The 288,358-nt window shown below is 36.4% G+C and overlaps 1 protein-coding gene across 1 annotated transcript; it reads right to left on the bottom strand.

The window, feature by feature from the left end:
* Window positions 1–46,154: 46,154 nt before the first annotated feature.
* RGD3 (ROOT GROWTH DEFECTIVE 3) lies at window positions 46,155–262,270 on the bottom strand. The gene is made up of 29 exons (XM_089815160.1): window positions 262,138–262,270; window positions 261,489–261,834; window positions 261,078–261,172; window positions 229,787–230,007; window positions 229,594–229,651; window positions 186,608–186,689; window positions 183,119–183,459; window positions 182,870–182,978; window positions 182,156–182,753; window positions 181,797–181,929; window positions 181,608–181,676; window positions 140,776–140,987; window positions 140,126–140,366; window positions 139,571–139,744; window positions 139,039–139,464; window positions 138,473–138,913; window positions 137,292–137,411; window positions 136,703–137,188; window positions 122,239–122,780; window positions 121,224–121,728; window positions 120,932–121,000; window positions 84,141–84,245; window positions 83,821–84,051; window positions 83,435–83,722; window positions 83,285–83,334; window positions 51,519–51,628; window positions 51,331–51,413; window positions 47,193–47,405; window positions 46,155–47,105 (listed from the first exon to the last, which is right to left on the bottom strand). Exons 2-29 carry the CDS (start codon window positions 261,535–261,537, stop codon window positions 46,932–46,934), a joined length of 6,225 nt encoding a protein of 2,074 aa, XP_089671286.1. The 5' UTR covers window positions 261,538–261,834; window positions 262,138–262,270; the 3' UTR covers window positions 46,155–46,931.
* Window positions 262,271–288,358: the final 26,088 nt, after the last annotated feature.

The raw sequence follows: 288,358 nt of genomic DNA, 5'->3' as shown, positions 1-288,358 counted from the left end.
TACTACTTTTAGAAATAGGTCCTAACTCCTAGGTGTCTCACCTAAGAAATAATAAAATAATGCATTGACATAACTAAACTTAAGTAAAATGTAATAAGTAAATACGTATTTACACCAACACCCCACCTTAAGTGCAACTTAGGGGAATGCACTTAACCTTACAAAATCTTGGATGAAATGCAATCTCTCATAAAGTGGAGAAAGAGGGAAAACCTCATGGGAAAAACCCTCCCCCAAAAAGAGAGATGAAAAAACAAGATGCATGGATGGATGGAGTAACCAAGACCCCCCCATGACAACATAAATCAAGTATATACAATAGAGAAATATGAGAAGAACACAATCCCTAAAGAGGAAAAGGCCCCCCCACAAGAGAGAAGAAGAAGAGAGACAAGGTAGTCTCCCCCCCCCCAATGTAGAGTATCGATCAGTAATAGTTTCTCCAATGTAGAAGTTGATCTAGGACTATTGAATAATGTTCATAGTGGAGCATTGTGTTTCTTTATGATGTTCATTAACTCATCATTCTTTTTATGATAACACTCATTTTCATCATGACCCTACTTCTTGCAATAAGAACACTTTTTCTTCTCCTTATTATTTTCCTTCTTCTTGTTTGAATTTGAGGAAGACTTGCCTTGTTGATTTAATTATGGTGTTGTCTTTTCTGAATCATCTTGTGTGTTATTTTTTCACTTCTTCTTACCCTTTCCTTGATTTGAAGATTGACTAGCTGAATTTTGAGAACCCTCATTATTTTGTTCATGGATTCACACATAGCAGATTTGGAAGACATCATTGATGATATACATCTTCTCTTTGATGAAGAAGATCTTTCTTCAGTTGTTGTGAGGGCTCACTCTAACCCTCATGTCCATTCTCTATATGATTGATCTTCACAGGTTGATATGATTGTGGATCCTTATGTACAATAGTTTTAGGAGGTCTCTTTATCATTTGAAGAGACAATAGATTCTTTGGGACAGGTTCTACATCCATCCTTGCTAGATCTAACATTTTTATTTTCAACAACATTGGAAGGGGCAAAATTAGTAACAACATAGGGAGAGTTGAGTAGGTTTCAGAGGCATCATTGATCATCAAGATTCTTTCTACACATAGAGGAAGCATCTCATATGTACCTATGATATTGTTTCTTCTAAAGGGGAGGAACATTATTTAGCTGTCATGGATCAGTTTCTACATCGGAGTAGCTACCACTAATCAACACTCTTCATTTGGTGGGGGGGATTATCTTGTATCTCTTCTTCTTCTCTTGTCTCTCTTCTTCTTCTTTGGTTTTGTCCTCATACTTCTCTATTGCATATACTTGATGGATGTCGTAATGAGGGGGTCTTGAATCCTTGGAAGCATTTGGCACTTGAATTTTGTTCTTCTTGAGTAGGTTTTCTAACTCATCAATTCTCTTAGTCTTGCAATGATTCTCATGATGATTCACTTTCTTGCAATATGCATACAAAAATTCATCCTTCTTTTCATTGCTTCCCTTCTTGTTGGAAGAAGAACTACCTTGTTGTAAGGAGGATTGTTGTGTCTTAGAATGTGACTTTTGCTTCCACTGCTTTTTCTTCCTGTTGTTAGAAATTTTTCCTCCTTGACTTGAGTGGTTTTCATCACTAGCCACTAATGCTTTGGTCTTTGATGATGTGAGAAGTCTCATATCTATCAAGTGGGATTGTTCAAAAATTAACATTTATACAAATGCATCAAATGTAGGCTTTTGGAAAGCACTTCCCATGGTCAACCTATGAGTGTTATAACTCAAAAAAAAGAAGGCATACTCTGAAGGTAGCCTCTTTAGGACGTGATGAATCAACCTTTCATCCTTTATGGGATTACCACAAGCTTTAAGTAGTTCCCTAAACTCATTGGCTTTGTTCATATAATCTTGAATTGTGTCAAAGTTATTTGGATCCAATAGAATTATATCATCCTCAATCTGGTATCCCTTTTCCTCATCCACCTTACCATACAATGATTCAAGTTTGTCCCAAGAAAGTTTGGCTTCCTTGAAATTAGAAATGTGGAAGAAGAGATCTCTATGTACACAAGTCTTGATAATTCCTAAAGCTTGTTGGTCTTTAATTTTCCAATCAGAGAGTGTTGTATCATTAGTGGGTTTGTGGATTGAACCATCAACATAAAGATTTAAACCTTTTTCCATTAATCTACTCCATACAATATCTTTCCATGTAGAATAATTGTGTGAAGTTAGAAGTGGACCTTTAGGTGAACCCATGATGTAGAAAATTAAAAGAGCACAAAAGAGAGGCAAAAACACAATACACCCCCCCTATTCACTCAATCAAAGAACCCCCCTAAAAAAGATGTTTTTAGCACTTTATATGTAGTGTGTGTACAATAGGCCACTTTTCAAAATGCACAAAGTGGACTTCTAATTTTTCTATTTACAAATGCCTTTTAAGGCTCAAATGTGTCACTAAGCATTGTAGCTCAGATGTACAACAATTTTGAAAAGTAATCAAAGCAATATAATATAGAAAAGGCCCTAAGTTTGAAAGTGATATTTTTGTCCACACAACTCTAGAATATTATTATAGATTTGGAAATTAGACAAAAAATTAAGTACTTTCTAAAAAAATGGAACCTATTTTCAAGTCCAGATGAGCCCATACAGAGCGTTTCAAGTTGCAAAATATAGGATTGGACAGGTATAGTTGCCAAAAAAAGAAATTTCTAAAAAATCCATGCATCAAAACCAAAAAAGAAAACCACCACTAAAAGTTTCAAAAAATTCTACCCAAAATCAAAAAAAATTGCACCTGATTTGGAGTTTGGATGACTGAGTTATAGCCTCCCAAAGTCGGACTATCAAATCAAAACTACATCTAGAGAGGGGTCTGGGAAAAAAAATTGTTAGGCTAAATTTGATAGTCAAATGGTCATCCCAGTAGTTCAAAAATGCCAAGAAATGATAGTCAGACTGTCATCAAATTTAATGTTGTGTCTAGCTGACGTCAACAAAAAAAGGGTCCGCTTGATGACATGGAAGAGTTGTACTGTAAGGACTGGTATGGAAAAGTACATGTGGCAAGGTTGTCATATAGACACATTTCACTAAGTCACTATGACATAGCAAATTGGCTTATATGGGTAGGCCATGTAGAGGTCTAGGCTGGCTATGTGTCTCTGTTGGCAAAGTTGACTATGCATGTGTGACCTGTCTACACGGAGGAGTCTTCTAGCACCACTTGGTGCATTATTGGCCATTAAAAAAGTGGCTTCTGGAAAGTGTTGGGGTGGTACTAGAAATCATAGTGCAGTGTCAAAAATGCAAAGATGACCACCAGAGTTTGGAGGCAAGTGGCATAAAAGAAGCTATCGGCAAGAAGTCTTTCGTAGCTATTGGGAATGGAAAGCTACAAGCAATGGTAACTGAAGTTCAACAAATGCTAGAGAAAGTGTTCACAGCCAGCGTGAAAGGACTTCGATGATGGAAAAAATTTGCAGTGACTGGATGTTAGATTGTGGTGACTAATTAGGAAAGTACTATACATACTTCATAAATTATTTGGGGTTTGGTTGACATTGTAGCCAACATATGGCTGACATTGTAGCCAACATATGGCTAACATGTTGTAACCCTAAAGTGGCATAAAATACTTGTATAAAAGGGCTTAGGGTTAGGTATTTTCATTAAGTTGTGATGAAAAATTGGTTCTTGCAGCGGTATGGAGCTATAAGGGATTATGAATTGTAATTAGGTTATAATCACTAGATTGTAATAAGATTAGACTTGTTGTTTGGTGGACGTAGCCCAAGGATTGGGTGAACCACATTAAATCCTAGTGCCTTGTGTTATTTTTTGTGTGATCTATTATTTTTTATTATTGGTCATATTTGCATGTAATTGTTATTTTTTTTGTCTGTGGGTTAATCCTAACAAGTGGTATTAGAGCCTAGTTGTTCTTCAGTTATCCTCTATGGAAAAGTTTTATGGTTGAGTGGGAGCAATGGCAAATGAGAGTAAGCTAAGGGTTGATAGGTTTAATGGGTAGAACTTCCAATTATGGAAGATGCAAATGGAAGACTATCTATATCAAAAGGATTTATGGAAGTCGTTGGAAGGCAAAGTCAAGAATCAAGGATCTATGTCAAATCATGAATGGGATCTTTTAGAAAAAAAAGGCACTTGGAAGCATTTAATTATGCCTAGCACCATCAATGGCATTTAATATTACAAAAGCAAAGATGACAGAAGAATTGATGAAACGACGCTGTATGAAAAGTCCTCCACTTCAAACAAGGTATTTCTCATGAAGTGTTTATTTAATATGAAAATGGTAGAAGGTGGATCTTTTACAAATCATTTAAATGAGTTTAATACTATTACTAGTTAGTTATCTTTTGTGGGTATCAATTTTGAAGAAGAAATCAGGGCTCTCTTGATTTTTTGTTCTTTGCATGAAAGTTGGAATGACTTGGTAATGGCAGTGAGTAATTTTGTTCTTGGATCTAGTACCCTAAAATATGATGATGTGATCAGTGTTATTTTGAGTGAGGAGACTCATAGGAAAACCTCAGGTGGATCTACATCAGGAAGTGCTTTGAATGCACAAAGTAGGGGCAGAATGATAAAGAGAGGAAGGAATTCTAGAAATCGTGAGAAATCAAGAGGAAAGTCAAAGGGGAGGAGGTCTCAATCGAGAGGACCGAATGACTACTAGTATTGTGGAAAATTAGGTCATAAAAAGAAAGATTGTTGAAATTGAAAGAAAAATGAAGGAGATAAATCAGATGGAGACAAGGAGGAAAATGTGATAAGTAACAAATTCGAAGAGGATGCTTTTCTTTTGTCTTTAGTAAATGTTGATGATTCATGAGTTTTAGATTATGGTGCTTCATTTCATGCTACACCTCATAGAGGTTATTTCATTGATTATGTCCAAGAGGATTTTGGGCTTGTTTATTTGGGGGATAATGAACCTTGTTAGATTGTTAGAAAGGGAAAAATTAAGATTAACTTGCAGAATGGGAATCATTGGCTACTACATGAGGTGAGACATGTTCCAAGGCTGAGTAGAAATTTAATTTCAGCAAGGCAACTTGGTGATGAGGGTTGTGTAGTTACTTTTAATGATAAAAATTGGAAGGTTTCAAAAGATTCCCTTGTAGTAGCAAAAGGTGTGAAAGTAGGCACCTTATATCTTTGTACAAGTCATATTGTTCTTTCTACTTTGATTGTTTCAAAGAAAAATGAATGTTTAGGAAAAATTCTTGCAGTAAGGTATGAAAGTACTTCATTCAAAAAAAGTTTTACCAGGTCTGAAATGTGTTAATATGGATTTCTATGAAAGTTGTGTGTATGGAAAACAAAAGAGAATGAGTTTTGTAAAGACTGGGAAGGAAACCAAAAAGAAGTTAGAGCTTGTGCATACACATGTATGGAGACCAGCTCAAGTATCTTCCCTTGGTGGATATCATTATTATGTTACATTTATTGATGACACAACTAGAAAAGTATGGATTTATTTTTTTAGACAGAAATCTGATGTATTTCAAACTTTTAAAAAATGGAAATGCTTGGTTGAAAATGAGACTGGTAAGAAATTAAAATGTCTCAGATCTAATAATGGTGGTGAGTATTGCGGTCATGAATTTGAAGATTATTGTTCCACTAATGGTATTCATAGATAGAAAAAGGTTCCAAGGACTCCATAGGAAAATGGAGTGGTTGAATGCATGAACAGGACTATAATGGAGCATGCAAGGAGCATAAGGTTGCATGCTAGGTTGCCCTTACACATGTAGGCAAAGGCTATCAATACTATTGTATATTTGATTAATAGAGATCCCTCTACTCCTTTGGGTTATGGTATTCCAAAGGAGGCATGGACTGGTAAGAAGGTGAGTTATTATTTTCTCAAGACCTTTGGTTGTGAAGCTTTTGCTCATATAGGCTCTAAAAATAAAACCAAGCTGGAAACTAAATCAAAGAAATGTATCTTTTTTGGATATGGCATTAATGAATTTGGTTATAGGATTTGGGATTTTGAAAAGCATAAAATTGTAAGAAGTTGGGATGTCATATTCAATAAGAAAGTGTTGTACAAATATCTGTTACAACAACATGAGAAGAAAGAAGATGATTATGTAGTTTTGGATGATACTCCAAAAGTTAATATTCCAGCCATTCCTCATGATGTGCAACAACTGCAACAACAAATATGACACACATCGGTGAATGTTAGACAGTCAATGAGAAAAATTAGACCTCCACAAAGATTTTCTCCCTCTTTGTATTCTATTTTACTTACTGATGTTGGTGAACTTGAAAGTTATGATGAAGCTATGCAGGTGGATACTAAGATTCAGTGGAAGTCTACAATGAAAGATGAAATGGACTCTCTGCTAAAGAATAAGACATGGGAATTGTGCAAGTTGCTTGCAGGTAAAAAGGCTTTACAAAATAATCAAGCTTACAAGTTGAAAGAAGAGGAAGGAGGTAAGAAAATATTTAAAGCCAGGTTAGTTGTAAAAGGATTTGCATAGAAAAAGGGAATTGATTTTGATGAGATATTTTCTCCTGTTGTTAAAATGACTTATATCTGTACTGTTTTAAGTCTTGTGGCTACTGAAGATTTGCATTTAGAGTATCTTGATGTTAAAATAGCCTTCCTTCATGGTGATTTGGATGAAGAAATATATATGGCTTAGCCACAAGGTTTTGAGGTCAAAGGTAAGGAGAACTTATGTGCAAATTGAAGAAAATTTTATATGGCTTGAAGCAAGCACCTCGGCAATGGTATCTGAAATTTGACAATTTTATTCATGAGCATGGATATAATAGGTGTCATTCAAATTACTTTGTTTATTTTAAGAGGTTGGATGATGATAGCTACATTATTTTATGTTTATATGTTGATGATATGCTTGTAGCTGGGTCTAACATGGATCATATTAAGAGGCTAAAATGCCAATTAGCACATGCATTTGCTATGAAGGATTTTGGGGCAGAAAAAAAAATCCTTGGTATGAAGATTTGCAAAGATAGGAAGAATAGAACATTGACTCTATCTTAGGCTGATTATGTTGAGAAGTGTTTCAACATTTCTCTATGGAGAATGCTAAAGCTATCAGCACACCTTTACCTAGTCATTTGAAGTCGACTAAGGAGATGTGTCCCAAGACACAGAAAGAGGAGGATAAGATGTCCAAGGTACCCTATGCTTCAGTTGTAGGAAGCTTGATGTATGTGATGGTATGCACTAGGCCAGATATTGCACATGCAGTGGGAGTCGTTAGTAGGTATATGAGTCATCCAAGCATTGAGCATTGGAATGCTATCAAATGGATTCTCAGATATTTGAGAGGAACATCTAATAAGTGTTTACACTTTGGGGGATCTAATATTGATTTACATGGCTATGCTGACTCAGATTTGGCAAGGGATATTGATACTAGGCAGAGGACTACAAGTTATGTCTTTACTATTGGTGGGGTAGCTGTGAGCTGGGTTTCTAGGTTACAAAAGATTAATGCTTTATCCACTATAGAGGTAGAGTATGTAGCTACTACAGAGGTAGCCAAGGAAATGATATGGTTTCAATTATTCTTGAAAGAATTGGGACATCCTCAGAAGGATAATTATTTGTTCATAGATAGTCAGAGTTTCATTCATCTTGCAAAGAATTCAGCTCTGCATTCTAAGACCAAACACATACAGTTGTGGTACCATTTCATTCAGTCAATTTTAGAGGATGGGCAGTTAAAGCTAGAGAAGATACATACAAATAAAAATCTAGCAAAAATGTTGAAAAAGGTTGTAACAAGGGAGAAGCTAAACTCCTCTTCAGCTTCGATTAGTCTTCTAGACTCAACATGAATAAAAGAAAAATAGAGTTCAGGTTGGTTTGATCCAGTGGGAGCCCCATGTGGTAGCGGTATTGCTACAGGATCAGTCTCCAAGTGGGAGATTGTTGTTTACTGTGGAGCTTGATTAGTCCCCAAGTGGGAGATTGTTAGATTGTGGTGACTGATCAGGAAAGTACTGTACATACTTCATAAATTCTTTGGGGTTCGAGGCATCACCCCAAAAAAAAATTGGGTCATGGCTAACGTTGTAGGCAACATAAGGCTGACATGTTGTGACCCTAAAGTGGCATAAAATACTTGTATAAAAGGGCTTAGGGTTAGGTATTTTCATTAAGTTGTGATGCAAAATTGGTTCTTGTAGTAGTATTTAGTTGTAAGGGATTACGGATTGTAATCAGGTTATAATCACTAGATTGTAATAAGATCAGACTTGTTGTTTGGTGGATGTAGCTCAGGAATTGGGTGAACCACATTAAATCTCGGTGCCTTGTGTTCTTTTTTGTGTGATCTATTATTTTCTGTTATTGGTCATATTTGCATGTAATTGTTATTTTTCTATGTTTGGTTTAATCCTAACACTGGATTCAAATCGTCGGTGATGATTGCAGTGTCTTCGATGATCGGCAACAGTGTCAGGATCTGCGTGGTTGTAGATGGGAAAGCTATGATTATTGAAGAAGGCTTGGACACTAGCAACGATGTATGCAAAGACTGCCAAGGAATTTACAAATAATCCCACATTGTGCAAATAAATGAACTCAAAACTATATAAAAAGTATTATGCCCACCACGCCAAATAACAAGTAGATCGTGGCTTGGCCAGTGTGGTGAGTTGGGTGGCTAGGTAAGGGTGTTCCACCAGTATGTTTAGCCCAATGCCAGAAATGTAAAGTGTGTCTGTCGATCAAAGGAATAACTATGAATATTCCCTGCTAGAGCTAGGGTGTCACTACCCAGTTCTTGCACAAAAAAAATTCTCTCTAAGTAGACTTGGCCTTAAAAAAATTCAAAAATATTGTAAAAGTAGCAAAATAATGCTAACGAAGTGCAAAGAAAATTAAAATAACCTAGATCTAAAAATTAAATTGCAGATCTAAATAACGATCATACCAAACTTGCAAATTGGGCCTTAAGGTGCCAATTTGCAAAAAAAATTACCTCAAAATTGACTTTAGCCCAACATAGGTGAATTTATAGTCGATTTTCACCAAATCAATGTTCTAGATGCAATGGTGGGGTCCATTTTGGCTCTAGATGCTCTCAATGATTGTGATACTCTGAATTTGTGTTGATGTGTTGAAGCAACAATGGTCTCGAAAAACTATGTGAAGAGAAATTCTCCAAGCTCTGATACCATGTAAGAATTTTCCTTAGGAAATAATTCACCCAAGATCAAAGAACTCAAGCACAAGGACAATAGTAGACAAAAGAAAGAGTATGATCAAAATATTGATATGTATTCAATTCAACATGAAAGTACACTAGAATGCTTCTAGAATGCATAGGAATCAGCAACATGATGAGTCATACAATTAGGCACATGTCCACCAGGTGTGGGTTATCCTCCATTAAGCATAGGAGTAAGTGCAATGATGAGAGGGTAAGCCTACAAAGGTGTAGCACACAAAATTATGTTGTAGACACCATGTGCTAAATTAGAAGTGCGAATAACTATGTTCTCTACATGACAACTCAATTAATTATGAAAACTCCAATGTTGTAGACATCATGTGTTGAACTACAATTTCTTACTCCAATGTTGTCAACATGAAAACTCATAAGAGTATGCAAACTCCTAAGTGTCTCACCTAAGAAATAATAAAATAATGCATTAACCTAAGTAAACCTAAGTAAAGTGTAAATAGTAAATACATATTTACACCAACAAACATAATAATTTACGTTAGATTCATGATGATGTTTATGGATACTTAACCCATATTTGCATGTGTATGGTGTACTTGTTTGTTTGTATTTATCATTGACATATCTAATGTGGTTGAGGGAGGGAGTCGAGATCTATACAATGTATCACTCTCCACCATTTCCTATTTAGTTTAGATATATTTAAGCATATGTATATGATCATATTTTATGCAAGTTGCAGTTATTGAGCATCGACTTTCCTAAATTGCTAAGATGAGCGTGCTCTATCACAATATCTTAATGGTAAAAGAGGGGAGATAGTTTTCAAGTCCAAATTGCAACCTCAAGCCTATTTTGTCTTATGGTAAAGGATAAGTGTATGTTTACTCTACCGTTTCAAATTCATCAACATCACATAAATTTGAGTACTTAAGCCTTGAGTTTGGTTCTTTATGCTTTACCTAGTTATCAAATCTATTTTGAATATGTGGTCTACTTTGTGGCTTCATGTGTAATTAGACAACCAACTTTAAGAACAAAATTATTATTATATTTCATTTAATTAATTGATAACTAATTAAATAAAAACATTAAAATAAAAAAGACTTAGTTAAAAGTATAATCTGGGAATTAATAGTGATTAAATTTGTTAAAAGCTAAAGGTTGAAAATTTATAATTATTTAATTTATCCTTTATAAATTTAGTTACTTTCTAAATAACAAGAATTAAATATTATTTGAAATTGAAATAATAATAATCACTAAAACCATTTGGCAAAATTAAAAACACGTGGAAATTAAAAAATAAAATATTATTTTAGCAAAAGGCACTAAGTGCACATAAAAGATTTAATTAAAATTAAATAATAAAATATTAAATAAAGTAAGAGGGTATTTAGAAAATTGGCACCCTAACTAGGGTTAGAAGCCTTTATGTTAGTTTGTGGTGATTGGCAAGGATGTACTATACACACTTCATAATTCCTCGGTGGGGATTGGGAGTAACAACCCCCAATACAGTCATGGTCGATAGGCATTTTAGAGCCGACATGTTGTAACTAATTTTAACTCTAAAGTGGAAAAAATGCTTGTATAAAATACCTTAAGGGTAGGGGTTTTCATAACGTGTGATGTGATAGTTGCTTCTTACGACAATTTTGAGCTATAAGGTATTACAATTTGTAATTAGGTTGTAATCATTGGATTATAAAAATATTGGACTTTCTATTTGGTGGATGTAGCCTAAGGATTGGGTGGACCACATTAAATCTTTGTGTCTCATGTTCTCTTTTGTGTACATTATTTTTTTTTGATATTGGATATATTTGCATGAAATTGTTATTTTTTCATTGTTAATCCTACCAAGTGGTACCAGAGCTAGGTTGTTTCAGTTATCCTCTGGAGGAAGGTCTCACAATTGAGTGGGAGATTCGTGGTTGGTTAGGAGTGATGGCAAACGAGGGTAAGTTGAAGGTTGAAAGTTTTAATGGGCAGAACTTTCAATTATGTAAAATCTATCTTTATCAAAAGGATTTAAGGTGGCCATTGGAAGGAAAATCAGGGAAATTGACCACTGTGATAGATGAGGACTGGGATATTTTGGAAAGAAAGGCACTTGGAAGTATTCATTTATGCCTAGCACAATCGATGGCATTTAATATTATAAAATTAAAGATAACAGAAGAGTTGATGCAAATCCTACCAAGGTTGTACGAAAAGCTCTCTGCTTCAAACAAGATATTTCTCATGAAGCATTTATATAATATGAAGATGGCAGGAGGTGGATCTATTGCAAATCATTTAAAATGAGCTTTATAAAGTCAATTATCTTCTATAAATGTTAATTTTGATGAAGAAATTAGGGTTCTCTTGATTTTTTGTTCTTTTCCTAAAAGATGGAATGACTTAGTAATGGTTGTGAGTAATTATATTGTTGGATCTAATACCCTAAAATTTGATGATCTAATTGGTGTTATTCTAAGTGAGAAAACTCATAGAAAAATCTTATGTGGATCTACAGTAGGAAGTTTTTTGAATGCACAAAGAAGACGCTAAATGACTCAAAGAGGAAAAAATTATGTAAATCATGGGAATTCAAGAGGAAAATCAAAGGACAAGAAGTCTTAATCAAGAGGACCAAATGATTGTTGGTACTATGGAAAAACCAAGGCATAAAAAGAAAATTGTTGAAATCAAAACAAAAATGGATGAGACAAACAAGAAGGGAAAAGGGAGGAAAATTTGGTAAGTAATAAATTCAAAGAGGATGCTTTACTTCTTTCTTTAGTAAGTGTTGATGATTCATGAGTTTTAGATATAAGGGCTTCATTTCATGCTACTCTCCCACAGAGGTTATTTCTTTGATTATGTCCAAGGGGATTTTGGCCTTGTTTATTTGGGGGATAAACCTTGCCATATTGTAGGAAAGGGAAAAATTAAGATTAAGTTGAAGAATAGGGATAATTGGCTATTACAAGAGGTAAGACATGTTCCAAGGCTAAGTAGGAATTCAATTTCATTAGGGCAACTGGGTGTTGAGGGTTGCGTAGTTACTTTTAATGATAAAAATTGGAAGGTTTCAAAAGGTTCCCTTGTAGTAGAAAAAGGTTTGAAACTAGGCACCTTATATCTTTGTACAAGTCATATTGTTCATTCTACTTTAATTGTTTCAAATAAAAATGATTGTCTAGGTATAGATGTTGCAGTTGAGCAGGGAGAACAAATATTTGATGTAGATTCTAATACAACACTATGACACAACAAACTTGGGCACGTGAGTGAGAAAGGTATGAAATTACTTCATTCAAAGAAATTTTTACCAAGTCTAAAATATGTAAATATAAATTTATGTGAAAGTTGTGTATGGAAAACAAAAGAGAGTGAGTTTTGTGAAGAGTGGGAAGGAAAAGAAAAATGAGAAATCAGAACTTGTGCATACAGGTGTATAGGGACAAGCTCAAGTATCTTCCCTTGGTGGCTTTGATTATTATATTATATTTATTGATGATGCAATTAGACATACAAAAACTTGTCACAGAAACAGAAAAGAAAAACCTATGGAGGTTGGAATTCTCAGATCCATATATGAGACATTCTTGATGAGAAAAAAAATAGATTTCTATTATCAAAAGTGAATGAATATTTTAATTACAAAGAGAGATCATACTTATAAAGGAGATCAAAACCCTAATAGGTAACTAACCTAGGTTACATGATAATAATTAATAAATGAATTCATTATTATATGACTAAAGTTTAGCTTAAGTATACTAGAGTTAATTAGAAAATATTTAATTACTCTAACACCCCCCCCCACCCCCCTTTAAGATAAACTTAGGGAGTGGCTAAGAACCTAGAAACTACTACTAAAAGTAGAATTGGATCCTGACAAAAAGGCTTGATGAGGTACCCACGCACAACCAAATCTCTAAAAAGAGGACAAATAGAGAAAAACACATGGGAAAAACCCTACTCAAAAAAGAGATGGAAAACTTGCTGAAATAAACTAGTAAAGGACTCAAAAAGCCTCCAAACTAGGGAATTTCTTAGAAGATAGGAACAAAAGATGATCATGAAGAACACCACTAGAGCATGTAAAAGTTGCAAAGCTCTGTCAAAAGTAACTATTGATCTGAAGAACCTCTATTGGAATAGAACCTGACTAGGTAGAGAAGACTACATCGAATGAGGAGGCACATAAAGGAAAAAAATTGAACTCAAAGATATAGATGGCATGAAACACCAAATCCTGAAGAGCTAATCAATTGAACATGGAAGGTTGCAACTAAAGTAGGAATGAAAAGAGCAATGTCTATATGGTAAATGATCCATCTCACCAAAATGCATAGGTACCTAGCCACTACATCCACCTAGTACATATGAACAAAAACTGAATAAATAGCTCACTCCATCAAACCAAGGAAGCATGAAAAATAATAGAAGAACCCCCCTTATATAGACAAGGGTGAGGTGACAAACAACTAGAAAAGTGGGCCAGCAGAACTGCATCTCAAGGAACCACAGTCAAGATACACAAAAGAATGCATATGTGTGTACTAAGGTGATCAATCTCAGACATGTCATCAGGCTAATGTCATAGAAGGGAAACTCACTAGACAAAGGAAGATGGAAAAAAAAGGCAAAACATCAACCCCCCATGGTACATTAATTAGAGTAGTGCATGTAGAATAAGGCACAAGATATGGTGAATCCCAAGAATATAATAATCCGCATGAGTATCCTCAGATGATATTGCTTGAATTAGAAAGAAAAATAAGGAAAAACTACTGAAACAAAAATAGAGATGCAATATAGCACTTTATCTCGGTGCATTTTCAAGAATACATACAAATGATGTCTAAATAGACTAGAAGAGACATAGGGATATTATAATAGATAGTACAAACCATGATGAATCATCTAAAGAAAAAAAATCGATCCTTGGACCTAAAACAACCAAGATATCCACTAGAATGCAAAAATACAAAAAATTGAATAGAATGTGCCTAGAGACAAATTTGGAAAAACATCCAACATCATTAGAAAGATATCTGAAAGACCTTTCAATGATATAAAGAATTCCCAAATCAAATATCAGATGCTCAAGATATGTCTCCCAAATTGCAAAATAGAACCCCTAACTTGGAGAGAAGAAAAAGACATTAAAAAATCATCAAAACTGAAAAATACCTATATCACTGTAACAAGCTCAGAACCAGCTTTTTGGTGATATCATAATTGCAAAAAATGGAGTCTGTATAGCCACAATATGAATGAAAATGTGAAGGTGGGTCCAAAAAAAGCTTATAGGGGTCGCAGGATATGTTGATGCAATGTCGATGTCAGCAAGTGACAAGCATAAATTTGATGGGCAAATGGTCATTGAAAAAAAAAAAAAAAATGACCCCTACCAAAAAAATTATCCGATCATCGAAAACAAGCTGAAAAACAAAGGGTTGGTGCCAAAAGAAAAACCTAGTGGCCAAAAGACATGTGCCAAACGTTTGAAAAAAATCAAATAAGGAAAACTATCAACATTAGAAACACTGCTCATGTTTCTAAAACTGCCAAGAGCCCAGAAAATCCTTTTTTTGGAGTCCACGTGTTGTATGGAGAGGAGCACAAAATTGTAGAACCATAAAGTGTGTTGCCACCAAAATAGGCATGTGAATTGACAAAATCACCTGACATGTTTGGTGGAATAAAAAACTCCACCCAAGACTTCACTGAAACCGCTTGAACTTTCGAAAAACACCCATGATAAGGCATGCACATAATTCCCATAGCATTGATAGAAAAAAGAGGGTTGCATCAGGCAAGTGTAATAATTTACCTTAGGGGAAAATCACTTAAGATCAAGGAACTCAAGCACAAGCATGGAATAGACTAACAAAGTATGATCATAATAACAATATGATATTCAATTGATGTAATGTCATGTTCATACACAGTAGGAGTGCCTAAATATAAAGGCCTTTGGAATGCTTCTAGAATGTCTAACAATTAGCACACTAATAAGTCTTAAAACCAAGCACATGTCCACTAGGAGTGGATTATCCTCCATTAAGCACAGGATTTAGTGTGATGATGAGAGGATAAACCTACAAAGGTGTAGCATGTAAAATTATGTTGTAGACACCATGTTCTTAATTAAGAGTGCAAATAACTATGTTGTCTACATGGAAACTTAGTTAATTATGAAAACTCTAGTGTTGTAGATACCATGTTCTAAATTAGAGTTTCTTACTTCTATGTTGTCAACATGACAACTCATAAGAGTACATAAACTCCTAGGTGTCAAACTAATAAATAATAAAATAATGCATTGACCTAAGTAAACTTAAGTGAAGTGTAAAAAGTGAATACTTATTTACACCAACACCCCCCTTAAGTAAAACTTAGGAGAATGCACTTAAGCTTACAAAAGCTAGGATGAAAATGCAAGATGGGTCCTAGCTACTAGGCCATGTTAGGTACCAATGTACAAAAAGTAGTGCAATCTCTCATAAAGCAGAGAAAATGGGAAAACCTCATGGGAAAAATCCTCCCCCAAAAAGAGAGATGAAAAAACAAGATGCATGGATGGATGGAGTAATCAAGACCCCCCCATTACGACATACATCAAGTATATACAATAGAGATGTATGAGAAGAACACAATCCCAATAGAGGAAAAGGTCCCCTCACAAGAGAGAACAATAAAGGAGACAAGGTAGTCCCCCCCACCCCCCCAAATGTAGAATGCCCATCAGTGATAGTTTCTTCAATGTACAAGCTGATCCATGATTGCTAAATAATGTTCCCCCCCTTTGGAAGAAATAATATCATAGGTACAAATGAGATGATTCCCCTATGTGCAGAAAGAATCTCAATGATGAATGGTGTCTCTGAAACCTGCTCAAGTATCCCTATGTTGATACTAACTGGCACCCCTTCTAATACTGTTGAAAAGAACAATGTTGAATCTAGCAAGGATGGGTGTAGAACATATTCTAAAGAACCATGTGTCTCCTCAAATGATAACGAGACCTCCTAAAATTGTTGCACATAAGGATCCACAATCATATCAACTTGTGAAGACTAATCATGTAGAGAATGGGTAGGAGGGTCAAAGTGGGCCCTCGCAACAATTGAGGAAGGATCTTCTTCATCAAAGAGAAGATGTATATCATTAATGATGTCCCCCAAATCTGAAGTGTGTGACTCCGCAAAAAAACCTAAAATATGTGTTATGTAGTCATCCATTAATGCTGGAACTAGAAGACAAGGTATACCCAACTCTACTGAATTGCATAGACCTATCATTGTAGCAATGTATGCATGTGGAATGTGTTGATGTTGTGACGTCGTGTTGCATTTTTCAATAGGATCCCACATATTTGAATCTGTTGAATCACTATTACTATTGTCACTATCAGTTTCAAAAATGTATGAAGTATGGAGAGGATTAGAGGATAAGCTAGGTGAACATTCGTCTCTATGAAGATCTCATGAGTCTTAGGATCCATAAGTCTATATGCCTTAACACTGTCATCATATCTAATGAAAGTACAAGGCCTTGGTGGTGTTGCCTTGCATTCCATTGAAGATATGTTTTCCCATGTTGGACAACCAAAGACTCTGAAGTATTTCACAGTTGGTTTTCTATCGCACCATGCCTCAAAAGGAGTCTTTCCATCTAATACATAAAGAGGAGATCTATAAAGTATGTGATTGGCACTACTTATAGGTTCGACTTCAAGTGATGGATCAAGAGACTTGGCTCAAATCATGCAAGTTTCCATAGACTTAAGAGTTGTAATCCTCATATCTGCAACACTTGTCTTTTGCAGACTAAATGCTATTGGATTCTAAAGATGAATACCCTCAAGTTCACAAAAGTCTCTAAGTCTTGAGTTTACATATCTGCTTTCATTGTCCATATGAAGACTCTTGATGGATTTCCTTGATTACTTTTCAACATGACTCTTGAAGGCTAGAAACTAATCAAACACTTCATTTTTGTGATTAAGAAAGTAGACCCATGTGTAGCGTGAAAATTCATCAATGAAAGTGAGGATGTAGTGACCCTTGCTAACTAATGTTACTACAAAAAGACTTGCTAGAACTATGTGAAACAACTCAAGAGCGATTGATAATCTCCAAGACTTCCCTTTATCAATCTTCTCTTCTAGATGCATATCCTTGGAACAAGTTGAACATTCACCCTTAGAAAAGTTGATTGTAGGTAGACCTTTGACCATATTGTTTGAGCAAAGTTGATGAAGATAGAAAAAGGCAAGATGTCATACCGCTCATGCCATAATTTTCTTTGTGAATGAGATTGATTCAACAAGGCATGTGAAGGAGACTTAGGCACAAAATGGGAGAAAGAATACAACCTTTTATGATGATTGAATTTACCCACTACAACCAATGAATCATCTTTAAGATTGCACACCATTACTAAATTAGTAAGGAACTCAACTTTATTTCCATCTCCATAGTGAGTGATCTGGTAGATTGAGAGGAGATTAGAGCTAAGGTTGGGAACATAGAGAACTTCTTTAAACTCCCCATTTTCTATCTCAACTTGTCCTTTCCCTTCAACTTCCATTTTTGTATCATCTTGTACAAAGATGTGCAGTACCTTAGACTGCTTCAATGAAGAAAAGTCTCCTTTTGAAAAACCCATATAATATGAGGCACCTAAGTCAAGAATCCATTCTGCTGAAGAACTTGAATTGGCCATAAGTTCTTTCCCTTTTCCCTTTGAAGTGGGTGGAGTTGAATCCTTGGAAGCATTTGGCACATTGATTTTGTTCTTCCTAAGTAAGTTTTCCAACTCATCGATTCTCTTAGTCTTGTAATGATGCTCATCGTGATTCGGTTTCTTGCAATATGGACAAAATAGCTTATCCTTCTTATCATTGTTTCCCTTCTTGTTGGAAGAAGAATTTTCTTGTTGTGAGGAGGAATATTGTTGTGTCTCAAATTGTGATTTTTGCTTCCACTACTTTTTCTTGGTTTTGGTAGAACTTTTTCCACTTTGATTTGATTGGTTCTCATTGCTAACCACCAATGCTTTGATCTTTGATGACTTAAGAAGTCCCACATCTATCAACTTGGATTTTCCAACATCAAGATTTCTACAAATGCATGAAATATAGGCTTAGTGAAGGCACTTCCCATGGTCAACCTATGAGTGTTGTAACTCAAAACAAAAGAAGAATACTCTGAAGTTAACCTCTTCAAGATGTGATGAATCAATCTATCATCCTTCATGGGATTACCACAATCTTTAAGTAGAGCTCCCAATTCATCGACTTTGTTGATATAGTCTTGAATTGTGTCAAAATTCTTAGGATCCAAGAGAAATAGATCATCCTCAATTTGGTATCTCTTTTCCTCATCCACCTTACCATACAACCCTTCAAGTTTGTCCCAAGAAGCCTTTGCTTCCTTGAAGCTGGAAATGTGGAAGAAGAGATCTCTATGAACACAACTCTAAATAATTTCCAAAGCCTAATTGTCTTTAATTTTCCAATCAACTAGTGTTGTAGTATCAATGGGTTTGGTAATTGTACCATCAACATATAGATTTAAACCTTTTTCCATTAATCTACTCCATACAATATCTTTCCATGTAGTATAATTGTGTGAAGTTAGAAGTGGAGCTTTAGGTGAACCCATGATGTAGAAAATTAAAAGAACACAAAAGAGAAAGAGAGACACAAAAACACAAGAGACACCCCCCTTATTCACTCAATCAAAGAACCCCCCCAAAAATTATGCTTTTGGCACTTTATATGTAGTGCATTTACAATAGGCCACTTGTCAAAATGTACAAAGTGGACTTTTGATTTTGATGTTTACAACTGCCTTTTGAGGTTCAAATTTGGTACTAAGCACTATAGCTCAAATGTACAACAATTTTGAAGAGTAATCAAAGTAATACAATGCAAACAGGACCTAATTCTTAAAGTGATATTTTTTTGCACACAACCCTATAATATGATTGTAGATCTAGAAAGTAGATGAAAAATTAAGCACTTTCAAAAAAAATAGAACATGAAAATGTGTCCAGATGAGCCTATACAGAGCATTTGAAATTACAAAATGTAGGATTGGACATGTACAGTCACCAAAAAATGCAATTTTTGACAAATTCATGCACCAAAACTAGAAAAGAATAGCACCACTGAAAAGTTCAATAAATTCTACCTAAAATCAAAAAAAAATTGCAACTGATTTGGAGTCCAAAAGACTGAGATATGGCCTCTCAAAGTCGGACTGTCAAATCAAAACTGAATCTAAAGAGGGGTCTTGGAAGAAAACTATGAGGTTAAATTTGATGATCAAATGGCCATTGCGGTAGTGTATTCTAGCCTACTGATGATGGTCAAATGGTCATCAATTTTAACATATCAAATTGCTAACGTCAGTAAAAAAATGGGGCCCTAGGTGATGTGGCAGTGCTATACTATACGGATCATACAGATCCTGTTGATATGGCATATGGTTGTCCAACATGGCACTTGACATGTCAGCTAACTCGACGGGTGACTAGGAAACACATGTCGTGACAATTGGCGTACATGTGTTGCATGGATGCAAGTTGGCGGTCTGAGTTGGCCTACATGTCAAAACTAATGTGGAGTTTGTAGATCATTGCCAAAAATTAATTTGTTGACTAGCAGAGGAGTTCGGCGAATGTTAGAGAACTTTGATGGGCGGCAAGGGGGCTAGTGGTCGAGGGCCAACTTTAAAACAGCAATGGCTGGAGACAAATTTTAGTGCCAAATGCTAGCACGTATGTCTGAAACCTGTAGAAGATGATGCCGGAGGTTGCAAGATGGACCTATGCCAAAAATTATTAAATAATCGGCGCTAGAGAGTCTCCAAAATGTGGTTTGATGAGGGTGGGGAAAATGATCCCACATTGATGGTGTTAAATACTTTATGAGTTTTTTAAACCAAATAGTCGTAGCAATCAACTCAACTTTGAAGCCGCTTTTTGATGAGACCGTCGTGGGTTGCCAGTGTGAGTTGTGTGTGGCTTGTCGGATAGGAGTGTAATCGTCAAATTTGTGAGTTTGGCTGGTAAGAGATGTCAAACTGTTGCCGATTGAATATTCCAAAATAATAAGGAATATTCCATATGGGGGTTGGGGTTTCACACCCGATTCCTACAAAAAAATTCTTTGCAAGCCTAGTAGGCCGAATTGTTTTTTGAAAATTTGCAGAAAAAATGTAGATGAAAATTGTAGAGAATAAATTTAGATCTGAAAATAAATTTAGAGATCTAATAAATGACCATACTATATTTGCAAATTGGGCCTTCAGGTGCTGGTTTGCAAAAAAAATTGCCTCAAATTTGACTATTTCCTAGGGTAGGCAAATTTATAGTCAAATTTCACCAGATCGACATTCCAGATGCAATGGCGAGGTCTTCTTAGGCTCTAGACGCTCCCAATGACTATGATACTCTGGATTTGGGTTGAGGTCTTTTGAGAGGTGAAGTAAGAAAATGGTCTCCAATGGCTATGTGAAGAGAAATTCCCTCAACTCTGATACCATGTAAGAATTTACCTTAGGAAAAAATCACCCAAGATCAAAGAACTCAAGCACAAGCACAGAATTGACCAACAAATTATGATCAAAATAATAATATGATATTCAATTGATCTAATGTCATGTTCATACACACTAGGAGTACCTAAATATAAAGGCCTCTAGAATGTCTAGGAGTCAGCACACTAATAAGTCTTACAACCAAGCACATGTCCACCAAGAGTGGATTATCCTCCATTAAACACAAGAGTTAGTGCGATGATGAGAGGATAAGCCTACAAAGGTATAGCATGTAAAATTATGTTGTAGACACTATGTGCTTAATTAAGAGTGTGAATAACTATGTTGTCTACATGACAGCTCAATTAATTATGCAAACTCCAGTGTTGTAGACACCATGTGCTAAATTAGAGTTTCTTATTTCTATGTTGTCAACATGACAGCTCATAAGAGTATGCAAACTCCTAGGTGTCAAACTAATAAATAATAAAATAATTCATTGACCTAAGTAAAATTAAGTAAAATTTAAATAGTGAATACTTATTTGCACCAACACAAGGGTCCAAGGTGTGGCCAAAGTTGTGTGCCAAATACCATGCACTCCAAAAACATCACCCATCTTTGAATTGCCCAAACATGCAATTCCAAGGCTCAGAAGGGTTGAGCATATACTAGCGTCCTAAGGTGTGGAGGAAGTAAAAAAACCATGCAACAGTAAACTGCCAATCATAGCAACAAAATTTGCCAAGTTTAGAGTGCCAAGGATTGTGTCAAAATCCATGAGCTAATTGTGAGTAGAGCATGTAAAGACATCCCTGGAACAATGGTCCAAAGGAATATGTGGATCAAATGACTTTCCATGCCAATATTTCCCAAAAATAGTGCAAGTAAAATCCAACATTTCCAAAAAACACCATCAATGAGTGCTAGAAGATTGCCAGTTGGAGCAAGGACTATGATGACATCATCAAAAAAGGATAAGCCTTAGACCAAGAGGAGCCTTGTATAAAAAAATGCATGAGCACTACCATGCACTAACTTTGTAGCACATGATTTTGGAGGGCAAATGAAATAGAGGTCGGCACAGAAGTTACAAACGTTGCTTGAGGAAGGAGGATAGGAGTCAAAATATCTTGCAAAGTCAAAAAACATGGTTGACGGTGATGTAAAAGGGCCGCCTCTTCAAAAGACCATTTATCCAATGAAAAATGTGCTCCAAACTTTGCACCTTCCCAAACTTGTATAGAGTGTGCCAAAAACAATACATGGGACCCAAACACCCCACAAACACATGTACAAATAAGGTCATTGTTGACATAAATTAGATGCACAGGGCCCAAAGACATGCATAGGGGTCTTTCATAAAACACATTCATTCAATCCTTTATCGGCTTCCAAGATGACATGGGTTCGTACTCTATATGAGCTCTCGATCTCCAATAAAATGCCAATGCATTATCACATATGGTTTGAACCAAAAGACCTCCCTGCCTCAAGAAGTGTGCCTAGGTCAATACGGCCTAAGTGCAAAAAAATTTTGCCTCAAATTTTAACAGCATCCAAACTAGACACATTTTATATGAACATGGCAGTTTTTGAGTGCTCTGAGCTCAATGGTGAAGTTTTTTTGTGCTCAATATGCTTTGAAAAATGGGTCCCTAAATGCAATACAAAATCTTCTAAAAGACACAAGTCTGAAAATAGATGTCAAATTTCTCACTAACAGAACAGTGGCATGAAGATCTGGAGCTTTGATACTATGTTGAAGTTGATGAAAGATCAAACCCACAACTCTCAAGAATCATCTACATACAAACACGTCACAGAAAGAGAGAAGCAAAAGCTATGGAGGCTAGAATTCCCAAATCCATAGATGAGACATTTTTTGCAAGAAAAAATAAAGACTAATATTATCAAAAGTGAATGAATATTTTAATTACAAAGAGAGATCGTCCTTATAAAGGAGATCAAAACCCTAATAGATAACTAACCTAGGTTGCATGATAATAATTAATAAAAGAATTAATTATTATATGTCTTAAGTTTAGCTTAAGTAGAATAGAGTTAATTTAAAAATATCTAATTACTCTAACAGATTCCTTAGACAAAAGTCTAATGTATTTCAAAAATTTAAGAAATGAAAATGCTTGACTAAAAATGAGATCCGTAAGAGGTTAAAATTTCTCATATCTGATAGTGGTGATAAGTATTGTAGTAATTAACTTGAAGATTATTGCTCCACTAACGGTATTCATAGACAGAAAATTGTTCCAAGGAGTCTACAGGAGAATGGAATGGTTGAATGCATGAACATGACAATAATTGTGCATGAAATGAGCATGAGGTTGCATGTTGGGCTGCCCTTAAACATGTAGGTAGAGGTTGTCAATGTTGTTGTATATTTAATCAATAGAGGTCCCTCTACTCCTTTGGGTTGTGTTATTCGAGAGAAAGCATGGACTGATAAGGTGAGTTATTATTTTTTCAAAACTTTTGGTTGTGAAGTTTTTGTACTTATAGATTCTAGAAATATAACCAGGATAGAAGCCAAGTCAAAGAAATGTATATTTTTTGGATATGGCATTGATGAACTTGGTTATAAACTTTGGAATTTTAAAAATTATAAAATTGAAAGAAGTGGGGATGTCATATTCAATGAGAAAGTGTAATACAAAGATCTGTTGCAACAGCATGACAAGAAAGAAAATGATTATGTAGTGTTGGATGATACTCAAAAGGATGGTATTCTAGCACTCCCTCATGCTCTACAACAATCGCAACCACAAATACCACACACCCTAGTGAATGTTAAACAGTCAACAAGGTTAAGTAGACCTCCAGAATCTTTTTTTCCCTCTTTGTATTCTATTTTATTAACAGATGTTGGTGAACCTAAATGTTGTGATGAAGTTGTACAGGTGGATACAAAGATTCAATGAGAGTCTACAATGATAGAAGAAATGGACTAATTGTTGAAATATTAGGCTTGGGATTTATGTAAGTTGCTTACAGGTAAACGAGCTCTATAGAATAAATGGGTTTATAAGTTGAAAGAAGATGATGGAGGTAAGAAAATATTTAAATTCAATTTAGTTATAAACGGATTTGCATAGAGAAAAAAACATTGATTTTGATGAGATATTTTATCATGTTGTTAAAATTACTTCTATTTGCATTGTTTTAAGTATTGTGGCTACTGAAGATTTACATTTGGAGCAACTTGATGTTAAACTAATATTTCTTCATGGTGATTTGGATAAAGAAATATATATGGCACAACCACAGGGATTTGAGGTCAAAGGTAAGGAGAGCTTAATGTGCAAATTGAAGAAAACTTTATATGGCTTGAAACAAGCACCCTGACAATGGTATCTTAAATTTGACAATTTTATGCATGAGCATGGTTATAGTTAGTGCCATTCTGACCATTGTGTTTATTTTAAGAGGTTGGATTATGATAGCTACATTATTTTATGTTTATATGTTGATGATATGCTTGTAGTTGGGTCTTACATGGATTACATTAAGGGGTTAAAACAAAATTTAGCACATCCATTCACTATGAAGGATTTGGGGGCAAAAAAACAAATCGTTGGTATGAAAATTTGCAAATATAGGAAGAACAAAAAATTGACATTATGTCAAGCTAATTATATTGAGAAGGTGTTGCAACATTTCTCTAGAGAGAATGTCAAAGTTGTCAGTTCACCTTTGCCTAGTCATTTGAAATTGACTAAGGAGATGTGTCCAAATACACAAGAGGATAAAATATCCAAAGTATCTTATGCTTCAGCTCTAGGGAGCTTAATATATGCCATGGTATGTATTAGGCCAAATATTGCACATGTAGTGGGAGTTGTTAGCAGGTATATGAGTCATCTTGGAATAGAGCATTAGAATGCAGTTAAATGGATTATCTGATATTTGAGAGGAACATCCAATAAGTGTTTACATTTTGGGGGCTCTACTATTGATTTACAAGGCTATGTAGACTTAGTTTTGGCAGAGGATATTGATACCAAGTGGAGTGATATCAGTTATGTATTTACTACCGGTGGGACAATAGTGAGTTGGATTTCTCGGTTGCAGAAGGTAAATGCTTTATCCACTACGGAGGAAGAGTATGTTGCTTCTACAAAGGCAACCAAGGAGATGATATAGCTTAAGTTCTTCATAGAAGAATTAGGACACCCACTAGAGGATAATTATTTGGTTACTGATAGTCAGAGTGTCATTCATCTTCCCAAGAATTATCTTATGCATTCAAAGACAAAACACATTCAGTTGCGGTACAATTTCATTTAGTCATTTTTGGATGACGGGAACTTAAAGTTGGAAAAGATACATATAGATGATAATCCAACAGATATTTTTACAAAGGTAACGACAAGGGATAAGTTGAGCTCCTCTTTAACTTTCTTTGGTCTTCTAGACTGAATAGTTAAAAGGAACTAATTCCAAGGTGGTTTGATCCAATGGGAGCCTCATGGAGTAGCGGTATTGCTACAAGATCAATCTCCAAGTGGGAGATTATTAGTTTTTGGTGGCTAATCAGGGATGTACTATACACTCTATAATTCCTCGGTGGAATTTGGGGGTGATAGCCCCCAATAGAGCCGTGGACAAAAGGCCACAATTGACGGGGGTTCAGGGGCGTAGGCCCCATGAATTTTTTGGGGGGAGCTATTGTATCAACATTTTTGAGCTGACATGTTGTAACTAATTTTAACCTTAAAGTGGCAAAAATAATTGTATAAAATACCTTAGAACTAGGGGTTTTCATAAGGTGTGATGTGATAGTTACTTCTTGTCGTTGTATTGAGTTACAAGGGATTATAGATTGTAATCAAGTTGTAATCACTGGATAATAAAAATATTGGACTCATTGTTTGGTGGACGTAGCCTAGGAGTTGGGTGAACCACATTAAATCTTTGTGTCTTGTGTTATCTTCTGTGTGCACTATTATTTTTCTGATATTGGATATATTTGCATGTAATTGTTATTTCTTCCTCATTAATCCTAACATTTTAACGAGGGATTTGAGCTCATTTCTCTACACATAGGATTTGAAGAAGCAAATTGAGAATTCACAGGCAGGAATTTTGTGAGTACAAGGGATCACAAGATTGTTAAACAAATTGAGGCAGGGTTTTCAAAGAAATCTATTTTAGAAAATCTCTCAAAAGATTATTTTTACTTCGTGCCTGCTAGAATAGAAATTTACTATGGCAGATCTGTGAAATTTTACATTGATTTATACTGTAAATCTAGCAGATAAATTAAAAACCCTTCGAAAAACCAATGGTTCTTGGTTTGAAAATATCAGTGAAAACAAGAGATTGAACCTCCATGAGAAAAGTGAATGTAGAAAATAATTCCACATCTAGGGTTTTAAAGACACAAAAAAGATCTAATTTACACAAAAAAATAGTTGATTGAATTTAGTTTCTCTATCAAATCTTTAAATTTAAAACATGTATATATATATATATGATTTACCACAGTAAATTGTTATTGTGGTAACCATATTTATTTACCAATATTCTAAATTGGTTCTACATGGAAAATGTAGTGCCTCTCCCATTTGACTTTTGTAAGTCGTCCTGATGGATGCAACCTTGCTTATCTTTTGTTGTGATGGGATCATGATTGTGACCTTGAGTGGTCTACACCGTTGAGGTGTTTGGATTTATGTTTCTTTATCAGTTCCGTCGATTATGCTTTTGATTGATTGTTGAGTTTATGATGTGATTTTTGGTTCATTGAGGTTTGTGCCAGTGGTTACCAGGAGCGATGTGTTATCATGAGGTTGTTCTGTGATTACCTTGAGATTTGTGCAGAGATTGCACTATGTTCTTTTACCATGCTACATTGGACCAGGTTCCTATAGCAGTGGTTAGTCATGTTTATGACTATGTTCGCTTATGTGTTTTAAGTGCCTTATTAAATGCTTAAGTAATTAGAATGGAGTGTTCTTGTTGAATTATTTGGTTATGTGTTGCGGACATTTACCTTATTATATTTTTTATCTGAGAGATATTTGTTACTCATGTTATGTGTTACATTTGATATGACCTGAGGGTCAAATGTTACTCTTTGATTCCAATATCATAGATATTAGACTACTATGGTGTTCAGTTAATCATATTGCATGATGATGCCATTTTGAGATGACAGTGTGTTTTATGATGATATCTGGTTATCTGGTATTTGGACATACCTCTGATTATGTTATGTGATGGATTTAATGCTATGGTTATTTACTTCATTCCTACATTGTTATGCTTTATGCGAACGTGAGTGATGTAAATAGATTATTTTAGTCTAATTAAATAAATGGTTAAATTAGGTGATTTAACACATTATTGCTTCGGCTATGTTATTATATGCAATTGCACTTGATCGTATTGTTTAGTGTGCAGGATTTATATCCCTGGCAGTGGCACATGGAGTTAGTGATTCAGCCATTCATATTTTACCAATGTCGTCCTTGTATGGTCGACGTATCCTTAATTAAATATTTAAATTAAACCTTTCGGTGATTATTAAATCTGAACTCATTTGCATTATGTGATTAGACCAGTAAGCGTGTTTGTGCATTTAGAGGTTCGCATTGTCACGAAAAGTTATTAAGGAGATTTATGTGTTTTTGGGTTTTCGGGCTTTTTAAATTTGATTTATTTTAATTTCTGGCAGCTTTTCCATAGATGAATTCCTATTTATAGGAATAGCCTATTTTCGTTTGGGTCGATTCGGAGTTTAACTAGATTGGCTGGTTAAATGCCCTAATCGATTATTCACCCGAAAAGTGAATAAGTATCCAAAGAGGAATTTAATTCCTCACTTCTCACTTTCAAATTGGAAAGTTGGAGAGTAAAACCCAAAAATCCTCTTCATGAGGAGTTACTGTTTTGTTCGTTGTGGGAGCTACGGGCGTGGGATTGTTGCGAGGTCAGGCTCGTTGGATCCAGCTCGGAGAAACCTTGGATTGCCGCAATTTTCAGCTACTTCTGCGAGATATTTATTTTATGGTTTAGATTCCCATTTTGCCCTTTTGGCTGTGAGGTAGGGCTTTCTCGTTTTATTGTTTCTGCTCTGTTTCAGCTTCTGTTTTTGGTAGCCGTTTGTTTGGAGGCTGAGAACTAGTGTTCCCCTCCGTTTCTGTATGTTAGTTCTACCCGATTGGGTGGGTATGAACATTTCCCTATTTTTTGGGATGAGGGTTTGGGATTTTACACCGTTATGCTGGCCGTTTTTGCATACGGTGTCCATTTCCATTTATTTTTGGATTTTTGGGATTTTTGAACCCAAAGGCCAAATGGGTTTTAATTTTGAAGTTTTTTCAAAATTTGGGATTTTTACCTCATTTTGCATGCCGCCCTGTTTTCTCGGGTTTTCTTGGCACAATGTGGGTCGTGGACCTTGATGATCCATTTGGATACCAGTCAGACCACTTTTGCACTTTTATGTTTCATTGGGATGCGTGTTGCATTCGTACTCCCAACGTTGTGTTCGGTTGAGTGATTTTACACTTGTTATGGATTTTGTTGGACCTTTGCTTTTGTTTCGTGAACCCTAGGATTCGTGTAGAATCCATACTCTCGGATTGAGGCCGGTTGAGTGAGTTCATGATGTTTGGTCTTGTTACATCATTGGGATTTGTGTAGAATCCATGCTCTCAGATTGAGGCTGGTTGAGTGATTTCATGATGTATGGTTTTATTGGCTTTGGGATTCATGTAGAATCCATCCTTCCTGTGTTGCTTTCAGTTGGGTGTTTTCTTTGCATTGTGTTCTCATTCCTGTCCTTGTGTTATGATCTTCGTGATGGTGGTGCGCCACACACGAGTACGTATGCGTACATTTGTTGGGTGACTTGCGAGGCTCGATCTTTCGTGGATTTGCCGAAAGTTATGATCATTGGGGTTGGGATGGGAGTATGCATGCCCACGGGCACTTGTCGTAGGATGAGCATGGGTAGGGTAGGGTAGCATCTGGAGGGGGCTTCTATCTTGCAGCCCGACGATCATGGCGTCATGGGTTGGCAAAGGAAGTTTTAAGCAAGTGATAACTAAATAAAAGTTGTGATTGTTAATAAAACTTAAGATAAGTAAAATGTGTGAGCACCCGATTAAGTTCGAGGACACAATGTGTGAGCACCCGTTTAAGTTTGAGGACACACGATCCAAGCTTGGGCTTTTTGATGCCAAGCGACTCTCCAGGATGTCAGCCCCTACTTAGCAGCCTTTTGAGTGTCTGACCAGGACCTGTACTCCTTGCATTGTCTTAGGTTCTTAGTTTAGCCATCATATTGTCTAGCGTGAGTGTTAGCCTTGGATGTTGTGTTTTATGTGTGATTGTGGTTGGATCATTACCTCCATCAGCACGGCGGGTGTGGACCTACGGGTGCCACGTGGTTGGGAGGCGTAGCTACCTTCACCACTGCTAGGGATCGGTGTACAGAGATGATCTTTTGTCCTAGTGCGACCGTTGTTGGATGTCTTCACTTGGTACTTCGGGTTTCGGAGTATGCTTTCTTGTGATTTATGCTTTCTTTGGGATGTTTGTATATCATGTTTAGATGATGTTATTTTATTTGACGCATTCTCTTATTATGATGTTTAGCATATGATTAGATGTTGTGAATTGTTGTACTAGCATATCTATTGCTTACTGTTGTTTAGCATGTGATAGGTGATTTTATCTACTGTAGGATTATCTTATGCGTTATTACTAGCATGTTAGATTTCCTTATGCTTATATTGTTGCATGTTTTAGTAGTGACATCCCTATTACGAAAGTACCAACGATCTAGTCGATGGCTTGGGATGTTACGCACGGGGGATGGCTAGGATCCACGATGGTCTTATGATGCTATTGATGATTGGGAGGAACTGTGTACTTAGTTTGGTTGTTTTGTTCCTGAGATGTATTTCCGTACATAGCGATGTTGTTTTTGTTCTCTGTGATGTTTATTTCAGTGTGTTCTTTGCTACTGTAGTTTAGATGGATAGATGTTCTCCTTTCTGTGTTGTTCTTGCGCTCGAGTGTTCATTCCTCGAGCCTTCGTGGATTCGGTACTCCCCGGTGTGGAGGTTCTTTTGTCAGTTTTTCCCCGTTTTTGAGTTCTGGAAGTGTTTTTACTTTCTATGGGCGACATTTGTTCAGCATTGTGCGACACTGATAAAGTATCGCATGCCCATAGAAAGAATGTCATACGATACTATAAAGTGTCGCACACATTACTGGAGAAATGTCGTACGACACTGGAAGAGTGTCACACAGCTTTATGAAAAATGTCGTGCAATACTTTTCCAGTATCGCACGCCTTCTTGAGAAGTGTCGCACGCAGTAAGGGAGAAGTGTCACCCTCCCTTAGTAAAAAGTGTCGCACGATTTTTGTGAAAAACCTGCGCGTGCCATCAGCGGGCACTTTTCTTCGTAATATGATCTTTTTGAGAGTGGTTTTGGATACCCTTTTGGGCGTTCTTCGAGCCTATGTTAATGCATTTTGCATTCTGTTGGTTTCTCTTGGGGTTTAAAATATATCATTTAAGTATAAGTTGACATAATTCCTTATACTTAAGATATATTTTAATATATGCTACGAATCTTTTGAGATAGGTTTCAGACCTCTCGTAGATAAGTTATGGATTCTAAGTAATTTCAGGGCTTCAGAAATCCAGACTTAGCCAATTTTCAGGGCTTCAGGATTCTAGGCTTAGCCAAAGTTCAGGTTCCTGCATTTACCCCAGCTTGGTGTTTTGTTGATGAGTGGTCATTTCTTGAGCCCTCATCATGTGCGTTGTCGTTGTTGGCTTTGTTTGTGTGTGTCAGTTTGGTAGTGGCATTTGGAGATTTGTTGGTTGTCAGGATTGTGTTGAAGTCTTCCGTTTCGATCTTTGTGATCCCTGTATGATGTTGTCATGTGCATTCATACTTGTAAAAAAAAAACATCTTGGCTTGATTTGAATCCTTGTTTCCAAGGATCTACGGGTGGGGCACTACAGAAAATAACAAATTTTTATTTTCATATTAAAAATAACATAAATTTATTGGGGGGAGGGGGGTCCCAAGCCCCACCCCCACCAACGGCCTTAGAGCTATTGTGAGCAATATTAATGTTGTCGTAGCAACCCAAAGTAGTATCATGTGCAACATTGGTGTTGTCACAATAGCACTAAGGGTTGTCGTAGGCAATGCAAGAGCTATTACGAGTAGGCAACCCCTCGTTGAAGTTGTTAAATTTATTTATTTTTAATTACTAAGATTTTTTTCAATATTTTTTTTCTTTATATATATAATATATTTTTATTTATTTATTTAATGTTTTAGTATTATTTAAAAATCTATATTTAATATTATTTAAATTTAGATTATAAAATTTTAATTATGATTTAATGATATTTAATTTGGTTATTACTAACTGAATGTAATATAATGTAAATGTGATTTTTATTTAATAATGCTATAGTTAAATTTAAAAATATCATTAAATGCAATCTTTTATGTAATGTTGTGATCAAGTAATTTCCTCATGTGAAATACAATCAGTATTAATAAGAATTATTATTATGCTCTAATGAATGCATAGTTTATTTGGAGAACTTGGACGCTTAAAACTATGAGAATGGAACATATACTTGATCAAACTAAACTTGTGAAAATTATTAACTGGAAAACCTTGAAAACAAAAACTTGAACTTTAATCAAATCAAACCTTATAAAATATTTATCGAAAGATACATAGCTAAAAATGTCACTTGTTAAAATGTATGTTGTGATCTTATGCTTTATCTTGTGATGGTTTTTTGGATACCTCGTAGTTAGATGAAATAGGAATTTTTGCAAAGGCTTGGGAAGTATTTGATTTCTATGATGACTTCTATGAAATGGTTTTAGTCATGATTCTTTCTTTCCCAACTAGTGTTCTTAACTCATGTGTTTTTGTGATGGGATCTAGTTCTTTTTTGTAATCTCATGTGTTGAGATTCTTCGATGTAACCTATGAGGTCTTGATTTATGATCTATTTGTGATTCGAGTTGCTTGCATAGAACTGTTGAGAATATTGTGATTATATAAGATGTGTTTTTATGAACTTAGGGTACAATGGGGTGCGGAGCCCTAAAGAGGCTACCTAGATAACATTTTATAATTTTTATTAGTAAGTTATAACATTCTTTAATGGGCTTAAAATGAATTAACAAGAGTCAATTTGATACCTCATCCATGTCTCGAGAGCTAGTACAAACTAGGATGGGAGTACAGAGGATGCTTAGTTGTAACCTTGCCACATTGATATGTCTTGTCTATATGAAAGGATATTGATGCTACATAGAGTCACTAAGAGGGTTGGAGTCTTGAGAGACTGTTAGGGTAGCCTTAGAGTTGACTTGTGTAATGACACTTTCCCAAATACATATTAAGTTTCCTAAGTGTCTTTTTGCCTCTGGAATTAGGTGTTACCTTGTGTACATAGTACCTTTGAGATAGAACGCTTTGAGGATCTTGAGACTAAGATTTTTTTTGTGACTTTTGGATTGCTATTTGTTTAGGACTTGAGATTATCTCCTCAGCATGGTGGGAGTGGGGCCACATAAGTTCCATGAGGTCGAGTGGTAGTGATTCTTTTGCCTTTGAGATCCGACAACTGGATACCGATGTTGGATGTACCTTTGTTGCAAATGTTTCATTCTTTCTACCAAATGATTATGTTGTATGTTCATCACTCTGATATTTTGTACTTCACGTATTGAGATCCTATGGGATGATGTATCTTATCATGATGTATATTCTTATAGTATTTAATACACTGTGATATGTTCAGTGGATGAGTTTGACCTTTGCACTTGATATTCTTTTGTGAGATTTTTCACATGTGGTAATTCCTAGGACATGGACTTGTTTAATTATTAAACTTACACTTATTAAAACTCATATGTCATTCAACATTAGGAAACCCTTGAGAAATGTAACTGTTATTTCATTTCTTATGTATGTATGTGATTTGTATTTGAATTATTGCTTCCGCAGTATTATCTCTTGTATATTTTAATGTTTCAAGAAAAAAGTGTTTAGCAAACTTAGCATCTTTATAGGTTAATTTCTCTTGGGCTCCCTAGCAGGATGTTATAGTTTAGGAGAACATACCATGAGAAAAAAATTCTCCTAAATCTGACAATATTATAGCCCATAGGGCATGTAATTGGCTCCGTTTTTACTATAATGCATGTTGTAGCTTCTCATTTCAGGTAATATAAGTTTCCTTTTCTATTTTGTTCATTTTGTCTCTAGTTGTTCCCTCATCAATTGTGATTTGTCAAAGTATTTTTATCATGCAATATTTTTTTAAGTTTTGCCTAAAGAACAAACTTTATAGCTCTTACAACCAAATGGATAGCTTAGACTCTTCAAAATACTTAATAAAGACTAATTTATTGGGCTTTTAGTTGTTACACAAAAGAGATGTACTCCATACTTTTTTGATATTTCCTACCCAACGCTAGTTAAAACTACACACATAATTTTCAATCGCATCCCAACAAAATCAAATATCCATTCAATTGTACCAAAACAATCACTATTCTTGAATTATATTGATTTATAAGGCTAACTAATTTAACCCACATAGTGAAGAGTCAACAATGATTTATCTTAGGATCTTATAAGTGTGTGTACAACTATAATTAAGTTTTTCATTATATTAACGAATAGACATGTCTCATGAAGAGACATATCTCTTCTCTTGATTTATTTCTCATACAAATATAAAAAGACACTGCCATTTACATCTGCAGCAATTCTAAGAAAAACAACATAGTATCAAAGCAGGCTACAAAAGTGAGAAAAAAAAAAGAATAAGACAAGAGCAAATGGGAGTGAAATGAATGAAGGATAGAAGAGATACACAAAACGATTGTATGCATGCGTGTCTAAGCATGTTGAGTATATACACTAAGTATGAAAACACATATAGTGGGGAATGGGACTTCACAAGAGAACACTACAAACACGAGAGAACAAGGCAAAGTTGAGTAATAAAATAAATATCATAAAACAATCAAGTCGATGGAAGAATCTTATTTTTAAATGGCATAAATGCTTATGCGTGAATAAGTCATCAAACATGAAGGTTTGGAGTACGCCAATGCACGGAAAAAATATCTTATCAAATTAATATTGTCCACTTCAATCAGAACAGAGAAGACTATGAAGACACATTGAATAAACATATAAGTAGTGGATATTGAAGCATTGTAGAGCGTCTCGCAAATCAACCGTGGACACAAGGTGTCAAGCGTATTGATAAAAGAAAACATATAGGAGTTATTAAAAGTGGGCACCAAAGCCATGTCTCATCCAATCAACTAAAAGAAAGGAATAGAAATCACCCGTGAATCATCTTACATGGCAGAGAGAAGGAAATATTGAAACAACATAGAGGATTTAAGTTTTGAGGGGAGTTAACGAGTAAACGGGAAAATGATATCATCGATTCCCAGCAACAAGGGTGGAGAGGAAAGTCAGGACAATACATAGGAAATGAAACAAAACTCTGATGAAAGGACAAGTGTCAGTTTGATAAGTGCAGGAATTACATCCTCATTGGAAGCAATAAATAAGTAGAGACGAAGACACTTTGAATGCCACTATTCAGAGCCAGATCGAACCAGACCCATAAACACATAGCATCCATAGCGGAAATCTAGCTGGAGAAAAGATCGACATAAGTGAAGATAAGTAATAGTTAGAACTCGAACCAGCGTGTTTGGTGCTATTACGAAGGTTAAGGTGGCATGATTCCTAAAGTTGAACATGAGTAACATACCAACATACACCACACAACAAGGAAGTTATTCTGACCGAAGGACATGTATCATAGCACAGGGTTTGGTGGGCCCCATAACATCAATATCTGAGGCACCCAACTGTAAGTGACGAAGACACTCAATAATAAAGAAACCGAAACATTAAATGCCATCGTTCTTTGGATACATGTGGAGTGTGAAGCATCAACGCCCCCTGTGACTATTAATGTAAATAAACTAGTTGTGTAAGGAGAGACAGAAAGAGAGAGGTTCCGTAGCACTTTGGGTATATAAAGGAATAATCCTTTCTGAAGGATATTTCCTTATATAGACTAGAGATTATCCATATCGACCTTCAATTAGGTCATCGAGCATAATAAGACCGAAGGTGGAATTTGCACGAGTCCCAGGAATAGTTACCGTAGGCCCTTGCATCCACTAAGGTTTTAGAAAAGATCAAAATTGAATTGGGACTCTGTCCATATAATACATTTTATAGGAGAGATAAGTATTTTTTGTTATGTCTAGTATTATTTCTATTTATTTTTGTGATCAATTTAGGTGAAATTAATAAGGAAATAGTATGTTGAGATATAGAGTAAAATATATATAGAAGATTGAAAATTATGTATATATGTTCAAAATATATATTCATCTATATTTTATTGGAATAATATTTATTATTATGTAGAATTATTTTTATTTCTAATTTTAATACATATTATTAGAGCTATGTGTCTTGATCTTTTTTTCCGAAAATGTTATTGCAGGAAGAGAGAGATTGAGATTTACAGGGAGCTTGACATTTCATTAGAGGCAACCTTGAAAGAGTGGGAGCAAATAAAGGATATGATTCAGTCAACCTTCGGTGATCTTTGATCATATTGATTTAGAGGGAGTAAACCATATTGTGATGGGTTGTTTAGTGATCGATAAATTATAGCAGTCAAGAGGACTGCAATATATGAATATACCTCATGACTATGTGATTTTAATGGCCCTACCCCATGTGTACATCATGGGGAAATGATGACTTCCAAATGATTATCACTTATATTTGTAGAAGTTAGTGAAAGGTGGTGATCTTACGATAACTTGATTTTCTATTATGATGGATATCTCACAATGTCTATACAGATCATGATAGATTGTAATTTGCATGGTGGATGTTTATATGGTACGCATTATGAGAATGTGTGTACACATACCTTATAAACATTTTTTAGCATGCGGTGAATGTAATGCAAATTGATGTCCTAGAGGCCATTACATGGAGTACTTCGTGAATATCACACAACTTGATGTTCAGGGGACCATTACTCACAGTAATTGGCGAATATATTGTATCTCAACATTTTGAAGACCATTACTCGAAAACTATTTGGTAAATATCATATATTGTTATTCTGGAGACCAGTACTCAAATGTGATATCAAAATGGTGAATATCACATATTGATACTCTCGAGACCATTACCCTGAGTTTTGGTGAATATCATGTTGATATTCTAAAGGCCAATACTCCTGATATCATATGTAATATCAAAATGGTGGATATCTTCTAATCAAAGATATCTTTAAAATTTGGCATACCTAATACTACCAATGGTGTAATATATGTCATGTGTTTAGCCTCCTTACCTAAGAGGGAGTGTGATGTTTTGATAACTTTAGTAGAATAAACCTGTGAGATCAAAGATATATATATAAACAATTAAGTTTGTCATTATATTAATTATATTGATGAATGGACATGTCTCATGAAGGGACGTTTCTCTTCTCTTGGTTTATTCCTCATACAAGTACAAGAGATCATTGTCATTTGGAAATTACATACCAAGCATTATGGAAATGTTATTACATCTGTAACAGTCCAAAGAAAAACATCACAAGGCTTTAGTAATGGTAACATTTCTAGGGCACATAAAATCTTACATTCATTTGATCTAATTATTTGTAATGGTCTAGATAAGTGGACAAAGTCGGGTTTTAAAACTTAAAACACTCTTAATGGGGCAAGTGTGGTCAACTATGCTCTATGTTCGCAAAATTTGTATGTGAGAATGGAGGTAGTCATAATTGAGGACCACAATTGGGATTTGAAATTAGATCATAAGCCTATTTATATTAATTTACTATGGGCAAATAAAGAGCATTATGTGTCAGATACTAAGTGCTCTTAGCAACCACTTTCACGAGGTAGAATTATTTTAACTCAGAGTAACAACAATACTTTCATGGGGCTCTCTCAAAGTGTAAGAGAGAAAAGAAAAGTAAGTTTGATTCTTGTTGTTTTCCTGTGAATGCCTAGTTTGATGAACACAAAATGGCTAGGAAAATTTTTAAGCAATCACACAAAGAGAGCTCCAACAGAAAAGTTTACAAACATATTTCAAAGAGAGAAAAGGTTGATTATCTAATTTCAAGGTAGGAAGAACTAATCTTTCTTGGTAAAAGTAACCCCAACCTATTTTGTAAGGAACTTCATCAAAGGAAAAAATAAACTAAAAATAATATTTCAAATTCACAATGGTATGATTGCACTAGGCAACTTTATGAGCAAGAATATTGTGTAGTAGACCCTCCACCTTTGGTTAATGATATAGTAAATCTTTTCAAGGTTCAAAAGGTCAAGATAGGCATTAAGAAGTTGGGAGGCGATAAAGCTAAGGACTTAGGTGAGCTTCACACTGAGTATCTCAAATGGGGCATGAAAGTGCTTGCATCTTATATTATAATGTGATGACCCCAACAGGTTATAACTGCTTCAAACACCAAAAATCTTTATACTTTAGTTGTTTGACATTTCGTCAAACACTTTGCAAGCAAGCTCTGATACCAATGTAATGGCCCTCCTCAAATCTGCTCTCAAAAAATGCTGATGAAAGCTCAAAGAATTTCATCAAACAATTCACATGCAAGGGACATATGACTGATATAGTTTTTCAGTTGGCTTTAAATGACTCTTTTTCAATTTGCATCAATGAAAATCTTGTGCTAGAAGGCTCCAAATGGACTACACAATAGCCTAACATGAGTGTGCTACTAATTTTGACAATATTCAATGCATTTATATGATCTAAGTATGAGAAATGAACATCTACAGCCAACTGGCATTTTTACAAACAGTTGGTGTGCAAACTCACTAGCTAATAAATAATGATATTGAATTGCTTAAATGACACCAGCAACTATTATCTTCTTAATTTGCAATGAAATTTCTAATACAATGCTCATGAAATGTGGCCAAGACTTTTGGCATTTATATGGATTACAAAATGATAATGCTAGTACAATGCACACTTACAGCTGAAACCTATAACACCCTAAAAATAATACTAATAAAAGAACCTAGTTGTAGATGGCTGTAATAATTTTCTTCAATGCTACCCCTTCTGCTTTGCTTTTCCGATTTGCTTTTTCGAACTGCTTTTTTGGATTGCTTTTCGGCTTACTTTTTTCGGTTCTGCTTTTTTCGGACTGCTTTTTCGGCTTTCTTTTTTCGGTTTCGCTTTTTTCGAACTGCTTTTTTGGCCTGCTTTTTCAATTCCGCTTTTTTCAGCCTGCTTTTTCGGTTCCGCTTTTTCAGACTGCTTTTTCGTATCTGCTTTTTCAGACTGCTATCCTGTTGAATCTCAAGACCATATCTTTCAATAGTGTCAAGATTTTCAACTTGAAGGGATTTCGTCCTTCAAACTATTGAGACATAATTTCCAAAAAATTTTCCAATTTCTTTGATATTTCCAACCATGCTAAAAAGAAGCGCTTCCATTTCTTTTATAGTGTTCTCACAAGAGCTCCATCTTTTGTTTTCTCAATGTGGGATAAAAGATAACTCCCTTTATGTAACTTATGTCTCTAATGTGTTATAAAATAAAGGGGACTTTTTTAATTTAAATATTTTCCACAAACTATAGTCTATGCATTAATAAAATTAAATATTTAAATTTAACTTTATAAAATAGCTTTATCAATGCATAACAAATCTTATCAATGATAAACAAGTCTTCTTATCAATTTTAAACAATTATCATTGACATACCGCTGCCACTGGATGTCCGACCATATCCAAGATGACTTACTATAAATAGTAAGTATGCCCAAAGTTGCCTCAAAACCCCTTAGAAAGACCTACAACTGAAACTATCTAGGCCAAATGGCCTCTAAGTCCTTTTAAGGTCCTGGTTAGCCTATGGGACCATGGGGAAATAGGCTAACGACAACATCATGCTATGAATGCTAAAAAAGGGGACATTACAGTCCGCCCTTCCCAAAATTGCTTGTCCCCAAGCAATGGTCGAACAACAACCCAATCAATCCACTTAGATCCCAAATGTAGTCATGAACTATACTACTGTCAATCAACATAGGCTCCTGCAACAACCTCTGAAAATTAACCAAGAGGAAACCATAATCAAATTGGCAAATACAACTCACCCAAACTCCAAAGTCAAGAACCCATGACAAACAAGCTCTCGAAATATCAGAACCCAAGTAGAGTAGATAACCCAAACTGCCAACATAGTAAATACCATCAACACATCCCACTAGCCTATATAGAATGTATAATCCAACTCTGCAATAATGGTGAACGCTCTCGAATGAAACTGTACCAAGTATGGAGAATCCACACACTGTACAACTCCTGCAGTCAACAAAACTCTGCAGATCACCGGCCACTGTCTCATAACCATAACTCCCGTGCACCACTGATGGTGAAAAGACATCACAAGATAAACAACAAGAAATGGAACCCAAACCAAATTTGCCTGCCATCAACTCCTCAACACAAGGATCAAATGCTAACTGATGTACATACCTTGTAGTATAATACTGATAAAAAGAACCAACCTCAGTCAACAGCTCACCATGAACAAGTGATACAACCCACTGTGACTGATCACCAGTTAAGTCAGGAGATGTCATAGCCAAAGGCATAGAATCAATAAAACAACCGCTGAAGCATCACTTCCAAACTCCTGCTCTAAGTCATGTATTATCAAGCTGTCAACCGTAGAACCTATCGCCATGTCATGCCCATCACAACTCTCATCCCAAGGCGTCAAACCGTCCCATAACTGATGACAAGCATTAGGAACCAAAATACATCTCTGTATCATCATCTCATCAACATGGTCATCAGAGGTAAATTGATGAGCATACCTCACAGTGTAATGCCGATAGAATGCGCTAATCGTAGTTAGTGGCTCAGACTGCAATCGATCATTAACCATGTTGGAACTGACTACTACCTCCGAAGACATCACCAAGGGAGTAGTATTACTAGCAAGAACCATGCCAACTGCCGACTCACCAATATCACACATGATCTTTGATACAACATCTCTAGTCTCCATGCCATCAGTACTAGAGGCCAACACCATGTCAGGCATACCACAACAATCTGTTGCAGCACCCAATTCAACTGATCCTGACTCTAGTGGGAACGAACCCGATATGCCAATGTTAGTATCAAGGATGGATGCATTCCCATCTCCACTATCTTTGACAATCTCGACCATGGACATCCTCGGATCACCAGACACCACAGCTTGTGACTGTATAGAATCTGGTAAAGACTGCAATCGCTCTAACTCCATGATCACCTTAGCCAAATGAAATTGTGACTCCTCGAAAGCCAATTGTGTACTCTCAAGAATCTCAGAAGTCATCTTGAGCTGTTGAGTAAGCTCACTCACCTCATCTTCCTTGGCTAATAATGCTTCATATGCTGTACTCCCCCACTCCATAAGATAATCTCTGTCGGCTACCAACTGCATATAATTCTGTCTCAAAATTCGAATAGCCTCCCATAAAGAGTGGATCTCTGTCAAGGAAAGATAACTGCCTCCCTGCTCATCACTAGTAGGAGAACCCCATCCATAAACTGCTAACAACTGGCTAGCAACATCAAAATGTTCGCACGCAATAGCAATGTCTCGCTTGCCAACTCTCAGCTAACTAGACACATGATTGTGCCGATTGGTCGAACTCCTATACTCTATCCCTGGTACACTGTCCAAAGGAGCAACCTCAGAATAGCTATCATCTGTAATACTCAAATCCTGAGACTCTCCTGTAAACTTTGTCATCTCTGAGAAATCATCAACATATGACCTGACTGTAAAAGGAAACTGAGTCGCTGCTATATGCGCTAACTCCCGAACTGAGCTCACCTCAAGACAAAGCTCGTCCACATGTCTCTCAGAATCCAGGAGAGCCAACTGAATACACACCAAGGAATTCTGAGTATCCTCTAGCTCATGAGAAAGCCGGTCAACCTCCTCCTCCTTCAATGCATCTAAACATATCCCTGCAAGATTGAGATGATCGCGATCTGAAAGTAGGTGTATGTAACTTAACTTCATTGCCTCCATGCCTTCCTTGATCTGTTGTAAGTCATCACAAGAAGAACCTGTTGTGACTCCTTTCTGTCTCTCTTGCAGTTGAATCATCCAAATGTGATTCTCAATCAATCCATGCATCTTGTCATGATGGGATAAATCCGCGACAATATCCTTCTCCCCTGTCTTCAGCTGGCTTGCCAAACCAAGTGAAGAGCTACTAGCCTCTATCTCATGTGAAGAAGCATCCAACTGTGCTTGATACTCATTTTCTGCAAAGTCCTGAATGCTCACTTTCTAATCAACTGTACTATCCTCAAACATGACAGTATCCTCAACAGTTGTAACTTCATCCAACCCAACTATACTGGAATCACTATTTGTGTCAATCACGCAATCCGGTGTGCCTATGATATCACCTTCCGATGCAACTGGCTCAACCTGCACAACATCTGAAACCCCTTCTACCTATGAAGATGATGCAAATAAACCATCACCTGAAGATGTGCTAATGTCTCCCTGTATTGAATCAACATGTCTGTTAAACTCCTCATACAAATTTCTGCCTGTCATAGGGAAGGTATGATCCTTAGGCCTATCAAAACGTTCAATCAGTCTCTCTTTAAACTCCACATAGGAGGTAATGTGTGCATGACCCATAGTGACCATACCATGATGCCACCACTTGTGTGCTAACCCATCCAGGTGAATTGCTACATACTTAATAGCTTCTTCCTCGGGCATAGGGTTCATTTGAAAATATGTGTCAAGCTTTTGAACCCAAGCTCTTGCTGTAGACTTCCCCGAGCCATCATAATATGGTAACTGAAGTTTCCCTACTTTCTTCCGTAGCTCATAGCTCTGGTTCTTGTCATGTCCACGTGGCATATGCTTCATCCGCACATCTATATACTCCCTAAAGGTAATTGCAGCTATAAAATCTGGACCTCCGGCTTCCCAATCTCTCCTCAGCTGGTCCTGTATATCAGTGATCTGGGGCTCTGGTACGGGCTGCTCTGGAGCTCTAGGAGGAAATGTTGGAACCATGGGCCTCGAACTCACTATCCTAGTTTGCTGGGGTGCATGACCGAAATTGTTCTCAACTCGTTTGCCTCCATTATGTGCCCCATCCTCATTATTACCATTCTGATTATTTTCTCCAACCACATTAGCATTCAACCCCATTTGACGAGCAATCATTTGCATCATAAGCTCAAATCTCTAACTCTGTTCCTGTGCTCTTTGCTCCGCTGATCGTTGTCCCTGTGCTAAGGTGTCTAATAATTGTAAGAATCTTTCATTTCCCTGATCTGGACCGGCATTCATTTTGTCAAACATTTTTCTCTCTATCTGGCTAATCCAAATTCCCTATAAGACCTCCACAGGATGGCAGGACTTATAGCTTTGATACCACTGTAATGACCCCAACAGGTTATAACTTCTTCAAACACCAAAAATCTTTATACTTCAGTTGTTTGACATTTCGTCAAACACTTTGCAAGCAAGCTCTGATACCAATGTAATGGCCCTCCTCAAATCTGCTCTCAAAAAATGCTAATGAAAGCTCAAAGAATTTCATCAAACAATTCACATGCAAGGGACGTATGACTGATATAGTTTTTCAGCTGGCTTTAAATGACTCTTTTTCAATTTGCATTAATGAGAATCTTGTGCTAGAAGACTCCAAATAGACTACACAATGGCCTAACATGAGTGTGCTACTAATTTTAACAATATTCAATGCATTTATATGATCTAAGCATGAGAAATGAACACCTACAGCCAACTGGCATATTTACAAACAGTTGGTGTGCAAACTAACTAGCTGATAAATAATGATATTGAATTGCTTAAATGACACCAGCAACTATTATCTTCTTAATTTGAAATGAAATTTCTAATACAATGCTCATGAAATGTGGCCAAGACTTTTAGCATTTATATGGATTACAAAATGATAATGCTAGTATAATGTACACTTACAACTGAAACCTATAACACCCTAAAAATAATACTAATAAAAGAACCTGGTTGTAGATAGTTGTAATAATTTTCTTCAATGTTGCCCCTTCTGCTTCGCTTTTCTGATTTGCTTTTTCGAACTGCTTTTTCGGCCTGCTTTTTTCGGTTCCGCTCTTTTCGAACTGCTTTTTTGGCCTGCTTTTTTTGGTTCCGCTTTTTTGGAACTGTTTTTTCGGCCTACTTTTTTGATTCCGCTTTTTTCGGACTAATTTTTCGGCTTGCTTTTTCGGTTCCGCTTTTTCGAACTGTTTTTTCGTATCTGCTTTTTCAGACTGCTACCCTGTTGAATCTCAAGACCATATCTTTCAATGGCGTCAAGATTTCCAACTTGAAGGGATTTCGTCCTTCAAACTATTGAGACATAATCTTCAAAAAAAAATTCAATTTCTTTGATATTTCCAACCATGCTAAAAAGAAGCTCTTCCATTTCTTTTATAATGTTCTTACAAGAGCTCCATCTTTCGTTTTCTCAATGTGGAATAAAAGATAACTCCCTTTATGTAACTTATGTCTCCAATGTGTTATAAAATAAAGAGAACTCTTTTAATTTAAATATTTTCCACAAACTATAGTCTATGCATTAATAAAGTTAAATATTTAAATTTAACTTTATAAAATAACTTTATCAATGCATAACAAATCTTATCAATGATAAACAAGTCTTCTTGTCGATTTTAAACAATTACCATCGACATACCACTGCCACTGGATGTCTAACCATATCTAAGATGACTTACTATAAATAGTAAGTATGCCTAAAGTTGCCTCAAAACCCCTTAGAAAGACCTGCAACTGAAACTATCTAAGCCAAATGGCCTCTAAGTCCCTTTAATGTCCTAGTTAGCCTACGGGACCATGAGGAAATAGGCTAACGACAACATCATGCTATGAATGCTAAAAAAGGGGACATTACATATGAATATCTTCAAGATGAGTCAATTGGGTTTCCCTAACGGGACAACTAGTTTAATGATTCCTCTCTTTAAATGTGGAAATAACAACCCATTCAACTACAAGACAATTATGATCAGTCCTTTGTTTGAAAAAAAACCCTTTTGGCAGCTTGATCAAAAATAGGATCAATAAGTGGGAAAAAGGGAAGCATAAGAGGGCACAAGGGTAAGCTGATTTCAGACCTAAACACTCAACAATTGATCATTGCATGACTTTGTGGCACATTATTGAAAAGAGTTGGAAAGTTAAGGGTGAAGTATGTTGCTGCTCTGATGACTTTAAAAAGGTATTTGATACACTCCCTAGGGACAAGTTGTGGCTCAAAATGGAACAATTTGGAATTCTTATACACCATAAAGTAGCTGTTCATAGGCTGTATGATGAGGTCAAAGTCAAAATCAGAACTTTTGTCGACACTTTTGAATGTTTTAGGAGCAACATCAAGGCCAAACAAGGCTATCCCCTATATATATTGACAAGCTGGAAGAGTGGTCAAACATGGAGGATAGGGAGGGTGCCCAACTGGGTGGAATTTGTTGTTAAGTTGCTCTTTTATGTGCATTACCTTATTTTTACTGCCAAATTTTCTCAAGGTTTGTCGGAGCATTTACTTACTCTTGAGCATTTTTGTACAATGGTGGGAATGCAAGTCAACATCAACAAAACTAAAATCATAATATTCTCCACTAGCAAAAAACAGAAACAACCTAAGTTTTATTTCAGTGGCAACACTCTTGAAAAAGTTATAGATTATATATACCTCAACTTGGATTTTAACAAGAATTTAAGATGGGAAAGTTGTAGGAAAAAAAAGAATTTTGGGCTGTTGGAAGGCCTTTAATGCTCTTCAAAATAGATCTATAATGGTTGAGGTTTGAGATTGGAAGACTATTCAAATGCTTTTTAGTCTCTTGGTGTTACCAATCATTCTCTATGGTTGTGGGTTGTGGGCTAGTAATGCTTCCATTTCCGAAAGGACTGAATCAAGGGTATTCAAGAGCAGTTGATCACTAGCAAGCTCAAAATCAAGTGCACAATCTCATATGATATCATACTAGGTGAAACATGAGATGCACCTATTGAGGCTATCAATATGATTCATCTCCTATGTTATCTTAAAAAAATTCAACAAATAGAAAACGGTAGTTGGCCTAAGATCGTCTTTATTGATGTTTTGTACAAAAGGAAGATGTGGATACAGCAAAATATTAGGTGGTCGAGTAGATGGAACATTCATTTCAACAGCGTCCAATAGCAAAGAAATTAAGGCCTTTGTTCTGCATAAATTTTATAAGAGGAATTGGGGTAAAGGGATCGACAGAAAGAAAAAATAGTATGTCAGCAAGTTTAATCCCATATGTGACAAACTTGAAAAGCCTTACATTAGGGCCAATATTGCTTGGAAAGCTAAACTTCTTACTGCTCAGTTGAGAACTAATTCGCATTAGCTTCGTAGTAAGACCGAGGCTTCGGATGAGAGGGTCTGTACCTTTTGAAATTCTACAAATGTTGAAACAAAGCATTATTTTGTTGTCGAATGTGCTGCTTTTAGAGACAGCGGGGTCAGATTCACGGATTTCCTAACTGCTTGTTCTTGGCATAACTTATTCTACAGGGATCCCTCGTCATCATTTTATATAGGAAAATACATGATCTGCTGAAAGCGGCAGGCAGCCGCGTAGGCTATGTTTAGACTCGTGGACATTAATTTTCTTTCATTCTTTCTTTCGTTCATAATGCAATAATATTGTTATAAAGCTGATGAACCTTTGTCATCTAGATTTGCAACATACATAACCCCTTACACCACACATGCCTATCGACATAATTATAATAATTTAAGTTTTCCAGGTTCTGCTGGAAGTTGCTTCTGACTTAAAAATGAAGCCCAGTCTCACTCAGTATCTAAACCAAAAAACAACATATGTAAATTAAATATTATCATTCAATGGCTTTTGGATTTGATTAGATAACTTTAATACATTAATGTTTCACATCACTCTCTGGTCTATTATCAGAATATTTAGAGAATGCAAAGATTTTTACAAACATTCACAATATATAGGTCAAACATTTCCAAAAACACCACCTAAAAAAGGAAAATAAGATGCTTTGCTAAGCATTTCCTATAGAAAGGTTTAGTGAAGATATGCTATATGCCAGAAACCATTAGGTGAAGGATAAATAAACCTACAATATCCACAATTAGAATTCATGTACCACACAATGGATCAACAAAGTACGCACAGGTGTAACATACAATCACCTCTCCCAAAAATATTTCAGATGTATGGATGTATCCACATAATCTCAATTTCATGGATGCCCTTTCAGATGAGCAAAATTTAATATATATAATGTAGAGCGAAATGTCCTCTAGCCCCCATCAGGGGGAAGGAACTTCACAGGCCTATGGTGGCTAGGCTGTGACATTAAAAAAAATGACCTTTATGTAAATAACTTGTATCCATTTGGCCTCATGCAATAAATATTCTGGTAACCTAACTCAGTGGAGGGAAAAAATAGTTATTACATTCAGTAGAACCTTCTAATCTTTTCAATTACCTCCACACATTAAGAGTTAGGAAGCCAACAATCGCGCCTCACCTTTCCTAGTAAACTCAAATTTTCGAAGGTGCTAACAGCAGTCAAAACTTTCACTATAATCCACTCTATTACATTTGTGCGTGCAAAAAGAATCATGTGAGCAAAGCTCAAAAAACACCTTTGACTATACAGTAATAATTATACATTTCTTAGGCCATTGGACGTGACGTATTTTACAAGCCTTTGCTCGACTGCATGGGTTGGGAAAAAATATGTGAACGCTCAAGCCATACACCAGTTGGATTTCCCACAGCTCTTTTTCCTAACAAAGCAGCTCAGATCTCGGCATCAGCATCAAAAGATTGATGTTACACTAACAAAACATAATGTTCACAAAAGAATCAACCATTTTGAATATTTAACTCCGAATTGATCTTTTTCTATAAACTCTTCCAATTTACATCTGTACAGTGCTGACCAACTCAGCTATTGAGCCTTGTTACAAACTGTCCAACATTGTATTCTTCAGTATACTGTGATTGATCCCACAGTTCCTCCAAACCATTAAGCATTGATTTCAGGCCTTTGCCTGCACCTATAGCATTTACGTTGTTCGACGTTTCATCATTTTCCAGATTCTTTGAAGATGAAGCCACCTGTAAGATAGAAATGCGGATGTTAACAATCCACCACTAAACTCTGAATTGAGTAAGCTCATGACAAATGAAAAAGAAGTGAATTACCTTCCCAGCCACTGCAGATGTAGTGAACAGATCGAGTAACTGAGTCGTATCCATTGAGTTAAGACTAGCATTCTCAGAATTTATGACCGCATTAGCAACTGAGACCTTGAACTTCTGAAGACTCATGACCTTCTCTTCCAATGTTCCTCGCATAATAAGCCTGTGAACATTCACCACCTTGCGTTGTCCCAGTCTATGAGCTCTATCCATGGCCTGCAATAAGATTCACATGGTGAATATGAGGGTAGGATAATCTATAACACTGAAAGAAATCAGTTGGGAGTACTAATAATGCATTTTAATAAAGATGGAAACCAAACACTTTTTATTTCGCAAATCACCATGCCACTAGAAGGCTAGCAACACAATCTATCAAATAGCATAGAACTGGAAAGCATGAAACCAAGTTAGACAACTAGAGAAACAAGTAGAGATTACAGCAATCAGACCAGGATCTCCTTGCAACCAAAACCTAATGATCAACGAGAAAGCTTAAAACATATGGAACCATGAAACCATGTGGAGATGACTTGAGAACAAAGTGAATTCAGGCTGGAATCTCCTAACCAACACCTCATTTTCTTCTTTCATAACCAAAGAGAGTCATGTTAAACCAACTTTCCAGGACAGGACGGGGATATGTTTAAGGGGATGGAAGGAAATGTGATTAAAACAAATAGGAAACTTTAAAAGATATACTAAATTTGTAGTATTCATATAACATTATTAAGGCAATCATCATACATTGTAGAACCCCATTAAATTATACTAAAGATGAATTGAGATTTTACCAAAATTGACATACTAATTAAGAAAAAATCATTTTGCTTTCATTGTCAACGTGCATGTATATTATATTAAAAAATGCTCAAAGGCTGAGTTTTGACCACAAAATGACAAAAAACAGAGAAAATCTGCCACTGCCCCTAAGCAGCACCTGCAAATGCTGCATTAAAATTGGCTTTGAATCTAACTCGTGGCAACTATGAGGGACTGCCTTCTAATTCAATATTTATAGTTCTCTAAGCTTGGACAACTTATTGACATATAACCTTATAGTTAAAAATAGAGTTATAAGCTTTTGCATCTGTTCATTGTGAATTTTCTACATTCAATAACAAATTAGTTTTCAACCAAGTTCATTGTATTGGCAACTTAAGTCACTTGAGCTCTAAGCAAACTAGGGTATAACGTACATTAAACAAAAAGGAGCCCCTTTGGAATATTATCTTAGTAAAAGCATAAAGAATAGAAGGATTGATGAGATAGATCTTTCTTTTACAATCATCATTCTAGGATATCAGAACAATTCTATGCTTTCAACATACCAAGATAACTTTAATTTTGAGCACTAAAATATGCCAAAATTCCAGTTTCAAAAGTACGGAATATGTAACAAAAAAAAATTCAAATAACTAAAATGTAATTTTTTTGTGAAAAGTTTCAGGTAAGTTATCCAAAAAACAACGATCTATCAAACTTATTGTGAAATTATAAAATGACAACCATATTTAATGCACATGGTTGTCACTTGTAGTTACACTTGCAAAATCTTCAATCTCATTTACTTAAAGCCATTCTAATTGACAGAAACATTTGAACCTATTTATAGTAATGGAGAATTCGTTGTTTTTGAAAACTATATGTGGTAATATATAATTAAAACTAAAGTGTCATTTTTTTTTAATATTTTATAAATCCCATTATATAAATATACACAACACTTAATATAGGACAAATCAAAGTTTGGTATTACTAGTGGTCCTTGTTCTCAGACAAAGATCTGTAGGAAGCTATCCATGCAAGAGAGAGCATCTGGCCATCCGTTAACTCAAAATAATATCATTCTGAATCACAATCAGTATGCACATGAATTAAACAGTTCCAAAGTAACCAATCCAATATTTCTCGGAAGTACTGACATGGTTTTTAGTTTACAAATACATCAAATAAGTACTGAAAATTGAAACTATAAACAAGTATATCAAAGCAACCAAAACCTACAAAACAATGTGAGGAGATTTTTCCAAATTTCTCTGATTCTTCATTATCCCTTATTTTCAATTTTGTGTTTTTATATTTACACCAAGTTTACAATGTTTTGATCCAGAATACTCACCATTAAAGCAAGAAAAATGCCTTCAGAATGCAAAATAAGAATGCCATGCTAACCAGACATCCCCTATAATGATGTCCTCAATTCCCCACCTCATCATGCTTCAAAAACAGGTTGACCTCTACAGGCTTAGGTATAAAGAATCATAGATTCCAAAACACATGGATGGCATATCTAGCAGTTACCAAACGTTTAACATTTCAAATGGAGTGGTTCAGTTGTTCTTACATTTTTATATGTATCAAAATTTCCTTTAAAGCATATTTGCCTTCGTGAGAATAGTCTGTAGTTTAAGTGTAGATATCAGCCTTTGCCAAATATGTAACCATTGATTATAATGTCATTCACATCGACTTGGAAGGAAGTTGCAGTTACCATTGCAATAACATAATAGATACCATTCACTTGAATTAAATGCACCTCTATACCACATTTCTTGCAATTTATTGTCATATATCCTTTCTGTATAAGTTGGAGAACAATGGTCAATGAGTTTAACTAAAAATCTGCACAGTTGAATTCTGACAGCAATGTCACAATTTTCATTATTTACAAAACACAATACAGCTCAGGCGTGCTCATTTTATCTTAAGTTCTTGAACACAATTTCGACGAGGTACTACAAATACCTGATCATAAATAGGTAGGCTACAAACAGAAAACATTTTAGTTCCAAGCATAACTCACTGCTGGAGCATAATCAGAATCAACACGTCTATTGACCAATGTTGAATTATTTTCTAAAATTTGAAGTCAGTTTACTGGATGTCCTTAGCTATGAATCATAAGTTAGTAAATAAATCTCTTGGAAGGAGGATAAGAGATGCCACTCTTTGGAAATCTAGTTATTCTTTCAATTCTTTGAAACATAAAGTACTTATAGTAGTGTTTAGTCAAGGTATGGCAGACAGAACAATACAGTCATTATGAACTGTCTTACTCTTTATTTTGATGGTGCATGACACAGGGATCAGTAGGGCACTTCTGATTGATATGTATCTGCCAGGATGCATTATTACATATTCATCACTCATTTCCAGTTGAAATGCAGAGAGTTAATGCAAAGTAACTTGACATGAAGATTACTTTAAACAAATCTAGCTATCCATATTAGAGCCCAGATTATCCATTTCTGGGAAGCAGGCAACCTTGCACCATCAAGCAATGGCTCAAACGTTAACTTATCGATCTTTTATAGGTCAATAATATTCATGCAACTGCAATGCTAAGCTGATGTACCTAGAAGCCTTTACAGGAGACAGTACATTAAAGCATTAGAAATTCTTACAATATAAGTTAATTTTCTAGAAGCCAAAAAATTGGAGATACCACAGGACTAAGGTTTTAATACTTCAAAATATTGTAGAGTATAACGACCTTCAAAGACCCGTTTGAAGCTTCAATTTAAATGGAAAACCTTGACCGATATAATTCTAATGCCACTTTTTCCTGAGATAAAGTTTAAAATTTGAACATCAATGTCTAAAGAGGGATTCTTCTCTCTACATGTAGGCTTCTAAGTTTCTACCTGATCAACTCAAATTTATCTTTTAATATTATAACTTGTCTTGCTAAGGAAATTAGATTGTAAAAATCAATTGTACAATAACTCCAAATTTTTTAAGAGTGCATAATGGAAAAATGAATTGCTATGACCAGGGATCATATTGAGATTTTTTTTTACATTAATTATTACATACAATTCAATAACGAAGTTAGAAGGATGGATTTCCTTGCAGGAAGTAGTTCCTACCTTTGTGTTCAAAATGTTTGGCAGTAAGTTATTTGTAAAATCCAAATCAGCTCATTATGTTCGTATTAAATGCATTTGCAGATACAGATCTGAAAGATTCTGCATCACATCACTGTTCTACTACTCACTCAAGTTTTGTGAATACAATCAAGGCACAAAAAGGAAAAGGAATTACATCCATGTCCACATAGCACCAAAAAATAAAGTCATTTTCCCCATAAATAACTCCTTATCAATGGGTTACAATGTTAATGCATTAAACTACAAACCTGATGATCTCGCATTGGATTCCAATCATGCTCCACAAAAACCACGGTGTCTGCAGATGTTAGATTCAGACCAAGTCCCCCAACTGCAAAACATTCACATAAGCCAACTCTTTTAGAATATTTGACAGGTCATGCTCATTGCATAAATCAATTGTCTTGCAGAAAAATAAAGTACTTAATAAACTCACCATGTGTTGTCAGTAGAAGAACATCGATTGTTGGATCAGAATTGAAAGTTTTTACAATATCAAACCGTTTTGACGGCTCAACAGAACCATCCAAACGCAAGTATGTCACACTGTAATTACCACGTACAAATTCATTTCACAATGTATCACCATAAAAAAATCATTTATAACTCGACTGTAATTTACATTCGAGACAAAAAATCCTGAGTACCCTATTGCCTTTACACTGTATTTCCAGTGTCCACAGACAATCTTGGCATTACAATTATATATCAAAAAGTATCCCGTAATAGATCATAAAATGAAAATTAAAGTACAAGGTCTTTCAGAGTCCAAAATCTTATTGTTAGAAAAATGATGGTCTAGTTATTTTATCCCCCCAAAACCAGCAATATAACAATTTTATAGAATACATGTAACCTTGACTAATGTGCTTCCTTTCTTGATGATAACATATTTTATCTCACAGGTACCAGTCTACAACACAGCGGTAAGTTGTGAGGCTTTCATATGGGAGGGTCTTGGGTTTGAGTCCACTAGAGCGTAACAAATAATAATAATTAATCTAAACAAATAATAATAATTAATCTTGACTTAATTACCAAAACAAAAAAATAATAATTTTATCTCACAAAGATGAGTATTTTACTAATCTAAAAAAAATGCATATGACCTTAAGATACATGAGATTTTCAGTCCATTAGATAAAACAATCAAACTCACTATGTCAAGAAAAAATATGAAGGATTAATCATATTAGATAAAACTCATTATAATAAAATAAAAAACATAAAAATAAATGTATATTTAGATTACATAAAATATTACTAGCCTTATTTGCTCAGGTTCCTCCCTGATTAGATCATATTTCATCCCAAAAAATCACTATCTCACACACATATTGATCATCAGATAACTTAGACATTATGTGAAGGGATTCCTTTCATGATGAAATCAACAAAAATCATTAGATACATTAATAATTGACAGATACCAGAAAGACAAATAGAAAATCAAGCAAGGAAGAGTCTTAATTTTAAAATTACTAAACTAGCTTCTCGGTCAACAGCTCACTAAATGACATTTTGGTCTTCTCCAAATCTGTACATAGCGAGTCATGTATCATCCATTACTTTTTAATATTGAAAACCCAAACTAGTTGGCGACTACTATTTACCAAAAGCAATGAACTAAACTAAATGACCAGCTGTTGCTTATCATTAGTTGCAACAATCACTTGGACTTGCAAAGACAAAGTTATTCTCAAGGAGTGGATCTAACTTGTCTTAGGGACTTGAGATCTTGTCTTGGAGACTTGCCAGTGCCAGCAAGTCCCACAATGTAGATTTGGCTGTGGCAAGCATAAGTTTAAGTTAAAACCTAAGTTACCAATTTGGGTGCAGATCTGGATGCGGATACGAAATTTGGGTGCACAGATGCGCAAAAATTCCTTTGGGGGGATATATATATATATATATATATATATATACAAGAAACATACAAAATTAAGTCATTTCATAGTATGATACTTCATCAAAACATATTCAAATTGAAATTCAAAAAAGTTATTAACTGAATATTCAGTGAGTCATATCATATAGTCTATGTTCTCGATTCCAATGTAAATCAGAAAATCATCACAATTACAATTTCAAAATATAGTTAATGATTCAATGTTCATCAATCTGAATCAGAATCATATGGGTTCACAAAAAATCCTCATCATCTCCAAATCCTTCAACTGCTGCAAGTTCAAGAATGAGATAAAGAATGGTTGAATGCCCTCCTTTAGGGCTGTTTTAGGGACTAGGAGCAAAAATATATAATAAAAGAAATTGTTACTTGCACATGTTTAGATAAAAAGAAATAGACAATTCTTTTTTTCTGGGTGTGGATTCGCGGAGGCATCCAAATGCACCTAGATGCCCTGTGGGTGCCTGCCAAAAGCCATACCAGGCACCCATAGGGCACCTGCCTTTAGATCAGCATCCACAGGCCTCTGACTCCACATCCAGAGGCTGGGGTGAAGCATTTGTAACTAGAGTTAAGACCAAAAAAAACCAAAAAAATATTAAATATTAAAATTGTTAATTTTAATAACTCTGATATCATATTGTTCTGGACTACAGATCATCAGATCTTGTAAAGCATAAATATCCTTAAAAGGATTTACTTCTTATGTAACCTTATATGTCTGATCAAATCGGCATCTTTCCTCGGAACCATTCAAATGTTCTAATTGTAAATCTGGGAGACGCCAATCTTGGCAACATATTTAGGAATTTGTATAGAGGGCCGACCTAGTGAGAGTCATGTCCTTTCTAAGGACATGCCTCTTGGGTGCCTTATAAGTAAGAGATAGGAATGTGGATAAAGGGCACACAAATACAAGAAGTCTACTCCTTTAGCATTTCCTGCCTCATACGAATTACTAGCAGAATTAATTATATTATTGCAGAACTATACATCAGCCTAAGGATACTTTATCTACTGCATAGGATTGATATAGATCATCTTCAGAAAAGTAAATAGAGGCATATATCAGTTTTGATTGTTCAGAATTTGTAGAAAATTTACATGGTATCGGAGCTTTGGTAGTTGAACCTAGGCTTTGCAAATTAACAATCAGACTTTAAATATCTAGCAACATAATTTCACCTTCAATGGCGAGCGCAATCAAATCTGAGGACAGGTTTGATGGAAAAGAACACTTTGTTGCTTGGAAATTCAGAATCATGACGATTCTTGAAGACAATGATGTAAAGCAGTTTGTTGATAAAAAATCGAAGCAACCTAATGTTGATCCTCATAAAACTATCTGGAGTAAAGGAAACAGGAGAGCCATGCAAATCATATAAGATGGAGTGAAAAATAAAATAGTACCTATGCTAATGAAACATCAAACAGCATTTAATATGATGAAGGCATTCTTAAATGCATATGAGGTTAACAATGCAACTAGAACCCTTGCACTAAAAATGCAACTAAATCATATACAGATAAAGAAGGGAGAATCTATGAATTCATACTTCCTAAGGATGGCTAGTCTAAGAGATGAACTTGCAAGTATAGGGACCATAATTGAAGACAAAGAGCTAAAACTTATGGCAATAGATGGGTTATCGGATTTATGGGAAACGTTCTCACAAGGAATAAGTGCTAGAGACAATCTTCTTGACTTCTATAAACTTAAAGGAGATTGCCTTCAAGAAGTATCTAGGAAACTTAAGAAACGAGAAAAATTGAAAACTAAAGATGAAGAACTTCATTTTCTCAACACAAGTTCCTATAAAGGTAAGAAGAAACACTTCAAGAAGAAAGGTATTCAAAGAAATGACAAACCTAAGAAAGATTTATCCAAAATAAAATGCTTCAAATGTAAAAAATTTGGACATTGTAGATCTAATTGCCCTGAGAATACAAAGCAGCAAGTAAATTGTACAAATGTTGCCAGGAAAGAAGAAAACTATGATCCTAAGAATCGTGTATTGTATTATGCACTATCAAATAAAGTATCAAGCAAAGCATGGGTAATTGATAATGGATCATCTCAACAAATTACAAAATACAAAGAAGTACTAGATTCAATATCATAAGAAGTTGATGGCGAAGTTACCATCGGTGCTAATTCCTCTCATTCAGTCAAAGGAATTGGGAATTGCACCTTGAAACTGAAGTCAAGTATTTCTCTACATTGCAAAAGAGTACTCTATGTACCAAGAATAAAGAGGAATCTAATCTCAGTTACAACACTTGAAGATGATAGACATAATGTTACATTCATGGATGGTAATATAATGACTGGTCTAAGAACTCTTCATTTAAGAAATCAAAGTTGATTGGTCAAAGAAAAGGATTCTTGTATGAATTAAATACAGAACCTAGCCAACCTATTCAAGCCTTAATTCATGAAGTTGCTGATATAAATGAAATATGGCAAAAAAGGTTAGGGCATCTAAATTTCAAAGCCTTATCGATTATGGAGAAGATGGTTATTGGTTTACCTAAGTTGAATAAAGATCATTCAAGCATATGCAAAGGATGCGCCTTGGGTAAGAACACCAAAAGTCCATTTCATGATAGCACTAGAAAAACTAACAATGTTTTGGAATTAGTCCACTTAGATTTATGTGGACCTATGTTTGTTCTTTCTCTTGGAGGATTCTGGTACTATATACTTTTTATAGATGACTTCTTTAGGAAAACTTGGATTTACTTCTTAAAATGTTAAGAATCAGAAAAAATCCTTAAGAGATTTATAGAATTCAAAACCCTAACTGAAAACTTATCAGGACATAAAATTAAAACTCTTAGGGCTGATAATGGAGGGGAATATACTTCAGATTTGTTTAAAGAGTTTTGTAAAGAAGCAGGAATTAAGAGGGAGTATATTGTTCCTTATAACCCACCACAAAATGGGGTAGCAGAAAGGAAAAATAGAACAATTTTAGAAGCAGCAAGAGCTATGATATTTGATCAAAATTTAGAATTTTATCTTTGGGCAGAAGCCTCTTGTACTGCTATCTATATTCAAAATAGAAGTCCTCACTCCCACCTTAGAAATAAAACTCCTAAAGAAGTCTTTTCTAAGGTTAAACATAATATAAGCCATCTTAGGATATTGGGTGCCCAGAATATATACATGTTCCAAAAGAAAAGAGAATTAAGTTAGAACCCTTCGAGAGGAAAGGCATTTTTATCGGGTATAGTGAAACATCTAAAGCATATAGAATTTTCATACCTAGTCAAAAAAAATTGAACTTAGTAGGGATGTAATATTTGAAGAAGATTTAGCATTCAAAAGAGCCCTAAGTTCTGAAGATCCCACACATTTACCTAGTTTTGAAGAAAATCATGAATTTGAGTTTCAGAGGGAGAACATTGAAGAAATTGAAGATGAAATTCAAAATCTTAATCTTGAGAAAACTCAAAATCCTAAGAACAGACCACTTTGGGCAATTAAGAATATAGAGGAAGAACAAGACTTTGCTGCACCATCTGTAACCTTCAAAGAAAGCAAAAGACCCAAAAGATTTTCTAATTATGCAACAAACATGAATGATTTATCGAAATCAAAACCAACCAATGTTGCAAATGTTATTAAACATACAACTTGGAAGGATGCTATGAGAGAAGAATACCAATCCATTATTAAGAATGATGTTTGGGAAATTGTTCCAAGACCTAAAGGAAAATCTGTTGTTTCTTCTAAGTGGATATTTAAAATCAAGCATGTTGCTGACGGTAGCATTGAAAAATATAAAGTCAGACTCGTAAACAGGGGATTCTCTCAGAAAGAGAGAATTCATTATGAAGAAACCTTTTCTCTTGTTGTTAGATACACCTCTATAAGGGCAATCCTAACTATTGCAACATCAAAGAGATGGAAAGTACATCAGATGGATGTGAAAACAACATTTCTGAATAGAAAAATTACAGAAGAGGTATATTTGGAACAACCTGAAGGATTTAAAGCTCATAACCCTAAAGTCTTTGTTTGCAGGCTCAAGAAAGCTCTCTATGGCCTTAAACAAGTTCCAAGGGCATGGTATGAAAGAATTGATAAGTAGCTCTCCAATTTAGGATTCTCCAAGAATGAAGCTGATCCAAATCTCTATTATAAAAAGGATAAAGATGATATGATAATTTTGATATTGTATGTTGATGATTTACTAATAATAGGTGTTGATCATCTTATAGATCAATGCAAGAAAAATATAATCAAAGAATTTGAATTGAAAGATTTAGGACTCCATTACTTCCCCGGATTGGAAGTATGGCAGAATTCTGACAGCATCATACTTAATCAAGGAAAGTATACATTAGACATCTTGAAGAGATTTGGAATGTGGCACTACAGACCTATGTCTTCCCCAATGGAGACTAATCTACACAAACTTAAAGAAGTAGCAACAGAATCACCTTCCATAGATTCTACTCTTTACAGACAGATGATTGGGTCTCTTATGTACTTGGTAAATACAAGACCTGATATTTGCTATGTTGTTAATGCCTTAAGTCAATTTATGTGTGAGCCAAAGGAGATTCACTTAGTTGTAGTCAAACACATTATGAGATACTTACAAGGCACTCTTAACCTTGGGCTCAAGTATGAGAAAGTTGACTTGGACTTACACGGGTACACAGACTCAGATTGGGCTGGAAGTGTTACCAATAGGAAAAACACTTCAATATGTTGTTTCAGTTTAGGCTTAGCGATGATATCTTGGATATACAGAACACAAACATTAGTAGCATAGAGTTCCACAAAAGTTGAATACATTGCTGCAACAATGGCCTTTCGTGAGGCAGTTTGGCTTAGAAAGTTACTTGTGGGATTATTTGGTTAACCCATGAATCCCACTATTATTCATTGTGATAATTAGAGTTCCATCAAGCTTTTTGTGAATCTGGATTTTCATGACAAGTCCAAGCATATTGAAATTCCTTACCATTATGTAAGAGATATGGTAGATAGGAATACTGTAAAATTAGAATACATTTGCACTGCAAATCAGACAGCAGATATTCTAACCAAACGTCTCTCACAAGTGAAGACAGATCACTTTAGGAAAAGACTTGGTATGGTTAAATTATAATACATTTGTATTCTTTAAATTATTAATAAAATATTTTTTATTGTCAGGCTATTGACTGTGATGGGTTTCACCATTTGTATTCATTATTTAAGAAGTGACGATCTCTGGGATAATGAACACTTGTATAAAAGACATTATGAGAGATGACGATCTCTTAGATGATGTACTAAACAATAGAAAACTATTGTCAGATCTGAACGAGTTCAAGATCACATTGTGATATAAACATTTCTATGCCTATGAGTCACAACTTGGATAAAGGACGAATTTAATCATTCTTTCGATTTTATCCTGTGAACTAATAGATCTTAACTCAAGATCATATTGTGATATAGGTCTGCCAGTACCTATGAGTCACAACTTGGATAAAAGAAGAATTTAATCATTCTCCAAATTTTATCCTGTATATTGCATTTCGTGCAATACTGTTATCACAAGTATATGTGATAAGTCATATCACAAGCATAGTAATATGACTTAGTATCATGTGTTCTATGATACCATATGCTTAGAAGATTCAGATAGATATAAAGTATCAATCTATGCTTATTCATCTTGATTGATGGTACTAGATATGTTATCTCTAAATATGATTGTCAAGTTAAGAGGGAGTGTTACTATTTCTCTAATATCATATTGTTTTGGACTACAAATCTTCAGATCTTATAACCTAAAAAGGATTTACCTCTTATGTAACCTTATATGTTTGATCAAATTGGCATCTTTCCTTGGAACCATTCAAATGTTCTAATCATAAATCCGGGAGACGCCACCTTGGCAACATAGTTAGGAATTTGTATAGAGGGCCAACCTAGCAAGAGTCATCTCCTTTCTAAGGACATGCCTCTTGGGTGCCTTTTAAGAGATAGGAATGTGGATAAAGGACACACAAATACAAGAAGTCTGCTCCTTTAGCATTCCCTGCCTCATACGAATTACTAGCAGAATTAATTATCCTATTGCAGAACTATACATCAGCATAAGGATACTGTATCTACTGCATAGGATCGATATAGATCATCTTCAGCAAAGTAAATAAAGGCATATATCAGTTTTGATTGTTTAGAATTTGTAGAAAATTTACAAAAGTAAAAAGACTTGAATCGTCTCCTTGACCATGAAAAGACATTCATTTTATTTTCAAACACAAGGTGAGAAAGAAATTATATTTTGAACAAAAAATATAGGTCACTGGCCAGAAAGACCAGCACTTTGTCGAGGACAAATAATGATGGAAAGTCATTTGGGCGGGTTTGTAGTAGCTGATGATGTATCCAAAGGAGCTTAAGCGGGTCTAAAAGAGCCCATCCTCGATTGGAAGCTGCCAGCCCTCATTTTGGAGCAAATTTGAAGTTTATATTTTGAGGGGTTTTATGTCTGTTTTATTTTTCTTTAAAAATCTCATTGTGTTCCACTTTTTTCTTTTATTGTAGGTTAATGGAAAATAAAAAAACCTGGCTATCAAAAAATCAAACCTAAGAGCAAATTCTTATGTTTTCTTAATTCTTAAGCTAAAAACCCTCATATCATCTGCTAATAAGTTAGCCTATCAGCCTCTCTAATCACTAAAAGAGAGAGCATGCAAAGGTCTTTAAAAAATTATTATCCTCCTTTCAACAAAAACATTGTATCAAAGGTTCTATCAACAAGAAAGATCAGACCAAGATATGTATCGTTTTGTTTTTTCCAAAGACATTGGTGTCAAAAAGGGTGCCCTCTACCCCAACTTTCTTTAGATTAGCACTTGCAGCAGGAGGTGTTGTCAGGGTTATGTTGATAGGAGAAATTGTGTAAGTATTATAAAATGGTTGTATATTGTTTACCAAGTGTATAATTGTGAATATTCTGTAATTGAGGATGCTATACGAATATTATAATATATAATAATATTGAAAAAAACCAATCAATTAAAGGTAAAAATAATGTAGACCAAGGGGAAAAACAAAGATGATTAGATTGATATGTGATTTGCCCACAAAATTGACTATTTTCGAAGTAGATATTATTTTTTTGAAATTTTCAAATTTCAAGATTGTGAAGTTGAAGATTCCCTTAGTGGAATTTTATGAGGGATGTATGCATGGCCCTATGCGAAAGGTAACAAATAAGAAATCTGAAAGCTTGTGAACCAAGGAAAGAAATTTTTAAGCATTTGACACATTAATATACAACTATCAAGCAGGAACATATATATCATGACCATTGATTGGAACAATGATATATTTCTAATTATCAAACCCACAGATGTGGAATCATAGACAAAGCAGCTGAATTGTTTAGCAGAATCACTCAAAGAAATGTCATCTCCAATAATGAAATGAAATGATTGCAGGAAGTGCACATAATGAATTTTGCAAGGAAGCTCCCAAAATGCTTTGAATAAGGAAGCACTCTGGAACACATCCTAATGTTAAGTTTTGTTTTTTCCCTAAGTGCACCCACAGATGTGGAATCATAGACGAAGCAGCTGAATTGTTTAGCAGAATCTCTCAAAGAGATGTCATCTCAAAGAATGAAATGAAATGATTGCAGGAAGTGCACATAATGAATTTTGCAAGGAAGCTCTCAAAATGCTTTGAATAAGGAAGCACTCTAGAACACATCCTAATGTTAAGTTTTGTTTTTTCCCCTAAGTGCATATATCCATGCAGGTTTAGTAGATGAGGGCTGTACATAATTCGATCACATGATTAACATTGTCGATCAGTAGGTTTACATGGTTGGCCTTCATGGCCATGGTAGCTATCTTGTAGACACCCTCAACCTTTTTATTTAGATAACAACTAGACCTGCTGGGGTTATGTGGACATATTTTCTTGGTGTCAATGATCATTGCTATCATCTGAGATTACATGGATTCCGGATACTTGTTTGGATGCAGCACCTATCACATGAGAGTAGCAAACCCTGAGTCGGCAAAGTTAAGACAACGAGGCTCAAACATTTACCATGGCCGCTCTCAGAACTTGAATTTTTAATATGATCTCAATCTTGTAAAGGTAAGAAGCCTTCGAATGGAGGAGTCATATCATAGCTATTTTTCTCATCTGTTCATTTACCTAACGAATTCACTAGTCGAATAGATTGGAAAGTCTGGCATTCAGATAACGGACATTTATGTTTTCTAGATCATCTCGTCTCTCAGACTTCTTTCGACCAGATGTGTATTTTTTTCAATTTCAAAAGTGGCTCCCATATCTGATGTGTTGGCATAGCAAATGTCATCATGACCTCCCATTATCGTCCGCTCCTGTTCAAATCAAGACATGCATTCAATTATATTATCAACCACAACCAACGCTAGCTGTTTGAAAAGGAAATGGTCTATGTCATGGCAAGAAGGATCATGGTAGAGTAATTATGGTGTTCGGGTGATGTATCATGCATTCAAGTTTTCTTCATGATTGCTCTTGATCCCTATTCTTCCTATCATGGATTATGTTCTTGGTATCAAGTGCTATTGTAACATTAGTTTAGTTAAAGCCATTGTCTATTGGTATTTCCCATCACTTTTTGTGATTAGTCGATGGTTGATTCTTTTTTGGTTTGTGCAAACATTGATACTTTTCTTATCGGGGAATTTATCTTGAGATGGTAAAATTTCAGCATCACAGTGGGCGTAGCTCTCAATTCAGGAGGTAACACAGGCATGTTAACAATTATTTGTTGCTTTCTAAAGGATGTCAATCTTCCCTTTTCTGTCCTATTGTTTCTTATGTATCCTCATCCCTTAGATCACCGCTGGAAGTGTGCGGAAGTACAATCATATTGTCAGTGATATTAAGGCATTCTTTATTCTTTTAATCCTCTGAAGGCAATCACGTCAAATGTGATGGCAACTTTTAATATGCTTCATTTGGTAAAACATTTTGGGATACACTTCTTGCTCTCTAGTACCATAGAAGTTAATGGAGATCCTCTTTAGCATCCATAAATGGAGACATATTGAGGAAATGTTAATAACATAGATGTTAGAAGTTGTTACAATAAGGAAAAGTATTGATCATGGATTATCACCGAAGGGCAAATATGGGAGATTATGGTCAGACTAAGTCTAGCAAGTGCTCTTATTATTATATGAAAGCCAATCCATGTGAAAGAGATAAGTATTCTATAGTGTTTATTTTCAGAACTTTATCTCTACATATCTTTTTATGATAGATTGATTTAATCTCTAGTGGTTGCAAGAAGCAACAAGAATCATGAGATGGAGATGTTGTTTACTGAATTGAATTAAAGATACATAATTGCATTCAGATATGAAGCTCAGAGGGAGCTTGTCCTTTAGAGGGGTGCTTCATAATTAAGAGGAACTGCTTACGGAATCCCCTTCATTCTCCTTTATGCTTGTAATGCTTGTGGTATTCATGAAATTTGAGACTTAAACAGAACTAAGTATTGTCTTTTGTTATGCCTATTTCTATTCTTGTGCGAATAAATAAGATTATAAGAATCAGCGATGATAACTCTTTTGCTCTAGGAGTGATCATCATGTGAAGAGAACCAAGATGACAACACATGTCGAGAATCCATGATGATAGTTGGATGTCATTTGAGTACTTTCATGACAGTTCACATGGAGAGAATCTATGATTAAAGGCTTAGCTGGGATTCTTACAAATCTATCATGCTTACAAAATCTGTCCTGTTGAGTGATTCCATAAAGTTTTTATAAGATCCATGCAATTAAATTTTATCATTGACATTTTGGTTGCAGCCTTATGTGATTAATCAGCTAAAGATCTCTCTCAAGCTAAGAGGGAATGTTGAAGATTGTAGCTGCGATAGAGATCTTTATCTCTTGAAATAAGGACGTTATTACCACTACAGTCACCTTCAGCTGAAAAAAACACTTATGATTAAATTGTAATATTAAGTATAATGACACATTACAACATGCATTAAGGCATGGAAATACAAAGAGTTGTAATAATGAGTCACATTTTGTAAAATTAGTGAGATCTTCAGTTAGAATGTGAAGTCTCTCCTCAAGTTATATATATCACATCAAGCGATAGGCATTGTACACTTGAACTTTTATGATCAATAAAATGATAATTTTTTTTGTGTGGTTGAGTTTTTTTCTTCATTCTAGACGAGTTTTCCCTAGATATTTCTAGTGTTTGTTGTTTCAATTTTGTCTCTTTCTTATTGCTGTTTTTATCATCATTAATTTCTGGGCTCAAAATCTAACATAAGAACCTTCAGTATGTCTTGATTAATTTATCTAAATTCTTACTCCTAGATTTTTTAAAGATTAAAATAAACTTATTAATGTACAACTGGAGACCACCAAAGGTCTAAGGGACTAAAAACGTCAAAGGCCACAACCAACAATAGAAGCACCCAAACATGTCTGCGAAAAAACCATCAAAAAATCAAAGAAAGAAAATAACGAAACCGAACAAGACAACTAAATACTCCTCATAGGCAAGAAGTAATCCAGTACCAAAGGATACCATCTGAAGCAAGCTTGTACCCTAGAACGTGTTGAGGAGCCACTGGAAAGAGGGCAGCATTGCGGAGGAAGACCATTGTAAGGTCTCACAAATCTAGTGTGATCAGACGAAAGCCTGAGAGGTTGCTTCCCACTCCACGTTGGAGACGTAGGAGTGAAGGAGGTGATGAGTTGATTCAAAGGCCGAATCGTCAGGAAGAGAAGCTGCATAGTGTGATCATGCAGCCGCATGGCCTTCTGCAAATAGAGGTAAGACACCACTGATCAATGTACCTGGAAAATTAGGAGAGACCTGCACTCTCTAAACAAGCAACAAAACCTTCCTCTGGTCTCATTATAAATATGGCAAATGAACATAAAATGGGAATCAAACTCACTCGCCCCCTGGGGGCATAGACGACAAATCCTATCCTCCTGATCAAGCTAGTGACCAGTCCATATATGTAACCAGTGGGAGCCCACTCTAAAGGATCCCAGAGATATGCAAAGGGTAGAGCCCCCTGGAAGGATTCTTCCAAGTCGTGATAATATATTGCCTATAAATGTCAAGCCTAAGGTGCTCATTCAACTCCTGCCAAGACAGGAGGATGTGCGTGGGGGCACCTAGAGAAAATTGGAATGGGGGAAGGAAGTCCATCAAAATCCCAATCGGGCCAAGAAGAATGGAGGCATGAGTTAACCAGCAACGAGCTTTGCCTTTAGGATCGGAGTCCACAATCGCCTTGGAGGAACCGTACGCTAGATAGAAGTACCTATGACAACCCTCGATAGAATCCGAAAGGCACCAAAATCAATGAAGAAAACAAACAAAATCGAAGATGGTTTCTGGTCTAAAAAGACAAGCCCCAAACTCAGCCAAGATGATACTGTGGGGAGTGAACTGATGACACCTGATAATATGTCGAAGGAGGGTATGGGCTCTCAACCGCGAGCCAATCAAACTCCAAGAGAGAGGGCCCCCAAACAATCGACTTATAGAGGGCAGTCAACCTAACCAAGGAGTCCAGAAGGGATAACTTGGTCGTAGTATCTTGGAAGTGGTGCTTGAAGCAATGTCTCTCAAGCACAACTAGGGATCTAAGCCCCTTATTAACTCGCGACTACATGGCAAGTCTCATGCTGAAACAAGGGCTAGAGAAATTAACTCCAAGGTTTGTATATGAGGAAGTGATCTCAATCTCATTGCCCTGAAAGTAGAAGTGGAGGTGCAAGGTTTTCAAGTAGTTACACACCATAACCTAAGTCTTGCCCAAGTTAACAAGTTGGCGCAGGTCAAAAAAAGAGGCCAAGCCATCAAGACACCGCTAAAGCCCCTTCGCAGAAAAAGCCAAATGAACCATATCATCAACAAATAGTTAAATATAGATCTAGACCTGGTGTAAAAAGCAACCAGCACTAGGTAGCGAGACATCGTGGAGGAAAGCCTCAAGCTCATCAATATAAATGTCGAATAAGGTAGGGGAGAGACCGCAGCCCTGCTTGACACCGATGTTGCTCTGAATAGGGTGTGAAAAACTATGCAAGGTCCTAAATCTGCCCAATACCCTCTCATATAACCTCATGATAGTCGTCAATATGTGCTCGGAAATTCCGATGTCCCTAAGTCTCTAAAAGAGAGTCGTCTATGGAACATAATCAAAAGCTTTGGAAAACTCTACAAAGCAACAATAGACTTTCATCGAACGGTGTCGAACCTCCTCAATGATAGTCTACAAGGTCAAAATATGGTCCATGGTTTGAAAGTTCATAAGAAATTTGGTCTTCCCTCTAGCCTGACAATGTCATCAATCAAGATCCCTAGATTAAATAGTGTTCAACACGGTGGCATAAAGTTTGGCATTGGTATGCTCGAGCATTATAATCCTATAGTTACCGAGGTCTAAAACCAACCTAATCTTATGGATTGAATAGATAATGTAGCGCAAACAAGCGTCGAGAAAGCTAGTGCACACCACTCTATTAAACATGGCAAGAATGAAACCCAAAACAAAACTACCAAGCTTGAAGAGCTCCACTTCCTTCATCATCAACAACCCTACTACTGCTCATGCATCTAGTTGCCCCACTGATGTTGGAGACTGTGAAAAGGCGACAACGAGGCGAGGGGGTGAGGTGGAGAGGGGGATGGTCAAGGATATTATAAAGAATGGAGATGTGAGATATGAGAGCGAGATTGTTCTAAAGTTGTAAACCATCTCCAACATTTTGAAAAGGAACAATGTTCTTGTGGAGATTATTGGTGATGCTAAATAAAACAATCTGAAAATTAGCTTTGCACTACAATGATGTGCACTCTATCAAATAATAATGAAGGGGAATCCATCCAAGCATAACAAAAATATTTTTTTACACACATGTTGTAATTACAAGTGCCCTCATAGACATGTGGAATCATACACAAGGCATGTGAACTATATCGAAAATGTCTAAAAAGTTTAAAATATATTGCCCCAAGGAAATGTGATATCATTGATATCAAGATTGCAAAATATATTCAAACTGGGTTTTCTCAAGAATTCTTAGAAACTTTTAGACCAATGCAACCACCTCATTTTTTAATTTCTACAAAAATTCTTGAGTTGCAGAGAAAGCTAAACCTAGTCAACCTAACAAAAACACATTATGCTTTAAGATATAAAAGCAACCACAAAAAAAGCAAGATCAATTTTTCAGAAGAAAAGCTACTTAGATTGGAGCTTTCGAACTTTTGTCATGTAGGGTAAACTTGAAGTAGCAAAACGCATCTCTCAAAATCAATGAGCTTTTCCAAGAGAGAATTTAAAAAGTATACAAAAAATAAGATATAACACCATTTAGAAATGCAACAACAATCAAATTCCCCAATAGGAAACTCGGAAGCCAATTGGGCTTGAGCTCCTTTTTTAACTCGGAGGGTAAAGTTTGAACTAAGCAATCTAACAATAATACTAATCTAATAACAAAAAAAATTCAAAACCAAAACACAAACACAATTTTTTAAAAAGGATACTAAGTTTTTGATAAACCAAATCAATGTCACAATAATAACCACAAATTAAGGTGGATTTTGTTACCAAGTTAGCAAGGTAGCGCCTTGCCAATAAAACTAAGTTATGGTATTCATTGCCTAACAGTGAAAGTTGATAGCGGATTCATCTAGTAGTCATATGCAACTTGAAATCATTATAAATTCTTTGTCAGTCTTAAACATTCATGGCAAATTCGCTCTGCAGGACCATGGACAAATTTGCCAAAATTTTGGATGAAGTTTGCTTTTTTAAATCGAACCTGGTACGACTTAGAGTATTGTTGTACAAATTGAAAACAATTTTGGGTTTTAGTGCAACATTTTTAAAGTTTTTTTGATTATTTCTCTTTTCTATGCCATCTCTAAAGCAACCTATTGTTGAACATTAAGACCAAAACAGATGAGTTGAACAATATAATTTTATGAAGTTATAGCTTATAATTATATAAATGAACTTATAATTATATAAATGAATGCAATATGTAAAGTTCACATGGAAGACATGGAACCATTTATGCGTAGATAGGGAACCATTTACCCAACAGACTTGGAAGTCTTCATGGAAAGGATACAGTTGGAAGTTGGATGTTTGTTGGAAATAAACAACACAATATATATGAAATTTGGTACTCACACAATGGAAGGGATACAAACGACAAAGTTGGAAAGTTAAAAGTTGCGAACATACACAGTTGAAGGAATTCACAGTTGGAAGTTGCAAGGATACAAATGAAAAACTACCAAAGTTGCATCTACTATTGGAAGTTGTGTTCGCACAATGCAAACTTAGCAGAGCACCAAAGATGAATTTACATCAAAGTTACATCTATAGAAAGCTTGCATTCACACAATGGAAAGTACCAAAGGTTAGATGAAATTCAAATAACCTTCTTTGTGGTTACATGTACCAACCTTCATAGCTTTGGCCTGTGCAGTTTTTACAATTTTTTACTATTTAGTTTTACAAAATGAAATGAGATCATAATTCTTTTTTCATTTTTATTTTTTTTATTTTTTTTGCGTGTTCTTTATAGATTCAAAGAATGTCTACAAGTTCTTCTAGTGCTGAAACCCCTTGCTTCACAATAGACAAATGTTCCCCATTACGGAAATATGTGGAAATGGTTCAACCAATGTCATGTAGAGGAGGTTATATGTGGACTTGCAGCCAATACAAAGAGGACTTCAGTAGCTCTTATAGTAAAGAGAAAGCACATTTGTGCTTTATTCCTCAAAAAGGATTTAAATTTTGTACAAGGAAGCAAAGAGTTGACGAAGTGTTACCTCAAACCTTCCTTCCAAACCACATTGTGAACAAATAAATTCAAGAATAAAAACAAGCAAACAAACCTGTCGGGAGGGCAAATTGTCATCTTTTGCAAAATGCCAGGAAAAAGTGAAAAAAAAGCATCCATTGCTTCAACTACCACTCCCAATGAATCACCCACAAAGGACCATCCATTCTTGCGTTCTCAAAAACCGATTGTAAGTAAAGAGCAATAGGGTCCTTGGAAACATCATTTCAAAATGAAGATAGAGACATTGTCAAGCAAGCCATAGCTAGATGCATCTATGCAAATGGATTTTCATTTAATGTTATTCACTCACCGTATTGGCAAAAATTAGTGAGAACAATTAATGAGGCTCCAATGGGGATCAAGGGCCCTGGTTATGAGAAGGTACACACAAATTTATTGGATGGAGGTGTTCAGTGTTGAGGACTCCATGTAGCCCATCAATGACTCATGGATTGAGACAAGTGTGGCAATAGTATCTAATGGATGGAAATATGCGAGAAATCATCCTCTGGTGAATATTATTGCAATGTCCACAAGAGTTGGGTGAAGTGTGGTCCTTTCATTGCAAACATTCTCATCCAAGCCATTGAGCAAGTTGTCACTCAAAATATTGTTTAGGTAGAAACCCAACAATGCCAATAATTGTAGGACTGCCAACTTATTAGTTGAGGAGCGCTTCGAACACATTTTTTGGACACCTTGTGTTATGCACTCACTCAACCTAATGCTGCAAAAACTTGGCACTAAGATTGAGTGGATTGAAAAACTGTATGACAAGGCACAAGAGATCCAAATGTTTGTCACCAACCACCATATGATGCAAGCCATATTTGGACAATTCTCAAAATTGGAGTAGTTGAAGGTAACTTAAATGGTTTAAAATTTAAACATGTTTTAGAAATCTAGTCACGTTAGTTTAGTAAATTTTCTATGTTTTTAGATTTTAATTTTAATTTTAATCATGATTTTGAATTTTGAATTTACTTTTGTTTTCATCTTAAAATAGGTTGCCTAGCCCCACATTGGCTCCAATACTATTGTTTAGAGACACATTGTCAAGGTTAAAGAGACATCTAGAATGGCAATCAATTCAAATTGGAGCATATGAAGGCAATTTAATAGTCCTGAGGCAGTAGCCATGAAGGCATTGATACTAGATGACTTGTGGTAGGATTTTGTTGAGTACCTTCTTGACTTTACCGAAACTATATTGAGCATGCTCTATTACATTGACATGGATAGGCCTTGCTTGATGATGGCATTGACTTCATGATTGAGGATATTAGAAATGTCATAAATAAGAGAGGAAGATCCTAATGAAAAGTTCTTCAAGGAGCTAGAGGTAACCATGGTAGAGAGATGGAATGAAATGGCTACCCCTTTTCATCTATTTACCTTTGCATTGAGCCCCAAGTTCTATAGCCAATCGATCATCAGGAGTACCACTAGAGTTGCTCAAGGGTATAAGGCAGCCCTTCGAAGACTCTTTCCCGAGCACTCATGACCTTCAGTGATGTATGAATTTATGAGTTTTCTGAGCATCAATGATTGTGGTCTTGAAGCTCTTGAAGACGAACAATGTTGATGCTCATAAATGGTTGTACTTTCATGGACAAATGTACCAACACCTGCAACCAATTGCCATCAGAATTTTATCATAGATAAGTCTTTAATCTTAAGATTTAATTTCTAAATTTTTATTGATGAATATTCAAAACTCTTAATTCTCTAATTTCAAAATTCTAAATCTTGAGAGGTTGCTATTTCATCATCGTATGATAGGAACTGAATCATGTACTTGTTCATCCACTCAATAAAACACAAATGACTAAACTCCAAGAAGGCAAATAATTTGGTCATTGTGCATTAAAACTTGATGCTCACAAAACACAAAGTGAATACTTACAAAAAAGGGGACGCAAAGCATTGTGATGTTGAACCAGAGTCTACGAAGTTGGAAGCCCACTTTGATACACTTGCAATTGATAATGGTGATTACGAGATACGTAGTGATGTTAAAGTTGATCCTGAGGTTGGGCCACAGGCTACTAGTAATGATGCTAGTTGCACTATTTGTGCTTCTAATCTGCAACAGTATAATATTGATGACTTGTTTGATGATTTTTATCACAAATGACTGATTATTAACATTGACATTATTGTTTTTAAACTGAAACATTGATATGGGAGTGTATTTTGAAATTTTGTTGTCATTAGAATTAAATCGTTAATATATATCGTGGTGTATTTTGCTAAGTTCCTTAAATATTAGCATGGTGGTGTATGAATATATTTGCTTCAGCATATTTTTTAACTTTTACATATATATAATTTTATTTTTAACAAAAATTGAACAGATAAACCCAAAACGAACCCAAACCCAGCCCAATAAAATTTGAGCAAATTTGAAACCAAAATCTAGAACCTGCATCCAAACTAGAATCGAAACTGGCAACTTAGCTCTAAATGACAACAACATATAGAGAATAGAAAGCACTCCAAATAATGCTAAAAGATTGGCCTTGGCTAAAACATCACAATTACCTTAAGACCCCTATCTTTTGTTTAAAGAAGATTCAAATAATGAAGAATCAAAAATACCTCTAAACCCCTAATTTATCATTCAAGGCAGTTCCATTCATCCAAAACAATCCTAAGAACATTCTAATACCTAGTGAACTTACACAATAAAAAAGATTGAAAGCCAAAACCACAAATGAGATACACAAGGTTGGACATCATACACTATGAAGAAGATAACCATATGTTGGAGGACCATACAAAGAATAATCATTCGGAAAGGGTCAATAGGGAAAGGGAAAGTCGTACAACCTAGAAATAAGTTGGATAAGCAAGTCATACACCAATAGGAGGAATTGGAGGAATCCATATGGAAGAAGGCAGACGCACGACACAGACAAGGCATTTCCCAATTGGGGAGCTACACGGATAGCATGTACAACCAACCACACAGTTGTCTTTTGTAACATAAATGGTTCCAACAAAGCAGATACCCCAGGCTAAAGTGCTAGATCTTTGGGCTCATAAGAAGACACCACATACTATCAAGATCAACATGCTTGAGGGTATAGAGGTGGCCCAGCGTATCGATTGGTTGTAATATCTGCAGAGAAGAAAGGGGTGTAGGGAAAACCCAACAGCAAGGGGCAGCAAATGGAAGGGTTTGGAACAAAAAATAGTTAAAACAAGTTGAGGATAACGTGATAGATGAGGCTAATAGATTGTTGGAAAAGTTTGAGATGAGTGCAAAAGATGTACACCCACCTTCACCGACCCTATTTAAGATAGAAGAACACAAGATGGAAGCTTGGAGCGGGCACAGGGCACTGGTAGGGATAGGTACAAAGATACCTTCATTGGAGGAAAAAGTTGAAAAGTTCCTCAAGGACTTACAAGAGATGGAACAAAGCACAAGGGAAATCATAAAGCAAGCCAAGAGGCAGGATAAGGATACAATTTTCAAGGCAGCAGAGTCCCTTGTGAAATTCATGAAGGAAGACTATAATGAAGATTGAAGCATATTCGTGCAAAGTAGAACAAGGCAGGAAGAGGCAACATGGATATGGAAGGCAGAAAGTGTCATAACCACATTAGGGAGCAGCCACCTCTCATGCAATTGCTTAGGCAAAGGAGGTGTAATGTCCCCTTTTTCCGGGACATTATAATTATGTGTTACCGGCTCACTTCGCCTAAGTTTCGGGGGCAAAAATGTTCTTTACGAGGTTTAGTTCGAGGTTTGGCCTAGACATTTCCAATTTCAGACCCATCAGAGCAATTTTGGCAGATTATCCAAATGCTCACTATTTTTAATAAGTAAATAGAGCACAGTGTTTTTTGTACCTCAGTGTTGGTTTGGAAGTGTCTCGCCAAGAGCTTTCCAACGAGCTATTGCACGTGCTTATTTGAGTTCATTTGGTCAGCTATTTTAATGCCTAATGATTATATGGTTTACTAACTAAGTGACTATTAGAGTTCATTTAACTTGTCACTTTATTTAAAAGGGTACTATGTTCACTTAAGTGACTAAAGGACAAAAAAGGTGTTTTATCTCACATTGCTTAAAAGAGTGTACATCACACTAGGAAAAGTGAAAGGTACAATAGGCTCCACATAGGAAGTTATGAAGATTATAATATTTAAAACAACTATTAATCTGGGAGTTGGAAACAGTTACTGGTTATCTCTTCGAGGACGCAAACCTAGCCTTCTTACAGGTTTTGTCTACATTTGTCAATCTGACTATTATTTCTGTTTATAAGATTGGATTATTTGAATTAATGCATGTTATTGTATTGTTGTTATATAATACAGTAATGTCTTTGGCAGATATCTGAGTTAACTCCTGGTTTATATATGTACTTAATGAATATTGGAGGAATAAAACAAGCTTTTCTGAGTTTTCTTATATGTAAATCTGTTGGTTAGAAATTGATTAAAGTTCTGGAATTTATATTGAATATTGGTTTTTTGTTCGGGTTTAAACTTGCAAGTTCTATATCAAGGGTTTTTTGTAAAATATCCGGAAAGGGATATTACAGGAGGTATTTAGGGAAACATTTTTGAAACTTCAGCACATGAAGGAAATGACATAAAAAATGAAAGAAGTGTGAATTCTAGAAAGCAATCTATTTACAGAAGTTGGCCTCAGTGAAATAGCATAGGATGGAAGTCCTGTGAAAATTACTAGGAGTCTGAGTTAAGAAGCAGAGAGGAGAACGCAATCTACCGCTTCTACGACAATGCACATCCAGTTCAGGGATGTCTTCCCACCCTAGATCTTAAAGTAGTTTCTTTTTAGTAGATTGTTGGGTAGTCATGTGGAAGACAACTTCTATTTGGGGGAGGATAATATAGAACATAATAAAACAATAATGTAATTAGACGTAGTTAGTGGTGGGTTTGGGTAGTTAGGTAGCGAGGGGATGTGTCGGTTAGCCTCCCTACCAAACCGAGCACTTATTTAAGAACATTTGAACATAAGTGATGTACTTGTTGTTTTTGGTAAGAAATGAAGAATACTATTTTCCAATAAAATTTGTCAAACCAGAATCTAGAACCTGCATCCGAAATAGAATCGAAACTAGCAACTTGGCTCTAAATGACAACATGTAGAGAATAGAAAGCACTCCAAATAATGCTTAAAGAAGATTGGCGCTTGCTAAAGCATCACAATCACCTGAAGACTCCTAACTTTTGTTTAAAAAAGATTGAAATAATGACAAATCAAAATACCCTCTAAAACCCTAACTTATCATTCAAGGCAGTTCCAATCATCCAAAAAAATCCTCAGAACATTCTAATACCTAATGAACTTACACAATAAAAAAGATTGAAAGCCCACACTTTCATAGTGTGGCATGCCAATCAGAGATTGATGTCAAATATACATAATTTAAATATATAATACTCTCAATGTCTCGTTGGGAGCTTGGCATATGGAAGGCACATGTTTTCTAGTTGTATCTGGATATTAAAACCAAAAATGATTTGGCCTGCTCCCCCCACATGTAAATGCAAACATAAAAAGCAAAGAAACGAAAAACACTAAATTGGATTGAAATCTTTCAACCAAAGCAGCTAACACAGGCATGAAATTTGTGGTTTACTTTGTGGATGCCTTCCTGTAAATACTGGGAATCACAACTTTAACTGAAGGAAACTCAGGTTCAAGTCATTGTACATGAACCATTTGTCCATGCCCTCATGCAGCAATTGCCATAACTTCTTCATGTAAACCATGAAATGTCTCTGAAGAAAACTTTGTTTGGTCACACAACTGGTGCACAATGCCAACTAGGCGAGCAACCAAGATTTCTTTTAGAGATCTCAAAATTGAATACAAATCAAAGTTTCATTTCCAGGCATGGAGCAATGTTTCAAATATGACACAAGATGAACAACACAATTTTACAAGCAGGATAGTTTATCATAATACAGCTTGAACATAGCCAGGCTGCAAATCCGCTAATAATCCGCAAAAAGTAAATCTGGACATATTTGATTCTTAAGCTGGTGGTAAGAGTTTTATAGCATTTATGAGTTAAATTCTGGTTTGATGGTTTACTGAGATATCATTTATTGAGATGGCAGATTTCACAAGATTTAACTTGTTCCCGGACATTGTTTAGTGAGCAGAGGACTGGTTTTGAAGCTTGAGCCAGGCTTCCAATGGTAACATTAGTGTGGGTATCAAGAGGTGCTTCAATCTGTTGACAGATACGAAAATGAAAATGAGACCTACTATTAATCGGGTTTGCTGCTAAATTCATGAGCCTGAGACAAAAATGTCTGCATCAAAATTTGATATCACATTTACTACAAAGTTATCAATCTGATCTACCAGAATTGAAAAGATTTATTTGACCTCAAAAAGTTCTCTGGGATATTTTATGAGTGCTTGAAGCTGGTTTCAAGGTGCAGTTCATCAGAAATAAGACTGGTTTTGCCACGTGAGACAATTTTACCCGGGAGCTCACACCATATAGCCTATCAGCTAAATACAAATTGATAAAACTTGACCAATAGTTGAACAAAGTTACTGCATAAGTATCCAACTTGTTGGGCATATGATGAAATTATTCTAATATATTCAAGCTTATCCTAATCAAAAAAAACAGCTCGAGGTTTGAGAGAGCATTCGAGGGTCTTGGAACTTGTCTACCAAAAGGTCAAAATGCAAGTGATCACCAGCAAAACCAAATCATGGTAGTTTCATTGGATACAAGTTTACTTTTTTTGAAAGACATGGATTGGCTATGATTTCTAGAATTATCCAACTACAAACCCATGTCAAGGTCATATCCAGTATATCTAGATATCGGTAGCAGGCAGTTTGCAGACATATACACTTTAGGGTGTGTGTGTGTAGCTAGATATGTGTGGAAATGCTACCCAATCCATATATAGCCACATTTATCTATGACAGGTGGATATACATATCTGACCAAACAGGTAGAGTATCTACAACTCCAATTTTACTTTTAATAATATGTCATTAAAATAGTGTTACTTATTCGAATATTTTTAGTATCTTGCTATATTTAGCTAGTTCTAGTTAATGGTCATCTATGCTTACTTTTAAGTTTGCCCATTAAGTTTTATTTATAGATGTTGTCTTTATTAAAAAAACCTTGTTTTTTTGTTCACACTATGACTAGCATTTGTAAACTTTTTTTGAAAGTACATTGTTAATTTCAATATTCAATCTGTTTTTTCCATTGTCTCCATTCAGTCTTTAACATTTTCATGGTATCCAAGCAGGTTGATGGGCTTAAAAACAATCTGGCAATTTTTTAATCAAAAGTTTGTAGCCTCTTCTGATCTGAAATGTTTTCCAGAAATTAGTTTTTCTATTTTTTTATGAAAAGAATTCATTGGAGAACTTTTTTGCGAGCCTATTTTTGAAGAAGTTTGATATTATTTTTTCCAATACTTTGCAGTCTACTGCAAAACCCGAATTCAGGTTTTAATGCAAATATCCATTTTCTGAACCAAAAATAAATAAAAATAGAAACTCAGGACATCTGAAACAGCAATTAGTTTTTTCCTAAATCAAACGCCCACTAATTCTTATTTCCACCTGCATCAGGCCTTGTCCTGTTTTGCTGCTGACGTGGGGCGTTCTTTTTTGGCATTTTTTGGTGGGTGCCATGCAGCTTTTGGCCTTTTTTTCTGAAAATTTCCAGTCAGCAGGTATTCTTTCCTTGGCAGTTACAACCAAAATTTCTGTCCCATGTCACCCCTCACTGCAGAAATCAATTTTGGCCTTATCTGCTTTCAGCATTTTCAGTTTATGGTATTTTTCTGCACCCTAGGTCCACATTAGACTATAGTATCTTGCAGTCTATTTTGGATCATCCTGTGCATCTGCAAAACTTGGAGGGTTTGTCAATTTTTCATCTGTTCTCAGTGTGTATCTTTGTTTTCAGGGAAGGACAGCCAGTTATCCAACATCAAGTTGGGTGTTTTTGTGATAATTTCTAGTCAGTAATTTTGCCGATTATGGCAGTGTTTACCATACTAGGGTAAAGAAATTAATGCACACAGACAATGAACAAGAACAGCAGAACTTCTTTTTCTATTCGCATATGCCAAAGATATTACATTATGCTTCTGATGATGAATACAATGATCCCGAGGGGTGTATATATACTTTCCGGAGAACGTTCCCGAAAGGGTCCATCAGCTACATGACAAGAACCTTCCCGAAGGGGTCTGTCAACTACATGACAATTACCGAAGGGCCCGTCGGCTACATAAAAAGAACCTTCCCGAAGGGACCCATCGGCTACACAATATCTACCGACGACATACATCCTGTCGGCTACACAATATTTACCTACGACATCATCCCCCCCAAAAGAAAAAGTCGTCTCCGGACGACAATTACAAAATATCTGAGACAATTAACAAACAAAATACATTGACTAACTACAAGATAAATCTGCTTCTGTCACATCACTTTCACATTCGTCTCGTGCCTGCACCAAACTGGTCTCCAAACCACGTTGCATCTGTAGCCTCTACTAACACAATACTGTCTCCTTAGCTGACCTTGATAGCCACCCACGCCACTTTCTTTGTTTCCAACTCCTGGGTATCCTGAGCCAAGTGTCACTAAACTGCCTCCAACTGGATGATCAGCTCCTCCCGAGCTCTTTATGCATCCACCAAGATAGGCTCATGTCCAACACCTACTCCAAGTGCCTTTGGTACACAAACACTCCATGCTTGCAGCAGCTCAAGGTCTCATCGCCAAGACCAAATTAGCACTCCGAAACCCACACAAAACTGCATAGAACACACTATTTCTATTATTTTCTTCCGATTCCACACTCTTTCTAGCAACTGCTTTGTCTACCCTTCCCTTTGGCATCATGTGTTACTCATTCCAAACTGTTTCAATCTATCGTCATTTTTTTTTTTTAGAAAACCTCCTGTTACCCTTCTTCTGAATTTTGTTCAACTATTTCATTTGGCAAGCCGTACAGCCTCTCCCTGAATACTTTGCAAATGGCTCCTAATTTCGTACGGATTTTCTATCTTGCCTCCCTCCTGTGTCTGCCCTTGGAGATAAATTGTGACCCTGCTTGAGAGTCCGTACAGCGGTGATCAGGTAGCTTATCCTTCAAATCTGTATGCCAAGTTTCTTCCTTAATTGCATATGCCAACTTTATTATGCAAATCCGTACATCAACTGGAAGCTAAAGCCAATACAAAATCCGTACGCTGAAGGTTATTGTCAAAAACAATCTCAGACCCATACTACAATTTATATTCATGAAATCCGTACGGCACATAATGAAAACTTTAAAATCCATACACCCGTACACCAAATCTGGAAGGCAAATCCGTACGTCCAACTGTATACTAGAAATTCGTACGCCAACACATATATTGGAAATCCGTACAGCAAATTCTATTCAAAAAATTCGTACGGTGGTAACATATAGTGTCCTTCAAAATCCGTACGATGGAATTAACCCCCAAAGTTCGTACCCAAATCTGTATGCCAAATCCATATGCAGTATCATACAAAAGCCGTACACCAAAACATGCAACATCCACACGCCAGAATGAGGAATCCATACATCAATAGGGATTTAATTTGCAAACTTTCAAATCCATATAGGGTCTGTATGTTTCTTTGTAATTGTTGTACGATGCCTTCTAATACAGCATAGACCATAGTACGACAACCGTACGGTGATGAATTCTCTTTTTTCTTTTTTTTTAATAACCCTGTCCTTACTTATCTTACATATGTACAATATTTACATATATACAGTATTTACAGTCGTTCTTTTCTCAGTTGTTCGTCCACAGAGGAGCGTTATTTCTTTCATGGTAGATATTCAACTTCAACCTATTCACTACGTTGGCCACTTCCTTTCCATCTAGCATCCATAGTTTTATTGCTCCATTATCACCCACTTCCCAAATCTGGTACGGCCTGACCCATTTCACTTGAAAGTTGCCTGGTTTGATCTCGTTCCATCTGTCATACGTCAACACCAACTGTTGCGGTTGGAACTTGTTCAATTTCAAATGTCTATTATGCCATGCTTTGCGCCTGTTCTATGTCACCTTCATGGCCCCTTGTGCCTGCAATCGTCGCTCATCAAGTTTATTTAAGGTACACGATCTCTCCATCCGGTTTTCCATATCAAACAGTTTGTTCCCGAAGCTCGATACCATGGACTCCGTCATCTGCCCCTTCTTGCCGTCAATAACACCTCCACTCCATACTGTTGCAACTTTTATTAAACCCTTCCTCTCTATTTCCTGTGCAAACCGTATGATGTGTCTTCCTTGCTGCCAGCACCTTTCTGTTATATCCGAGTTTCGATGTAATATTTTCTTTTTGCGCAATCGTACAGTGGGATCTTTCGTTTTTCTAGGTTTGTACTGTATGCTCTTCCCCTCAGCTTCAGCCATAACCGCCTTTCCTTCTTCCACTTCTTTGTATTCCTTCAGACATTCATTTTTCTCTTCTTTCTCACCTTCGTCCACACTTAACATATTACAGCTCAGAAAGAGTTCGTAGTCCTCTATCTACCAGTGGTAAAGACCATTGACAGAATCCAAATCGTCGTCCATTGATCCTCCTTCCAACCACAGGACTCCCTCCTAATCTGGTTTCATACACTGCATCCCTTCATCTTCTTCTTCAGAATCTGATGACAGAGCTTCTTCCCCCACCATTTGGGTGTGTAAATCAATGATGTATTTCCACCCTTTGCTTTCAAGCAATAGAGTGTTCTTCTTCCAGTCGTGTTTAACTCTGGCTTGTATCAACCACGCCCGGCCTAGAATAGCATCGTACTCTTTCCTCTTCAGCGGGATCACAACAAAAATCAAGCAAGAATGGTTGTGTTCCAATCGTTACTGGTTGTGCTGTCAGGACTCCCAATGGTTTGATTCCGTGTTGGTCGGTAATCAACAACTGGAATGTAAGTGGCCACAATGTCAGTTGTCCCAACCTCTTCCAAGTAACCTCTGGTAACACATTGACACCAAATCCTCCGTCCACAATCGTATCTGTCAAAATAGTCCCGAGAATTCCCATTTTGACGAATGTCAGATGTCGTCCAGATGAAAGGGCTAACAGCATCAGGTCTTTTGTACTTGCACCACCTTCTTTCTCCCTTCCTTGTCCTGTTGGTAACTTAGAAGTTGGAGCTATGTTCGTGAGTGTGAGGTATAGTGAGCAATAGATCGTTGATTTTGATTGGTACCTCAGTTTGTAATATCTGTCGTACGATGTTCTGTTCCGCGTAGTTCCTTGCGGAGGTACCAGTAGTATCCTTCAGGTGTGCTTTTTCCCCCTACGTTGCTTTCTAGATCTCTACACGCGCCTCCTCCAGTCTCTTCTTTTCTTCCGTTGGGTCAGGGTACACCTTCACTTGCTTCTGTGTGATGGCCAAAACCTCCTCTTCGTCCGTCTCGACGATGATCAAATTTACTCACGGCTTCGGGCACTTAGCATCCTCATGGTCTCCTGGACCACACCACTTGCACAATAACTTCGGTGTGTTTGTCGTTGTACAGTCTCAGGCAAAGTGGCCCCACAAATTACATGCATGGCATTGAACTATGGGTCTTCCGTTTGCATCGTACTGGATTCAACTCCTGCTGCCATTATCGTTGTTGTTGTTTTGTCCTCGCCGATTATTTTTGTACCCTCCCGACATGGCACCCTCCGTACTGTTCCCACTCCCTCCTGACGTGGAAGCCTCCTGCGTTAGGAACACTTGCTGAGGTCCTCTTGTTTTCAGATTGAAAGGGCATTCCTTTGTGGAATGTCCCATGATCTGGGAAATCTCGCAAAATTGGTCTTTTAAGTAGGATCCCTTCGTATGGCCTTCTTTCTTGCATTCAGTGTACCACAACTCGTTTCCCTTGGTCTCCTTCTGCATGTTCTTGAATTCTTTCATCATCCAAATCATATCATTCTAGAGGGCGCGGACCTTCTTGCTGCCTTTTTTGTCATCGCTGCTCTCCTCTTCTGAAGATTCGTCGTCATCTGAATCAAACGAGCTACTTTTATTCTTCTTTTTCGTCTTCTGCTCACTTTCTAGGTTCATTGCCCGATTGTACACTTCAGTGTATGACGATGGTGGCATGATCTTCATCTTCTTTCGCAACTTCGGATGTAGGCCTTCAATGAACCATCTTTTCTGCAGCCCATCAACCGGCTTATTCTCCATTTTATTGATCAAGTCCTTCAACTTCCTGGCGTAAACTCGGACTGTTTCATTCTTTCCCTGTTTTGTATTGTATATCTCCACTACAATTTCGTTGTCATCGCGCAACAGTTGAAATTCTATAATGAACTCCTTGATGTTGTCCCAATTGTTTAACCTTTGCGGATCTGTATCTGCAAACCAATCAATTGCAACACCCCGTAGGGTGGCCGAAAACTGCCGAACCCATTTGTTCATATCTATTATGCCATTCGCCCTCCAGGTCGTTTTGCATGTTTTACAATGTCAAATCGGATCGGCTACTCCATCACCATCAAATTTAGGCAACTTTTCTTTTGGTTCTACCATTATTACTGGATGTTGTGGATTTTGTTGTGTACCTATGCTGTTTTGCACTCCTGCGTTGTTCTATACACCCGCGTTGTTCTGTACACCCGCAATGTTCTGCACACCCGCGCTGTTTTGAACACTCGTGCTATTTTGAACACCCGCGCTGCTTCTGACAATCACGTTATTTGGTGAAGAAAGGTTTTCGTCAACCGAAGTTGTCTGTTCCAGAAGTGTATCTCGGACGAAGAGTTCACTCCACACTCGTGCTCCCTCGGCACTCCGAGCCGTGCGAGTCAATCCTCTTCCGTCTAGATTCTCTTCCCTTGGCATATGCAAGTTCAAAAACTCCTCCCTTGCTTCTTCCACCAATTCCACCCGCTGTCAAGTCTCCTCCAACAATTCTTCTGTGCTACGGTGTCCGTCAGTAATTTGCTAAAACCTTCGTCTACGTTTGGCCTGTTGTGCCAAAATTAAATTTCTTGTGCGGTGCATATTTTATCTTTTTCCTTCAGCTTATTCTTGTTCTTGTTCAGCTGATTCGGCATTAGTCTTCATCCGTCTGCCTGCATACCAGGTCCATTGGGCAACGACACCAAATGTTTACCATACTGGGGTAAAGAAATTAATGCACACAAACAATGAACAAGAACAATAGAACTTCTTTTTCTATTCGCATATGCCAAAGATATTACATTATGCTTCTGATGATGAATATAATGATCCTGAAGGGTGTATACTTTCCGAAGAACCTTCCGAAAAGGGTCCATCAGCTACATGACAAGAACTTTCCCGAAGGGGTCCGTCGACTACATGACAATTATCGAAGGGCCCGTCGGCTACATAAAAAGAACCTTCCCGAAGGGACCCATCGACTACACTATCTACCAACAACATACATCCTGTCGGCCACACAATATTTACCTACGACAAGCGGGTCAGTGAAAGAGTTTGTGGCAAGCTCCACTCTCTTGTTGTGCATCAGTCTGAAGAGGGGGACCACATTTTCCATTTTTTTCTGGCTACACTTTGTTATTGACATTCTACAAATCTAGGGAGGATCTCAGTAGCAGCAGAATGTTCTGAAGGATTCATAACTACAAGACATGTATTGTCTTTTACAGAGTAGTTAATAGAATAACCATTAAGGGAGGGTATTAGAATATTTTTATACTTTTAGTGTCTCACTTGATTTAGCTACTCCTAGTAAAAGGTCGTTTAGGCATTCTTTTTAGTTTGTTCTTTTAGTTCTATTTATAGATGTCTTTATTAAGACAACCTTGCTTTTTTGTTCACACTACAATTAGCATCTATAAATTGTATTTAAGAGTTCACTATTAAGCAATATTCAATCTATTTATACCATTTTCAATGTTCATTCAATCTATAACAGTTTCGTAATTTTGGTGAAATGGGAGTCATTACAATAGAGTAGAATTTTAGTAAAATGGGAGTATTTCATTCGATACCATGGTGAGACATGAAAGGACAACATTATTATACAAAAATATTGTTGTAAATATTTTATTTTTTATTAGCATGAGTGTATATGTTAAGGCATTACCTAGACAAGGTTGAAAATAACTTAATTTACAAATCAGAATGAGATATTTTGGAGAATAATCAATAAAGGCCTACATTTTCCATTTATTCATGGAAACTCTAGTTTATAAAAAATAGAGTACCATGTAATAATAGTGATCAATAACAATACTATCTAACTCATGTCAAGCAAGTATGTGCCTTTCACTTAAGTCTTATTCAAGTTTTACTATTTTATCTTTTACACCAACTATCGAAAGGCTCTTATTCAAGTTTTACTATTTTATCTTTTACCCCAACTATCGAAAGGCTTAAATTGTGAGTAATTAAAATAAAAATTCAGTGCATGTTTATTTTTTAAAGACCATTTTGAAAACATGTATTTTCAAATGTTTGATAAATTTTCCAAGTTTTTGCTAATTGTTTTCCTGAGTCTTGAGCTTTTTAAGTTTTTGGCCACCCAAGTTATTGTGGAGTCCGAGTATTACAACAATGGATCATACAATTGCATAATAATATGACATGTCTGAAGCTTATGACAAATATAAAGTGACAACTATTCAATGAGTACCCTAAGTAAACTAGCATATGTCAAAAGACCTAGGTGATGAACTAGCAAGGTAAAACAACCCTTTCAAACCAACACCGCCCCAAGTGCAACTTAGGGAGAATGTACACAAATGCAAAGATGAGAAAGATGGAAGACCGATCCATGTACGTCTCACATATGGAGAAAAAATGAATACACAATGGGAACAAAATAGTCTCTATTTCAAGAGGGCAATTGTCATTCTACAGAGCACATCTTTTAAATTTCTGACAGAGCCATGCCTCAAAAGTTTCATGCAACTTAAATGCCTATTTTTGAGATGCATACTACATGTTCCTTGAGCACATTTCACAACTACGACCTTGCATCCCAAAACTACTACCATTTACTGGCCTTCAAGCACACCTAAACACATCTATGTATTTCAGAGGACTTGAATATCAGATACCTCCAAGCATGATATCATGTACTTAAATTGGGTAAAGAGAAAATCTTGACAGCAAAAGACAAATAATCAGAAGGTAGCACTGCACTCCAAACATCATGACATCTCAGTGATCACACATTGTAAAGGGCCTCACATAATTCAGGAGTTGGTAGAGATGTTTACAAGTGGGATACGTGATTAGATTGGATAAGATATAATTAGATTAGTGAAAAACAAAAAAGATCGTATTCAACATCAGAAAGCCCATGATACCGTGTCAGCTTATATACCAAAACGCACATAAGGCATGAGACACCAGATGAAATCCAACCTTTTCATACGAGTTTGAAACAAGTCCTTTTCAATAATATCCAAAAATGCCTGCATGTTGAAAAAATATATCTTTAGAAAACACGAATTAAAAGGAAAACATTTATAGTTACTAGACAATAAAAGAATAAACATCAGTATAACAGCTTACTTTGTGCTGAGCAAAAATAAGAACCCTGTGCTGGCTGCCTTCAGCAACAGCTGCATCTTCACTACCTGAGCTTTCCATACCTATTCCATTCTCTGTACCTATTCCACATTCTTCAAGTATTTCCTGGAGAGCAACCAATTTTGGAGCATGCTGCAGATCATGCAGGCTTGTTCTGATATCTTTACTATCAGGGATGCACTCAGATAGCTTTGACACGAGAGAATCAGATGGTGCATCTCCTATTACAAGCAATGGATGACTGCACAGTTTAAGCAAGTACTGCAAAGCCTGGACAAACAACAATAGGCAATAAAATTAAATATGAGATATTGAAAAGGAATAGAGAAACAGCATTAATTGCGTAGGCATATAATGATTCCCCTTACCTGGAAGACATGGGACGATGCCTTTGATGTGGTAGTAGGCTCATCATCTGTACCTGATGACCCATAGGCCTCAACCAAGGTAGATATTTCTTTTTTTGCTTCTGACCTGGAAAAGTGCTCATAAAGTCTCAGCTGGACAGGACTCAAATCACAATACCGGTCCTGAATTATTTTTTCTGGCAGATCAGCTAATACTTCATCTTTTGTTCGTCGAAGAAGGAAAGGCATGACCTATTGCACAAATAAGTCAATGAATTGAATTAAAGGTATACATTGTTGTAATCAGAAAGAATTTCTGACTAGTTAGCTCAGATTCGGACCTGTTTGTGTAGTGCTTCCATGGCAAGGGCACCAGCTTCTGCATCCTTGGCTGAACACTTTGCATCTCTTGCAGCCAATATTGGTTTCCCGTAAGTGGACTGAAACTGCCAAAAGTAACTATGAAGTCAGTCGCCAATAGAAAAAATTACAAGCTACAATAATAGAAAACTGAATTTCAATAATACTCTCATCTTGTACAGCCTGTATATTCATGAATGAGGGATGTCAATTATAATCCAAAGTTGCCATCCCTGTCCATAAATACAAAACTCATGTCCCATGCTCACAATCAATCTTCTCAAATATAGTAGGACTAAAAGAGCAATTAACATACAAAGTGAAAAGCCAACAATGTAGTCCAGTGCCAAAGTGGGTTAACTCTATGAGGACATATCCAAGTTCAACTCCCTTTGTGGATGTATAAAGTGAGGATGAAAAGGAACAGTTTAATCGTGACATCAATATCAAAAGAGGCATGTGAAAATTTACAAGTGCACATGCACACACAAATTTCATTTCCATATACTTCAACCGATCAGTGTCATGGACATCGTTAAAAAATCCTAAGATACCGATGCGCCTGGAAAAGGCCGGATGCGGGTGCAGATGCTTCCTAATGCATTAGGAAGCTGCACGGGTGCTGACAAGGATATGGATTTCATCACCAATGAGGGTTGTACTTTCACTAATTATGACCAGACATTTCCATTCACACAGTCAAATCAAAGTCACCCTATGCTAATTTATTTATCCTCTGCCACCGGTAGGTAAGGTAAGGTAAGTCAGCCCATACTCCATCCATGCTTTGTTTCCAAAACAAAATCGTACCCGCAATTCGTTTGGGACCTCCCTTAGATTTTAAGATTACAAGTGCAGCAAGGAAAATGTTGCGAAGCATTGCCCCTAACCACACATGCAGATCCTTTCAATCCTTTCAATTCTTAAACATGAGGATTGCATTTTGGACTGTACGAATTGTGAACGACCGTCTGTTTTAACAAATTCGAAAACCTTGAATGCAGTTAATTGCCAGGGTCAATGTAGGGAAAGCTTGTTTTAGTTTATAGTTGCTAAGGATGCTAATATGCCCATTAGTGTTGAAATCATCATTCAAAACAATTTATGTTAACATGGGGCCTTTTGCTTCCTCCGCATTTGACTTATTTCACAGGGCAGGTTACTAGACTCCTCATGTCGTGGCCCACATGTCGATAGCTCTCAATCAGCTGGACAATGTTTGTATATTAAGTTAATTATAGCGTCTCTGTCAATTTGGTGGTTCCTCTAAATGTGGAGCCTATGTGAGCCCACCCTGAAAACACCCAGGGAGATGTGAAGCGCATGCAGCCATAGATGAGAAAGGTATGAAGGACGCACAATGATGTGTGTGTGTGTGTGTGCGTGTGTGTGTGTGCGTGTGTGTGCATGTGTGCGTGTGTGTGTGTGTGTGTGTGTGTGTCTATATATATATATATATGGATGCACCCAAATGCATCCAAAATCTCCCCCAAAAAAAAAATCCATGCATCAGCATCAGAACCAGCATCGGTAACTTAGAAAAAATCTTCATTTATATATCACTATTGTCTTAAATCAAGATCTGAGTGAGTTCACTCTTTTAGAATTCATCCATGTAAAGCTCACCCTTCAATTAAATTCAGAAAGAGCTTAATCAAATTTTGATATGCACATATATCTTTCTTTCCTATTCACTACTGGTTTCTATCTAGATCAGAGGACAAATCACTTTCTCAATGTATAAAGTGGTCGTGAGAAAATTTTATTATTTTAAGCACAATGTTGAAATAAAATGGGGCTTATCAAATTGTTCTTGCATACATGCACAAGTGGACAAAGGCACACACATGAGCATGTGCACAAATGCACTAACATATAGATAAGATTAGCTGAGAAAGAAACATCATCTTGGCATCTGAAGAATCTCTGGGAGATTAAACCATAGCAAGTATAAGGTTGTGTATGCACTCATGTATTACATGACTGCAGGTGTGTGTGAGCACATGCATATTAATGTGCATGCATTCACATGTAGGTAAACTATGATCAAACCAATTCAATCTCAATAGTATGCTTCAATTACTACACATTATCACTTTGTACATTGAAAAATGGATTTGTACCAGGATCTAGGTAGAAATAATAGTGATATAGGAGAGAAAAGATTGCTTTCTGAATAGAAACCAATGATATATACAGGAAGAAAACGATGCTTTAATAACTAGAGAATTGACAGGAAATGTTACTAGCCATAGCAGCAGATTATTTCAATTATCACCAACAGCTTACAGCATGGAAGAGAGAGAGGGAGCAACTTTTTTGCAACAGAATTGAATATTCTGAGTAAAATATAACATGTGAGAATGCATTGGTAAAAATATTTTTCATCATAGATGGATGGACAGAAATACAAGCTTCTTGAAGATTTTAATAATTAATGACAATAAAGAATATGCACAATTTATCATGCTAAAATACATCTGCATTTAATCAAGGAAAACCCATCAGCAGTCTCAGAATAATAAAAATTATTCGGACACCACCACTGCACAAATTCTCAGCATGATACAGCTTCTTGGTGGCTCGTGGAAGGTATTCACAGAAATGTGTACATAAACCCAAATGGAAGTGAATCTGACAAGCGAATAAATAAGAAAGCATGTTTTAAATAGGTCATTTCTAGAGCAATTCTTCAACATAAACAGACTCCTCTTCTGAAACATCAATGTATACTCAATCGCAATCTATGATTGAATTTATTACCAGTGTTTTATGGGGACACATTCCTATGTCCCCTATATAGGGAGACTCGGTGACACTAAGACTTGGAGGGGATGTCCCCATGCCAGCTCACCACCGTCACCCCCACCCCAGCGATGTTTACGAGACATCTCCCTTATTTGGCGATGGGGACATCTATGAAAATCCCAATAGCCACCCCACCACCACTGCCTTGCCCCTGAGATGTCCCCTCATTTAAGGGCAGGGACATTTAGCAGACTCCCAAGAGTCCTCAACCATATAAAACTTTGGAGCATCCCCTATATCAAATACTCAAAACAGATCAAATGTAGTTTTTTTTTAATCAAAAAGTTCTTTTTGAATTGTATGGCAATGTCACTAACCCTACCCATTATGGCATGTGAGGCCAATCAAAACCCTAAACAGTTATAAATAGGCATCAAAGACTCATTCCATATCACTCCCATGTTTCAACAACAAAGTTCAAAGCTACAATAGCTTTCAAGAGCCCAAGCGAAGGCATTAGGTTTGAGGAATATTAAGACGAAGATTAGGAAGAGAAAGGGTGAAGAGTAGCACCAATCCACCTTTGAATCAAAGGATACGAAGCTTTCTTCAAATCCAAAGCATCCTTTCATCATCACTCTTTTTCTGTTTTTTTTTTTAGACTGTTCAATTTACTAACTGTTTACTAATTTTAGTTGACAAATTTAGTAAATAATTTAGGGGTTTACAATTTAGTAATTTAATATTTACATTGCTACAAATTTTAGTTTAGATTCATTATTTCAATTTCAAGGCAGCATGTAGAGAGTTAATTCACAGCTTCGTGTCATTAGCAAAGGAGTAGGACTTTGTGGTGTATTGCCAAGTAAAAACATCAATTGAAATAAATAAATCGTGGGCTTACATTGGTGTCCTAAGTCTTGTACCAGCCCCATTTCCATTGATCTCTCCTATAACTACACCTGGTGATACAAAGAATACCCAGATCCAAGAGTTTGAACTCACTCTACTTTTGTTGTTCCACTTAGTTCAGGGGTAGCCACATCAAAGGTTAAGGGGAAATGTACAATGATCATTAGATATGCTGCAAATATGATGCTAAAGTTATTCAGTGTAGAACTAAGATGAGGCAAATGAGACCACTAGCATGTCCTTCTTTGTCTATGGCATTCCATTCTATGCGGCTCGGTCTACTCGTTGTTAGGTCTACAGCAAAAATAAACAAAGCAAGAATATCATACATGTTAAGAGAGAAAAAAGAATCAAAACAACACTTGGAAAAAAACCATTCCAAAACTAATATTCTAATAGAGAATCACCAAATGAAAGCTAACTGGGTCAGACAATATAGCATAATCACAGATGAATAGGCAAACAGCATACATCAACCACTCATTAACATTAGAAAAACATGTATTGAGTAACTTTACTTCCTGAGTGATATCAATTTAGGGGCACCGCAAGGATGTCAATTTTCAGTTCCAAATAATTAAAGACGCTACTGAGGATATTAGGTCAAATAATGTGGTGGAAGTAGTTGTTCATGTTCCATATATGTGCAAATCTGCAAGAAAATAAATTGAGGCAGTACACAGCTACATGTGGTGGACTCCATGTTGAGTGCTTTACATGAATAATGCACTCAAGGACATGGCAAAATTACATGGATAAAAATGTGGTTAATAATGCTAGATATGCAACTGTTTATCGGCAACCACCATAGTTCACATGCATTCTCTATGACCTTTCCTAAGGAATATTTAAAATCTCCAGATAAAAAGGATGCATCATACTTCATTCTCCTATAGAGGATTCTGCCATCATTACTCCCAATTTCATAATTATTAGATATGGGATGCAAATCCACCTGACCTTAAGGAGTTGTATAAGTGCATTGATAGTATGCTTGGCCAAATGAAAGCTATTGTAGAAGAGAAAAAACCCAAATCAGCACCCCATGACGAGCACATGCAGATAGTCATGCAGCACTAATGAGAGAATCTCAACAATCCCTTAGACATGGTTGCCTATGCCTTTAACCTAAAGTGATATGCCAAAAAGCTAGGCAAAATTACTCCTATATAGGATGTTGAGGCGAAGACAAAGTCCATGCATGCCATTCAGAACATATTTGATTCTACACAACACTCTTTCATTCATACAAAGTGGACAAAATTGTCAATCTTGGGGGATATTCAGCAGAGGTTGAGATAGGAGATCATGGCATGGAGGATCCAATTCAATGGTGGGCATGGGCTCAATTCCTTGACTATCAAACTAACCTTTTGCTTGTTGTCCTAGTTTCCTAGTTCTTATGCATCTAGGAGGAACTGGTCTACTTTTAATCCACTCAATTAAGAGGAACCAACAAACCATTAGGAACATAGAACCTTGTAGTTGTATATAGTGCCTTGAATCTCATTCATTGCAAAACTTATGTTCAAGGAGAATCCAGCAGCTCAACGGGATGTAGAGCCAAAGCAAGCTATATCTTGTATAATTTTTATAAATATTTTTTAAAGTACACCATATATTTGCACCATCGTGGATGTTCAACAATTCCATTGCTCCTTCAATGTTGTTAGTGTTTTGTCCAGAAATCAAGATAAATGGCAATAATCAAAATAATGAACAATAAGATGCAGAATGACACAATAATTTATCTCAGGAAAATCCTCCAACTTGAGGGGAATAACCCAGCCACACCAAAAATATCTATTTTATAAAAAATAGAGGTCTAATGTACAAAGCTTTCAACGGAATACATCACTCATCACACAAAGCAATCATCTATATCTAGAATGTAGAGACTCTTCATATCATAACCAAAAGTCTCTTCATTTTCCAAATGCGCATCTCTTCATATTTCCAAATGCATGCCTCTTTATACCCTCAAACGTGTGCCAATTCATATTTTCAAATGCGAGCATATGAAAGAGGGTCCTGCAGATAATTAGGATATCTCCTATAATTACAAACATCAACACTCCCTCTTAGTAAAGGAGATGTCATTTGCAGATTTCATGTCATCGTGCTAAACACAATGACTACACCCATGTGTATCAACAACTAAACTTTATCACAGATTTTCTCAACATGATATAGTCATGTCAGCGTGACATTCACCATGGCTACTGCCAAAGGTTGAAGAAACAGAAAACTAAGTCATGGAATCTCACACATAACTTCCATTATGGCTACTCGTAGAGGGTGGGTCCACCGTACCTACTCCTAGAGAGTGGAACAAGAGCTTTCACCTCAAACTTCTCTCAAGGAGAAGAATACAATAACAAGGGGTTGTACCTCGAATTTCTCCCTCACGGAGAAGAATTCATTAACAAGGGATTGCACCTCGAGCTTCTTCCTCACAGAGAAGAACTCATTAACAAGGAAATTGCACCTCAAACTCCTTCCTCACAAAGAACTCATTAACAAGGGATTACAAATTAAACTTTCCCCTCACAGAGAAGAATTCATTAAAGCACATAAAAGATCATTTGAATGTTGAGATTCCTTCTCAGTCAAGACTCCCTCCCAACAGAGACAACATACAACTTTAATTACTACAATTAATTGACTCCAATGTTTGACCAAACAAGGAGCTTTCGCAACATCATTGCTATAGGAGCTTGTTGATCCTTTGGAAAGGACTTGACAATCTCCCTCTACCACGCAAGCTCCCTCTGAATCTTATTGAGCCTTCAAAAAGTCTCCAATCTTCATCTCATGAAGCTTTCCCTTGAATTCCTTATGTGATCTCTCATCATCCTGTTGCTTCATGATTCATCTTGGAAGCATTTTAGAGATATTAGTAACAACCTCAACCTATGTCCCAAAGAAAAGTATACACATTAATGCTAGAAGCATACATTTTTTATTCTTCACTATGTTATTGCATGAATTAGCTAAACAAAATTCATTAACACTATTCAAAGGTATAATAAAAAAATACTTATCTTTTTATTGTCTAATCTTCCTCAAGATAGATCTCAGCACGCAAGGGATCTTAAGTTGTTGTGACTCTTCAATCATCCTAAGATTCTCACAAATAATTCCTTTGTTGTTATCCAACCCACTCTAATACCATGTTAGTGTTTTGTCCAAAATAAATGTAAACAGCAATAATCAAAATAATCAGCCATAAGACACAAAATGACACAACAAATTGTCCTGGGAAAACCCTCAACTTGAGAGGAAAACCCAACCACACCAAAAAATGTATCACTTATATTAAAGAAATATATCTAGAATCAAGCGACTCTTCATATGATAACCTGAAGTTTCTTCATTTTTCAAATGCGCATCTCCTCGTATTTCCAAATGCATGTCCCAACATATTTCCAAATGAAAATATATGAAACAACACAATGCAAGTAATTAGGATAACTCCTATAGCTACAAACATCAATCAACGCAATATCAAATATTTTAAAGTATTTCAAATTTTCATTTGTTAAACCTTGTATATGTTTTTATAACTATTTTATTCAAGTACAATATATATTTGCACCATCATCCCCCCACAATACCCAAATCTAGGCCCTTGCTACCCCATCCTCAAAACGCATACTATTGTCACTTGTCATGGAAACATGTTCCCCCACCCCTACTCCCCATCCAATGATTATTACCCTAGTAGTCAACTTACTCTTATCCTTTAGATTCTTTGTCTCCATGCTTCATCAATAAAGTATATTGTAATGTCCCCTTCTCTGCGCTAGCTATAATGGTGCCTAGTTGGTCTATCTTTCCATCTGGATAGGCTAATGACATGTGATTTAGGATCCCAGCTAGTCATATTAGTTTTGGTTTCAATTGAGGAGATTTTAAATGGGAAATCCTAAAGTTAAAGCCACTTCGTTTTATTGAGTTGAAATATAAAGTACTTTATTGTTTAAAGTGACTTTATGACAAAATGACTTAAGTGACTAAAAGACGAAATAGTCTTTTATCCCACATTGCTAAGATGTTTGTATCTCTCCACACTTCAAAGTTATAAAAGAAAAGCAATTGCATTGGGATTGTCACCACGAATTTATGTTATCTTCTAAAATCCTAAAAGTTGCTTAAATGTGACTGGATTCTTCCTAAGGGCAAAACCCCTTAAGGAAATCAGTGGGACTACACACAAACCTAGTATCTCACATTTGCACCTTTGAACTGTGTTTCCAAATTGATGCATTGAAGGTTTACAAGAAATATTAAGTTCAGCAACATGAGAGAGGATGCAAGTATTCGGAAGCTATTTCAATGGACTGATGCGTAGAGGTCAGTACTGGTATTTTGTTGGACGGAAGAAGTAGAAGTAAATAAAATACATAGCTAGGAGAATAGCAGCAATACCTTGCAGGTGCCTATCTACAAGTATGGTGTGATTATGATAATACTGGCATTGGTCTGATATCAACACGACAGTAACAGGGTTTACAGAAGAGAATAAGCATAAAGGTAATGGTGATAGGTTAGCATCCAGCAGACAGCCCATGCTTGGACGGCATCACTTAGAACAGATACTCATTGCATGGAAAGGATTAGTGGAACTTCACACGAGTTAGTGGATAGTGGACTACTTACAATTCAAGCAGGAAACATTATATATCGGGCATTCAACAGGACTGTATAACTGGAGGATAACACCTAATGGCAGTTCAATTCAGAGCCATGCATCTATAATTCATACGGAGTCGGTAAGTAGTATCAGAGTTCATATTTAGATCAGGGTGGAAGTCCGAGAAGATTTACAAGTTACTTCCAGACAGTTCATGGGATCACATACCTGCCGGCAGCATAGAACTTATCAGTATCGCACAGGAAGATCACCTTCAGCAGCTAACTCCAGGTTATGTTTCCCTTATTTTTGTTTGTAAGATTGTAATCTTGTGTGCAAATAATGTTATTGAACTCCATTCATTACTTTTGTCATACTTTCAGTTGAACTGTTGTATTTAGTATTAATCTAATAACATAATCCCAAGCATTGCTGTTGTATTGGAGTCCCACATTATTCAAACTTTCTTAGACTTTGAGCATACACTAGTAAAATCGGATTTTCCAGTGACCTCATAGTTCAAAACAGAGTTCACACACCAACTGTTTGATAAAATGTCATCAGCACAAGTTTAAAGTTTCTGACCAGATTAGGCAATGGTTACTATATCTTAAAATATAATAACCTTAGCAAAAAAAATCTAAAAGTAAGCATTGAGTTCCAAGAATAACACAAAAATAAACTATTGATTAAGGTTAGCTAAAAACAAGACATCGAGAGGGAAAAGTACATGGCATGTAATGTCCATAAATCTCTGAAGTCAGTAAAGATAAAAAACTAAATGCAAACAACAAAGATTATATTGCCTATGTATAGCACTAGTGTCCACTTCTAACATCGACCAAAAAGAAATAAGCATGAGATACCTGTAGTGATTCTCTATGCGTTCCAACTTCACGCTAAGTTAACTTGAAGCCTTCTAAAAATTAGTGAACCCCAAGCACATGAACCACCCTCCCCCCCAAAACCTTGAAGTACCCATCCCCAAGACATCCCTACACCAAGTACTATGTCACTATGTTGAATGTTCAATGGTTGTAGTTCGTGTTCCAATTTTCCTATGTTCAATTATTTCAATTTGGTATACTGAAACATCATTTCATAACTAGCATTTCAAATTCTATATGTATAATATACAATAACCCCTGCCCCTCACTTCCCGCCACCATCCCCCCATCATCCCCCAAATTTGACTCCTTTTCTCCTCTTGTCGTGAAAACTCGTCCCGACGTACCTCGACACCCGTGTTACACTGCTAAAAACTGGAAAAAAAATCATATGTTTGACATGGGATCTCAAACTGGACCCTCTACTAACTTTGGCCTATAATAGGTTCAATTCTTCTAGAAAAATCGTACGTTGGATATGGTTCCTTGAGAACTGGGCAAACTCCTATATAGCTGACACTTGTCTACATCATATTCTGCGAGAATCTGCACATCACTAAATGAAAGAATCTTCTGATTATTGAACAATGTTATGATGCCTATATTTGTAGTAGTCAGTAGAAAGACAGAGGTCATTCTTGTACTTGATCTAATTGAAATGAAAGCACATTCATCTATTTATGCAAAACATATCCCAAGATGACTACAAGTAGAAGCTCAGAATTTGGTTGTCATGACACATGTTCAAATAACCCATAATTTTCTTGCCAAGCTATCCACATCCTCTCATGAATGCCCCTATTAATCTCACATTGTGAGACTTCCAAAATTAACAGAAAAGTTAGATAATATTGATATCTAAATGACTAGATCTAATTCGATATGAGATAAATTATAACATTACTTAAGCTTATAATTATTCTAGCCATATCCATGACAGATTTGCCTTGTGGGAGATCCTGTAGCTAGATATTTGCCATCATGTAATGTGGCCCAGAAGCATAAAGGTCATGCAATATCGATAAAGAGCAATGTTATCTATGAGATGGGCCGTATATCAAGGACAGGTAAATATTTTTCTTATATAGGAAGAAAGAATAGATAGACCTTAAAACCAAAGTTACTGTATTCACTCACTGACTGCCCAAATGTATAAGCGGAGGCAGAGGCTTAGGGAAGCCAATAGGATGTGTTACAATGTTACAACTCATTGTGGATGCCGATCTGGGCACATCCAGACACATCAGAACACCCAAGCAAGAAAAACAAGGCCCAAAACCATTTCACTTAACCCATGTGTTACATTGAAATTTTTATTCTTTTTTCTCCCACTAAACCATAAAATAACCCTAAAAGAGGTCATTATTTTAGCATATCATTTTGTTTTTGATTTTGCTCTCTTCTCATTTGGTCTCCATTTTTGCATTTCGTAGGGTAGGTGATTTTTCCGAAAAGGATCGTTCATAGGGTTCGAGATGGCTTCCACAAAGGAAATCTAAGCATCCAAGATAAGCTTTGACCCTGTTCTTAATCTTTTAATCAATTTTTTAGATTTTGATGAATAGTTTCAAGATTGGGATGAATTTTTTTTTTATTTTCAGTTTTCAAAAAGAAATAAACATACAAGTTTAGCTCTCTATTTTAATATTTTCTTCTTTTTTTGCACTTATATGCTTGAATTTCTTAGTTTTTCCTAATTTAAATTTATTTCATTTCATATAATAGTAAGACATCAGGTTGCATTAATGGCGGGTAGTGAAAGTTCCAAGGGAGGTCACAGAGTCAATAAATTCAAAATTAATGTAAGATCTCCTTTATGGAGACATACCACGAGAATTTCACAGGTTGCAAGAAGTGGAAAACATATTTGGAAGTGTAATATATGTGATACTAAACCATTTAATAGCTCATTCTCTCAAGTCAAACTTCACTTTGTCGTCCCTACTAGTAGAGCGATGGGAATGTGCAAAGGCAAAAATGAGAATGGGTTGTCTCTTGCAGAAACAGAAGGATTTGAAAAATAACAAAGGGTAGATATGTTGGTTAAAAGATCAAAACAAACTTCTTTAGTTGCTCCATATAGAAAGGAAAAAATGTAATTACCCACTAAATAAGTTGCAGCCTCCAAACATTTATTCTTGCCTATACCCGAAGTGGAAGATTAAGTAGAAATTGCTACCAGCAAAAGAGGTCTATTTGACACGACATAAAAAATGAAGGCAAGAGACATAATTGATCAAGTCATTGCATATAGCCTCTATGCTAATTGTCTTCCTTTCAACTTGGTGAGATCGCCATATTGGCAGGAAACGGTGTCGGCCATAAATAGTGCATTGGCTAGTTACACAAGTACTGAGTATGAAAATGTGCATACCGCTATATTTCAAATAAGGAGGATTGTTGTAGAGAAATCTCTTCAACAATTTAGAGATTCTTGGATTAGCTCAGGTGTTTCTATCATTTCCGATGGATGGAAAGATACCAAAAGTCATCCATTGATTAATGCTATTGCAATATCCCCCCAAGGGACAATGTCTTTGGCGGCAGTTGATTGTGAAAGGAAAGTAAGAGATGTACAAATCATTTCAAGAATTCTCATCGAGTCCATAGAGATGGTAGGTAGTGAGAATGTGGTCCAAGCAATCACAAGCAATGCAAAAAAATGTAGTGGTTGAGGGCCGATATGACCAAATTTTCGCGCAGCATGTGAAAAACAAAAGAAAATACTGAGAGGAGGGGTGAATCAGCATTTTTCAAATTTTAACACAAGTGGAGACCAAACAAGATCACAAAAAATAAAGACATAAAGATATTTCTCACATGGAAACCCATTTGGGTAAAAACTCACAATTCACTAAATCTGAAAAGGACTTCAATCCAATACAATAGTTGAGCTCCAACTCAAAATAAGGCTCCACCCTGTCTGTCAATGAGCTACAACTCAGACATTCAATTAGTTACAACCACAAAACAGTAACTCTTTAGTGCAGAGACAATCTGCTCCTCGCTCCAATAAAAGAATGGAAAGAAATTTAGAGACTACAAAACCAGAGGCTGCAAATAGTACTCTCCTCAAGGGGGGTTCCAAAGGATTCTTCAAGGGTCACTTCTGCCATTAACATCAAACTGTAAAGCACATTTCCACATTTCTTTTTCCTTGGTATCTAATTGAGCATCTCTTTCACATATACCCTATTTGTGTGAGTAAAGTATTCAACTTCTTCTCACTTGATGATACACTCCCACAACAGAAGAAAAAGATTAATCTCATATGCATGATTTGTGTTTCACATAACTTAGACCTCGGCAATCAGATGCTTCTCTCAAACTTAAACACACCCAAAAATAGCTACGAAAATGTCTTTTTAGTTTACTCATTTAAAACTACCTCTCTAAGATACTCATCAACTTCAAAAAGCTAAACATAACTGTTAATTTCACCTAAAGAATGGTAATTTTTGGCTTCATCCAAAATCTCTTAATTGAACAATGTTGATTCTAACACAGCAATATTGGTTCAAAATCCTTCAACACTTTGTAACTGCCCCATCATACAATACCTGTTTTTTGTATGCATATTTGAGCCTCTGCAGAGATGCTTGTCATCACAATTAGTTGTAACAGCAGCACTAATATTGTTACACTGTAACACCGTCAACAGTTTGCACGAATACATGGACGTTTTTCTGCAGATAGCCTTCAATGCTTCCAGTATATGCGATATTCAGCAGCAGTACACCTATTTTTTTACTCCAAAATCTTTAAACTTATGATATGCTATTCTGTATGTTCTCAAAAGAGACGACAATCACTTGTTTTTAGCACCCGTTGTTTATCATCATCATTGTGTCTGTGAATGATGTCCAAGATGTTTTATGTCAGAATTAAACATTGTTGATCCTAATGCAGCCATATTGGCTCGAAATCCTTCAGCACTTCATAACTGCCCCATCATACCAAACGTGTCATTCGTACACATATTAGAGCCTCTGCAGAGATGCTTGTCATCAGATTTAGCTGTAATGGCAATACTAATATTGTAACCCTGTAGAAGTTTGCATGAATATATAAGACGTTTTTCTGCAGAAAGCCACCTGCTTTTTTACTCCAAAATCTCTAAGCTTATGATATGGTATTCTGTATGTTCTCAAAAGAGAGGACAGACACTTGTTTTCAGCACCCATTGGTTATCATCATTATTCTGTCTGTAAAAGATGTCCAGGATATTCTTCTTTCTTCTTTTCTTTTTTGATAGATAAAAGGCCATGAGCCCAAGATTGTGTTTAGATTTAAAAAACTATCTCAATTGGGCACCAAAGATGAGAGATGCATAGGTATCTTTGGTGTTGCCCTTATAAAATATATTGTCCAGTTTTAGTGCCCATTTTTTATTTCTGAATTTATAACTTTGCTCTTGATACTTCCTTGTGGATATAGCCTAAAATTTAAACTTGGCTACGATCAAGTTGTTAGAATGAAAAGAAGTCAGCTTCATAATAAAAAAATGAAACATATCTCCTATTAACTTTAATTTTAAAATCAAATAGTAGATTAGGACATGTTTTGAATAACCGAAAATATGTCAATTATTAACATTAAAATTCCATCATATCAGCTTAATTTAACATGTCATTTTAACAATAAAAATTGTAAACCAATTTTGCTTCAAGAACAAGTGTCTAACTTATACTTATCATATTAGCTTGTATTATTAGAATCTCTTCTCAATCTACTCCTTTGTTAGAGAGATTATCTACTTCTCTATTATCTACCATAAAAATATGTTTTATAATTGTTTCTTTGAATTGATCAATGATGGCTAGGGCATATTCAAGTTTAAAATTAAGGATCCAGTATTGGGTCTTTCTTTTTCTTAATGCATTTAGGCTAATTTGCGAGTCTCCTTCGATAACTAATTTGTTAATACCTATCTCTCTACTTAAAGTTAAGCCTTCTATCAGGGCCTCTAATTCTGCTAAGTTATTAGACATTACTCATAAAGGTTTAGCGAGTTTAGTTAGGCATGATCCGTTATCTAAACAAATAGAAAAGCCTAAGCTTTCTGGTGAGAGGATTACCTCTAGAGGCCCCCATCAAAATTTAACTTTGACCATCTTGCAAGAGATTCCCATTTACATTCTTTCCTAGCAATCTTGTTGGATTGTGTATATTATTGGTGGATTAATTAGTTTAAACCAATTTTTATGCATATCTACATCCCAATCTAGAAAGGAACCTTCCACCTTATATGAGTTTCTGAGATTATTGTTAGCTACCTCAATAATAGAAGTGTCCAATTTATTAAAAGCGGATGTTAGATCCATCTTTTCATTACAAGAAATTCTTCTATTCCTTTCTTTTCCTAATTCCCATAGGGGTATGGAAGGGGATATTTTCCAAGGATTACTATAAACCTTAGAACAAACATGTTTAAGCCAACTTCTTACAAAATTAATAGATTGTCAGGGAATGCAGTTTGCAAATTTAATTTCTTACATAACCAATACTAACAGTTCTTAGCAAAGGAACACTTGTGAAGCAAGTGTTCAGATGTTTCAGATTCTTTGTGACATAATGGGATCTTGATGGTCCCTCAAAACCCACTTTGATAAACCTATCTGTAGTTAAAATTCTCTTTTGAAGAGCAACCCAAAGAAAATTACCTGCTTTCAAAAGACATGTCATATCCCAACATATGTGAAGAGGGCTGTCAATCTTATCCCATTGTTGAGAATTTTTATCTTTTCATACCCTAGTTTGACTTTGTAATTTCCATCGTTCAAAGCTCACCATATTAATCTCTCTCTCCTATCTTTGTGATTTACCTGTCTACCATTTAAGAATTGATTAAAAATAAGCTTTTCTTGTGATGAAAGAGAAGTTTCAGATGTGGATTTCCATTGCCATCCTCCATACTGATTATCATTGATTTTAATTTTATAATTATTTACATTTGTACCCCACTAAGTTGAATGAGTATTTTTTATGTTAATTAGCATGTTTACACTATCTAGAGAAGGAAGTCCATCCCATGAATCTTCCCAACATAAAGCATCCTTCCCAAAACCAATATCCTAGGTTAAGTTTTTGGTTATTAACGGATGACAATTCAACATGAAATTCCACAGAAATTAAATAGTTGGGATAATATTAAGAAGGAGTTCATCGCGGAATTTCAACTTTTGCGTGATGATAATGAAATCGTAGCCGAGATATTCAATACCAAACAAAAGAAGAATGAAACAGTACGGGTCTTCGCCAGGAGATTGAAGGACTTAATCAATAAAATGGAGAATAAGCCGGCAGATGGGCTCCAGAAAAGATGGTTCATTAAAGGCCTTAACCCGAAGCTGCGGAAAAAGATGAAGATCGTGCCACCATCGACATACGATGAAGCGTACAATCGGACAATGAACCTCGAAAGTGACCAGAAGACAAAGAAGAAGAAGAAGAACAGCTCGTCCGATTCAGATGACGATGCATCCTCAGGAGATGATGGCAGTGATGACGAAGGAAGCAACAAGAAGGTTCGTGCCCTCCAGAAGGGCACGATGCGGATGATGAAGGAATTCAAAAAATTGAACAAGGAGACTAAGGGCAATGACCTATGGTGCACAGAGTGTAAGAAAGAAGGCCATACAAAGGGATCCTGCTCGAAAGATCAATTTTGTGAAATCTGCCAGATTCTGGGACACTCGGTAAAGGAATGCCCTTTCAATCTGAAAGTAAGAACACCGCAGCAAGTGTTCCTGACATAGGAGGCATCCCTGTCAGGAGGGAACAGGAATACCAGTACGGAAGGTGCCACATCAGGGGGATACAAAAACAACCGGCACGGTCAAAACAACAACAGCAATAACAACAATGGTGGCAACAACAACAATGGAGGAAGGAGTCGAATTCAGTACGATGCGAATGGTCGGCCAATTGTTCAATGCCGCGCATGCAATCTGTGGGGTCACTTCGCCCGGGAGTGCACAATGACGAACACACCGAAGCTGCTATGCCGTTGGTGTGGACCTGGAGATCATGATGATACTAAGTGCCCGAAGTCCGGCGTAAACTTGATTACCGTAGGGGCAGACGAGGAAGAAGTTCTGGCAATCACTCGAAAGCAAGCGAAGTTATACCTTGACCCAACGAAAGAAAAGAAGAGACTGGAGGAAGCAAGGGCAGAGATCCAAAAAGTAACACAGGCAGAAATAGCACACCTGAAGGACCCGCCAAGTACCTTCGTCCGAAACTGTGCAGAACAGAACATTGTACGGCAAATATTGCAAGATGAGATACCCGTCAGGATAAGTGATCTGTTGCTCACTATGCCTAAGCTCCAATCGGCACTCACAAACATCGTTCCCGCTGCTCAACTACCAGGAGAACATGGAAGGAAGCAGGAAAGTGGAGCAAATGCAGCGGACAAAAAGGAGAAGGAAAGTGGCGCAAGTGCAGAAGATCCGATGCTGTTAGCTCTTTCATCTAGACGCTATCCGGCGATTGTTGAAATGGGCATTCTCGGGACTTTACTAACGAACACAATCGTCGACGGAGGATCCGATGTCAATGTGCTACCAGAGGATACTTGGAAGAAGTTGGGCCGGCCAACATTATGGCCACCTACCTTCCAGTTGCTAACAGCCGATCAACATGGAATCAAGCCATTGGGAATACTCACAACACAACTAGTGACAATCGGAACACAACCATTCCTGTTGGACTTCGTTGTGATTCCTCTCAAGCGGAAGGGGTACGATGCTATTTTGGGTCGAGGGTGGCTGATACAAGCAAAAGCAAAGCACGATTGGAAGAAAAATACTTTATCACTCGAAAGCAAAGGCCGGAGGTATGTCATTGATCTGCACACTCAGATCGTCGGGGACGAAGCCCTCTCATCAGATTCTGAGGGAGAAGAGGATGAAAAGGGGCAAATTATGGAATCGGATCAGGAGGGAGTTTTACGACTGGAAGGAGATGACAATTTGAATTCAGTAAATGGTCTTTAGCACTGGCAGATAGAGGACTACGAGCTCTTTCCAAGTTGTAATATGCTAAGGATCGACGAAGGTAAGAAAGAAGAAGGATATGAATGTCCGAAGGAACACAGAGAAGCCGAAGGAGGAAATGAATGTCCGAAGGAACACAAAGAAGCCGAAGGAGGAAATGAATTTCCAGAGGAACACAGAGAAGCCGACGGAGGAAATGAATGTCTGAAGGAACATGGAGAAGCCAAAGGAGGAAATGAATGTTCGAAGCAACATAGAGAAGCCGAAGAAGGAAACGCGGGCATGACTGAAGCAGAAAGACAGAACATACAGTACGAACCCAAAAGAAGGAAAGATTCTACTGTACGACTGCGCAGTAAGAAAGTATTACGTCAAACCACAAATATAGCAGAAAGGTACTGGCAGCAAGGAAGGCACACGATACGATCTGCACAGGAAACAAAGCGGAAGGGTCTAATAAAAGTTGCAGCAGTACGAAGTATTGGCGGCCAGAAGGGGCAACTGATGGAGTCCATGCTACAGAGCTTCAGGAACAAACTGGGCGGTATGGAGATGACACAAAACAGGCGTAGCAGGTTTCAACTCAGACAGTGGGTGTTGAAGTACGACGATCAGAATGAGATCAACCCAGGCAAGTTCAAGGTTAAGTGGATCAGGCCGTATCAGATTCGGGAAGTAGGGGACAATGGAGCAATCAAATTACGGACTTTGGATGGACACGAAGTGCCTCAAGTGGTGAATGGGTCGAAGTTGAAAATATATCACGAGCGGAAGACTTCTGCATCAGGAAATGGCCTTCAGGAGACCCCTTCGTCACTGCAGACCGACGGTGACGATGGTCGAAGGGAAATTTGACTTTTTTTTCTTTTTTTCTTTTTTCTTTTTTTTTAAATATTTTTTTTTTTTTTTAAAAAGAGAGGACAAAAAGCACCGTACAGTTTTCCATTAGTAAAGTACGGATTTCATAGCACCGTACGGTTTTCCATAAGCAAGGTACGGATTTCATAGTGTCGTACGGTTTTTCATAAGCAAGGTACGGATTTCATAGTGCCGTACGGTTTTCCATAAGCAAGGTACGGATTTCATAGTGCCATACGGTTTTCCATAAGCTAGGTACGGATTTCATAGTGTTGTACGATTTTTCACAAGCAAGGTACAGATTTCATAGTACCATACGGTTTTCATTGCTAAGGTACGGATTTCACAATGAAGGAACACCGTAAGGCGTACGGATTTCACACGTCCACCGTACGGATCTCTCTGAAGATGTAAAATGGCATACGGTTTTTAAAAAATAAAGTTTCGTACGGTTTTTAAGGCAGGGTACCATACGGTATTTAGTATATGCAGGAAGGAGCACCACCGTACGGTTTTCTAGTACGATTTTTTGCAAGTACGGATTTTGCAGTATGGTTTTTTTAAGACAAGGTACGGGATTCAAATTTGAAGTACGTTTTTAAGGCAAGTACGGCTTTTCCAGAAGATTGAAATAGTGAAGACGCCTTCAGAATTGTTTCATCAAAACCTATGTGCTTGGCAGCTCCAGGAAGGAGGCATCCATATGCAATCAGCAGACAGTGTCAAGATTGAAGCCGTACGAATTTCATCATAGAAGGGTGACAGGAGGTTTTCCAAAAAAAAAAAAAACGACAGAATCAAGTTGCTCAGAATGAGTATCAGATGATGACAGAAATGGTGTGTTCCGTGCAGTTTTGTGTGGGTTTCAGAGTGCTAATTTGGTCTTGGTGCCCCGCGGAGGCGCTGCCCCTCGACCCCACCAGGGGCGTTGCCCCCTGGACCCCCAGTCATTGTGGATATCAGTCGTGGGAGTCTGACCAGTTGAGAAGAGTTGAAGTTGCTGCAGGCATGGAGTGTCTGTGTACCAGAGGCACTGAGAGTAGGTGTTGGCCGTGAGGCTGTCTTGGTGGATGCGTAGAGAGCTCGGGAGGAGTTGATTGTCCAGTTGGAGGCAGTGCAGCGACACTTGGCTCAGGGTACCGAGGAGTTGGAAGTGGAGGAAGCAGCACAGGTGGCTATCAAGGTCAGCTTGAGGAGTCAGTATTGTGTTAGCAAAGGCTACAGATGCAACGGGATGAATGTAAAAGTAACATGGCAGATCAATATTGTTGTATTAGTTGTTTGAGTTTTGTTCTGTAGTCGTCAGGAGACGACTTTTTTTTTTTGGGGGGGATGATGTCGTCGGTAGAAATTGTGTATCGGCCGACGGGTCCCTTCGGGAAGGAAATTGTGTGTCGGCCGACGAGTCCCTTCGGAAAGGAAATTGTGTATCGGCTGACGGGTCCCTTCGGAAAGGAAATTGTGTATCAGCCGACGGGTCGCTTCGGTAAAAGTCTTGTTATGTAGCCGACGAGTAAACAGTTTGTAGCGGGCATAATGTATCTGGCCGACGGATACCTTCGAGAAGGTTCGTCGAAAAGTATTTATAACCCCTTCGGGAAGCATTGTAATCATCATATCATTATCATGATATATCGAAGCATAATGTACTGTTGGTATATGCGAATAATAATAAGAGTTCTGCTATTTGCTGTTCGGTGTTCGTGTCTATTTCCTGTGTGCGTTGCTTGATTAACCTATACGGTAAACAATGGCCGAAAGAACTAATTTGATCATAGTCATCCTTCCTACTTTTGTTAACCATTTTCATTTCCAACTTCCTAATTTTTTATCTCCTTCCTCTATAATCACATCCCATGATTTTCCTTCTATAATACCTTTTTCAAGTTGAATACCAAGGTATTTGCATGGAAAGGTTTAATTTCTATAATCCATAATTCTACAAATGTCTCTCTCTACTTCCCTTTTGGTATTAATAAAGAAAATCTCTAATTTATTAGCATTTACTTTTTGACTTGATGCTTGCATATAATTATTTATTATTTGCTTAAAATTTTGAGCTTCTTCCAAAGTACTTTCTCTTGGTAAAATAATATCATTCACGAATTGTTGATGTGTTACTTAGGAACCTCCTCTATTACTATGATTTCTCTAATTTTTCTTTCAGTTTGGGCCTTTATATGGCTCTGCCGTGTTGTCTTGGTTACAAAATGTAGGTAACAGTACAAAAAAAATTCAACTTAGTTTCGCATTTCTCTAAGTTTAGTTCATTATTTAATTGGTTAGTATTGATCAATCAATTGACCCCAATTTGATATAATGAATCTTCTTACTGAAGGCTTTCATCAAGTCTTTTTAATTTTTCTGTTTATTGAGCCTATGCTTGATTTTTTAAGCCTTCAATGTCTTTTTTCTTGTTTTTAGGTGTGTGTTTGTTGGCTTTTGGTCCTTTAGTTTTACTCAATCATTGTTGTCGATTTTCCCTTCAATTTGAGCTATCTTAGGGCTTAATTGGAGTTGGCAATCAAAAAATATGACCATTTTAGTGCCCAAAAAGTGGACCTTTTAGGTGCCCCTGCAGGAATTAAAAATATCATTTGAGCTATCGGATTTCCACAATCCATCAATATTACTATTCAATTTTATGGATTTGAATGTGTAAACAATTTTATATCATCAATGTTTCGGATCACATTACATGATCCATCATCAGGATGTTCATGCAAATGAAGAGAGGAGAAAAATGGCAGATTGCAAACCAAGAATCCAATAAAAGGAGGGAGAGAAAAAAAAGACCACACAATAATCGAAAACACCTACCCTCAATGATAAGAGAGGCCAACAAGATGACTCAACTAGAGGAGAAACAAAATTATTTTAAAATTAAAATTAAATAAATAACCAGCAAACCACCAAAAGAGACAAGGAAAAGTAAACCAAACATAATAAGCCAAAAAATTCCTTATCCTACCCATGGTTAACCATAGTTATCAACCCACGCAATTAGACAATAACAAAAAGATAAAGATAAACCAAACATAGCTATCAATTGAAAGAGAAGAAATAACAATAAGTAAAAATATAAGACCGAAGAAAAGAACAAAGAAAAATAAGAAATCAGGAATTTAAAAAATAATAAACAATAAATAAATAATAAATAATAAAAAGATACATCTAATACAAGATATATATACACATATGTGTATGTGTAGGAGAAAACAACACTAACAATAACTAAGAAAACAAAAAAAAAAAATTATATATATATATATACACAAGTTTGATTATATATAAGAGAAAAATAAAGGGGGTTAAAAATAGCAAAGAAAACCAAAAACGATCACCAAGAAAAAATAATAACACGACCCTAAAGAGAGACACTCGAAGAACGAGAAGAGAAAGAGAGAAGAAACAAAATTGAAAAAACTAAGAAGAGGAGGCAAAAAGAAGACCAATCTACGAAAAAGAGCAAAAGAAAGACAACCAAAGACATTAAAATTAAGGACCCAATATATATATATATATATATATATATATATATATATATATATATATATATATATATATATATATATATATATATATATCCACTTCCTTGTACATATATTTTTATTTTTATTTTTAATTAATTTTGTTTCTCCTCTAGTTGAGTCATCTTGTTGGTCTCTCTTATCATTGAGGGTAGGTGTTCTCGATTATTGTGTGGTCTTCCTTTTCTCCCCCTCCTTTTATTGTATTCTTGGTCTGCAATCTACCACTTTTCTCCTCTCTTCATTTGCATGCACATCCTGATGATGGATCAAGTAGTGTGATCTGAAATGTTGATGATATAATATCATTTACACAATCAAATCTAGAAAATTGAATAGTAATAAAAATATCATGTTATATTTTTACTTATAAAAAAATATAACATAAATTCACTTTGTGTTATGTTTTTTAGTTACTTTATCATTTTAATTTTTCACTTAAAGTAACTATAGTGCACTTTATGTTATATTTTTTAGTTGAGTTGCTTTTTTATTATTCACTTAAGTGACTATATTAACTATATAGTTTGATTTAATTTTTGAATTTTAATTCAAACTTCTTAGTAAATATTACTTTTATAATGATATTTGCACATTATATATTAGCTATATGGTGTAAATATTATTTATGTCCCATTTGAGTAATATTTCTTCGAAAATTAAATTGACATGTGCTTAATTTATTACTCAAGTTGTGCATAACGTGTCTACAAGCACAATTTCATCAAAATATACAATTACACCTAAAAGGTGCGATTTTGAATGAAAATGCGATATGAAAACACATAAAACATGTCATTGCATGTATTTTAAAATATCCAATGACCCCCAAAAGGTGATACATGCATATTTTATGTGTCTTCAAAACATACAGTGACCCCTAAAAAGTGTGATTTTGCACTAAAGGTTATTTTTGAGCAAAATTTAAAACATGTAATTGCACCCAATAGGTGTAATTTTGCTTGTGGCTTCCATTGCATACATGTAATTGCGCCTAAAATGTGCAAATTTTCCTATAGCCTCTTTTTTAAGTGTTTACAAAAATGTTGTTGCACCCAAAAGGTGCATTTTTGATAGGGAGTCATTCTTGAAGATTTTAAAAAATGAAATGGCACCCAAAAGGTGTGATTTGTTCCCAAGAGCATGCATTTGTCTTCAAGAAACCTGTTTTTGAAGATTGATGGCAAAACTCCATGCATATGCCCTCCAAGAACATGATTTCCACTCAAATGCTTAGATATGATCATGGTATGACTTGAATATCCCAAAAGGAGAGGCATTTTAGCATTTCTTGGCATTTACATGCCCTAGACATTTGATTCATGCCAAAATCGCTCATTTTATGGTGATTTGCAGTCACGTTTTTGACCAAAAATGTCTATTTTCATGGTGTTGCTGATCACGTTTTGTTTCATGAAGGAGTTGATTTGGGGTTTTTGATCCATATGATTGTCCTTGGGATCACGTTTTTGCCCTTTAATGCCAAAATTGATCCATGTAATGGCAGGTTGAAAAATATCCCATAAGCTTGCATTTATTAAAAACAATGGAGTTTTGAGGGATTTTAGAGCACGTTTTGGGCATTCTTATCCAAAAACGCTTCATTGGATGCTCCTTTTGAATTCATCATTGCAAGGTTGAAGAGGTCCAAGTTTGTTTGAGAATTTGTCAAAGTTGGAACTTCATTCCCTTCATTTGTGGCATATTAATCTTCAAGTAAGTGGGCATTTTCCGTTTTGCTAATTAATTCATGCTTATCTTGCTGATTTGATGCATGTTTTGGCTTGATGTTACACACTTGTTGATATAGATATCATGAAAAAGTGCATTTTCTCTTTAAAAATGATGAAAAGTCTCGTTTTATCATACTTTTGGTTTTTTCCCAAATTCCACCTTCGAGTTTGCATGTTGAGGTATCTTGGTTGTTGACATGTTTGAAGGTATGGGTTTCTTTTGTGTTTGTTTTCATTGTTTGTTTGCTTGCCTTCTCGTTTTCCTTCTTTTGCAAGAAATTGCAAGTTCTTTCCCAAGAACTTAAGCACGTTTCACTTCACTTCATCTTCCATCATCACATGCAAGTGCATCATTCCTTTCCATGTCATGACACACTGCATCTCATTCTCCACGTGCGATTACATGTAGTCTCACCCTCCATCCACATTTACATGCAATCTCATCCTTCATTCCCATTTAAACACATTTCCATCTTTCGAACCTAAATGTATGTTCATTTTACATGTAATCCACTTTACGTGTAATGACATCCAGAGGACCCATTTTTGACTAAAGGTCACATTTTTAAATGTCAAAAGTTATCATTTGTATGCATTCCCATGCGCCTAGCCTTCATTCCTCAAGGTATCTTGATAAGAACTTATCCTTTTCCCATACACATTTACATGCCATCCATCTTCCTAAGTCCCATTTTAGCCCTCCGCATGTACTTTCCATATTACATCAGAATCATTGCATATCTTCCATGAGTATCTAATCAATACTCTGCATAATATTTAGAGATCCATTTTGCCAATATTCTCATGGAGTTAGAATCCTTAACTAGATGGATTCAATCTCATTGAAACTTTCATGTTGTAGCAAGTCAAGATATGCTAGAATTTCTATACAGAACGAAGACATCTAGTAAAGAAGGCGTGTTTCAAATCAAAGAAGCAATATTTCATTTGGTCTCCATTTTCCCAATGGTTGTTTGAGAACCTGAGTTCGTGATGGAATGCACCAAGCACTTTGCTTTAAAAAAAAAATTACAGATGCTCGTCGGAAAGTTGTTCTAACTTTACATTCGGACACCATCGAGAAGGTTTTCAAAGTGTCAGAGACTCCATAATGTGCCATCTACAAATGAGAATTCATGACAATTCGAACGAGAAAAAGATTGATTACATCAAGTATTCAAATGACAACAAACAATCCATCAAAGAGAGTTGAAGGCTATCGAAAGATGCAACACCGTGGTTATCAAGGTGAATGCAGTAGTACAAAATACAAGAACTCTCGATCTTGTGATCATTCGAAATAGCATCGCCAAGTACAAGGCCCTTTAGATTAATCCCTAGGATTGTTTCAATTATATTTCGTCTTTCTTCTTCTTCTTCTTTCATGTTTGTAATTGAAGAGGATGTCTTACATGAAAACATGTAATTACATGTAATACAATTTACATGTGTAATGACATGTAATCCAATACTTTCTCTTATTAGTTAGACCGGGTCAAAGTTGGTTGAGTTGCTCCCACGTTTTCCTCCATCCTTTTCTCAACTCCTTTGCCTATATAAGGAGTGCCCCCTCATTGTAAAAATCGTCTTTTGTTGTATGCAAGAAAGCTCTTCCAAACTTGTGCATGCATAACTTTGATTGTGTAGTACGGATTTGTGAAAAAAGTGAATAGAATTAGCGATTGAATTCGAAGCTTTGACTGAAAGTAATTGTCATAGAGCAAATTAGAAGCTTTGACTCCAATTTGTACATATTGTCTTTGATTCATGTTGTTATTGTGTGTTCGAAAATAGAGCATAGTTAAGAAGTAATCAAAGTCGAAGCTTTGACTGGGAGCGATTGTAGTGATACATAGACTAGAAGCTTTGACTATAGCTTGTATTGCCATCTCAAATTCACGAAAGATATTCAGAATTTCCCTATTTCTGAAAGTCTTTTCGCCCCAATGGTAGAGATTTTTCTTATAGAATAGACTAAAAATCATCTAACTATAGAAGTCTTTGTGCCTCAATGGTAGTGATTTTTCTTTAAAATTAATCAAATAGGACTTAGGGGCAAATCGGTACGCTTTCAATCAGCCTTTGAGTTGTGGTATCATTGTTTCCAACTACTAGATACAAGTGTAGTTAGAGATTTCATAATGCCCATTACTCGCTCCGCAAGTAAGTGGATTTTTTTTTAAAGATAAGAGGAAAGAATATTGGTAACACCCCTTACAAAATCTCTCAACTTCTTGCTTACCTTGAGTTGATCCAAGGAACGGTGAGAAGGGAGTCTTTCCTTTAATGTAGGAGAGACTTTGTCTCACATGCTGTGGCAGGTCTAGCTATTTTGTGACTAGATTTACCCAAAACTATCGGTTGCAAAATATCCACCCAACATGTCGAAAGCTTCAGCCATTATAATGAATAGAAAAAGCGATATAAGGTCCCCTTGTTTGATAACCCTAGATATGCTGACAAAGCCTTTAGGAGTACCATTAATGAGAAGGGAAATTTTTGGAGTCGAAATACAATTAAATATTAAATTAATCCATTGATGAGAGAATCCAAATGTTTCTAATTTTTTACATAAGAATCTCCAATCTACTTTATCATTAGTTTTTTATATATTTAATTTCATCACCATGCAAGATTCTTTATTAATTTGTTCAAAATGAATTAATTCTAGGATTATGATAACACCATCGAGAATTGACCAATTAGTGACGAAACCTATTTGTTTCTCGAAAGTTAGCTTTGGTAATACTTTTTAAGTCTATTAGCTAAAGCTTTTGAAAAAAATTTGTATATTGTATTACATAAAGCTATGGGCCTACAATCTCTTGGAACCATATGATCAATTTTCTTTGGGATTAAGGCTAGGAACGTATTATTAATTTCAGATAAAAGAGATCTCGAATTCCTAGTTGCCTCAAAAGACTCCCAAAGGTCATTTCCCAAAATATCCCAACATTCCTGAAAGAAAAAAGCCTGAAAACCATCAGAACCTGGGGATTTATCAAGGTTAAGTTAAAAGAGGGTCTCTGTAAAGTTTCTGCTAAATCCTTATCTCTTAATCAGACTTTTAATCTAGTCTTATATGCTAAGAATGATCTTCTAAGTAGTATGAATATTGATAAAATTAGTGCTTATTATAATGCAGATACAATATTGAATATTTAACCTTTTATTGTGATAGAGAATCTCGTATATAAATTGCAGGATACAAAATGCTTATAGGAGCAGACTACTATAATTGTGTGTCCTATAATCTGCATTTACAACCTACTTATATATCCTTTCTAAAGGGTATGTCCCTCAAGGGACATAACCCTTCCTAACTTGGCACCTATACGAGAGATATATATATTATCAAATGCCAACATTAGAGATATATTTCTATAAAGAGGAAGTACGATTTATACTGTCAAACCTATAGGTTTATCTTGGTTAATATTCTTAACACTCCCTCTTAACCTAATAATCCTACAAAGAGATATTATATCTAGCAACACCAATACAGATGAATAAGCAAAAATTAATACTCGATATCTGTATGTCTCTTCTTAGTATGTGGTATCATAGAACACATGATACAAAGTCATATTACTAAACCTGTGATATGACAAATCACTGCCACTAGTGATATTATACAGGATAAATCTGAAGAGTAATCTCTTCATTTATCCAGGTAATGATTTCATAGAAACTGGTATTTCCATATCACAACATGATCCTAAATTTTAAGATCTACCAGAATACAGGATAAACCCGGAGAATACTAAGATTCTTCCTTTATCCAATTTGTCACCCATGAACATAGCAATTTCAACATCACAATATGATCTTGAACTCGTCTAGAACTTACAGTAGAACTCTACTATTTAGCACATTATTTAAGGGATCGTCACCTCTCATAATGTTTTATACAAGTGTTCATTATTTTCAAAGATCGTCACCTCTTAAAATAATGAATACAAATGGTGGAGCCCATAATAGTCAATAGCCTGACAAAATAAAATTATTTTATTAATAATCAAGAGAGTACAAATGGATTACAACTCAACCATACCAAGTCTCCAACTGAAGTGTTCTATCTTCACTCTAAATAGAAGTTTGGTGAGTGTGTCTGTTGTCTGATCTGCAATGCAAATGTATTCCAATTTTACAGAATTCATGTCTACCATATCTCTTACATAATTGTAAGGAATTTCAATATGCTTGGACCTGTCATGGAAAACTGAATTCACTGAGAGAGCTTGATGGAACTCTGATTATCACAATGAATAATTGTGGGATTCATAGCTTGCCCAAATAATCCCACAAGTAACTTCCTTAGCCATACTGCTTCTCGGGAGGCCATCGCTACTGCAATGTATTCGGCTTCTGTGGAACTCTGTGCTACTGAAGATTGCTTTCTACATATCCAAGATATCATTGCTGATCCCAAACTGAAACAGCATCCTGAAGTACTTTTCCTGTCTTTAACACTTCCACCCCAATCTAAATCAATGAATCCATGTAAGTCTAAAGCAACTTTCTCATATTTGAGTCTGAGATTAAGAGTGCCTTGTAAGTATCTCATAACGTGTTTAACTACGACTAAGTGAATCTCCTTCGATTCACACATAAACTGACTTAAGGCATTAACTGCATAGCAAATATCTGATCTTGTATTTACTAAGTACATAAGAGACCCAATCATCTGTCTGTAGAGAGTAGAATCTATGGATGGTGATTCTGCAACTGCTTCCTTAAATTTATGTAGATTAGTCTTCATTGGAGAAGACATAGGTTTGCAATTCCACATTCCAAATTTCTTTAAAATATTTGATGTATACTTCTCTTGATTTAGTATGATACTATCAGAATTCTGCCGTACTTCCAGTCCTAGGAAGTAATGAAGAAGTCCCAAATCTTTCATCTCAAATTCTCTAGTTAGATCTTTCTTACACTGATCTATGAGATGATCATCACTTGTTATTAGTAGATCATCAACATACAATATCAGAATTACCATATCATCTTTATCTCTTTTATAATATAAATTTGGATCAGCTTCATTCTTGGAGAATCCTAAGCTAGTGAGATAATTATCAACTCTTTCATGCCAAGCCCTGGGAGCCTGTTTAAGCCCATAGAGAGCTTTCTTGAGCCTACAAACAAAAGTGTTAGGATCATGAGTTTCAAATCCTTCAAGTTGCTCCAGATATACTTCTTCTGAAATCTTTCCATTTAGGAATGTTGTTTTCACATCCATCTGATGTACCTTCCATCCCTTTGATGCGGCGATTGCTAAAACTACTCTTATGGAGGTATATCTGGCAACAGGAGCAAAGGTTTCTTCATAATCAATCCCTTCTTTCTGAGAAAATCCTCTGGCTACAAAGCTGGCTTTATATTTATCAATACTACCGTCAGCAACATGCTTTATTTTAAATATCCACTTGGAAGAAACAACAGATTTTCCTTTAGGTCTTGGAACAATTTCCCAAACATCATTTTTCATGATAGATTGGTATTCTTTTGTCATAGCTTCTTTCCAAGCTGTATGTTTAATAGTATCAAAGGGACTAGTTGGCTCTGTTTTGGATAAATCACTTATGTTAGTTGTATAACTAGAGAATCTTTTAGGTCTTTTGCTTTCTCTGACTGTTCCGGAAGGTGCAACAAAGTCTTGAGCTGCTTCAACTGTTTTAATGGTCCAAAGTGGTCTTTTCTTTGAGTTTTCTTCAAAGTTCATATTTTGAATTTCATCTTCGATTTCTTCTAAGTTCTCCCTTTGGGACCCAAATTCACTATTTCTTTCAGCACTAGATAAAGGAGAAGGTTCATTAGAACTTATGGCTCTTTTGAGTGCAAGGTCTTCTTCAAAGATTACATCTCTACTAAGTTCAATAGTTTTCTATCCAGGTATGAAAATCCTATATGCTTTAGAAGTTTCACTATACTCTAAAAAAATACCTTTCCTCCCAGAGGGTTCTCACTTGGTTCTCTTTTCTTTCGGAACATGGATATATGCAAGACATCCAAAAATTCTAAGATGACTTATATTGAGTTCTACTTTAGTGAATACTTCTTCAGGTGTTTTATCTTTAAGATATGAGTGAGGACTTCTGTTTTGAATATATACAGCAGTACAAGAAGCTTCTGCCCAAAGATAATATTCTAGGTTTTGGTCAAAAATCACAGCCCTAGCAGCTTCTATAATTGTCTTATTCTTTCTTTCTACCACCCTGTTTTGCTTTGGGTTATAAGGAATAGTGTACTCCCTCTTAATCCCTAATTCTTTACATAACCTTTTAAACAAGTCTGAGGTATATTCTCCTCCGTTATCAGTTCTAAGGGCTTTAATTTTATGTCCTGAAAAATTTTCAGTTAATGCTTTGAATTCTTTAAATCTTTGTAGGATTTCTTCTGATTCCTTGCATTTTAAAAAGTAAATCCATGTTTTCCTAGAGAAGTCATCTATGAACAAGATATAATACCAGAATTCTCCAAGAGAAGGAACAGACATAGGTCCACATAAATCTGAATTAATTAATTCTAGCGCATTATTTGTTTTCCTAGTGCTATCATGAAAGGGACTTCTAGTGCTTTTACCCAGAGCACACCCTTTGCAAACACTAGGGTGGTCTTTATTTAATTTGGGTAATCCAATAACCATCTTTTCCATAGTTGATAAAGTTTTAAAATTTAGATGCCCTAATCTTCTGTGCCATATTTCATTTGAATCTTCAGCTTCATAAACTAGGGCTTGAATGGATTGACTAAATTTTGTATTCATTTCATACAAATATCCCTTTTTTTGACCAATTAACTTTGCTTTCTTGAGGGAAGAGTTCTTAGCCCAAGTTACTACTTTGTCATCCACAAATGCAACATTGTGTCCATCATCTTCAAGTGTTGTAATTGAGATTAGATTTCTTTTAATCCCTGGTACATAGAGTACACCTTTAAGAAGAAGAGTATTTCCTGATTTTAGTTTCAAAGTACAATTTTTTATTCCTTCAACAAAGTGTGTTGAGTTATCACCAATGGTAACTTCAACATTAACCTTCTCTGATAAAGAATCTAGAGTTTCTTTGTATCCCGTTATGTCTAGAAGATCCACTATCAATTACCCATGCTTTATTTGAAATTTCATTTGATAGAGAGGAATACAAAACATGGTTCTCAAGATCATAAGTATCTTCTTCTCTAATGACATTTGTACAATTTGTCTGTTGTTTGGAATTTTCAGGACACTTAAGACCTATAGTGTCCAAATTTTTCACATTTGAAACACTTTGTTTTATATAGATCTTTCTTGGGCTTTCCATTCTTTTGATTTCCCTTTTTCTTCTTGAAATGCTTCTTCTTGCCTTTATAGGAATTTGTACTAAGAATGTGAAGTTCTTCATCTTCTACTTTTGGTTTCCCTCCTTTCTTTAGTTTTCTGGATTCCTCTTGAAGACAATCATTCTTGAGTCTGTTAAAGTCCAGGAGCTGATCTCTGGCACTTATTCCTTGTGTGAATGTCTCCCATGAATCCGGCAATCCATCTATAGCCATAAGTGTTAATTTTGTGTCACTAATGATGGTTCTTATGCTTGATAGTTCATCTCTAATACCAGCAACTCTTAAGAAGTAAGAACTTATTGATTCTCCTTTCTTTATCTGAATGTGATTCAGTTGCCTTTTTAGTGCAAGAACCCTGGTTGCATTGTTTACTCCATAGGCATTTCGTAATGCATTCATCATATCAAAGGCAGTTTGATGTTTTGTGAGCATAGGTACAATATCATTTTTAACTCCATCCAAGATGATTTGAATAGTTTTTCTATTTCCTCTGCTCCAGATAGATTTGTGAGGTTCAACTAAGGGTTGTTTGGATGCTCCATCAATGAATTGTTTTACATTGTTCTCTTCAAGAATCATCATGATTCTGAACTTCCAGGCTTCAAAGTGCTCTTTCCCATCAAACCTATCCTCAAGTCTGATTGTGTAAGCCATGGAAGATAGAAGATTGTTGCTTGATGTGTATAAAGTTTGATTACTAAAATTTAGTAGAGCCTAGGTTTGATTACCAGAGCTCTAATACCATGTAAAGTTTCTGCTAAATCCTTATCTCTTAATCAGACTTTTAATCCAGTCTTATATGCTGAGAATGATCTTCTAAGTAGTATGATATTGATGAAATTAGCGCTTATTATAATGCAGATACAATACTGAATATTTAACCTTTTATTGTGATAGAGAATCTCAAATATAAATTGCAGGATATAAAATGCTTATAGGAGCACATTGCTGTAACTGTGTGTCCTATAATCTGCATTTACAACCTACTTATATATCCTTTCTAAAGGGTATGTCCCTCAAGGGACATAACTCTTCCTGTCATGTCCTCTTTTTAATGACATGTTATTTTTCAGTGAATTTGCCTATCATGGACTCTCGTAGACAAATGATTTTGGTGAGAGAGTCATTCTGATGATTATTTGGAGATTGGATGGTCTATTTTGCTCTTGGAGAGATGAGGTTTATCATATTTTTATTTTATGTGTTATCCGGGCCAAAATATTATAATTTTGAGTTGAGTTGCACTTTTTATTTTATAAAGTTACTTTTTATATAAAAGTGCATTATAACGGAATTTCATAAGAATATTTTATAGATACTTCTAGAAGTTCTTAGCAGCTTCTTAGAAAAGTGAATAAATAGAGTGCATAGCCCCTCATTTGGACATCCTACGACTTGGGTTTACACTACTTTTCTCTTTGAGCATTTGTGGCACCATCTTGGTCTGCAGATTGTCATTTGATCATTAGGAACGGAGTCTCCTAAGGATTTGCATAACTAAGGAGGTGAAATATCCTTTGAAGGGTTGCACTTTGGAAGTGCTATTCAGCTACTTCAAGTTGGGCTTATTTGGACATTTCCAACAGGTTTCAATTTTCAGCCTGGACATACATTTTTGCTCATATCTCACTATTGGCTGGGAGTTTGATTTTTATTTTCTGGGAGAATTTTCCTTAGAGCCTGGCGATTATTTCCATAGCATTTTCGGCACCTTTCAGCCCATCATTTATTTTTGTCAGGTGTCGTACCAATTTGTACATGTATGATTGTACCTGCAGGTCGTACAGTCAGCAAGTTTGAGGGCAGGTTGGAGTGGCATTTTCATCATTTCGTCTTCAGCATTCAGTCTCCAGCATTTGCTCAATCCAGGTTCTTTCATTTCAGTTTGTAGTTGCAAGAAATTCTTAGTTGCATTCAGCCAGTGAGGGTTTGTTTGTAATGTGCCATGTTGTAATGCTTTGAGTTGAAAATCGCATATCAAATGTAAAAGCATTTGGTTATCATTGAATAAATATATTGGCACTATTTTACATCAGCTATTTGAGTAGATTTGTTGCACAACAATTTCCTTTATTCAGCATTTTACTTTCAACAGTGTATTTAGTTTGCATGTCAAGTGTTTGACGAAATTTCATAGTTCAGTATTACTAGTTATTAGTGGCCTATTGGCAAGGACCATTACACTTCCTAACTTGGCACCTATAGGATATATATATATATATATATATCATTAGAGATATATTTCTAATAAGAGGAAGTATGGTCTATACTGTCAGACCTGTAGGTTTATCTTGGTTAATATTCTTAACAGTCTCTTTAATTTCTTTTTTGGTAAACTTCTTATTTAAGCTTTTATTATCTTCTACAATTATTATTTTAGAAAAAGCTTCTAGCATCTCATTTTAAGCTATTAAATTTGATTATTAGAAATTGTTTAGAGTTTCTAAATAACAACTAAAGAAGGTTTTCGCGATCTCATTACTGTTTTCAACTTCCCTTCCTGCATTATCCTTGATCTTTACCATTCTATAAATATTTCTTTTATTGATAGTAGAGTTATGAAATAAAATTGTATTTCTATCACCTTCTGACAACCAAGTTTCTCTTGATTTTTTTTTCCAGAATATTCCTTCTTTTGCTAAAGTATTTTCTTGTTTAGCTAGAAGTCCTTTTTCTTTGATGTATTTATCATTATCCAATCTCATCTTGATGATTTCTTCATTTAAGTTTTTCAATTCCTTTTCAATCTCTATTTTCACTTTAAATATGTTATTAAAATGATCTTTGTTCCATTTTTTCATTTTATTTTTTTAATGATTTATTTTTTCTATAAAACAAACATTCCTGATCCTTCAAATTTCTCTTCATCCCATTATTGATACATACTCTTGAGCAAAGCTTTATCTAGAAACCACATTTTTTCACACTTGAATGGATTCTTTAATTGTTTTTGCGGTTCACCTATCTCTACCCTAACCGAATAGTGGTCAGAACCTGCATTAGAGAGGATAACAAAATTAAAAGGATGTTTAAATGTTATTAAATTTTCTTTAAACACCAATTTATCCAATCTTTCTACTATATTACAAAAACCAGCTTGTCTATTATTCCATGTGAAGGTTCCATTAGAAGTAGGATGTAATGTTCTCTTTTTGGAACATTAGAAATATTGAAGTCTTATTTTATGCAACATTAAATTGACTCTGAGACATAGGCTTAAAATATTAAAAGGGGTGACTTAATGTTATATAAAGGACAAAGGGGCAAGGAGGAACAAGACGAAATGCCTTAGGGAAGTTGAAGAGTCACGAGGGAATAAGACGAAAACCAAGAGTCACGAGGGAATAAGACGAAAACCAGAGAGGAGTCGAAGAGTCTTGGTTTGTGTATTAAAAAGGGAAAGAGGCTCATTGTTGGGTTTGCTTGATTTTATTATTCAATTCAATTTTCTCTCTTGTGAGAGTCTCAAAAAGCTTCAGCTTTCAAATAGTTGGAGGACGTAGCCCCTTGTGCTAGCTGACAATGGACGTAAACCCATTGTTGCGGGAAACATCACTTCAGGTGTTTCTTTCGCGCTTACAAGTTCTTATCCTATCACGCCAATCCGACTGTTAAATCTGTATTTAGGATTGGTATGTGTACTAGTTATTGTATTGTTGTTGTATAATACAATAACATTTTAGTTGTTGGTTGTTACATTGCTGTTGTATAAGGCAATAACGTTGTTTAAGGAAATATAAGAGTTTGCCGATTTCATCTCATCAGTTCATAATTCGTGGTTTTATGTTCGACATCTTGAATGTTAATTTGGAAATAACGAATTGTTATCTTGTGGAGAACCGTTGGTTTTATTGAATGTCTCATATTACCTTTGTTTATATTTGAGTCTGATATTGTATTTAAGAAATGGCTGGAAAAGTGTCGGTTGGCATTTCTACTGTTTTCGAACGTGCTGGAAATTATCTGCAATGTTTTATCTCTAAATGTATTGAAAAAGGGAATAATCAAAGAAAATCCTATTTGGGATATCACATAGGAATATCAATAAAGTTATCTTTGGCAAACCATGCTTTAAAATCTAGCATTACTTGGGTGATGGTAGTAGAAGCACCTGCTTTTTCTCCTAGGCCTAGAATTGCATTAAAATGTCCCCCAATAAATGTATTTCTAGAAGATTTAACTCTAAAAATTTACTAATCTCATTCCGAATTTCATTCTTATTTATTGTTGGCGTTGGTCCATACAGTAAGAATTGGGTTTCACTTTTAAAATTTTGTACTTCCCCCCCATCCAATTACTATTAGATACAAGTGGAATGAAATCGATCCTCCTGAGGCCCCTGTTGGCACAACCAATTTCATTTTTCAAAATCCCAATTTTCTAAATAATTTTTATCCTTTGTTAAGTTATGTTTATTGTTTTAAAACTATATCTAATTCGAATTATGTTAAATTACCCTTAAATAAACGCTTTTTGTTAGGGCATAACATTCCAAGATGTTAACTTCATTGCTCCATGAGGAAATCAGAAATCTGAAATCTGAAATCATGGTCAAACAGTTGTTAATGACCAAAATGAAGTAGAAGCTATCACATTGTGGGACCTCCATGGTAAACCATTTAAGTATCTACAACCTCTTACAATCAAGATCCTCTAACAAGTAAGCTTTTTTGTGTAGTTTTTTTACCACTTGTATTATTTTGGTTGTATGCTTTCAGACCCTTAGACCCTTTTGGTGGTGCCTTGTTGGACATTAATAAATTTATCTTATCTTTACTACAATCTAGAACTTGACATTCTTTAATTTACTTTGCATTTTTTATTTTATTTTTGTGAACACTCTCTATGTTCCAAGTTCGTCACTGAACAGAATTGGAGTACATACTCCTTTATCCTCTCAATGAAGCATAATCGATTGGGTTCAAAAAAATGTCTAAAAATGAAGACTCATCTTATGTTATAGCAACCTACATCTTGTGTTGCGTAAGGATCCAAACTACAAGGATGGGGCAGCAAAGTTTTTGGATGTAACCCCTAACTGTGCCAACTTGGATGCAACCATTGAGGATCTTACTAGACTCGCTATGGATTATGATGATGATAATTACATCCCAACACATGGTGAATCTAGTGCAAGTGGAACCACTTTGGGTTCAAATGATCTTGAACTTGCACCAGATGAAGAAGGAGATGATTTTTTTGATAAACCGTATAACTTTTACTAGTCAATCCTGATCGATGAATCATGAACTACATTTTGATTTTGCAATTGTAGCGATTTTATGATTTTCCTTGGAATTGTGAATATAAACATATATGATATGTGCCTTATTTGATTATTTGTGAAATATCATTTGGCATTTAATATGTCTTGCATTTTTTTCTCTGTGTGTGTGTGTGTGTCTAAACGAACCCAAATGCACCCAAAACCCCCCAAAAAAATTCACGAATCCATGTACCAAGTTCTCGTACCCAGATGTGCACCCGCACTGAACTGATCTTAGCTTATAACCAGAAGCTTAGAAAGAGCTCCAGTCACACCACAAGATGCAGACTTCCACATGGCATTTTGTCCATAAAGCCATATTAAAATTCCTTGCTGCACTTTACAAATATTATTTTGCATTTGAGTTATTTTCCTCAAATTATCAAATTGTTGCTCAAAAATTACTGACTGCAACCACTAATTAGCAATCGTTACCACCAAAAAGCTTACCAATAGGATACATATCATTCTTAGACCAATTATCAGACTCCAGATCAGAGTCTTATAGTGAACTGCCAGCTAACCTACATACTTTTGAAGGGGATTGAAATTGTGTTCCTATTTAGAATATTTTTTCGGTCAGTTCCAGCATATAACAGTACCATAATGAGGAAAAAAATAGGTACCCAATGCTGTTACACAGTGTTATGTACCTGGTGCCAGTGACCAAATTTTCTCACAATATGTTTCCTTTCGTAGATAAATGTTTTTTGGCCTTTGCAAAAACACTAAACAATAAATAACTCAAAACCATCCTCCAGAATAGCACAAATTAAACGTTTTGATTGCAAAAACCTTAGATGAAATATTTGAAGCCTCCAGGTGCCAGGAAAATTATCTGGAATGTACCATGCAACAAAATGAGATGCATTAACTTACCTGTCTCTCTGCTCCAAGGAAACCTGGCATAAGAAAGTCAAAAAGTGACCAGAGCTCCAAGACATTATTCTGTTGCAAGTGTAACAGCCAGATTCATGCAACCACAGATAAACATTAAAATAAAATGAGTTGAAGTGGGTCGATTCACAAAAGGAAAAGAATCTTAGTTGTATTCTGCATTATAGATATTTATTAGTTAAGTTACAAGTGAACAATCAAGAAATGACAGATACAAAATTCAAGATACCACAACTTAATTGAAATTATCCTTTCAATTGCATAATTTAGAGACCTGAATCGGTGTTCCACTCAAAATAAGACGGTGTTCAGCCTTCAACTGTTTGACTGCAGTAGTAATTTTTGATCTTGCATTTTTTATAATGTGACCTTCGTCTAAAATACAGTAATTCCAGACAAGAGACCCCAAGAAATCAATGTCTTTGCGGACAATATCATATGATGTTATAACAGTATTATATTCTGTAAATTGATTCCGAAGCAGGGAGCGCTCTTGAGGAGATCCAACATATTGCAAAGGATTTAGAACGGAGGTATCAATAAATTTCTCAATTTCAAAGGCCCAATGACCCACCAATGTTGATGGGCACACAATCAGTGAATGCAATTGATCTTTATCTACTTTGTTATCTACTTTGGAAGCAATACGTTCCATGAAATCAGATGCTACTATTGCTGATGCTTGGAGTGTTTTACCAAGACCCATGTCATCACACAAAATCCCATGAAGCTTAAAACGCTTGAGAAATCCTAGCCAGTTAATGCCTTCTTGCTGGTACCTGAAAGGAAAAACTAAATTCTTAGAATATGTATTTTCCAAGTAGCGGGAAGTTTCTGCCATTCTGCTGCTTCATGCCAAATATTCAACTTTAAACTCTTTCAGAACAATTTTACATGTATCTTCTATCATACAACATTGAATGATATCTCAAGTTCTGATTCATGTTCAAGCATGCATTTATGGCTACACAACAAGAAACTGGGTGCTAAACTAGTCAGGGAGAAAGGTTGTCATTATTTAAATTTTAAAATAAAAATCAGAAACTAATGAAAAGAACCAACATCCATGTAACAAATGGATGGGCTTAAAATTTTAGTGCAAAATTATCTCGTTTCTACTCGAAAGACTTCACATAAAGTTTACACATTAACAAGGGAGACTAATTTAATTGATAAAATGTGAGCCAATCTCCTTCAAACATTTCAATCAAGTTTACAAATACACTAGGCAGCCATCTGATTTCTACAATACCATATATCATAGAAGACAGAATATAATCATATCTTACCTTCTAAGGGTCACTTTCAATTCTACAGAAAGTTTATAGTCATCAACTTGTGAATTATCAAGAAGTTGCTCCAGAAAGTGAGCATCTTCAGCAGTTCGTGAGGATAGCTGTTGACTGAGTCCAGTTGGTGATGGAACACCCCTAGCAAGTGGCAGAAGAGGAACCAAAGCAGCAAAGCTCCGAGTTACACTCTGCCTTACATTGGGATCGCTATCACTCATACAGCCCAGAAGCGGAACAACAAGCAGAGGAGCATATGCTACCAGCTTCACTCCCAGATCCTCAACTAATAAAGTTATAAGCATGCCTGCTCCTTGCCTTGCATGAACAGATGATGAATCCCTCAGCATAGGGATGGCCTTTTCCATCACTGCTCCCATCACATTGACCAATAATGTTTTTGCCATAGATGTAATGCATCTTGCAGCCGCCACTCTAACAGCAACATGGCAGTGGCGTACACAACCAAAGATGCCAGGTAACAGTGTTAGCAATTTGAATTGTAAAGGCTGTGCCAGCAGAGGTGCAATTGAACGCAAAAGCTGTAATAAAACAAGAACAGTCATGAAGGAATTTATAAAACAAATCAAGAAGACAACAAAAGAAGCTTGGAAATCACCCAGAATTAATTCATTGTAACGTTGTTCCTATATTCTCCAAAGATAATTGTCATTTAAAACTGGCTAATGTTGATAAAGCTGAAATGATGAACTGGGAAGTTCTTTGGAAGATATTAATGGTAACACATATTGACTCATACATTGTTATAATGCAGCTGTCCAGAACAGCATTATCGCTATCATGTATTGATCAGTACAATTTCGACTAGATAATGCTCAATATTGTTTCCAGCATATATTGACCAATATTATTGCATGCATAATGAATTATAAACCAAGATTCCAAGTATAGTTGCATGGGTTGAAAATGATAAAAACCAAATACAACTGTCCCTTGAACGAGATAATTTAAGCACTTAAAAAATAAGACAGGCATTTGATAACCTAAAATAACTCCCATCCTAATAATTATAAATTATAGCAGTAACCCTAATGGCGTACATCAGTCTTGCAAAATTGAAGCAAGCAGAAACTGCCAGAATGCATTAAATTTCATTCTCAATCCAAAAAATTGTTCCAGATAATAATTTATGCAAAATAGAAAAGAGAATAAACACTCCAGATTCTGGAAATCTCATGAATGATGCCATACCCATGCATGGTAGGACAGCCAGACAGAAAACAAGGTACCAAATCTATCCCAGGGACAAGAAATACCAACATCTAAACAACAGTAACTCTTACCAGAGTAAAAAAAAGCTTTTGCACAAGCCAATCTTTGTTACCAAACACATAATAGAGCAATTGACATATAATTAATAATACCAAATAAAATGAATGATTTAGCAGTTTATATGGACTGACAATAAATTTCTAGCGCTAATGTACCTTTTTAGAGCTCGAACCAAAAATAAACCAAATTCCTGGAATACAATCTTTCACTCTTGCTTACCAGAGAAAACAGAACAAATTTTAACTTTGTTGCAATGAGATGCAAGTATATATTATAGGATGTCTATACTTAAGCCACAGAAACTAAACAACATTAGCATCTATAAAGATGTAAATAAAATCAGCTGGAATTGCAAATACTTGAGCATTATCAAATGCAATTCTAATTTAAGATCTGGAAAACCTAACTGTGTTAAGAATAAGCTAAGTTCCTGAATCGTGGGACTATTCCGTGCATTTCCAGGTACAAAATGCACCAGAATCTGATTCTGAAACTAATCTTCTGTGGGTACACATCTCGGATTTGTATTTTCAAATGCTGAATCTTTAGTGATTCTAGTTAGATCTTTTAGATATTTTTAAGACCTAGACTGCTGATTAGCAAACTCTGAACTTAGAGAATAAGGAAAACAATGCTACCAAGCATTTTAAGTTTTTTTGACTAAAACTAAGAAAACATGACTTTGAGATTCCGCTATCTATTAGGTGCATCAATAATAGTTTAAGATTAAAACTTGCAGAGGGGAAATTTAGCCCAAATGCCCATGATCAGATGAATGATAACACTGAATACTGAAGCTCCTTATATAGATTATTTTATTTACATAATGAGGTGAAGAAAACCCTCTACAAGTACAGTTAGCTATTCATTAATGCATATACCCTAATAATTCTATTTACCCAACATTATTATAAAATGTAAAAAATTGTGTATGTTGAACGACAGTCATGAGTCTGATTGCTTGTCACTATTTCAATTAAAGGGAGACACCAAACTCTACAGTTTCTCTCAAATCTCATTTCCCAAAAAACCTCAATAGAATTTTTATGTATAGACTAGTAAAAATGTTCTCTTAGTGCAGATCTTTCAACGTAGCAATTGTCTGTTTGAGCAATTTTCCTTTTCCTTTATTGAAACACTCTACCTGTTTTCTAAAGTAGACCCAAAAACAAGCAATTTATTTGATATTCACGAAAATCCTCCATAGAAATTTCATGCATAGACTAGTGGCAATGTTCTTCTTGTAGAGAGCTTTTAAAGGTCATCCCTAGTTTACCGAAGCAGGGACCATCACAAGCAATTTATGCAATGAGCCCATTATATGTCTTTGGACCAAGTTGTCGTTTTGCTGACCTGAGCATTCCACCAGTTTTGTTTAGAAGGTAACAGATGAATTTTATATTGTTCCTTTTCAGGATTTCACTATTTATTGGATATCCATCACAATTCCATTCTATGTTAACATGCCTATTAGAAACTGTGTGTATCATTAAGTCCTTGGTTTGGCCCTGTTTTGTTCTCCATATTCCTAGAATGTTTTACAATTTGTTATGGTTCCAATAGTAGTTCTAAGAGTTTTCTATTTTCATGATGCACCAAGAAGCATCAAAAGTGAAACAAGCAGATTTTCAATGGCTTGGCCCTATTTATTGAAAATACCAATCTATTAAAGGCTGGAACAGTACTGTCAATCAGAGTGAATAGGAAAGGAGAATGGTATCAGAATGACACAATAAGAAACAATTTTGACCACCCAGTAAAGACACAAAAAGTGCTTACAATCATAATTTAGTATTACATAGATATCCACAAGAATGGATGTTCTACAAAAACAATGTTACAACTCTTGGAATAGGAGGCTGAACTCTAAAGAAGCTGTCTATTTAATATTTAATATGTATATAAATTCTGGAAAAGACAGACGGAATGACCATTATATATATTATATATTTCTGTCATTCCAAAATTTTGGAACAACCATTGGGCCCTGGAACTAACTTCAGCCATGGGGACAACATGGTACCGGGAATGCAATCCTGCCAATGGAGTTGAATCACACTGCATGCAGTGGCAGAATATGTTGCTTAGACGAGGGGAAGCAGATGAATATAATCCAAAGAATACATGCTGCGCAAAATTGGGTATGTCATGTTTCCAGTTGTAATTGGGAAGATTAATGGGGAACATGAAAACAAGAATGTATTTGCAGAATTATGATTGTGGTGAAGGCTGTCCAATGCAACTACAGTTTGGAAGAACAATGATGAGTGGGAAAACAAGCATGGACTTGTAGGCACGTAGCTGTTAGTTGCAAACTGTCCAATACCACTACAGCAGTGTGAGAAAAATCAAATGCCCAAATGACCAAGGGAACATTTCATTTGCATTTGTTTTATTTTAAAAAATATTTATGTTATGATAAATCGATGTGTATTAAACAAAGGAGATGAAAATTCCTTCTATAGATTTACAAAGATGATGTTTTTGAAAAAAAACAATCGTGAACTAGAGACGAAAATAGAAAATACCTAATAAATTAAAGGCTAACTAAGATGACCATTAAAGAAACAGTACAATATCCTACTACCTTTCCTTAGTGGTCATCATCTAACTCCCCTATACAAGACTATACATGTCTTGTGGTCATTAAGTTTTACAAAACATTGTGCTGCCACTGAGACCATCCTACTCCTTGTAGCTAGAGACACTAAGATGATACTAAAACCATAACTTTCATGATAAACACCAAAACCTTTCCACAGATGAGCACTAGGCTCAAAACAGACTGCAAAAAACCATTATTTTTTAGGAGAAAGATCAGAAAAGCCAGACAATTTTTGAGGCAAAAAATTGATCAAAACCAAACAAAAGAATCCAGGACTTGGATAAGGCAAAACAGATCTTCAGCTTTGAGGCAAAAATGGTAAAACCCAATGGCTATTTATTAAATCCCAAAAGATAAATTTTGAGGAAAAATTATTAAATCCCAATAGATAATTTTTTAGAAAAACTTATTAAAATCCAACAGATAATTTTTGAGGAAAAATTTATTAAAACCCATCAAAACTTTTTAAAGGGAAAAAATTATGAAAACCTATCAAAGAAACCTTCATGCAGAAAAACACAAGACTCCGCGTGGTAAATGGCACATGCAAGTACGTGCAACTCACATAATGCACATGCAAGCAATATGCAACTCACGTGCAAGTACATGCAACATTCAAAAATCAAAGACTTCTATTCAAACCGGAAAATCACGCGATCAAAACCCTCAAACAGGCTCACAATTTACAATGAAAATCGTCGAAGAAAATCCACAATTTTTTTGTTAAGTACCTCCAATAGTTTTTACTTTTAAAAACCAAAGAAAAAAAATCCAGATTTGACGAGGCTTGAATTTTTCTTAACAAAATCACCAAGTTTATGAAATCCCATCTGCATTGATACCACGTTGTGATAACCAGATGTGTGTTAAACTAAGGAGACGAAAGCTCCTTATTCATCTCCTTATATAGATTTACAAAGACAATGTTTCCAAAACAAACAATCGTGAACTAAAAAGGAAAACAGAAACTACCTAATAAATTAGAGACAGACTAAGACGAGCACTAAAGAAACATTACAATATTCTAATAATTTAGAATATACAAACTACACCCTTTTATATGGCTTGAAGCTCAAATGCACCTACCATAGAGATTAACTTATTTTCCATTTTAATAAAGAAATGAGTACCTCATAAGCCAAAGCCATATAGAAAATTTGTTAACAGCTTGTATTTCTCCAGAATTAGGGATGAAGTGCAAGGAGGTTTTGGAGATGGTAAAACATTTTTTGAATTTTGGGGATGGTGAGAGGATGGTAAGGGGATAATATATAAACTAATATTTAAATTTTTATATACAAATAGCAAATACCTATTAATAACTATGTTACCGTATCCTTTTAAAAAAGTTTACACACCAAGTAAATGTGAAATGGGTCCTAATTCTACGTCGTTGCGGCCCAGTGTTCATCGAGGTCCTCCATAGGCACGCAAACAACACTTAATGCACCTGAGGCACGGAATGGACACTATAGTAAGACACATCTCTTTTATAAAATAATCTAAAGCAAAACCACATTTCGCAACCCTAATTTCAACCTAAAGTGAGTACTACTATAGCAGCAAAAAAAATGCGAGAGGAATCAACTAATCAAAACTACAGATTTTTTTTTTTAATCACAGCCTAAGAAAAATAAATGGATTTTAAAAAAATGTAGGAAAAAATGAGAACCTACTATTTTTTTTAATTTAAAGCCATTTCAATAGCATAGAGATATAGCGACCATATAAGAATTGGTAGTTTAGATTGTGAATAGTGGAATATAGATTTTTGTCATTTTGTTCATATCGCTTATTATTGTGTAGCAAAATAATAATTAAAGCATAAATAATAACTAGATACTAATTACTTTCAATTTATCAATTACAATACACTTTTTACAAATTCAACTTAGAAACTAATTGCAAACTTCCAAAAAATTAATCGCCAATGCCTCTTGAGAGAGCTGCACTAGAGGTTTGCAAGCCTTGATGATGAAACCCCTAGGTTCGAATCTCTTCAAGGTCATTCAACCATACATTATCATAGTTTTGCTCCTTAAGATAAGCATGATCATCGCCATCAAGAACATCATCATTTGCAAACAATTCAAAATTTGAATTGATGCTATTGAGGTCAATCAATTGATCATCCTTAACAATATCTAATTTTACCTGCATAAATTTGCTCTTGGCAATTGACAGTGAAAATACAAATATTACAACTATAATGATGATTGCAAATGTTCTAAAACTCTACACTTAACAATGAGCCTTGGTCATAAACACTTTTTTGGAGTGTACAAAGTCAATCAAATACAATGGCATTCCTCTTTTTTAGGGAAGCCCCCAAAACTTTCAAAGAATGGTGGGTATAGAATGGTTACCAGACAGAGTATTAAAGCATGAATTCAACTTTATCAGTATCAATATAAACATTTACTACCAATGATAAGCATAACAATATTGGTGAGGGATTCCAATATTCTTTATTGATTACCAAAAACAAGTACATCATTCCAATTCAATTGTCCTTAAATAGTGGTTGGTTTGTTAGGGAGACCACCGACACATCTCCTTGCTACCTAACCAACCAAAACCCACATCTATTTTTAATTATACTATTGATTTAACCACCCTACATTATCTACCCCAAAAAAGAAGGAAGATGACTACCTGACCATTAACAAAAACAAACTTCAAGATGTAGGGTGTTAGGACATCCTTGAAGTGGATATGTGTTGCCGCAGGAGTCGCAAGTCTCGTTCTGTTGCAATTTGTTTGGCCTGGACCCTTTGCAATAATCACAATGCCTCTGTCCTATCCTTTTCGATTGCTGCTAACTTCTCTTCCATCACTGCTTTCTCCATTTCCCAATCTTTCCTCATCCTTCCAGACAACTCCTTTTCTTGTTGCAATTCCAAGAATGTTCCCCTAAAGGCCTCCATCTAAGCAAGCGATTGCATGTAACTGGATTGCTTTCTAGGTGATATGATGCTTCTAACCTTCCATATTTTTGTTGACTCACTGTGTTTTGCCCCACTTTCCATAAGTGTGCTCCAATCTGTATGGCAATCTTTTTGCATAAAATTGGCAAGGGATTTTGTGGCCCTAATTATAGCATCTAAATTTTGCCCCTTAGCCTATTTAATGATATCCTTGGTAGTTTGCTCCATTCTTTGCAATTCTCTCAAAAGTTTTTAACCTTTTCCCTCTAATGAGAGTGCCTCCAGTTATGTCCCCATCACCTCCAAATTCTTTATCTGAGCTTCCAGTATGTCTTCGCCTTCTATTTTCCATAAGGTTAGTGAAGGTGGACACACATCCTTTGCACTCATCTCAAATTTCCTAAGTAGTCTATCGACCTCCTCCAGTACTATATCATCCCCCTATGGTGCCTCTTTCCCCATTCCCGCTTCTTCCATGCACTGTTCACCAGTATTTGGGACTCCTTTCTTTCTTGTAGTTTGCACTACCATTGCAATAGGTTGAAGCACTTCTACGCCCTTTGGTGTATTTATTTCACAGTATGGGTAGCCTTCTTGTAGAATCGAAGGTCTATCACCTTAGTCTGGGCCTACGAATCTGGGGAGATCCAACTGGTAACTATTGAAAGGAATATTCACTTTGCCCCCAATTGAGGAAGTATGGACCCATTTGGCAACGGGAATACAAGCAGAATAGGCATATGTAAATTCTTAAAATTTTGAATTCTTCGTTTGAATGTACCAAATCGGAATTGGAATACAAAGTAAAATAGGAATACGTATTCCAATTTTGGCCCAAAAATAAGGTTTTGTAATTCCACCCAAATAGGTGTTATTCGAATACGTATTCCTGTTCCAGTTTTACCTATTTAAGAAAACATAAATTTTGGGGTCCGCGAATTCCCCATCAAATATTGGCTGAACCAAACAAAGAATAGAAATACGTAGCCCCATTTTCTATTCCAGAATAGCTATTTCTATTCCCCTATTCCTATTCCCGCAGCCAAACGGGCCCTATATGTCTACTCATTTGTCCTTCCTTATCCACTATATGAACCTTTTCTACTAGTTGCGTATGGACTTTCATCTCCGTACAACATATCTCTTATGTCCCTTCCATACGGTCTTTCATATGCGTACACATACGCTTTGTATTCACCATCTCTTCTTACAGACTTCTACGCGTATATCGTCCAATGGTAGCTCTATATGTTCCATGTTTGTCATCTCCTTCATATAGACTTTCGAACGTGTGCAGCCCTTTATCTCCTTTGTACGCTTCATCTGTGTCCTTCGTACGAACTTCCTCCATATGGGTGGTGTGCATACAGCCTCCTCCCTAGCTCTCCATACAATCGCCTTCCAGCATTTCTCCATCCTTGTGAACTTCAACATACTAGGGTATGGCTCTAAGCAATGGACCATCTTTTACTAGGAACAATGTGATGTCACCTGGTGTGCCTTTGATGTGACTTAGCCGGAATTCTTCATGACCTGAGTTTGAAGAAGAGAACAATGCGTCTATACTTGCCCCTTCTTTCGAACTTCCATCCACCTCACTTGTGCTCTGTGTTTGGATCGAAGCCTCCTGAGCAATCATGTGCCTTAGTTTCTTTTTCCTTGGCTCTCCCCCTACACTGCTTGTTCCAAATGTATCCATACGGAACCAATATGCCATGGTTGGCTTGTAGGGTTCCAACTATTTGCGAGTACGAAAGTCCTATGCTTCAAGTTTACCTATGTTCAAACAACTTTTAAAAACAAAGCTATGGCATGATGGGGCATGTAGAATACCTTATGCTTCAGCTGAAAAATTTCCTTTAACCTTTCTGAAAGGAGTTGAGCCCAGTTGTAAAACCTTCCTACATTCAACCCATTCACTATGGGCAACATCCAAATCACAATGTCCGATGTGCGACTCCCACCAATGAGTTTGCTCGTCACTAAGTCCACAATGCACCTCCATTCCTCATTTGCTATAAATGCTTTCTTTAGCCCCCGACTGTTATTCTTGCTCAAAATATTGTCTTATTCCCGTTCTATGAGATCACACCAGCACATTTTCTTTTCTTCCATTGTCATTTATGTTGGGGTTTTTGGTACATCTTGCCCTCTGTTGGCAACCTCGAACACTTTGTTTATCTCTTTTGGGGAGTATGAAATAGTGAGGGTTTGTCGAAATATTGAATCACATATCTATGCCCTTTTTTACCGTATCCAACCACCATATTTCTTAACACGGGGTCAAATTCTTTTAGATCAAAATAGGCATAAAAATGACTTATTTACCTCAGCCTTGCACAAAGCTTCTTTGAGTACATGATTTCATCTACATTCTCCCACCATGTCCTACATCTGCTCCCCACCACACTTTCAAATATGATACTGGAAGTTGTAGTTTTTTCGTATTCTTCTTCTTCCCTTTGTCCTTCTTTGTGGTAGACGCCATTTTCCTCACCTATAATGCCTTGTCTTTCTTAAATCAATAACTCTTCCTCGTCTCGAGTTACCTATGCTTGTCTTCACCATCTTATGATGCTTTTTAAACCTCCAGTTGGATTTTGTTCTATTTGATTCACAACTACTTTTTATGTCTCTGTGTCCAGCCATACAATCCTACAAGGGATTTGTATAGCAGCTCTCTTCTGTATTTTTCGTACCCTGTACCGATTAACCCTTGCTCCGTACCCCTTCGTATAGTCTTGTAGCCCGACGTCCATATGCACTGAACTCTACGTACAAGATTCTTGCTTATTGGTTATGATGTTTGTACATTGTACAGAAGGCCACATACTCATTCTTACTTCAATGATCGCACATTGTACGGACCCCTGTGTACAGAATGCTACGTACGGACTTGGTGCCTCCTTGTATATGGACCTTTGTGTATAAACACATCCTTCGATTTTGATACCTCATACTTCCTTTTTTTACGGGCAGCTCTTTATAAGGCTTTTGTATTCCACTATATTTCTTTTATGGTCTCCCTTTTCCAAGTGTTTTATAGTGTTTTCTTTTTCTATATCCCTTTTACCTATTTTTCCTTTTATTTTGTACAATTGTTTTTCTTCTTTTATTTCTATGGAATAGATATGAAAAGTCTCTTTCATCTCTTTATAAAGTTTCAACTTGGACCCACTAATAGGGTCTTTCAAAGGTGTGTTGTCCAAGGTGGATAACTTTATTACTCCATTGGCCCCCACTTTTGTTATTTTGTACGGTCCCAATCGTACTCTTGCCAGGCTTTATTTCATTCTTGTCATTAAACTTAAGTACTAACGGTGGGGGTAGACAAAGGGAAACAATGCAAGACCCAAAAACATCTAGGGCATTCCAAATGTCACTAGGAAGCACAAGGTAACTCCCCATGGAACACTAATAATAGAGGAAGTGGCCCTAAAAAGATGCATGCAATATAATATGCCTTTTTGGGATATTCCTAAGTTTTGCCCTAAGATGAATTTCAACTCAAGATGAGAATTGAGTTATGAAAGCTTATTACTCAAGTTATAATTCTACAAATGATTCTAAAAATAGAACTTATATTGATTTTCTGCAATTCTCTTTCAAACTATCTTGCCAAAGCTCAACAATACTCGGATCAATAAATCATAGCACAAACCTCAATGACGTTAATTCTTCATAAGTACCTTACAGATATGTTGAGAAAAAAGCAGCGTAACACAGGGATTTGCATCCCCTCCCAAACCTCAAAGTACCCGTACCCGAGACGTCTCCGCATCAGGTACTTGAGTACCCAAGTACCCCCACCTTCACCAATTTGCAACCATGCCGCCACTGGGATGGGTACTTAAATTTCTATTTGAATTTTGATTTTTGAATGTTATTATTGGGTATGTAATATGTTACTATGTTGAATGTTCAATGGTTCTAGTTCATGCTGCAATTTTTCTATATTTAAGTAATTTAATTTGGTATGTTCTACTAAAACATTATTTCATAACTAGCATTTCATGTTCTATATGTATACTATACAACACCCCTCCTTGCCCCACCCTCCCCTTGTCACCATCCCTTGGTCGTCCCCCCATCATCCCAAAAATGAGGCCTATTTTCCCCCTATCTTGCAAACTCGTCCCGAAATACCCCAATACTGGTGTTACACTAGAATAAAGATCTTGTCCTTAACTTAAAAGTGACAAAACAAAGGACCCTGATCCTAGTTTGTCAAAGTTAGTTAAAGACTCGTTTCTCTAGACCCTAGCTCACCCCATGAGCTTGGACCTTGTGAAGTGACAATACCAAGGATCCCATCCCTAGTTTCCCAAGGGTAGGAAAAGACCTTGTCCAAACCTTAGCCAACCCATGAGCCCAAACCCCGTCTGATTTGAAGTACTAACTAGAATTCAAATTAGATAATCTTGATGTATTTACTAGATTATTGTTGATTAATTGATCTCTCTTTATTGAGACTTCTTGAAGAATTGGTGAATGGATATGCTTACCTATTGGTTGATGATTGTTTGATGTTTGAATAACTCAGATTTGTATAATTGTTTGATTAACTAACAGGCATTGAATGATTAATGTTAGTATGATTGATTCATTTGATGATTGATGAGATGATTTTAAAAATTGATTCCTGCATACATTTCTGGTTTTGTATATATCTTAAATAATTGGTATTCAATGATGAGTTCCTAAATTGATGATTTTCACTTCTTTATTCATTTCTATTTTGCTTGGAGGATTAATCAGCCCTTTATACCTAATTCTTGAAGTAGTCACCACCCTTCACAAGGAATAAGTCACCATCATTCACTAGTGCCTTTAAGAACAATAATTTATTTCCCAAATGATCTCCTCCCCTCACCGCAGATAATTTATGAATGTCTTTAAATGATCTGCCTTTCAAAATCTCATGTTTGAGGGAGTCACAACCCGTCATTTCAAGCCTTTAGACCATTATCAAACTTATATTAATTTTTTTAAAAATTAATTTTTTTTAAAGTTCAATCTATTATTATTGTTTAATATTATATCCCGTTTCAAAAAGGACCATTCCAGTCCAGCCTGCCCAAGATTTCTTGTCCTCAGAAAATCACAAGCTAGGATGCCTTCTTAGAGATATTCCACAACACTTGTCTCTTCCATACATTGCATGGGCCTTGATTTTTCATATTTCATAAAATAATTGTCTTTATGCTCATAACAAGTTGTTATCTTTCCTTGTCATGACTATTATACACCACAATGAAATGGACCTTCAAAGGTGATTATGATAGGACCCTTTATCCAATGCCCTCTTGTTCATTTAACCTTTGTTCACTATACACTCGATTTCGCAATGTTTTTGTATACTTGTCACAATCTTTTCTCTTTGTTGAACCTTTAGAATTCTAATTAAAGACAAACAGGATGCATTGGAGACTCTACAATACCACTGGCATGGGAGGCAATTGAGCATTCCTCGGCTTGTTGAGGAAGGTAGTTTTCATATGTCTTAAGCATGTATCCAGAGATGGATGGATATGAAGTCATGTCATGCTCATGAGCTAGAAGGCATTTAAATGAGTGGTCCTACACTTGATTAAAAAGAATTACCAGCCTCCGAGGTGGACACAGCAATTAAGTGGACCTAAAGTCCTACTATGCTCATGGGCCCAAGGGATGTTGAGGACCACAAATCCAATCATTCCCTTGGGCTTGAGGATCTACTCAAGTACGCCACCTCATGATGGATGGATGGGAAATCCACCCAGCTTCTTGTGATACAAGGACAACTATCTATAAATTAATGAGTTCCTAATACAAATGACTATGGGAATATGACTTGATAAAAGCAGCACAAAAACACACATACATAGATATGTATGTATGTACATACATGGATATATATGTCTATGCATGTATATTTACGTATATATGTATGTATGTTGGTGTATATCTAAATATGTATGTGTATGTATGTTGTTTTGATCAAGTCATATTCCTATAGTCGATTGTATTAGGAAATATATAAATATACGCACACATACATACATACATAGAATGTGTGTGTGTATCTTTGTGTGATTTAATATGGTACCATGAGTTTCTAGTGATTGATGGGGCTTATGCCCTAAACTAGAAATATTCCAAAAAAGTACCCTTACAGTTGGCAATTTTATTTTTATATTAATAAAAATTATGAAATTCTCACCTTAGGTTGACATTACTCTTTTAGGACTAAATTCAGGTAAATCCCAAAAAAGGGGCATTACATGCAAGAGAGAAAAACTGAATTAGATAGACAAATGGCTACCACTGATACAAATTATGTATACCTTTGAAAGTTTGAAAGCATACTCTTACGTACTTTCTTCTCAGAGGGTACACTTGTCAGCATCATCAACAGCATCACTCAACCCCTAGTAGCTATTCGAGACATCACAGGGCTTTTTCCCACGCTGCGAGGTATTCCTCAGTTCTTGACTACTTCTAACCTGTGAGAAGTAGTTAGGTAGTTTGCTCTTACTCCTGTTGGATTCGTGCTTTTTTGCTTTCTTTTCTCATCTTGCTTTTATAGCGGACACCGTTTGGTGCTCCTGCTCCTGGCTGTTTCCTCTTTGTATGCTTTTCAGTCCCTTCAGCCCACGTGGCCTCTTGTTGGACATTAATAAATTTATCTTATCTTATCTCATGCAAGTCGCTTCAAGTGACAATGTATCATGAGAATGATTATGGGTACGTGTCATTAATCATAGTAATGCATGTCCACAAAATTATGATTAGGCAAGATGAAATGTTGATTGTATGTTTATATACCAAATAAAACTCAATGGGTGGCTGTTTGAATTATAAATTTATATTAAGTAGTTGATAGCCCCTAAAAGAATGATATGCCCCTAAATGAATGTTATGTGCAAGGCTCCTGTTTTAGTGGTTAGCAGGCATGTGAATGTTCATGTACAAACCCAAGCTATGTGAGGGATGGATCAATTAAATTAGCATCAGCTGGTATCCTACTATCAAAGCCAAACTAACATTTTAAAAAACAATAAACATTATAATAATGATAAAAGCTAACAAAATCAGCAATATTATCTACTACAAAACAAGCTTCTGTGTCCTCTATAAGTGAGAATGATTGTTGATGGCCCCTAACAGATTGATATGCCAACGATTGATAACAGATCTTTGCGACCGATGTTTGTGTAATTTCGAGTATGGCACAGCATTGAATTTAAGCAGCAAAGGCATATGAATCTACATGTACCCCCCCAAACTATGTGAAAGATGTAGCAATAGAATTAGCATCAGCGGTATCCTACCACCAACGTGAAACTAATATTTTAATTTATGACATGTCACAATCAATATAACTGTTCTAAAAGCTAACAAACTCAGCAATACCATCCAGTCCAGAACAAGCTTCCGAGTCTTCGAAGTTGGATCAAATATGATTTGCCTCTTAACATGAGAACCAGAAGGAGAAACAAGTACATGAAAACAGAAATTGAATAAAATATTTCCTTAGAAATCAATATTAATAACAAAAATGCAAAAGTTGCTAAAGAAACATGTCATGGCGAGACTAAAAGATCCTGAAAAAATACTGAAAAATGCATGGATCCAAGTTCCAACTAAGCAAATGTACCTGAAGATTGTTTATCAAGACTTGAGGCTCTTCGTTGAACTCTATCGTTTGCATGTTTTGTAAAGCCTCTAACAGCTCTAAACCATCAGGTACACTTGGCTTAAAAACTTCTGTAAGACATTCCCAAAGCCTTGGAAGCCTTTCAAATAACGAATTTTGAAACTTGTCGCATAGAGACTTCAAAGCAAGTTCTGCCCCACGTCTGGTGATAAAACCTTCGGCCCTAGATCTTTCCTCACCTACAAAAGATGTTTGTGACTTTGAATGTTGATTGCCAGCACCTTTCCCTGTCAGAACTGGGTCTTTGTCCTCTATATTCAACTCATTTGCATTCATTTGTGTTGCCTGAGGAGTTTCACTTGGATCTGTACAGGTCAAAGCACACATATTCTTGACCAACTTATCATTTGGACTGGGCTTACGTCCAACACACTGTGAAATTATTTCTGCTACCGCTTCAGCAGCCATTATTTGTAAGACTTCCTCCTACAGTAAGTAATGGTTGTTAGAAATTGATCAGAATCATTCTATTCAACATAAACGAGATTTATAAGAAATGTACCAAACTAATATTAAAAAGCATTTATACCTGTTCTCTTTTCAAAGAAGACATAAGAGGTTTTATGACTGGATTTAGCTTAGCGGGCAACTGCGCCATCCAAACAACTGCACCTGACATTAAGGCAGTAACACTAATATGCAAATTACCCTGCGGTGACAGAAATATCAGAAATTAGATTTGAAAAATGGAGATGACTTTCAGTTAAATGAATAGATGGCTCATAATTGATCGCAGAAAGTGATAGGTCCTGTGTGAGAAAAGAACAACTCTTAATGAATAAGGAAATAAAATCAATAGGAAACAAGAAAATCTCAAACATCAGAATAAAGATGGGCTGACAACTAGAATTAAGATCTCAAATCAGAAAGAATCAAGAAAATGACCCTCAAAAGAGGATGCATGAACTAAACCTAAAAATGCACGAAGAGAAAAATAACAGAAAGCTCTGTGTGCATATTATAGCATGGTTTGCAGTACTCTGTACTCCAGTAATAATGGAATCATAATTCAGAGACTTAACAATTGTACAAAAATACTAAAGTTTAAAATCATACCCATGTCGAACAACATTTTAGAAGCTTATCAATTATTTAGTTTGATAAACACTAAACTGCTGAAGCTGTTAGATTTGGATACATCTTAATAATCTCAATAAGGATGAGGAATTGAATTCAAGGATTCGTGGAAGCTAGTCCTTTAAATGCTAAGGAAAATCAATCAATGACTGAATTTAAATAATTAATGCCTTAAAGACAATTATTTATCATATTTATGGCCGTTACTGATCATTATTGATTTGTTATGATCATTTGCAATTTTGTCATTCATTTTGATGATGGACCACAAAGTATGATCCAAAATATTGATCATCTCATTTGCTTTACACAAATTTTCCAGAACAGTAAGTGATTTCTAACTTTGGAGATAAGTGTTTTGTATCTTCCCAACTTTGATATAAGCTTTCCAATTTTGGAGATAAGTGCTTTATATACCCCAACATAAGATATAAGCTTTCCAACTTTGGAGATAAGTGCTTTATATCTTCCCTCTCTCTTGATAAACAAGCAAATAAATTTGTTAAGAATCCGGATGTGTAAGGGTTGTATACATAAACACATACAGGACCCACTCCGCCATTTGTCCAACACAAAAGAACATTCAAGGTTTAAAATCAGTCAGTCAGAATATGGTTCTATGCAGATACACACCTGAACACATTTCAAATATCCTGCAGTGCTCAAAACCCGTTGTCTTGCTGCCTCCAAACTCTCAAGAGCTTGTTTCTCTCTCCCACCTTCAGAAAATGCATCCTTTGACACCACAAACTTTGTCGCTAGATCTACTGCGGCATCTATACTTAACTCATCCGCCGAAGGGACTCCTACAGAAAATATGTTTTGAAAGCATCCTGAAGTACTGGCAATTCGGATCAATGCAGCGGCCTCGCATCTCATCTTTGAATAGGTCCGAGAAACCTCAGCATATGGTAAGGAGAGATCACAAGTAGGCATAAAGGAATCGCTGCCATCCAGCAAGTCTAAAAGTCTTTGTCGAAGAGACCTGACAGCATTAATCGCACATGCCATTCTTTCCTTTGAAGTACATACACCGAGCTCTTTAAACCATGATACAAGAACAATAGATGCAACCTGTCAAGGTGGTAGATGCCACTTTTAGTATTTTTTATGCATTGAAAGATAAAGAAAAGAATGCAGAATTGTGTGTATACTAGGCATATTAACAATAACCATCATCGGTATTTAATGCCAATCACCTGCCGCTGGATAGCAGATATCGATGCTAAATGCTCCAGCAATGAATCAACAAGTTTCTGAAACAGAGCATCTGGTAAATTGGCCGCAAGGACCCCCAATGCTGATGCAGTAACAACTCTCATACAAGTCACTGACTGTTCACCATCTGCACCAACATATATCTTTGAGAAATTTGAAGAGATATCTGAACTTCTGTCATGTGTAGGAAGTTCTTTCTCAGTAGTAACAGCAACATGTCCAAGGTTTAAACTTTCTCCTTTGGAAGCTCTCAATTTTGCAGCAGCCTTAAACTGACTCCTCCTTGGAAGAGAGGTAGGTGAAAACATTTTTGATGCATCCAAAGAGCAGCCAAAGGGGGTTGTTGAAAGCTTTACCCATGAAGCAAAATAACAGTCTGCAGCAGCTGCCAGCTCCTCATGTGGGCACTGAAGAAATAACAATGCATTTATATAGCAGTAAAATCCAAAAAAAAATGGTTCATTAGGAAGCATCATTCAAATAGTCATTGTAACTGAGAGAAGCTGGCTTTACCTGAAGCAAAAGACGCCAAACCTTCTCTGAACACCGAACAATCGCTTCATTGGATTCCAAAAGCATATTCTGGAATACAATTCTTAATGCCTCACCCAGGATAGGAATTGGCCAGAAATTCTCCATTCTGCATGTAAGTGAATTCCCTTTGCTTCCAGCCTCCAAAAGTCGCTCCTGGATGGAATGGTGGAAATTATTACAAAATAGCAGAAAAGTTATTAGACGACACCACCATCAACAAATTATCTTGAGATACAGATAAGACTCCCACTGAAAGAAGCAGCTAGCACTATCCCCTCTTCCACTCACTCAACTAGAAATATGGCATTTTAAACATCTGACAAAAAGAGTTAGGAAGTAAAGTGATATAAAATAAAAATTGTACATCGCTTAAGGAACTAAAATGAACTGACTACTGAAGACATTTTTCTACGAATCCTGGTTATCATGAAGATGAACCTCTTAACAAAGCACTAGCAATTAAGCAATTTTTCACATTTTCCTCAATGTATCCCACAAAACAAAACTGATCAACAGAGTTAGTTGAAGAACTACCAAAGTTCGTATTGCAGCATGACGAACTGATGAAATATTGTGCCTCATAAATGGCCATAAGCGAGGAGCTAAACTTGATAGCAAGTATGGGTTGTCATCAGCCATTGTGCTGTCTGCATGGTCATCGACACCAACTGCTTCATTCAAATCAAAAGTCTGTCTCTGAACAGGAAGGAAGGCTTCTAATGTTTTTGGCACCACTTCAGGCTGAGAATAGAGCTCTGCCAGTAAATGCATAACACTGCACAAAACATATAATACAACAGACTAACAATTTTAGGTTAATGGAAATGTAAACAAAATGTCAAAAATGTTCAAACCAATGCATTTCTAATATCTGCACGCAAAAATAAGAGCTCAAATGGCCCCAGGAAATAAAGAACCTTTATAAGATGCATTTGTAATCATCCCAATCAAGCATATAAATATCATTTTACTTCAATATTAATACAAACTTTATTTTTATTGAGAACTAAAAACATGCAAGTGAATAAAGAAGACAAGATTCTTCATGCATATAAAAACAACAAAGGGAAGTATGACGGATGTTGAACAATGCATTACTTCACACACTCTTCTCTTGTTAACCTCACACCCATCAGATTAATATCTCGTAACCTTAAAATTAATTAGCTCTAGATCAGATGTACCTGCTAGTGGAAGGGCTTAGATCATCCAGATCAAGCAGAATATCCCATAGTTTCATAAGAATTCTATTCACCATCTGGCCAGCAAAGGAAACAACAGCTGATGCAGCAGGTGTCAAGGCCTCAGCTGCAACTGCTCTTACATCATCATCTTGATCTTCCAAGCCAACATCAATTGCAGGAATAACACGAGAAAGCAATTCTTGAAGCATTTCCTGTAGACAAATACACCAAATTTCAAAAAACAGAGCAAAAAAGTACACAATGAGACCCTAACAGACATCCTTTGGATTCAAGAAAACAGCATTTCAAAGAATACTCTATTTCAGAGCCCACTCAATATAATATGGCAGGAATTATAATCAGCACATATAATACTTCATGGTAAAAAATAATTAAGTCGAAGACAGCAGATTGAATGTGAAACACTTAAAAAAACCTCTATTTTAGGTATGGTATTCCCATATGTAAAATAAGCTTAAATTAGGTTGACCTCCTAGCTTACATATAAATTTAACAAGAAGATTTATTAACAACTGTTCCTCCAAAAGGAAAGACTTATGATATGCTTTAAATCTAAGCTCATTGAGCACTTTTGATGCTAGTACTTTTCTATCGTAACTGGATATATGTTAGCCATTTTCACTTGCTTTGGTCACACGAGGACATTTATATAGTATTATAGTATCTGTCTCCTTTCATTACAAAGTTTAGGATAATTGTCTCTTGGGAATAAGGAAGGGTTGATTGACTAGGGAGAAGGGTTGGCATGGGCAGAGAGAAGTGTACACAACCTGTACCAAGCAACTGCTATAAATTGTGAGCATTTTTTGTAATACATTTCTAAAACTACTTAATGTTCTCTATGAATCTTCAAATATATACATATTGTTTTACAATCAGTGGCACAAAGCATAAGTTTATTTGGTCCAAGCGAAAGGCAATTGTCACATCCCTGCTGACTACTGAAATCACACCATGGTTTATTAGATGCCCTAAATGTTATATTCTGGTTTTATAAAATACTGGTTAAGTTTTATTTGATGCCCTAGATGTTATATTCTAGTTTTCGTAAAACACCTGTTATGTTTATTTGATGCCCTAGACGTTATAGTCTGATTTTCATAAGACAGTGGTTATGTTTTATAACTTTTATTTGATGCCCTAGATGTGTTATATTTTGGTTTTCATAACAGTGGTTATGTTTTATTTAATGCCCTAGATGTTATATTCTGAATTCCATAAAACAGAAAATATATTTTTTACGGTGCCCAAGATGGTTATGTTTTCTGCTTATAATGGAACAGTCGTTCAGATTTGATAAGGCGAATGATGTTATGTTGCATTCTTAACATTCAGTTGTGATTTGTTTATTGCAACTATTTTATGTTCGAGATTATGATCGTGGACTGACTACTTTTCAACTGAGTGGTTGCAAGAGATGATCATCCTCTAAGGAGGGAGGGAAAGTATCACTAGGTATAGGATGCAAACATGGTCATCAATTTAAACTATTTGAGTCTCAGAATTGGTAAGTACTGGCTAGGTCAAGATTGATGCAGACCTAGGAAGTAAAGCTTTGGACTAGGTTCCTAGTTGGTCTTTCTATGTGCGCTGGGGGAGGCGATATAGGGGTGGACCGTAGCAATACGTTACACAACTATATACATGCAGACGTGTGTGTGTGTATTCTTTTTTTTTTTTGGCAAATTGCTATCATGAGGATAGTGCCCCTTCTATTAATATAATGAAGAATTTAACATGAAGATTTAAAAAACCCCAACAAAATGCAGGCCAACGAAGGCCAAGAAACCCATCCGAAGAAGTAAGGGAGAGAGGGACAGCTCAGAACAACTGACAGACCCAGCAAGAGATACAAGGAACAAACAACACTAATAGCCAACTCACAGGAAGAAACCAGGTCAAGAACGAAGCACCCCAAAAGTAGAACATGCCAATGGGGAGATGACCTAACCAAGACCATGAATGAAGATAGTTGCTTGACAATTGATCAGACTCGAGAATCATTGACGAACTCAGTCAGAAAACATGCATAACAAAAGATCATAGGCACAAGACTGAGTGCCTGTAGTTAGGGGCAAGGAGCCCACTAACAAACCGAGCTTAGGTGCAGAAACCCCAACCAAAGGCTCATCAACACCCTTAGACCATATAAGATAAGTCTTAATAGAAGGTTGCTCCATTTAAAGTGCATATTCTTCTCGCTTTTGCTTAATCATTTTGTGCCCAGTTCGTTTCTTGCTCAAAATAGAATTGAACACTGAGCGATTGTGAAATCGTTCTAGATTCCACAATATCAAGCTCATCTACAAAGGAATCACTGGCATGATCATCTGCAAAAGAGTCTTCATTATTTGGAGATGGAAGAGGCGAAAGGGATGCAAAGGCACTAGAGGGACCTGCCTTGCCGATTCACGCGGGCCACTGCTATCCCCACCATCAGGACAACACCATCCAACATCACAAGAAGTAACATCGCTCCAAACAGTAGCCACGATATCTAGTGAAGATTTTGGGAGCGAAGCCTCCTCAGAAACCATCAGAGGATCCACCACTGGAGCTACCCTCTTGGGAGTCCAATGAATAGCAGCTGGTTTAGGGCATAAAGCTTCACAACGAATCTGACTTCTGCTACGTAGACAGAATAACTTTTCCAACTAAAGATCAATGCTTTGAGTCCAAACACCATGGGATGTTTCAAGGCAGATTACATTCTAGATTTTGTAAATAGAAAGCACCTGGATCTGAGCATAGCGGCATGAAATCCCATCACCTAAGTCAATGTTGATCACCTGGCCAGAGAGTCTGCGGTCCGCATCAGAACCTGTTGCAACCAAAATTCAAGAGGCAGGGAGTAAAGTCAGCACCAGGCAGGTTTCTCATAAGGATCAGTGTCAGTTGGATTAAAACCCACAACCCATTTCTGGATGAAAATTGCTTGCCGACCAATCTCCCATAAATATTGATTTAGAATTGCATCCCGGTCACCTTCTGACTTGAATTTACACCAATTTGAGGTAATCCAACGTACTATCTGCTCCTACAAGTGCTTCTCCCAAAAATGCAACCAATGACAACATTTTTCTACAGAATATCAATCTCCCAATCAGCACAATCCTCTACACAGATGTTTAGAGACTGTGGAAACCCTTCCAACCTGCGAGCCGGCGAGATGTAATGTTGCCGATTTAGCAGGTTCCACTACCTTGGCGATGTCAATTCATCATCATGACCCTCATGAGTTGACACTTAGATTTGAGGGTCTCAGTAAAGCGACTTGTTATTTATAGCAATTCAGATATGAAGAGTTTCTATTTTTGGCACTGCAGTTGTGGCACCCTAAGTCTAGGCTTCATCCATACTTGATTGGGTTTCATTAATGAGTTGCATATTGGAAATTATTTATTAAGTTTAACTTAATGAATAACTTAAGCCTTTTATTCTAATTTGATGATGTGAAAAGCCTTATTAGTGAAAAGTATGACAAAGAAGCTAAGTGGCGTCTAGTGTGTTGGTGAAGACTTGAGCTTTGCACAGGTTATAAAGTGCATTATTGATGCAAATCAACCCATCTCGCTATTGCAATTGTTTTTATGAATTTAGCCTAAGAGTTTTGGCGTCCAGGTTTGGAGGAATTGAAATTTCCTCATTATTTCAGCACTTTGATTTGGAACTTGATGCCAATGCATTGTGCATTTTACTGATCTATAATTACATTTGAATGTGGTGGTATTGCTGCTGTGATTCATTGATTTTATTCTGCTGCATTTAGAAGTTGGAGGGCTTTTAATTAGCATTGAAATTCTCAGCAAAATTCCATAATCAGATCATGTCCTTCTCCAAGGGCTGTGATCTGATTACTTGCGTGAGTTTATACATTCAGCTGCAACATATTTCTTTTCAAATTCCTTATCTCAACTTCCAATTCCAGGTTCTTTGATGAAATTAAGTTTAATGCATATTTGTGTGAGCATTGTAAATACTTCAATTGAAAAATAACGTTGGTGTGAATTATCATCAGTTTCTTGCATTTAAGTTTAGCATTCATCTATTCTGAAAATTATGAAACAAACACATATATATTCCAAAAACAAAAAAATTACAAAACTTTAAAAAAAAACAAATTCTTCAGCATAGCTACAGAGTGAGCCAGCAGGGCTCTTTACAGGAGAAATGGCAGAGACATATTATTTTAAGTCATTATAATCCACTTCAATATGAATTTAAGAGAAAATAAGAAAATATTTCTTAAGTACCTGAATGGTTTTCGAACCTTTGGTTGCAATGAAATTAAAGTTGAAAGAAATTCATTTCTTTTTAAATGGAAATCAAATTCCACTTGAGAATTATTCGAATCAATATTTGAGTTCATATCTAATAGCCACGATATGGTTTAGTAGCGTGGAGAAGGCAAGGGGGAAAACCCATTCCATATGTTGTTATCGAGAAGATAAAAGGCATTAATGAAAAGGCAACTGCCTCTTAATGAAGGAGGAAAATCACAGCCAAATGAGGTAAAATGAAGCACAAATTTGAAGCCATGAAAGGCGATGAATTCTAAAGAGAAAAGAAATTGTATATATTAAGGTATAGAACCCAAATATAGAGAGAGAAAATGCAATAAGCTCAAAAGATGGAACAGTTTTTAGAGCTTGGATTCACTTTTTTATTCATCACACAGCATATGCAAAACAGTAGGAAAGGAAGAAAACGTTTTTGTCAGAGAGAGGATACAGCATGCATAGGAAGGAAAGACACGCTCTGCATTGGGAAAGAGAAGGGAATTTCAGCTCCAGCAGACCCTACTCACTCTTCCAGGCATGATATCTGTGTTTTCTGGTTTCCTTCTTAATGGAAAAAGTTCTTGTGATTAAAAAAAAAGAAACTTTTCCTGTGTTCACTCATTAATTAACTGCTAGAACAGTTATTGCTGTGCTATACATGCATATTGTATGTTTCTCAACTTCTAGTTATTTCATTGGTCTATAAGCACATACAACTTGTAAAAAGCATAACAGGGAACTCAAAAGCTATGAGGTAGTTGCAGCGAGGGCACTGATATAATGTTTTTTTATGCTGTATATAATTTCAGGCAATTTATTAAGCTTTGAACTTAAAGAATTTTAGTTTAAGCAATAGAAACTTATAGCTCAGAACTTGATAGTCAAATCGAGAGTGTCATCTATGGAACCCTTCTGGGAATCCTGTACCACACTGGATGATGAAAACTCAGAATTCAGTATAAGGAAAACTACTGTAAACCAATTATGAATAAGGAATTGGAAACATTTAAAGAAATTTCAAATGACAACTCCAAGTTCATGGAGTTTGAAAAACTTAGGAAAATGTGTTATACCTCCATTTGCTTGAACCAGACCACTGTGTTAAAACTTAAGACAACTCAATTTAATGTTCTAAGTGGAAATAATATTATGCCAAAGGAAATTTTGTTATGTTTCTCTACTTCTGGAAATTTAATTCAGTAATTTGACTTGGATGGATAAAAGGGTCGTGTAATGGAGTTCAAGATAGTATGGTCGACTAGTGTCCTGTAAGATCATACGCCACATTCAGACGGCTTGTCTTGTCACCATTTTTACACCCTGGCGAAGGGTCCGGCCACTTCGAGTAGGAAGTGTGCAAGGGGGATAGGTAGATCTGTGGTTGGGTGGTGACAATGCCCTAGTCTTGCATTAAATAATCAAGAAAGACATAATGGAATCGATAATGTTAGTATGCTTACAGTAAGATTTAGTACTTCTTCATCTTTCTTATTCAGTTAATTGACAAAGATGATACATGTTAAATTATCTTATCTATTAGCAGTTTATTGTTTCATTTAGATGCAATTGATTTATTTATGTTGTTCAAAAAATCAATAGAAATGTTAACTTTCACTTAATTTACAGATTTTCCGATTTTATATTGGTTGATAGTTCTTTTTGGTTTCAGCAATTAGCTTGTTACACAGATTCCAGAAGTTTCAGTTTATTATTATTCAACTAATACAATTAATGTTGATTCCACTCCTAGAAAATATATAACACCTGAATCAAAAAGTTAGTGTTTATCTTGAATTTGAACAAGTTTGTCACCTGATAAAAATTGGGATGTTTTTGTGATTAAGATCAAAGAGTGTAAATATGATTCTCTTTTTTTATTCTTTTAAATATGACAAATTGTAGTATTAAAAAAGACAACTGAACTCCAAGATTCTAACCATTATAAATATTTATCACAAATGTTGATATTTATAATTATAAATTCATATTTATATTATATATTTAATAAAATTTTAAGAACATTAAACATTCATATTTATATTAAGAATTTAAAATAAAATCAGTCTTCTTAAAAAATCAAGCATCTTTAGCAATCATTGGTACAGATGAATATAATTGGGCAATTTTAAAGAATTTTTTTTAGACCAGAATCAAACTTGGTAAATTTTAAATTTTTTGCATAATAATTAGGAAATTCTGTGACACCAAATAGAACACTTTTCATGTACTGGTTAAAGCAAGGATTAAATTTGATAAAAGAGATGAGAAATCTTATTGAAGTCCAAAACAACCAAAGTGGGACAACGGACCTCAAAAGTGCACCTTTACTGTTAGAGCCTTTAGAGGACCTGATTATTGTTAAGACCATAGTTTGCAAACTCTCCGAGTACTCCCCGAGTTGCCGAGTACACACTTTTTTTTGTTTTGCTGGGTGAGTACTCCGAAGTTTGACTCTCGTGATTTTATAGACACAAAAATTCATGGGTAGAAATGTTCAAGCAGGTAAAAGGATGGTTGAAATGTGTTTTTCACATATTGTTTTTGCTATAATACAATGCATTTTCTCTTTCAAGACGTCAATTTTTAATGCAATACATTTTGTTATTGAATTTCACAAAAAAATATGTTTCTTTAAGAGATTTTAATTTTTGTTCTTTCTAAGTTGTCGAGTTTTCCCAGAGTTTTTGCTGAGTTGATAATTTTGGACTTGCTGAGTACTCTCCGAGTCCAAGTCTGAAAACTATGGTTAAAACTTAAGACCATACAAACACACCCCTTCGAGATTCACTCCTTTAGTCTTACTGTCTTCTTGATGTAGTAATAGACTCTTTGTCTAGCTCACAGCCCTCTGATAGAGAAGGGTGATGCCGAGTGTTTGCATTCCTCAGTTGTATGATGATCCAAGAAATCATTGATATGCATACATGTGATCAGATATGTTTAAAAAGTTACATGCTCTTCCCTTTTTTGTCAATCTGGCTAACAGATACCAAATCTGCTAAAGAAAAGGGAAGCCAACTAGTCTCGACTCTTAGCCAATTGTTGTTTATAACAATAAAGAAAACTTTCAGCCTAAGAGGACCTACCTATATCATGAAAGGATTTGACTCATCATTTAACATAGGTAGTGTTGGGTCCCAAAAAGACTGCTCCGCTTCCTAGAATAAAATCTCCCTCCCAATGCCAAGGTTATCGTCATGCAAGTGAAATCAGCTCATCGACAAAACATAGAGGTTTAAAGGATCTTCCTACACTTGGAGCCCAACATAGACTTAAGAGGGTGTATTCATAGCGGTAAACATTTCAGGAATAGAACTCAAATGAAATGGAAACCAAAAACAACTACAATGAAACCCAATTGCAATCTTCACCCAATACTATCACTGGGTCAAGGAAAATTGGTTGTATATAGCCTCTATGTAGCTGATATTGTGCAAGCATAATCCACATAAAATGTATTTACGGAATACTCATTTAATTCCCTCGCCGTATCAAACTACGGGCACACAAACAAGAGTACTTTTTTACACTGCACTACTGATTAAGGTCGTAATTTAATTGGCAAGTGATTGGAGGGTACTTCCAGACCGGTGCATACCTAATTAATCAACTAAGTCACAATACATCAAGGAGTAAACAAACCGGAATAAAAGAACATAGAGCTAAGTATTTGCATTCAATAATGTGTATGAAACCTTCTAACAGTGCATACTTAAGAATCCGTGATATAATTGCATATGCTGATGTATAAAACTGAGAAGGATCATTAAAAACCTTGCAATGTTTTCAGAATGCTATTACATTCATCTAACTCAAGACTACATTTATGCCAACAAATGTCACAAATGAGAACCTCTAACTACAGTTAAGAAACTTTCATAGATGCATTGCTTATACTATGGAGATATTCTGCATCAAAAACCAGCTGTGCTGATTTTAAGATCACTGCAAACGTAATAGCACTGCCTATAAAGTATGCATCTTCCAAAGGCAGTGATCTCTTGCATTTATATTAAGAATGAGCCAAGAAGATACATGACCCTTCATGAGATATGTATATTCATTATTATGTGACTAGTATAATTACAATTGATTATGTAACTATTTATATGTGCGTCTGTATGAGTGTGTGTGTGTGTGTATACATACATATCTATCAGTGTAACACGAGGACTCACACCCTCCCAAACCTTGAAGTACCCGTCCCTGAGACATCCCTACACCGGGTACTTGCATAGCCAAGTGCCCCCACCTCCACTATTCCCCAACCATGCTGCCGCTGGAATGGGTACTTGGATTTCTATTTGAATTTTAATTTTTGAAAGTTGATATTGGGTATGTAATATGTTACTATGTTTAATGTTCAATGGTTTTAGTTCATGTTGCAATTTTTCTATGTTCAAGTATTTTAATTTGGTATGTTCTACTTAAACATCATTTCATAACAAGCATTTCAAGTTATCTATGTATACTATACAACACCCCTCTCTACCCCGTCCTCCCCTTGCCACCGTCCCAAAAATGAGGCCCATTTTCCCCCATCCCAGAAGCTCATCCCGACGTACCCCAGTACCGGTGTTATATTGACATACATACATACATATACATATATACATACATACATACATACATATGTATATTGGTGTTATAGTGACATACATATACATATACATATACATATACATATACATATACATATACATATACATATACATATATGTATATGTATATATATATATATATATATTTTCAGTTTAGTCTTATGGGATTTATTCAACTGAAGCTACAAAACATCAACATTCCTCTTAGCTAGGGAGGGTAAACACTGGAATAGAAATTACCTCGATGTAAAATCAGGAATGACAGTTTTAAACATATTGGAAGATATCCACCATTTAGATATCATCTCATGATATCAAGAGTAATGGCCTCCTAAATGTCAAGTCACATGACATTCACCGAGTACTCTGAGTAATGGCCTCCTAAACATCAAGTTGCAAGATATTCACCAGGTACTCTAAGTAACAGCCTCCTAAACATCAAGTCGCATGATACTCACCAGGTACTCTAAGTAATGGCCTCCGAAACATCAATTTGCATGACATTCACCAAGTACTCAAAACAATTTCATAAGGTATGTGCACACATATCCTCAATGATACTTACCATAGGAACATTTATGGTCTATTTAAGTAATTTAATTCACCATGAAAAATATAATCTATCATGATCTACTTAGACATCATAATATTGTAAGATCGTCACCTTTCAATAACTTCTACAGCTACAAGTGAAATTTATTTAGGAGTCGTCACTTCCTCATGATGTACACAAGGGGCAGACCCATTAAAACCATGCAATTACACACATGGATTTTTAGACTCCCTTTGAATCTAATATCAATCTTCTAAGCTCCTCATCCAAACTTACCTTTGATGAAGTGTCAAACTCCCTCTCAAACTAACATCAAACTTTTTCCTGCATGGACATCCCTGGAGAGAAGGAAAAAGACCAAGGCAAATAGCTTTTATGGTGGTGTAGAAAAAGTGAGTAGATAAATATAATACTCAGTGATAATAAATACTTACCTGCACATAGATATACGGATTGCTCCAATGAAGGTCCATATGCTTCAAATCAGAAAATGCCTCCATATAAGCATTTATATTTAGACATATGCTCTTCTGGGGCTGACTATTCATGTCTTCTACTTGAACCACTCATACCTCTTAAAATAAATATATCTAACACACTCACCATAAGTCTCATAATATATTAATAATGGTGTACATAAGGTCTTCTTATAAATTGCAATACAACACTCTCATGAAACAGCAAAACTCATCATTACCTCCACTATCTAACTTTATATTATATTTATTAAATCTAGCCATATATTTCTTCTCTTGAAATTGGTGTATAATAATATAATTTTACCTGCTATTACTCCCAAACCCTCTCCTAAATTTTCAACTTCTATATCTCTTCTTGTCATCTTATAATCATTTCCTCTTCTGAAAAGTCATGTTTCTTCATGATAATATTATAGTCCTTAACTTAGACCTAATGCTCTGAATGAGGGATGCCCACTTACTATAGGAGGCTCTTATTAGACCGACAATGTGGCAATAGGGAGTACTTTACTGTACAAGGCTCTTATTAGACCAACAATGTTGCAGACTTCAATCTTATGTGTGGGGGATTTATTTTGACTTAGTATTTCAATTCATGTTTACCACCTTCCTTTATTATTGCCAACTGCAGATGTATTTCAGATTGAACAGTAGATGTAATGATTATCTTACATTAGCGAATTTATATGTTTGCTTACTTAGAATGGGACCCGCGGTCCTTCCTCATAGTTGCTGCACTAAGTACTGACAGGCTTAATCACTTGCACTTTGTACTTCACCTGTGGTGCTTTAACCTTTAAATCTTCTTTTCCACCATTCCAAAAGCCAATGCCAATAAAAATGAAATGTTCTTCGCAGGTGATATAATCGCTCTTCCTTACCTTTTAAATAAATTTATATATATCCAGTGCCATGTAGTCATCATTTCTTCCAATTTGGAAATCTTTTATTGCCGTTAAGTTTATTTGAAAGTAAGACTACTGCACGTTATCATTGTCTGAGTGGATACAACATCTTCCTTTACACCAGAGAACATTATTTTTTGATCCATTTGTTGTTTAATTTTTATTCTATGCTCATCTCCTGTGAATCCTTTTCTGTCCACTCTCCATTCAACTGCATCTTTCAAATTATTTTGATAAATTATTGTTGTTCAGCTGGATGATTGCCCATCAATATCAAATGAAATTAAGGAATTTCTGATTTCTTTTCCCCATTTGTATGAATTGTCCTCCATATCATTTCTATTCTTTCTCACATTTGCAGCCTGGCTCTGATACCATGTTGATTTTAAGATCACTGCAAATGTAATAGCACTGCCTATAAAGTATGTGTTTTCCAAAGGCAGCGATCCCTTACATTTATATTAAGAATGAGTCAAGAAGAGACATGTCCCTTCATGAAACATGTCTATTCATTATTATGTGATTAGTATAATTACAATTGATTATGTAACCATATATATATCTTCAGTTTAGTCTTATGAGATTTATCCAACTGAAGCTACAAAACATCAACAACCTTCAATTTTATCCTTGTTTGATTCCACAGGTCTGAAATCCTCAATGAAATTGGACATGACATCTATTGCTGCCCTGTAACAGACAGGAAAATCTGGGATTTAAAGAACCACTACCAAACACCCCTCTCCACAATGACCAAAACATCCCTTATAACAGCAAGGCAAAAGCCTAATCTACAATTTCTACCAGCATCATACCAATAGTTAAAAGATGACTCTCACTCAATCCAAGCAGAGATTTAATATTGGAGAAAAGCAGTGATATTGTTATACTCATTTTAGATTAGGGACAATGTTGGAGTGAAAGCGTCCGAATATACAGAGGGAAATGATAAATACAATAAACTCCAGGTCACAACAATTATGGGAGCACATTCTTTAACTACAATGATGCCAAGTCAACATGGGAAGTAGCATTGATCAGTGATGAGTATGCAACTGATAAAAATGGTTTAGATGGTACCAAGTTCCAGATTGATTTCTAAATGAATAATATATCGAGTGCCTTTGCAGAAGGTTATTTCTATCCAACATACATATCAAAAGATTTGAATCAAACAATATCATTGAACAAGCAATCATGTACACGATTGGTAATCTTACATCAGGAGTTTGATGCCAACATATAAACGCAAGAAATCAGATAATTTGATTTGGTTCGATTATCAACATTTTATACTCCTTTGTGTTTGTTGCAGGCACTTAAGTGGAGGAGGAAGGACATGTACATAGATTTGGAGCATGGATCTCTATCTGTCGCATTGTGAACAGAGACTACAAGGAAATGTACGCGAGTAGGAGGATGAGCAGCGATCATCATCATTAAATGAACAGGAGCAACTATGCATATAAAATCAAGTTTGGATGGTGAAGGTATTCAATGATGAAGGTTTGAATATGTGCCAGAAATAAATTCATTCACCGGAAATCTTTGTTGACGGCATCAAAATAGTACTACAGATTGATGACAAACAGAAATCATTTGCCAATAAGCCGTCCAGTATTTAGCATATGGTTGTTCATGATTAAATTATTGCGCAGATGTGCTTGACGCATGGATAGCATTTCAGAAGCATTCCGAGGCTCAAAGGATTATGCCTAGATTTATCATTGTCGTGTCTATAACATATAACAAATCCTCAAATTCAACAAACAGATTATTAATTATTGTTGTGAAATACCATTTGGCTAACAAAACCAATTTGGTTTTTGTTATGAAGGGGTGTGTCGGCTCATGGGAAGTTTATTTGCCTTTTTGTAATTTATAAATATGGGATACAAATGAAGAGTGAGATACAATTCCTACAATTACACAAACTCTTCTGCATACAAAATATATACGCTCCTCTGATATATGATATTTTCATTTGCAAAGACTGAATATTGAACGAAGCTCGTGGATGTTGGATTATTGAGTAAACTTTTATATGTGATTTTGGGATTGGATGTTTACCGCATAGGGTAAGAAGTTCAACGCATGTATAACATGATTCAATTCAGAACAGATACTTTATTCATGTATGCACTTGCAGATTACAATTTGATTACAATAACTACAATGATCAACCGATTATATCTCCTCCTTCAAAAGTCCATCTCGGACGTGTACATATACCTTTCCGAAGGGGTGACTCATGCGTCATGCGCCCGTTCGGATACTACTCTACCCGTTGGCTACACTATACATTTTACCGACAACATCATCCCCTCCCCAAAAGAAAGGTCATCTCCAGACGACAATTACAAAATATCTAAGAAAAATTAACAACAAAATACATTAATTGACTAACTACAACAAGATAGATATGTTTCTGTCGCATCACTTTCACATTCATCCTATGCCTACACCAAACTTGTCTCCAACCCACGTTGCATCTGTAGCCTCTGCTAACACAATACTATCTCCTTAGCTGACCTTGATAGCCACCCGTGCTGCTTTCTCTGTTTCCAACTCCTGGTTACACTGAGCCAAGAGTCACCATACTGCCTTCAACTGAATGATCAGCTCCTCCCGAGCTCTTTACGCATCCACCAAAATAGCCTCATGCCCAACACCTACTCCAAGTGCCTCCTCTGACACACAAACACTCATGCCTACAGCAGTAGCTCTAGGTCTCATCAACTGGTCACACTTCCCATGACTGATATCCACAACGACTGGGGGTCTAGGGGCAGCGCCCCCGCGGGTTCTTGGGGCACTCCGAAATCTACACAAAACTGCACGAAACACACCATTTGTGTCATTTTTTCCGATTCCACACTCTTTCTGGCAACTACTTATGTCTACCCTTCCCTTTGGCATTATGCATTACTTATTCCGAACTATTTCAATCTGTCGTCGGTTTTTTTTTTTTTTTTTTTGCTCTTCCACATCCTCTTTCCTGCAAACCTGCTTTGTGAATCGGCTACAGCAATTCCTCTTCCTTTCCTGATACCCTTCGTACAGTTGTCCCAGCTTCTCCCTTGCCGTACGTTGTACGACCTCCTTCTTCCCTTTCCTCTGGTCGCCCAATCCGTACGGAAAGGCCGTACGGTCTTCTTACACTATTCCTTGCTTATGTTCTGGGCCGTACGGACATCAATGATTCTTGCCTTAGGACCGTACGGTCTTTCTTTGTATCCTTCGTTATTCCACCGTACGGTATGCTCTTTTCACTAGAGGTCGTACGGTCTATCTTTCATACGATACGGTGTGGTCTAGTACGGTTTCATTTATAAACAAAACAAAAAACCTCAAGGCCGTATAGTCACTACTCTTCACCGTACGGTATCACAATACGGGCTTATATCTCTAGCCTATGCGAGTTTTCCAGGCCGTACGATCATCCTTTTAGCTCTACTCTGTCTCTCTCAAGCCCTACAGTCTTCCATTTAGCTTTCCTGTGTCTCCAAGGGCCGTATGGTCTTTCATTTCACTCTTCTATGCTGGGTCTGACCGTACGGTCTTCTTTTATAGTCTCCTAGGGGCCGTACAGTCTTTTCTTAGTCTTCTCCAGGCATCAACAGTCGTACGGTCCTTTCTTTTCATAATTTACAACTTTATTACTTTAAGGTAGTATAGTATTATATATATTTTTAACTTTGCATTACAAAGCTCGAGTCCATACGGTCATTAAGGACTCCTTTTTCAATTCTTTCTGAACTCGCTTTATTAAAATTTCCTCCCTTTATTATCATTTTGTTATTTTGCTCCATTTTCTGCATACTTTTCATCTGATGATGTTTTCTATAGTCGTACTACAGCTTTTCTTCCTCCAAAATTCCAATACGTTTTATGCTTCATCTTTCCTTTTATCACTTCATACTTTTACAGTTTATCACTTGAATTTTTAACTATATTCAGCTTTAATATTATACATATGTACATTATTTACATTATTTACAGATATCTTTTCTTCGTTCATTCCCTTGCGCATGGAGGATCCTTCCTTTTCCTATATATTTTCAACTTTGATCCATTTACGGCATCTGGTATTTTTTTTCCGTCCAGTGTCCACAATTTAATTGCTCCGTTATATCCAACTTCCCGTTGTAGACACCTAAAATCCCTTAAAAAATAAAGTATTTTTATTTTCTGAAAAATTCCTGATGACATCATCATTTATTAATTATTTATTTATTTTATTTATTTATTTATTTTTATGCCATTGAATCCCTTTATCTTAATTAAAAATATTTAATTAAGGAATCCCTTCCAAAAATGTTTAAATCTTATTTAAACATTATTTCCTTATTTATTAATTATTTAATTAATAAGCCAATAGCGGCATGTTGTGATGATTAAGTTGTTGAGTTGTTATCCTTGCCATCAAGGTTCAAATCTAATGGGGATGAGGTCCCCCATTTGTGGCCTCACTGGTTCATAGCTCCAGGTCAAAGTGTTTACCCCTCTTTAAAAAAATATATATATATTTAATTAATAAATTGACCAAAAAACCCAAAATAAATAAATAAATTATTTTTTGCCCAAAACTTGCCCAATTTCCTTAAGACCACTAACCTCTTCCAAAATCTTCTAATCCTTCTTTAATTTTGATTAAAGGCTAATCCCATCATTTCCTACCCCTAATCCCAACTCAAAATATTTAATTAAGATTAAATATTAATCCTCAGGTTTATTAAAAAAGTTTTAATAACTATCTCCTCAACCCAAACCCTTGAAATAAATAAAATTTTATTTATTTCCTAAAAATCTAATTTATCCTCATCCTAAGAAGTTTTAGACTCTTCTAGAAAGTCTTCATCCTCATCCTAGGAAGTTCTAGACTATTCTAGAAAGTCTTTATCCTCATCCAAAGTCTAAACTCTTCTAGAAGATGTCTTTAAACCTAATCCTAATCCCCTCCTAACCTTGTCACAATCCCTAAACATGAGTTAAGACTTACTAACCCATGCCAAAGTTAACAAATATCTCCTCCTTCACCCACCCTCATTAAATGCCATCCACTTGTCTATCCCTAAGCTAATCCTAAACCATCCTAATCCATCCTCTAATCATTTGCACAATCCTAAGCAAGCTTAAAACCTTCCTAATCAAGCCCAAGTCGAAATTCCTTTCATCTCCCTCAAAATATCCCAACCATAAAACTTTATGAAGCCCACTAGGCCATAAATGACTCTTTCAGGCCCTTTCATTGCTCTTACAAGCCATTATGAGGGTCTTTATGAAGATTTTATCTCTTGAGCCTCCTTTGTTAACTCATCCTTCCCCTTTCCTCCATCCTCTCACCCTGTAACATGTGTCACTCCCTGATTGGCTGTAAGGAAGCACAATCCATGTGCTCTCCTCTCATGCAATCTGAGCCCTCCATGAGCTTTTCCCCATCCTTGCATCTTAGCCCTCAATCCCTCAAGCCTCTTGCCTATAAATTGGATCCTTCCCCTTTGCAAAAGAACACAATCCATGAAGTAAAGTCAGAATGCCATTTTAAGAAGTCATTTTACATCAAAACCATACACTCACACCCAAATTCCAACTCCATTTGAAGCCCTTTTTTCAAGCATAAGCTTGAGCATACATCCTATCTATTTAGACAAAGCCACTCAACAAAAGAGCTTCTCATTGAGAGAGCCCATTTATTGCTCATATTCTCAATTGAGAACTCATCTTAATCTATCTTGAAGTTTATGAATTTTGTTTAGTTTGTAGAAGCTTTATTTAAATTTGGTTTCTATTAGCATACTAACATTGCTCATATACATTTTGGCACGCCCGGTGGGACCCTGCATGGGTCATCTTCATTAGCTTTTTTAGTCAAATTTTGTATTCATTTGCTAATTTTGGCTAATTTTGTTTGTTTTTGTGATTGGTAGGATTGTATACATTGGTTTTGTAGGTCCACATGAGCATGAAAAAGACAAAAGAACTCATAGTCCATCTCATAGTGTTTGCAGATTTTTCAAGCTTATAGGTGGACAAAGCACTTGGAATTCTTCTTCCTCTTCTTGTCTATATTCTTCTTATTCCATCTACTTCTTTTTCTTCTTCTTGTGGGAGATCTTGGCCATTTTTTTTTAAGGAAGCAAAATCATACACACTTCTTTTTAGTGCTTAAAATGAACCCCCAAATAATACTTAAATCCATTAAAAACTAAAAATTTGCAAAAAACCAAAAAATCTTTTAACAAGTGAAACTAAACCAATCCAATCATTTGCATTCTTGCAACATCAAGGTTTTTGATGCATTCATGCAAAGATCGGAACACTTCATTTTTGAGAATTTAAAAAGAACTTCAAATTTCCATTTCAAAAGGTTCAAAATCAACACTAAGTGCACACTAAAACCTAAATCAAACTCAAAGCATCAATCAAAGATAAAATGAACCTCATTTGCAAATATGTTAAAGTTCTTTTAAAAATCTCATGAAAACTAAGAATCCTAAATGGTTGCCAAAATTGCCCTAAAAGCTTTGTTATTTGTTCCAAACGAATGTCTTGTTGCAAAATCTTGAATGTTTCTTAAGTTTTCCATGCATCAAAACAATCTAGGAATATCATTTTTGGGCTTAAAACATGCAAACTAGAACACAAAATCTTGAATGAAAACCAAAGTCCAAAGAGTTATTTTCACTTTTGAGTCCAAAACAATCTTGAATGATCTAAGGTTAAAACAAAGCACTTCAAAGTTCTTAAAACAACACACAAAATCTCAATCTTGAATGCTCAAAGGAAAAAATTTGAATGTTTAACCACTTGTTTTTAAATGCATGTTGCTAAAATCATTCTCGAGTGCCATGGATTAAAATCAAGTTTGTTTTTTTTATGAATGCATGATTAAAACAACAAATCCAATCTTGAATGCAAAAGGTCAATTAATCATTACAATATCTCACACTACATCTTTTGGGGCATAAAAAGAATCTACATTTTAGAAACTTTCTAAGTTATAAAAATAAATAAAGACACTTTGAGTGAATTTGTTATTGGACTCACCCTCTTTAATCACCCATCATTCTAACCATTGGTTGCAATATCAACGCCATATATAGGGATGGGTCTACCTATGAAGGTGTTAAGTGCTCCACAAAAATCAAATTCCACTCATTTGAGTTTTTATTGGTTTTTCTAAGATAAAAAATTTCTTGAATGCACATTAGTCTCTCTAACACTTCATTTGGGCATAAAAATTGAACAAATCTTGACGTGGAGGGCCTCTGGGCACGCGCTTGAAACCAAGTTTTATACATCTTTATTTTGGGCTTAAAACAAACTCACACTCAATCTTGAATGCCTTAAAGAAAAATCAATTGATACTTGACGTGGAGGGCCTCCGGGCGCGCGAGTTTACTTTTGTTGACCCTAAATGTTCTTGGTGTATTCATTCTTCGATCGATTTTACTTTTGTTAACGCTTCAAGTTGGAATTGAACATTTGCATCCTAAACATGTGTTTGCAAGGTCTAGATCAAAAAAACTTAAGCGTCAGTTGGAAAAGAATTCTGTCTTTTAGCCCACGATCATCCAAGTCTTCTCTCCCCTTGTCGTCTTTCAAGGCCATCTTGGGTGCATAAGATTAGGATCCAAAATCTTGTTTAAATTTTAGGAGGCCTACTTGGGGATTTCATCACCCCTTGGGACGACCTCAACTCCAGCGTTCCGACGGAGTATAAAAATCAGGAGGTGAATCCAAAGACACCTCTCTTGGGATCAAGATTTTGTCACTCGGGCTAACCCTCAAAGAACTTTATACCCTTGAGAAGTGGGTTAACGCTCCTCTCGGCTATGTGACATCTTTTTGTTTTCATCTACGGATTTGGGCCTCACGTACCTTGGGTATATGAAGGACTCCCTAGCTAAACCAACTGTCAGCCTTGCAGACAACCATCTAGGGTGTTAATGTGTTTGAAGTGACTGATCGAAACATTTGTAAAACATACACACTCCTTGGCGCAAGTATCACATTCTGAGAATCAAAAACTTCTATCTGGTTGTTCCTATCTATTGCTTGATTTTTTAACTTGTTGAATGAATGTTTTCCAAACTTGGTCAATCCTAGCTTAGGGCATACTTAGCATAGTCACTGACTATTCCAGAAGTTGAACGAGTTGAAGCAAAACAACCAAAATCTCTCTAAGCCAAGCAGATTCAGGAATTTATGTCAGAACAACCCAAACCCAAACAGAAGTTTCACAAAGCCAAACTCAAGCCATCTCAGGCATACCAAGAAATTGCAGCTAAGAAAATGGAAGTAACACCAAGTCCTCGAATTGAAAAACTCCACAAAGCAGAAGACAAAGCTGCCGACGAAGCCCTTCAAGATGCCTGGTTAGATCGCACTATCAAATTTAGCAAGCATTCAGGAGTTAACCTTGCTTATGCCTTACCAACTAGGCATGATTTCTATGATTAGGCCCCCTTGTTCCTCCACATCTTCTTGCATAAGCTCCACTTTAGAGTCATCCTTGTAGGTAAGCTAGCCACCCTTAGTCATCCCCTTAAGAATTTTAGCTCACCCATCTCATTTAGACCTTTGCCTTAAAACCAAACCAATCCCCTCAAACCTAGCTAGCATCTCAAAAGCCTAAACTTCACATCCAAGCCTTCAAAATTGTTGTCGCCTTGCCAAAGTCTGCCATTCCTACCATCTTGCAAATCCACCAATCTCACCAAGGTTATCCCTTTGACAGAGTTTTGTCTAGGGTAATCTAGCTTTGTCACTTGTTATCTCTCATCACCTTGAGCTAAAGGTTGGGATCCACAAGTGGTCAATCTCGTGTTTTTCCTAAAGGATCATCAGTCTATCCTTAAGTTGATACAATCACCATCAAGCTTGCACATAGAAAAGCAGACCTTTCATGATTTGGCGACATATCTTTGAAGTTAGAATCCCCAACCCAATCCTCCTTACGTTTGTCATATAGCTTTGCCTCAACCCAGGAAATCATTTGCATAGAAAAGCCTTCCCCCTTTGCATCCATCAGCATTGTTGCATCTCATCCCTAGGAACATTTTCATGCCACCCGTCACTCGCTTAGCCAAGAAGAAGAAGGAAACAATGGAGCCCTATCATTTGGATCAAACAGCATCACTCCCCTTGAGCACTTAACCATCCTTCAGCCCAGAGAACACTATACCATCACCTACTAACATTGAAGCTTTCATGAACCAACTGGGAAATGCAGTATTGGTGAATGCCATTATAGACAAGAACAAAGAAACAATCATGACTAACTTTCGAAGGGACAATATAGGAGCCTTCAACTTTGGAAGACCTCCCTTATCAGATCCATCTCACCCGTTGTTTGGACAACTACCACTCCCAAGGATCTTATGATTCAGATTATCCTCAATATGTGTCAAAAGAAGAGCCTCAAACCAATCCTTATGATCCAACAGACCCAAACATACCAGCCTCCACTCAAGTTGAAATCTCCCTTTCGCAAGCCAATCCAGCGACCACCACTCCACCATTGGTCCATACCACTCCATCCCAAACCCCCTTCACCCAAAACACCTCATCATTCACTCCCTTCACTATTGCTGTTGCTGCTCTCCAACCCAGCCTTCCAAATCCACCCATCTCCCAAATCACTGCTAGCATCTTTGGCCAACCTCAACAATATACAACCGGGATGCCACCCATGAGGCCAAGTTATCAACCTTTTATCACCCCCAGCTTGTTTACCTCAGCTCAGAACACAATTCCATCATTTCCACTAGGTCTTTGGAGCTCAGTGCCATCAGCCACAAATCCACAAGCTACTACCCTAACTCCACAAAGCTATCAAACCCCACAAGCTACTACCAATGTTTTGCCAAGCTCTCAAGTGACCCAAGCTCCTGCCACCACTCTACCAAACTTCCAAATCCAGCCACCAAGCTATCAAACCCCATCAGTTCCATTCCCAAGCTTTCAATTCCCACCACCTCCACCACCAACTAATCCATTACCTCCTATTACTAACTATTTTTCTATGCCACTTCTAGGAGAAAATCCACCACCACCAACCACCAATTACTTGGCCTCCTTTGCCATGATACCTTCCCAAATGGGGGCACAACCCACATATATTGGTCAAACTCCTCAAATCCCAAGTCAAGTTCCACAAGCTCCCCGATCCTTTCTCGAAGCTTCACAACCATCTTATACCTTACCTCCACAAAGCAATCCATTTATCCCACGGCCAGCCTACGTCCCTCAATCACTATCCCAAATCCCATATCAGCAGCAAGCCTCGCAACACATGCAGCAATATGTGCCTCCTCCACCTCAGCAACCCATCATCCACCATTCAGTTGCCCAAGCCATGTACAATCCTTACCAGCCCATACCTCAAAGCCATCCATATTCCATTGGCCCATCTAGCACATACTTACCTCAGGGCACTCTTACATTGGGTGCACCCCAGCCATCACCCATTAATTTAGAATGGGAAGCCATGAAGACATCTTTGAAGAACATCCAGGAGGGAAATGATCCAAAAACCTTCAAGTTTGAGAATGTGTGTCCTTACCCATTTGACAGAGCCATTACCATGACACCATTTCCCAAACACTTTGAGATACCCAAGTTTGGCAAATTCAGAGGAAAATGAGACCCTATCACACATATCAAAGAATTTTACATGCACTGCCAAGAAGTGGCATACGGTGACGTCTTCCTCTTGCGTCTCTTTCCCAAAAGCTTGGCCGAACCAGCTCTTGAATGGTTTTATAGAATCCCATATGGCACAATTAAAAACTTTGCTGAATTGTCTGAGGCATTTGTAGCCCAATATGCCCATCTTGTTGAAACAGAGCTCTCAGTAGTTGATCTTGTCCACACTAAGCAAAAAGGTGGAGAAAGCCTTCCCGAATATCTGCAAAGATGGCAAACCCTTACCACCCGCATATCTTGCACCTTGCCAAAACGCCATTCGGTGAAAATGTTTATTGATAATGCCCATCCCAGCTTGGCTCACCACATGACCATGAACTGTTTGCAGACCTACAAAGATATCAAAGAAAAAAGAATGATCCTTGAGCAAGGACTCATTAAAGATGGTGTGGTCAAGATTTACAAGAAAGCCAACCAAGATCAATCACATTCCAATGACAAGTCTAGGTATTGGAACAAAAACAAGCACGTTGCAACAGACGGCGTCACTGACACCAAACATGTGAATATTGTTGGTCCTTCCCAAAATCAGTCCAACCCACCTTATCAACCAAACAATCAACAAACTATCAAATACCAACACCAAAATCACCAAAGCTATCAAGGCCACAATCCAAGACCCAACTTTCAAGGGTCTAGCAATCAAGCTAATGCCATCAATGTAGCTGCAGGACCAAAGCCCAAGTTCCAACCTGCACCTAGAAATTATACACCCCTTAGTGAGCCATTGAATGTCATTTTTGAGAAATTGACTAAGGAAAACCTCATCAAATTTCCTCCTACCCAGCAAATTGACCCAGGCCAATCCAAAGCTGCATGGTACAAAGACAATGAGTACTGCAAATTTCATAAGGGTAAAAGGTCACACCACCCTCAGATGCATGAAACTGAAAGATTATGTGCAGGACCTCACTGATCGGAAAGAAATCACCGTTGGTGCCCAAACCTCTCCCAATGCAAGCTTACAGATCTATCAAAATGCTTTTCCCCTTCACAACAACCAAAATCCTAGAAAAGCACCTATCCAAACCAACAACAACACCAACAACCGCCAGCCAAATCAACAGCATGGGAAGAACAATGACCACACTTCATTCTATATAGATTATGGTAGCCTCATAGGTTGTATATCTGAGAAAGAGCCTTTTGTCAATGTTATCAATATCCAAGGACCAAACAATGAGTGTGCAGTCACCACTCGAAGAGCGCGATTTAACATCGCAGGTCCACCAGTTTCACCAGCACCACCAGCTCCATCAAAAAGCCAGTACAATATCTTGGAACACCTTGGGAACATGCTAGCCCAAATCTCCATTTTAGACCTTCTCTGCACTAGTCCTGTGTACAAAAACATCCTTGACAGTGCTCTCATAGAATCTCGTGTCCCTTCAGATATCAACGCTACTGATTTTCGTAATCTCATTGGACACCTATCCTCCTCATGTGCCCTATCATTCAAACCCACCGACATACCCGTGGTCGAGCCAAATCACACCCTTCCACTTCGCATAGCCATTATGGTATCCAATTTTGCCGTACAAGGAGTAATGATAGATAATGGATCAGCCTTGAATATTTGCACCCTAAAATTCATAAAACAAGTTGGGTATATTGAGGCAGATATGATCAGTGAGGTTATCACCATCAAAGCTTACGACAACTTGGAAAGAACCACAGAAGGAACTATTTTGCTGCCAATCAAGGTTGGGCCAGTCATCCAAAAAACACTATGCCATGTTATTGATCTAAACCTACCATTTAACATCCTCCTCGGTCGCCCATGGATTCATGCCATGAAAACCGTTCCATCCACTTACCATCAATGCATCAAATTTTTGCATCAAGGCACTGAGGTAACCATCCATGCCGATCCAGAAACCTTTGCTTACTGCAATGCGGTTCAAGCTTCATGTACAAACCATTGCCTTGGAATTGATATCGGCACAGCCATCGCCAGCTCATCCCACACTTGTAATGACCTAGAAACCATCCTCGCCTCCACCCTATCTACCGTGAAGATCAATAACAAAGGCTATGGAGAGTATAGTCTGTCAGATGCATTTGTTGTCAGGGCACTCCCACTTGATCCACACACCCATGGACGACCAACATTTCACAAAGCTAAGGAGATTCCTCCTCCTCAATACAAACAGTTTGGCCCAACAACCTTTGTATCCTCGAAAGTCCCTCTTCATGAGGAACTCACTCTAGATATCAACAATTGGTTACATAAGGATGCACCTCCAAGAAATCAAGCACGCCTTGATCACTTCAGCCAGAAGTATCCCCAAGAACATAAGCTCATCACTAACAAATGGAACTATCAAGGTGGTGGTCTAGGACCAAAGGAAAGAGGCATGCAGTGCCCCATCGAAGCACATAAGTGGGAAACGAAGTCAGGTCTTGGCTTTGGCATACCCACAACTGGGGGCACCAATACGGACTGTCACGCTTTTTTGAACATTCACCACGACCTTGTCGAAATCGAAGACATTCCTGAGGAAGTTGAAAAGAGAGCCTACGACGATATCCCAGACCAAATCTCCCTGGGAGACTCTGTTCTCCAAGAACTATCCATCCATTTCATTGACCTACTACTCACCCATCCACAACTCATAGATTGGGACCAACCAAGCGTCATACACATTGATGAATTCACATCAGAGGAAGCGCTTCTGAGATTCATGGGAGCCGAAACTCCTCACAAGAAAACAAAGCCAGATTCTGCCTATATCTATAAGCTAGATCCCAAGGGGTATTTTGGAGAAAATCCCCAACCTAGTTCTGATACACCCAAAACTGGAACTAAGGTGAATCAGGGACTAGCTAAAGCAGCGAAGAGGGCCCTTCAGCAAGAAAATCCAGAGTCACAAGCAGAACATGAGAATTTAGCATTACCTCCTCAAGATAATCGACCAGAGGTGTCTTCTATTCTAATTGAGGATACTAGAGAAGTCAACATCGATTCTTCAGAGATCCCCAAACTTGTTCACATTGCTGCATCCCTATCACAAGACCAAGCTAACCTCCTCTTTGAGGTCTTAAGAGAGAACATTGGCCGATTTGCATGGTCATATCAGGACATGCCAGGACTTGATCCAAAGCTTGTAGTGCATCATCTTGCAGTCGATCCAAAGATCAAGCCCGTTGGACAAAAGCTTAGAAAAATGCACCCCAAGGTGGCATTACTAGTCAAAGCTGAATTAGAAAGAATGTTAGCTGCTAAGGTTATCCGACCTATCGACTACTCAGAGTGGATCTCCAACATGGTCCCCATCACTAAGCCTTCCGGTGACATCAGAATTTGCACTCATTTCAGAGATCTTAACAAAGCTTGTCCAAAAGATGATTTTCCCTTACCCAACATAGATATGATTGTAGACCTTACAGCTAGACATGAAATTTTGTCCCTCATGGATGGATTTTTTTGGGTATAATCAAATCAAGATTGCAAAAGAGGATTAGCATAAGACAACATTCACTACCCCTTGGGGAACCTTTTGCTACAACATGATGCCTTTTGGCCTAAAGAATGCTGGGGCTACCTATCAAAGAGCTATGACAACCATTTTCCATGATCTTATCCATAGCATTTTGGAGGATTATGTAGATGATATCTTGGTTAAATCTCACACCTTCATGGATCATCTTGCTGACCTGGAAAAAGTCTTTGATAGGTTAGCCAAATATCATCTCATGTTGAATCCCAAGAAATGTGTCTTTGGGGTCACATCTGGCAAGCTTCTAAGCTTTATAGTTTCTAAACGAGGTATAGAGATCGACCCCAAGAAGGTCAAGGCTATCTTAGACATGCCTCCTCCCCAGACACTACGACAGCTTCGCACTCTTCACGGAAAGCTTCAATTCGTTCGACGCTTCATCTCCCAGCTTGCAGATAAGTGTACGCCATTTGCACATTTACTAAAGAAGGATGAAAACTTCAAGTGGGATCCTTTATGTAAACACAGCTTCGATCATCTCAAGCAGTATCTCATCAATCCCCCTATCTTGGTTCCACCAGTTCCTGGTCGTCCCTTGATCTTGTACATATCAGCAACGCCTACTGCTCTAGGGGCACTTCTAGCACAGCTCGATGACTACGGCAGAGAAAGAGCCATCTACTACATCAGTAGAACCCTAGTTGGTTATGAACTCAATTACACGCCTATGGAAAAAGCTTGTTTGGCAGTTGTTTTCTCAACTCAAAAGCTTCACCACTACATGCTAAGTCATACCATCCAACTAGCCAAGATCGACCCTCTCAAGTATATGCTCTCCAGAACAGCACTTACAGGCCGTTTGGCCAAATGGGTTATGCTCCTTAGTGAATTTGACATCCAATATGTGGACAGAAAGGCAATCAAAGGGCAAGCTATAGCAGATCACCTAGCTGATGCGCCTCTAGTAGATACATATCCTTTGATCACAGAATTTCCAAATCAGCATATCTGTCTAATTGAAGAACTGCCCCCATGGAAACTTTATTTTGATGGCTCATATACATCTCATGGATCAAGGGCAGGAATATTGTTGGTCACAACTCAAGGAGATTACATTCCAAAAGCCTTCAAGCTACAATTCCCTAGCACCAACAATATAGCTGAATATGAGGCTCTCATAGCAGGATTAAAGATAGTTGCAGAATCGAACATCACTGAGTTACAAATCTTTGGCGATTCTCAGCTCATCATCAAGCAAGCCCTAAATGAATATCAAACCAAAGATGAAAAGCTATTACCCTACAAAGAGCTAGTTGATCAGCTAATCCAGCATTTTACAAAGCTTCAATTTACACAAGTGCCTTGAATACAGAACAAAGCAGCAGACACTATGGCTACTATCAGCTCGCTCTTGGAAATTCCCCAAGCGGTTACGCAGTATGAGTTTTTAGTCGAGCAGCTCCTCACACCTGCCTATGCGAATGATGACTCAAATTGTGTTTGTATCTTAGTTGGTCCCCAATCCCCTTGGTACCATGAGATTCACGCTTACCTTAAAGATGGTATCATCTCCCCTCACCTCACACATACCCAACAGAAAAACCTCATCCAAAAATCATTCCGCTATGTTATCATAGCCAATACCCTATATCGTCGGGGTTATCATGATACTCTCTCTCGATGTTTAGATGAAAATGAGGCCACGATGGCATTAAAAGAAGTACACTCCGGACTTTGCAGTGCCCACACGAGGGGTATTGTCCTCGTGCAACAAATCCTTAGAGCAGGCTACTATTGGCCTACCATCAAAGAAGACTCCTGTGACTTTGTCAGAAAGTGTCTCCCATGTCAGCAACACGCAAATCTTGTGCACGCTCCAGCACAAGATCTACAGCCTATTGCACCACCTTGGCCTTTCACTTGTTGGGGCCTTGATCTAGTTGGAACTATCACACCTCTCTCATCTGATGGACATAAATGGATAATAACAACTACAGACTATTTCACTAAGTGGGTGGAAGCAGTCCCCCTAGTCTCAGCTACAGGAGTTCAGGTCTCCAAGTTCATCTTGTACCACATTGTTTGCCGCTTCGGCATCCCATCCACCATCTTCACCGACCACGGAGATAACTTTGAAAATCTCAACATGGAAGAACTATGCACTTCCCTCTGCATCCATCACCGCTTTTCTAGCCCATATTTCCCACAAGGTAACGGCCAGGCAGAGGCAACTAACAAAACCCTCCTCAAAATCCTAAAGAAAGTTGTCAATGATTCCGGCCACGATTGGCACCTACAAATAAATCCAGCCCTATGGGCCTATCGAACCTCCTTCCGTACATCCACAGGAACAACTCCATACTCCCTAGTCTATGGTGCCGAAGCGGTACTACCCATAGAGGTTGAACTTTCCTCCTTGTGCATATCTTTGCGAGGGCAAATATCAGATGAAGAATATAGAGTAGCCAGACTCACCCAACTAGATCTCTTAGACGAAAAGCAACAACAAGCCTATGATCATCTCACAGTCTATCAAACTCGTCTCAAAAGGAATTTCAACAAGAAGGTGCTTCCACGACACTTTCAGCCGGGCGACATGGTCCTCAAAGAAAATATGAAAGTTTGAACCTACCTAGCTTGGTCTTTATGTTGTCACTGCCTCCTTTAGCTCGGAGCCTATCAGCTATCTACACCGGAAGGAGAACTCTTGAATGATCCTACTAACATCATTCATCTCAAGATGTTCTATGCTTGGAGATCCTTGGTATACCCAGCTTTTGAAAAATACAAAAAAATAGTAAAGAGAAATAAGCGTCCAATGGTGAAAACTTGGCAATTCAAGCACCTTGGATAGGTACCTTGGCAAAAGCCTAGTAATTTAGGCGCCTTGTGTACTAAGACTAATCCATTATCTATCACTATCCTATCCCTCATCCATCCATTCACAATCCAATAAAACACCTGCTTGTTCTCTTCGTGTTCCGACCAAATATCCAAAATCTAATGAAACTTGTAAATACCTCCTGTACTGCTTGTAAATCTTGTACCTCAGCTTGTAAATCTTGTACCCCAGCTTGTAAATCTTGTATCAACCCTTGTATCATAGCTTGTATATCCAAATCTTGTCCAAAGCTTGTACCATATTCCAGCTTGTATTATATGCCAAATCTTGTATCCTAGCTTCTATCCTATCACATGCACACAAAGAATCCCATTTTCCTTAAGTTTTTCGCAAACCATCTACCTATCCGCCTATCAACTATTGCAGACATCCCACCCTTCACGAACATTTCCATTTCACAAAAACCAAGACATGAACAACCTTGAACATTTGTAACATATCTTGGTCCGTCAGCTTGTACATCCTCTTTAGCTTAGTACCATTGTATCTATCCAGCTTTCGTGTCAGTTTCTCCTTGATCAGCATATTGCACACATCGCACAACCCTTGGTTAGCTATTCTAATGCATCCTTTAGCTAGATCCCCTGTCACCAAAGTGTTATCCTTCTTAGTTCAGCTTGCCAGACGCATCACTCATGCAAAATCCACCAGCTTAGGTGCTCTCCAATAGATCCTTGCAGGATATAGCTTTCCACATGTCTGATCTTGGTCCATTAGTACCTCATCCTACCCATCTCGTTGGCAAACGGTTCTCTTTTGGATTTTCTCTTTCTTTTGATTTAGAATCTTCCCTTTTGGGTCTTGAAGTATCTTTTCCAAGCAATCTCCTTGTTCCCTCCTCAAGGTTGCCACGATCTTCCATATCATGGTATACTGCGAATGGAGCAATCTGAGTGTAAGGTCTTGATCAAGTCTTTTGTTTGTTTTTCTTTTCTACTTGTGGGTTACCCAGTGTTGGTTCCACGCTGCTTCCTCTGGGATTCATGTGTGATGCTGGGGCAATCCTTGCGTGTTTGTTATGAGTCAGTCTGTCAGTCCTCTGGACGGTTGGTGGCACGGCCTTGATGTTCTTGGTAACCTTGGCAATTAACCAATAGTCCTATAGCAAATCTAGTGCTCAACTACATGGTGGTACTTCTCTTTGAAGTATCCCCCTGCTTAAAAAAGCTTCAATGGTTTCCCTTCATCTCCATTATTCCCCATCCATATCCAGCATCTGTCTCTCCTACCCCAGCTTATGCATCAGTATCTCTTTGAATCAATCTGCACTTTTAGCTTTAGGGATCCACAATCCTAGTCTTAGGGATCCACCAATCCAATCAATCCACCAAGCCTCTTCTTTCGAGCTCCACAATCCTAGTCCTAGGGATCTCCGAAACCCATCTTCCGCCAATCTGACTCTTTGAAATCCTATTGCATCAGCTTTATAATCCCCTCATCCATCTCCCTATCCTGGATTCCTTTTTATAGTGCTCCGCTCCTTCATCCTCCATCTTCCCTAAAGTCTTAAACTTGCTTCCTCTTGTGCCTCTGATTCTCCTTTATCATTCTCCCATAGTGAGAGTTTGAACTAATTCAGCCCCTTCTCTTTGCCAATATGAGTCTCCTTGCTTATCCCGGATTCTTGTATTTTTCAAGAAGTTTTTGAGCCTCGCTTTCTCTCCCCGCCAGCTTCTTGAGGGGCATCTCGCAGTCCATTCTCTCCTCTTCTGCTCTAGCTTTGGGCATCTTATTTTCTTATCTTTAATGCCATGCCACTTGCGGTATCACATCAAAGAAGGGCAAAATGTAGACACCTAAAATCCCTTAGAAAATAAAGTATTTTTATTTTCTGAAAAATTCTTGATGACATCATCATTTATTAATTAATTATTTATTTTATTTATTTATTTATTTTTATGCCATTAAATCCCTTTATCTTAATTAAAAATATTTAATTAAAGAATCCCTCATAAAAATGTTTAAATCTTATTTAAACATTATTTCCTTATTTATTAATTATTTAATTAATAAATTGACCAAAAAGCCCAAAATAAATTTAAAAATTATTTTTTGCCCAAAACTTGGCCAATTTCCTTAAGACCTCTAACCTCTTCCAAAATCTTCTAATCCTTCTTTAATTTTAATTAAAGGCCAATCCCATCATTTCCTACCCCTAATCCCAACTCAAAATATTTAATTAAGATTAAATATTAATCCTCAGGTTTATTAAAAAAGTTTTAATAACTATCTCTTCAACCCAAACCCTTGAAATAAATAAAATTTTATTTATTTCCTAAAAATCTAATTTATCCTCATCCTAAGAAGTTTTAGACTCTTCTAGAAAGTCTTCATCCTCATCCTAGGAAGTTCTAGACTATTCTAGAAAGTCTTTATCCTCATCCAAAGTCTAGACTCTTCTAGAAGATGTCTTTAAACCTAATCCTAATCCCCTCCTAACCTTGTCACAATCCCTAAACATGAGTTAAGACTTACTAACCCAAGCCAAAGTTAACAAATATCTCCTCCTTCACCCACCCTCATTAAATGCCATCCACTTGCCTATCCCTAAGCTAATCCTAAACCATCCTAATCCATCCTCTAATCATTTGCACAATCCTAAGCAAGCTTAAAACCTTCCTAATCAAGCCCAAGTCGAAATTCCTTTCATCTCCCTCAAAATATCCCAACCATAAAACTTTATGAAGCCCACTAGGCCATAAATGACTCTTCCAGGCCCTTTCATTGCTGTTACAAGCCATTATGAGGGTCTTTATGAAGAGTTTATCTCTTGAGCCTCCTTTGTTAACTCATCCTTCCCCTTTCCTCCATCCTCTCACCCTGTGACGTGTCACTCCTTGATTGGCTGTAAGGAAGCACAATCCATGTGCTCTCCTCTCATGCAATCTGAGCCCTCCATGAGCTTTTCCCCATCCTTGCATCTTAGCCCTCAATCCCTCAAGCCTCTTGCCTATAAATTGGATCCTTCCCCTTTGCAAAAGAACACAATCCATGAAGTAAAGTCATAATGCCATTTTAAGAAGCCATTTTACATCAAAACCATACACTCACACCCAAATTCCAACTCCATTTGAAGCCCTTTTTGAAGCATAAGCTTGAGCATACATCCTATCTATTTAGACAAAGCCACTCAACAAGAGAGCTTCTCATTGAGAGAGCCCATTAATGGCTCATATTCTCAATTGAGAGCTCATCTTAGTCTATCTTGAAGTTTATGAATTTTGTTTAGTTTGTAGAAGCTTTATTTAAATTTGGTTTCTATTAGCATACTATCATTGCTCATATACACCCGTATCTTATACGGTCCAACCCATTTAACTTTAAATTTTTCAGGCCTTATTTCATTTCGTCCATTATACTTTAGTACTAACTGACCAGGTTGAAATCTTTTTAATTTTAAACGTTTCTGACGCCATACCTTCCACCTATTTTGTGCAACTTCCACGGCCCATGCTGCATAGTTCTTATTCCTTCGGTACGGCCGCTTCCGTACAAGTAACGCACCTTCAATTAATGGTATCCGGTGGACACATAGCTCTGGTGGTACTTCTTTTAAGTCTTTATACGTCCAAGCTGCTGCCTTTAATACTGGGTTCCAATCATCTCCTACACGAATGTTCTTCAGATTTCCTCATCACCCAAGTTCATTGTTTTCACTGTCAGCTCTTCATACTTTATTGGTTTATCTTTACTGAACGTATGGGCAGGTGTTTCATCCACCTACGCTTCTCCCTCCTTCAGTTCACTATACTCCTTCGGAAACTCATAGCCTTCTTTCCCTTCCTCGATACTCAAAATATTGCAGCTCGGAAAGACCTCATAATCTTCCATTTGCCAATGTAGCAATCCGTTTACTGAGTTTAGGTCATCATCAGTTGACCCTCCTATTCTCAGTACCCCTTCATCATCTAGTTCCATCCTCTTTTTCCCTTTGTCATCACTCTCGCCACCGCCTTCTGAGTCCAACGATGCAGCTTCTTCTCCTACCATCTGTGTATGCAAATCGATTATAAATCTCCTACCTCCCTTCTCCATTGACAGGGTGTTCCTTTTCAATCATGCTTTACCTTAGCTTGCACCAACCACCCCCGTCCTAGGATGGCGTCCTACCCTCTTCTCTTTAATGGAATAACTACAAAATCCAATAAAAATGGTTGTGTCCAAATTGTTACCGGTTGTGCCATTAGAGTGCCCAAGGGTTTTATCCCATGTTGATCTGCTGTAAGTAACTGGAAGGTGGGTGGCCATAGTGTTGGTTGTCCAAGTTTCTTCGAGATATCTTCTGGCATCACATTCACTCCCGATCCTCCGTCTACTATTGTATCTGTTAGCATCGTGCCCAGAATGCCCATCTCCACCATTGTTGGATGTCTACCTGTCCTAAGTGCTAGTAACATCAGATCTGTTGCTGCTGCTATGGCTGTTTTCTTACTATCCTTTGATTCCTCCGTCATTCTCGGGGATGGTGTCATATTAATAATAGCCGTACGCAAATGTGGCATGGTGAGAAGATCATTTAATTTAATTGGCACTTCCATTTGCATTATCTGCTTCACCATGTTTTGTTCCGCCAAGTTTCTTTTCGAAGTTTCAGCAGTGTCATTTACTTGTGACTTCTCCGCTCTCATCTGGTTCTCTACCTCTGCTCGGGCTTTTTGTAACCTCTCCTTCTCTTCTTCCGCATTCGGATATTTTGCCTTCCTCGCCTGCTCCCGTGTGATTGCCAACATGTTCTCATTACTTGTTTCAATACTTAATAAATTTACGCTTTGCTTTGGACATTTTGAATCTTCATGGTCCCCTGGACCACACCATCTGCACAGTAGCTGCAGCGTCTCCTTCGTAGTACAGTCCCTCGCGAAGTGACCCCAAAGATTACATGCCCGACACTGTGTCATCGTTCGTCCACTCGCATCATATTGTATTCTACTCCGGCCTCCATTGTTATTGTTATTGTTTCCACCCCTTCCGCGTCTATTATTATATCGATATCCACCTGAAGTTCCATCATTGCCCGCGTTGTTGCTATTGTTCGACGCTTCCTGCGTTAGTAACACCTGCTGGTGTCCTTTTGTTTTCAAGTTAAACGGGCACTCTTTCAAGGAATGCCCCGCCACCTGGCAGATGTCACAAAACTGCTTCTTCGGGCATGAACCCTTCATATGGCCGTCCTCCTTGCAATCTGTACACCACAGTTCTCCTTTTACTATATCTGGACTCTTTTTCAAATTTTTGAATTCTTTCATCATCCGCAACATGTCTTTCTGTAGCGCTTTCACCTTTTTGTTTGATTCCTCATCACTACTACTACTCTCCGAGGATGAATCATCTGAATCAGAGGACTTATGTTTCTTCTTCTTACTCGTCTTCTGTTTGTTTTCTAAATCCATGGCACGAGTATATGCATCGGTGTACGATGACGGTGGTACAATCTTCATTTTCTTTTTAAGAGTCGGTCGTAGCCCCTCCGCGAACTACCCTTTTTTCAACCCATCCGCTGGTTGACTCTCCATCTTTCCGATCAATTCTTTCAGTCGCCTGGCATAGGTTCGGACTGTCTCATTCTTTCCTTGTTTGGTGCTGTAGATTTCTGCCACTATTTCATTATCATCTCGGAGCAATCTGAATTCTGCCATAAATTCTTTTTTAACATTTTTCCATGTATTAAGTTTCTGAGGACTAGTGTCAGAAAACCAGTCTATCGCCACACTCCGTAGGGTCACTGGAAATTGTCTTACCCAATCATCCTCATCCGTCACGCCATTTGTCGTCCATATGGTTTCACACGTTTTACAATGTCTGATAGGGTCTGTTGAACCATCACTGTGAAACTTGGGTAACTTTTCTTTAGAGCCAGCCATCGTTACTTGCCTTTGATTCTGAGGTACTTGTGTACCCGCGCTGTTCTGAGCTCTTGCGCTGTTCTGGACTCCCGCGCTGTTCTGTGCTCCCGCACTGTTCTGGACTCCCGCGCTGTTCTGTGCTCCCGCGTTGTTCTGAATAACAGTCTTGTTTCCAACAACTACGTTGTCTGGTGAAAAGTCTTCTAGTGACGTTCTATTCTCCGCCTGTATCCGTTTGTCCGGTGTATCAGGAACGAAGAGATCACTCCACGCTCGTGCTCGCTCGGCACTCCGAGCCGTGTGAGTTGCTTCCCTTCCGTTCGGACACTCTCCCCTTGGCGTATACAAGTTAAAGAATTCTTCCCTTGTTTCCTCCACCAAATTCAAGCATTGTCGAGTTTCTTCCAGCAATTCCTCGGCACTCCTCAGCCTACTAGGTGAGTGCACTCCCTCTGTCTGTGCCTCTTCACCCCTTCGGTGCCCCTCGGCAATTTGCTGAAGTCTCTGTCTGCGTTTTTCTTGCTGTGTTAAAATTAAAATTTCTTTTGTTGTACTTAGTTCATTCTTATCTTTCACCTTATTCCGATCTTTGTTTGACAAATTCGGCATTAATCTTCATATCATTCGTTCGTTCCAGGTACGTCTAGCAACGGTGCCAAATGTTTACCGCATAGGGTAAGAAGTTCAACGCATGTATAACACGATTCAATTCAGAACAGATACTTTATTCATGTATGCACTTGCAGATTACAATCTGATTACAATGACTACAATGATCAATCGATTATATCTCCTCCTTCCAAAGTCCATCTCAGACATGTACATATACCTTTCCGAAGGGGTGACTCATGCGTCACGCACCCGTTCGGATACTACTCTACCCGTCAGCTACACTATACATTTTGCCGACAACATTGGATGCAGTGGATTGAGCATCAGTAATGAGTGTCTTCATTGTATTTTCATTTCTCGCATAACCAGTAAGAATATTTATTTTATTTGTTTGCACAAAGCTTTAGAGTCAAAATATTATATAGTTTTGCCCTTTATAAATATTTTTTTAAATTATGTATATAATTTAAATATCAGATAAGTGGTTTGGATCATTTATAGCATTTTAAACTCAATTATCATAGATATAGTGAAATATTTAATTATTTCTGTATCTGTGTCTAGTTTGTCTCTGTACCTTAGGAGTTAAAGCGTCGTCTAGACAAGTTTGAAATTGCATGCATATATATATTTGATCCATCGCATCTTGATTATTAAATTATTTATAGTTGAAGTGTGTAGGATTTTATAAAGTTGTAAGTTATAAACTTATAATATTGACTCTATTGCCCTTTGAATTTTGGCATTGGTCTTTATACTGCTCGTGATTCATAATCTATATAGCGGCAATTATTTCATATCTTTCCTTTGAAAATTTAGGATATTCATTTGTTTCAACTTTCAACAATTTATAATTACTCTTTATTTCATATACACTCACATTCATATAATTATTATTTTGTTTCTAAAATCACAATCTACAAGTTTGAAGCTTTTACTTTCTAAAGTTACAAACTTGGCATTATTTCAGCAATTTTCGCATTTTTGTGCAAATTGAAAGTTTTCTATATTTCTTGCCATCTAGGAAACTTTTGTTGCATTCATATTCAAATTGATCTACTATAAGCATTTTGGACCTAAGTGTTTTGTTTAGGATTAGGTGCACCCGCCTTAGCCTTGCGGAGCCAAAAGTGCAAAAGATCGAGCTGATTGATCTTGTTACGTTAGTCATAACCAGTTGGATATCACAACATCGAGTCGGCAAGACTTGTAGGATTCCAATTTGTGTTTTTGGGAACCAACACCTCCGACCATAAAAGTGGTTGTTTTTGCTCAACAATGAAGTTTGTTGGATGTCTTTGAAATATACATCCTCAATTGTCTACAAACGCCACTTTTTACTAGTTATTTAGTCATCCATGGCCACCAACTATGTTTTTATTCACAAACCCTAGTTTTCTTTCTCTATAAAAAAATTGTTTGCAAATTTGTGGTGGGATTTTCAAACCGTCATTTGGGTTGCCTTCAATTTTTTATGGTTGCATCATTTGACATACCTCAATGTTTGAGCTAGCAGATTCAAAATCTAGCATCGGATTCTTCTTGAGCTTTTTGGGCTCTCTTTTGGGTGTCTTTTCATTTTTGTTGGCTCTTTCGTAAATCTACCTTAAAGTTCGTGTACCGGAAAACATGTCATGGCATATCTCTCCAATTTTCTATTAGAAGGAAATCAGTGACTCAACAAGAACTACAACACCTAGAAGTACAAAATTATGACGAGCTTTGAGTACCGTCACCTTGAGGCAGTTATAGTGGATCCCAAGACTCGTCCTACCACACTCGATGCTACCTAAGATGAGTTTGATGAGTGTAATTGTGAAGAAGATATGCTCATTCAAATTTCAATTACTGATGACCAATTGCCTCAAGTGTCATCAAGCAAGACAGCTGTAGAGATGTGGATTACACTAAAGGATCTCTACAAGACATCAAACATAAGAAGAGCTTTCTTTCTGAAGAATCAGCTATTCTCTTTTATTATGCAAGAGCACATGTCCTTACAAGAACATCTTCTAAAGATTAAGGACATCTGGGATCAGCTTAAGCCCATTGGTCGTCCAATGGAGGAAGAGTATATGGTAGTCATTACTCTGAAAAGTTTATCACAATCCTATGAGCACTTTATTGAAACGTTCAATAAACTGGAAGTAATGTTGACCTCGAATTTTTTGATTTGTGCACTATTGTCAACTTTTAGTTGTTCCCCTGTGAGTTGTAGTGGTTGGAATTTACTAAGATTCTATTCAAGATTGCATGTCAAAATAGCCTTTAGGTGACTTACTTCTCATCAAATCCCCAAGGCTCTCACTTTAACTTCTTTTCCGGATATCCTTGCTTTGCCTTTCCCCATCCTTCCATGCGGGTTTCTTGTCATTCAGGGTTTTGGTGATTTAGCTTTGGTTGGGATGTGTTTTAAGTGTCTTCCCAACGAGAAGTAAGTTTTTCTTGTCTCTGTAACTGTCAAATTGCACCAGCATTCTCTTTTCCTTCGGATTTTGAACAATCGAGCTGGTTTTCCCCTTTGCAAAGTTCATCAAGCATGTAACCGAGGAACAAAGTCACGATGGTATAAATAAGTTGTACACTTAATTGTCTCATAATGGAAACATCAAGGAAAGTGCAAGTTGCAGCCCAGAAGGTCTCGAATCAAGTTTTAAAGGTAAAATCTAGTTCTATGAAGAAAGACGGGTCTGCAGGTTTCCAACTACTCACTGATGGAAATGAGAGCATTATGTTCTATTTCCGAAGCCAATATGGCTTGTGCCTAATTCCAAGTCTTTATGCATAAATGAAACCCAAGCATGATGCTAAAAGAACTATTATGAGCCCGTAATAAAGGATCCATGCTCGAAATCTCACCTCAAAGCTATCTAATTGAGATCAAAGGGAAAATGCTATAAAATTTTCCTCTCTCCGGAAAGTGTTGCTTTCAGAAGCGTTTTTCATCCTTAGGAAATATAAAAGATGCTTCCAGAAGATTCAATAATAGAGGTGCAAACCTGACATAAAGCAAATCTAGTATTGAGTGCTTAGGGCGGAGAATGAGAAAATGAAGTGCCCAAGGCATTGAAAGATCATTCCCCGCACTGCGATTCTGAATCAAAAGAAAACTGGGCTTACGGAAAAGTAGATTTGCACTCTCTCCTTCGCACATATTAAGTTATCATATAAATCCTTACTCTGGATCCTGAAGTAAACAAGGTACTTTCCGATAAACTAAAAACCCTTGTTTTGGTAAAGGGCTTTTTACGATACGACTCCACATTAAGTGAAGTAATATGGCTTTCGGATTTATGAATCTTTATGTGCATGGAAACAGAAAGTTTTACATAGCCATTGATTATGAAATTTATTGCAAATCCTGCCGTTATGATTGTTGGTTGAACTTAATTTCATTCATGTGGCACCAACGTTCAGATTTCTACATCTATTTCATCTGAATTGCCTCTAATTTGTTTCCTCACTATTTCAAACGGCTATTTATCGAGAATCGCATCTTTTGAAATCATAGCAAATGGCAATCAAAGCAGCATGTTATGATAAACTTATAGGCCTAGAAAGTGAGTTAAAGAATTTAACTGATACATCATTCAAGTTCTACAACTTCGGTGATCTTCATAGAAGGCTTAACTCTCAGCCCATCCACCCGATTACCCAAAAGTTGAAAGAGAGCGGATTATGCTCTTAAGGTGGCTAGAATGTATGTCGATCAGTTGAATAAAGAAAGGAATGAGAATAAGGAGCTCAACAGGGAGCTTAAGTATGCTCATGAAACATTGGATGATACTCAATTATCTCTTCACTAATTGGATAATCAGATCATGACCACAAACTATTTTCGGGAACATGAGGATAAAGAGACGCAAGAGTTTTTCCAAGAAGTAATTGAGGAACTTGATAGCATTCAGTAGACTTATGACTTGGACAATTGTCCTAAAAGATCAAGTACTAAAACTTTGGATCACATTCAGCTTGTAGACAACCCTTTGTTTGAAGTAGATGCTGATTGGACTTCCGATAATCCCCTTTTGTGATAAACGAGGGAACTTCTTTTGATTGCCATGAAGAGGATGATTCTGATTTCAGGGTATGGAATCTTGGTACGATTCCTAGCAGTGAATCTTGGTCACAAGATGGGAGTAGTGATTTGACTACCGTTGCTTGTCATTGGATGAGTCCAAATATGGTTTCCTATTTCATCCCATACAGAAGTTGGATGGATTTCCTACATCAACCATTGGATAGATCTTGGTGGAGTATTGATGAGAGTTATGTTGCAATCACAAGGAACGGTTTTTCAGCTTCACTCTATTTCGTAGTACCTATGTACCCAGAGGTTATCCAGATTGACGACGATAGTATGGTATTTGATGCGCCCATGGTGTTATTTTCAGCTTTTATGCAGCTTGCTTCTTACATCATCTATTTTGCTCAGGTTGTCACCATCTACTGGGTTATAGATAGCTCCTGGACACACTTCAACCTCATCATAGCAGCTGGTGAGGACAGCAGGGTTTGGGATCCAAGTGTTGACAGTGTATTGAGTTGCAGAGTGACACCTTGCTTCGCAATGTGACTGGTTTGGTTCTCAGTTTGGGCTACAAGGCTACCTGCAAATTCGTATGGGATCCTGGTACTGATTGCTTAAGGACAAGCAATTTCAAGGAGGGGAGATTTGTGATGTCCCCTTTTTGGGACATTAGAAATATTAAAGGACACATTTATATGATATTAAAATTGACTATGACATCGGGGACTCCTATTATAAAAGGTCAATTTAATATTCAAAGTGGGCTAAAGATGACAAGGAGAGATGAGACGAAAAGCCAATAGGGAAGTCGAAAAGTCATAGCTGTGAGAATAAAAGGAGAAGAGACTCTTTTGGCATGCTTGATTTATTATTCAGATCTCAATTTCTCTCTTGCGAGAGTATTTGAAAAGCTTCAGCTTTTAGCCAGTGTGAGGACATAGCCCCTCGTGCCCGCAAACAATGGACGCAAACCCATTGTCTATGGAGACATCACTTCAAGTGTCTCCTATGCGCATATAGGTTCTTACGTAGTGTTCCAATCTGACTGTAAATTGAGTGTTTAAGATTGGATTTTGAATGTTGGTTATTGTATTGCCGTGGTACAATGCAATAACGTGGTTTTAAGGAGTTTTATGAGAGTTTTTTGGTTTTATATTGTAGGTCTGTAATGCATTTTTATATGCTTGAATCCTAAGTATCATTTTGAGAAAGAATGATTTAATATCTATTGGAGTTTTTGCTGGTTTCTATTGTGTTATTGTAATACATCTGCCTATGTTTTTACGTCCTGAATATATTGTTGAAAAGGAAATCAAGTAAATATCCGGTTTGGGATATTTCAATGAGCGACAGAATTTAGCAAGTCTACTTTGTGAAACTAGATCTACAATATGGCAAAATATGACAGCCAATATTGAGGATGGGTGGCAGAGTGTGAAAGGGAAAGAGGAAAGGAAAATCAAGAAAGATTCTTTTGATATGGTTCTCAGATCTCATTATATAGTTGGCATCGATGCTAAGATGTAATGTGGTTTTCATTTGTTTGCTAGGTGTTCCTATTGATATGGTTCTTGGTATTTCCTCACTTCAGCATAGTGATACCCATGTTTGTTTCTGCCCTTAGCCTAGGCTAAGTTATTTTCCGGTTATGCTTTTAAATCAAATTTAACCTATTATCAAGCAAAAAGAAACTAGAATTAGCATGCGAAAAATTATAAAATATGATGTATATATATATTGAAAGTTTGGTAAAAAGAGTATGTAAATTATTTAGAGTTTATTTTTATTATTACAAATTATATTACATTATTCCGAAAGATTTTGCTATAGTACATCATATAATAATAATAATAATAGTAGTAGAAGATTTTCTAATATTACATTATTATAGTATAATATATCTATTATCAACATACTTATATTTTTTGTAAATCTAGGATATATTAAATTAGTTAACAATTAACTTACATTTATCTATAATTTATTAAATATAATTTAATTTTATTATTATTATAATTACATAAATTAAAATTTTGATTTATTTTTTCAAAAGTATAATATTTTGACTATAATATTTTAACTATAATATAGTATATAGTATTAAAAAATAATTTAAATTAAATTTATTATTATAATTATAATTGCTTAATCTATCTCCGAATTCATAATAAACAAATTTATTTCAATATTTACAATACTATGACGGCTTGTACTAGCCACTATGTAGCACTTGTTTTCTCGGCAATGCTGACCTTTTAGCAATATCAAACATTAGGCAAATTTGTTTTAACGCAACAGCATATTCTTTCTAGCAGCACCATACAGCATATTCCTTCTACCAAATATTCTTTAAATACTTTATCATTTATTGCACGCTTCACGCTTTGACTTCAATGACAATTATCTAACAAACCATGCAAAAGGAAATACTAAATAACATTATATCTCCTTACCTGGCGAATTGCAACCAAATATTTGATACCTAAGAGGCTCCCATGTCGAACTTCCCATTCTTGACGATGCTAGAACAAGAATCAACCAAATATTCTTTCATTCAGTTTACTTCCCCTAAAAGTTGTCCTTGCTAGATAGTAAACAGCACAATAAGTATAAACAACACAAAAAAAATCATATGATGTAACCTGCATTTGAAGAAGAGTGCTCAAGGTCTCATAGACCATGGAAGGATGCATATGCTTAAGCACGGCACCAAGAGCCTGGGCACAAGTCTCTCGTACAGGTGCCACAACCTGATCCGCAACATAATCTCCAAAACTGGAGTGTTAAAAGGAGAAAAGATCAATAATATTTTCCATGTGAGAATTTAGGAAAATAAAAATTATTAGACAATAGATTAAGTAAATCAAAAAAAGCAATATAAGTAAATCAAAAAAGCAATATGAGAAATGGTGTACCATAAATGAGGGCAATAAGAAGCTATAGAGCACTAAAGAATTAGAGAAGCAACAAAACATAATAGGCAAACCCAACATTGACCTACCGGTCCAGAGATAATACACAAAGAAATCGAATGGCACAGTCCTGAAGGAATTCCCAATTTTTAGCTGATACATGCTGTGCTAATCTTAACATCTTCAGTGCCCTGCTGTCTTTAGGTAATTTTGATACAAATCCCAAATCTATATCCATATTCTTATGTTTCTGAACAGAAATTTCTTCCCTTTCATAGGCAGGTGCAGGTCCTACATCTTCATTTAAATCTAACTCTGGCTTAGCAGAAACCAACCTTATTTCACAAGGAGTATCTGCAGTGCTTGGATTCCACGTGCCATTTTCATGTTTCACAAGTATCCCAGGTTTCAGATCGTTCACAGGATCATTCTCTGTCAAAGTTTCAGCTGAAAGATCAATTTTTATTCTTTTTGCATCTGACATATAATCCTCTGAATTTAAACCAACATTCAAATCAAATTCGATTTCCCTCTCCCTTTTTAGGGGATTAATCTTCTTGTCCTCTTCCAGCTCAGTAGACCAGGCACCTTTTGTGTTTAAATCAGGCATGAATACTCCAGCAGACGCTGCTTGGTAACTTAGAATTTCTCTCAAAGCCATAATGCTTCCATGACGTATCTCCCAGACTGAGAAAGAACATAACACCACAAAAGCATGGTAGAAAATTTTTATTTTTATAAAATGATCAAACCACTTGTAACCCACAAATATCTAGTAGATAAAAGAACGAATATGTACTTACCAGGATCAAAAATATCATGAAAGAGCTGCTCTACAAAGTACATAAATGGCCATCTCCCATCACCAACTTGTTCCAAACAATCTTCATCAACTGTTGTCTCTGTTAAAATCTTTAAGTAAAGAAATAAATTTTAAAACCAGCCAAAATTTCCCAGAATACATTTGGTTGGTGAAGAAAAAACTCTAATTTCATCAGAAGATATGATAGGATAAATTAACATTCAATTAGAAAATAGATATAATCATATACCTTGTTACATTTTTGTAGCTGGTCCACGCCTACAGATTGTGCAGTTAGTTTGTTCTTTGAAACTGTTTCTTCAAGATTGTCATCATCGCACCAACCTTTTGAATGGTCTTTAACATTAACCTTGGCTTTACGTTTCAGTGAATTGCGCTCTCTTGCACTTAGTGGTCTATGACGAATTCCTTGGCCCATGTTTGTAACGAACTTTTGAATTTGCTGGCCACTGGATTGAGATGTGCAGTATATGTGCTGTGATCCATTTCCCTGGGTCGGCACTTTATGCATAACAAGGTCCTCATCTCGTATCATATCATTATCATCCATATAGCCATACATATCTAATCCTGCATCACAAAAGTAAGCACAACCATTAACACCCAAGCTAGGTCTTTTCTCATCCTCTTTGTGTATCCTATCTGTTATGTGTAAAGTGCTAAAGAACCATTAAAACTCTAAGATATAGGGTTCTAAACAATGTTTTCTAGGCTTAAAAGATATTTATTGTCAACATTGAACCTTCAAAGGAACAGAGTAAGTGATGTGTCACAATAAATATGACTCGGTACTTGACTGTGGGGATTACACTTATCCAGATTTTGAAGAAACGTATATAAGCTGTACATAAATATAGCCTGAAGTGAGTTTTTTTTGTCCAAAGCATATAGTGAGAAATGTGCTTCAATAGACATAACTCTGTACATGATGGTGGGATTACAGTGAGAAAAACTTTGAAGTTATACAGATATGGTTTTCAAGCAGAAAAATTGATGTTGTCAGAAGTGTTTTGTTTAGAAGTTAATCATAAACTTTCTAAGCACATCTAGGGGTGACCATTCCAAATCTTTGTTTGCATGGTATGATTAATCACACATTTACAAACCTTATGGATGCACATTTTGAGAGTTTGGAAAAGCAACGCCAATTTGGATATTATTTAGCATACAAAAATCTGCTACAACTAGTTATTGATTAGAGGGGCATACTTTCCACAAGATTAAAATGGACTACTTTCTAAGGGATAGCATCACATAAAGCTTCCAATTCTCCAAAGTATTCATCCACTGGTAACCTGTGTCCTCTGTAAATCTTTTGCATGGACAGTGGATGCTTTTTTGTCTTGAAAATTTAAAACTTAAAAGCCATATTTAGATGGGAAAATCCTACCAATAAAATCCACTAGAAAATGTGATGTTCATGCCCCATGGCATGTTTCCAAGTCTCTAGATTCTGCTCTATTTATTTCTTCGGGGGACATGTCCAGCTGTTACAGGAGAGATTTTGATGACATTTATTTTTTATACAATTTCAAAAAATAAATTACATTCTTAAATTTCATTTAATTTTCCTATTTCCTCATAGATGTACATAACTTGGGGACGCGTACTGCCCAAAAACACCAATTTCCAGAAATGGGGATGTCCCCGGGACAGGGGACGGGCATGGGATATCCACCCCACATCCCCAAAATTCCTAAAATTGCAGAAGACATCTCGGAAGTAGGGGGACATCACAGGAAAAAATGAGGGACGGCCAGCCGTCCCCGGTACGGCTGGGGACATCCCAATCGTACCGAAGATGGAAAGTCATCCCCAATGTTAAAGCACAAAAAAAGTAAAAAAATAAATGTTGAAACCTTATTTTATTGATATGATTGAGTTTCTAAAGGGGCTTCGCTGGAAATTTATGACAGGTAATCTGCTCGGCTGTTATCAAATATAAAACATGCATAGTTAAAACAAACTTTAAAATTGAGAGCTAATACATCAAAAATAGAACTGAAATGTATTTATGGCAATATAAAGTTGAACTTGAACATGATGATGAAATGTTATGGCAGCCAGCATTTGGGCAAATTAAGATTTTCTGATTCCTATGATATTGTTCACTGTTAAACTTATATTTTTGTTCACATATTGATATGCAAATAGACTAGAGTTAAATTTTAATATATAGTGTTATTGAGAACTGAATCGGTTATTATTTTTGTAGCTGGCATTCAAATGGTGTTTGTTAAGGTTCTATAATGTTTAAATGACATGCTTTATGCTTAGTTTCATATGAATGACATGTATATTTGTGATTTCAGTGCATATTTTTTAATTTCCCTATATTTATATAGCCGTCACCCACGCCCCCCATCCCCAGAATCAGCCAAAAAAATTGCCGTCCCAGAATCCCATCCCATTGCCCCTTGCCGTCCACATCCCTGAAACTCAGGGGAACATAGATGTATAGGCAACTTTCCAAATAAATTGGATCGCAGTCATTCGTATATTTTCTGTTTCCATATTTAAGTTTGCAGTACTCACAAAAGTAACGTAGCTGCTCTTGCTGGGGCTATTGACTAAACATCTAGAAACTTCAAAAAAAAATTCCCTATATTTATATAGCCGTCACCCCCACCCCCCATCCCCAAAATCAGCCAAAAAATTTGGCGTCCCGGAATCCCGTCCCACTGCCCCCTGCTGTCTACGTCCCTGAAACTCAGGGGAACATAGGTGTATAGGCAACTTTCCAAATAAATTGGATCGTAGTCATTCATATATTTTCTGTTTCCATATTTAAGTTTGCAGTACTCACAAAAGTAACATATCTGCTCTTGCTGGGGCTATTGACAAAACATCTAGATACTTCAACTCTAGCTTCTAGATATCTTTATTTATCTTAGTTGTCGATTCGTGAAACGAATCCAATTCAGGTACGTGAATCGGATCCGTGGATTCAGAATTTTTATTTTTTTCCAATAATGATCCGTGGACAATTCGTGTGTGTATATATATATATACACTAAAAACTAAGAGAAATCATTTCATAGTACGAAGCTATGATTCTAGTATGCATCTATGAATCCAATATACTTGATAATTGATATATTTTCATGACTATAAAGAAAATCAGAACATTCACATTCATGATTTTATGCTTTTGTGCCTTGTATTGCCACGGATTCTTACTGGATCCTCAGGATTCGTGCTGGATCCTCAGGATTCGTGCTTGGATCCTTGAGGATCCGGACAGGATCCTTGATTCTGCTTGTGGATCTGTCAGGATCCTTGGGCCGTCGATCCTGACGGATCCACAGGCAGGATCGCGGACCCTGCCCGGATCCGGACCCAAATCCGGATCAGGGGTCCGATACGCGAATCCAGTAACTAAGCTTTTTATCTTTCAATCTATGTATAATAAATATTGAAAGAAGGATTGTCAAGGATGTGTAAGATAAAAACAAACATCAAAAAAGAATCTCTTCATATGGGAACTATATTTATGAAGTACTCAGAAACGTGTGCTTTTCATTCAAAAATTAAGGAAAAAATGCATAGGGAGGTGAAGAGACTTTCATGATGTGAAAAAAAAAAGATTCAGATATGCTATAATCAATAAATAACAGAAGATTCAAAACACTATTTTAATATATCGCTTTTAAGTAGGAAAATATATAAAGCTCCTTCCATTCAAAATTCAATCCAACATGACTTATTATCTACTAACCTAATCGGTGGGTTAGATGTTCTTTCTGTCGAGCCAACCGTTCAGCTGTACTCTTACTATTATCTATTGCAATATCATATTCCTGTAACCAAACATGTGCCAATAATCAGTTATGGTACAAAATGTAGGTTGTCTGAAATAGAAAAAAGCAAAGTTTACAAAGAGTCTAAAGAAGTGCATTAAAAAGCTATTTTTAAAAAGCAAATAATGCATAAAAATTGAACACATTCAATAATACATGAAACCGAAATCTAGCAATCTTGTTGTGTATTAATTATAGCATAGATATTTTAAACACATCAATATGAAAGACAGTAAGGGATATCAGTCCTAACATGACATATGTTAAATAGACACCTTAACATTGATAACTCTTATTGTCTTTCAACTAGATGTATTAAGGATATCTATGCTAGTTTATTAGATTTGACATGTAATGGCCATCAAAGTTTTAAGTGGAGGGGTTTTGTTCTCCACTCATTCCAATACAATCCCCCTACTCCCATTGTAGTTACACCTCTCAGCATAGTCAGGATCCTACAGTGTAAAAAATGATTTAAAATGCTCAAGAGGATAAGTGAAGTACATGTTAAAGCAAGCTTCCTATAAAATCAACGCTAACTTCAAAAATCCATTTAAAATTCCAAGCAGCTCTGCAAGAAATTGTTGAACAGCCATTATTTGAAACGAGATATCACAACATTGCACCAATTAGTAGTATATAATGTGATATTTTTATTATATACCATAATTCTTTGTATTTGGACTAGAAATTTAGATTCATTAAAATTATATATTGAACACTAAGGCATGTGTGCTCTATTCCACAATTCTCTGAATTTGGACTAGAATATTAGATTCAATAGAATTATAAACACGAAGGCATGTGTCCTCGCTCTGATTGGTTAATACTTATAGGTACTTGCATAAAATAGATAAAAAAAGTAATTTTATTGCATTCTCATGCCTTTTGATCTTGGTATTTAAATATACAATGAGGCACATGACATTATTGTTGAGGTTGGTAGCTGCGTAACAATCTTCAGACCTCTGTTATTGGCCATGAGTCTCTCTGCTGGTGACGTTTTCATACTTATTATTCTGGTTTGAAATTCAACAATTGTGATAAATTGTAGACTTTAATTCCTGGCATGTTAACAAGCATTAGTAACGAATTATGACAATTGTAGACGTTATTCCCTGGCATGTTAAAAGTATTAGAGCTTTTCTTTCTGAGATGCCAAGGAAACCAAGAACCCGTGCAGCTGTGTGAGCTCACTATGGAGATCTGCTTAGATTATAACAGTGTCAAATAGGATTTGAGAAGTTTCGAAATCCCCTCTTTGTAAATACTGTTAAAGGTCTTTTTTGTTAATGCTGTTAAATATTGCAAATGCCTTGCATGTCAATGATAATGTAATTACAGGACGGGTAGGTTACCTTGATAGGTAAAGCCGTTATGGCTATTACAGATGATGGATAGTGAAGAATAGCTTGTTTGAGCTTATGCTTATTTGGATATAATTATACTTAGTTAATGATATTATCTATTACTGATCAGAAAAAAACATCGTAAGTTTGTAAAGAAACAAAAGGATTTAAAAATTTGCACTGATTTTATCCTTGTCAAATAGATGGCAAGGAAGGCATTTCATCATGAATCAATACACTAATATAACAATGAATAAAGGCCCATATAATAGTCTTTCTTGCAAGGTCAATCAGAGGTACATAGAGACACATTCCAAAGGGTTTTGGCCCATGTTCTGTGTTAATGTTATTATAGCTATGGTTGGACTCCTTGAGGCCGGCATAAATAACATAAAGGTATTGATAATATAATCATTATATTAATAATATAGTTATTGGGGAAATATGATTATATTGGTAAAATAATTATTAGAATTATATTTATCATAAAATAAATATATTTATTTAGATTAACTATAAGAGATAATGATTATATAATTATAATTTTATAATTAATGGAGCCAAATTGGGAATGTGGTCACCCTTGGTGAAGGGACACCACAGTTAATTGTATAAAGAAAGAATAAATCTTCCCCTCTAGTAATATACACACAACCTGTAGACAATTGGAAAACGACATAGCATCAGAGCAAGCTCCCTACCTACATGTGAGGTTTCAGCGGCATTTCTGGCAGAGGTTTTTCACTTGTGCTGAGTTATTCTATCAGACTAGACAAGGGTTCAGTTAATTGTGCTGATGATGTGGATAAATAATCTCTCCCTCTCACAGAGAGCTCTTAGGTGCTGCAGGACCTAAGGGTTGAAGCTTATAAACATTGTCGTGTTTGTGCTAGGCAAGGTTCAACATGTGCTCGGACAAGAAGGATACATTGAGTCAGCAAGCAATAAAGCAGAGACTCTTTGAGGGCTTAATATAAAGCGATTAGTATTAATAAAACCAATGTTATATAGCACCAAGTATATGTATTAAGGAGGGGAAGGAGATCCAGCGGACGGTGGCACACAAAGCCGCAAATAGGAACCATCAGTGATAGCACATAATCAAGATGAGTGAAATGTATCAGGCTGGGCAGAACAGGAATACAAAGAAAAATGGGAATCTCATCATGGGAAGCAATGCACTGCTAACTTGATTTGGGGTGAAAATATAATACACATGCTTGGTGTTGACTCAATGGACGTATCTTTGCAGTTTTGTTTCGTATTTACAATGCTCAAGGAGCCTTTAGACATCTACATCAGAGGAGACGTTACAACACCTGCGATCATATTCTGCAATATTTATTACATAGGCATCACCTAGACACACTAGATAGGCTGTCATTTGGGGAGGCTGTGACAATACATGGTTCCTGATCATCATATCTCTACTAAACATAGTAGTTCATTGTTTCGCCAACAATATAAAATAATTCAGCTGCTTTATACTAACATTCAACCATCATATGTTTGTTGTATACTAATAAGCAACTAATAAAGTATCAATTCCAACGCTAAATACATGCATACGAAGGAGCATCGTGACTGAAGAATTCAGCAGGTTGGACTGAGATTGCTTGAGGACAAGCAATTTCAAGGGGGGCGGACTGTAATGTCCCCACTTTAGCAGTCAACCAAGTGTGTGTATTAGCCTAGTTCTACATGGTCCTAAGGGCTAACGAAGGGTTTAAAGGGATCTTAGAGTGTTTTGGCCTAGTCATCTCCAGTTTGGGCCAAAACGGAGTTGACTTACTTAGTCTCGAGCATACTTACTATTTTTTGGTAAGTCAGTAGGACACACTGGACATTTTGTGATTGAATTTCATACTACTCGGCAAGAGCTTTCCGACGAGCTATCACTCGCGCTATTCGGAGTCCAATAGCTAATATATTTTTATGCCTTAAGTAGTATTAAAGTAACATTTAATCTAGTTGTAAAATATTAAAGTGTTTATTTAATATTAAATTTTATGGGAATGTGTGCAAATCAAAAAGAGGCGCCTAAGGGAGACATAAGTGATTATTTTAATAGGTTTTATATTGCACATCTTTTATCTCACATTGCTCATGTGAGTTGAATCAACTCTTGGCGAAAGAAAAAAAGGGAGCATTAGTGGCTTCATTCAGTAGGTTGAATATGAAAAGAAAATTGATGTGTGAGTTGCAGATCCGTTCTTGGCATTAAAGGACATCTATCCTCTCTTGTGACATTCTAGACGTCATTCCCTTGGGGTTTGGCCTTTGGAATTCATTGCTATCAGCTTCATTAACAGGCAGATTGGGTACATTTCCAACTACAGGCGGATTGGGTGTTTGCTCATATCATTCCTGCTTCTTGTCTGATGCTTATGTCATTCTGAAGGGATGATTTTATGAGGGTCTTGGACTGATTGAAAGCAGATTTTACTGTAGCAGCACTGTAGCGCAACACTATTCACGTTACTGTACCGTGACACTATTCACGTCACTGTAGCACGATACTATTCATGTTACTGTAGCCGCAAGATGGGAAGTCATTACTGGAAGATTGTGTTATAATGCTGGAGTAATTAGTGAGTTGAAAAGTCTGCTATGTATCTAATTTTATTAGTTTGAAAATCAATATTATTTCAGCAGTAGTTCAATCTTCAATTTGCATATTATTATAAATTCCTTCTTGTTCATGTTATGTGGTTTCAAATCTATGCAAAGACATTAAAACAAACATTTTATTTCCGGAGCCATAAAGAGAGTTTAACATTTAACGCAAAAATTAAGAGTTGGATGCATATTATTTGACTAAATTCCTATCAGCAGTTGGTTCAGTTTTTGTGCATTTCTAGGGTGCCCATTACAGTGGTATCAGAGCTTTAAGTCTTGCCACCTGTGGAAGCCTTACAGGGAATTTGGAATAGCCGGATAGAGGGAAAAGTGTTTGACAAAATGTCAAAACACTAAAATCAGAAATAAAACAGGTTAATAATGTATGTTTGAGCATGCGACAAAGGCCATTTACTTCTGCCATACCAGAGCAAGACAACAAAGATTCGGACTCAGAGCGAGCAATCTAGTTCATCCGTGCAGGTGGACATAGAATCCAGTCATATAGACACAGAGGAGATATTCTTTCAACAAGACAGCAGTATGGGTGACCAAGATGACAAGAATACAGGACTATGCAAAGATAGGAATGTCGATCCAAATCAAGAGGTAATGTTCAGACAGTTACTGTATACGTTAGAGGAGGGGCCGCATATGCAACAAGAATAGAATAGGAGAATGGATATGATGTCGCAGCTTATGGCTAGACAGATGGGCATCAATATTAATCCAGGTGATGCAAACAATGGAAATAGGGGCAATGATAATAATGGAGGTCGAGGCAACAACAATGGTTCTGAGAATAACATTAATGGTAATAATAATAGACATGGCAACAATGGGAATGAGGCCGATAATGTAATATCCCCATTTTTGGCCAGTTTGTGCAGTTGATTGAGTTAGTTCATCATTGCGACCCTCGTGTGTTGACAGGGTGTTTTGGGGGTCTCAATTGATTACTTGCTATTTTTAGTAAGTCTATTATGGGCAGTTTCTATTTTCAGCACCGCAGTGGATGGCTTGGTAGTTGGTCGTCACTTGCGGTTGATCAGGTTAATAATTACATGAGCCCTTATTTATTTATTCATTGAGTTGTATTATTATAATAATGTGTATATTATTATAATAATGACTTAAAGAGATATTTCTAAAAAGAAAGTTGGAAAGTTTGTAGTGTTGAGTTCATTTGGGAAACTTCCACATTTTCTGAAGTGGAATTTTATGGAAACTTTTGCCAACGAAAAAGCTTATAAATGAGAGCTCTTTTCATCGAGAAAAAACACGCTTGATTATATATTTGATTTTGTGCCTTGTGGCTTCTTCCTAGGTTCTTAACTGTATGCCTTTGCTGATGTATAAGGGTTGGAAATTCTGAAAAGTGCAATTGCAATTTAGCTGCTGAGGTATAGCTAAGATTGCCTAACTTCTCTACTGTCATCACTGTAACTAAGAAGTATTTGTATTTCACTGCTGGAGTATATTCGCTTGATTCTCCTACTGTGTTCACTGTGTCTAGGGAGAAAGATATTTTGAGGGTCAATTAATTGCCACTATTGGGCAATTGAAGGACCGATCTGATTATAGTGACAGTTGAGATCGAAATTCTGCAAGTACGTGTGGACTAAGTCTCCAACTTGGATGTCGTTTTGGCATTACTAGTGTTCGGGGTCAATAATTACGGCCAGGAAAGGGCCGAGCTTATTCCTTATGATGCTGTGAGCCACCTGTGGAATGAGTTAGACCAAACGTCAAACATTTCCTGCTGCCGCTGCAATTGGGGTCAGGTTTATCTAAAGAAACATTGGACGTGGGCTCTCTGGTTGCGTTAGGAGTTAGAGGTAGCAGCCGTGGGATATCATTGCTACTTTGGACACATTCATTGTTGTTTGGCGGCGCCTACAAATACATACAGCAACCAAGTTTTTTTTTAAGTTTGTAATAGAATTAAGTTGTTCAAAGATGCTTTCTTGACAATAAAATCTGACGTAATTTGGAGCTGTTTGTATGATCATAATACTCTCCTCGTGTTATCATATACATTGCAAGATTTCAGAAAACATAGTCTTTTTTAAAGAAATTGAAAATATTAAAAAAAAACAAATTTGTTCATTAGCTGATCAAGACTTGTAGAGGAAAACCAAGGATTTTTACAGTGGTATCAGAGCGGTTTCCTGCCAGCCTGCAGAAATTGGGCTTAGTTTGGTCAGTGTTTGGTTTGAAGTGCAGTTAGTATTTGATTTGATATTTCTATGATGGCTGATGATAGGAGGTTTATGCCGAGTATGCACTATACCCAAAGAGGACATAATTCTCCTCCTAGAGAAGGAGAACTTGAGACTTAGTTTGGTTCGAATGGTAGTCCAAGTGGTTCTGGTGGCACTAGACTACAACCCACAGATGCTGAGGTTGATAGAGATGCCCTGCAAGCATTTAGGAATATTGTAGTCGGACAACAACAGATGACAGATGTACTGCAACAGTTATCTAATACTCTGCAGCAGATAGCACTGCCTCGAGGACGGAGCAGGGAAAGAGCTCAAGATATTTCTGTTGGTTCTCATAGATCTCGAGTCGAGGATAGAACTCGACATGGTGTTGGGTACAAATATGCAGATCAAGTTTGGGTTGAAGATCGTGGTGGATTTGCTGACAGAGCTGGCATACATACTAGCACTCATGATAGGCTACGGAGGCCCACGTTTCTGAGACCTGAGATGGATGCGGTCAATATTGATCCTAAGGTCACTCCTTTTGCTGATGATGTGTTGGCACACTTTACGAAGTGGGATGTTTTACCACAGTCGATTAAAGATCATTTGAATTTTGATAGGTTCCAGACTAAGAAACGGGAGCATTCCAAAGCGAGGTTGGGACCTGAGAGACAGTGACCTTGACAAAATGAATTACAAGAAGTTGCTAGTAAGATGACTTTGGAGCACTTTGATGGAACTGGGAGAGTTACAACTCGAGCGTAGATTCATAAGTTTGATACATATTTGGCTTTACATCCTATGTCTGAAGTGGATGCTATCATATTTGGAGTGTTGCATCTGGACGAGGCTGCCCATGACTGGTGGTATCATGGGTTGGTTTCTTTGCGACATGATCAGAGCACTTCCTACCAAGAGTTCGTGGATTGCCTAATCGAGAGATTTGATAGGAAGAATCCGGAGGTATACTTTCATGAGTTGGCACAGCTGAAGCAGTCTGGTGGATTGGAGAGCTACATCTATGAGTTCCAGAGGATTTCGGTCCTGGTTTATGATATTTTGGAGCGTACACGAGTGATGTTATTCATAGAGGGATTGACTGAGCCACTCCGTGGATGGGTGAAGTCATTGGACCCATCTTCTCTACAGTTAGTGATGAGGAAGGCGCGTGACTTGGAGTCGTCTTCTCAAAGTAAGGTTGCTTCGAAATCTTCTACTCTTCCGCTTGATGATGAGGAGTCTCCACCAGTTGTTGAGGACAAGGGCAAATCAATGAGGAGATCTAATGACACTTCTAGAGAAGATTTGAGGAGGCATCAACTTTGCTTTTGGTGCAAGGGGCCTTTCTCTAAGGGTCATACTTGTGTGTTAAGGCCAAAGGGAGCAGCGAATCGTGGTATGTGGGTTTACACTGATATGATTGAGGATGGGTCATCACAACAGCATGAGGATGTCGATGAAGATGATCATACTAATGATAGAGTTTATACTATGATGAGTATTTATAGTTTGGTATTTGACTCACATGTTCAAGATTTGCACCGAGTATAGAGTTGACCTAAGCCTAAGTTGGATTATATGCAGGATGATTTGGTAGGCATAATGAAGGAGAATGTGTTGAGATCTCCTATAAATTGTCAGTTAGTGATGTTCCAACTTTTACATCATCAGCACAGATATTCGGTGCCATGTTGCAGGTTATGTTATGGGTCCTGATGATGACATTTGCATTCAGTTGGTTTAGTGAGAACAGGGACATCACTTGCTTCTTGTGGGATCCCGGTGAAGGTTTTTGTTTCATACTGGATTGCTTGAGGACAAGCAATTTCGAGGAGAGAGGACTGTAATGTCCCTATTTTTGGCCAATCTGTGCAGTTGATTGAGTTAGCTCATCATAGCGACCCTCATGAACTAACAGGGTGTTTTGGGGGTCTCAGTTGATTACTTACTATTTTTAATAAATCTATTATGGGCAGTTGCTATTTTTAGCAGCGCAGTGGATGGCTTGTCAATTGGTCGTCACCTGCGATTGATCAGGTTAATAATTACATGAGCTCTTATTTATTTATTCATTGAGTTGCATTACTATTATAATATTTATATTATAATAATAATGACTTAAAGAGATATTTCTAAAAGGCAAGTTGGAAAGTTTCTAGTGTTGAGTTCTTTTGAGAAACTTCTACATTTTCTGAAGTGAAATTTTATGGAAACTTTTGCCAATGAAAAAGCTTATAAATGAGAGCTCTTTTCATCGGGAAAAAACACACTTGATTATATATTTGATTTTGTGTCTTGTGGCTTCTTCCTGGGTTCTTAACTGTATAACTTTGCTGATGTATAAGGGTTGGAAATTCTAAAAATTGCACTTGCAATTTCGCTGTTGAGGTATAGTTAAGATTGCCTAACTTCTCTACTGTCATCACTATATCTAAGAAGTATTTTTATTCCACCGCTGAAGTATAATGGATTTGTTATTCGCTTGATTCTCCTACTATGTCCATTGTGTCTAGGGAGATAGATATTCTGAGGGTCAATTAATTGCCACTGTTGGGCAATTGAAGAAGGACCGATCTGATTATAGTGACAGCTGAGATCGAAATTTTGCAAGCACGTATGGACTGAGTCTCCAACTTGGATGCCATTTTGGTATTGCTAGCATTCGGAGTCAATAATTACAGCCAGGAAAGGGCCGAGCTTATTCCTTGTGATGTCGTGAGCCACCTATGGAATGAGTTTGAAGCCAGACGTCAAACATTTCCTGCTACCATTGCAATTGGGGTCGGGTTTATCTAAATAAACATTGGACGTGGGCTCTCTAGTTGCGTTAGGAGTTATGGATAGCAGCCGTGGGATATCATTGCTACTTTGGACACATTCATTGTTGCTTGGCAGCACCTGCAAATACATAGAGCAACCAGGGTATTTTTAAAGTTTGTAATAGAATTAAGTTGTTCAAAGATGCTTTCTTGACAATAAAATCCGACATAATTTGGAGTTGTTTGTATGATCATAATACTCTCCTTGTGTTATCATATACTTTGCAAGAATTCAGAAAATATAGTTTTTTTTAAAGAAATTGAAAATAGAAAAAAAAAAAAAAAATTGTTCATTACCTAATCAAGACTTGCAAAGGAAAACCATGGGTTTTTACAAATAACTTTAGATAGGTTGCACGCCCAACGAGCTCGAGACCTCTTCTACCCACCTTTCCACACAAAGATCCGATTCAACCAGTAAATGAATAGCAAATTACCGAGTTATAGGATCAATTCAAGAGGGATTGCGAGGCTAGTGGACCAGAGTTTCAGGCGGATATTTCCCTCAGAATTTATATGGACGTGAGGATGAGACACATGCCTAGAGCAAGAAGGAGGAATCAAAACTTTGAGTTGAGAAAGAAAGTTGGAAAACTTAAACTTTCTTTACCTTATTATCATGCTTCAGAAAAGATGACTGCACGAGCTTGGGTGCAGAAGGTAGATACATACTTCCAGCTGAATCCTATGCCTGAGGAGGAGGCTATCAAGTATGTGGCTATTCATTTAGATGGTCCAGCGCATGAGTGGTGGCACCATGGCATGGTAACCTTGGGGCATAATCAGATCGCATCTTATGAGGAGTTCACTAAGAGACTCATAGACAAATTTGATACCAAAGATCCCAAGTTACAGTTTAAAGAGTTGGCATAGCTCAAGCAGTGGAAATCAGTTGAGACATACATCAGTGAATTTCAGAGGTTAGTTGTGTTGGTTATGGATATTTTAGAGAGGAGATTAGTAGTGCAATTTATGGATGGACTCTCAGATCCCTTAAGGGGTTGGGTCAAAGGGCATGAACCGGCTACATTACAGGAGGCCACTAAGAAGGCTCGTGACTTAGCACCTTCTTCTTTTAAGAGCAAATTTCAGCCTAGGGACTCACATACGAAGAAGGATAAGGATAAGGACAAAAAACCTTTTTAACAGAATGCACAACCAAAAGGAGATAATAGGAAGTTGGATAATGAAACCCTGAATGAGTTGAGGAGGAAGAAGTTGTGTTTTCATTGTAGAGAGCCTTGGGACTTATCTCATAAGTGCCCTCTCAAGGCTAAGGCAAATCAAATGGAGCATTTTTCAGTGGAGAAGTTATAGTCAGAGGGGGAGGATCAACACTTTGATTTGGATGAGAGTAGCACTCTAGAGGAGAATATCATTCCTAAGGATGATAGGTCATTGGCACGATTGATAGGGACTCAAAAGGCGATCACATTTAGGGTCAAGGGTACTATCCAAGGGCAGAAAGTGATATCTCTCATTGACATTGAGGCTACACATAACTTCATAGATACATAGCTGGTAGCCACGAGAGGTTTACAAAGTGAGGAAGATGTTGGGTTTAGAGTCATAGTAGCTAATGGTGACAAATTATTATGCACTCGGAAGATATCTAATCTTCACATCAAGTTTGGAGATGGCTATGAGTTGGAGGATGAGTTCTATGTAGTAGACATCAGAGACTATGATGTCATCCTCAACATGACATGGATGGCCTCGCTAGTTGAGTTCACACTCAACCTAGAAAAATTGGAGATGAGATTCCAGCATGAGGGAAGAACTGTTGTACTTAGAGGACTTTCAAATGGGAGTTGCAGAATGGTCTCCCTAAGGAGAATGTAGAGACTTTTTCGACATAACGACATAGAGTGAATAGCAGAATGTTTCATTATGCCAGCTCCACAGGAGCCACAATTAAAGAGTCATCCACCAGATATCTAGGAGATACTTGACAAGCATGCCAAAGTATTTGGCAATATCCCACACGGGGTTCCTCCTAACAGGGGAATAGAGCATGTTACTGAGCTCGAGGATGGAGTCAAAGTGGTCAAGTTTACCCCCTATCGTCATCCTCAGAAACACAAGGATGAGATAAAGAAGGCAATTAAGGAGCTATTGGAGATGGGGCACATCAGGTCTAGCAAAAGCCCTTTTGCTTCGACAGTTGTTCCAGTGAAGAAGAAGGATGGAATGATGCGCATGTGCATCGATTACAGGGCACTGAATAAGAAAACAATTAAAAACAAGTATCTCATTCCTAGGATTGATGAGTTGCATGGCGCATGCTTCTTCACCAAAATTGATTTACGATTTGGATACCATCAGATCAGGATGAGAGCAAAGGACATCAAGAAGACAACCTTCTGATGTCACTATGGCCACTTCGAGTTTATGTTTATGCCATTTGGGCTAACCAATGCACCTGCCACATTTCGGAGTTGTATGAACCAAGTGGTCAGGGGGCGATTGAGGAGATTCGTCTTGGTCTTCTTTGATGACATATTGGTCTTTAGTAAGACCTGGGAGGAACACTTGCAGCATCTGGAGGAGGTGTTATCTATTCTAGATAGAGTCATTGTATGCCAAGGAATCAAAATGTGAGTTTGGCATGACCGAGCTCCTTTACCTTGGGCATATCATTAGTGTCAATGGTGTTCAGGTTGATCTTGAAAAGAGTAGAGCTATTGTGGATTGGCCTACTCCCACAAACCTCGCACAACTTAAGGGGTTCGTTGGTTTATGTGGGTTTTACAGGAGGTTCATTAGGGGAATCTCACAGATTGCCCCACCTTTGACAAATCTTACCAAGAAAGGAGCCTTCACATGGACAGAAGCTGCGCAGAGATGTTTTGACCACTTCAAACAGGTGATGTCATCTTGTCAGGTTCTAGCTCAACTTGTTTTCGCGAAAACATTTGAGCTTCAATGAGATGCTTCAGGAGACGGGATAGGAGCAATATTAATACAAGAGAGACACAACATTGCATTCAAGAGTAGGAAGCTCTGAGGAGTTGAGAGGAGTTATTCTATCTACGATAGGAAAATGTTGGCCATAATGCATGCATTGGCCAAATTCCGATCATATTTGGTAGGTGGGCGTTTTGTGATCAAAACTAATCACAATAGTATTAAATACTTCATGAGTCAGCGTGATCTTAATGACCGGCAGCAGAAATGGGTTACTAAGTTGCACGCTTATGACTTCAATATAGAGTTTGTTAAAAGTTTAAAAAAATGTGGTGGCTGATGCTTTATCTCAGAGACTTCACTTATGTGCTCTGGCAGAGGTTTCAGGAGATTGGAGAGATCGAATTGCAGTGGAGTATGCAGGAGATAATTGGGCTTCTAGGATAGTGGCGGGCACCATTCAAGATGACAAGTATGCATTATTGGATGGGTTGATCAGATTTTAGGACAAGGTTTATTTGAACCCTACATCACAATTTAGACGAGATTTCGAGGGCATTTCATGATGCACCTACAGCGGGGCATCCAAGGGCCTTCAAGACCTATAGGCAGATCCAAGAGTGGTTCTCATGGAAAGGGCTCAAGGATGGTGTTCAGAGGTATGTCAAGGAGTGTGCAGTTTGTCAACAGAATAAGGGAGAGCACATGTTTCCTACAAGTTTACTATAACCCTTGCCTAGTCCAGACAAGAAATGGGAAAGTATTTCTATGGACTTCATCACTGGTTTACCACGACTACAGGGAAGTGATTGTATTTATGTGGTGGTAGATAGATTGACAAAGTTTGTTCACTTCTTTGCTATTCCTTCTACTTATACAGCAGCTCAAGTGACAGACTTATTCTTCAGAGAGGTTTTCAGGTTGCATGGGATACCGAGATTTATTGTTAGTGACAGGGATAGCAAGTTCATGAGCGCTTTTTGGCAAGAGTTGTTCAGGTTGTGTGGTACAATTCTTACACCTAATATGAGTTACCACCCTCAGACACATGGGCAAACGGAGATAGTAAATAAATGGGTGGAAAGCTATTTGCCGAACTATGTGACTGCACAACAGAGAGCGTGGGTCAAGAGGTTATATACATGGGCTTGTATTGTTACAATACCACATATCACATGACCATTGGGATAACTCCATTTATGGCATTGTATGGATATGAAGCACCCAGCTTCATGGATTTAATTTTGGGGAATAGTTGAGTACCCAAAGCCAAAGACCTATTGCAAGATAGTCAGGATATCCTGAGAGCGCTTAAGGAGAACATAAAACAGGCTCAAAATTAACAGATGTTGTATGTTGATCAGCATAGGGTAGAGTGCAGTTTTGAGGTAGGGGATATGGTGTATCTGAGGCTACAGTCATATAGGCAGTCATCGCTCAAGAGGAGCGGAGCAAAAAAGCTGAAGCCTATATTTTATGGTCCCTACAGGGTTATTCGCAGAGTGGGCGAAGTCGCCTATGAGCTTGAGCTTCCAAAGGGTAGTCGAGTGCACAATATTTTTCATGTGTCAAGGCTTAAGAAAGCCATTGGTCAGAGTGTAGTTCCTTCTACAAATTTAACCCCTTTGAATGAGGAGGGAAAGCTTGTGTTAGTACTTGAGGCAATTCTAGACACCCGAGAGAGGAAACTCAAAACCAGGATAATGAAGGAGTATTTGGTCAAATGGAAAGACCCATCGGAGGACGATGCTACATGAGAGAGTGAGCAGGTTGTTCAGCAGGCTAGACTGAGATTGCTTGAGGACAAGCAATTTCAAGGGGGGTAGACTATAATGTCCCCACATTAGTAGTCGACCAAGTGTGTGCGTTAGCCTAGTTCTACAAGGTGCCAAGGGCTAACGAAGGGTTTAAAGGGATCTTAAGAATGTTTTGGCCTAGTCATCTCCAATTTGGGCCAAAACGGAGTTGATTTACTTAGTCTCAGGCATACTATTTTTTAGTAAGTCAGCAGGACACCAAGGAGGCTAGTTTTGGGATTAAATTTGATACTACTCAGCGAGAGCTTTTCGACGTGCTATCACTCGTGCCATTCAGAGTCCAATAGCTAATATATTTTTATGCCTTAAGTATTATTAAAGTAACATTTAATTTAGCTGTAAAATATTAAAGTGTTACTTTAATAATAAATTTAATGGGAATGTGTGTAAATCAAAAAAGGGTGCCCAATGAAGACATAAGTGATTATTTTAATATGTTTTATATTGCACATCTTTTATCCCACATTGCTCGCGTGAGTTGAATCGACTCTTGGAGAAAGAATAAAAGGGAGCGTTAGTGGTGTCATTCAGCAAGTTGAATATGAGAAGAAAATTGATGTGTGAGTTGCAGATCCGTTCTAGGCACTAGAGGACATCTGTCCTCTCTTATGATATTCTAGATGTCATTCCCTTGGGGTTTGGCTTTTGGAATTCATTGCTATCAACTTCATTAACAGGTAGGTTGGGTGCATTTCCAACTACAGGCAAATTGGGTGTTTCCTCATATCATTCCCGCTTCTTGTCCGATGCTTATGTCATTCTAAAGGGATGATTTTATGAGGGTCTTGGACTAATTGAAGGCAAATTTTACTGTAGCGTAGCACTATTCACGTTACTGTAGCATGACACTATTCACGTCGCTATGGCACGATACTATTCATGTTACTGTAGCAGCAAGAAGAAAAGTCGTTACTGGAATATTGTCTTATAATGCTGGAGTAATTAGTGAGTTGAAAAGTCTGCTATGTATCTGATTTTAAAAGTTTGAAAATCAATATTATTTCAGCAGTAGTTCAATCTTCAATTTGCATATTATTATAAATTCCTTCTTGTTCATGTTATGTGGTTTCAAATCTATGAAAAGACATTAAAATAAAAAACATTTTATTTCTGAAGCCATAAAGAGGGTACAACATTTAACAAAGAAATTAAGAGTTGGATGCAAATTATTTGACTAAATTCCTATCAGCAGTTGGTTCAAAGTTTTGTGCATTTGATCAAATATAAACTATATTGGAGATATGGTACAAAGGAATGTTATTTAGTTAAGGTACATCAGCATTGATGATCAGACGACTGATATTCTCACCAAGCCCCTTGCCAAAGTAAAGTTTGTGCATATTCGAGACAAGGCTGGAATCGTAGAGAATGAAGCCCTTGCTAAGAGGGAGTCTCAACATTAGTGAGTTCTTGAGATGTACATAGGTGCATTTTCCTCTAAGACAGAGAAATTGGAGGTGTTATCCCTCAAGGTGCATTTGTTTCTCTGAGACAGAGAATTTTGAGGTGTAAACCTTGGTAGTGGATTTTCTCTAAGGAGAAATTTGAGGGTCAGCCCTCGTAGTGCATTTTTCTCTGACACGGAGAAATTTGAGGTGTCAACCCTTGTAGTGCATCTTTCTATGAGACAAAGAAATTTGACATGTCAACCCTTGTAGCATTTTTCTCAGAGAAGGGTAATGTATTCTTCTTCGTGTGAGAGAAGTTCAAGTGAAAACCCTTCTTCCACCCTCTCGGAGTAGCCATGGTGAATGTCATGAGAAAAAATCCATGACTTCGCACTTGTACTTGTTCACCCTCTAGGAGAAGCTATGGCAAACACTATGGTGAGATGGTGACATCTCACTGAGTGATTTTGTAATGGGCACTTACGCACTTGTTCTTTCCACCCTCTAGGAGTAGCTATGGTGGATGTCATGTACGAGACTCCATAGCTTAGCACTTGTGTTCACTCTCTAGGAGTAGCCATGGTGAATGTCATAATGAGATGACAACATCACAGTGAGTGATTTCTAGATGAGCACTTGAATTTCCATTCATGGGAGTAGCCATGATGGACCCATCCTCTAGGAGCAGCCATGCTGGATATCAATACCTAACTTAATATTTGAGAAGGACTTTATTGTAATAATTATATTACTAATAATATAATTATTATATTAATTATATAATTATTGGAATAATATAATTTTGTTGGTAATAAGATAAGAGACCACTGAAAGGGCCTAAGGGACAAAAAGTTACAATGAAAAGACAAAAAGCAATCGCATCATGCCCTGCCCCCAATTATTATAGATAGTTTGTGCCCCTGCATAAACAGATTATTTTGGATTCCATTCAAGTGTGAATCTGAAAGCTTCACCCAATGAAGGCTGATGGTTGACTTGCTTGGGGAGTCAACCTTTCTAAGCATTCGCGAAGGGCTAGGAAACACCAACTGGTGTTCGGGGAATAACTAAAAACCAAAAAAAAAAGAGCCAATAGAGGCATTGCCTGGAGGCCGAATGCAAGGGAGAACATTGACAGCCAACAACAGTTGCTCACCCACCAAGAAGTACCCAAGAACCTGGTGCAGGGGAACCAACAAAGTATTTAATTTTCTCTTATTATAGTCTTGAATTGGTTATTTGATAAAATTTGTATAAAATAACCATTAAGTGGTAAAATGGTGATGAAGGACATTATTATTCCATTCTAATATGTTTGGAATGTTCTTGTAAAGTTGTAAAGTCATTTGAGTCAAATATTGTAAAAGTTGTGAAATGCAACTTTTCAGAAATTGTAAAAAGACAAAATGGGAAGTTGGATGGTCATAAGAGGGAGTTGAGTAGTTATAACTTCCACATGAAATTGTAAAGGCTATTAAAACCTTGTAATGGTTGTTCATAGGCATGATGTAAAGTGGGATAAGCATTGGAACCATTTTGGTATAAAATTTTCATTGTTTAAATCTATTATTTTGTTGTCTTGAAAGTTTTTCCTCGTCTTCGGGTCTTGTACAGTGATGTTCAGCCTGAAAACAAGTGTATTTCTATAATGGTAGTTTAGTACATTGAATAAGCTTTCCATCGCCTTTGGTTTGAGATGATTTCATGCACTATAGAGGAAATTATCAAAGATTTGGTGAAAACCATTTGTAACTGCCCAAAACTCTGATTCACGGTGACCAGTTTTGGGAAAACAATCGTAACTTTTTATTGCACCATTGGAACTTTCTATGAATTAGAGAAATGATATATAATTACCCATTCTACAATATGAATGGTGGGATTGGCGTGATTTTCAATAGTTGGAGCTTTCTATAAATTGGAGAAACGATATATGATTACCCATTCTACAATATGAACGGTGGGATTGGCGTGATTTTTAATAGTTGAAGAGTTATTGATGACTGTTTATGACTGTAATTTCATGACCAGAATAGAGTGTATTTCACATGTGTTAATGCCTCTATCATGTTGAAGAATTTGTGTTGATCATTGAACTCTATGGTGGATTTGGGAGTTCTCAAAAAGGTTTAATATGCTTCCTTGCATCAGAACCGAAGGGTAACTACCAAGGTGATAGGGGGTCTAGAACCGTCTCCAAGAACCACTGGGGGTGGAGGGTTGTTGCCTAAGCATATGATCTCTTCAAGATCGCACAGATCTAGTATGAACTGGAGTAGATAGGCCCAGCGAACGCTTGGTGCCTCTAGTGGAGATGGTCGACAAAAAGAAGGAAGTAATGAGCTGATCAAAACCATGTCTCAAAGGAGACTAAAGCTGCAAGGTGTGATCATGGAGATGGGTAGCCTCGTAGAGGTAAACTACCAGGCACTATTGGTCGATATATTTGAGGGAGGCTACAGATTGACAATCACTAAAAAGATAATAATGGAACATTTTACGAATCTCATAATAGATAGGATACTAGAATAAAAAATGCATCTCTGTCTTGACCAACCCTATGTCACAAAGCTAGCAAAGTCGTTCCTCACGGTCAATCTAGATACGAAGTCAATGGAAGTCCACTCTAAAGAAACCCAAGAGGATACGCAAGGCATGATTCCAACACCGCTCAACATAAGGACACACAATGATCCCATTCTAAAAGTCAATGTAGTGCTCAACATAAAAGGCCATCCTATGACAAAGTCCCCTCAACGGATTGATCCAAGTCGTGTGACTATATCTCCTATAAATATCCATTCTAATTTGTCTGCACAACTCTGACTGGGTAGGAAGGAGATGAGCAGAGGCATCCAACAAGTACTAGAAGGGAGGGAGATGCACAATATCAACGCCAACAAAACCAAGAAGAGGAAAGGCCTAAGCATACCAACACCTAACCCGACAAGTAGGGCCGGTCACCGCAATCACCTCTAAGGATTGAAAAGCCAAGTAAGAATATTTTATCTCACCCTCCGCTGAGTCAACAAAGCCTTGAAGATAGTGAAGGAACCAAGTCAGGTCAAAGATGGCCCCAAGCATAAAGGGTGTGCCCCGAACTCAACCAAAATGATGCTAGTAGGGGTAGTCTGAGGGCACCTAATGTTGCGTCGAAGGAGGGTGTAAACACGCTCAATAGAAACTCTATCATAATGAAGGAGGGAGGGGTCCCAAACCACAGAGCCATAAAGAACAATCAATGTGATCAGAGAATCCATGAGGGACATCTTGGACGTGGTGTCATAGTAGTGTCGAAAGCATTGTCACTCAAGCAAAGGGAACCCAAATTTTTGTTAACCCAGGTGTACATGGCCAATCTCATTCTGAAATGGGGTCCCGAAAACCTGATTCCCAGATAGGTGTAAGTAGATGAGATCTCAATCTCCTTGCCCCAGAAGAAGTACAAATAAGAGGTCTTCAATCAGTTGAAGACCATAACCTGAGTCTTAGCTAGGTTAACTTGAAGTTGTCTTGAGTCACAGAAGCAAGCCGATCCATCTAAGAGATGTTGGATGCCCTCAAGGAAGGAGGCCAGGACAACCGCGTCATCAGCAAAAAAAAAAAAAAAGAATGGACATCAAGACCTGGTACAAAGAGCATCCATCATTGGGGAGCTAGAAGTCCCGGAGAAAAGCCTCGGATTCGTCAATATAGATGTCAAATAAAGTGTGGGAAAGCGAGCAGCCCTACTTCACCCCGATAGTGATCTGAATAGAATCTACGAATCCTCGCGAAATACTGAACCAACCAGCCACACACTCATATGATGTCATAATAGCAATCACGAGAATCTCAGGAATATCAATGTCGTAGTCTCTAGAACAAAGCCACCCAAGGGTCAAAATCGAAAGCTTAGCAAAAACTCACAAACCAACAGTAAACTTTTATTGAGCAGTATTTAGCATCCTTAATGATAGCACAAAGAGTTGAAATGTGGTCCATACTTTGAAAGTTTGCCCTGAAACTAGCCTGATCCCTCGTACAACAATGTTGTATATCAAGCTCCCTAGAGAAAATGATGTGTAGAACAGTAACATAGAGTTTGGCAAAGGTGTGCCCGACCATGATGGTCCTATAGTTTTTGGGGTCTGAAGCCGGCCTAGCTTTGTGGATCAAATGGATGATGTGTCGCAACCAAGAAGAGGGAAACCTGTGCAAACCACTCTTTAAAAAACACAGTAAAGAAAGAACCCAAGACCAAGATATCCATCTTGAAGAGTGATGCTTGTAACCCTTCCTCGCTAGTTGCTCTGCAACTGTGCATGGATCTAACAACCTCACAAATGTTGGTGAGGGTGAAGAGATGGCAAGAAAAACAGGGGGTGAGGTGGATGGGGGGTTGACTAGGGATGTCATAGAAGGTGGAGGTGTGAGAGAAAAGCGTGCAAAGATCTAAGGTGGAGGGTGCAAAGGGGGTAACAAGGGAAAAGGGTACGCCAAAAGAGCTAGGGGGATAGCAAAAGGGAGGCACAAAGGGATCTACACTGCGGGAGGAAAAACAAGTGCTTCTTATGGCGAAGACAGCGACGATAAGAGAGCCTCAACTAGGGAAACAAAGGGGCCTAGGAGGAGAAAACGATCTGGATCAAGCAGCAAAAGGACTTGCAATCATCATCAAACCACTAGTTCGAAGGGCAGGATCTTGAGCTGTGGGGACTGCAAGAGGAGGTGGTGCAATGAGAAAAGGAAAGGAACCGCGAACTATAGAATGACAATAGCAAGATGATCAAATGCAGTAGAAGCGCAATAGGTGTCAGTGAAAAGCAATTGGGGAAGAGATCGTCTAAGGCGAGAGGTAAAGAGGTCATGGTCGCCATCAGCAAAGTGAAAGAGGGTACGAATGGGAGGTGGCAACAGGAAGGGACAGGGAGCGGTGGAGAGGTGGGGGTAAGCACTATGGGTGAGGCTAAGAAGAGAGTTATCAACCAAGGGGTGTCATGTCCCCTTTTCAAATAATTAAAAATAATAATTTTCGTCAAGGCAGGCAGGCCCAAGAAGGTGAAGTTTCAGAAAAAGGAGGTTAATCTTTGGAAACCGTTGGACTAATAAATAAAAATTATTATTAAAATATGTTTTATTAACCCCTCTTGGACGTGAGTTAAGGTTATGCCCTCTTTTAAGGAGTTTGGAGGCATTTTGGGCTCATTCTAGAACTTGATTTTTGCGCATTGCTTTGTTGTTCTTTAGAGGCTGTCAAACTTGTGGTGAAGGAGACTCAAGAACGGGAGTTTGTAGGTTTCCAGGAAGGCTACAGACAGGAGTTTAAAGTCATTTCATGTGCAAGCTCATGCAGAGTTTGCCTTTGTGCTGAACAGTGCAGATTTGTGAGTTTTCGGGTGTGTTTTTTGTAAGAGTTTGGTGTTTTCGGTTGAGTATTTCATATCAGTTTGGGTTGCTGCTGTATTTCAGACTTTTAGATGTTAAAATAGAGTTGAATATATGTGTTTGGTCGTGATTATACTTCTGTGATAAATTATTAGTGTTTTTGTGGTGTTTCCAGGCTATTCTGTGTTGTTTTCGGGAGCCCGATGAGCATTGTTTTTATCCTCCGTTTGAGAGCTGTTGTGTAAATGTTATACAGATCTGAAAATGTCATTTTGTAGGCTGTTATGCTGCTGAAATTTCTATAAAAATGTCCACTTTCACATTTATTAATAATATGTGAAGCTGTGAAGTTTTTGGCACTATTTCCGGCATACCCGATTTGGGGTTTATTGAGAAATTGGTGGGTCTTTGAAAGATTGGTTGTTTGATCTTAAAGATCTGATTAGAGGCTTGAAATATCATATAAAATCAGAAAAGAGACATTTCAGTGGTATCAGAGCTATGATCTTGCCAGCTTGAGGTTTTGTAAAAGTTTGCATGTCAGTTTTGACAACTACCCAAATCTTGCATGTCAAAATTTATGGTTGCATGCTATTTCTAATAATTTGCATGTTAGTTCTTGGTGAATTTGGTGGTTGCATGTTGCTTCTAATCAGCTGCATGTCAAAATCTATGGTTGCATGCTACTTCTAATCATTTGCATGTTAATTCTTGGTGTTTGAAGAAGTTATAACCTATTGGGGTTACACTCTACTTTATCCAGAATGGACAGGTATGTGGAGTTAGTTGGTATTGGTCATATTACTCAGCTGAGGAGTTTGCTTGAGTTACCAGCTGATTCTAGTTTACAGATATGGACTCGAGATTGTTATATTGGCATTTGGGATTCAGTTGACTGGAGATCTTTAACACTTTTTGGTAGCAGTGTCTGTTTGGGTGCTATCATGGATTTGATTAGCAGATTGCACGGTGTTGTCTTTTCTTGTGCTAGCAGCTTGTCCGATGTTGGTATTAGTTTTTATACACCAGTGTTGGGCTTTGTTCATATATCTAGTTGACCATACTTGCTAGAATGTGTTGATGATATTTCATATTTGGCAGTGTGTACAGATGAGTCCTAGGATCATATTGGCATTGATGACATCCAGGAGGATGTAGTGGGCAGTTTTGAAGACTTAGTTTCCTTGGGTACAAAGGAGTTGGACAGCAGTGCTACAGTTTTTGATACTCCGTTTGTTGATATGAGCTTTAGAGTTGATTCACAAGATATGGATGGTAATAATCTAGAGACTAGTAACTTTGAGGATACTCCTTTAGACAGTGCATCAGAGGAGGTTTGTAGGAGACAGTCAAGCCAGTGCTATCATGTGTCTAATCAGTTGAGAGTTAGTGAGCGAGACATTGCTATCGCTTGCCAACATTTCGATGTTGCTCGTCAATTGTTAGCAGTTTATGGATGGGGTTCTCCTACTAGTGATGAGCAGGGAGGCAGTTATCTTTCCTTGACAGAGTTCCACTCTTTATGGGAGGCTATCCAGATTCTGAGACAGGATTATATGCAGTTGGTAGCCGACAAAGATTATCTTATGGAGTGGGGCAGTACAGCATATGATGCATTGTTGGCCAAGGACGATGAGGTGAGTGAGCTTACTGAGCAGCTTGAGGTGACTTCTAAGATTCTTGAGAGTACACAGTTGGTTTTCGAGGAGTCACAATTTCATTTGGCTAAGGTGATCATGGAGTTAGAGCGATTGCAGTCTTTACCAGATTCTATACAGTCACAAGCTGTGGTGTCTGGTGATCCGAGGATGTCCATGGTCGAGATTGTCAAAGATAGTGGAGATGGGGATGCATCCATCCTTGATACTAACATTGGCATATTGGGTTCATCCCCACTAGAGTCAGGTTCAGTTGAGTTAGGTGCTGCAGCAGATTGTTGTGGTATGCTTGACATGGTGGTGACCTCTAGCACTAATGGCACGAAGACTAGAGATGTTGTATCAAAGACCATGTGTGATGTTGGTGAGCCAATAGTTGGCATGGTTCCTGCTAGTAATACTACTCCCTTGGTGATGTCTTTAGAGGTAGTAGTCAGTTCCAACTTGATTAGTGATCGATTGCAGTTAGTTACATCTGGATTGCAGTCTGAGCCACTGACTGAGATTGGCGCATTCTATCAGCATTACATTGTGAGGTATTCTCATCAATTTACCTTTGATGACCATGTTGATGAGATGATGATACAGAGATGTACTTTGGTTCCTAGTGCTTATCATCAGTTATGGGATAGTTTGACGCCTCGGGATGAGAGTTGTGATGTGCACGGCATGGCGATAGGTTCTGCAGTTGACAGCTTGATAATACATGACTTAGAGCAGGAGTTTTGGAGTGATGCTTCAGCGGGTGTTGTTATTGATTCTACTCCTTTGGCTATGACATCTCCTCACTTAGCTGATGATCAGTCACAGTGGGTTGTATCACTTGTTCATGGTGAGCTGTTGACTGAGGTTGATTTTTTTTATCAACATTATATTGCAAGGTATGTACATCAGTTAGCATTTGATCCTTGTGTTGAGGAGTTGATGGCAGCGAAACTTGGTTTGGGTTCCATTTCTTGCTGTTTATTTTGTGATGGCTTCTCACCATCAAGGGTGCATGGGAGTTATGGTTATGAGACAGTGGCCGGTGATCTGCAGAGTTGTGTTGACTATAAGAGTTGTACAGTGTGTGGATTCTCCATACATGGTACAATTTCATTCGGGAGCATTCACCATTATTGCAGAGTTGGATTGTACATTTTGTATAGGCCAGTGGGATGCATTGATGGTATTTACTGTGTTGGTAGTTTGATTTGTCCACTTTACTTGGGTTTTGATGTTCTAAGAGTTTGTGTCTCATGGGTTGCTGACTGTGGAAGTTGTGACTTTGGAGTTTGGTTGAGCACTAATTGTCAGTTTGATTATGGATTCCTCTTGGTTATATCGCAGAGGATATTGCAGGAGCCTATGTTAATTGACAATAGTATAGTTCATGACTACATTTGGGAACCAGGTGGATTGATTGGTTTATTGTTCAGCCATTGCTTGAGGACAAGCAATATTTGGAAGGGGAGGACTTGTCATGTCCCCTTTTCAAATAATTAAAAATAATAATTTTTGTCAAGGCAAGCAGGCCCAAGAAGGTGAAGTTATGGAAAAAGAAGGTTAATCTTTGGAAACCGTTGGACTAATAAATAAAAATTATTATTAAAATATGTTTTATTAACCCCTCTTGGACGTGAGTTAAGGTTATACCCTCTTTTAAGGAGTTTGGAGGCATTTTGGGCTCATTACAGAACTTGATTTTTGCGCATTGCTTTGTTGTTCTTCAGAGGCTGCCAAACTTGTGGAGAAGGAGACTCAAGAACAAGAGTTTGTAGGTTTCCAGGAAGGCTACGGACGGGAGTTTAAAGCCATTCCATGTGCAAGCTCATGCAGAGTTTGCCTTTGTGCTGAACAATGCAGATTTGTGAGTTTTCGGGTGTGTTTTTTGTAAGAGTTTGGTGTTTTCGGTTGAGTATTTCATATCAGTTTGGGTTGCTGCTGTATTTCAGACTTTTAGATGTTAAAATAGAGCTGAATATATGTATTTGATCGTGATTATACTTCTGTGATAAATTATTAGTGTTTTTGTGGTGTTTCCGGGCTATTCTGTGTTGTTTTCGGGAGCCCGATGAGCATTGTTTTTATCCTCCGTTTGGGAGCTGTTGTGTAAATGTTATACAGATCTGAAAATGTCATTTTGTAGGCTGTTATGCTGCTGAAATTTCTATAAAAATGTCCACTTTCAGATTTATTAATAATATGTGAAGCTGTGAAGTTTTTGGCACTATTTTTGGCATACCCGATTTGGGGTTTATTGAGAAATTGGTGGATCTTTGAAAGATTGGTTGTTTGATCTTAAAGATCTGATTAGAGGCTTGAAATATCATATAAAATCAGAAAAGGGACATTTCAAGGGGAGACAGGAAATCGAGAAGCAATTAGCAGAAGGGATGAAGGAGGTCCAAGGGAGGGCATAGTCTACCACACTCGCACCCCCATAGTGGGGCCAACTAGTGAAAAGACCAAATCCAAGAAAGCAAAAAAGCCTATTTAGAATCACAAGTCTGAAAAGTCACATAACTACAACAAGTGGCGACCATACCGAGTTATGTGGTCATCAGTATCCTCGGCGAAGCATTGTAAACCCAAAGATTCCAAATCTGACTTAGAAGTACAAACAGAATATGTCACCCGGTCATGTAGGGAGGTCTATAAGTCCCCCAAAATGGTGTTCACTCATAACCCAAAACCTACAAATACAATCATGTAAGTCAACATAGCAATCCCCCTCCTTAGTACTATGGATAGCATAAGACGAAGTCGGTAACGGAAAATAGCAAACTACAATGAAGATGTCCCTGGCAGAAGAGTCCCTCCCCCTAATACAAATCCATATGAATGTAAAGAAATTGTTCCAATATACTATAAGTCACACTACTAAGGTGATCCCTAAAAAGACAAACGAGCCCACCAAATCCTCTAAACCGACTAGATAACCTAACCACATCTTTGAAAGCAGACAACCACTAAAAACCTTTGATACCAGGAAGAGGGTGTTGGGATATGGTGACTCAACCTCATCATGATTTATTGGTTTTTTATTTATGCATTTTTGGAAGATGCTAAATGAGACCAAATTTTCCACAAAGGATAGACATGGAGCAAAAAACAGAAAGTCTATATTTTGGGCTTTATTATATTTGCTTTGTTTTTTATGCAAGAGTTGTGTATAAACGAAGTTTCTAAAGAAGTTGTAAATACATTGAATGTAGGCACTTTAGAAACTATTTCCTTTTGTATGAAAACTCTATACATACAATGAATTGTTGAAGAGATGTAAGAGAGAGATGAGAAGCTCTTTGCACAAGGTTATGCTGTCGGATTTTCTCTAGAATGGAGCAAGATGTAAATTTCCATGTTAAGGTTGAAAATGTATTGTAACTTGTTGTTGAATAATACATTAGGTTGATGGTTTGTAGGGTGGGATTTTTACTTGGAAAAGTTTTACCCACATATATCTGTGTTCTCTATTTTGTCTTCTAGCTTCATGATTGTAGAATAATAATATGTATGTCATAATGCTGCTGAAATTTGTTTAGATCGATAAACTGTAATCACTTTCCTTTAAGTTTTTAATTGTGAGAAATCTACTATGTTTGTTTCCGCTTAGAGGGCATCTTAGTATGTACTTGTATTTTCTTATTAGAAGCTATTGAAGAAGTCTTTGATATAGGATGTGCATACTGATCTTAGATGGCTTTTTGGGATGCTCTCATTTCCCTTCAATTGTTATCAGAGCTCAAGTTTGTGAGTTGCATGTTGCTTGCATGTGACAATTCACAGTGTTTCTAGTTTTGGGTATTTCTTCTGTTAAGATTTCTTAGCTTGCAGAGCTTCAAGAAAATTGTTTTGAAGAAATTCATTGATAATTAATCCTTTGATGAGCGAAAGTCTTGTAGTTGATTTAGTTTTTCAGGAGACAACAGACATTTCTTGAAGGATGGCGAAGACAGAGATAACAGAGTTGGTCATGTTGAAATGACATTGACCTAGAGCTCTTGATTGACAACTGAATAATTCCTTATGCATGGATATTGGAAGGTGTCTCTTTTATTACCTGGAATGCATAGAGGCTATGCAGTTGATCACTAGATGGTTGGGAAGCTTCTGGATAGCCTCTCTCTCTCAAATGCATGTACTAGTAGTTGTTGTGGAGTTGGTCTACAAGTGGACCTGAAGTTCATGCACACCATTTTCCTCCTGGATAATTGTACTTGCATGGCTTGGATTCTTGTCTGTTGGACCTGAGAGGTTTATGGATTTTTCTTTAAAATCTATGGCGATGCTCATCTATGATAATCCATTATTTTGGGTTCAGTTGTTTGGTGTTTTTTTCAGACTTTTGAGTCTTCCAAATGAGAAGTGAATGTGGATGTGCATGGGTGTTCTTCAACGCAGTGGTTTTGCATGATCAAGGAAAAACTTGTGGTTTTTTGTGGATCTATTGAAGAGCTATTTTCTAGACCCTGGTTCTTTCAAGGTGTTACTGGATGAGAAAGTCATAGTTCTATATGCATGCATGCTTTGTGCATGGTGAGAGGTGTGTTTCTTTCTCTAGATAGAGATGTTGGTACGTGATCAGTCACTCAACACTTTTGTGGTGATGCTTTTTTGGATTGGACATGGCTGACAAATCAGAATTGTGCTTGATCTGGTGTTTGAGTCATGTTGTCTACATGATTGTTCTCTTTGATCTCATTTTCTACATGTCACTAATGTGATAGTGGGTTTGCATGTTGCAAATGATTGGATCTACAAGTTATGCAATTGGGTGGGTAGGCCACACATTTAATTGTAGTGGGATAACTTGGATGTCGATTGTCTATATCCACCAAATTTGATTATTTGTTGGTGCAGACTTGTTAGCTGGCCTTGTCTATGGTCACCAATGCATTAGTGTGGTTTCTTTGGGATGGGAGGATGGATGATAAGTGAGTACTTGGATAGTCAGTTATGGTATTCCTATAGCATGGTGAATTTCCTTAGTTTAGAAATCTTGGTTTCACTTGGTGTGATGTGCAAGCCTGGATGATTTTCAGATTTAGGAGATGGTGTGTCATATGCTTGGAGAGCTTGGCATCACGTCTAATTGGGAGCTTTATCATTGGCTGTATTTTTCATCACATGGTAATGGATGATCTTCTTTATTGTTGTAGACATCGGAGGATGCCTTAGATCCTATTGTTGCAGAAGGGTCCTTTACATTTGTTGGTTCATTAGTTAAAGACAATATCTTCATGTGATTGTAGATGTTGACATCTTTGGGATTCAAGGGGTCCGTGGTAGAGATATGGTATATGCTTTCATTTGATATAATCAAATGGAGCATGTTATCTCTTTTGAGGAGATGGTTTAGATCATGTTTATATTCCTAATTCTATTGTTGGAGCCTTGACATTGATCTTGGTTTAATTTCTTGGTATTGAGTGCTTTGATCATTTGCTTGATACTTCATGACATTGCTATGTTGCATTGGAGTTTGGCATGGATTGATTGATTACAGGTGCTCATGGATACTTGGAGACTTAGGTCAGGCTAGAGTTCTCTTGATTTGAGAGACATGTTCTTGAGATGTATACTCTTGATGAGATTTTAACAGAAAGTTTAAGGAGCCTACACCTTGGTTGGACATGAGTTCAATAGAGACCTATGAGGAGATTGTTCTTGAACAAGTCATGATGACTTGCATATCTTGGAAGAGCATTCTCATTCCTCACTCTTTGTCTACTCAGCAGTTTATCACTTGAGAGGTGTTGCCCAATGTTACTTTGAAGTGCTTTATGTTTTCTTTATTGTTTATGGATCTTGAGCTACAGTTAGTTGGTTCTTGAGGATTCATTGTGAGAGATGGATAGCATGGTTATCTTCTTGAAGTGTATTTTCATTTATGATGATTGTAGCAGATGGCAGTGGGTTGATTTCTTGAAATGAGAAATGGAGTTGTTTGATCTTCTTTGAGAAGCTTACATCCATGTAGATTCATGATATCATGCTATGTTTGATCTCTTGAGGTTGAATAGTTTTGGATGTTGTGGTAGCTTTTCTCTTGGGGTTGTAAAGGGGATCATACTTGGCATAGTTGACACTTAGAAGTGGTTGTGAAAGGACATGCTACATGCTTATAATTTGTAAGTTCTCTCTTTGGTCTTGGTAATCCTTTTGGATGTTTGGGTTCACATAACATTGTTTATGAGATTTGTTGGAGCTATGTTGGTCACTCTTTTGTGGTCATATGATATCACTTGTACTTCATTGTTTTTTGGTGATGACATGGTGGTTCATCTATCTCTTTTCTTTGTTGGATGTGGAGAACATGGGAGAGTTGTGGAGACTGGATGAGAGAGATGTTTCTTGCAGTATTGTGGATGGTCTTTGGTACTACATTATTACACTTTCTTTGTGTTGTTATCAGTGACTCAGTATGCCTTCAATCTTTCAGATTTGGCATTACCCATGCAGTGTGAGTTCTTCTATGTATTTGTTCTTCATCAACTGGTTTGCACATAGAGCTTGAGGTTGTAGTTTATGCGTTGGTTATGTTGTTGGGGTGAATTTTTTGGTGTTGGATATCTTTGAGGTATGAGTGATTGGATAAGTTAGCATTCGCTGCAGATAATATTTTTCAATCCCGTGGGTTTATCAGTTGGATTGGAGCAATCAGTTTGGGTGTTGTTTTGGCTGATGTTTCATGTTGTTTTCTGGAGAATTACTTTGTAGTTGTGTTGGGCTAAGACGTTGATTGTTTTTATGCTTCTGTGTAGCTCATGAGCATAGTAGAGTGGTGGCAGTATTTTGTAGCCATTGTTATCACTAGAATCTTATGCTTGTGTCATTTGGACAAGTGTCAAGTTTGTGCACGAGAGCATGTGTTAAGATTTATGTGGTTTCACTCCTATAAGGTCTTCGTCAAGTGGGAGATTGTTGGGATATGGTGACTCAACCTTATCATGATTTATTGGTTTTTTATTCATGCATTTTTGGAAGATGCTAAATGCAACCAAATCTTCCACAAAGATAGACATGTAGGGAAAAACAGTAAGTCTATTTTTTGGGCTTCATTCTCTTTGCTTTGTTTTTTAAGCAAGAGTTATGCATAAAGGAAGTCTCTAAATAAGTTGTAAATACATTGAATGTAGACACTTTAGAAACAGTTTGCTTTTGTATGAAAACTCTATAAATACAATGAGTTGCTGAAGAGATGTAAGAGAGAGATGAGAAGTTCTTTGCATAGGGTTATGCTGTCGGATTTTCTCTAGAATGGAGCAAGATGTAAATCTCCATGTGAAGGCTGAAAATGTATTGTAACTTATTGCTGAATAATGCATTAGCTTAATGGTTTGGAGGTTGGGGTTTTTACCTAGAAAGGTTTTCCCAACATATTTTTGTGTTCTCTATTCTGTCTTATTCTTTTAGTTTCATGATTGTAGAATAGTAATCTATATGTCATAGTGCTGCTGAAATTTGTTTAGATTGATAAACAGTAATCACTTTCCTTTTTAAGCTTTTAATTGTGGAAAATCAACAATTTGTTTCTACTTTTATGGCATAGTAGTATGTACTTGTATTTGCTTATTAGAAGCTATTCAAGAAATCTTTGATATAGGATGTGCATACTGATCTTAGATGGCTTTATGGGATGCTCTCATTTCCCATCAGAGGACAAAGAGGACTCATGAGTCTCAGTAACCAAAACAACGTCAATGGAATCAATGGCATCCTAAAAAAGGCTCGACAAAGACCATAGGGATGCTAGTCTAAAGGAATCAGAAAAGGGGGGGTGAATTAGTAATCAACCAAATAATCAACTTTTCAACCTTCTAAACCTTTATCTCAAGAACAACTTAGTAGTAGCACATAAAAGCATTCAACACCTAAACCATCTCCAAAATTGACACAGAGATTTTGGTATCTGGAAAACCAACTTGGGTGATGATCACAGTAGAGATTAGTACCAACAAATTGTGCTCTCTTCTGAGGTACAACTTGTGAGGACCTTAACCCTATAGGAGTTACAAAGACACTGTTAGGTATCACCCTGTTAAAGGATTTACCTCTAATCCTATTAGAAGCTTCACCCTATTTGGAGTAGCCTAGTTAAAGGACACTAAGCACTAATTAAAGTGCCACCTTATTATAGGATTTAAAACAAAGGACCTGTTAGGATCCACTCGATTAAGGGATTTTGACAATTGTAACAGTTAGAGAACAAAAAGAATGATCTGTAGAACAGTACTACCTCTACTTGATCAAATCCACTAAAGCTCAAACACACTTCACAACACTCTTAACCTCTTCTTGCTAGAACACATCTTGCACTTCTTCACCGCACTTGCTCAACCACAACCAACTACATCATATTGTTTACCCTTTACTAGTATATGTTGGATCTTCAAGTCCACCACCTTAATCAAGCCCTAGAATTTGAAATCAATATGTATTTCAAATATCTTACTTAAATCCAACTGCCACGAGACAAATCCTAAACCACAAAACATGTTTACACGATCACACCAAGCTATTCACAGAGTTATGTGCTAGAGGTCAAACATGTTTTGGCCAAACACTTGCTTCCTCTAGAATCTTCTCCACTCTATCATCGAACAATATGATGTCAGATATCTAGTTGTGAATCCACATTACTAGGTCATGACCAAGTGGACTGATCATACTGTAACCTTAATACCAGCCACTAATCACCAATTTACTCAAGACAACATTTCTAGTTATCCTATCCATCAACCCTCTCACTACTTTACTGATCACCTTTCCATTCTGGAACTACTTCACCTATCATGCTAATGAGTTGTGGTCAAAATTGTATCAAATTCGTTGTCTTCTTCACAACATCCTGAGATCACACAACTTTACTAGTTGTTCATTTGACAAACCAATCAAATCACTTGTCACTAATTGTTCTAGCAATTGCATTGTCAATTCACTACTCATCCCTTTCTTAACTTCAGTTGCAACAATCATAACATGGACTTTCAGAGACATCCTCAATGCTTGCTTAATGATCACACCCACAAAAACTCACTGCAACACTTTTCTCATCAAATTAATGCTAGGCAACATACTAGGAAAGCTAGGTCAATAGTTGACATCAATGACAACACAATAACTGATCATCATGCAATCCAAGTTGTACCATGACATTACTAACATCAACAGTCACCACACCATCAGTTATCAACAATCTCTCTTCACTTCATGCACAAACATGTTCAACACCAACCAATCTTTCCACTTTTGTCTTTCACCATTTACTTCAGATGCTTCCCCTTACATTGGGCTTCTCTTCTTTGCATACATTCTCCTCCTTTGTTGGCACATTCTTCTTCAAAACTAGTTCAATAAATTCTCTCCCCGTTTGACAACAATGCCAAAGGTGCCAATACACACATATTGTCTATTCTACAAATTTTGACTAGCCAATACTCACTACACCTACTCCCTTTAAGGAGTAGCCTCTAAACATCAATTCAAAGCATAGAGATATTCAATGAATACATTTGAATTGATGCAACTGCATCTTCTTCTAATTTAGCTCAAATATGGGAATGACCTCTAACCTACCTCTTAGATACTTACATCTATCCTTAGGCAATGGTTTAATGAATATATCTGCTACTTGTTCCTTTACTGGCACATATTCCAATTCATTTCCCTGAACCTGTTCTCTAAAAAAACGACACTTCATGGCTATATACTTGGTCTTAAGAGTACATCACTGAGTTTTTTGACATGTTAATGGCACTTGTATTATCACAATTCATCAGCAGTTCAATTATCTTCTTCTAAATTCCTTCCAGAATTTACTTGATCCATATCATATATATGCAATTAATTGCAAAAGCCACATACTCTCAACTTCAGTTGTTTATTGAGATACACAATTTTGTTTCTTGCTTGTCCAAGATACAAGCCTATCACCGACACTTCATGGCTATATACTTGGTCTTAAGAGTACATCACCGAGTTTTTTGACATGTTAACGGCACTTGTATTATCACAATCCACCAGCAGTTCAATTATCTTCTTCTAAATTCCTTCTAGAATTTGCTTGATCCATATCATATATATGCAATTAATTGCAACAGCCACATACTCTCAACTTCAGTTGTTTATTGAGATACACAATTTTGTTTCTTGCTTGTCCAAGATACAAGCCTATCACCGAGAAAGAATGCTCCTCCACTTGTGCTCTTTTGATCACCTACATTCCTTGCCCGATCAACATCAGTAAATGCATTCAATGTGAAATCACCTGTATCCATACCACAGACCATAATCTTCAGTCCCCTTGAGATAAAAGATTCTCTTTACTGCAACCAAATGTGATTCTTTGGGATTAGAGGAAAATCTAGCCACTAACCCAATTGCCTGTACTATATACGATTTGTTGTGCACCAAATATTGTAGCTTGCCAATCATTGATCTATATAGTGTCTCATCCACCGATTTGAAGTCAAATCTTCCTTAGACATTTTACAACCTATTACCATTAGAGTACACGCAGGTTTTGAGTCTTCTAACCCAAATGTTTTCAAGATCTCTTTCACATACTTGGTCTGACTTATGTAGATGTCATCTTTGAGCTAGTATATTTCTAAACCAATGAAGAATTTGATCTCATTGATCCTGGACATTTCAAATTCCTTCTTCATTTCATTTTCATTTCATTTTCAAATGCAACACTCATCTTATGATTTACTCCAAAAATGATATCTACAAATATTTTGGCAATTAGTAATCTATCATTACTTTCAGCCTTCAAGTACACATTACTGTTGTCAATTCTTCTTATGAAGCTAATCTTGATTAAGTATGAATGCACCTTTCATACCATGCCATTGGTGCCTACTTCAATCCATACAATGTTTTTTTAAGTTCACATACCATGTTCTTGTCTTTTGCGTTAGTAAAACCTTTTGATTATTCTATATATACTTCTTCTAAGATACCATTAAGAAATGTTGACTTAACGTCCATTTAATATACTTCAAATCCTTTTTAAGGAGCTAACGCAAGTAGTATTTTTACCCCTTAAGTCTGGCGACAGGTGCAAAATTTTATCCATTATCTAGGTCTTCTTTGCGTCCCTTTGCAAACTAGTCTTGCCTTGTTCCTAACCACCTCATCAATCTCGTCCATTATGTTTCTGAAAATCCAATTGGTACCAATCACATTCTTGTCCACTCGTCAAGGCACTAATGTCCATGCCTCAATCTTATCAATCTATTATAATTCTTTTTCTATGGTTTTTACCTAATCTTCACCTTTTAATGCATCCTTTACAGTTTTTCATTCAAATTCTAAAAGAAAACAAATACAAGTCTAGCGACAAGTGCAAATGTTTATCCATAATCTAGGTCTTCTTGTGCATACCCTTTGCAAACATCTTTCCAAAAAGTTTATCCAAAAAGTTTGAGCAACACCTTTCTACAACATTAGAGTCCTTGCACATTCATTAATCGGCATATTTCTCCTTTCACCAATATAGTTCTACAGAGGTGTTATGGGATCTGATATCTGCCTTATGATTCCTTGCTCTTTGCAGTACATAGTAAATTTATGTGAAGTAAACTCACACCCTCTATCAAATCTGAGCCACTTTTACCTCTTACTAGTCTTCATTTCTACTATAGCTTTAAAGATCTCAAACATGTAGAAAGCTTCAGATTTACATTTCATTAATATAACCCACATCATTCTAGAGTAATCATCCACAAATAGCATGAGAAATCTATCTCCATTATAAGTTTGAGTTTCTATTGGACCACATTGATCAATATGTACTATATCTACAATTCCCTCAGAAAAATGACTTTTACTAATGAAACTAGAACTAGTTAACTTCCCAAGCTGACATTCTTTGGACATTACATCGTCCGGTTTCACTAGGTTAGGTAGACCTCTCACTACTTTCATCTTACTCACTTTGATCAAACATTAAAATTAACATTATGTCATAACCAACAATCTTCAACTCTAGCAATCAGACAACTCCTAGTTGTAGAATTCAAGCGAAACAAGTTACCTCGGGCTTGTTCATTGGAAGCAATCACATCGCCTGATTTCTTAATGATCATCCACGTTCCATATTGAACTTCAATCTATATCCTCAGTTATTCAGCTAAGCAACACTTAACGAATAGTATTTCAAACCTTCAACCCAATAAATATCATCACAATTCATTTTATTGTTCAAAGCAATGGATTATTTACCTTTCACTGCACAAGGACTATCATTCCCAAGCCTTAACAATCCTCCATTGTATGCTTTCATTTTAATGAACTTGCTTTTATCACTGGTCATGTGATGAGAGAAACCACTATCTATCATCCAATCTCCATTGTGATTCATACTGGGACCCAATGCTTTTTCACCACCATCAAAGGGATCTTCTTTAACAGCAACAAACACAATTTCTTCTTCATCTCTTCCATCAGATTCCTCATTGATAACACCTTCAACAAGGTAACATGCTTTCTTGTTGCTCCTTGGCTCTTCTTTCTTTTTCCTTCTTTGCCTTATCAAGGCATCTAAAAGCAATATGTCCAATCTTTTTGCATGAAAAGCACTTCAAAGGCAATATACCTATGTATTTACCACTTCCTATAGGTAACCTCCTAGCAAGCAACACTAATTCCTCATGTTCCTTTTCTTCAGTCAAATCAGATTCATAGTCATTAGAACAATAAGCAAAAGAACTACTTGAAATATCCTTTCCCTTCATTGCAGGAGCAAGAGTCATAAATGACTTGAATGCAACTTCAATCTTAGGCATACTATTATCAAGGTTACTCAATTCAAAAGCAGTCAACTTGTCTATTTATTTATCGAAAGTAACAGCACCAATACCTAAACACCCGACTTCTTGAATGTCTGAGACTCTAATAGCCAACTGAGGCGATAAAGTTTTAAGTATCTTACTTACCGCATCCTCTTCCTCAAGAGTACCACCAGTACCTCTGATAGCAGCAACCACATCTTTGATCCTTTGACTATATTGTTCAGTGATCTCATTCTTTGTCATCCTCATTTCATCAAACTTCCCTTTTGGGCTATCTACCTTAGCCTTTTGCACATGTTAGTCTCCACCATAGACTTGTATCAATTTCTGCCAGATAGCCTCCATAGTAGTTGTATGTTCTTGTTGTACCTTCAACTGATCTGCATCAAGAGTTCCTGCAAGGGCAACATATATTGTGACTACATGATTCTAATACTACTCAGCCATACCTTTATTTGAGCTTCATTCTACCACACCACACTAGGTAGTTCTCCCTTGTTAACTTAGGAGCTACCTTCCTCATCATCTTTGGATCTTTCCCTTCAACTGTTAAGCTTCACCACAATAGAGGACTAGAGCTTTGATACTAATTGTCAGTCCTAAGTGATCGGATTATGGAGAGGGGGGTGAATCAGTAACAAACCAAACAATCAACTTTTCAACCTTTTAAACTTTAATCTCCAAAACAACTAATAGCAGCACATAAAAGCATTCAACACATAAAACCATCCACAAGATTAACACAAAGATTTGGTATCACGAAAGCCCAACTTGGGTAAAAACCACAATAAGGATTAGTACCCACAAATTGTGCACTCTTCTGAAGTATGCCCTGTGAGGAGCTTAAGCCTGTCAAGGGTTACAAAGATATTGTTAGGTGTCACCTTGTTAAGGGACTTTAAAGACTAATAAAAGTGTCACCCTGTTAAAGGATTTAAAACAAATGACATGTTAGGATCCACCCGGTTAAGCAATTTTGACTTTTGAAATTGTTAGGGACCAATAGAAAGAATGATATGCAGAACAACACTACCTCTAATTAATCAAAGCCACTAAAGTTCAAACATACTTCACAACACTCTTAACTTCTTCCTGGTTGGGTTGCACCTTGCACTTATTCACTACACTTGCTCAACCACAATAAACACCATAAAAGTATTTACCCTTTACCAGTATATATTGGACCTTCAAGTACACCGCCTTAATCAACCCCTAGAATTTGAAACCAATACATAGTTCAAATATCCCTCTCAGATCCAACAGCCATAAGACAAATCTTAAACCACATAAAACGTTTACACGATCGCACCAACCAATTCATATAATTTTGTGCTAGAGGTCAAACACATTGTGACCACACTCAGTCATCAGACAATGTGATGCCATATCATCACCTCTAGTCATGAACCCATGTCACTAGATCATGACTAAGTGCACTCATCATACTGCAACCTCAATACCAAACATTAATCACCAATTTACTCAAGAATACATTTCTCTTTAAACTATTCATCAACCCTGTCATTGATTCACCAGTCATCACACCATCAGTTATGCCAACAAGGGTCGTACCTATATCAGACTCGTTTTCTTCACAACCTCCTAAGATTACTCGACTTCACTCATTGTAGGTTTGAAAAATCAATCAAATCACTTGTCACTAAGTGTTCTAGCAGTTGCACTTTCAATTTATTGAATCCCTATCTTCACTTCAGCAATAGCGGTCATAACATGGACTTTTAGAGACATCCCCAGTACTCTCTTAACGGTCACATCTATTGAAACTTATTGCAGCACTTTGCTCATCATATTTATGCTAGGCAACATACAAGCAACACTAAGTCAGTAATTGACATCAATGACAACACAATAATTGATCATCATGCAATCAAATTTGTACCATGAAATTACTAACATTACTAGTCATTACACCATCAGTTATGCCAACAAGGATACCATTGTCATTTTAGCAATTGACATGCAGATAACCCCAAAGTATCCATAGGCATCATTTGGCCATGGAGATTGTCCTCAACTCCCAACTGGAGGGAGGAGAATCAAAAATGACAGCCCTAAGATTCCTAATAACAAGCCACTTACTGACCTGCCTAGCCTTAGCAACTAAACCCAATCAGTGCTTCAACTCTGACACTTGTGATTTAGTACAATCCTCATCAAGGTATATCTTAGTGGGAAGAGGAAAGAGCTTCCTCCTCGCCCTAAGATCCCGCATACGATCGGCAAGTGTAAGAAACTTAGAGGAAAAGAGTGTCATGGCGCCCAATCCAAGCTCTATCGAATGTAATATCTATACTATCCATATGACCGTTGAGAAAGGAATATATCAAGGAGAGGCTCAATAGAGAAGGGGGGATGGCCCTGACCTCACAAATTGAGTTCACGAGCCTATCTAACACGCTCATCGGCCAATCTGGCCCGTACAAGCTCCTCAACCCTCGAGAGTGGTATGGAACTAGAATTATTGCAAACTGAGGCGCAAGATTTCAATTGTTGTTATGTTTCGAACACAAGGGAGGGTAGTTTACTAAAAAGCTTGGGTTATTGGTCTTTAATTTCCCACATTTGTTCTTTACTAGAGTGTACCAGCTATCTAAGGTCAACCGAAGCACAGACCAATGTGTTAGAAAAAACTACAATCTACGATTTCAGTTCTACAACTGTAGATGATAATGAATGGACTGTACCACTTAGCAAAGAATTTTCACTTTCAAATTTGGCCATGCGATCAACAATCCGTTTGTAAGTCATTAATGTGGGTCGGAGGTCCACAACTTTGTCTGCCTAGAAATGCACAAAAAGAGGTGACCACGCTGCCTAGAAATGCAGAAGAATTGAATTGCAACAGCCAGAGACCACGCAAGTAAGCAACAAAAAGAGATGACCACGCTGCCTAGAAATGCAGAAGAATTGAATTGCAACAGCCAGAGACCACGCAAGTAAGCAACAACAAACAACCACAAAAAGAGAGAGAAAGCAACAAAATTTGTCATCATGGGTAGGTCAACATCGCACAAAGGTAGCAAATAATGAAGGCAACCCAAATGGCAGCCACTGTCAACAAACACGCACACAAGCAGTCACGTGAAAAAGAAGCAAGCACAGAGGAGAAGCCATTAACCACATCGCACAAGTCACAAGGGAGAAGAAAAGATTGAACCAACAGTGCAGACAATTATGCGCAAAGCCAACAAACAATGCCAATCAAGGCACGACGACAGTCACAATAGGAAAGAAAAAGAGAACGACCAATCGCAACAAGGAAACACAGGAGAAAAACTCGCGTGCACGAGAAAGACAAAGGAGCAACAAGAGGTCGCATTTGAGAAGGAAGACAGACTAATATCGATGCACCACACACACAGGCACAAGAAACAACGCACAAACAAAAACCATGAAAACACCGCAAATGCAAACACCGAGACCAAGGAACAATGCTACAGGGAGCCATGGTCATGAATTCAGGCAAGGTTGCAAGAATGATGACCGAGAGTTGTCACGCGAGGGAGCTCATGGGGAGTCATCACTCAGAGAATCATATAATAATTACAATTATTGAGATAATATACTTATATATGAATTATATAATTAATTAATATATAATTAACCATAAGAGATAATTATTATAATAATACAATATAGTTGATAAGTAGGAGATGATTTCCACAGCTAGTCAAATTGTGATGTGAATATCAGGATTTAACTGTGTGATTTTTGAGTCAAACTCGATGACTCATGTTTCATGAGTAGTGATTCAACATGAATCCATCTCTCATGAGAATAAATGGAACACTTAGCACTCATTGGATCTAGGTGATGCTCACAGGGGTGAAGCACCGGGACTTCCCGGGAGGTCACCCATCCCAGTACTACTCCAGCCTGAGCGCGCTTAACTACGGAGTTTCCTCCACAGTTAAACCCAAAGCTTGCAACCCCATTTGCAAAACCTTCACCAAGTGTTGTGCCTTATGAACCATTCATTAGAAAGCCCCTTAAGCTCATCAATTGATAAGTAGGAGATGATTTCCACAGCTAGTCAAATTGTGATGTGAATATCAGGATTTAACTGTGTGATTTTTGAGTCAAACTCGATGACTCATGTTTCATGAGTAGTGATTCAACATGAATCCATCTCTCATGAGAATAAATGGAACACTTAGCACTCATTGGATCTAGGTGATGCTCACAGGGGTGAAGCACCGGGACTTCCCGGGAGGTCACCCATCCCAGTACTACTCCAGCCTGAGCGCGCTTAACTACGGAGTTTCCTCCACAGTTAAACCCAAAGCTTGCAACCCCATTTGCAAAACCTTCACCAAGTGTTGTGCCTTATGAACCATTCATTAGAAAGCCCCTTAAGCTCATCAATTGATAAGTAGGAGATGATTTCCACAGCTAGTCAAATTGTGATGTGAATATCAGGATTTAACTGTGTGATTTTTGAGTCAAACTCGATGACTCATGTTTCATGAGTAGTGATTCAACATGAATCCATCTCTCATGAGAATAAATGGAACACTTAGCACTCATTGGATCTAGGTGATGCTCACAGGGGTGAAGCACCAGGACTTCCCGGGAGGTCACCCATCCCAGTACTACTCCAGCCTGAGCGCGCTTAACTACGGAGTTTCCTCCACAGTTAAACCCAAAGCTTGCAACCCCATTTGCAAAACCTTCACCAAGTGTTGTGCCTTATGAACCATTCATTAGAAAGCCCCTTAAGCTCATCAATTGATAAGTAGGAGATGATTTCCACAGCTAGTCAAATTGTGATGTGAATATCAGGATTTAACTGTGTGATTTTTGAGTCAAACTCGATGACTCATGTTTCATGAGTAGTGATTCAACATGAATCCATCTCTCATGAGAATAAATGGAACACTTAGCACTCATTGGATCTAGGTGATGCTCACAGGGGTGAAGCACCGGGACTTCCCGGGAGGTCACCCATCCCAGTACTACTCCAGCCTGAGCGCGCTTAACTACGGAGTTTCCTCCACAGTTAAACCCAAAGCTTGCAACCCCATTTGCAAAACCTTCACCAAGTGTTGTGCCTTATGAACCATTCATTAGAAAGCCCCTTAAGCTCATCAATTGATAAGTAGGAGATGATTTCCACAGCTAGTCAAATTGTGATGTGAATATCAGGATTTAACTGTGTGATTTTTGAGTCAAACTCGATGACTCATGTTTCATGAGTAGTGATTCAACATGAATCCATCTCTCATGAGAATAAATGGAACACTTAGCACTCATTGGATCTAGGTGATGCTCACAGGGGTGAAGCACCGGGACTTCCCGGGAGGTCACCCATCCCAGTACTACTCCAGCCTGAGCGCGCTTAACTACGGAGTTTCCTCCACAGTTAAACCCAAAGCTTGCAACCCCATTTGCAAAACCTTCACCAAGTGTTGTGCCTTATGAACCATTCATTAGAAAGCCCCTTAAGCTCATCAATTGATAAGTAGGAGATGATTTCCACAGCTAGTCAAATTGTGATGTGAATATCAGGATTTAACTGTGTGATTTTTGAGTCAAACTCGATGACTCATGTTTCATGAGTAGTGATTCAACATGAATCCATCTCTCATGAGAATAAATGGAACACTTAGCACTCATTGGATCTAGGTGATGCTCACAGGGGTGAAGCACCGGGACTTCCCGGGAGGTCACCCATCCCAGTACTACTCCAGCCTGAGCGCGCTTAACTACGGAGTTTCCTCCACAGTTAAACCCAAAGCTTGCAACCCCATTTGCAAAACCTTCACCAAGTGTTGTGCCTTATGAACCATTCATTAGAAAGCCCCTTAAGCTCATCAATTGATAAGTAGGAGATGATTTCCACAGCTAGTCAAATTGTGATGTGAATATCAGGATTTAACTGTGTGATTTTTGAGTCAAACTCGATGACTCATGTTTCATGAGTAGTGATTCAACATGAATCCATCTCTCATGAGAATAAATGGAACACTTAGCACTCATTGGATCTAGGTGATGCTCACAGGGGTGAAGCACCGGGACTTCCCGGGAGGTCACCCATCCCAGTACTACTCCAGCCTGAGCGCGCTTAACTACGGAGTTTCCTCCACAGTTAAACCCAAAGCTTGCAACCCCATTTGCAAAACCTTCACCAAGTGTTGTGCCTTAAGTAATACAATATAGTTATTAATTATAATTAATGGGGCAAGATTGGAAATGTGGTGACCCCTAGTGAAGGGGTACCACTAATAATTATATATAGGACGAATTAGTCCTCCTCTCTAATAATCTACACACAATCTGAAAACGAGTATGGGAACGCCCTAAGGATTTTACCTTGATGTCCCCAAAAAAATTATTAATGATGGGACATTTCCCAGTAGCAGAGACGTCCCCGAAATGCCAAGGGAATGGCTGGCCGTCCCCAAAATACATTAGGGTCTACACTCACAAACCCCCACTAGTTGTTGAAGTTGCTTGTCATATAAGGAATTTGATTAAAATAAGGGGGTCTTGAAGCAGACCAAATTCAAGAACTTAGAGAACCCATTTCATCACTATCATAATATCAATGATCAATAATGAAGTATCATAGCATCACTACAAAAGATTCAAATCCAAACCGCTCCTCGTGTTTTCGCAACACAAGAGAAGAAGCTACAAAATGCTATAGTGCAACTCGTAGCCTTTGCACATTTTGGTGTATGCAGTATTATTGTTTTTCAAATGCAAATTAACTCCATTATGGTAGCAGTTAAGTATTACTACTGGTAATGTTTTATAGCTGCAGAAGAAATCATTTCAACCTGCCATCAATTGGGTCACCTTGCTCTCTCCTCTGCATATTATTCCTGGCTTAAATGATTTGAAATCATTTGAAGTTGAACCGTTTCCTATTCTCTGCTGCTAGCATCCATGTCATTCTCAAAGGAAATCCGAGCATCATCGGTTAATTATTAATTGTGTAATACATTGGTTTATTGTAACTGCGCAATTATATAGTGACTGCATGAGGAATATTAAATAGATAAATAACTGCCGTCAACGACTCATGTAGCATCAGGTTATATTCTGCAGAGCATGTCTCTTCACCAGTTATTCTGAGAGATTATTTCAGGTGTACCGATTCTTCTGTGTTTGGTATCAATAAGATACAATAAGGTGCTCTGCGTACTATCGATGTTAAGGAGATCATTTGCTTTCATTGTCAATAGTATAATCCTGATGGCTGTTGAGAGCCAACAGTCTTTGAGACAGGTTATTATTCTGATTAAGCTTGGCAAGCTCAGTATACAGATTTTGAGCTTTCAATAAAGAATTGTGTCGCTGGGTTTTACCCTCGAGTAGGAGGGTTTCCCAGGATAATTTTTTGCGTTTATTTGTTCTTTGGTTTTGTGTTTCAGGACATTAAATCTCAGTGTAATTGAATTAACAACTATTAATCAGTCTGCCTCTCATGTGAAATATATAGCTGTGTATTACTTTTGCTTCTACAATGTATAAGTCAATATGATTACATCTGCAATGTTATCAATGTTAGAACTATCATAACTGAAATCTCTCTCTCTCTCTCTCTCTCTCTCTCTCTCTCTCTCTCTCTCCAAAAATATAAATAATTGAGGTCAATACTTTATGACAATTTCTGCCAGGTTTATAATTTACACAAACCAGCATAAACCCTGTCCCAAAAACTTGATGGAACATTGAGGCCCACAATTATTGATAAGTTCTTCCAAGTTCATAATTTAGTAATTTACAGAAGACAGCATAATGATTGAAAAACCAAAAAAGACAATAATTTATTTCCTCGTCTTTGTATCCTACTCTTACCAAATATGACAAGTAAGCTCCATAGTTCATTATCAAATCATATGTAATTTCAAGAATAAAAACATATAAAATTAACTTAACATTAATCACAAGACATAAATCAAAACCATAACCAACAATAACTAGATATGGAGTTTTTAAAATGTGAACTAGATTGCAACCTGTCCTCCTGATGCAAGCAACGGGGCACCAAATTCCAGAACTTTATTAATATCAAAGCTGCAATACATCCCAAAGATTATCAAATGTAAGGTTAGGCTGAATTTGTTGAGTTCATAATCATGAAAACTAAATGTTATCGGTAATTTTCCTTCTTTTATTGCAAAGTTGAATAACTTGAGGTGATAAACATACCTTCCAAAAGAAAGAAGTGTTGAACAGTTTTGTACTGGATTCCAACTTCCTATAGTTAGGTCTTTAACATTCTCAACAATTCCCAACTTTAACAACTCAGATTCAGTATCAGCTCTAATGTCATTCACAGATACAGATTTAAAATTTTCTGCTATGGCACCAATCGCCTGAGCAGCAGCAACTCTGGTATCCCATTTCTTGCTTCGAAGGAACTGAGAAACCTGTGACATATGAAAAAATATCAGGTAAAATCAGGGGAACATCTGAAGAAGCTGATAAGCTACACCATGGTCTCTCTATATGAAATATCTAACTACCAAAAGTCAAGAACATATATATGCTCTTAACTGCTATGGATTCCCAATAGACATCAATACAAAAGTAAACACATAAGGAAATCAGTTTTCCAATCAAAAATCATTCAAATGTCTTAATGCATTACTAGCTTCCCATAAAACAGTATACATTAGGACAATTTAGTACAAGATGTACTTGTTAGGAGATCTAATACAAAACAATAAATGCCAAAGAACACTCGCCAAAGAAAATACAAAAGACTATTATATATGTATTACGGATACCTTTTTTGTTTCAATTATTGCTTAGTGATGTTCACTAAGGTTCACTAAGGTTATCTTTGAAATGAGATTATTGGGGGAAGCTTAAAGGCTTTTTTTTACCTTTTTTTTGCCCAGGCCAGGTATCGTCACAGACTAGATTTTATCATCTATGAGTATTTACTCTTAAAACTCACAATAACGTAATTCAGTATTGTTGTACAAATTTCAAACTTCTTAATTTGTAGCATTTTTAATTGTAAGCTTTAACTCCAGTATTTTTATGCATTTTAATTTTCAAAAAAGAGTTTCCAACTCCAGCGACATTTTCCTTCGTAGCATTCCTCTAGTTGTAAGCTTAATTTTAGATGTATAGCAGAATTCCCACTTCCCAAACTTACAGGGCCTGTTGCGTACACAGCTACAAACATACTTCAGCAAAACTATTTTTGGCTCATATTTGGTTCACAGCATTACATTTCTTTGTCGCGTATACAGTTATGAAAGGTGGTAGACAGTACGATGAAAAGCATTGTACAAGTTATTCAACTCGAAAGAAAATGTTGTAGAAGGAGAAATACATATTGCAGGTTTCAAAAGCTGAAAACTGTGATGAGCAGCAGGGTTAAGGCATTTTACTGCTGAAAAGTGTGCAAAAAGTAAGAAGAGTTGTTTTTTACTAATTTACAGAGTTATTTCTCAACTGCTGAGGCATGATCGCTGAATCATAGCTACAATCATTTTTCTTGTTTGGTTCCCATTGGATTTATGGTTTAAGTATTGTATACAAATAATGAGTGTAACTCCTAACTCTCATTTGCAAAATAGTAACTCTTATGATATCCACCATGAACCAAGTCAAACAGTGGATCCACCATAGCTGCTCCAAATGGGTGGAACAAGGCTTTTACCTCAAGCTTCTCTCTCACAAAGAATGTATTACAAAGAATTGCTCCTCGAACTTCTCCCTCTCAATCTGTTCACTTTTTCTGATCAAGGTTGCTTGTGATGGAATGTCAGATTAACTTGAAACTGATATCAACCATCTAACCTCCTCGTACAAGGTTGTCTCTGATGAAGTATCAAACTCGCTCTAAATCTATTATCATCCTTCTAATCTCTTGGCAGCAAGTGGTATCATGCTTCCCTAGTTCAATAAGTATTTTGATCACTAGAGAATCCATCTTGACATGGTCTACTCCCTCTTCTTTTCCTGCAAGAACATTCCCAGAGAAAAGGAATGATCAAGGCAAATGGCTCTTATAGCACATATAGAAATAAGAGACTATAGTGAGTAGTTAAATGAAATGTTTAAGGGTAATAAATCCTTATCTATACAAGTTACTCCAATGAAAGTCCATATGCATCAGTGTTCCACAGGGACACGTCCCCTATGATTTTGCGGTTGTACCCGTCCCGAAGACAAAACGAGGATGCGGGGACGAATTTTTGCTGTCCCCAAAGCCATCACCTATTTGCAAAATTTGGAAACATCCCCGAAATGGCATTTTTTTTTCACAGGAAACTTGGGGATGGCCAACAGAACCGAGGACGGCCAATAGCCATCCCTGAAGCTTCTGGCTGTTCCCTCTAGTCATTCCCAAAATTGTTGGCCGTCCCCTTTTTTCTGGCCAGTCGAGTATAAAGGCAAAACACCCCCGAATTTTTATTTTTGTTGTTTGTGCAGGCCCCCAGTTGTCTTAAAGACATAATAAAAATATGCAAACCATATTTGGTCCATTAAAACACTAACACTAACTCTTCTACTCATTTTTAGATTTGACATACTTGATAAGAGGAAGCAAAAAAAACATAGAGCAGCAGCAGCAGTGAGGAAAGATTGCATTTAGTATTTGGTTTTACTACTTACTATTTTAGTTGGACTTCTCTTTATTTCACTCTGATTTCATGCATGATACTTGGATCCTTTAGGGCCCGTTTGGTGAGCGGAATAGGAATACGTATTCTGGAATACGTATTCCAAAAATTTTGAATTCCTTGTTTGGATGCATCAAAATGGGATTGGAATACGAAGTAAAATAGGAATACATATTCCAATTTTGGCCCAAAAATGGGGTTTTGCAATTCCACCCAAATAGGTGTTATTGGAATACGTATTCCTATTCCATTTTTTTTTATTTTAGAAAACATAAATTTTCAGGTCCGCGAATTCCCATCAAATATTGGCTGAATCAAATGGAGAACAGGAATACATTCTATTCCAGAATACGTATTCCTATTCCACTCACCAAATGGGCCCTTAGGGCCCGTTTGGTTGCTGGAATATGATTCGAGAATTGGCATTCAGAAACCTTGATTTGGGATTCTGGAACTTGAAATCCAGATTACTGTTTTGAGGATTTGATTTGGGACCGTTTGGTTCACCAAGAATTCATTACTGACCTGGTGCCCGACTTGAAGCGGCTGTATTCGTTGAGCACTGGGTATGTCCAGACTCCGATATTCTTGCTCTCGGACCCCGTGTAAAGAAGCTCGTTTCCGAGAGTTATGGATAAGACATTGCCGCTGTCCCTGTACATTGAGGAGATACACCTGTAGTTAACATGTGCACCATTTGGCTGAGAGTCCATAATTTATTAAACCCTAGCAAAATGCAACCATACCTTTGCTGAGACGTTGATAAACCAGATAAAATGGAGAGCAGTTTGCAATGCGAGCAACTAGAGGAGATGGAGAGTAGCTTGCAACAGACAGCAGAAACGTTGGAGCAAAACGTTGCAGCACTAAAATGGAGCGCAAACACAACATACGGCAGCAAATAAGTTTGAGCGCCCAAAACACAACATTTTAGGGCTGCCGGACTTCAAAAAAAATCATTTTGTATTAATTTGCAATGCTCATTTTATCCAAAATTGGAATTAAAATGAGTATTTGGCCAATACCAACTATTTGAGAGGAAGACCGAATCCTCGAATTGGGGGCTAAATGAGGATTGCGAATTCTAATTTTCTCGTATTCCAATTCTCATTTCGTCGACCCAAACAGTGGATTGCAATTTTTTTAGAATGCGCAATTCTAATTCCCATTGATATCCAGGAACCAAACGGGCCCTTAGGTATTTTGAGTTTTGCTATATATGTATGTGATATTGGTATAATGGAGGTACTTAGTATTTGTCATTTAATAATGTTCCATGTATTGATCTTCTAAGATGTCTATGGTGTATGGTTTATCAATGTAATGATATGCATATTTGAAATTTGTCTCTATTTATTAAAAATCCCCTATGTTTTTAATTGTCGTCCCCTCAAATCTTGTCTCCTATATTTTGGCTTTAATCCGTCCCCGTACCGGAAACATGCCCTCATCCCCTAAAACATCCCCGTCCTACACTCCATGGAGCATAGATATGCATCAAATCAAATAATAGTTCAATATGGAGCTCTAATGATGTCCCTTCTCTTACATGTTTCCTTTAAAGATGGTTCAAATGGGGAATGGAACATTGGTTATTATTACACACCCCCCCCCCAACAATGTAAAATTCCCACTAATTCTATTTTATAGAGTTTTCAATCACTATCAAGTCCAATGAGCGATAATCATCCATGAATGATATCAACTTCTAACTCTGTTAGTCATCTACCTATATGTCCGAAGTGCCTGCAACCCTCAAATACCTTTCATAATGGTTGTCTGAGATGATGAACAAGAGAACTTTGCTGCAAAATCTAGGCCTTAGATCATTCCATCAACTTAGGGCAATTAAAATGCATTGGGCAACCACCTTATTGTCCTTCAAATTTTGACTGCAGCTTAAATCCTTCAATTTGGCACTTCGATATGGGTTATGATGAATTTCTCCTGATGTGTATTATTAAAAATTATCACTTCACCTTTTTCTTGATCCACATCTTCATAAGGTAGCGTATTCTCCACTTAGTATATCAACATAATGATATTTGATGAGTTTACTCAATGCCACAATATCATTTCTCGAGAGACTCTTATGTTGTGTCTCAATTTGATCTCATCACAAATATCTCCTTATGCAATATTAATTTCATAACAAGAATATTGTTTCTATCCTCAACATAATATGGTATGCTAGATGTCTTTCTCTACATGCTTGCTTGCTAAGTGTGAGGATTATAACAATTCAAGTTTCCATTAATATTGATCCCATCCTTGCACTAAATGCTTCCATCATAGTTAGTGTCCAATAACTATTATCCAAACATTGTGCTACAATAATATATATGTTTTGTTTTCAAGTCATATCTTCCAATTATGTTAGAAGTACGAATAATAATATCGATTGTCTGTACTACAACCATTTCAACCTGATATATGTAAGTCATTGCTAACAACCGATATTAGTGCCAACCCCAAATCCATGAATATATTCAACTTCAGATGCAGCAGCTCCTTATTATATTTTTGTTGTTGTCAGATTACTAATGAGCTCAGCTGGTATTGACTTCTCCATTTGTCTTAAATAAACCATTTTAGATGTCCTTAATGCTTACCATATGTTGTGCTCTTTTCACGATTTATTGTTGAACAAATTTGAATATATATTTTGTTGTTTTCAAATGCCGACGTAAGTCTTTGATCTCGACTCTAACCAAGGCAATATATATGGTAATTATACTTGCTCCTTTTTGCCGCTGACTGGATATGGTTCAGATCCAATGTTGATTGGATCATATTCTCTTTAGATTAGACTCCCGTGTTACTGCAATGATTGGTGTCTTATTGTTTGTGCATGAAATGTCTGTATATTTCTTCTTTTAATCTCTGTATTCATTGCCTGCTCAACATGGACTTTTTTTTTATGGGAAATAATTCCCCTACTACCATCAATTATATATACCTTCTCCTTACCCCTCTGTGATATATTATCTTTGCAAATAATGATCTTGTCTTCTTTTTGTATCTCCCACTATACTGGATGCTGACTAGATGATTTATATTGTGCTGACTTGGTCACGTCTTACTGGTCATGCACGTTCATGATTTTTATGTTATGTTATATTTAATATATATTCTATTTTATTATATTGATATTTAATTAAAACATTTTTTGATATGTTTGCAGACGTCCTTGTTCCTCTATTTCCAATTGCTATTTGCTGTAAATGTCCCCTGTTCGATTTGATACATTGACAGTCTAGGAGGAAATGAATTCATCTCCTGTCTTCCGCAAATACTTCTTTTTTTTCTGTCGTGGCTTCTCAACTGCTATCATCCAATAAGGGCATGTGTATTTGTCTTCCTATCCTTCATTCAGGTTCAATTGTCTAATTGTCATCCCTTCATCCAAAACATTTATTATATTAAATTCATTCCTTTTGCTATAATTCATTCTCAATTCCTTCAAATGGGTATCATAATATGTAAGTCATTGTCTGAGAGCATTGTTAGCTGAGATATCCAGTTTGATGATGTGTTGTCTTAATCACTGATGTGACTAACTTTCCTGGACATCAATGATTCATTTGTTCCATCATTAACATTATTTCATCCCCGGATCTCTATATTTCCCTCTGTTTCACATATCCTTGCTCTACGGTATATAAAACATATTTCTTTATGATGTGGTTTGGTAATTTTATCTGCACTGTATATCTTTTTCAGACTTTCTTACTAATTTATTTTTAAACTTGCAGTCTAGCTCTGGTACCATGTTAAGTGAAAGGATCTCTACAAATGTACTCAGCACTATCGTTTATTTCTGTGTTCCAAATGAAGATTTAAAGGTTATTTAAATATCCATAGAAGAGACATGTCTAATGACGAGACATGTCCCTTCGGTAATAAATTGGTCAATCATTAATTAGAAAATATTAATATTAATATATTTTATGTATAATAAATATATAAGTAGACATAAGAGGGTTTGTCTAATTGATGATTGACCAATAACCATAGAAGAATTGTCTCTACGTCAACTCAATCCGACTAAAGCTACAACATAAACAGGCTAATTGATAGCGGTGCATCTCGTCATATTACTGGTTACAAAGAGCATCGTCTCAATTTGAAAGAAAAAGATTCTCATCTGCGAGTCATAATTGGTGATGATGCAAGTTATTCAGTAAAGGGTGCTGGTTCTACTTCTTTTAAATCAGATTCTGGATTCCCTCTTCATCTGCATGATGTATTATTTGCACCTGGCATAAAGAGTAATCTGATTTTTATATCAGCATCAGAAGACAACGGGTATCATGTTGCTTTTGTTGATGGTAAAGTCTTGGCATGGAAAAAGAATTGTAGCATTCAATCAGCTCGTGAAACTGGACTTCGCCATGATAGTCTCTACAAACTTTCAGCTTGCCTTTTGCATGCTCTTGCTCTTAATTCTTCAGACTCAAATAAACTTTGGCACAAGAGCTAATTTCAGAACTTTGGCCACGGTGCAGAAGGTTGCTGTTGGTCTACCAAAGCTAAATCAAAACCATGGAGAAATTTGCAACAGATGTGCTTAGGGTAAAAATCTTAAGAGCACATTTCATAGTAGTGGAAGTAGAGCAAATTATATTCTAGTTTTATATCATTCAGATTTATGTGGCCCCATGTCAATTGCTTTTCTTAGTGGTTTTTGGTATTATGATAATTTCATAGATGATTATTCTAGCAACTGTTGGAAATATTTTCTCAAGTCAAAAGGTCTTGTTTCAAAGAATTTAAAGTACTTAATGAAAATATTTCTAACAAAAGGATTAAGATTTTAAGGTCTAACAACGAAAAGCCACTAATGATGAAAAGATGTGATTTTTTGATAGGGTTGTAATTATGAATGGTCGTGACTTTTCAAATGGATTATGATTATAAAGGAGAATATAAGTATAATGAGTTGCCTTCAAAAGGATGAGGAGGAAATAAAGAATATTATATGATTCTAAGAAACATTATTTCTATATCATTTATATATATAAATATTCATCCTATATCAATAACTATTGTAGCATTATTATCATTTACAATAATGAGATTGTAATATCAATTATAATAGAAAAATCAGAAATATATATCCACATTTCAATCCTCCTACTATTTGGCTAAGAAGGGAAGACTAAGTGTTACCAAGTAGGGGCTTGTGTAAATCCCAAGCAATGGATCTTTGTCCCAAGATAAGGTAGGGGTTAGTATTTCGTAGGCCTTCATGATACAGACTTGGACTTGTAAACTTTGAGGGAATCCATTGATAGTCGTATCTAGGCTGCTTCTGTCATGAGCTAGAATAACTAATAATGTTGGACAAAAGCATTAAAGATAACTTTAGGAGTTGGTGTTACCAAGGAGGGGCTTGTACAGATCTGAGCTGATGGATTATATCCCAAAAGAGGGTAGGGGTCACCAATCTGTAATACGAACTTAAACCTGTAAACTTTAAGAGAGTCCATAGTTGGTGTCTAGGCAACTTCAATAGCATCTATACCTTTCATCCATAAACCAATTAAAAATATGATTGGGTAATTAGAATTGTTATTATGGACATACTCTTAAGACTTATATACATTACGAATGAATAGATAAGTACCACTCATGACTGACACCAAAAAGGGGACACTAGAGTAGTATAAGAGCATGATCCTATCATCCTATAAGGTAAAAGAGGATATAAGAAAATAATTCATATGAAAAACTATTGTGAAAAGTCAACGAAGATTGAAATAGGATCAATCATAGTCATGCCAACAACCTAAGAATTTGGACTAGAAGATATAAATCTTTCAAATCAGTAGAACAAATTATCTAATTGCTTTTGAACAAGCAATTTGAGGAAGGATGGAATGTCATGTCCCCATTTTTTTAAGATAGGATTTTAATAATAATTAGATAATATAATATTATTAAATAAATCGTGATAATAAAATCATATTAAAATATAAAAATGATAAATAATAATTAAAAATAACATCCATTATCAATAAAATAAGATTTATTATAAGATTTAGAAGAAGGGGGGAAGAGTAGAAGATTAGAGTTAAAAAGGGATTAATAGGAGAGGAAAAGGATGTGAAGAAAATAAAGAAGGGCTTTTTTCAAAAGACAACAATGATGAAAGGATGTGACATCTTGATAGGGTTGTAAATTTGTAATTATGAAGCATTGTGCCTTTTGGCATGGATTGTAATTAAGAAGGATTGTGACTTTTCAAATGGATTACGATTATAATGGAGGATATAAATATAATGGGCTTTCTTCAAAAGGAGAAAAAGGAAATAAAGAATCTTGTATGATTCTAAGATACATTATATCTATATGATTTATATATGTGAATATTCATCATATATCGATTAGTAAAACTTTTGGGATTTAAATGTGGAACTGACAACCTACACAAAAGTGAATTTATTCAGAAAAAAAAAACTCAGTTAATAAAAATACCCCTTTTGGGAAAAGAGCCCTTCGTAGATTTTGGTCTATGATTTATATATATGAATATTCGTCATGTATCGATTAGTATAACTATTGTAGCATTAATATCATTTACAAAAATGAGATTGTAATATCAATTATAATAGCAAAATCAGAAATATATTTCCACATTTCAATCCTACTACTATTTCGCTAAGAAGGGAAGACCAAAGTGTTTCCAAGGAGGGGCTTGTGTAAATTCCAAGCAATGGATCTTTGTCCCAAGATAAGGTAAAGATCAGCATTCATTAGCGTAATGATACAGACTTGGACCTATAAACTTTGAGGGAATCCGTTGATAGTGATTACTAGGCAACTTGGTTAACACCCACTACTTTCCCTGTGAGCTAGAATAACTAATAAGGTTGGACATAAGCATTAAAAATAACTTTCGGAGTATGGTGTTACCAAGGAGGGGCTTGTATAAGTCCAAGTTGAGAGATCATATCCCAATAGAGGGTAGGGGTCAATGATCTGTAAAGTGGACTTGGACCTATAAACTTTGAGGGAGTCCATAGTTAATGTCTAGGCAACTTGGAAAGCATCTATACCTTCCATCAATAAACCAAATAATAAAATTAGGTAAATGGAATTATTATCATGGACATACTCTTAAGACTTATATACATTACGATTAACTAAATAAGTATCAATCATGATCAACCCCAAAAAGGGGGCATTACAGACATCGACCATGACCACACCTAGAGGGCAGATCTACCATGGCTACTCCTAGAGGGCGGAACAAGGGCTTCACCTCAAACTTTTCTCTCATAGAAAAGAATGCATTAACGAGGACTTGCACCTCAAATTTCTCTCACAAAGGCAAAATGCATTAACAAGGGCTTGCACCTCAAACTTCTCTCACAAAGAAAAATGCATTAACATGAGCTTACACCTCAAACTTCTCCCACAAAGAAGAATGCATTAAGCTCACAATATAATTACAGCTCAATGTTAAAGACTCCTCGACAAAAACATCTTCTCAACACGGGCAACATTCACAACTTCGATTATCTCAATATCAAGAAATTGGCTCCAATATTTGACCAAGCAATTAGCTTTAGAGGCCACACTACTACTCAAGCTTGTTGACCCTCTGCAAAGGGCACGAGAATCTGTCTCTGCCAAACAAGCTCCCTTTGAATCTTCAAGAACTTGCATCAACTTTCTAACCTCCTTGTACAAGATTGTCTATAATTCTTTCCTTATTGGAAAGGTTTTCAACACAAACCTCCAAAACTTCAAACATACTCGAATCCAATATTGTCAATCTCACTCCATATCACCCTATTCTAGAGCTACCAATTAATTAAGATTGACTATACAAACCTATTCTTTGCAGCTAAAGGGTCTACTCTTAATAGCATTTCTTCCTCTTCAAAGAAACTAATCAAAATGACACACTGAATAGATTATTCCTCTTTAATGAACTTTTGTGTCACCAATTTAGTCCCATGGCTGCAAGCAGTGTCAACATGTTCATTTCTACAACCTGCATGACTTAACATGTAATCTCTCATCATCCTTGTTACCTATGTATGATCCACATATGTTTTATACGTAATCATGGTAATAGTTGATTATATAAAGAGATGGTCTCTTATTGAATACTCATTTGTGAAGCTTAACCTGTCTTTTTTGGCGTTCCTTGTTTTAAGCCTCTCAGTTGAACAAATCCGTGAACTTGACATTGAACGTGTTGTTCAAGGTTCATAGGTTCATTGGGTGTCTTGGTCGAGTTATGAAGGTCAATCTTGCTTGGATACTAATGCTCATCATCGAAGTTGAACTTGAACATTGAACATGCTGTTCAAGGTTCCAGGTTCACGGGTCTGTTTTCGTTTTCGGTCTAGTCATGAGCATAGTCTCCAATACATCACAACTATTGAACTTGAACATTGAATTGTTTTATAGTTCAATTGTTCATGTTCACTTGGTCATAAAGTTTGACGCCTCAAGTGCCATGTATCTTATGGGACAGCTCAGTAGCATCGCAATATTGCTAGATCTACGGAAGGGATTCACATTAATGAGAAGTTAAGAGTAATAATGAAGAAGTATGTCATGACATGTTCAAAACTTGGGTGAGTTGTCTTCCATCTTGTCATCCATCCACACACTTTAAGCCAGGTCTTGTGCTTTAAATGAAGCTTGCCATGTTTACATTCCCCTGCTATTTCTGTTTTCGTAAAATTGTTTTATATCATCTAGTGCATGCAATGATAGCTTAAATCTTTTTTCTACAACCTGCATGCGCTCAACTCGGTGAGTCCCTAAACTTTAATTTTGCAAACGTCTTTTCCTTCTGCATTTCTTAAGAAGTTGTGCGTTCTTCCATATCATTTTGCTCTGGTTTTACTTCCGTCATGGCCACTCCTTTCCACCCGAAACTACCTGACAAAGTTAGAAAGTCAGTTATTAGCAGTATCCTTCTCAATATGGAGGACACTTTCTCACCAAGGAAGATATGAACAAGTTGTTGGATAGGTTTAGAAACCCGAAACCCAATTCCATCTCGCAAAAAGTCGTAGACAGTGGTTTGTTGCAAGCGTCCACTTTTCCAGAAGCTTTTTCCCTATCCTGAGTTAGTTCTAGCATGCAGAGATAGATACGATGTTGTTGAAGAATGCATTCCTGCCTTTAACGGCGATGTTCTGGTATATGTGAACCAGGTAACTATTATGGGTGCTCTGAGAATTCTCCCCCATGAAGTATATGAAGATTGGACCATCAGTTCCTCCTATGCCCAATTATATACAAGTATCACAGAGTTTAACAACATTGCTAAAAGTTGGCTTTTCAAGTCTGAAAGAGGTTCCCGTCTTGTAAAACCATTGACTAGAGAGCATATGATCCCTGAAATCAAGGACGCCATCACATTGCTTAACAGGGTAAAGGGAAATCCACATGCCTTCCACTGGTAAAACTGGATGTATTTCTTCATTCAAACTATTTTAGGGGAAGACAAATACATTGACTGGGCTGACATAATAGCGACTAGGATGCAAGAAGAACTATCCTAGGCTTCTGGAACCTTTGCTTTTACATGACTTCCTACTTGTTCTATATCCTAGCCTGTAGTAAAGAATGGAAAGGTCTACCCCACTCAGACTGGAACCCAAGTATGCCCATTTATAAATATTACCCTCTCTTGCAGAAGAACAGAAACTCAGATGGATTCAAAATAGTTCAAGACACGTTTTTAGCCAAATTGGTGTTTGAGTTGCAAGGAAAGGAAAACATGAAGCTGACAGAAGAAGCCACCCAATTGATTGATATCTATGGCAATAACTTCACCCAATTTCCCCAATTCACCTATCTCAGAATTGGAGGCTATGAAGGTAAACCAATGAGGCTGCCTCGGCATTTTCTGGATTATTTTGTATTAATTGAAGTATGTAGATAGTTGGTAGAAGTGGATAGACATTGTAAGGCGAGAAAAGGTTCAGGGTAAACATTTCCTATTGAGCTTGGACATTATAAATACAAAACTATTCAAGACGCCATCAGACTCAAAGCTGAGATCAAATCTCTGAGCAAACTGACTTATCTTGCTAGACCAAATTTTGACAATCAGGAATTTGCTATGAAGTACTCTGAAACAACCTCTTCTACCCCACACATTCCCCACTTGGAGGATTTTTGGGCAAATTGTCAAGATGACTTCGAAGTCGAAAAGAAGCTCTGGTCTAAGCTAACTCTGGCACGAATTGAAGATTTCAATCTCCCTTTAGATATCTCAGGGGTGACTGAAGAGAAGGATGAAGAGATCGTTGACCCTACCTACATTGAGAAGATAGAAGCTTATACCTTACTAGAGATTGACTGGACTAAGCCAGAGGAAGATGACCTGCAAACAAGAACCCAACCCGTCTTGACTAGAACAAAGCAATAGCTAATGTGCAAAAGGCAGACAAAATCAATGACCTGTAGTGTTCAAAGGATTCACGATAGTTCGAGTTCACCCTTGGTTATTATCAGTTCTAATAAGGTTGTTGATTCCTTCGATGCAAGAAAGCAAAAGTCGGCTAAACTTGAACTCCCTGTTCAAGGTTCAGTTCATCTCCCTACTTCTGTCAAGCGGACCAAATCTCGCAACAGGAGGAAGCAAGAGCAAGCAAAGAACATGACGATAGAACTCGACGCAGTAGCAGAGCGAGAGGAAACAAGGGAATCCCTCATTGACGAGATGCAACAGAGGTGTTAGCAGACTATGGAAGGCACCACTACTTTGAGTGTGATGACACTCAGTTCATCACCTGTATAGAAGACACCTCCTCTCAAGGACAACCACCCGATGCCTAACTGGTTTGAACTATTAGTAAGCAAGAAGAGAAGCCTAGTACTAGCGACTCTCCTTGTGGAAGACATGGTGAGTACCTTGGGAAGACCCCAAGACCAAAAGGCCAAAGATCGAGACTATGTTGAACATTGACGATGAAACAAGTTAGTGGGTTGCAGAGGTTATGAAGCCAGTAGCTGGGACAAGCATAGAGGAAATACAACCTCAAGACTATGTATTGGAAAAGACCATCCTCGGTCCTGCCTCAAGAGCCACCAACATGAAAATATGGAGTGTGGGGAATACCAGGATCTCTCAGCAACGAATATGGAAGCATCAAAGAGACAAGCAAGAATTAAAGCAATTGATGTGGAAGATGGCCGAATACATTCATGAGCTACAGAGCCCATATGCAGAAGCCTTGCCTAACGCTATCTCATATATCGATGTAGATTCTCCCTTGAATAAAGCCTTCCTCGAGCAAGTTAAGAGAGAGTACTCAATTGCCCAAGCCTATGGCGAATGGTTGAGCGCTGTTCATACTCAGGCAACCCATTATTTCTCTCATTTTGCCAGTACCAGTGCTAGAGCAGATACGCTGACAACAGCCTTAGAGTCAGAAATGAGAGAAGATCAGGTGGGATGAATACATCATCGATATTTTTGAAGTGCAAGAATACGACATAGACGAATTCAAAAATGAAGTCCTTGGAGCCCAGATCAATGTTGATCTCTTGTTCATCGCTTGTGCCAATTTGAAGTGGCGAAACATAGTGATGGAACAAGGGTTAGAGGAGTGTTTTGAGTTGCTTCAAGAGGTTGGGTGTCTAAAGGAGATCTTGATTGCTGACATAAAATGTATTGACGTCAAAATCATGGAAAATGAGGATAGAAATGAAAAGCCCCCTAAAGAAGTGGAGATGGCCTTTTTCTCCAAAATCAAGTTGCTATAGGAAACGAGTGAAGTTTCGGTTTGTGATTTGACTATTGTCGCCAAAGCAAAATCAATGATGATCCTATGTACTGATCACTTGGAGGTTCAAGATAAAAAGTTGGATCATATTGGTCGAATCATGAAGATGTGGAAGCTCAAGCTGGAATAGCTAGGTGTCCCGCAACAGAAGGAGCTGCTCAGTTTTCTTGCAGCGCACAAGGTTTGGAAAGAAGGTGGTGGCGGTTGTTCTGACGCCCAGGAATCTCATACCAATACTGATAATACAGCTAGAACCTGAAAGAGAAGCGAGCAGTCACTCACATCATTTTTTTATTATTTTAGTTAATTATGTTTTAAAACTATGCATTTGAAAATGTTTGAACTTCCATGTGGGAGTTACTTTTTGATGGAATTTGGAAAGCGTTGTGTGGCTATATATGTAATATTTTAAGTGACCTTAAGGGTCGGCTCTCTAGACATAGCATAGTACTTTTTTGTTAGTAAGTAGTTATCTTCCTTTGTTAATGAAAACAGTATAGTCAATGATAATGGATATCAATCATACGGTTGTTTCTATTGCATCTATCTGATAATCATGTGGTTATCTTGCTAGTTAATGAAATTCGTATGCGATTCATGCCCGTGTAGATACTATTTCATTGATTTTGTTGTTACTATTCTCTTTTCGTTTGGTTTAGTGAGCTTGATCTTAGTTCTGAAATTCCGAAGCAGTATGTCATGTGGCATATATCTGATAGTGATTATTCAAATTTGCAACGTTCATTTATAGCCATAAAGGAATGTTTATATCCTTCCTTAAGTTCATTCTGGTTAAAAGAATGACAATTATAATTCTTTCACAATAAGAGTTGTATTACAAAATCATTTTAGAAGGGAGTTGTGCCTTTGAACATAGAGAGTCTTCGCAATTATCAAGACTCATTTGTTGTGGAAGTTTTTCTTGTAAATTAAACTTAAATAGCTGGGAAGGAAAAACTATTCACTAACAATCTTGTTGCTTTTCAATCTGTCCTAGAAGCATTTTAGAGAGATTAGTAAAGGTTAACAAAATCAAACATTCCTAAAGAAAAATATACAAATCAATGCTAAAAACATACATGATACACTATTCCCAATGTTTTTGCTTTAATTAACTACGTAAAACTCATGATCAATATTTGAAGCTATAATTTCTTTAGTATTGTTCAATTTAGCAAAGCACTTTCAAATTTCAATTGTTGTATCCCTTATAGTCCAGCGTGCATATGACAATCACCGTGATCCTATGTTCCACGGAGTTTCCACGACGGGGACATTTTAGGGGACGGGGACGTGTTTCTGGTACGGGTACAGGTCGAAGCCAAAATTTAGGGGACGGGACATCAGGGGACGGCAATTAAAAACATAATGGATTTTTTTTAATATAGAGACAAAATTCAAATATGTATATCATAACATTGATAAACCATTCACCATACAAATTTTAGAAGATAAATACATGGAATATTATCAAATGGCAAATACTAAGTGCTTCCATTATAACAATATCACATACATATATAGCAAAAATTAAAATGCCTAAAGGCTCCAAGTATCATGCTGAAATCAGAATGAAATAAAGAGAAGTCCAACTAAAATAGTTAGTAAATAGTAAATATTAAATGCAATCTTTCCTCACTAAACACAATCTTTGCTCATTGCTGCTACTGCTCTTATGTTTTTTTCCTTCCTCTTAGCAAGTATGTTAAATCGAAAAATGAGTAGAATAGTAAGTGTTTTAATGGACCAAATATGGGTTGCATATTGTTATTATGTCTTTAAGATGACTAGGGGCCACATGAACAACAAAAATTAGAAAAAAATGATTTTTTGGGGATGTTTTGCCTTTACCAGATTGACTGGAAAAAAGGGGACAGCCAGCAGTTTCGGGGACGGCAAAATCGTCCCCGGTACTGCTGGCCGTCCCCAAGTTTCCTGCCAAAAAAATTGGCCATTTCGGGGACGTTTATGAATTTTTCAAAAAGGGGACGGCCAAAATCCGTCCCCGCGTCCCCGTTTCGTCCCCAGTACGGGTACGAGGGTAAAACCCTAGGAAACGCGTCCCTGTGGAGCATAGCCGTGATCTCAAATCACAATCCACTTAAAGAAATCACAAGATCACAGACATCTAGCAAGTCATAAAATTGCAGATACTTAAACTGAACAATGACAATCTGAGATCTTCATTGCCAACTTTCCAGCTGCAGTTGATTTCTAAGCTCTAGCCACAAAATCCCAAACTTAAATGATCCTTGATATTTTCTGGAAACAATTTTTTCTTTAGTTTGATGACATGAAGAAGCAATAAAGAATTCCAAACAGCGAGCGACCACAAGCATTTAATAAATGATCATGTGTTGCCCGTAACAAAAGTGCCAACTATCATGGATATAAGAAGTTAACATCTTGAATACATAGTTACAATAAAAGAGCTAAGCATTTTACTAGTGATTCTTTAATCATCCCTTCTGAGGCTAAAATGGCTACTTGCTATATTTGGCAGAAGTAGAAATAGATAGTTATTGCATACGCATCAGAGCAAGCATTTCTACTTCTAAATTATGCAAATCTTCAAAGCATTTTGCCTTAATCCTTATTTCTTTTGTTGCTCCCATTACACATCATAATCTCTTTAAGTATCCAATCGTCCTATTTTGGGTTCAAGATCTTCACTTAGACCCGCTCTGATACCATGCTAATGTTTCGAACCAAGATAGCATAAAAGCAATAATCCATAACTTTTATAAACTAAACACAAGAAAACTAGATATAGATTTACATTGGGAAAATCTCCTACTCGTGGGAAAAACTCAGACACACTAGCAAAAGATCCTTTTATCGAAAACTCAACCAAAATACACTACTCTCAAGCTTAATCGAAAGTCTAAACCGGACTGTTAACTCTTAGCAATCAATAATAGCAATCTTGTAACAAACGAGCATAAACTACACTATATCTACAATATGCACAGCAGAAAATGATTCTTGCAGATTACTATCTCAATCTGATACAAAAATACAACAACAAGAAAATCTCATAATATCTAAAGCAGTTACCTAGAATAGCTGTCCTACACTCACAACATAGACTTGCACGGCATTTCTTTGTTTTATTCACATAAAAAAAGAATTGATATTAAGACACCGCCAAAAGGTCATTCTACTTCCGCTGAAGACCAACAGACCATGCATCATAGACAATGAAGGCAGTTGGAAGCCAAAGGGTCACCACTCAAAGCCACATTAACTCCCAACAATAGTTAGACAAGTATCGTAAGATGAACGATACTGACAACAAATTACATAAATGCTAGCAAACTTTCGATGCCACAAATATGATAAACACCAACATTCATGAATACAAGCCGGGTGCCCTACATCATCATGTCTCTTATAACACCAATGAAGGGTCACATAGATGGATAAATTAACATAGTTATAATCTTCACGGGTATGAAAAATGTCTCCTACAATGACAAACATTAACAATTTAAGGTTAATTATAGTGTGCACTTAATAGACTTATTTGTACTATTTATGAATTCCAAAAATTGTTGTGAATGGAGTAATAAAGATTTTGATAGGATGATTGTTTTTTTATTTTGTGCTCTCTTGAAGTTATACAGAAGTGTTAATGCTTTGCCTACAAATAAAGATAAACTACAATAAACAAAAAAAAAATACTCAGACACAAAAAGACACAATAATTTATTCTAGGGAAACTCTCCAACTTGAGGGGAAAAACCCAGCCACACTAAAAAATAGCTCTCTTTTATTAAATAATAGAGGTTTCAGTACAATGCTTCTAATTGAATACCTCACTTATCACACAAAGCAGTCATATACATCTAGAATTGAGACTCTTCATATCATAACCAAAAGTCTTCACTTTTCAAATGCAAGTCTCTTCATATTTCTAAATGTATGTCTTTTCATATTTCTATACACGTGTCTATAAAAGAGCGCCATGCAAGTAATTAGGATACCTCCTATGAGTACAAACATCAACACTCCCTCTTGTCATTTGCACATTTCATGACAGCAATTAGGAAATATCATTTGCAGATTTCATGACATCTTGGCAAACTCAATGGCTACACCCATGTGTGCCAACAGCAATGATTTATCACAAATTTTCCCAACGTGATATAGACATTTCAGCATGATATTCACCATGGCTACTCCTAGAGGGTGAAGAAACAGAAAATCTGGGTTATGGAGTCTCACAAATGACTTCCACCATGCCTACTTACAAAGGGTGGATCCACCATACCTACTCAAAGAGGGTGGAACGAGGGCTTTCATCTTAGACTTCTCCCAGAGAAGAATGCATCTCCACCATAGCTACTCACAAAAGGTGAATACACTATACCTACTTGCAGAAGGTGGAACAAGGGCTTTCACCTCAACCTTCTCCTAGAGAAGAATGCATATCCACCATGCCTACTAGGAGAGGGTGGATCCACGATAGCTGCCCACAAAGGGTGGGATGAGGGCTTTCACCTCGAACTTCTCTTGCAAAGAACTCATTCACAAGGGATTTCACCTTGAACATCTTCCTCACAAAGAAGAACTCATTAACATGTATAAGAATGGTTGAGATTCTCTCTCAACAAAAACTCCCTCTGAACAAGAACAACAATCTCATTGTTTTGATTATCACAATAAGAGAGTTGATTCCAAGTTGACCAAATCAAGAGCTTTAGCAATCACACTCTCATACAAGCTTGCAAAGAATTAGGCATTCTCCATCGGTCATGTAAGCTCCATCTAAATCTAATTTCTACAGCTGAACAGTCTCCCCCTCTAAATATCATTTCTTCCTCTTCACAAAAACTAATAATAACCACCTGTATATGATCTTCCTCTTTAATGAAGATATGTAACATCAATTCAGTCCCATGACTGCAAGCAACATCCCCATGTTCATTTCTACAGTTTGCATGACTTTACGTGTAATCTCCCATCATCACATAGCTTCTCAATCCGTCCTACAACCAAGAGAGATTAATAATAATTCATAGAATCAACCTATCATGAAGAGAAACATAGAGATCAATGCTAAAAGCATATGCAATTCTCAGTGATATAACAAAAATACATGATTAATAGAATATTTACTTCTTTGTAGTCTAATCTTCCTTAAGAATGATCTCAACATGCACACAAATAATCTCTTTTAACAATATTGAACAATAAATGCAAACCAACATTCATATGATGATCATAGCACTTTCTAAATTGAATGTGGCCACAACATAGAGAAGCATGAAATAAAGAGAAAGTTTTTGTAGAATGGGTAATATAGCAATAATGATCTAATAGGAAAGTTTGCTGCTAGGGTGAGCTCAAACAAATGTATAATGCTTATCAACGGTTTCAAAAACATCCCACGTACACTTCATGCCTTTGGGAAAAATAACCAAATCTCTAAGTCCAATCTCGACATAGTCATTTAACCATCTGGGTACACTTCCAGATAACACAAATCCTTAGTTGAATAAGTCCATGGACCAAAACGCCACTATGAGCTGAGAAAAGCAAAACTAAGAAGGATTTCTTTTGATTTGAATTCCCGTCTTCTCCATCATCATGATTTGAGTCGCACACATACCCTTGATTTCCTTTTTTACATTCTTTGACACTTGAGATTCAACGATCATCATATATAAAATGGATTATAGAAATTAACTAAGACTAAAACGTAATTTCTTTTGAACTCATCTCATTCATCGAACATAATCTATGCTTACTATTAAACGAACATAATCTTTGTTCACTGCTAAAAAATATTGATAAAAATTACTCCTACGAATATATATTGCACACTATATCTCTGACAAGAATAAAAATATGCTCACACAAATAGAACATCCTTAGAGACTTCATGTCACGCAACACACCTATTACATTCAATATAATTTTCCAATAGCTCAATACTCTCAAATAACGCAGAGAAAGTCGTAGAGACCAAAACGTTGTGCGATACATATCCACGCGGCAAATAACCAAATGAAGAGGCAAGGTCAATAATCATAAAAATATGCTCACACAAACAGAACATCTTCAAAGACATCGTGTCATGCAACGCACCTATTACATTCAATATTATTTTCCAATAGCTCAATACTTGCAAATAATGCAAAGAAAAGAGTGTAGAGACCAAAATGTTGTGCGATACACATCCACGCGGCAAATAACCAAATAAAGAATGGACAATAATCGATGATACTCGATGACAATGAGAGGAGATGGAACTATCAAAATAAGAAACTGCCAACATAAACAATAATCATTTTAGTATGATCACATCAGCATATCAAATGCCACATCGGAAATGAATGTGAGAAGAAGACCAAAAATACAAAAATATGGAGCTCGAAGCCAATATTAATTGCCGAAAGAAGATAGTAACATACGCAAGAAACTTCAATAACAGAGAGCTCTTCCAAGAGGGAAAACGCAAACATATATGAGCATAAAAATATGGAAAGATTGCACAGCAGCATATAAGCCACACCAAATAAGGATCAACAAATAGCATACTTAGACAAATAGCTGCAAAAAGAATATCATCGCTGAAAAGCAGCATCACCATCATCAGAGGTAACGATATATATCGCAGCTACAATATTTAACAGATACCAATTTCCTGCAAAATACTCATTGCATAATAGATACACAAACTAGTGATCAAGAGAAACTCCCTTAATGTAGTTATTTAACTTGACTCTAATACCATGTTAACATTTTGCCCAGAGATAAAGATAAACAGCACTAAACAAAATCAAAAACACTAAGACACAGAAAGACACAAAAATTGATTCTAGGAAAACCCTCCAACTTGAGGGGAAAAACTTAGCCACATCGAAAATATATCTCTTTTATTAAATAATAGAGGTCTGAGTATAATGCTTCTAACTAAATACCTCACTTATCACACAAAGCAATCATATATTATAGAATTGAGAGACCCTTCATATCATAACAGAAACTCTCTTCATTTTCCAAATGCAAGTCTCTTCATATTTCCAAATGCATATATCTTCACATGTTCCAAGTCTTTTCATATTTTCAAACACGTGTATATGAAAGAGCACCATGCAAGTAATTAGGATATCTCCTGCAAGGCTGCAACTATAAACATACACAGGAAAGTGTTAAGTATTTACAAGTTTGTCTCATTTTTTAGTCAAAAGGTGTTCACTAAAGGTTTACGCAAGGATTTCTCATCCATATGACAAGACAAAAAGAATGATCGTTTCAAATGCATTAAAACCTTTTATTGTAATGGGTGCGTTATCAATTGAATCTAACAGCCCTATGTCTGAGCACTTTTATTTAGAGACATTAATGTTTGTTGATTAAGTTCCGAGGGTCGGCTCAAAGGTTCAAGGCAATGGAGCCAAGAGCATATATGGAATGATTGAAAGCACGAGAAGCACCATGTTTGTGTCCTTAAAGAAAAGAGGAGGCTTGGCATTATGTGTTACTTTAAAGAGCAAGGAGGGCAAGAGTTTGATGATATTACGATAATGGATAATCGTCTATTATTAGTTAATGGTAATCTACTTGTAATCTATTGTAAATATTAGAATGTTTCTAATATTTAGTTAACTTTAGTTAGTTGTAGCTTTTTTAGCTTTCTTTTAGCTAGAATCGAATGTTTCTATTCTTTACGATCATTTCCTAAGGAAACATCGTTTTAATCTTTTATATAAATAGACCTCTCAATCTCTGTTAATATCAAGCAAGAATTACTTCGTAATATGGTATCAAAGCCAATACTTCAAATTTTTTTGAATATTTTATAATTTCTTTCGAAATTATCTACTCCAAAAAATTTGAAATTCTTTCTGAGGTCTTCAATGGTTTTTTACCTACTTCCTAATACCTAGTTTCAGCTAGGGTTTCTAAAACTTGCTCTCTGGCAGCCAGCGATTTCTAGTCTAGTCTTTTCGTGTCTAGAAATCGTGTATTTCTCTAAAAATAGCATTTGAGATACTCGCATTTGCTCTAATCTCTAGCTCGCATCATGATTTTTGGTCATGGTGTCGGTCTTGCAACACAAATGCGACCTCCAATCCCTACAATGATCTCCAATCTTTGCAACACAATTTATTTTGGTCATTTTTGTCTGCCCACATTTTTTGGGTTTCCCACAACAAACAAACAAATTGTGGCCTGTTCTAAGGCATCTTTGACTCAGTTGGCACCGTCTAAAGGTCCTCCATCAACCTTCAATATTAGACCCACACCCAAACAATTGCGCTCTTTGCATTTTCTCAACAAATCTGACCTCCATAGCCGAAGACCTGAATTTTTGCTCAAACCCCTAGTTCTTTTAACTCGAAAAAAATTAGATTCCAAATTCTCGGCGGGTCTTTCGAGAGCTCAATTGGGTTGTCGTTAGATTTTTCTAGGTGCCTCGATTTTTGTGCTTCAATTTTTGAGCCAGCAAATCAAGAAACCGACTACATATTCTTTCTAGGTTATTTGAGCTCACTTCTGGGTCACTCCAAATTTTCTGGATCTTCTATTTTTTTGCCCCAAAAAATGTGTCTTTACATATTTTCACTTTTTCATTGAAAAATGTGCCATGGCATCTCTGACAAACATTGTGCTCGAGCACAACACAAAATTCAATGGTCGAAATTATGGCACTTGGAAGCAATGGATCATTGCAATTTATGAATATCGAAATACCGATCAACTTGTTCTAGGTGTTACGAAGCGTCCAACTGCTCCTGGTATTGACCAGGATACTTGGGATCAGAATAATCAAGAGTCGGTAATACTTCTCAAATTATCCATGGCTGATGATCAGCTCTCTCAGATTCCATCCGGCGAGACAGTTGCCGAGATATGGACACATCTCAAAGGTCTTCATGAGATTTTGACAAAAGCAGAGCTTTCTTTTTGAAAAACACAATGTTTTCTATTATCATGGATGAGCACACCTCGCTCCAAGCACACCTGAATAGGATTCAAGAAATCTGTGATCAATTGCTTGCCATTGGTCGCAAGATGGAGAAAGAGGAAATTGTGGTTATCACCGTTCAGAGTTTACTGAAGTCCTATGAGCATTTGATTGAGACTCTCAACATCATGTCTTTTGGTGTTGATATGAAGTTCACTGAACTCTGCACACTTTTGCTTCAGCAAGATTGGTGGAAACAACAGTTCAGTAGCAATTCCAGCTCCACCTCCACAAAGCAAGCCTTTGTTGTTAAATCCTTTTAGAAGGATAAAGGCACATTTCAATAGTTGTCTCAGCAGAAGTCTTATGCTCCAACATCAAATGGCTCCCGGAAGAAGAACATTCAATGCAACTATTTCCAAAAGTTTGGGCACATGAAGGTTGAATGTTGGAAGCGCTTAGCTTTCCAATCTAAGCAATCAGGTTCGCAGCCCAAAGCGAATGGTACAAAGCACACTGAGCAAATGGAATTTGCCTCTTACGCCTTCATGGCTAAAAGACTTGCAGATCATGTGAAGTCATATGCCTGGTATATTGATTCAGGTGCCTCTTGTCACTTCACTCACCGCAAAGACTGGGTTACTGACTACCAACCTTATTCTGATTCTATTAGTTTTTGTGGTGGAGAAGAGTACACTATTGTTGGCAAAGGCAACATTCAAATTCAGTCTGTCGAGAGGAATCTCATTTTCCTCATTGAATACTACGTTCCAAGGATGGAACTAAATCTACTCTCAGTCAATCAGTTGCTGCAACATTCTCCACTGTTGGATGTCACCTTCAGTTCACATCAGTGTACCATCACTGATAAGGCAACTCAGTCTATTGTTGCAATGGGTCTTGAGGACCATGGTCTTTTCCGACTTACTAATTATGGTGATTCTCGAGACTTAGCTATGGCTGCTCGGCGATCTTCTATTAGCACACTTTGGCATCAGCAATAAGGGCACTTAAATGTGCATTATCTCTCACAACTTGCTTGGAAAGAGCTTGTCCTTGGATTGCCAGAGATTTAGAATCAGCAGCTTGGAGTTTGTGATGCATGCCAGGCTGGGAAGCAACATCGCACACCTTTCACCAGTGGCAATTCATGGCGAGCTTCTCAGGTTCTTCAGCTTGTTCATGTCGATATCTGCGGCCCTATAGCCACTCCTGTTCTTGGGTCCAAGTATTTTATGTTGTTTGTTGATGATTTCAGTAGAAAAATGTGTGTGTATTTCCTTAATAAGAAATCAAATGCATTTCCTGTACTTCAGAAGTTTAAACCTTTAGTTGGAAAAGGGTCTGGGAAATCTATTATTGCTCTTAGATCAAACAACGGGGGGGAATTTTGTTCTAATGATTTCTTTAGCTTCTTGGATACTCATGGCATCAAACACTAGTTGACCACACCCCACACACCACAACGGAACAGTGTAGTTAAATGTTGGAACAAAACAATCACCAAGATGGCTTAATCGACACTCAAACACAGACATGTTCCGAATAAGTTTTGGGCAAAAGCAGTCAACACTGCAGTTTATCTTTTGAACTGATGACCCACAGTAGCGGCCAAAGGTAAAACTCTGGAAGAGGCCTGGTCAAGTCGCAAGCCCAGAATCAGTCACTTGAAGGTTTTTGGCTCCCTTGCTTTTTTCTGGATCTTTGATGCGTTATGCACCAAATTAAATGCCAAGAGTCGAAAACTCATGCTTGCTGGATACAGTAGTCTTCACAAAGCCTACCACTTGATCGACACTGAGACATCTTATTTCCTGTACAGTCGTGTTGTAGTCTTTGATGAGTAGCGAGGACCATTCACATTTGTTTCTTCTATTCCTGATCCAGCAGACCAGCCTATGAAGGCTCATGATTTGGGAGTTAGGCCTCCATTAGGTCCACCTAATGGGAGGGCTCTAGTAGAGACTATAACTCCAATTATACCAGTGATCACTATACAAACACCTCCAGTTTCTCCTGCAAGATCACCTCGATTTGTTGATGCTTCACCTGAGTTTGATCCATATTTTTCTGACGAGGAACCTGATCACCAAGCATCTCTTGATACTCTAAGTTACCAATGTGTCTGAGAAATGTCCAAGTGCGGGTTCTGATGCTTCTGAATGCGCCGGTGCTTTTGGGTGTTGCACTAGTACTCTGTTGTAACAATTAACAACTTTTACCATCTGTCAACTCCTACCATATTATCGCAATTTGTCTCTTCTCACTTTTTAAGAGCAATCTTCCTCTTTCATACACGCTTATACTTTTAGTCGACCAGTTCGTATCAGGTTTTATTTATTGTTTTTAGTATATTTCATACTGTTAACACACGCAAAAAAAAATGTCATAGGAAATTTCAAAAAATTGATTGCCATCGTTAGTTGCAACTTAAAATTGTAGACAATTTCCAAACCGTCAGTTTGAGCAAGCCCTGTTATTATGGAATGGTTTATATATACATATATATATATACTCGCACCCAAACGCATCCAAAATTTCCAAAAAAAAAAAATCACGCATAAAAATATATATATATATATATATGCACACCCAAACGCATCCAAAATTTCGAAAAAAAAGAAAAACGCATCCGCAAATCGGAAACTTGCACCTGCATCAGCATCAAAACCAGAATTGGTAACTTTGCTGATACTAATGTTGCCCGTTCTCCTCTTTGGCCTAAGTGGTGGGCTAAGACACTTGTTGATCTTCGTGATGATGAGCTCATTGATGGGAGAACTGCTTGAAAAAAGAGCAAACCTACAGAGTCTGTTAACTTTGCTCTGATGGCCAACATTCACAGTGTGTTTGAACCTCAAACATACTCCGAGGCTAAAGGAATTCCACAGTGGGAACAGGTCATGACATCTGAACACCAGAGCCTACTGAAGAATAACACCTAGGTTCTTTCTAATCTTCCACCAAGGGAAGAAACCCATTGGCTAGAAATAGGATTACAAAATCAAATACAAATGTGATGGTAATTTGGATAAGTACAAAGCTCGTTTAGTTACGAAGGGCTTTTCTCAACGTTAGGGCATTGATTATGAGGAGAAATTTGCTCCTACTACAAAGATGAGCACCATCAGATTAGTCTTAGCCATGGCACCAAAGTTTGGCTGAAAGGTCCATCAGATGGAGGTCAAGAGTGCTTTCCTGAATGGTGATCTCCATTAAGAGGTCTACATGACACAACCTCCTGGTCTCAAGGTTGTTGGTAAAGACCATCAAGTTTTCAGATTGGTAAAAGTTCTCTATGGCTTGAAGCAGCATGGTACATAAAAATTGATAAGTAGCTCAGTGATCAAGGCTACCAGAGGAGTTCTTCAGACTCAAATTTGTACATCAAGACTAGTAACAGTGACATCATCCTTTTGGTTATTTATGTGGATGATTTGATCATCATTAGCAGTTTGGCATCTTTGATTCAACGAATCAAACAGAATTTATGCCAATCTTTTGATATGACTAACATTAGGCTCACGCATTATTGCCTAGGTGTTGAGGTTTGGCAACAATCTTTCGGTATATTCATCTCTCAGTCCAAATATGCCAGGGCTCTGTTAGACAAATTTTGTATGCAGGATTGCAAGCTTGCATCTACACCTATGGAGAAAGGTCTCAAGTTATCAGCCAATTCTGATTCTCCTCCCATTGATGATACTACATAGAGGCAACTAGCAGGCAGCCTCATCTACCTCTCTGTTACTAGGCCTGACATCGGCTTCCCAGTCAGCTACATCTCCCACTTTATGATAGCTCCTAAGGCTGATCATTGGATGGCAGCAAAGTGTGTGCTTCGTTATGTAAAGGCACTTCAAAGTATGGACTTTTTTACTCTCGAAGTTCTAATCCTAGACTCAGTGGGTTCACAGAATCAAATTGGGCAAGCTTTGTTGATGATAAAAAGTCAACTTTTGGATATGTGTTCAGTTTGTGATCCGATGTAGTCACATGGGTCAATAAGAAGCAGCAAGCAATTTCTCTCTCCTCTACAAAGGCCGAATACAAAGGGACTATTAAGGCAGGATGTGAAGTTGTTTGGCTTCGTCAAATGCTTCGGGATATGCAGATGTCACTAGCAGGATTGACTACTCCACTTGTTGATAACGTTGTTGATAACGAAGGCATTATCAAATTAGCCTAAAATCAAGTCTTCCATAAAGGATGTTCACTGTCACTACATATGACAACTGGATGAAGACAGGACAATAGATTTGCAGTATGTTCCTACCACAGATCAAACTGCAGACCCTCTCACCAATTTTCTTGATCTGATGAGTTTGTCAAATCCAAAGGATAGCTTGGTGTTGTAGATAGATTAACCATTAAGGGAGGGTATTACGATAATAGATAATCGTCTATTGTTAATTACTGGTAATCTATTTGTAATCTATTGTAAATATTAGAATGTTTCTTTCTAATATTTAGTTAGCTTTAGTTAGTTGTAGCTTTTTTAGCTTTCTTTCAGCTAGAAGAGAATGTTTCTATTCTTTACAATCATTTCCTAAGGAAACATCGTTTTATTCTTTTGTATATATAGACCTCTCGGTCTCTATTAATAACAAGCAAGCATTTACCAATTGCTTCGTACTAGATGATTAGTCAAGCACTTAAGGCAACGTTACACACACTCAAAGGGGTGGACTTCAAAGAAAAGGTGCCTTGTATGTAAACATTTCGTTGGTGATTTGTGCAGCAAAGGAGGGAATGTTTCCACAGCATTTGAAGAGGCATTAGACATACTCGGAGGAGATTTGGAAATCCATAGGAAAGGTATCTCATGTGCAGCACTAAAGGAGGCATTAAACACACCCAAAGGAGATGTGAAATTTTGGAGAAAAGGCATCTCATGTGCAGCACCAAAGGAGGCACTAGACACACCCAAAGGAGGTGTGGAGTTTCAAAGGAAAGGTGCCTTATGTGCAACCCTCAACAAGGCATTAGACACACTCAAAGGAGATGTGGAATTTCAGAGGAAAGGTGGAAACATATTATGTTTTCTCATGCTATGTAGATGGTTTTAGGTTCTACGATTAGGAGATTCACTAATGCAGTTAGTTCGGTGTTTCTTGGGTGTGTAAAGAGAATTGATGAAACACTTCATCAAAGTCTCCAGATGATGTGGGTTCAAAACCCTTGCAATATTCCACTCTTATTCGAATTAATGTGGTAAGGAGAGGAATGTTGGCATATTAAATAATAATTTAGTTTTTAGTTCAGTCAGTTTTGGTTCTGATTGGTTGCAAACAGTTATGTCTGTTGCTGTCCGTTGCTGCTTTTCAGTTTTCTGTACTGCCTATTCAAAGGCATCTTTTGAAACAATAAGACATTAAGTTTCTCTACTACTTTATCAATAAGCACCAAAACAAAATGCAGTCATGTGCTGTTTCTGCAGTTGTCAATCATATTATGAATAAATATAACACAGAATTATCACCAAGATATTTAATATTATTCAAGGAGCAAAAGTCTTCATAAAAGATTACAGAATACTTTGTCTAAATAGGATAAGAGAAACTACAAACAGGATAAGTCTTACAACTAAAAAGCTGAAAGAAAATAATATTCCCAAAGTCTATCCTAAAGACTAAATTGATGATTATGTACAAAGTATAACATTAATACTTCAATAAACCACAGGTCACCGGATCCATTATAAAATGCAGTCTTGGACCTACTGTTAATATCATTGACAGTAGAAGTATGAAAAGAATACATATTCCCAGAATTGTAAAAAAAAATTACCGTTTGGATGAAACTAAGCTAACATCTGAACATTTTCTGATTTTATCAAAAGTTGATTTATTCTCTCATGATAATTGTATCTGGCATTTCACCATGACTATTTTGAATTTTCCCTGCTTGGATAGATCTCAACAATCATTGTCCACGTGTTTGTCATTGTTTAGCTTGAAATAATTGAGTTTAAAGATATTCCTAAGACAAATGATTACCAAAAATGAACTAAGAATTAAACATGTAGTTTCAGTCCTGTAGAAATAACATGCAAAACACATGCAGTAAGTGATATCTACAAAGTGCAACAGATTCATCTATGAACAACAATAAGGTCAAACAGCAGAAAGGAATCTTAAATTGAAAGCTCAAGAACAGGGGTAGTAACTAATAACTGAATAAGTATTGTAAATACTGACTTCAGCTGCTTGATCTAGAAACTACAAAAATGAATGGAATTGATGGGTTAGCTCTTTAAGATCATATCCCCATCCAATATATAGAACACAACTCAACCTCCTTCCACATTCATTGACCGGAAGCACCTTTGCACGCCCAATCAATAGGTTGATAGGAACCATCACCCACCTTGAACCAAACCTAGGTTGGACAAAATGTAGAGGGCAAGGAATGAGCAATAGTGAGCAACTCATCAAGTGTTAGGACTTCAACTACTAGGATGGATAGGTAGTGGCCACCTCACCTAATAAGACAAGAGAGGGAAGGTAAGCTAGGGGCCTAGCTCACCAAGATTTTCCAATCAATTGTCCAAGCTTACCATTCATTAATCATCTCCCTCTCAAACATATATATTGACATTGATAAATAGAAACAACTGGCTCTCTTTTTTTCTGCCATTAGTATTGACAAGAAAGCTGCATCTTTCTCATCATTGGCACTAATATTGGTAGGCAAAGACAAACAGCTTTATTTTTCCAAACTATCATTGGCATGAATATGTTTCTGGAGAATGTTATTAACTGGATGACCCCTTCCTCAACCATAACCATAGAGGTGATCATGCCCCTCTCCCTCCTTAACCAGCCAAGTTCCTTGTCTTCCTCCCCCTCCTTCGCCAGGGAAATGGTCTCCAATTGACCAGGCCAAATACGTGGTTTGCTATTCTTCGAATGTTGTCCTTAAATTTGTGCCATTTCTTTGGTTTCAATTCATATTCCACTACAGAATTTATATGCATTAAATGTTTGAATATAAAATAATGTTTCCAACTGATGTTATAACTTAGAAAGCAATGCCTTGATATCAAATTTCCCTGTATCATTCAAGAAATGCAAAACCTTTACAAAAACTATAGAAGAATTACATATAGCATCAATGATAATGGATTCATGATTTGACAATTTTAATATATTGATCATAAGATCAAAATAAAGGATACTGGTAACTTGTAGTGACAAACCACCTTTACACCAACATTATACAGAATTACCTCATGTATCAGGTTACTACTTTAAAGTTTAAACCATTCTTATTGCCTTGTATTAGCATTTGAGTTCAAAATAACATGTCTTTCAACACATTGCTAGAATATTCAAACAAGCTCAAGTTGATATTTTTTACATGTCCCAATTGGTTAAAAAGCATTGTTGACACATTCCTATATCTTGTCCTCAGTAATCTTTATAGAGATATTATCTTTTCTCTTCATTTTAAAAAATTTAGAGTTTCCATCACAAGGCTCATTTTAGAAGCCAACCAAAACACTGATCTTAATCATTTAATGGAAACCCAATTCCTGTATTGCATATTGTACTTGTGCACCATAGACTACCATAATATAAGGCTTCCCCTTCAATGCTTAGCGAACAACAATGAGAAAAATTCCCACAAACCACGAGAGGGATTGCTCTTGCACCTAGAACTAATTTGAAGGTATTTATCACATTGTGGTTCTATGCTTTTATATTAAGCTTGCAGAAGAGAATTCTTAAATAACATCTAGTTATATTGGAATATTCTTCTGTGATAGGCGATCTTGTTTCATACTCAAATATATTATTTGTAATATCTACTCCAATAAAATAAGCCTATTGTTCTTGTATCTGTTGTGTGTAACCATGTGCTCAGAGATGTACATTGTCGATTTCATTTCCGTCCTGCCACTAAAGTTCAATTAAATGTAACCAGTTAAAAGAAAACATAGAATACAACCAATTGCAAAACTAAGCCTCTAATTGTGAAAGCATATTCTAAAAGATGCATAGATGCATTGGAAATTGTGAGTTTGAGTTATTTTCCATACTGTTACTGAATTTCCCTATTTGGCAGGTGTTTTTGATGAGCTCACAATGCACAAGTACAAGACTAGCAATACTGTGAGAGGAAACTTGAAACGAACAGAGAATGCAATTCCATACTGACCATACCTTCTTCAAGAGTATACTAAGATCCTGAGGATGCAGCTTTGCAATTTCTCCTATCTGCCGTGCAGCTGTAAGCCTAGTTGTCTGCGTGGTACCAGCTGTATTTCAAGTTAAAGTTTTATAATTTCGGGTAGCAAATAATACACCAACCCAATAAATTTACAAATCAGTGGCCCAGTGTAACCAACCAACAATACATTTGAAAACCAATCTTCTTGATCACTATCAAAAACAAACAATACAAAATTCTGAAAATGCAAAGATGACTCTGACTAATAGTTAAATTCTAAAGACCAACGGCCCAGTGTAAGCAAGGGTAATCTTCAGGCAATGATGAAGCAACTGACACGAACTACATTTTTTAGCCCTGAATTTCAATCCTTGAGAAGATGGAATTGTGAATTAAAAGGATACTGTCGAGAAGTGTGAGAAGACGCTGAAGACGAGACGACTGTTGAGCCATAACGTCACCAAATTTACACTGTATTTCATTCGAACGTGCTTCCCGAGGCTAATGAATCCTTAGAAACGCCTGAATTTGGCTAATCAGAGAATTTTACACGCCGAGCTCCTATATTAAATAAGTATATCCAGCAATTAAACTATTCTTTCTCGCATTGTGTAAATCGCTACAAACAGTTTCGTCGCGCCTTGGAAGACCGTCATTAAACAATGTTTGGGTTGACTCGTGAGAACCAAAACCCTTGAAATAAGACTTCAGTTTCTTAGCCTACCGATAAAATTAGGGCAGAATGTGTACCTGCCAAAAAAAAAAATATGTCATTGAACTCCAACTGCGCCGAAATTAAACCAGTTTTCTAGGTCAACATTACAACTGATAAATAAAAACCATGTCATTAAACTTCAGACTGTGTAAATATTACGTGCCATATGAAACTCAACGGAAGAGGAAAACAAGTTGAGTATAAAAATATGATTTTTTTCAACAGTATTTTAACATTTTTTCCAACCTCTTTGAAACTGATAATAACGACTACTGTGACGCAAAAGAAAATAACATAAAATCTCGAAGCGAATAACATAAAATCGAAGCGAATAATACCTGTGCTTCCACGCATTTGGATCGACTCAGAGGATCACCCGCAGTTTTATGGTTAGAAGGGAGAAATGGGTGTAATGGCATTAGCTGACGGCGTCAAGTTACGGTGTCAATGTCACCGTCACGAGACGCCCGCAACTGCCTTACGTTTTCCTCCGCCCCAGGCGTTTGTTTCTCTCCGCAATTTTGCACATCTCAGCCCCAGGTCACGTGGGACGGCAACTTTGTGGTCATACAGGAATTTTATTTAGCCGATAGCTTGCGTCATTTTTGTTTAACTCTATCGTTATATTATCGTTAGTGCAAATGACAGCCCGGAACAAATTCATCGAACAGTGCATATACCTCCCGCTGAAAAGGGTCTGGTTGGTCTCTTCCACGTATTAAAATACCTCCATTCATTAAAAAAAGTTTTAGGGCAAAAGATTTATAAAAATGTATGAAAAAAATGGCTAACACTAATTTTAATTGTGATATTGATTTAACTATGTAATTTTGAGTTCAATTCATTGACCCATGTTTCATGAGTAGTGATCCAACATGAATCCATCTCTAATGAGAATAAATGGTTTGCAAATGGGGTTGCAAGCTTAACCAACACTTGGTGAAGATTTTGCAAATAGGGTTGCAAGCTTTGGGTTTAACCATGGAAGAAACTCCGTAGTTAAGCGCGCTCAGGTTGGAGTAGTATTGGGATGGGTGACCTCCCGAGAAGTCTCAGTGCTTCACCCCTGTGAGCATCACCTAGATCCAACGAGTGCTAAGTGTTCCATTTATTCTCATGAGAGATGGATTCATGTTGAATCACTACTCATGAAACATGGGTCAATGAGTTGGACTCAAAATTACATAGTTAAATCCTGATAGCAATATCACAATTTGACTTGGTGTGGAAATTATCTCCTACTTATCAATTAATATTTATTTTATGTAAAGTGCAAAAACTTTAATAAACTGCAGTTACTACATGCAACAATTAAGGGATAGGAGTAAAAGAAACTTGTTTGATTCAACTACTTCTTTCATGTATCATGCATGTTTGGAAGTTTTAAACAAGGAGTTGCATAAGTTGATATTTTATTAAAAAAATATATTAGATTGATATTACATTTTACAAATTTTCACATATATCAAAATTTCTTATTAAAATATTTTATGATAATATAAATTAGCAGTTGCATATTTTTGTACATGCAACAAGTGTGTCGTTAGGAGAATTTAAGAGAAAAGTGTAGAATGAATATTAAATAATGTAGATATAAGTTTTTTTTAAATGAAATTTAAAAAATAAAAAAGTTAAAGATTAAAACATAGATATAAACTTTACAATATTTGGAAATTTTGAATATTGCTTAAGAAACAAGTTTAATAATTTCAAGATTTTACAATTAAATTCAACTTATCAAAAATGAAAAAAAAAAAAAATCATTAAAAAAAAACCATCAAAAAATTTATTACGAAAATTAATAAGAAAAATATATAAAAATATATATGAAAAAATAACGACATCTCTAAATAAAAACTAAAAAATAATATTAAAAGAAAAAATTTAATAATTTAAAATCTAAAACCTAAATCAATTTTAAAAATCAAAAGTTAAATAAATAGAGATCACAACATAAGCTAATGTGAAGATCACACATAATTATTTTCTAAATATATAAGAAAAGAAAAACAATAGTTAAAATTGGATATTTAAAAAAATAATCTTATGTAAACAAATTAGATTATTAATATTTTTAATTTAAATAACATAATATTTACTAAAATCTATTATAAAGATTAATAAATATTTTTTTAATTAAATTTATCAAATATGAAAAAAAAATTAAAAATCTATTATGAAAAATTAATAAAAAAGAAAATTTTAAAAAAATTAAAAGAAATAATTAAACTAATATAATAAAAAATAAAATAAAATTTTTTAAAAAAATCTAAAATCTAAATCAATTTTAAAAATCAAAAGTTAAATGAATAGATTAGCATGAGCTAATGTGGAGATCACAACTAATAAATAGAAAAAGAAAAACAATATTTAAAAGTGAAGATAACAACTAATAAATATCAAAACAAAAGTTAAAAGTGGAGTGAGATAAAAACTATCAATAAATAATTAACGGGAAGGGTTTTTATTTTTTCGGCCAAACTCAGAACTTTCCCGGTGAATTGACAAATTTTTCGTCAAAAATTTAATTTTTGGAAACAAAGTTCGCACAAATATCTTGTCAGCTAAAAAATAAGACATATTTATTAAAATATTAAATACTCGAGAATTATTAAAAATATAAAATATTAAAAATTTAATTTTTGGGTAGATATATTCTCGAGAATCTCATAACTAGTTGGGAAGCCATGGAGTGGTCTAAATGCTCACACCAAAACTCAGCCATGCTTATTTTGGATTTTGAGAAGGCTTATGACAGGGTTGAATGGAGGTTTATTCTTATGATGTTAGAGGCCTTCGGTTTCCCTCCCTCCTTTTGTTATACTGTGCGGGTGCTTCTTAGTGATGCTTCTGCTCAAGTTGAAGTTAACGGTCTTCTCTCTGCTCATTTTTCTCTAGGGAGATCCATTAGACAAGAGTGCCCTCTGGCACCATCTCTTTTTGTGATTGCTTCGGAGGCTCTTTTCTATATTCTCAGAGATAATTCTTTATCTCCCGATGTCAGAGGTATCTATTTGCCTAATGATGAAGAGCTCATCAATTGCCAGTTTGCGGATGATACCGCGTTGTTCTTTGAGCTTTCAGAAAGTAATTTTAAGGCTTTGCAATATAAACTCAGTTTCTTTTGTTCTATATCTGGGGCTAAAATATCTCAAGCCAAATCAGTTTGTTTGGGGTGGGATGTGCAGCCCCCGGATTGGTTTTCTCATTACAATTTTCAATGGGGAGGCCCCAATAAGATCACTAGATATCTTGGTATCCCTTTCTCGATGGAACCTGCCCTCAAGGACATGTGGTCATGGGTTAAAGAGAAGATTGATAAGAAGCTTAACAAATGGCATAATAGGGCATTATCTCTAGCAGGCAGAATTCAAGTTTGCCAGAAGATGTTGTCCTCCTACACCATTTACTATTCCTCTGCCTGATTTTTTAACAATTATCAGATTGCTGAAATTCAGAAGTCCATCAGACAATTTCTTTGGTTTGATGGAAAGGGTAATAATAAAATTCATTCTGTTAAGTGGGCTTGGTGCCACACTGACAAGGCCCTTGGGGGACTTGGGCTGAAGGACTTAAGAATTCAGGGTATTGCCATGTCTGCCAAATGGATTTTTCAATCCATGGAGGGTGACTGTCCTTGGAAAGTGTTGGTTAGAAACAACATTGAGAGGGGTGTGCCTAAGAAAGCCAAGTCTTGGACTAATCTCCCCTTTTGCGACCTCATTATTGGTAACTTTCTTGTCATGGTCCAAGGTTCCGCGGTTTTCAGATCTATTTGGAAGGCTTGGGACCATGTTAGGAAATTCATCACTAACAAGGATTTTCATTGTAATGGTCAACTCCATGGTGAAAGATCTATTTGGTGGAATCTTCAGCTAAATGGTAAACCTTTGGCCCTTACCCAAGGATGTTCTACCAGACTCTGGGCTAAGAAAGGTATTAATCAGTTCATAGATCTCTTTGAGCAGAATCAAATCACTCCTTGGGATGAGCTTAAAAATAAATATGATATCCCTGATTCCCATAAAAGAACTTATAACATGATTGTGCAAGTTGTTAATGATCTTCCCACTATATGCCATGTTGATTCTCAAAGGCACCTTAATTGTAAATGGCCTGGTGGAGTTGTCACGAATCTTCTTAAAGCCAAGAATATTTACAGAATCCTTGATTGTAATACTGATATTATTGATCATATCAATGTTGTTTGGTACTCTTCTTATGATGCTGATGTTTGGAAAAAATACTTTGATATCTTGTGGAAGAATTCTGTTGAGCCTAAAATTAGATGCTTCAGATGGTTAGTCATGCTGGACAAGCTGCCTATTAAGAGAGATTTATCTAATTCTGATTTTTGTAATTTATGCAGAGTTCCCAAAACTGGTAGACATATTCTTTTAGATTGTACTTTTGCTAAAGAAATATGGAGAATGTTTGGCATTGTTTATCCTATTGATGTTAATATTCTTGATATTATCACTGGTCATGTTAATGGTCTTCCTAAAGATACCAATTTATTTTGGAATATATTGTCATCTAACATTCTCTGGCAGATCTAGAAGTGCAGGAATGAGGAAAGGTACCAAGGTAAGACAAGGGATCTTACTGAGTTTTTTCGAAAACTCACTTATTTTAAAATTTCTTTGCAGGTGCAGGCTATTATGTTGATCAAGCGAGACAGGATGAGAAGGTTCCTTCATGATGGGCAGACTACTTTTTTCTACTATGAGTTGAAGCATGGATACCAATGGCGTAGAACCCTGGATGATCTGCAAGCTTTTGAGCAAGCTTGCATTAGGTTGAACAGAGAAATCAGTAAGAAAGTGAATGCTAGGAAAGAAGATTTATTCAGGTTGATGCAGATTCAAGAATGTAAAAGCATCGTTTGGATGGAGGGTTCCTTAGGTTGGACTGCCTGGGTGGTCAATTACTATGATGTTTTTAGTTAGATAGTCCTTCTCCCCTTGTTGTTATGTTGAACAGCTGAGTCTGTTCTTCCTTTGTGAGGCTTGGCCTCCTTGTTGATTATTTTTGTGGTGGTACTTTGGTTGCTTTGTATTTTCTGAAACTCTTATATCTAATAGAAAAATATATATATATATTAAATACAAGATAATATTTGATTATCTAAACTATTAATATAGACTAATTACTTTTAAATATTCATTTTTTCAAATTAAAAATTAAATCTTTAAATATTATTCATCATAACTAATTAAAATAATAATAAATACAATAAATCGATTTAAAAATAAAAATAATAACTTTCATTTTTAAATATTATAAATAGAGTTAAAAAAGAAATTGATATTACATTTTACAAATCTTCACATACATCAAAGTTTCTCATAAAAATAAATCTATCATAATATAAAAATAAGACAATATATTTATTAAAATATAGAATACAAAGATAATATTTGATTATTTATTTATTTATTTATTTTATTTATTTATTTATTTTATTTAAATTTTTTATTTATTTTTTTACACCAGTTACTTTTTAATTATTTATTTATTCAAATTTAAAAATAAACTTTAAATATCATTCGTGATAATTAAATAAAATAATAATAAATACAACAATATATCTTCTATTTTAAAATATTATGAAGAATGTTTTAAAAAGTCCAATATTAGAGACATATAAAACATTTAGGCTTTTGTCATCCTTAAAAAGACTTAGGTGACTTAGGGTTAGGTATGAATCAATGACTATGATTCATCCATATTGCCGCTTAAACCTTCCCTTTATCTAATTGGATGCATGTAATACATAGGGATTTGCATATAAGATTTGTCCTTATCAACAAAAGATCATAATTCAATCCTTAAGTCAGCTCTATAACGATTTACATAGTAGTTTGTGTCAATACAAATAACTATTCCAAAATTGTGTTACTCAGCATCTAAAGTCCTTGGTGCTTGGCATTAACTGTGACTTCAATATTGTCCCTCGGCATCTGAATGACTCGGCATGCACTGCTTGCTCAACACTTAAATCACTCGACACATACTATCTACTCGACACTTGAGTGACTCAACACTCATTGTTTACTTGGCATGATTTAACTTATATGTTGTGCTTGGCATATGTTATTTGTTCAACATGAACTAAATAAATGACTTAAGTGTATAGGCACTCACTTGTCAAAACTAATATGAGATTAACAATCTCCACATTTGACATGAGTGTCAAAAACACTTGGTATATTAATAATCTTATTCTTGCAAGCATAACATAGATGTATACTCGACTTTTATACAAAATTTTAAAATATCAAAATTTTACAACATGACTTATACCTCAAAATTTTCATAACTCCTCCTGAGTTGTTTAATTTGTTTTGTACTATACTCTATATCAAATCTTTCTCCTATTGAGTAGATTTGCATCAACTAATACTCTCTCTTTGTTCCTGTCTGAACTGATTTTTGCATTTTGTTGTTCTCTTACTCCTTTGTTTCTTACTCCCCCTTGGGTGTAGATATCTCTTTGTTTTGCTTGCTTGCTCCCCCATTGCTCTTACTCCCCCTTTTTGACACTGATGTCAATGGGTTATACACCTATAGTGTATTTGTCTGAAAAGGATTTACGGACCTCAAGTATAATTTTAAGAGTGACATCTCAATTATCACAAGCTACCTATAAAGACTTAATTTGGACCAACTCAGCAGCAAGGTGGACTAAGCCATCTAATGTAGAAAGATTGGGGTCTTTCTTCATAAGTGTTTCTACATAACCTAGTTCCTTGTGTAAGATCTCCATGCGAGGAGTCAATTTTGACTAGATGTTGATCAGTTTAGCCCTGATGTTGGCTTCATATGATTGTCATGATGCTAACTAACTCTAGGATTACAAGAGATTCCTAAAGTGTTTCTCACTTTGAGTTGGAGACTTGGGAAATGTTGCATCAGATGACTGCATTTGGCTTTCCAAACTCAGGATGTGATTCCTTACCTATTGTGTGAAGAGTGTAGGATTACATGGTTTGGTGTACAGAGAGAAAATTTTCTCTAGTACCTTCTTCACACTCTCTTTTTAGGTTTCTAGCTCAACCTATGTCAGTGCAATACCATTTGATATCTTCTCATTTACCTTGTTTTGAAACTTCTTTTCAGACCATTCTAATAGTTTGACATTAGTATCCAAGTTTGTATCACTAACTCTTTCCACTATATTGGTTAATTGTTCAATGATTGGCTTGGTTTCATCTGGAGTTGGCAGAGTGAATACATCTAGGAAAATTTCTTTGATGTCAATCAAAGCTTGCTTCTGCTTATGCTCCCTTTTGAGCAATTCTTGATGTTTCTTCTTTACTAGGGCCTCTTGTAATATGCCCATCTTCTCAATTGTGATTGATGCATAATCAAATTTAGGTAATAAATCTCTTCATCTAGGCTAATATCTCCATAATTAATTACCTCTTTGACCTTAGATGAGCTAGGACTCGACACTGAAAATTGTAATCGAATTGCCTCTGCACTTAGCCTCTAAAGAGCTTGACTGGAAGGAGTACCAGATTCTAGTAATGTCACTAGTGCTTGAATAGCTAGTAGCTCCTTTGACTTGGGTATCAAACTTGTCTCTTCAGATTTGTCCTTTTTTGCTTCTTTGGTTTTAGTTGCACCTTGATCTTGTGCTAGAGATGCAAGTGTATCTACCTAACTTGTTTGGCTTTGAGTCCCATCATTTTTTGGTGTTCCCACCTTGTCTTCTCCAACTATCTCAACCTTATCTTTTTTAGTTTCTTGTTTGTTTCCTAAGACTAGAGTGTCTCGCATGAGTGTACTGACACTAAAACCTTTTGTCTCCTTCCTTTGATATACAACTATGGGTTGTGAAGGTTGTACACTTGTGACTTGAGGAGTGATTATAGGTGTTTCTTGTGTTTTCACTTCCTCCCCTGCAGTTATAGTCTCTGTCTTCTAAATTTCATCCACACTTAGCAATACAAGGTTGTCACATAATTTGGCCTAGAAAGTGGACTGGACAAGTATCATTTTCAAATCATCCTTTGTAAGGGGATTGATGTTGTGAGTAGTAGTCTTAGAAACATCCTTTACTTTGACAATTTTAGTGTTTACATTTGTCTCCTATGGAGGCTTGGCACTTGGTATTTATGTATCTTGGATACTCTATTCTGTTCATTGCTCTTCCTCAGCTGGTGCCTGGTTGTCAATATTCATATCTATGCCTCCCTCTATTGTGCCTTGTTTAGTGTCATCTTTTTCATCATCTCCTACCTTAATAGGTGTTTGGTCAGCTTCTCTTGATGTTGATAATCCATATATTAACTTCCACATTTGTTTGGACTTCTGTACAACATCCTCTAAGTTGTTTTCTAATATGTTGAATGCCCTGTATTTTGGCACAAATCTTACAACATACTTCTTAATAGCTTTAGACATTTCAGCCTTACAAATTTCTTGCATAACTTGAGCAAGGGATGTCTCTCTAATTTGTCTCTTAGTGTCTAAACAATAATGTCATTTTTGCTCAGCGCTCTCATATAAACTTTTAGGTATGGAGTTGGCAAGTTCTAGAGGAGTCTTTTTAAATATAGCCATCATGGCATATACTACCTCTTCTACTTGGTTCTTCTCAATCTTTCCAAGATTATCAAACTCAATGCGAGAGAAACCTGATAAATCAACATTGTCTCTAACATTCTCACGTAAATTGTCTAGATCTGAGGAGGTACTGTGACTCACCACTTGGAATTGGCTATTGTCATCTAATTAAATCATCTCCTCATCAGATTCAACTTTAGCAACATACTTCCTCGTCAGTCTCTTTTGTGCTCCAGCTTCCTTCTCTTTAGGCTTGGCTACTCCTCTAGCCTTTTGTACAGTGACTCTTGTACTAGCCCTTATGGTAGGTGTTGTAGGTTTGGGCTGATTAGGTTTTGCAACCTTCTTTGGTTTGCTCACCGCTTGAGTCTTTGTCTTTCTTTTCTTCTTATTAGTAGTTATAGGTGCTTCACCGACTTCTTCTTGCTTGACACCTTCTACAGTTTCTACTTCCTCCTCTTGTTGATCTTCTCCCTGACCTTATGTTAGTGTTAATGGTGCTTGAGCCTGTGTGTCCTCTTCTTCTTCATCATCATCCTCTTCTTCCTCAGCTCCACCAATTTTTTCTTTCAATTTCTTCACCAAATTGTTCTTCTTTCTGATCACAGAAGCAATCTTCAATTCCATAGTGATCTTTCTTTTGGCCAAGTCATAATTACCAAATGCACAAGCTTCCTTATCCACTTTTTCTAAAAGTAATGTTGTGATTGCTATAGATGCCTCATCAACATTGATTTTATAGCCTAATGGCCTTAGCCATCTCACCCTTGGAATTGTTGCTTGTACATAAGTGAAATCAGTATCAACTAGGAAGCAAACATCATCAAAATGTTCCTCCACTAGTGAGGCTGGTATCCTTAATCTCTTCTTCATTGATTGCTTAAAATGTTCAAAATAATTAGTCATCCCTAAGTCAAATTTATCACCTAATCACTCAATAAATTCCCCTATTTGAACTGAAATTGATATATTCACCTTCCATGCAACCTTACCAAATGTACAAAATGTATTCTACACATAAAAGAGAATACATACCAGAATAGATCGAAATTTACACTGTGCACTCTTGGTTTTCCTTATGGCTTCCAAATTCTCAATCAATTGTTGCAACTGCAACTCAATAAGATCATAAGTATGATCCCTCTTCACAATTTTGTAACCCATATCAACTACAATGCAAGGTACATTGTTTAATTTTCTAGACTAATAAAATTTGTGTGTTATTACCCTCATTGCAAAGGCTGTCAAGGGATCTGTGATAGTATCAATGGTCATTCCCCTTTTATTCCATACAACCCCTATTCTTTATTCAATTATTTCCTTTGATTCACTTATAATGGTCTTTGGTCGATCTAGGGTTGGATACCTTGTTACTCTGTGAACAATCTTCTTAGTGACTTTTACTGGCACATTTTCTAACCACATAGAGTTATCATGAATTCTACTTAAAAAAAATTTAATCCACTCTGTCTTGAATACATTGGGGAAACCTAGGGCATGAGTTAACCCTTTCTTCTCAACAACTTTAAACTCTTCCTTCAATGCTCCATTTTTGCATAGTTTCCCATATACTTCTTTGGTTTCCATGTCTCCTATGCTTCCAATCTTGCATGAGTAATAATTCCTAACATCTTGAATCATCAAGACTTGTGGTGGTATCATAGACAACGCACCAGAGGGATCCTACTTATAAGCTATATCTAGGATAGCCTTGAAATAGGTTGTTTGATTTCATTGTTATTGAATTAAACATTTAAAACCTCTTTTCCCTCCACAACTTTTTCTTTAGAAGAACTAGTCACCATTTCATGTATCTAGGTTTTGTGAAATTTGAAACTATGTAGCTTGGCACATGGTAAATACCTTATAAATCTTGCTAAAGTGGTGTCAAATAGTCGTTCAAATCTCCTATAAATGCTTAGATCAAATTCTCCAGATTGTCTTTAGCTCTTCGTGTTCTTCTTTGAATTTGAATGATGTCAAATGAACAAGAAATTGATCAAATAGCTCTTAAAACACTGCATTTAATGTTAAGTGCTTACACAGTTGTAAGCTCGGCATCAATTGAATTTCTAGCTCGCTCAACATCCATGTGTCTTTCCATATGTTCGGCAACCACTATGATCTTGGCATTAACTAACAAATTTTCTAGCTCAACATCCTCTAACATTTTACTCAGCAACCATATGAAACTTTTTTATGCTTGGCAGTAACATGAAAAACTAACAAAACTTAAAGATTTATCCTTGATTTCTAACAAACCTTTGCATCTTTATTCATGCATATGTAATATTTTCAAAACTAAATCCTTGGAACTAATGTATGATATATCTTTTAAATATCAGTCCCACATACCTCTTGATTGTTTAATTTGATGAGGTGTGATCACCTGACCCATTGGGTGAAGTGATCCCATCTACACTTGATGTGTTGCAATCTTCCTTTCTCTTCCACGTCTTGTTCATCTCATCTCTGACATTTTCAATAACTACCTTGCCTTTGCCTTTGTTGAACTCACAACTTTGTGCCTTTGACCTTGTTGGACAATATTTGTTGATGTGACCAATCTTCAAATAGCTAAAACACATGGTTTGAATCAACCACCTTTTGTAATCACTTTTGAAATGTCTTCTAATACAGTTCTTAGGAATATGTTTGTACTCTTGACAGTAGTGACAACTATACCTTGTATTATAATCCCAATTATAAGAGTTGTTAGTATTCTTTACCTTTGAGTGCTTGTTTGATGACCAGTTGGTTTGGATTTGCATTCAAAGGCTTTATGTCCATACTTTTGATAGTTATAACAGTATCCTTCAAATCTTTGAGCGTGCATGGTCTTGGTTCTGCATTCATGCACCCAATGACCTTGTTTGTTGCACTTGTGATAGTGACTCATGTTCTTCTACTTAACATTCTGACTTACAATTTTGCTCCTACAAATATTAGCAGTATGTCCTATCTTTCCACAATTATGACAAGTAGGTTTTGAGTTCTTACCTTTGTTACTTCTTCCTTTAGCACTTTTGGATGATTCTCCTTCTTCGGTACTAGTGTATCCTAGTCCAGATGTATCATTGTTAGATCTAGGAGATCTCATCAATTATTCAAAGTACTTGATGGCTTCACTGGGTTTATTGAAGCTTTCAACAAACTCCTTTTCTCCATTGTTCAACTATTCATTCTACAACTTCATTGTTGTGATCTCAATATCCTTAGCATTTAGTTCATGATTTGCAATCATCATTTGACCCAAAGTTTCTAATTGCATGTTAGCAATCCTAGTTACCTTTGATGATCTCTCTTCCAGTATGTTGGTCAAAACTCTTTTTTCATCTTCAATCATGACTTTATTTTCCATAGCTTTCTTTTTTTGTTCGGTCACCTCACCTGGTAAAATGGCTTGTGATTCTTGCTCTGTCTTAAGATTTTTGATCTCTTCAACTAGGGTTCTATTCTTTTCCATTAGATCTCCAACTCCTACATCAAATTCATTAGAGTCTCCATTTACAAATAGCTTAGTAGTGTCCATCTCTTGGTATTGTGAGTCATTCTCCTTAATAGCAATTTCCTTCCTTTTTCTCAATGATTTCCTTAGATCTTCTCTTGCTTCATTCAACTGATGTAAAACAAGTTGTATTTCAATCTCCTGGTTCTCAATAACTTTTCCCAACTTGTAGACTTCCATTTCCAAGATCTTTCCTTGAAGCTGCAAAGCTTTACTTTCAGAGAACTTAGCTCTAATACCAATTGTTGAAATTACAATAAGAAAAGTAAACTTTGAGGATGGGGGGGGGGAATCAATGCTTTAAACTTTATCCTATAAAAACATTCACCATACATCCATCTCTCAATTCAATAAGTAAATTGAAATACCATGTAAATCATATACATCTAAGTATGTAAACAAGTAAGCATTCACACATATAAGACACAAGATATGATTACCCAAAAACCCTCTAATGAGAAGGTAAAACTGGGGTGGGGATGACACCCACAAATCTTCACTACTGCAGTAATAAAGTGTATCTAATGAAGGTTAAAATGTTTGATCATGAAACATGATCTACCCTGTGAAAGGTCCGCCCTATTAAAAGCTTATGAAGACTATTAGATCTTACGCTATTAAAGAATTTCAACACCTGTTAGAAGTGTGCTTGAATAAAGGACTTCAACTCGTAATTATGTAAGCACCTTGTTAGGGGATTTCAATATAACCTATTAGGACTACTCTATTAAGAGATTTGATTGATGCGCCTATTAGAATGTCTCAGAATGATGTTGCAATTAGCACTTTGTTGCTTGATGTCAAATCACCTATATACTGATGTGTACTTGATCCCTCTTGATCAGATGTCTCTCTATTGTTCACTATTTCCTTCCTCTATTCTCCTTTAACTAATTCTGCAATGTAATTTAGATCATAATACCTTGGTCACCATGAATGTCCTATTTGTGCATGCAAACTCTCCTTCTCTTTCCTTCTCTACATATAAAACATTTTGGGTTTTGTCCTCCTTAAGAAGACTTAGGTGACTTAGGGTTAGGTATGAATCAACAGATGTGATTCATCCATATTGCCACTTAAACCTTCCCTTTATTTGATTGGATGTATGTAATACATAGGGATTCACATATAATATTCAACCTTATCAACAAAAGATTGTAATTCAATCCTTAAGTCAACTCTAAAATGGTTTATATAGTAGTTTGTGCCAATACAACCATATCAAAACTATGTTACTCGGCATTTGAAGTCCTTGGTGCTCGGCACTAACTGTGACTTCAATACTGTCACTCGACATTTGAATGACTCAGCATACACTGCTTGCTTTACACTTAAATCACTTGGCACATACTATCTGCTTGACACTTGAGTGACTCGACACTCACTGTTTACTTGGCATGCTCTAACTTATATGTTGTGCTCGACATATGTTACTTGTTCGACATGAACTAAGTAAATGACTTGAGTATATAGACACTCACTTGTCGAAACCAATATGAGATTAACAGTTGTTATTTTTTCATATTGTTTTTTTTTAATTTCTCTTATTAATTTTTCATAATAGATTGTTTGATAGGTTTTTTAAATGATTTTTTTTCATATTTGACAAATTGAATTTAAATAAATAACATGTATTAATCTAAATTGAAAATTATTAATAATCTAGTTTGTTCACATAAGATTATATTTTAAATCTCCACTTTCAACTATTGTTTTTCTTTTCATTTTTATTTTAAAAATAATTACTTGTGATCTTTGCATTAGCTCATGTTGTGATCTCTATTTACTTTTGATTTTCAAAATTGATTTAGGTTTTAGTTTTTAAATTATTTTAATTTATTTTTTATATTAGTTTATGTTTTCCTTAAAATATTGTTTTTTAGTTTGTATGATTTATTTAGTCAATAGAATATTTGTTAGAGGTGTTTTATTTTTTCATATTATTTTTTTTGTATTTCTCTTATTAATTTTTCATAATAGATTTTTTGATGGGTTTTTTAAAAAGTTTTTTTTTCATATTTGATAAATTAAATTTAAATAAATAATATTTATTATTCTATTTAAAAGGTTTTAGTAAATATTATGTTGTTTAAATTCAAAATTATTAATAATCTAATTTGTTCACATAAGATTATATTTTAAAAATAATTTTATTAGCAAACACCTATCAACTTATCATTGCAAGCACAAAAGTGTGCAACTGCTAGTTTAAGGTTTTTGCACAAATGATGTTTATATAGTTAACTATATAATTGTTGATTCAAAAAATACAAACTTAAAACAATTGAGCATAAAACATGTAAGTGAAGCACAACATCTAGAAAAAAAGATCTAATGAAGCAACATAGATATCTACATACAAAAGTGGAGAAAAATGTTAATTAAAAAATGTTGTTTCTATTTTTTTATTCTTTGTAGATTTGTTGTCACCTTTTTATTCTTTGTAGATTTGTTAGAGTGTATTGTTGGTTGTTTATATTTTGGAACAAATTAACCTCAAAAATGTTGATTTTAAATTGCATATCATAAGAATGTTTCTAACTAATTGTAAAAAAGAAATATAAGGTAAGTTGATATTTTGACAACATTTGGAAAAGAAAAATAAACTTTAATAGAGCAAAGCTCCCACCCCACAATGACAACATTATAAGAGTTTAGAACTTATACTGTAGATAAAGTAATAACAATAGAAGGAAATGACAAAAATAAATATTGAAAGTGTTTGTTTTAATTTTCCATGAAAACAAATATAGAATATAAATAAATAAAGTTTTAAACTCACTTTTGTTAAATTATGTATTAAAATTGGAAACTATAAAGAATAGTCTTAATAGAATATAGTAAAATTACTTAAGATCCTATAACATGATGTTTTATTTATTTATAGTAGTCTTAATTATTTATTTCTACATATTACACAAGGAATAAAATTTTAGTCAATAATGCATGTTAATGAGCTTTTAAGGGCTAATCCTAAACAGAGAAGGGAAAAGGTGTGTTGGCTACCACCATAGGAAGGGTGAGTAAAAATCAACTTTGACAGGGTGGCTCGGGGAAATCTTGGGGTCTCTTGATATGGTTGTATAACAAGAGATCATTAGAGCAATACCCTTGCTTTTGTGGCCAAATGACTAAGGGATGGAAATAATGTGGCAGAATGTGAAGCAGCTAAAGAGGGTTTAGTCTTAGGTGCTAAATTGGGTTTTTGTAGAGTGCATCTTGAAGGGGATTAAGAGATAATCACTAATGGAATTAAGAAAGGGAAGCTGGAGGCATAGCATCTTGATAAACACATAAAATAGATTAGATGCTTGTTAATGGAGTTTGAGGACTTTAAGGTTTCACATGTATACAGAGAAGCAAATAAGGTGGTGGAAAAGCTAGCCAACATGGGCACAAATGCAACTTTGGGGATTTAGACTGATATTTTTGAAGACCTTAGGCTTCTCAATTTGGAATAAGGATTGGAAAACACAATGAAGAGGCCAAAAAAGCATTTTTGCTTACTAAAAAAGGGAGTACAATTGAAATCATGAAGCAATACTCCAGACTGCATTCATGAAATATCAATCCCTTGCGTGTGGCAAAGATTGTAATTTTTTATTGGCACCCCATATAGAGAAACTATCCAAATTGTTCAAAGTGTGTGATTTTAAGGAGGAAAGGAAGGGCATTACACAGGGTTTTCAATAGAGAGATAGAAATGGAGGCTAGCTTTGCACTTGAATTAGATAATCAGATGCAACTGTATGAAGGGAAGATCACAATTAGGCATCTGAAGAACATTTTCATGTTTGATGATCTTAAGTTCTTGGATGGCATCCAATAGATGTTTGGAATGGAGTATTTAGAATCTTACTAGAGGAGACGCTCCAACTTGGATGTGGTTTTGCTCTTTGTGGCATTGGTGCTACTATTTGGTGAGACCAAGGAGGAACTCCATAGGGTTGTGTCAGTATGTGTTGACTCATAATGACTGGAGGAGATTGTGGATAGAGTTGTTCCGGGTGTTGGGTTGGAGATGGGACAAGAGCCATGGAGGCTGGTTGGGGGAGGGGATTCTTCAGTTCAACCCCTGATCGTCTGGTCATCAACAAATCCATAAGGGGTGCATGTTTTGTAGGTAGAGAAAGGGTGGAGGAGGATTATGGAATTCCTACAGGATATGGGTGTCGAGTGAGGAGAGGTGGGGGTTTATGAGGCGATGCCATGAAAGAGTGTGACATCTCCAAGATAGCCCTTGTGACACCAGCTTGAAAGGAAAGCCCAGATGAATGTTGGAGATTTAATGGTGCAAGGAATGTGGTTGGATATCTCATTGACTGAAGAGGTATGCACAAGTGAGGGTAGTAAGCATCACCAAGGAACTAGTCCTCTTGACATGCCAAGGTCAATTGAAGATGACCGAACCATCCCAAATTTCACAAGTGAGGAGGCGACACAGTGGTTTAAGGACTAAGCACAGATGATTGGCGGAGGTGGATGGTGTCTTTGCCTTGGGTAGATAAAATGTCTCTTTTTTGTGCGTGGGGATGTTGTTGTCTTTTGGATGGGGTGTTAATGCCCTTTTTTATTGTTTATCATCTATATATGGATGTGGGGTAGGGAAGATATATGTTTGTAATGCTTTGGCCAACTTATGCAAACGACATATCCGATGTCATTCCTCTTTTTAATATCAATGAAAAGTCAAAGTGTTACCTATAAAAAAAAAAATTAGTCAATAACTTAAAATAATGACTTAAAATTTTATTATAAATGTTAAACCACTTAATATTTATATAAAAATTTACAATATTCAAAAAAATTGTATGGTATATTTATTTAAATCTATTTTTATTTGATATTTAACTTGTTTTAGAATTAAAAAAATTAAAAATTTAGATGTAGTGAATGAATAGCCTGAAATGAAATAAACATATACATTCACTCTGAATTATTCCATTTCTTCATACACATTGATAATTCATTTAATTATTTGAAAATAAATTATAAGTTTAACGTACAATATACTCTAAAAATATATAAGAAAATTACAATAAGAATCCCTCAATTTCTAACACATAGGGTTCCAAATCCTCCATATATTGCAAAAATGGTTTACAAATTATATTTATGGAATCACAATTTACCTTTCTTCATCTCTAGCACTGGCACCTTGAATCCAAAGACCTTCTTTAATTGTGAATCTAATGGTCTTATCCACAATGCCTATTTTACAGGTATTTTGTTTGAACTGCTCATCTCTAAAATTCTTATAAGATTGAATAAAGTGGAGCAAAGGCTTATTGTGTTTTGTGACATAATGGGAACTGCAGACTCACTTATCATGACGTTAAGCCCATCACACAAAGATTCTCCTGCACATATGTGTAAAATATTTGGCAATATTTCACATAACTTAAAAGTAGAGCTTCTTCCATTACAATAAAACACCACTAAATCATAACTAAATCAGAAACAATTTCAATCAATTATGTAAATGGCATACCAATAGTAAGATTTTAAAGAAAAAAGACATTACTTTTGCAAAACCTAGATCTGCATCTACTCTTGAATTTAGTGCTACATTAACTTGCAATCACAGAAACCTGCATTACAATCCAATTTAGATATAATAAATGAGTAGAGGTGAATGTAATTCAAACTCAAACTGTGGAAATTTTTTTAATCAAGGAGAATATTATTTGATTTTTAGAAAAAATCTATAAATGAAAAATGATTGTTTTTTAGAAATTTCTCAAAACTAATTGTATTTGAAAAATCAATCTAAAAATTAAAAAATGGATGATACTTTCGTCAAGGCTGACAATTTTTTGATGAAGGTTTACAAAAACTGGGAGCAAAGCTCCCACATATAAGCCTATCGGCTTAAAAATACATATATAACATATATCTTTCTCATTTACATCCATAATAACATAATAGTATTTCTTAAAATAGAAATAGGTTCATATTATTCACGTATTTTTAAACAATAAAATTTCAATAAAATAAATTTTAAAATATATAAAGTAATATTTTGATGAAAGATTAGTTTAATTTTTAGAAATTTCACATTGCATCATTGGAGGGAAGAGGCATGTTTTAGGTTAAAGCTAAATAATGTATACATCAATAATCATAAATGGAAGTCTTGAATTTATTCAAACTCAAAGAATAAAGTAATAATCAAATCATTGTGAGATGTAGATTTTTGTTATGAATAGTAATTTTTATTTTTCATTAATTCATACAATAAAATTTTAATTTTAATTACTAATTTAAAATTAAATAAAGAAAAGTTTGTTTCAAATCGTTCTTTAATTGAATTATTCAATTAGTCAAATATGCGATTTAAAAATTATTTGCAAACAATATATCTATCAATAAAATAAATTGTAAAAAGATAGTAAATTAAATATTTTAGAAAATTATATATATACTAAGAAATAAATTAAAATAATAAAGATAACATAAGTTCTTCTATTCAATTATTACAAATTTAATAAAATCATTTTTTATTTATTTTTATTGAAGTAAGATAAATTAATTTTTAATTTTTTTTTAAATGAAAAAAAAAAGATAACTACTTGCTAAGTTTTAGGAAATGTGGAAAAATAATTCAAGAACAAATATACAAAAAAAACTTCCTACAAAAATTTCCACCACAACTATACAAACAAATCTTCTTCCAACTATTAAAAAATAATATAAACAAAGCAATGACATGGATTCCTCCATTCAACTATTATAAAAATAATAAAATCTAAAATTCAACTATTATAAAACTAATAAAATCTAACTCCCATATAGATTTTAGGGAAGATGATAGAAAAATTATTACAAAATTACCCAAAAGTTAACTATTAAAAACCTAAATAAAATTGAAGCAATAACAAAGATACCAACAAACCAAGAGGAAAATTGCATAATAATATAATTCAAAATTTACATCATTTTCAAGTACTTAAAGAAGAGAATATTAGACAAACCCATTCCACCAAAGAAAAATCTTTGCTTTTTCAATCCATGTTATTTAAAACATGAAATTTTAGGGGAGAGCAAGAAATCGATTTATCAAATTGATGAGGGCTCCTTCCCCTGGCCATCAAATTTCCCCATTTGTGTACCACAACTGATAGAGCACTCCTTTTTCATATACAAGAAGAAATTTTGACACCTCAAATCCATCATCTTGTCACTCAGATTCAAACCTGAAATGCCAAAAATTGTCTCAAAGCATAACAATCCAACCAAATATGGAACAAAATAACAAATCTTGTTAAATCAAAGAAGAAAAACTCTAATTAAAATGGAAATCAAATCCAACTTACAATTAATGGTGATTTGCAAACAATGCAAGCCAAATGAAAGAAGATTTTCAAACTCTAAAAAGCTCAAAGATTCAACCAGAAGTGTAGAAGTGTTGAACTTTAGTATTTGATTGAAAGATAAAAATTAGATAAGCACTGACAACTTTTCCAACCAATTCTAAAAAGTCTTTAAAACTTAAGTATTCAATTAATCCAAAATTGCTAAAAAATTTGGCATGTAATATAAAAATGATGAAAGTTTCCAACTAATTTGAAAGACTAAAAAATTTACATTTACAACAAATCCAAAAACATAAGTTGTTATTTTTCATTGCCAGAAAAAAAATATCAGCCAAGAGGGGCTGACAATTTTCTGATCGAAATTTGTAAAATCCAAGAGCAAAGCTCCCACATATAAGCCTATCGACTCAACTATTAGCAGACAAATTTTCACGGTAATCATTCTAACAATCTTGATTTCATTCCCATCCATAATGTCAAATTCATTGCCAACTGTTATTTCATATAGAATGACCTTACCACATGGTTAAATATAATAATACAAATTTTCTTAGTTTCTTGTATACAACTCTACATACGTTTATGGTAATATGGCTTAATCACCTATGATATATTTTAACATAGAACAAACATGAGAAATGGCATATGAATTCTATCTTTTCCCATTCATCAGGGTAAATAACATGATCGAGTAAAACCATATTATGAATATAAATATATGACTTTTTTTTAATCATTTGGATGTCTTGTATGCTAGTTCTCTAAATTATTATAACTCTTCATTATTTTGAGTTTTCATTTATTTTAACCTATTGTCATTCTAAATACTTCTAAGCTTCCTTGTGTATCTATACTCTAACCATCTTGAAACTTGTTGTTTCTATGCCATATAAATACAAAATTGGGCTATATAGCTAGCACTTGCACCTTTGAAGGGTGCAAGGTTAAGTCGATAGTATTATATACTTTTGATGATGTTCTTGAATAGTTATTCATAGACTCTCTTTGTCTACTTCCCTGCCTCCATCTTTGTATATTTCTTATTGATGCACATATACACAAGCATCTATCTATCTATCTATCTATCTATCTATCTATATAATATTTGTAATTCCTCTATTTCTCTTTGATCTACTCTATCTATCTATCTATCCACTATCCATCTATCACCTCATCTGCTCTCTCTCCACACACACACACACACACACACACACACACACACACATCATTTCCTCTATTTCTCATCTATCTATCTATCCATTTATCTTTATGTATGTCTATCTATCTTGATCCATTTGGTTACTATCTATCCATCCTCTCATATATCTTTATTGATTTGTCTCTTCATCTCCCCCTCTCCTCTCTCCTCTTCCTATCCCTCCCACTTCTTCAATCTTTGGGTCTCCCTTCATGACTTTCCCCTACTTTGATATTTGATCTGATCAAATTGTCTACACTTTCCCCCTATTTTCCCTCTTATCATACTCACACATATCCCTTTGTCCCTTATTTACATAATTATCAAAAAATTATTTAAATAAATAAAATAATTTATATTCTAATTACTTTTTATCCATTATTTTTTCAATGAAAGTTTTGTAAGAAGAAATATTTGAATATTTTTATCATGTGAAATAATATTTGATATATTTTATAAGTGGAAAATGAGAATAATTTTAGGTTTCAAAATTAATATATAAATTTCATGTTTAAGGAATGTGTTAATATTTAATATTTTTTTAACATTGTACAAAGGCAATAAATTATTAATTAAAAATAATAATTTATGGTTTGATTATTTTTTCTTTAAATGAATTTATTAAAGTGGTCTTTTTTACTCATTTTTTCTCAATCAAAGTGATAGTTTAGTAGAAAAAAAATTGAATATTTCTCCCATGTGAAATAAATTTTTTTTTATAGATTTTATAAGTAAAAAATGACAATAAATTTATGCTTCAATGCTAATATAGAAATTGGTGTTCAAATGTTTATGAAATGTGTTAATGTTTAATATTTTATAATATTTAATATTGATGTAGTCTTCCTTCTTCTACATCCTTTTTGTATCAGGCAATGACAAAAGTTTTTCTTTTCTGGTTCTTTTCTCCGTGAGCTATTTTTGAACCAGTTATTATTAATATAAATATAATCTTTCATCGAAGAAGAAGAAGAAGAAAATTTATGAGAAAATGATTTAAATATATAAAATTAATTATATTTTAGTTAATTTATATTTTAGTTAAGTTATATTTAAATTAATTTATTAAAAGGTTATCTTTAATTTATTATTTCTAATAAAAAATTAGTAAACAATTTATCTGAATATTTCTGGTATGTGAAATACTTTTTAATATAGTTTATAAGTAAAAAATGATAATAATGTATATTTCAAAATTAATATATAAATCAATTACCAATAGGGAGTGAAGATTCAAAATACTAAAGTGACAACTATCACTCTTCCCCTAAATCAATGTCAACAACGAGAGTAGAAGGTAAAGTAGGCAAATTTTAAGCAAGGTTTTTGTTTCGATTAGGCCAAGATTTAGACGATGCAAATAGGGTTAAAAAATATAAGCCTGAGATTATGTGGGGATAAAAGGAGAAAATAACTCCTTTGTTGGTAAAAATTAATAATTATATTTTTAATGTAGTTTTGGGTTGCTAAGGATTCAATCTTTAGGTGTAATTAGATGAAGTTTTAATGGAAACCAACCTTTCTATTTGAATTGAAGTTTGAGCATCAACTACAAACATGATGCCTAGTAATCAGCCACTATTCTACTAATGATGTATCTTGATCCTCGATGATTCCATACTCTTTTCTCGGTTCACCAAAATCATTCTACATTCAAAAAATTAATTATTTCTAAGTGGGCATTTAGCTTGAGACAATTAGAAAACTATTTCTTCTCCTGATTTAAAACAATCACAATGTGTTTCTTTTTAAATTTTATTGAATTTGTATGTGAGAGAACCTTTATTTTACCTACTGATGGCACAAACTCTATGAATTCCATATTATAAATTGACTTTCTTAAGATAAAAGGGATTGTTTCAAAAGAAATGGAATTAAGTTGACTGATAACATCTAACAACTACATGTCACTAAGTGCATAGTTTTTATTTATTCATTGGTTATAAATATCATTCATTTCTCCTAAGTTCATATTTAGCTTCAGGAATAACACCCAGAGCTATTGAGTTCAAAATGAACTTAACTTCATCATGGCCTATGTGAACATATAAACATTTGAAATATTGCAAATATAGTTGAGAATGAGAAACACTTTTGAATGATCTCACACTCAAATCACAGCAAAATAACTTTATAATTTTTCTTTGCTTCATCAACTAATTTCATATATGTCTTATGAGAAAATTCTAAACTATTTTTTATATGTTTTGGAACAAAAAAAAAAGCTATCAAAGCTTAAATACCACTGTAAATGCAAAAAAACCACAACCATGTCTAATAAACCACCAAATAAAACTACCCAAAAATAGTCTTATGAAAAATATGAAACCAATAGAAACTCGATGTGCGTAGCAACACACAACATACATCTTGAAAGACAAGGGTGACACAAAGCATGATTGTAACTATCCGAAAACGTCAGAATGTTTATTTTTCTTATCATTGTTTCTCCTTTTCATGTGTCTGACTATGTCAGATTATTATCAATCTGACGAGCATCCTATTAAGAATAATCCTATCGACTTAAAAAATTAAAATTTTATTATAATGTCTTGTTTTAGTCTTATTTTAAGCTTCAATTCTATGTATACATTTTATGTCAAAAAAAATGTTAATAACAAATTTATTAATATTAGTGTTAGCAAAAGTATTTGATTTAAATAAAAATTGGTCTAATTTTATGAAAATGAATGTCATGACTTACCTTGTGTGACTCCTATATTGTAGGAATTATGTGAATTTATGACCTTGTCAAGTGTGTCGATGGACCTTGATTAGTGACTATGTGTGTGTCTTTTTTAGTCATACCTTGAGTTGATATGTTGCTCGACATAGACTTTTAATTGATATGTTGTTTGATTATGTGACTATGCCATGTTTCTTTTGCATGTACATAATGATAGTGTTAGGATTAATAAGACAAAAAAATAAGAATTACATGCAAATATAACCAATATCAAAAAATAATAAATCGCACAGAAGAGAACATAAGACATAAAGATTAAACGTGGTTCACCCAATCCTTGGGCTACATCCACCAAACAACAAGTCTAATATTCTTATTATCCAATGATTACAACCTAATTACAATTTTTAATCCCTTACAACTCAATACTGCATAAGAAGCTATAGTCTCATCATACATGATAAAATCCTTAACCCTGAGCCTTTTTATACAAGATTTTGCCTCTTACAAAATTAGGGCTAGAATAATTCAACTAATAGAAAAATATAACTCTTGATGCTTTTTACAATATTAAATTCATTTTTTATTGCTTCGAGGACACTAACCCTTGACCCTACCCTATATTGCAACAGGGAGCACACCTGGGATCGCTGACCCTAGGACCCTGCAAGGGGCGTTGCCCCTTGACCTCGCCTAGGGCACTTCCCTAGGAACCCACAAGGGGCGTTGCCCCTTAACTCCTAGAGCTTGGGGCATTTCCCCCAAAACCCGACGGTAAAATATGGAGGGAAACCATGCCAAATGAAGTGGGGAAAATTAACCTCTGAGTTTGATTAGGCTCCACATCACAACAATCTCCCACTTGGAGACTGATCAGACTCCACGACAATAACCTCCCACTTGAAGACTGATCATAGCACTGCTAAACTTGTAGCTCCCACTTGAATGTAAACCACCCTAGACTCCTGTTGTTCTTTTATTCAGTGGACTCTGTTGTTCTTTTATTTTGTTCAGTCTAGAAGACCAACTAAAGCTGAAGAGGAGCTCAACTTCTCCATTGTCACTGCCTTTGTAAACATATATGTTGGATTATCATCTATATGTATCTTTTCCATCTTTAACTATCCATCATCCCAAATTGACTAAATGAACTGGTACAATAATTGTATGTGCTCTATCTTTTAATGTAGAGCAGAATTCTTTGCAAGATGAATGACACTTTGACTATTTGTAAACAAATAATTATCCCTCTGTGGGTGTCCCAATTTTTACATGAAGAATTGAAGCCATCCCATCTCCTTGGTTTCCTTTGTAGCAACAACATACTTTGTCTTTGTAGTGGATAAAGCATTAACCTTCTACAACTGAGAAATTGAACTCACTATTGACCCACCAATAGTAAATATATATCCTATAGTACTCTGCCTGGTATCAAGATCCCCTGCCAAATCTAAGTCAACATAGCTTTGTAAATCAATAGTAGAGCCCCCAAAATATAAACACTTACTGGCTGATCCTCTCAAATAATTGAGAATCCATTTGATTGCATTCTAGTGCTCAATTCTAGAATGACTCATATACCTGCTAACAACTCCCACTACATGTGCAATAGTTGGCCTAATACATACCATAACATACATCAAACTTTTGATAGCTGAAGCATAAGGTACCTTGGACATCTTATCCTTCTTTTCTTTTGTCTTTGGACACATCTCCTTAGTCAATTTTAAATCACTAGGAAAAGGTGTGCTAATAGATTTGGCATTCTCCATAGAGAAACATTGTAACACCTTCTCAATATAATTAGTTTGAGATAATGTCAATTTTGTGTTCCACCTATCTCTACAAATTTTCATATCAAGGATTTATTTTTCTGCCCCAAAATCCTTTACAACCTCTTAATGTGATCAATGTTAGAACCAACTACAATCATATCATCAACATATAAACATAAAATAATGTAGTTGTCATCATCCAACCTCTTAAAATAAATACAATGATCTAAATGACTTCAAGTGTATCCATGTTCATGCATAAAACTGTCAAATTTAAGATACCATTTCTAAGGTGCTTGCTTCAAGTATTATAATTTTATTTTTTTCAATTTGCACATTAAATTCTCCTTACCCTTAACCTCAAATCCTTGTGTTTGTGCTATATATATTTCTTGACCCAAATCACCATAAAGAAAAGTTGTTTTTGTAGAACAAGAATTAGTATGCAAAGAACATTAACAAATAAAGTAAACATTCACAAACCAAAAACTAAATTCACTTATATGCTTAGACAAAGGAAGAAAACAAGAAGTGCAAACCTCACAAGAAAAAGCACTCCATGCTTTCTTGATTCTGTAGATGTGTCCTTTTGCTGTGGATGTATGCTCAAGATGCTCAAAAGCTGCTTCAATGGAGATGGGTAATGGCAAATTGGTAGCTTTGTGAGCTCTCAATTTGGCATTATAAGGGTATGGTTGATGGCTTTGGTTCTCAAAATAGCATGGTAACTTTAGCTCAAAGATTGTTGATGAAATGGCTTGGGATGGGATTCAATTTATAGGCTAAGGGGTAGAGAGATGGAGGGCCTAGATGCAAGGATGGATGAAGGCTTAAGGAGGGCTAAGATGCACTCAAAGGGGAGCACATGGATTGTGCTTGTTTAGCACCAATGGGAAGGTGACACTTGTCACAAGGAGGATGAGTGTGAGAGGGTAGGGTAAAGGGTTGGTTAAAAGGCATGATGAGTGGGGTTGAGTATGTAAGAGGGATGTAAGAGGAATGAGTGTGGAAGAGGGAAGAGTGTGGAAGATGGGTGTAAGAGTCATGAGTTGGCTTGTAAGAGTCTTTTATGTTTTGTAAGAGCACTCATGACTTAGTGGTTGGGTTTTTTGAGGGGAGACTTTGGTTTGGATTAGGAAAGTCTTAAACTTGTTTAAGGAATGTGACAACATTAGGGGGTGGATTAGGCTTGGGTTTAGGATTAGATTAGAGATGTTAGAGATGTGCAAGTGGATGGCATTAATGAGGGTGGGTGAGTTAGTGGCTAAGCTTGGTTAGTATGGGTGGATGGGGTGGATTAGGCTAAGTGGAGGATTAGAGATAGGTTAGGGGTTTTTGAATTTGAGGATTTCATTTATCAAATAGATTTATTTAATAAATGGGGATTTTTGGAATTAGATAGGAGAAAAGGATTTAATTGATAAATAATAGATTATTTGATTTATCAATTAGGTCTATAGATGATTAATTAAATTAATCAACTAGGGATGGCAAAGGATTAA

This window comes from Cupressus sempervirens, chromosome 2 (genome assembly GCF_028749045.1).
Source record: "Cupressus sempervirens isolate cs-2001-9-10 chromosome 2, ASM2874904v1, whole genome shotgun sequence".
Classification (NCBI taxonomy): Eukaryota; Viridiplantae; Streptophyta; class Pinopsida; order Cupressales; family Cupressaceae; genus Cupressus; species Cupressus sempervirens.
This window is presented reverse-complemented; position numbering and strand designations above follow the sequence as displayed.

What these genes read in the sequence shown, in the direction of transcription:
- RGD3 (XM_089815160.1), bottom strand. Translation starts at nt 261,537, where the DNA reads ATGGCTCAACAGTCGTCTCGTCTTCAGCGTCTTCTCACACTTCTCGAC. An exon ending in TCTTGATAAACAATCTTCAG is followed by an intron (nt 122,781 to 136,702) that starts GTACATTTGCTT and finishes GTTTTATTACAG; the next exon opens with CTTTTGCGTTCAATTGCACC. An exon ending in TTATTTTTGCTCAGCACAAA is followed by an intron (nt 83,335 to 83,434) that starts GTAAGCTGTTAT and finishes TTCAACATGCAG; the next exon opens with GCATTTTTGGATATTATTGA.